The sequence below is a fragment of the Panthera onca genome, chromosome A1 (genome assembly GCF_046562875.1).
Source record: "Panthera onca isolate mPanOnc1 chromosome A1, mPanOnc1 haplotype 2, whole genome shotgun sequence".
NCBI lineage: Eukaryota > Metazoa > Chordata > Mammalia > Carnivora > Felidae > Panthera > Panthera onca.
Window position 1 is genome coordinate 72,172,398 of NC_138339.1, and position 288,358 is coordinate 72,460,755.

Sequence of the window (288,358 nt, forward strand, 5' to 3'; positions counted from 1 at the left end):
AACCAATGAAAGGCCTGTATCTCATTATCGGTCCCCTGAGCTCTTCATTCTCCCACATGGTACGTCCTTTTCAAGTAGAAAAGTGACATTATTTTTAAAACTGCCCTTGTTTCAGATAACCAAAAAATTCTGATAATTTAAACAGGTTTGTCCTTTTAGTTTTTTTTTTTTTTTATTTTGCATGACATTATTAAGCTTGGACTGAATACCACTGCAACAGAAATTGACAAAATCAAACTAAATCAAACTGAACTGTAGGATAACATCCCAGAATTTTGCTTCATGTCAAGAATTATAGGTGAATGAGTAAGGATGCCAGATTTAGCAAATAAAAACACAAAACACTTAGTTAAACTCGAGTTTCATACAAATGTTTAGATTTTCAGTGCACATATGGCCCAAATATTGAATGAAATATACTCATACTAAAAAGTTACTCTTTGTTTATCTGAAATTCACTTAGCTAGATGTACTGTATTTCATCTGGCAACCCTATGAACAAAGAATGGGTATTTCACATTATTTTGTATAACTAAAAACACAAGGACATGTAAGTTGCTTATAAAAGTGTGTGATGATGTCCACTAAAGCCAGTTTATGCTCTGTGGGAGACAATCACGTCTTAAAACCACGATTACAAAGCTGGAAGTTTACAAAGAATACAAGGGGGAAAAGGTGACTACTGTTTCAGCTGGAAAATGGAATTATATTTTTCTAGAATGAAAAATAATGCAGCGCAATAAAAGACATTGTGGATTTTGAAAGTCCCTCTTAGAGAAATAGACCCCAAGAAATGGTTTAGCAATTGTTTTACATTTTTTCAAATAAGAAAAACATGCTACTCCTAGCTGGAAAACTACTGGGCAAGTTTTAGGTTCAGCAGCGTTGTTCACTGAATAATGAACTCAGAATTTTTGCATGTACTGTTCCATTATTCTCTCTGTCAGGTTAAGTCTGCGGAGGTAGAAGTGCAACTCTTGCCATGAACACGAGTCAATGTTGTCTATAATTAAAAGCTAGCACACGGATAAAAAGGCAAATATGGAAGCGTTTGCCTAGTACAGATTTCATATTTAATTTTTTTCTTTTATCTCGCTTCAAGAGCAATGAAAGAAATGTGCCATTTAATATCTTACCTTTCTAATATGCATGCATATGAACTCAAATTACACAGCCATGGTAACAAGGACGTTAATAGTAAATATAAAGAGTACATTAGAATCCCCTGTGGGTGTATGTTCTTATCTTGATCCATAGAGATTTATACATCTAACATCTTTTAACATTGATGAATATAAATCTCAGGCACTGAGGAAAGAGTGTAAATCCTTATAATTCAAGATGTAAGTATCCCTACCTCTAAGGGCCAGCCTTATGAAAACCAACAAAAGCAATGAAATGGAAAGTTCAGGGAGCTGACATTATGCTCTTAACCCATGATAATGTAATATAGATAGTAAAAGGTTTTTGAATTGTAAGCTATGCATTGTGATAATAATTGTAATGTGAATACTGACCTCATGCATTATGCTATAACCATTGTTGGTATTTTAACTCAGCTGTTATTTGAAAAGTGAAACTACTTTACTGTACTTTCCACTTTTTTTTTTTTTAATGTGAAGGGCAATAAATCTATCTTGAGTATGCTGCCGGCCATTTTGTCTTCTGAAAATTCAGGACATTTGAAAACCTTCAGTGAATACTTCCCCTTCTCCCCCCCAAATAACATAAATACTTAGTGACATGAAATGTCTTCATAGAACAAAAATAGAGAGGAAAAATTACAGAGGAAAAAATAGAGAGGAAAGAGATATTTTTCAGTGCATTACATGATGTTTTATTTTATGGACATCTATTTTTACTGACTTTTGAATTCATGTCTTAAGCAAGTTGCCGTGTATCTTGTTTCGTGATTTTAAAAATTAAAGTTATGTCTGTCAATCCATGCTAATTTTAAATATTTCTATTGAAAAAAAGAAGTTATTTCATTCCCAGAAAGTGGTATGCTTTTGGAATACACTGATCTTGTGGGTGGCGTGGACAGCAGGTGCCGAGAAGCCCTTGCTTTGTGTCAGAGAGCTGGAGATGAACCAAAGCTGAATCCTCAGTGACATGTGGGAGAGACCAAGAAGACCGAGGGTGGTAGGGATTTCATATACACTTTAAAATAATGAAAAACTTATTGGGAAAATGTCATGTACTCACAGCTCACTCTACATGCTGCTTCTAATCTTATTTGTACAAGTACAGGCAACATCTACTAACAATAGAGATTGTCTCTTTTCCTTTGTTACAATTTAGTATTGATTGCTGTACAGGAAAGCTGACATGAATCCCAGAATGGGTTTAATTACAAGTATACACAAAAAAGTAATTGGCAGAATAAGCAAGGGGTTAGTTAGCAGGTTTCTTTTTACAGAACCACAATATTCAACTTGAGCAGCAGTGGTAACCAACAAAGAGGAAATAAAAAATAAATATGTATTAGGGTCCTCGGTCCAATTTAAAATTCATTTATCCTTTTCTCCTTTAGCTATTTCCACAATGCACTTCAATGTCATGTTTATTATCTTTGTACACAAGTCACCAATGACTCAATAAATGCCCAAATGGAAAATTAATGTAGGATGAGACGTAGAAGAACGAGAGTGGGTGGTTTGAGGAGGCTGACTCCCAAAACTTACTCAAGTGTGATGTGATATGAAACACAATTCTAGATGTCAATATTTTTGCATTTTGGCAGCCTTCAAACAGGCTGAAAAGTTAGCCTAGTGTTACCTTCTCTGCTGATAATTTTTATAGTGCAAACAGAATAAATTTCAGAAACAAGAATTTGAAACTTCATTTTACAATATATTTCCTTCCTCTTCAGCTGATTATGTTTACACGATCTCACTTTGTTCTAGGGACACAAATTGGTTTCTTGAATCATGCTGTTATTAATATGATTTTTTAGAAATGATTGAATTTAACACAGAGGTCGGTTGAGAAAACAGGCAAAATGAAAATGATAATTCTTGGTGTGAAAACCTCAAAATGGGAAATAGAACACAATGGTGTTCTTTGTCTTTGCTTACTTCAAAATCTCTAAAATATGCTGGACTTATTGATGTTACAATATAACAGAAATAGGGCTTGCCAGGACATTGCTGGTCCCGCGGTGTGAATGGTGCATTAGAAACTGTGCTAGGAAGCCAAGAAGTACTTCGTGGGGACTTATTTCGTTTGGGTCTATTCCAAGCTCAGTGTTTTCATCCTATTATAGAATTATTTTCTCTGATAAAGCAATGTACTATTTATTTGCTATAAAGTTCATAATAAACTTCCATCTATTAATTACTGAGTTTCCCTCCTTCTCCTATCTTATTCCTTGTAGCTTTAAGTGAAAAGCCTTTTTTTTTTTTTTTTTTTTTTTTTTTTTTTTTTATGAGTTTAACCAGTCTAAGACAACCTATTTTGGAGTAAATAAAAGTGATTATAATCTTCATTTTGTAAAACTAATGTAATTTAATTAAAACTTTTTCAAGATGAAGATTGGTCTGTTAATTAACCAATAACTACCAGCCCTAATTTCTATGCTGGAAGCATAGTGGGTTATTTAATAGTGACTGGCAACTGATAGAAATACCAGAGTATTTCTTTGAAATTTTACTTGTGTTGACATAATTGCATAGGAGACAGGAAAAAATAAAATGTTCTAGACATTTTTGTTTTAATGTATATTTTATCTTATATATGTTTTTCTTTAAAAAATTTCCTTAAAGAAATACAAAAATGATATAATGATTTTTTGGAAAAAAGATTAAAAAAATCCATTCATTTCTTAATTCAAAACGTATCATTTTTGTTGCTACAAATGAGTGTGGTTGGAAGACTTTGGTTAAAAGAACTGTAATAGGAGTGTTGCATTTTAACATGCACTGACATAAAAGGAACTGAATCACATCTACCTGTGTGACTCAAATTAGTGAGGTAGGAGTCTTTCTGTCTAAATGCTATATGTGCTATATGTGCTAAATGCCATAATGCCACACTATTAAAACACAGAGTCACCTCAGCCACTGAGATGTGCCTTCTCAAACTCCTGACATAGAATCACATCTTGGCCCTGCAGTAGAATATGACGTAATTTGTTGCAGCAGTTAAATGTGATACATATTTATAGATGGAAAGTGAATATAACTTATTAAAAATAGAAAGGATTTTTAAAAAATGTTTATTTATTTTTGATAGAGCACGTAAGGGAGAGCAGGGGCGGGGGGGCAGGGGGGTAGGAGCAGAGAGAGAAGGAGACAGAGGATCCAAGGATCCAAAGTGGGCTCTGTGCTGACAGAGAGCCTGATGCAGGGCTCAAACTCAAAAACGGAACCAATCATGACCTGAACCAAAATCAAGACTCAGGTGCTTCACCCATTGAGCCACCCAGGTGCCCCTCTTTTTTTCTTTTCTTCTTCTTCTTCTTTTTTTTAATTTTAGAGAGAGAGAGTGCGAGAGTGCCAGTAGTGGAGATGGATGGGGTGGAGGGAGGGTGGAGAGAGAGAGGATCTTCAGCAGGTTGTACCCTCAGCACAGAGCCTGAGAACTGGGGCTCAAGCTCCACCACCTTAGGATCCTGACCTGAGTCGAAATCAAGAGTTGGATGCTCAATGAACTGAGCCACCCAGATGCCCTGAAAAAATTATTTCATATGATCTTCATGAAAATAGAAAATAGGTGGTATTGTTTGCCTACCGAGCTTGGACTTAAACTGTGAGCAATCTAAAATATTTTAAAGGTAGGCAAGGCATTTTTAGAAACTGAGATTATTGCATTCAAATCTTATATTTGAGGATATTTTTGCAATAGTTCAGTGTTTGCATTCTTTCTAAGGTGTAAAGACTGAAAATATAAGGATAATTTTTTTTCTTGGATGTGCAACATTTTACTAGAGGGAAAATCCCCATGATTTACATAAATGTTATCAAAATTTTTGAAAAAGATGAATTTTATTGCTCTAAAAATTGTTTGACTAAAAACACAAAAATATAATGATTAACTGTGCTCTTTATGTGAAAATAATCAATGTAAATTTCAAGTACACTTTTACCTTTTGATTGAGCTACTTTCAATTTTAGAATTTTAACAAATGGTGACTTTGAAAAGTTTAGGTAAACAATGACATAAATCATACTGGAATGGATATGAATGCAATCTAACACCTATCCCTAATTTTGCATCCTAGGAAAAGGCACATCAAAGATCAAGTCCAAGTCATTTACTAGTAAAGTCAGGGTGAAATCTTGATTTCTCCAATTCCCAAACAACTATCCTTGACCACACTGCCCAGATCATGTTAGAGGCTCTTGTGAGATTAGAATGTGTATATATCAAGCTGGATTTTAAAGGGAGTAGAAAATTTTGTTGCCTATAGGGACCGCACAAAGAATCCTTCAAAGGCAAAGAATTTACGTATGATATAAATAATACTCTTCCAAAATGGTGGAAAATACTCTAAAGGAGCCTCCAGAAGACATGGTTTCCAGGCCCTATTTTGACAATAACCAGAAGCTGAGTTAGGACACTGTAACTTTTCTCTCTCTCAGTACTTTATTCTGTACAAATAAAGAAGTTGGATCACATAATTTTTGATACACTTTCTAGTTCTAACACTCCAATTAAGATCATACTAGGAATTATAATGACCTGTAATAACTGTTTGGGCCTTGGACTAGTGGCTTAATTTGACCTACAAGTACCCCTCTACCTGAAGAAAAGTGTTTACGTAACCGGAATCCTTAAGAGGGAACATTTTAATGGTTCTGTCCCAAGCCATTATTTTTTGCAAGGCACACGTTTCAAAGGGTTTCTGAGATGTACCTTCTCAAATGCCTGATAGAGAATCATATCTTGGCCTTGCAATGGAATATGAGGTAAGTTATTGCAGCAGCTAAATGTGTTACCTATTTATAGATGGAAAGTGAATATAACATAGACACACAAATACACAGACGTGCTCATACACGTCCATTCCTTGTTTTAGTTTCTGGAGTAGGTGAAATGGTTAATCTTTTAGTGCACACACAAATCTTTTAGCATACTTTATATTTTATCTGGGTAACATGTGCTGAGTTCTTAATGCATTAGAGAAGGATTGAGCTCAGTTTGCATCTTCCTTTCTTATCGGTCTTAGCAAAGGAGAGGGCCTTTTGTGGAAAGGAAAATGAATGAGCTGTCTTGGATTTACTTCATGCAATGAAGTACAAATGATCTGTTTATTTTCTCTTACTATGTACAGTTGTTTTTTGGGATACTTAAAATTTGGCAAATGTTCTCCTGTCACTTTCTTTTTGATACATCCCTACTATTTTGCTTCCATTTTTATAGTTAGGAATGTCCTTTTTTTAAGAGGGCGCTGTAAAAGTTGTTAATTTTTTGTTAACTTGACAAGCCTCAAAATTGGGAAGCTAGAACAGCTAATTAAAACTAAGCAGGAAAAGTTAATTACGTAAAGGTGAAGTTACTATATGAAATATAATAATTGCCCATGACTGGGCTTCTCAAATACAACCCTATCAACTGAACTGTTATTTTGGCTTTATTTTTCATTCTAGGCGATCTGATTTTTTTCTGTGTCAGCTACAGCAGTTTTATTCAGCTGCAGCTCTAACGTGAGGGAGACACAGACTACTTCATCCAGTTAATGAAGTTTGGGGAAATTTAAGCATTAGTATGTGTTATTCAGGCGGACAATAATAAATATTAACTACATATTTGAAGGTGGCACTTATTTGGCACAGTGTGTCACTTCAGGTCAAGAAAACACTAGCTGCATGGATCTTCCATTGAGTACTTGGAGGATATTCTGGCACTGGAATAAGGAGACTTATTGAGGTATACAAAAAAGGGGGGCTTTCTGATGGCATTCACAGATAACTTGATTTTCTTGAAAAGAACAATTATTTATAAACTTATAGTAGAAATAAAAAGCACTCCAAATTTTTAAAGTGCATTAAAAGTATTTAAAATGTGTAAAAATAGTAAACGCACAATTGGAAAGTGATAATACTATTGTTATTGTTTAAGATTTGATAATAAAGAACATATAGGTAGTTTTTAGAGTCTTTGGGAGCTGAAAGGTCAGATGTAAAACTGTTATAGCTCCTTTTGTTTTTAAAGTTTATTCTCCCAAGTACACCACTTACATATGATTACTGAGTAAATGAAATGAATGTGCCTAAAATTAATGGAAGGTGTTTGTCCAGGAATAACTTCAGAGTCAAACGAACTCAATACATAAAGTGGAAAACATCATATTTTGAAACATGACAGAAAAAATAACTACATTGTGATAGTGGTAATTTGGCTAACATTTTTGCCTTTAAAAGGCTTTTCAGCTATTTTTTATCGAGTAAGGAAATGCTGCCATTTGAGCAGGCTGGATAGAGAAAATTATTGGTGAATGCACCTGGAATTATCGATTATGCTTGGGCATTGCGAGAGTTGTTAAAAGGAGGCTGAATCTGGGGAATTGAGCTGAATTCTCTCTCTTGGACTTTCTTCACTTTTCTTCCCTAAACATCTCCCCTCTCCTTGAACAATCTTCAAGATCACAGGTATGCACTGAATTTAAAAATGTTGCTGAAAAGACATTTATAATATTGTGTGATAATGAGGCAAGGAAAACATAACACAAGGCATATTTATCAACCCAATAGTATGCACTTGCATGGATGTGGGAGAAAAAAGGATTGGAACTTGAAGTTGGAGCCAAATCACAGAAGGCTGTGAGTGCATGTTAAAGAGGTTGGCTTCATTCTTTAGCTAGCAGTGGGAGTAAAAATAACAGAACTCTCAAGGCTCCTCTTCTACACTTCTGCTTCCATTTTAGGGGGTTGTTTTAATATCCATCTTTAATAGATTGTGCAATTATTTTTAGGCTTTAGTTCTCTTTTCTTTTTGTTTCTTCCTCTTGTGTTTTTCCTGTGTCGCGAATCCAGTTCACATCTGTCAATTACCGGACATTGCTCTGGGATGCCTGATGTAGTGAATTTAGCAAATTTGTTCCAATTCTCTTTATTGGTATTTACTAATTTGATAAAATTTCAATCCTGACAATACATATAAAATGCAAGTCCCTGGTTCAGAGCAAGAACTTTCCTCTACAGTGATCAGATGATATGAGACAGCTAGCTTATGCAGCTGCAAAAAAATGTTTAGGAACGCTTAAGAGTGAGAAGACATTCTAATCATTACTGGGGAAAAGCAAGGATATTTCATTTGGAAAGGAGCTTACGTAGAAAGATATGTGGAGCTAAAACAAGGCAAGGCAATAAACCATGCTTTAAACACGTCGGGCATCATATAAATGCTAAACACACTTTCTAATACAAAGAATTGCAGATGCCATTAAAGATTTGTCAAATAGTCATTGCAAGATTTAGAGAAGATGAGTGTGGGACTCTCATCTTACACAAGTCTCTAGGGATTTTGTCAAACACTTTTTAAGGGAACAAGTATTTTACTCTGAACTTGAATTTGCCTGCTGGCTAATTCAGGCTCAATGGACAGTTTTTATGTTTGATTTTGGTGTGTGTGAAACTCTGTAAAGTAGCCGGATAAAATTCTACATTGTCTGGTAGGTAACGAGTCTGGGCTGGATCAACTCTTGTCAGGTTCAGATTAGAGTTGACCTTATCTTTAGGGTCACATTTTCCAATACTCACACCACTTTACAAGCTTCAGTGTGCATGAAATTATAAAACGTGGAGCATGAGAAAATATCTCCCAAGTTGTTTTTGTGGCAAGAGAGCCCAGAGAAATAAAGTGATTTTCAGCCCTTTGAGTTTTATTACTTTCTGAAGAAAGAAAATTTGGTTAGGGTCAGTTTTCAAGTTTAACAGTTCATCAGCCCATAATTGCACTCATTATTACTGTAGCCAGCTTTATATTGGAGTTTGATTAATAACGATATGCACTTCACTAACGCTTTCCATTAAGTGGCACTAATTACACTGTAACTGCTGTTCAACAACCAAGCAAGTGTAACTACAATGTCATTTTTATGGAGCCAGATTTGCTCAGAAGACTACTTTGATAATGCTAATGTGGGAGTTAAGTAACTGAAAGTCTGGGGACAAAGTTACTATTACTTTAAATCCTAGAGATAGGAAATCATGGCATTCTGAGGTTCTTATTGGTAGGAGAAGCTTTTGATATGGACTTAGCAAAGGTCTTTGGACAAGTACTATCAGCATGGGCCACTATTAAGAAGCCCAGTTATTGATATAAGAGCATAGGATTTGATCAGAAGACTGGGCTTAAATCTTCAGTCCACCAATTTATTTCTCTGATCCTAAACAAAGTATTTAACATCCTTGAAATTATATTATAAAGATGCCTACTCCTGTATTTGTGACATTAAGATTAAATGTCAGATACTGTCTGTAAAGATGCCTAGTTTAGTGCCTGGTCTATAGCAAAGGTGATTCAAATCTTTCATAAAGGCAAGTTGACCTCATTCTTTCCATCATTCAGCAGTAGGGAATGGACCCTTGCCCTCTCAGTAAGACTTCTACTTGAATTAAGATTAAACAAATACAAATTCCTTAAAAATCTTTATGTAACAGGGAGGAAAGGTGTGAGACTCTAATAGGAAATAATGCAAATTAATCATCATTGTATTATGAAACTGGAAAAAAAACCTATAGGAAGCAGGGGGAGAGTCTTAATTTGATTCACAAGCTATTATGTAAAGAGGGTATTCCATATTTAGTAGGGCTCAGGTCAAAAATTTCAGCAGGTCTTAGGGATGAAAAAAATATTAGAAATAATGGAGCAAGTTAGGAAAAATTGTAGAAAAGAATGAACGCATATTATTTAAGAGTGGTTGAATTTGTCTGTACTATTTCTGGTTCTTCTGCTGATCATTGGCTTTTGTTTTTGCTCTAAAAATGTTGCTGAAGAAAAAAAATTAGAATAAATTATTGCACTTCTCAGAATGGGAGATAGGATTTTTTTTTTCTTTTGAAGAGAAACCACAGAGAATGGGCAGTGTTCCAGTGTCTGTGGCAGTATGGTTTGCAGATAATGTATTTAATAGTGAGTGGTGACAGGCCAACTGAATTAGAATTCATGTAGGGAATCACAAATATTTGGTAGACATAAGGTCAGATGATCAGAGAAAGATCAAAATATCTTTATATTCTGATGTGTCTTCTGATTATTTCCTTCATTCGAGCACCTCTGGTTTTTTACTTTTGAAAATCACTTTATACACTTAAAAGGTATAGACTTTGAGTTATAAGTTAAATAAGGAGTAGGGATGTAATGTACAAAAGTATGACTATAGCTAACACTGCTGTGTGATACATAAGAAAGTTGTCAAGAGAGTAGATACTGAATTCTTATCACAAGGAGAATTTTTTTTCTTCTTTCTTTTCTTTTTATTGTACCTATATGTATGATGTATTTTAGCTGAACATATTGTGATAATCATTTCCCAGTACATGTCAGTCAAGCCATCATGATGTATGACTTAAATTTATACAGTAATGTATTTCAAGTATTTATCAATGAAACTCTAAAAAAATACAAAGGAATTTGAAAATTATTTTTAAAATTACCTCTAAAAATTAGCTCATATATCTGGGGTTTGATGTGAAGAGAAATGTATAAGAAGCATGGAGAGAAATCATTTACATACAATTATGCCTTTGTAGTTCTGGGTTATTAGAATAGTAGAAGAATGAAAAGATAGAAAGAAAAGAAAAAAGAAATCTGAAATGATATTTCTCTTTTAAACAATGTGCCCTTTCATCTCAGTTTCTAATCACATGACTTATTGCTAGTGCCCGACTACATCATGCAATAATTTGGCAACAAGGCTTTATGACACACACATTTGAAAGACTAGGATCTATTGAGTTAATGCCAAGAGGCAAGGAGACTTGGGTGTAATGAAAAACCTTAAAGGTTGGTTAGCTTACTGACAGGGAGGAGCTCTTTCTGAATGCTGGCATCACTGATTAATAGCTGGTAAGCATCAGTAATTAAATATTTGGCTCTGATTTTTCTGGGTTGTAATAAACTCTCAACTTTTGCTTAAACTTGTTGAAAGAGTTTTCATATTTCCCTTCAAAGAAGAATTTCGTGAACTTCCATTTATCTAAAAATACAGAACTGTGAGGAAATTATAGGTTCCCATAACATTGATATTTGATGGGAAACAGTCACACCAACAATGGGCAAAACCACCAACTGAACAAGGAGGCAAAACACCCAATATTTGGGAGGAAGAAGACTCAAAACCAGCTCCAGCCAAAGATGTTCTTGAAACACTGATATTCATGTGGAATATTTAATCACTATTCTATTTTGTTTTCTGTAAATATATTAAAAGATGATATTGTACAGAATTGTGACTGTTTAAAAATACTGAATTTAGTACCCATTTATATAGGTGTATATTAATTCACAGAGTTATGTGGGTTACATATATACTATAAATATCACCTTTTTAGCTTCTGATATTTCTTTCCAAATAATTCATTAACATAAATTGTAAAGAAAACTTAAAAATAATAAACTTCTTCACTCATGTTAACTAGCTGAAAAATGGGTTCATGTAAATCTATTTAAAATACTGAATTCACCATAAAAATATGACTTGTTATTGGAAAAACTGATGCCTGTAGAGTTTCTATTGAGAGTGATTTGGCAGCAGACCCAGTATAAAATAATGAATGGAATAGAACACAAAGAAGAGAGGCTTATCAATTCAGAGTATAGCATAAATTAATTAGATGATGTTTACTTTGTCCACTGGTTATAATCAGCCTAATGTATGCTCTGTACGATCTAAAGGAATAAATATTTAATTATAGTTAGTAAGGATTCTATGAAAACCCTACATGTTTGGTATTGGATAACTATATAAAGATCATTTAACATTGAAAACACAGCCTTTTTCTTGTGTAGAGGTTTATCTGTTGTTAAATGCATTTGGATTTTGTTAAACACTGGTATGATCTACCAGTTTCAGATTTGGATACATCTGATAGCATGACACAATCAAATACTATCTTGGGTACCTGCAAACACAAGTTACCAAAAATTTCTAAAAATAGAGTTGCTCATTACTCTCCAGCTCTGAAAAAAAAAACAATATAAAAATATGGTTTTGTGGGGCGCCTGGGTGGCGCAGTCGGTTAAGCGTCCGACTTCAGCCAAGTCACGATCTCGCGGTCCGTGAGTTCGAGCCCCGCGTCGGGCTCTGGGCTGACGGCTCGGAGCCTGGAGCCTGTTTCCGATTCTGTGTCTCCCTCTCTCTCTGCCCCTCCCCCGTTCATGCTCTGTCTCTCTCTGTCCCAAAAATAAATAAAAAACGTTGAAAAAAAAAATTAAAAAAAAAAAAAATATGGTTTTGTGTCATTAGTAACTGCATGAAAACTAAATGGCAAATTTCCTCCCCAGTTGCAAGACTGAAACTTTTATAGGGTCAATTGTTTGCCTCACCAGCATGACCTTTTGGTGGCAGCACCAAGGAACATGTAAAGAGGACTTATTTTATATCAACTTGAGAATGTCAGTGCTTAAGAACTTCCCAGAGTCATAAATATACTTTATTTTAGATTGTCTCTGAATTATTTGCATGGTCAGGTTAAATTATCTCTTTTGAATAATACCATTTACAATCTAATATTATTTTACTTGCTGAAAGTATTTTTTACTTGCTTAAAATTTCCTATAACTAGGAATCCCTAAGGCTAATCATTTGAAATTTTATTGTAAAATCCATGTGCATTCTAAATGTCCTGTATCTAATAGTGAAGGCTTTGCTAATTCTCCAGATTGAAGTTAGGACTCCAACAAAATTTTGTTCATCTTGACACTTTCTCACTTTCACTTCTCCATCTTTATCACATCATTTTTATAGCTCTTGTGGCAGAATTCTGCTTTATTGGGAGTTTGTGATAAAGCTTCTCTTTAGTTCTCAATATATTCCCATAGGGTGTAGTCTAAACGTCTAAAAGACCATTTAAACATTTAAAAACATTATCTAAAAAGAAAGTTGAAAAAATTTCCCAGACCTTTACCTCATTTGTAACTGGCAGTCTACTTTTTCAACTGTTTTCCCATATACACACCATCCATTCCTTTCTGGAAATACAGTTGACCCTTTAACAACCTGGGTTTGGACTGTGTGGATCCACTTACACTTGGATTTTTTTTATAGGATAGTACTGTAAATGGATTTTCTCTTCCTTAAGACTCTCTTAATAACATTTTCTTTTCCCTAGCTTACTTTACTGCAAGAATACAGTATATAATACATCTAACATACAAAATATGTGTTAATTGTTTATGTCATCAGTAAGACTTCTCTTCACTAGCAGGCTATCAGTAATTAAATTTTGGGGGAGTCAAAAGTGGAGATTTTCTCCTACATTGGGGGTCAGCATCCCTAACCCTTGCCTTGTTCACCTGTGAACTGAATTTGTTTATTTGTAAAAAAAAAAAAAAAAAAAAGTAGACAGTATTTTACTATTCAATCCAATACAAATCCAACTCACAAACAAATACTTTTTAACATGTATTTTACTTCGAAAATTATTTATTTTATACTCATGCATGTATTTATGCCATTAATTTTTATTTATGCAAAAATCAATAATTATCTTTATTTATAGATACCATTGACAATTGCTGTAGATTATCAGAATTAATCTGGACCTGCATCTGTGTGGTTAGAGTTGTTTGAAACATGGAGGTGGGAGATAAACTAAGGTCTTTCAAAGAAAGAGATTTTTCCGTACACACATATGCATGCACAAACACACACACAAAAACACAGAGTCACATATACACCTTTGAGTATATTCTGACTGAATATCCATGTATCTATGTATTTTTGGGTGTTTCTAAAGTTAAAAAGGACAATAATTTATTTTACTCTGAATATGCAACCTCAATAACCAGGATAAGGTCTACAGAAAAATATAAATGGCTCATGCCTCTAATTTTTTTAAATACTCACACTTTTCCATTTACTAGTGAAGATAGTAGTTCTCTGCCTTTCCGCAACGTGTGTGTGTGTGTGTGTGTGTGTGTGCATGTGGATGACCACAGACAGCAAAACACAGCTTTATTTTTCTTTAGTTTTCTTACTGACAATTCATATATGTTAAAATAGAAAAATTTGCACCAAGGTGAAGATATTCATATATAGAGAGAAAAATCCTTGTTTTTATATTATAATCCTACTATGCAAATGGATTTTCCAAATAAAAATGACAGGGTAGATATAAGTAAGATATATCTACACAAATAAAAACATTCAAACTGTACTGGGTAGTCTTATTGTTAGCTCCCGGTAGGTTTTCCAGCCCATAATTTTGGTCTATCTATCAGATACTTCTTCTATACATTTTTTATTCTCCTAGTTTCTCCCATCTCTTGTTTTAGTTGTTGCTGAGACAACCCAGTTCTACATGGGCTTCCATCAACTTCACAATGGTACAACCTAAGATTGCCTCATTGCAAGTTTGGGCTGTATACCATTAGTTTTATGCCTGTAGCTTCTTGGTTCACACTAAAGCTTGAGACTTCTCAGGGCCCCCTCAGTATCCACACATGTACAAGCTAGGTGTGTGTGAGTTAAAACTCTGTGGGTCAAACCAATGGAAGACAGGAGGCCTGTGGAGTGATCTATAGGATACAGGAACAGATTAATATATTTGCCTTCTCCTTTTGAGTATGGACAGAACTGAGAAGTAGTTGTTTACATGGCCTCTTGGAAGAAGGTGTAAGTGAAATCAACCAATCAATTGGTTGCACTTGATACAATGCGGTGGCCAGTTAAATAGTACATCATTTTACTGATACTTCCTTCTTTCTGTCTCACTTCTCATTTCTCCTCAGTCCCTCTCTAGTAAAAGTTCAAGACTTTAGTCTCTGCTTTCTGGGGAACTCAGATTAAAACTAGGATCAGAAACAACCCTCGAAGACAAAACTCATGCACTCTAAGAATTCATTTGTTAATAATATGCAGGTTGATATCTCATGGTGTATAGTAGCTTCACAATTACTAAAGATTTGATCTACAGTTAAAATAGGATAAGGTTCAGATAGAAGGTAAGGTGCTACTTTTTACAATGGCAGTTGCTCTTTAATGTTATGGGGGAAAGATAATTATAAGAATTGTGGAGTGGCTGGCTTTTGTTAACGGCAGTGGAATCTTTTGCAGAAGAAAATAATAGACTAAAGAAAATCAAATGCCTACGGAAGTCCAGGGACCTCTACTGCATCTTTTAAGAAACTCTGTTGCCCTATAATCAGAAATCAGACTGTGCTGAATACATATCTGAAACACCTCTCCCATATCAAATCAGGTCTTTAACAGAAAAATATAGGGACTCTAAGACTTATCATGAGGCCATTTGATTGGGGAAGGCTGAGATTCTTCATTCTCTAGATTCCCTTAAAACTGTAGGATGGTGGAAGCAACTCCTTTCCTCTTCTTTGCAGAAGCAGACTCCTTTCCCATGGAAACGATGCAATAGCCACATCTGAGGAAGTTGCCTTACAAGATGATGCTTGTTGCCCTCAGCATTTGCACCCACTGCTTCTCATTGACTTCAGGACAATAACCAGGGTAGATCTCTTAGCACAGCCATTCTGAGAAATACAACTATTGTTGTTCAAGCCTATTTGCTTGAGGAGTTTTAGAAATTGGCTAATATATACCAGCAGGTACTGAGGGAACAGGGAACATGTTAGAATAGAAATGAGAATGTTCACCAGAAGAATACAGACTATAAAGCTGGAGAGTGGAGAATTTATTGACCCTGGAGCATTGATCCACAATTTGGGATTAAACATTCTGACAAGGATCTAGTCATAATAATCTGCTGATTTGATTCCTTAAATCTAGCCCTTGATTATGCCTTATAATACAGTATGTTTTGCTTTCAAAATCTAAAGCAGCCCACCAATCACTGTGTCTCTTTCTTAGTAGTAGGAGTCGCAAAGTGAAATAATTGTCTTTTGTTTTAGAGGACATAACTCAGCGTGCCCCCAGATACTGGGCCCTAAAAACCTCCTTGAACATGGGAGGCTCCTGGACCTTTTGAAGCTTTATTTCCCTCTCATTGACACAGAAGTATTTTATTAGGGTGGCCACAGTGATGTCCACTGCTTACCAGATCTAATCTGTTTGATGTCATAAATACAGTAGACTACCTGATATTCTGTAGAATGTGAAGATGATCTTGTCCCTATAACCATATTTCTATAAAAAACCAGAGAAGATAAAATAACTCTGGGGCAATACATTGAATCTGAACTGCTACAATTGCTACGTGAATGCAAACTGCTTTTTCCTTGCCTCTTGTTTGGGTTAAAGAAGAAAACATTTGCCATCTGATCAATAGCCTTATACCAAAATAGAGAGGCTGTGGATCTGCTCTAGTAAGGACGCATTTAGCATGACAGCTGTGACTATCTGGAGAAATTTACATTAGTCTACTGTCATTTGCCACATTCCATCCATTTTTTAAGAGCCAGATGAAGGAAAATATCATCCCTGAATCCAATGAAGGTTTGATAGTGGTACTAATCTTTGCAACACTATTCCTCCTGAGATGTTCTATTGCTTCCTATTTACTATTTTGACCAAGGGAAAGTGGGTATAGTAGGCAATTTCAGAAGCTCTCACTTGGCCTTTCCTCCATAATGATGATACTTACTGTACCAATCAGACAGGCAATGTGAAGTTCTGGAAATACAATATATATTTATGCTGATTGTATACTCAAGGGACCAGGTAATTAGTTTCAGGGTTGAACAACAATGAATAATCACAGATTGGCACCAGTGTAACTATCCATAGTGTGGAATTCCTATAAATAGACTTGGGTCCAAACTGCATTTATGGCCCCATCTCCATAATATAATCTTCCATCTAATTAGAAGAAATTGATGGAGTTTTAGGTCCTCAAGTATTGGTGTTGTCTCAAACCTTGTATCTCATCGTCCTCAAACTTTTGGCTATATTCACCTCCCCTGTGCATATAGCAACTGTGCAGATAACCAAAATTGGGAAAGGATTTGTGAAATCTTTACTGTTTATTTATAGGAGAGCTGTCCTTGATAGGTGACCTGGATGCATCCAGTGCATCTATGCAATGTATGCGTTTAGAAAGAAGCATCTGCATTGAATCCACATCAACAGGATGAAAGGCATGAGAAATGGATACAAAACAGATTGTGATGGTTAGTTTTATATGTCAACTTGACTGGGCCACAGGGTGCTCTGACATTTGGTCAAACATTATTCTGGGTGTGTATGTGACAATATTTCTGGATGAAATTAAACTGAGTAAAGCAGATTACTCTCTCTAGTGTGGGTGGGTCCTATCCAATCACCCGGAGGCCTGAATAGAACAAAAAGGCTGACATCCTCTTGAGTAAGAGGAAATTAACTCCTTCCTAACTACCTTGATCTGGGTCATTCGTTTTTTCCCTCCTTTTGGACTCAAATGGAACACTGACTAAGACACCATCATCCTCTTAGTTGCTCATGTCAAATATTGCATATGACCATCCTTGGTTCTCCCTTTCCCTCATACCCACATGTAGTTTATCAGCAAGACTGGTTGATTCTATCTCCAAAATATTCCTGAATCCATCTATTTCTATTTTCAAATCTTTTTAGTTCAAGCTACCTTCATCTTTGAGCTGAATTTCCATAGGAGTCTTCTACCTAGTTGCCCTTACTTCTGTTCTTAAATCAATCCATTCTCCATTCAGCAGTACAGTGTTCTCTTAAAAATATAAATTATTACATGTTCTTCCCCTATGTAAAATTCACAGTGCTTTCCCATCATGTGGAAAGTATATTTCAAATGCCTTACCCTGGCTTCCCAAGCTCTCATGGTTGGCCAGAGCATGCCCTGTCCCAATTTCTCTCCACTGTGATACTTGCTCAGCACTCTTCAGCCACACTGCTTTTCTATCTGTTCTTGACCATGCCCAACTTATTCTTGCCTTAAGGCCCTCTAATCACTTCTTCCTTGCTCTTACATGACTTCTAATCATGCAAATATCAGCTTAAATGTTTCCACCTTAATGCAGGCTTTCTTGACTACTCAATATAAAATAGCTATGCCGGCACCTGCTATCAATCTTTACTGAGTCTTTGTGGAGAAAGTATCAAAATGCTAATTAAGGCTTGACTGAAGAAGGATGTGGTCAGAGGTGTGACAGATAAATTCTAGGGCAGGAATGTTCAGTGGAGTACAGATTTAAAAAAAAAAACAACAATAACGACTCAACATAAGTTAGTTTCTTGAAAAAAAAAGTTGTCTCCAGAGACCTTTGGACAATCAGGTTAAAAAAGAAGAGACATGCAGTAAATAATGTGAGCCTCAGGGAGGGCAGCAGATATTACATGTGGGATTTTAAGTATTGCTAAAAGAATAAACCTTTTCAACATGCATTGCAATGTTCAGAGACAGTCTCTGGGATCAAGAATGACTTTGTAGTTTTGTACCTATTTAATAACTTTATTACTTGGCAGGCTTTACGATCTAAATACTACATTGGACAGAAAGACAAGTTGGTATAAAAAGGATGTTATGGCCATCCTTATCAATAAATGATATTTAAGCCGATTTTAAGTTTTTCTTAAATATCGGTTGAACTATTTACACGACTCAAACTAATATTAGCCACATGGCCTAACTCCATTAAAATGCAGTGTAACTGTAACAGTAGCCAATTATTTATGAATCAGTGGAAACATCTGGAAGCTTGACCTCTTTTTTATATGAAAAGGACTTGGAGCATTTGCTGTATTTCACTATTAGTGCCACTTCAGTTATTACATGCTCTGCCAATGTTTTATGTAACTGGACTGATTTCTTTCCGACTCGTAAGGTCAGCTGCCTGTGAAGGGATGGAGTTTTCTAGGCACTACTGCCTGTGTCTATCTCCTTATGGATACAGTACCTGCTACCTATTACTCATACACAGTGGAAAATATGTTATTCTAGCATTATATAGCATATTGTGTAAGCATTAAAGAGAATAAACTAATTTATTTTCCTGAACCAATCTTACCTTCATGCTTTTTAGTATTTCCAATCTTTTCCCTTTTTGATATATGCATGTCTCTGTACACACACACACACACACACACACACACACACTTAAATGTTTCTTATCTGTATCTAAAAAAATACACAGGTATAATTTATTTCAGCCAGTTAAAAAAGAATGCATCTGTTTTACACCAAATATATTTCCAATGTACTTTGCATGTAAGTAGAGATGGAGAAAGTATATGTTCAAGGACTGATGACATATGCACCAACATATATACAAACATACACGTCTGCACAGGTGAATTTGCAATTCTATCTCTGGCAAGACAGAGAATATGCAACTAAGTGGATGTATCCTACTTAGTTAGATAATCCCAAACTGCAGGCAATCAAGTTATTTGTATTTTTTCTGCTAACAGATTTTGGTTGTAATTCATGTTGCATAGGCTTATTTTCATTCATGGAATATTTATTGTGAATGTTCTCTGTATCAGGCATGATACTAGACACTGGAGATAAAAATGATGAATAATAGATAGTCTGTGGTTCTAACGGGCTTCAGCCTTTTCACGTGTTCTAAACACAGAGCAGCACAGCACCAGGATGAAATGTTTAGGGAACTTAAATGGGAGATAGGAGTAACTGTTCTGACATTAAAAACAAATATAAACAAACAATCAAAACAAACTGCCAGTTTAGTACTAAATCTGATTAGTTCCCAAAGCTCCTATATTTTCTTATCAGGGTGAGGGCATGGAAAACTGAGAACTCTGGAGGATAGAGCATAGTTCGTCCCCTGAAATCGCAAGAAAGGACACATATCTAGTGTCTGTCTTAACCCCTTATCTATTCCTGGCAGCTTCTTGGGCTCTTGTTGGTATGATTTCTGCCACATAATGCCACCACTCTGTCAACTGATGATTGGATCAGCAATTTGACTCTAAAACCATTTTAGATGGAAGATTGCAAGGGAGCCTGTCCCTAGAGCCCTAACAAGCACGTTAAGCCTCCAAAGGTCCCTAGGCATCTTGCTCCCTAAACTGAAGGTGATTGACTGACCCAAAACCCCTTTTCCCTTGGAGGGTTTGGATTGGAGGTATAAAAATACAGGCAGCAGCTGGCAACAGTAGAGGGCTATAGAAAGAAGTTGAGAGTTACACTGAAAGAAGGCATTATGGGGAAGTCACCAGCCTATGGAATCCATGTGATTTGAAGACAGACGGGAATAAAATGGGGGAGGTGGTAGATAATAAGCAAGCAAGAGAACTGAAATAGAGAAAAGGAGATTAGACTAGTGTTATTGGGCAGAGGCAGGCATGCTAAAGTGGAGACAGAAAATAGCTGAGTCATCTTAACTGCAGGACTCCGGAGTAGTGAGCAATGAATGCCTGCTTTGAAGATGAGCCTCATGGGTCTTTCGGCTAGCCAGGGGGGCAAACTTTAATTAAGAAGTAAGCATGAGCTATGATTACCACACTCTTTCCACAGAAATAAAAGCGTCAGATAGTCTTTCTCCCATAGTAAGCCCAAACACCTAAGAGAAACAGATCTTTGAATAAATCACAAGGGAAAATGGGTCCCCTAAAGAGCAAAACTTTTCTCCATGATAAATTACATCCGCAAAACGTCTATTTGTAAAATTAATCTGGCCAGAATTTTGATAAGTTGTCAGGATTCCTTAAATGTCCCTGTCTTTAGAAGCAAACAAATTGGGTAATGGAAGGCCCATGTGGTCATGTGGTAATCATAACTCTGAATGCGGAATCATTTCATTCAACTCCTTTTCCCCACAGGGGAAAGAAAGGCTCCAAAGGTCTCTAGGCATTTTGCTTTGTGAGTGCATGTATTTCAGTGAAAACATCTATAAAGCAAATCCATTCTCTTTCATGATAAAATCAATATTCTGTTAAAAAAAATGGAAATAAACTTCTTGACTATGGAACGATGTTCCTTAAAGACAACATCAGGAGGGAAGAGATACACCTAGGGTATACTCTGTTGAAGGGTGTACAAGAGAAGCAGGATGTTGAAAGGGTGAGGCCGATTTCCTTTGTGAGATCCCACTGTACACCATCCAAATGCTTTTCTCCTTTTCAGCTTGTATGGCATCTAATAGAGTTGGGTTATGCCACATTTCTCACTTTCTCTCTTCCAATAAATGAATTGTCACAGTTTCACACCCAACCCAATCCTCACTATCTTTAATGGGAGAAAGTGAGGCCCTGAATACTCACAAGCAAGGAATAGAGCACCAGAGTTCCTATTTTATCCTTGATAGCATCTACCTTTCTTTATGAGACCTGGCTATAGGATTGCTAGAATGGTTTCTTCCTTTCTTTATATTCCTTGATTTCTCTCATTAAGCATCAATTAATAGGCAGGCATAGGTTTTCTATAATCTCTTATACTCAAGAGAAATAGTGAAAATGAAGATTCAACACATTTTAGGGTATAGAGAAAGGAAACTAATGACAGTTTGCTTTCCTTCTGTAAGTAATGTAGGAGGCAAAGTTAACCACACAGAGAAAGGTTGGGATAGGAATGGGTAATAAAACTGGGAATTGCTACTGTGAAAATATGGCAGGGAATCAACTAGAGATGAATAAGAAAATTGCAATAAGGGTCCAAGAGCTGATGGATAGCATGCCTTATTACAGTGATTTGCACATTTTTTCCCTTCAAGTCATGACCAAATGTCCTTTGGCAGAAGTCCATGTTTGAGGATGGGAAAATTTACATCTTTATTTTCAGTAACCTTGAACTGAAATTTACATTTCCTTCAATTGTGAATATAGGCCACAAACCACATTAGTATTAGTTCTTGTGACATTATACCCAATTGAAATATTGGATATTTTCATATCATATTAGAGTTACAATATTTCACATATCATCTATTATGCTCCAATGGTATCACTTTTTATTAAAAGTTATTACAGAAGAACGTATATTACAATTTCATTTTTTAGATAACTGTATTTCAATACAATTAGTTTCCTTTGTATTCTATTTTTTTAATTTAAAATATTTTTAGAAAGATCCTATTGTGTTCCTAGGCTTTATTAAGTTACCAAAGGGATTCATAGCATATAAAAGGTTAAGAATGTCTGTTCCTTGGTGTCTCAATATTTGCCATTCAAAATATAACACTTAAGACTAAGGAGGATGGGATACAATAGAATGAAATATTGTTACCGAAATGGGAAGAAAATATAAGCAATTACTTAGGCTCATCAGCTACTATGAGATGCTGCTTTTTTTATGTCAAAATCTTAAATATAATGACTTAAGTGGTATTTTTCTTTTACAAATGCCCAGGACTTTTGTTACAGTCAATTAAACCTGTCTCATTTATCCTCTCTAACCTTCAGTCAGAATCCGCACATAATGTAGCATTCATATTTTAACACTGGGTGTCCAAAAGCATGATTTAAGGCTGATGAAGGCTTTTCTGTATGGGTACTTTGTTTGCTGAATACCCATGGATGCCATTTACAAGTCCTGTGGTTGCTAGCATCAGGGATTTTTGTAGGTAAATATTGATTGTGGACCTTTGATTTTTTACGGATTGATAAATCAGGGCCTAAATGAGGTGACTGAGGAAGACTGACAATTTAACATCAAAACAGGACTATAATACTCTAATGGATATCTGTTCCTCTTTGCATTCTCCGTGTCAATTCCCCTTCCCCATCAATTAAGAAAAAAATTTTTTGAATGTTTATTTATTTTTGAGAGACAGACAGAGAGAGAGTGGATGAGGGGCAGAGAGAGAGGGAGACACAGAGTCCAAAGCAGGCTCCAGGCTGTCAGCACAGAGCCCAACTTGGGGATGGAATTTACAAGCCCTGAGATCATGACCTGAGCCGAAATCAGATGCTCAACAACTGAGCCACCTAGGTGCCCCTCCCCCATCAGTTTTTTAGGAAAGCAACCAACCTTTTATTTTATTAAAACATCCTCCCCCTTTCAATTCCTATGATTCAGTTGGGGCTGGCCCCTTCCCTAGTTTCCAGAGTGGTGAATACATAACTGAGGTGAATCAGAGCATTCTGTTCTCTTTTCCATTGTGTTGTCATAGGGAGAGGCATAAATTATCGAAGCAAATAAGGCTCATTTTGAGAGACAGTCATTGGAACTATTGAGAAAAAAATTGGTGTTGTTGAGAGATTATATGAAGCCTGGAGCTGTTGGCAGCCATCTTTCCACCATGATAGCAGAGCCTGCCAAAGAAATGAAGTTACAGAGAAAAGCATTCCTCAGACAGGGTAAGAGCCATTTTCATTCTTGAGACCTAATTAGAGTGTTGGATCTAGCTGTGCCTGAAGTCAGCATGTGGGTTTTCATTTCTGTGCTCCTAACCACGTGAATCTAAGTATATTAAGTCACTTTAAGGTTCAGTTACCTGGAACAAAATGAGTGTGGACTAACAGACACTCTTGCTAAACTCTAAATTCTAATTAGTTTGGGAAGTTATTATTAACTATGAAATACTTATTAGTGATGCATAAATTAGTCCAAATAAGAATAGCAGCAAAGGAAAATTATTTCCTAGGTCTTAAAAATCTTGTTTTAAATTAAACCATGACTAAGCTATGGAAAGAGGGAAAAAAAAAGCTGGATATTTCAGGTGATCAAGAAATTGTATGTGTTAATTACTTGAAGAGATTCTGCATTTATCCTCCAGATGCCATAATTTCTAAACTGGCATGCTTTCATCATTTGAACACTTTGTAGTTGAAGAACCTAATCAATCTTCCTCCTGGATTTGTATTCCTATAGAAATGATGGCCTGTTCTAGGACAGCCAGTGTCGCTTGGCCTATTGTACTGAAGAATAAATGAGTAAGAGTCTTGATTACCTTACAAATAAATCTGGTTAACAGTTATATTAATTAAAATGCCTGGTTCTGCGGCTATTCTGAACTATTTATACGTGATTTAATTCATATCAGCAGCTAATTTGTATTTAATGCAAACTAATGGGTTTTATGTAAATGGAGCATGTGGCAGTCTATTTAAAAAACAAATTATCTCTAGTTTCATTTCAGTTATTTTAATTAAATTTAGAGTGTGTGTGGTGGTGGGGGGGTGAAGGGAAAAGGGATGTGCTGTATATGAGGTGATGATTAAATCCAGTTTAATTCTACAGAATAAGAAACAAGTAATTCTCTCAACAGTCACATTGGCCCTTTCATAAAGTTTAGAGAAGTCAAGAGGGTTAGTATACAGAAAAGCCTCTAAGATTCTAGATGGCATGTTTCTTAAGAGCGCTTGTAGAAATAAGTTTCTCAAATTTTTGTTTTTTAATTTGGCTCATAGTTATTTTATGCCTTAAATGCCTCCTATATACATATATTTTCCTTTCTTTGATTTGGAAATTTTGAACCCATTTATAAACTGGTTAACTAATGTTTCTGTACTTGACAGCCAATAGCTTAAACTTATGGGATCCTATTTTAACTATAATAAAACATTCTCCAATCTATAGTTTATACATTTATAAATTATCTTTGGTCTTTTTTTTATTCCAAAGAGCATTTTTTTCTCTATTTTTTCCCTAATTTTGATATGTGTTCTATAGCTAAAGAGAATTTTGGCACATTCTTCATAATTTTTGCTATTTAGTCCTAGACTAGAACCATCTCTCAACTTGTAAAATTTAGTTAATTTCAAAGTTGATATACTTCCCATTCTTTTTCTTGCATTATGGTTACTTTTTTCTGTGTTTCTAGTCCCTGCTTGCTAGATCATAAGCTTTTTTTTTCTTAAGAATAAGAACTATTTTTTTCATTTCCACACAATCAATATGATTTTGTTGCATTTCGTAGCCATTTAATCAATGTTGCTTGAATGATATCTCCTAAAAAACAAATTATTCAAACCACTAAATTACATCTTCCAAAATCTCCATTTTCAACAACAAAAAAATAAAACATAACTCTCCTCCCTCTCATGCTATTGGTTACAAGATAGAAACTAAACTCAACAATATGATCAATCTAGTTTTCCAAACCCAATCTCCAATATTATCTCAAAAATTCACACACCATTACCTCTTAGGAGTGGTACTAGTGTTATGGTAACATAATGAAGGATCACCTATTGGTCTCTGGGAGTTGGGAAAGCCTCCAAGTGAAGGCAGTGATTGATCTTGGGCTTGAAGGAATTTTCTAGGGAAACATGGGGAAAAATGGGTTTTCATGATGCAAAATAACACATGTATTCCTCACATAAAATGGTATAGCATTAATCCCAAAGAACACATTATGTATTTGAATGGAACTGTTTCCTTAAGAAAATATTTTAAATCATCATCTACCTTAAAAACTTTTTCCAGTTTTTTACATTTGTAAAATCTCAGCCCTTCTTTAAAATACCCTGGATTCCCACCCCCCCCTTGAATATTTTGGTGTAATCTAAAACTTTAATGTCAAACATTAAAGTAAGTTTTAGAAACAGTGTCATTGGTACATATCCACAATTCTAGAATATTGTCACAAGCTCGTACAGGAAAAGATAATCAATTTTTAAACTCATGTTTCCTTGTCACCAGTGACAGAAACAGCAAATCCAAACAATTGTTTGTGGATGTTAATACTGGTCAGATTGATCAAATGACAGCCTCTCCGGTTTCACTGGTTGTCTGGGGAGCGTTGACTTTCTTATATGGCAGATATAATGACTTCTATTTTAATTCAACTGCCACCAATTTGGAGCCATATACAATAACGCCAGTCCTCCAGAGAAATTTTAACAGATATAATTAGCCATATTTGAAGTATAAGAACATTCACTCAGTCAGAATGATTGGAAATCCATTTTTTTTTACATGAAGTTAGATTCTACAAGTTATTTAATTAATTGCATTATAATTCACTTCAGGGACATCATAACTATTCAGATGGCATAGTAAATGTTTCCTTGAGTACTATAAGGTTGTTACCAAAATAGGGTAGTCTCATTGGTTCTTCAAAAGGAGACACATAATGGAAAGCTCCTGTGGTGTAGAGGAACTACCTCATCAAGTAAGCCCAATACATATGCAAATTGTAATTTATACAAAAGATACCAAAAGGGAGCTAGTTCCCTGAAGAGGCAGAAGGAAGAGAAAACCCACTTCAGAGAGCTCACGGCTATATCCTTTCTCTAAAGCAAAAAGTAATTTACTACAATAGCATTGTTTGTGCAGTTGCAAAATCTCTCTTCCATAGCCCTCCCTTAGGAGGGAGCTAAGCCCAACTTAGCTACATTAGCCTTCCACATCGATTCAATTGGCAGGTGATTTATCAGGCTAGCATTTCATCTTCCCTATAAAGGCAAAACGTGCCCTGTTCCTGGGTGCTACAACGGGGAACAGACGAATGTTCCTTTGATGCTGCAAGGACACCAGACTGATAAAATTTGCTCCTGCATTGAACTTGACATGGAGGTGGAGTGCTTTAACTTTTAAAAGTCTGTTCTGTAACTCTCAGAATAACTGATGACCCTCATTGATATTCACATTTCAAATGCAGATAAATCTTCTCTGTTATTTTTTTCTTCGATTAGAGGTCTAAAATTTTCACCTTCTACACATGCACACCCTGTTATCTCAAATTGACAAAATCTTCCTACTTGCTGAGTCACTCAGTCCATCCAGCTACTTATTCATCTATCTGTCCTTATGCAATGGAATGGAAACATATTGCTATTTAAACCAAAGTCACCTGTGTTTGCTCCCACCCACTAGAGGGTGGGATGATTTATAACCGAGAGAAGATTTTTTGTTTACAAAAGTACCGTAGTCCCTCCTCCCCATACTTGAGTGAGGCAAATAAGAAGAAAATGCATAAGAGAATGAGAAGAATCTGGAGCTCAAAGGCATTGCAGGAACTAAGAACAGGGTACCAGCAATGCCACTTCCCAGGTGAGTGACTTGTGCAGCCACCCAGGGCCCTGTGTCCAGAAGGGCTCCACGCTTGGCTTAACGTTCTGCTGTCACTATCTTGAAATTCTTAATAGTTTTTGAACAACAGAACTGCATTTTTATATAGCACTGGACCTGCAAATTATGTAGCCAGTTTTGGATAGAAACACTCCATTTTCTTTAATTTAGCCCAAATTTTGAGTTAAATACAGTGAAGTATTGCCAATCCAATGTCTTACGCCTATTTCCAGGGGTGAAGTAACGTAGCAAATATTATGTGAAGCCACTTAGTAGCAGTAATGACTCTTATGTCCTATTGCTCTGTTTTTCAGACACTAGGGATGGTTCATTTCGTAGATTGGGGTTAATTTATAGAATTAGCATGTATTTAATTAGACCGAGACTTCTACTTCTCACCCCTCCCCCAACCCTTATGAGTTTGTCCTGTGTGTTTTTCTAGGAAGCTGGTTTTCATAATGAGGGCTTCTAGGACCTGGTTTTACTTAATATAGACTACCTTAAACCTGAGTCGTATTTTTTAAATTTCTTTTTACAAATCTGAACGCTTCCTTGCGGTCAGTCTGATGAGGCTTGAGGAGGCAAGGCTGCAGTAATCTCACAGAAGGTAGCTGCTCTTACCCATCTCTCTGCCTTCTGGGCTGCAAAAGTCAGTCTTCAAGGTCCCAAATGCCAGATACTCCCTTCACTAACGTCTCTTAAAGCTAGGCAATAACATTTATCAAATCCTGGCTAATGGAAGCTGAGGGAAAAGGCCTTTTGGAGGCTTTGAGGAAGGGTTTTTGTTTTTGTTTTTGTTTTTTATGATAGGAAAAACTTATCCACATTGCTTGTCTTTAGATATGGTTGTATGACCACATGATGCATGGAGCTACAGCAGAATCTTGTGATAATGTGGGTAAAGCCATGAAAATGGAAGAGAGGAGAGGTGGAAAGCACATGGGACATCGATGAAGCCACTTTGTTGCTGACTTAAGCAAGGCTGAAACAACCTACCTCTTCAGAATATTTGTAAACTTAAGCAGGTGGTTCTCAAAGCGTGGTCCCTGGATCAGCAATGTTGGCATTGCCGAGAAATTTGTTAGGAAAGAGAATTCTTGGGTCCTGCCTCAGATTACTGAAACAGAAACACTGGGGATGAGACCAAGCATTCTGTGTTATAACAAACACTCTTGGTCATTCTGATGCATACTCAAGTTTAAGAACTACTGCGTTAAGTTGCATTTTGTCAGCTATTCTGTTCATCGTAATTCAAACAATCTCAACTATATTATAAGAAACTGGGACACTTTATTTACTTATTTAAAAATTGTTTTTACATGTTTACTTATTTTTGAGAGACAGAGACAGAGTGTGAAGGGGGGAGGGACAGAGAGAGAGGGAGACACAGAATCTGAAGTAGGCTCCAGGTTCTGAGATGTCAGCAGAGAGCCCAATGTGGGGCTTGAACCCACGAACGGTGAGATCATGACCTGAGCTGCAGTCGGACGCTCAACCTACTGGGCCACCCAGGCACCCCAAGATTGGGACACTTTAAAATATGACTTTTAAAAGATCATATTTTCTTTTAAAGTTATATTTTGGCAACACCCTATTCCTGCAATTAGAAATAACTTAGTATTTAGTGAACATAAATAGTTTAAGGTCTTATCACTTCGCTCATAACATCCATCTGGAGAATTATCATGACCTTCAGATACAAAGTTGATTTACATTATTATTTGTCTCATAAAAGTGACACAGTAGACAGAAGGGGACAGTAGAGCCTCTTTTTTTTCCTTGTTTTGTCCGTGTGTTGTTATTCAATTTTTTTGTGCCAGACTAAGTGGAGTTACAGGCTGTATTATCTAGTTTTAACTACACGAACTTTCACAAAATAAGGGACTTAAGATACTCCTATAAAGAAATTGCAGGTTGAAGGAATCATAAATAATGTAGATACAGGTGAAAATAGTGGTGTTGCTGCTTTCCACTTGGTTCGTGGGCATTTTGCCAGCCTTGTTAGAAGAAAAAACAAGTGTGTTCTAAAATGACACTATGGGAAGTTGCCAAATAGTATTTACAATAATCAGGAAGATTTACGCATACTATATTTAGTGCTAACCCTCAATCTAAGTGGATATTTGCCTAGAGATGGTAGCTAACGATAGCTATAGCTCTATCTGGAACTATGTTTGTTATCCACACCACACACCACTACTGGTTTATTTTTTACCAATTTCTAAAGTTTCATTTTGCTACTGATTTTATTCTTGTTTTTAACTGATGGAGGGTATTTAATTAAAAAAAAAAGTATATAGGCTGTTGATTCAGAATGAGGTCAAAAAAACCTTGCTTTTCATACTAGGATTTCTGGCATCTGAGCCCAATCTGCTTTTCAGTCATAATTTTCCTTTATTCTTCCTTCATGCTCTGTGTGCTTTTGCTACTCTGAAGGAGCTGCTCACTCTTCTCCGTGCCCAGCTCTACACACTTTCTCAAACTAATCTCAGCCAGGAGTCATTTCACCTTCCCTGAACTCTCATAATGAGAGTTGGTACTTTATAGCCTTTTAAGTTCTTTGAGGGCAGAATTCATTATCCGATTCATTTTACATCCCCCATAATGCATAGGATGTGGATTCCAAGATGTGTTAGTAGAAAGTAAGAAAGGAGAGAAGAAATAGCAACTGTGTGAGCAAAGAAATAGGTTTTCACCTTTCCTGTCTGAAGGTTCAGGTTGATGGGGAGTCACCAAGCTATTCAAATTAATTCCTTTAATCATCTCATTTTGAAGGTATACTTCTTTTTACGCTATATTTCATGACTAGAGTAAGCTTAAAGTATCACTAGGGTTCCGTCTTTCTGTCATGTAGTGACATGTGAAATATTACTTTATTCATAAGGCTATCCCCAGATGACAGAAACTACTGAACTACAGCAAACACAGAAACTTGAGAGGCAGCAACACATGGGGCATGGACATTTTATGCCATCAGACCTAGGTGACAGTCCCTGCTCCATTGCTTACTAAGTGTGCACGTGCAACTGTTCTCTGAACGCTTTCCCCTTTAATGTTCTCATCTTTAAAATGGCTATATGCATTCAAATAAGTGATAAATGTAAGAAACTTAGCATGGTCCCTGGACATAATAAATGTCTTATTTGCTACGAATGGGAAATCTTGTTTTCCTCTACTCACAACACTTCTGACACCAGATGTGTGGGGCTCTTTCCCCCACAGCAATTAATTCTCCAACTCCCTTGACATAACCTGGGTGTCCTCTGATTTAGTTATGACATTAACTACCAGGAGTTAGTGCAGACTTCACAGGGTAAGGGGTCAGTACCACATGACTGCCTTGCATTTCAGATGCCAGTCATAAGTCAAAGGTTGTCAATCGTACTTCTGACCAATAGGCTATAAATCGAGAGTTCCCTTAACCTTGCCCTTGGTTTTAATGATATGCTATAATGGCTCAGATACTTCAAAGGAATATTTATTTATGTTTAACGGTTTATTATAAAAAATATAATGAAGGATACAGATGAGCAGTCAGAAGAAGAGGTACATAGGATGAGATGTGCAAGGGTCCTGAATTCAGGAGCTTCTGTCCTTACAGATTTGGGGTGCACCAGCCTCACAGTGTATGGATATGTTCACCAACTTGGAAGCTCTCTGCCCACTGTAGCATAGAAAATTTTTATGGAGGCTTCATCATGTAAGCATGATCAACTTCCAATTTCCAATGCCTCTCCTCTCTCTCGAGGATGAAGTTTGCAGGTGAAAGTTCCAAGCTTCTAATCATGCTTGGCCTTTCTGGTTACCAGCCCCCATCCAGGAGCCTAGCAAGAATTGCCTCATTAGAACAAAAGATGTTCCTAACACCCAGAAAAGTCCAAAGCATTTAGGAACTCTGTGTGAGACACTCCTATCACTTCCATCACTCAGGAAATTTTAAAGGTTTTAAGAGCACTGTTTCAGGAACTTGGGACAGAGTACAAATGCATATTTCTTATTATGTCACAGCTACCTCTTATTATTAATCATTCTTCCCATTTGATGTTTCCTTAAGGACTAATTATGATAATATGTATGCATAATATACTTATTTTTCTAAATTCTGAAGTTAATTAATTAGCATTGGTACAACTATCTTACATTTCATTCATAGCCTAATAATTTTATGCTTTATTTTCTTAGACTTTATAACATGAATCATTTCCTATAATCAAAGTTTTAATTTACAGTTTAAATCCTTTTCAACATTCATTGAATTGGGCATTTAACATTCTGGGAGGTGGAAAACAAACTTTATATACTTGCAAATAATAGAAGTTAAATTGAAAGGAGAACTATAAAAATAAGGAAATGGTATCAAATAAATAATACCAGAAATTCCTCATATCTTAAAGATACCAGTTCTCAGATCAACTTTCCATTGAGTGTCCGATAAAATGAAGAAAACAAAAAACAAACTCATACCAATGCATACATATCATTGTGTAATTTGAACCAAGAGTAAAGAGGCATTTCCAAAAGATTCAAAATGTTGTGTGAAACTGGTCTAATACAAATGATAGGATATCAAAGTGTCATTCATTTTTCTCTCAATGCTAACCTGTTTCCAAGAAGTTCTTGAAATAATGTCTCTAATATTCTAAGAAAAGATGGTTTTCATCCTGTAATACTAAAGTCAGGCTATCAATCAGCTGTGAGAGAAGAAAAAACATAATCTTAAAAATGTATGGACTTAATAATTTAGTCCTCATGCAATCTGCCTTAGAAAGGTTCTAGAGAATGTATCTAAGAAATATAAATGATAAACCGACAGATGTTAAAAAAAACGTGCTATCTAGGAAAAAGGCTCCCTAATACAATGAGGAATTGAAATTCCAGAGTGACAGCTGTGTTTCAGACACAGGGAGAAGTAATCCTTCATATTAGAGCAGGTGGTTAGAGGGCTGCGTGGAAGAAGTTCAAGTTTTCTGAAGTATTTGGGTATTATGGAAAATCATTACTAGGCATTTGACAGCTTTGATGGAACATTTGGACAAATATCAGCAATAGATACACAGAAAACAAAGAAAATCTTAAAAGGCAGTAATGTACTCTAAGAAAAAAAGCTTGTATTGAGAAGAAAACATAAATCACTTGACATAGCAGTAAATAAAGCCTTTACAAGACTGTAAATATATAAAAATTAAATAATGATTTCACCAAACATTATGATATTACAATATTGGAATGTTGTGGGAGAGGAATTGGGAGTGGTGATGGTGGAATAAGAGAATTTAAACATCAACAGGAAGTCAATAGTTGCTGCCAAAGCCAAATAAAGACTTACCAGTATTAAATATCTTACTTAGGACAATGGTGATGAACACTAAAAGAAACAAAAGAGTTGAGAGCCTTTAGGTGAGAGAATCCTGGTACTGGCTTTTTCCATCCCTCCTTCTCTTCTCCTGCTCCCCAGTTCCAAGTTAGTTGCCTTCCTGGGACCAGTAGGGAACTCGGTGTGTGTGAGGTCTCTGACTTTCCTGAGGTCTTGAAGTGTCGTGTACTCTATTGTCTTTGAGCCAAACGGCAACTTGGACTTTCTGCGTTAGAAACCAGGGATGAGGCCCTGAGGGCAGCTGATTATAAGAAAAGCTTTTTCAAGCCAACTGTGGACCCAAGGGACAGTTGGATGTTGAACTATATTAGTGTATGGGTATAGCAGATTCCCAGATAACTGGTAGAGAGTTGAGTCAGTGAGCTGAGCCTCCACTACTCCTGAAGCTCTAAGAGTGTAGAAAGACTGCCAAACCAATGATTACTTATATCTGTCTGTGGCTTTGAAATGGGATAAAGTGATGAATGACATTTTACCTTTCATACTATACACCTGTAGGAGTCCCACCATTTAGGATATCATAACAATGAGTTGTACCCCCACTGAGCTGCCACCCAACCCAAAGAAGCCACCATCTGAGAGGTCTAGCAAAGAGAGAACAATCAGGTTGAAACACCCCGCTACAAGCCCAGCGAAATAAAATGCCTGAGGAGATATCTGGATACCTGAATGAATACGGTAATTTGGAAAAGCCAAACATACCAAAAGTAAAACTTTCTGGAACTTATAAACAAGATATGTAATTTAAAAATATTAGTCTCAGTCCAATCAGTTTTTGATCATTGCTAAGACTCAAATTAATGTCCTTGATAAGAGAGCTCTGGAATTTCTCACACAGAAACAAGTGACAAACACTATTTCTGCTTCTCAACATTGACTAGACCAGTGTCAGGGTCCCACTGCAAGGGATGGAAAGTGTAGATCCTGTCAAGTGTCTGGAGAGAAGGGTAAAGATCCCATGAGTGAACAATGAGAGTGGCCAATGCACCTGTGGTCAGAGGAAAGATTCTAACTAAAATGAACATGAACAAACCCCCTCTCCATAAAGGAAATTAGTGAAATAATAATGACATAAGATATAGATGTACATAGCAATATAGAGATAGAAATATAACGATTAAGGATAGACTTCCTGGAAATATGTAACACAATAAGATTGTTTAAAACAGACAAGACATTCTGTGAGAGAAATTCTAATCCAAACTAACTGTGAACACTACCACTTGAAGTTTGGCAGGAAGGAGATAAAAACATGCCAAATGTTTCATTCATCATGAGGAGGAAAATAAAGTGGCACCTGGGTGGCTCACTTAGTTAAGCTTTCCACTCTTGATTTTGGCTCAGGTCATGATCTCATGGTTGTGAGATCGAGCCCTGCGTCATGCTCCATGCTGATAGTATGGAGCCTGCTTGGGATTCTCTCTCCCCCTCTCCCTCTCTGCCTCTCTCCTTGCTTGCACACATGCTCACTCTGTCTCTCAAAATAAATAAATAAAAGGGGGAAGAAAGAGAAGAAACCCTACTTTAAAGGTTTTATTCTATGGAAGGAAGAAATAAAGCAAAGCAAGATGGGAATTGAAACATCATTGTGAGAGAGGCAGTGAGTATACATGAGGAAAATTGGTTAATGTAATAGTAATAGAATGAATAATAGTAGAATCATGTGTGTTTAAGAAAGTAATGATACAAAACATTGCTGTAGAAAGGAAAAAAATCTTCAAACTAATTGGGAGGAGAAACCTAGAATAGAAATCAGTAAAACAGCCAGCAAAAAGTAGGCCAAGAATAAAATAAAATCTAAAATAATTAAGAGTAAATTAAAATAAAGTCAAATATATTATTAATTACACTAAATATGAATAGACTGAAACTATCCATTAAAAAAACAGACATAGATTACAACTCAAAGCAAAACCTAGATGTGTGTGTTTGCAAGGAAAATGCTTAAAACAATAATAATAATAATAATGATAATAATGATAAGAAGAAGAATCATCATCATCATCATCATCAATATCAGGAAGAAGAGGAGGAGGAGGTGAAGAAAGAAAAAGCAGAGAGATGGACAAAGAGATACAAGGTATTTGAAAGCAAAAGAAATTTAAAAATGGTAAAGTTATTTTACAAGTTGGAATTTACAATTAAAATCACTAAAGAAGATTTAGAGGGACAATATACACATTAAAACTCCTAAGAAGTAGTGGGATATATGCAAAAACTGCAGGGAACTTCAATTATGTAGCTTTTCAATTATGTAGCTTTTAAGTACCATTTTATTTTTTCAAATTATAGTAATATATTTGATAAACTTAATTTTTAATTCTTTTTTTTTCAATGTTTATTTATTTTTGAAAGAGAGTGAGTGAGCAGTCAGGGGAGGGGCAGAGAGAGAGGGAGATCAGAGGATCTGAAAATACAGAATCCGACGCAGGGCTCGAACCCATGAACCATGAGATCCTGACCTGAATCAAAGTTAGATGCTTAACCAACTGAGCCACCCAGGTGCCCGTGATATACCTTAATATTAATTTAAATCCATGTCTGTGGAATATTCATTTCTCTGAATGAAGGGAGAAATATAGGAGGCTATTGCCTATGATAATGCTGTATATTCTCTGGAAAGTGAGTATTTAAATTTGTTTCCCTCTGAGTAGATTAACTTATTAACTTTTTCTTCATTCACTCTTACTTGCAAATAAACATATAGATTTCACAAAAAATAATTAAGATTATGAACATTTCATAAAAATTTGTGTTAAGCTTACTTCAAATGAGAAATAAAAGCTTAAAATCATTAGATTTATGACAAATTGGTGAGTAATTGTCTTTAGAAAGAATCTCATTTCAAGAGGAAAAATATTCTCTTGATAAAAGGACACACAATTTCTTTTATTTTAAAACTGCTGTTTATGTTTGTTTTAAATTTTTATTTCTGTGGGCAGTCTCTTAAAATCCCTGTAGACATTAATGAAATTCTGGATCTGTTTCTAGTCAGTGTGTGCTATTTTGTCAATGCTTCTTTTTAAGCAACTTACATTTCCCTGAAGTAAACCAAGTTGCTGCAAAATGGATGAATTGAGAGAAGACCTAGAACATTTTTTGGTTTTCTTGCCAGACCCATTTTAATTAAAAGCTTTAACAACATTCTTTTTAGGAGATATGTGGATGAATTCATGGGAATCTAATTTGGTTCTTATTTCCCTTTATGACTTTCTTTTTCAAAATTCTTCTGTTTTACATAATCATTTTTTTAAAATGTAATTTTATCAAATTCAAACTGATTTAATGAGGATGTTAATTGGAATTATGTTAAATTGGAGGAAATTACCATATTCATAACACTCATTATTCCCGTCAAGAACTTTCTGTATCTCTTATATAGTCAAACCTGTTTTATATTTTTTAGCAAAATTTGATACTTTTCTCTATACATTATTCACATATTTTTATTTATTTTATATTTTTAAGTTATCTTCTTAAGGGTACTTTGTGAATTGTTATTGCAAATTTATTAGATATATTTTAGATTTGTAATATTAGGGTTTTTTTTGTCTATTACCTCAATAAACTTGCTTTTTAAATCTAATTGTAGCTTAGTATTTTATTTTAGGCTTTCTTGATAGACCATAAATCTTAAACATGATAACAGATTTGACTTTATAAAGTTTGCATCTATTATTTCTATTTCTTTTCTTATTCATTGGATAGAAGGGGGTTAAATAGTAATTAGCATGACAGGCATCCATCCTTATTATGAAACTTAAAATATTATTAGAAAAGCCTCTAATGTTTGTTCATTAATGTGTTGTTTGCTCATTTAAGATAGATATTCCATAGCATTTTTTTAGGGAGTGCTCATCTATTCCTATTTTACTAAGAATATTTCTTGGGATTATGGTCAAGTTTCATCAAATATGTTTTGAGTATCTTTTGAGATGATCATATAGCTTTTCATCTAAATTTTATTGGTGTTATAAATTATACAAAAACATTTGTATAGGGAAAAATTTGTTTAGGGAAAAACCTTATTTGGATGTGGTGAACTAATTTTTAATAAATTATTAAATTCAATTTTGGTGTTTTATCTGGCATTTTTATGTATGATAATTGTGGGGATTCTAATTTCATCAGAAAATCCACTAGAGTAAGATATAAAATATATTACCATAACACAACATCTCATAACTTTCAAAGTCTTCTCCAATTGTTCTTTACCATTTCTTATTTTAAGAAAACACATTAAAATATGTTTTATTTTCATTTATAAAACACCTTCATTTATATTACTAATTAGTTGCTTATATTAAGTTGTTTAAATAATTTTATAGTTTTATTTTCTTATTGTTCACTTATAGTTATGTTATTAACATCTTGACTTAGTGTATTATGGTATAAAAATGTAGTCACATGTTTTGCATTCTTTGGATTCACTGACTTTATTCTTTATGATCAATAAGTCATAAATCCTAAAAATTGTTTCATGTTGCTAAAAAATTGTGTATTCTCTATTTATAGGATGTATACATGCATGTGTTATCAATTAAACTTTACTGTCTATATTATTTCATTTGTTTTTTTGTATTTTTTTTACATATTTTGCCTTCTTTATTTGACTAATTATGTGGGTTTAAAAAGCACTATAATTGCTTTTTTCCTGCTTTTTTTTCTTATGTAGTTCCTTTTAAGTAATAGTATTCAAACCACCTACTTCTAAGAGAATATTCTCATATGTCTATTCGGAATGTCATATACAACAAAGCTCAGACAATAATTGTTGGAAAAGGTAGGGAAGCCATGATAAATTGTAATTAACACCATCAACTTTAAAATGTGAGTGACATAAATTCAATTAGTAAAAATGTTCAGAAAAAGATAGTATTTTGAAAGAATTATAAAGATAAAAGAGCATATAAAAGTGAAAAATAACACAATTAATAACATTTTACTCTACCATAAAAATAATTTGTTTGTTAGTGGATAGTTAAAATGGTATGTATTTTGGGGAATTCATTCAACTCAAAAGTCCAAATTCAAATGTAAAAGTCAAATAAATATTTGAATTATCTTCTAGATATATTTCTACAATTTTAATTTTCGGCTCAAAATTTATGTTAAATATTTGCTGAGGATTCTTTTTTTTTCTGATAAGGAATGACAAATTATTACCAATTTCCAAAAATTTCAGGGCATATTTGAAGAGAGAATAACGTTTTAAGGAGAATAATATTGAAAATGGAAATATGCCTAATCTTTAGTATTTTAGAATAATGAGATGACAGTTCAAACTATATCTCTGAGCTAAAAGATCCTTTTCTTGACTGTCTTTCTACATTTTACTAGTAATTTCCTTCTAGTCCCAGTGAGTGACGTTAAAAATTTTTGTTGAAAGATTGATTTAGTTGTACCACAAAGTAAAAGCTTGCTTATTTGGTTACAATTTGATGCTGACCAAATGTTCTTTTGAAAAGTAATTCCAACATCTGCCAACTAAATTCTATCATACATCAAATTAGATGTTAGGACTATTTCTTGCCATCTGTATTCTGTAAACTCTTGAATGATAATTTACCATGATTATACAGAATATATTTTTTAGATGGGGAATCTATTTTGCTTAATCTGTGATGGATTTGTGATATGTTATCATGCTAATTTTGAAGAGTTTTAGAGTTTAAAAAAAATCAAGTGTGGTTGTCACTTCTTCCTGGGCACACAAAAAAATCACTCTTTCCAACACCTTGCAATTACATGGGAACATGTAATTAGTTCCAGGCAAATAAAATGTGTGTTGAAATGATGTGTGCTACACTAGGGTAATGAAATTAAAAGCCACTTAGTGACCTGCTAGTGTCTTCCCTTCCTTGTCTGTGGTGGTTGTAGTCTTCATTAGCTGAGATGTCAGAATCAAATGATTAAAGCAGCCTGAATACCCGAGTCACTGAATGGTAGACAGATGGCCTAGGTAGTGGCCTAGAACCATGTAGAATTTTCATGGATAAGGAAGAAATTTTTGTCGTCCTAAACTCTTGAAATTTGGGGTATTTGTTATTGCAGCCTGGTCCCTTGTGACAAATACATCAAGAAATCTGCCAACTTGGGTCTCTTATTTACCAGTGGGCAGTTTATGAGTGTATGCTTACACTTAGAACTATTCAGATACTTTTAAAATTCAGTCTGCTTAAAAACAATTCCTTCTCAATATAAATAATATAATTTAACAATTTTATATTCATATGCATTATTATATTTAAGTAAAATATGCTTCATATCTAATGTTTCCATTCACTTCACTGTTATCAAATATGTAAGTGCATTGTGGCAATTATATTTGACCCAGAAATGTTGAACTCATCCATTTTATTTGTAACACTTGTCTTAGGACATGATTGATTATGTGAAATGTGCTCCACCCGTTGAATTTTGTTGTTATATTTTGTACTTGTCACATAGAATGCTTAACATGAAATATTTATGTCTCCCAAGGAGCCTTAAATATGCTCCTCAGCATTTGAAGTAGACAATTGTGGTAGTAAATATTTATTAATTGTAAAGCATGACACCAGAATTTATGAGATGGACTACACGCATATGGAATTTCCATACCGAATGCCAGTGTATGTGTAATGGATAATAAGGCTGACATCTCTGAAAATGACTGTAAGGTCTTTTGAGGAAAGAATCTATAAATACATTGAAAGACATTACTTAGCCTTTTTTTTTTCTGTTTTATTTTCCTTTTTTGCTCAAAATTTGATGGGATCGAGAAATAAAACCGTCTTTCTATTGTGCTCTCTTCCCGTGTGCCTATGAAATTATTCACTTATACATTTAACAACTATTTGTTGAGTACCTACTTTGTGCCAGTGCTGCTGTAGATGGTGAAGCAGAACATTTAAAAAACAGACATGGGCACCTGGGTGGCTCAGTCAGTGAAGCGACTGACTCTTGGTTTCTACTCAGGTCACGATCCCACGGTTTGTGGGTCCCAGCCCCGCATTGGGCTCTGAACTGACCGTGTGGAGCCTGCTTGGGATTCTCTCTCTCTCCCTCTCTCTCTCTCTGCCCCTCCCCTGCTTGTGCTCTCTTTCTCTCAAAATAAATACATTTAAAAAATAAAAATAAAACAGATAATTTTCCTGCTCTCAGGGAACTTATACTCTGCTAGAGACAATAACAAGATAACATATGATTTCATGGAGTAATAAATCCCATGAAGTTAATGTGATATGAGTAGTGATCAGAGAAGATCTCTTAGGGAAAGTGATATCTGAATTGAATCTTAAATGATGATATCTAGTCCCTGTAAAAATCATATTAAAATATATATTAATTTATAAATATATATTAAAAATATATACATATATATATTGGAGCCCATGGAGATCTAAATAAAACAGTGTAGTAACTATTAGTAGACATTTTTTGGCTTAAATTCTGTATGTGGAGGCACTATCCTATATTATTATTATCTTAAAAATTTTTTTTAAATGTCTATTTATTTATTTTTGAGAGAGACAGACACAGCATGAGCAAGGGAGGGGCTGAGAGAGAGAGGGAGAGAGAGAAAGTCCCAAGCAGACTCCACAGTGTTAGCACAGAGCCCGACATGGGGCTCAAACTCACAGAACCGTGAAATCATGACCTGAGCCAAAACCAAGAGACGCTTCACTGACTGAGCCACCCAGGCGCCCCTATTATTATCTTTTCATTTAGGCTTAAGGGACCATAAGAGTGCTTCAGAAGCCATTCTTGGTAATAATTTTCGGTTTTAGATGCAAGAATCATCAAGTTGGATCGGACTCTTATTTTTGTGTAGTCCTCTCCATCTTCCAATGAGTATATCAGTGTTAAGTGTCAACCTTGATGTCTATACCTAACTCAGTTTTTTTCTGCTAAAGTTGTAATATTTCTTACAATTTTTCTTAATCACCTGGAGTACTGCAATGCCTTCCTAATACCCACTCACATCCACTGGATTCACTCCAAATCATTTCTCATACTGCAACTAAATTAAATCCTTTTTAAAAGATCAATCTTATTACCACCCAAAGCCTCCTTACCCTTGCACAAATATCTGAAATTCTCTATGAATTCTCTTTGCTCTCAGAATAAAGTCACTGGATCCTAACAGTCCCTAGAGAGCCCACACCATCCCTTCACATCCCTGCCTCTCTTGGCCTCTCTACCCTAGAACACAAGAATTGGTTAACTTTCTTGAGTGCATCATGTTCCATCCTGCCACAAATCTTCACATATGCTACTCTATCTGGAATATTCTTAACTCACCTCATATCCTAATGAATTCTTTACAGTTTTCAAAGTCTGCATTATTTTGAGTGTTAGGAAACATACATAGAATAACAGCAAACATTATTGTCTACACATTATTTATTGAGTTAAATATTTTTTCACATTTGTTTCAGAATTTTTTTAAACGCTAAATGTTTTACAGAAACATTGAAAGTAACTTGTGTAGCTATTATTCCATTGTCTTCCTTCCTAATCCTAAATCAACACTATTGGGAATCTGGTGCATCCCCAGTAATTATTTTAGACTCAAAGTTACCCTCTCTGTACAGTTATAATCTTTATCTGAATTTGGATAATAAGAGCTTGGGTACAGGATTAGGGAGCAAAGAATAGCAAATTATCTGAATCTATTAGTTTCTGGAATTTCAAATAGCAAGTAGTGAGAATTTAGATGGAGGGGGAGGAGGAGATTTATATGAAAATTTACCTGAATCTATTGATTCCTATGTTTGAAGAGCAAGAGTTCGGATAGGGATCCCTGAACGTGTGTGTATGTATAGTTTTTTTTGCATCTTAAAAAATGCATATAATGGGTTCACATGGTTTACACAGTTCCTGCTACCTAAGCAATATTGCTTTTTGTAAATGTATCCATGTTGACTTAATTTATTCACTTTAATGGTTATATTTAACAGTGTAATCATGTGGTAATTTATGCCTCCTCTTATTATCTTATTTTATTATAAGTAATAGTTCAATGAATATTTTTCCACATTTTACTTATGCCTAAATGTAAGAGTTTTTCTAATATATATATATACTTATGAGTACAATTGCTGGGTTAAGGCTTGGACATTTTCAATTTCATAAAATGTTGTTAAATTGTTGTCTAATACAGATTTACCAATTCATCCTCATATCGAAACATCCATTTCTTGACTTGCTTCCTAAAATTTGGTCATGTCAACTATTCTGTTTTCATTTCCATTTTCCTGATTACTAATAACGTTCAATATTTTTCATAACTTTATTGGCAATTTCCTTTTTTATAAATTGCTTATTCACCTAATTTATCCAATGTTATATAGGGTCATTGTCTTTTTCCTATTGATTTATAAAAATGCTTTACATCTAGACATTAAAATATTCTCATCACATGTGTTTCAAATAGCTTCTCCTTATATGTGTCCTCTATTTTTTAAATTTTTATTAAATTTTTTTTTATTATGTTTGAGAGGCAGAGAGAGACAGAGCATGAGTGGGGAGGGGCAGAGAGAGAGAGGGAGACACAGAATCCGAAGTAGGCTCCAGACTGAGCTGTCAGCACAGAGCCCGATGTGGGGCTCGAACTCACGAACCATGAGATCATGATAGCCAAAGTCGGACGCTCAACCAATTGAGCCATTCAGGCACACCTATGTGTCTTCTCTTTTAACTTAGTTTATGATGTCTTTTATTGAACAGATGTTAAATTTTAATGTAATTAAATTTTTCAGTTTTTTACTTACAAATTGCTTTTGGTGCTTCATATCCAGAAATCTCTGTATCCTAAGATTGTAAGAGTACTATCTTACATTCTCTTCTCAGAGTTTTAAAGCGGTCCATATTTATTGTGCTTTAATGTTATAGTTAGACTTAAAATTTACAATTGTGTGTTATATGAGACATATTTTGTTTTTATGATCATATATAACCAAATGCCTACGTGTACTAAGTAGTCCATACTTCCCCCACTGATTTACAATATCAAATTTGTCCTATATCATGAATTCTCCATTTGGTTTACTTTTAAAATTCTTGTATCAATAATGAATATACTAAAACTTACTGTATAAAGGAAGTTTTGATATTTTGTAGTGTAAATGTTTTTATTCAGTAATGTTTTTGCTATTCGTTTTTTTGTTTTTTGTTTTGTTTTTTGTTTTACATTTATTTATTTTGAGAGAGAGAGTGAGGGAGGGGCAGAGAGAGAGAGAGAGAGAGAGAGAATCCCAAGCAGGATTCTGCACTGATAGCCTGGAGCCCAATTGGGGTCTTACTCTCACAAACAGTGAGAACATGACCTGAGCCGAAATCCGGATTTGGATACAACCCAGGTGCCCTCGGTTTTGCTATTTTTAGCTCTTTATTCTTTCACATGCATTCTCTTTAGTTAGGTTATCAAACTCAATGAAAGACTGTATTTAAATTTTGGTGAAAAGTGCATTGAATTTAGAGACTAATTTGTTGAAAAGTGACATAATTTTGATAATGAGTTTTTAGTGCATAGACATTTTAAAAGTTTTGTTTTACATCTTCAAATCGACTTTTTTTCCTCCATGAATTTCTTGAACATGTTTTATAAAGAAACATTGCCAAGTATGTCATAATTTTAACTGTAATTGAAGAAATATCTTCTTTTAAAATGTGTTTTCTAAATGTTTGTTTCTGATGTAAATAATTACTGTAATTACTCTTTGCACACTACTTATTTTTCAGATCTTCACTCAAATATGTTGCTTTAGAACCCATCTGACTTCCTCCGTATGTCTCCTAGCTCTGAGTACTTCTCTTTCATATATTTGCCACAGAGGCCATTTGCCTTTGTTTTCACGATTACTTGTTAAATGTTATCTCTTCTACTAGACTTTATGTTCTAGGTTACAGATCATGTTTGTTTTTTTCCTGTTTTTATATCTCCTATGCCTAAGGACAGTGCTTTGCACATAGCAGATACCCAACTAGTACTTTTTGAGTACTATACGAATGAATGAATGAATGAGTTAGAAGCAAGTTATTCATTATGCTTAGGTCCTCAGAGTATACGAGAGATTAAAGGAAGCTTCTCTTCAGACATAACAGTTCAGTTCACATGGAGACAAATCAATTAAGGCTAGCAGTCTTTAAAAGACTGAAAATGATCACCATTCAAGACTTAAAATTATGTTTTCACTCGCTCCTGTCTGCTGATCATAACAACCCTCTTCAAAGAAAACATGAAATAAATTGCATAGAAGAGGAGAGAAGCAAATGTTGCCCTTCATTTTAAGTGTCCTTTAATAGGAAAACGCTGTGGAGTATTTATGTAAATCAGCATGAATAACAAATGAAATTGTTCTGATCAAGACTACTAAAAGGAAAGCTCAATGAATTAATTGTAAACAAAGTACAGCTCTTTACAATGCAACAACTCTTAACTGGGTTGCAGTGTGATGAACTATAAAGAAAATAGTTTAATTTTATACTGATATAATAACTGAAGTGTTAACGACTCTTCTTACAATTTGGATTACAAAGGGAGAGGAGCACATTAACTGTTGTCAAGATAATTGTTTAGTCTTTTATCTATACATTTTCCTCGCAGGAGACTTTGAGCTTAAAAATGACCTTTTTCCTAACCAAATTTTCTGTTAATGGCACATGAAGGAAAGAAGAATTTGCCTCCAAAATATGTCTCTTTGGCATAAGGATTATTTTAGGCTGATCATTTTTAATAAATAGCACAACATAGGAAAAGCTCTGAAAACAGAGTAAAAGTTACCCTTTGGTAAGAGACATTTATACTCATAAGGGATATCTGCATTTGCAAGGGTGGCTCTCTCTGTCCCAGGAAGAGAAGGAGGACTAAAACCCTAGAAAATCTTATGTGCGGGGAAGGCATTGACTTAAAGCTTCATAACAACCATAGTCTTGTTTATAGTGTTTTACCTGATAACATCTTATAACTGCCCCCTCCCTCAACACCTTTTGTAGTTAGCTGGAGATGGAATTCAAGGTGGCAGCTTGGGCCATGTTGGGGTGTTACTCAGTTTTCCTGGGTATCTGTCTTGTATACAAGAGGTATATATATTATTACACTTCTGGGTTTGTTGTTGTTGTTGTTGTTGTCGTTCTCCTGTTAATCCGTCTTTTATTACAAGGATTCTCAGCTGAAAAGCTAGGAGAGTAAAGGGAAAATTCTTTTTCCTTCCCCAAACACATAAAGCTAAATATTTGGTAGAGATTATATTGATGAGCACAGCTGTATTTCTGGGTCATGTGTTTTTTTTCTTTTATCTAGCTTTTATACATTTTCTAGGACTTTTAAAAATGATAAGGACTATAGCTAAGGAAGAATTAACTCTCACTTTCACATGTATCCCCTGATTCATATGTTACAGACTCTGAATGGTCAATGGCACCTTAATGAAAGGTTTCATGAGAAACACATATCTACTGGTTCAGCCAGGATCAGCTACTTAAGTTGTGGGACCAAGTGGGCAGTGAAAATGTGGGTCTCTTATTCAAAAATATTGAGAGCTTGACAGATTGACAATAAAGCATTCAACAAAGTGTGGGGCCCTTTTGAATGCCACAAGTTGCTCAGTCACATAATGGGGCTTGTACACCTGCTCTTCCAATCCCTACCTTGTCTCCAGGGAGGTTAATCTGTGCTGCTTCTTTTGTGAAGAGATGCCGATGTAGTGCAGATGAGGAATGGATTTGTTTCTCAAAAGGGTTCCAAGTTAACCCTAAAACTTGGACTTTAACTGATCACCAACAACACACTCAGTGATCCTCGAGAACATGCCAGGACTTTGTGGTAGATGCAACCGTGACTATTACCTGGTGTAATGTCTGTGAAATGAACCTAATTATAAAATGAATTATACATGTATTTGAATTATACAATTATATTAATTATAAAATTCCATTTCCCCTTTGTAATAGTTTTAACATGAAATAACTGAAAATTGTGGCATTGTCCGGATTAAAAAGACTTTAGATTGAAAAGGTACAATGCAGGTGCTAATGCAGGTGATCTCAGCTTCTCTATGCACTGGTGTCTTATTGCTTCAAACTACATTTCTTTTCTTCGGGACCATATCACCATGTCACCTACCACTTCAATATGAACTACCTATTTTTTTTTTCTCTACTTGCTCCTCCCTCCAAAAAAAGTGGAAAGATCTTTTAGAACTGGGCTGACACGTTCTAACGTTTTCTGGAAAGTATGGAGGCACTGGCAGATGTTCATAAATGGTTCTTTCTATTGCAGGAGAGTGATTATCTTTGAAAAGCGGAAGGTAGAACTGTGGTCCTTTCAGCCTGACTTGGGTTACAGCTCTATATGAGCAGTTTATTCCAATAGGTAGAATCAGGAAGGAAGGTTCTAAGAAAAGAGGTAGGTGATACTTGACGTCAAAAAGACGGCTACATCATGAATCACAAAGTGATCAGTTTGTTCCTGGCAAGATAACTCTTAGCAAGGTGCATGTGAAACAGACTTTAGCTTTGAAAAACAAGGAAATGACAACAGCACAGCGGGGCTAGTCCACGTTGAAGGGGGTTGGTCTATGGCATAGCTTCTGTCTCAGCAGGAAAACTGAAACAGAAGCTCAGTCAGAAGGACTGCTGTGTGAGGACGCAATATGATGGCAAAATGGGGGCAAGTAAAAGCTGAATCAGAGACAAGAGCGTGGGATTTTCCAGGCATTAAGAACAGTGACCCTTAGGGGTAAGAATTTTTCACCAACATTTACAGAGCACTAGCAGGCATTATAGAGGGCAGGCGAGAAATACAAAGATACATGACAGGCATATCCTTGCCTTAGGTGCTCTGGATCTAGTAGGCAAAAAAGACACAAACAGTTACATTATAACAAGCTTAGAAGTACACACAGAGTAGGTGTAGCCACACAGCAGAATACAACAGGATCTGGGATTCTAGACTGACTGAATCATGATGAATGAGTAGAAATGAGTCAGATGAAGAAAGAGTGGGAGGTCATTCTAGATAGATAGAATAGCATGAGCAATGTCAGAAGGTGTGAATCACCATGGTGTATCTAGAAGTATAGGCAACTCATGATCTCCTAGATATTAGTTTTCCAGGCAAAGAAAAGTAGGAAATGGAGAGATTAACAGGCAAATTCATGGAAGGGCTTTTTATGTCACACTGCCAGGCTTGGACTCCTGATATTGGAAACTTTTTTTTTTTTTTTTCTTTAAAGGAGACCAGTAAGGCATAATTGCATTTTAAATTTAATCAAGGGTAAAGAGATCTGAGTGAGGTAATCTGGAGGCACTGAGACCCTGTCAGGAGGCTACAGATGTAACCTTGTGAGAACAGCTGAAGGCCTGGACCTGGGGGAGTAATGGTAGGACTAGAAGGGAAGGGCTACCTGTGGGAGAGATTTAGGAGATGAAGGGGAGCAGAATTTATTGCCCCCAAATATCTCTCTTTGGAGTAAACATTCTTTTAGACTGTTTATTTATAAGAAAACCAGACCTAGGAGAAGCTGTGAAAACCAAGTAGAAGTTACCTTTCTGTAATAGATATTTACATTTACAAGGGAAATCCCCTTTGTAAGGGTGTCTCCCTCTGTGTACTAGGAAGACAAAGATGACCTACTCCCTAGAAACTCTTACTGAAGGAGAAGGCACAGACTTAAATCTGCATAACAACCATAGCCTTGTTTAATGTGCTTTGACTGATAACTTCCCATAACTGCTCTTCTCCACCTCACCTATCCCCCAACATCTTTCTTTTGTCTTTATATGGAGATGATATTTAAGGAGGTGACTGTGCCACTTGGGGGAGTTACTCAGTTTTCCTGGGTCTCTCCCATGTGTATATATATATCATGTATATACATGATATTAAACTTGTTTGTTTTTCTCCTGTTATCACAGTGGGGAGGGGGGCAAATCCCGACCAAGAACTTAGAAAAGTAAAGGGAAATTTATTTTTCCCTCCCCCACAGGATAAAGATATTAATTATTAACCAAATTGGTTTGTGGTTTAATTATGAAGTTGAGGGGAAGGAAATAAATAACTGTATCTGAATGGCACTGAGGAAGGCACAGCTAAATATACCGCTCGGAAACTGTGTAAATTCATTTTAATGGCATGAAGGATGTTACTCAGGATAGGCTGTTATGCTGCAGAAAAAGAACAAAAACTTTCTGTTGATTAACAGCAGGTTTATTTCTTGCTCATGGTATATATCCCGTGTAGTCTGTCAGGGACATCTGCTCCATACAAACACTCAGGGACCAGGCTGCCACAGTGCCACCATTTTGTACCTGTAGCGATGGAGTCATATCCTAGCAGCAGAGGAGGGATAGTCAGAAGAAATGTACATAGGCATTTGTCACCGCAGCCATGGAGTAACACACTTTTTTTCTGCTTACATTTCTTTGATCAGAACGAGTCATGCGTTCTCATCCAACTTACAATTTACACAGAAACCTGATAAATGTAACCTTCAGGATGCCCAGGGGGAAAGGAGAACCAAATACTGATGATGACTAGTGAATCATGATGGAACTTGAGGTGATGCTAATCTGTTCTAATGTGAATGTGAAGTTACATAGCATAAGACAGGCTAAGCTTGGCCACAGGAAAACATTTTGAACACTCACTTTGTACTAGATCACTCTGTGCCAGACCCTGTGCTAAAACTGCATATATTAAAATAATTCAGTGATTTAACACTCACAACCATCCAATAACACAATAAACTTAGTAACTTTTGAATTTCAAACTTGGAAGAGAACTTTCGAATGGTCATGTTAGAACAAAGCCTTTATTTTGCAGCTGAAAAACTGATATCAAGAAGAGTGAAATGAAAAGGTAAAAACTTCCAGTTATAAAATAAATAATTTGTGGGGATATAATGTACAATATGGTGACCATAGTTAATAATATCACATTATGTATTTGAAAGCTGCTGAGAGAGTAGATCTTAGAAATTCTCGTCACAAGGGAAAAAAAATTGTAACTCAAGGTTAACTGGATTTATCATGGTGATCATTTTGCAATATATACAAAGATCGAATCAGTATGTTATACACCTGAAACAAATATAATGTTATATGTCAATTATACCTTAATAAAAGACAAGTAAACAACAAGACCCCTCCTCCCCCCCAAAACCTCAAAAGATGCTGACAGACTGGCAAACAAAAATGACCATCCAATGATCAGGAGACCCAGGCATTTTTATTTATCACAGACACTCATACAAAAAAAGGAAAAAAAATAAGTAAGTTAAAAAGGAAAAAAAATGATGAGTCTCAGATAACATAAAAAATGAGTTGCAGGGTTAAGAGTCAAACTCAGATTGGACTCAGAATGGAAAGTTGAGAGTGTTTTTTCCTCCACCACATTATTCCTCATGTCCATGATTTGGATCTCAAAGATTACACGAAGGCTCTGTGACATTTCATACAGCTGGGCAAAATTATTGGTGTAATCCTCGTAAAGAATGAGCATAAAGAGATGCTTAACTTGTTGAATTTTATTTGATATTGATATCATCTCTGTGACTTACTCAAGAAGACATGGCTGGTCATACAGGATGCATAGATACCCCAAATGACAATGCATTATTTATACCAAAAATGTTATGGTTTGATGGAGTGAGAAAAGGGTGCCGTTTTTCCCTTACTAATTCCATAAATGCTTATCGATAAACTCTTTATTTGTATGATTTGCATTCATATTTGATATTGTTTGTCACACCAAATTTCTGTCTACCATAAATGACAAGAGGGAAATACAGTATTCCTCTGACCAATTCTCATGGCCTACTGTATTCATTTAACCTACACGTTGTTAAATCATGGCACTAACAACACCCTGATTTAAAATTCCAAACAAAATTGCAAAACAGAAATGAATTCTAACTGTGAAATACTAAAAGGGAGACTGTATTATTTAAACTGGCACTTAGATACATCATCAATGACACAAGTGGAGTTAGTGCAAAAGCTAGTTTACTTTCTGGTTGCAGAATTTAGCAAAAACTATCTTAAAGTTTACAGGCAAAAAATGAGATTTAATTTGCCACTGATTTATAAAGCAAAGTAAATACCAAAGAAAGAAAGATAAGTTACAAGATTAGACAATAAAAGGATTTTATGAATGAAGAGCTGTTTTTAGAAAAGCGTGAGTACACATTAGTATACACTCCCAAAGTTTGGTGCTTACCTCTGCAAAGTGTGCAGAGGCTCTTTAAAGTTATAGGTTAGACTACAAAATAAACACATTTCATTTTCTTGGAGGCCCTATTTTAGTAAACATTTTAATGATTTAACCATTATTTTTGTAAATTCTGAACACGGATATATTATGGGGTAGAGTCAAACCTTGCATGATTTTTCAACATAGCAGGAATTACAATGGAAGCAGGTCACTTAGTTTGCTCTAAGGGTGGGTGTTTGTTCCCTCTGTCACAAATGGTAGGAGAGCAATGAACTCTGAGAAACAGATGATGGGAATTTGCAAATGAGAACAATACAAGTTTGTGGTTTTATCATGTCTTAGGACTTAAGAGTAAAGGGCTCAAATTATCCTTCGGCAGGTAAAAAAAGTAGAAAAAGGCCAAGAATTATTATTATCTGCCTTTGAACGTGAACTGGACAATAATGTGGGTAAATGATGAGAGGTTATATTCAGTTTCAAAGTTGGCAGAGCATCTAAGAACCTTCCATTTTTATATTAGAGGACAGAGGGTCGGCTGAGCCCTAGGCAACAATACTCTTAAGACACCTGTCGCGATGAGGGTTTTAATCCTGCCTACTCCTACAGAATCTGTGTCCCCCATTCCTTTTGGCACAGATTTGAATTGTATACTGAAACTGTGAAATAGAGAGACAGATTTAATAATCATTCCACTTAGTAAGTACAGCTGGGGCAGGTAATTAAACAGGTTTTCTCTTGCCAGCAGGCCTAAAGCAATGTAGCTCAGAGTCTCAGTCACACAACTGGACTGATGGAAAGCTAATATTAAACAGGCCTTCTCTACGCAGACCCATGTCGGCAGTGCTGTTCCTCCCAAGAAGGAGTTATTAAAGGAGGCTTGTCAGGCCGTCAGAGACCTGTCAAATCTTCACTTTTAGAAATATTGGATTTATGGGTTGAAAAATGAAAAAGGACTAAAATAATCGAAAAATTATCATTATTTTGAGGTGGTTGATATCTAATAAAATATCATCATGGTGAATCTTTGATATTATCGTTATATGAATATCTACTCAAATATTGGGGAAATAATTTCTTAATTTTTGAAATTTCTAGTTTACTTTGCATTATGAAAATGTAGTATTTACTTAATATGAGACATAGTACCCTAATTGCATGGAGGTTGAATAGTGACAAAACACTCATAGGGAGATGATAATTGACCTTAGTTAAAGAGTACTTTGTTAGGAAAGGGTTTTTTGCTTGTTTGAAGATGGAAAATCAAATGAAACATTTTTCGTTTAAAAAAATATGCCAAATTATACCGTCGTTAATAGTTTTTCCTGTCTGATTGTTCCTGTTATATATTGCTATGTAACAAACACCTCCGAATTTAGTGTCTTAAAATAGAAAACTCTTTATTACATCTCAAAATGTGAGGGATCAGAAATTTGGGTAGGGCTTGGCTAGGTAATTCCTCTAGCCCACATTGTGTTGACCTGAATCAATTGCTTGTACTTGGTTGGTGGCTGGTCTACTCTAGGGAGTACAAGACAGTGAGATGAATAGAAGTTTTGGCCTAGCTGCCTCTTTTTCTTCTTGGAGTTTCAGGGCCTATCCATTGGGCCATATTTGGTCCTTCCATTGACGCTGAGGCAGCACGTACTGATTAACTGCCACTGGAGTTGATGAATGCTAGCCATTCAGTGACTGCTGATCTTGAAGATACATCTTGTCCTAATTTCTACAGGGTGTCAAAACTATAAACATTTTCCACATATCAAACATACAAGTTTCAACAAATGTTTTTGGACAGCATGGCAACATTTTAATTTTGGTTCGCTGTCTGGGAAAACATCAAATGTAAGTATAGTTTTCTTGGATTGCTCTAATCCTATGAATCCATTTCCAAGTGGGTGCGTATGGTTATGGTGGTAGAAAGAAGAGAAGGGCTTCATTTGAAGAGACTTTCCTATTAGTTTCCAATATTATGTGCTATTGTTTTCTTGTTTATTTGGGAGCGAGGGGAAGGATGGGAGGGCTATAAAATCCATGACTTAAATAGCGTATTTCTACATTAAAACGTAGATATGCTTCTATTGAAGTTTTAATTTTTTTTACTATGTTAAAACATTCCCCAAAATCTCTTAATCAATAGGAACTCAAATTTCATGCTTTATGCTACCTATAAAACATTGGGCAACTGTGTAATATGAGATGTCTATAGTTTTAAACTAGATGAGAATGATGCAAAAATAAACAGAATTGGAACTGTTGACTGAATACTTAAACATAGAATGAAGACAACGATTCTAAATCTATCATAAATATTTAACTGAAAGATAAGTTTCAGAGATAGTCATGCAATATTAAGCATTAGAATTTATAATATATTTTTAAAAATTTAATTATTTTACTAGATAATATTTTGAGGCTCCAAATTATAAAACATATTAAATATAAGTTATCAAAAAAGTCTTTCTCTTCTCCTTGTCCCTATCACCTCTGTCCCACAGAGAGCCAGTATTAGCAGTTTCTTTATACTTAAACAAATATGAATATGTATTTTTATTTCCCTGTTTTCTACACATGCTATTGTATACCCTGATGTTTTCACTTAACAATAAATCTATATGCACACATTAAGTGCTTTCTCATTTTTTTATAGTTGCATAGTATCGCATTATATGGATGCACCATAGTTTAAACAGCTCCCTATTGATGAACATTTGCTTTTTAAGAAAACTTTTTAAATGTAATTAGTAATATATTGCTTACATTCTTTAAAACACAATATATTCGTGGAAAACTTCCCAGAAGTGAAATTACTGGGTCAAAATATATATGCATTTAAAATTTTCATAGATATTACCAAATTGTTCATCATAAAAGCTGTAAATATGTATTTACTCTAGAAATATATGAAATTGGCTTCCCACACAGTCTGACCTATAGCATATAATGGAATATTATCATTTCTTTCCAAATTGATAGGTTAAAAAAATGACATTTCTGTATCATTCATGTGTATCCTTTTATTCTCATTGAGTTTATGCTTTACTTTTAATATTTTAAAGAACATTTGCTGGGGCACCTGGTTGGCTCAGTTGGTTAAGCATCTGACTCCTGATTTTGGCTCAAGTCATGATCTCATGGCTCATGAGATTGAGTCCCTCCTTGGGCTCTGTGCTGATAGTGTGGTGCCTGCTTGGGACTTTCTCTCTCTCTCACTTTCTCTTCCTCTCTCTTTCTCTCTCTTGCTATGCCTTCCCTACTTGTGTTATCTCTCTCTTTCTCTTGCAAAATAAACAAACATTAGAAAAAAAGTATTTGCCTTCCTATGAACTGTATGATCATATCCTTTTACCAAAGATCCATTGGATTATTGTTCTTTTTCTTATTGATACTCTTTAATACTAATATTTGTGGAATTTATATATTGAGATATTTTAACTGATTTTGAAAAATATTGTGTCTTCACTTTTTATTTGCCCTTTGACTATAGTTATAATATTTTTTCTTTGGCCTTGCAGTCTTTCTTTATGTTTGTGTAGTTAAATCTATCTTTTCTTTAATGACTTCTGGATTTTGAGTTAAACTGAGAAAGGCTTTTGTCTCTCCAGTTTTATGAAGTTATTATTCCTGTTTTCTTCTGACACATTTATGTACTTTTTAAATATTTGCTATTTTTGGAATTTATCTTGGTGTCTGGTGTGAGGTATGGATATAGCTTACTTATCTCTAGTAATTCTAATGCCATTTTTGAATAATTCATCTTTTCCCCACTGATTTGATATGCTAACTTTATCCTCTTTCAAATTTATATATAAATTTGAAAGAGGATAAAGTTAGCATATATATATTTATATGGACTTTGGAATGTTTTATTCTGGGCCATTGCTCTGCTTGTTTATGAACCAACACCTCACTGTTTTAATGTTGAAACTTTACTAATCTTTATTATACAACATTATAAACACATTTTTATGTCATAAGGAGGGTCCTCCTTGCTGTTTACCTTATTTTTTTCCAGAGTTTTGCCGGGGACTTTTATTTTTCTACTTAAACATTATGTTTGGTTATATATGATTAGTTATTATAGTTTGCATAATTAGCACTGTTTATTTAGATTGTATCACATTTATAGAGTAACTTACAGAGAAGTAAAGTCTTTATGATATTGAGTATTCCTATTGAATGATACAGTATGCTGTTACATTTGTTCATGTCTAGTCCTGTCCTTCAAAGCTGCTTTAAAGCTTTCTTAAAAGAGATTTTTTTTCATCTTTATTATTGCTATTCTTCCCTATTTAACCTTGGTATTGTAAATGGGGTTTTTTTTTTTCTTTCCTTGTATTACCTAACTGGATGTTATTTGCATATATGAAAGCTATTGGTTTCTGAATATTAATTTAATATCCCTTTAGCTTGCTGAATGTTTTGTAATAATTTTCTAGTTCATTCTCTTTGGTTCTGCAGGTAAGCAATCATATCTCAGCAAATAGTAGTAATTTTACAACCCCCTTCCAAAATGTTTTACCTACAGCTTCTTACTCTAACTGAATTCATTGGCTTGTGAGCTGAGATAGATTTCTTTTGATTATGAATTCATTGGCTTCTGTTTCACTTAGTATTATCAGGCTGAACAATATTTGATTTATTTTTTCACCTACAAAAATAACCTTCCATATAATTCAACTAAATGTTTATTAGGGGTGGTTGCTAAATTCTTTCAAATGTTTTTTTATCATGGATGTTGGTGATTTATACTACTTATATTAATAGAATTCCTAATGTTGAATCATCATTACGTTTATGTAACAAAACTGAGTCATGGTACAATTATCTTTTAATTTTGCTGTATTTTCTTTTTCAGCATTTTATTTACTATTTTTGTATTAATATTTATGTGAGATTATTCTACAGTTTGTTTTCAAAGTCTTAAGGCTTTAGTATCAATGTCATATTCTTTTTATAAGCTTGCTTTCTTTTTTATGCCTGGAGCCGTTTAATAGCATTTCAATGGGCTGATTGTTAAATACATGTTGGAATTCTCCTGTGAAGCCCTTTAATCTTTGACTATTTTTCTCTCAATTGTTTTATGGAAATTAACCTTTTCTGATTTCCAGAGTTTGAATATAAGTTTGACAAATTGTTTTTCTTAGGAAAAAATATCAGTTATCCAGGTTTCAAATTTATTTTTATATTATTGAAATAGCACTTTTATTAGTCATCCAATTTCCTCTATTTCTATGAATTTTTCTTCATAATAACTTCCAATTAAATGCTTTCTTCTTCTTTTTTAAAAAATCTTAAGTGTATTTATTTATTTTGAGAGAGAGAGAAGATGAGCAGGAGAAGAGAAGAGAGAGAGGAAGAGAGAATCCCCAGCAGGCTCCATGTTATCAGGGTGGAGCCCAATGTGGGGCTCGAACTGAAGAACGGTGAGATTACGACCTGAGCTGAAACCAAGAGTAGGATGCTTAACTGACTGAGCCACTCGGGGGTCCCTATATGCTTTATTCTAATCAATTTTTATTAACAAGCGGTTTGTATGTTCTATTGCTTATTTTTTCTTCCAAGTAGCAGTTTTAGGGTTTTTTTTAAATTGTTTTTGTTGTTTGCATATTTTTATCTCACTAAATACTACTTTTATTGCTATTTTTTTCTTTATGCTTGCTTTCAATTTATTTCTGTACTTCTAACTGAATCAGTTCCTTACTTTGTTTTTTTTCTTTTTAACCAGTTTAAGTATTAAAGGCTGTGCATTTTTCTCTGAGCACCGATTATCTAAATTCCAAATGTTCAAATATGGACTATTTTTTTTTAGAAGTTTTGCAATTTTGATTAGTGTTTGAGTTAAGAGAGATTTTTTTCTATTTCCAGATTTATAGATACATACATTTACTTATTATGTTAATTTCTAATTTTGTTGCATTTTTATTAGAGAATATTGTCTCTACCACCTGTGATGGTTAATTTTATGTATAAACTTGACTGGGCTTTGGCCTGTCCAGATACCTCATTGAACATCATTCTGGATGTTTCTGTGACAATGTTTTGGGTGAAATTAACATTTAAATCAGTGGACTAGGAGTAAAGTAGATTGTTCTGTACAATGTGTGTTGATCTCATTCAATCATTGAATCTGTTGAAAAATACGAAAACATTGGCCTCTTCCAAAGAAGAGGACTACCTTAAGATTTCATCTGGATCATTGGCCCTTCTTAGCTCTAAGGCAGACTGCCTTAGGACTTGAATTAGAATACTGGCTCTCTTGGGTCTTCAGCCTATCTAACTACCCTGCAGATTTTGGACTCACCAGCCTCCAAAATCACAAGAATCAAAGTCTTACAATCTCTCTGTCTCTCTGTCTCTCCACACAAACATCCTATGGCTTCCGTTTCTTTGAAGAACCCTAATCACCACCTAGCCTTTTAGTCTAAATTGCCCTTTTATCATTTTGCTCAATTGTTTTAGTTTTAAGAGGAGCTCATGTGAACAGTATTTTCTGAATCTGTTCATTTTTAAATTTTAATGACTTCATGACACCTGCACTTATTATAAAATTTATAAACGGGCTTTCTTTTTTGTTTTTGTTATCTTTTTATTTTATAATGTTTTCTACTGTCTTCTGGCATTGACTTTTTCTGTAGCCAGGCTTATTTTTTACCCTTCTAGATATCTGGTTATTTTCCCTTGGCTACTTATAGTTAAACTCTAGTAATTTTACTAACATATGTCTGGTGATGAGCATCCTACTCAGTTTGCTTTGCCAAATAATGTGGCTATTAATATGTAAGTACAAAGGGCATTGCTACTTATTAGCTGAAACTTGATAAAATTATTTAACTTCTCTGTATTTAAGTCTCCTCATCTGTATAACAGGGAAAATAATTGGATTTGCCAAAGAAGGTTGTCATGATATTATCATTTTAAAAATGTTTAATACTGTGCCTGATATATAGTAAATGATATTCTTTAATTAATAAGTTAATAAATAAACCAGAATAAATTTCTTTCAGAAAAGTTTTCTTGATTTTATGTATTTAAATGTTATTTGAACCTTGTTCTTAGAGAAGTTTAATTATATGTATATTAGGTATTATTTGCCTGTCTTCTTAATACATTATTTTCTCTCTAATCCTTAATCAATAGCAAAACCAAAAAGAATTATTGGGATTTTTTTTTAGTGTAAGCATAGAGTCCTGTGGGTTTTGGCAAATGTATATAGTTGTACAATAACCATTACAGTCAAATTTTAGAACGCTTTGATGACCCCCAAAACCTCTCTCATGTTGGGTGCTGTCAATTCTTGCCCCCACCCTTCGCCTTAGGCAATCTCTGATCCATGTCGCTGTTACTATAGTTTTACCTTTTCCAGATTTCACAGAAATGAAATCATACAATATGTAGGCCTTATATCTGACTTCTTTCATCTGTATTTTGAGTATGGTTTTTTCCTTTATTATGAGTCGGTGGCATTTCACTATATGGATATGCCACATTTTGTTTATTTTAATCTGTATACACAGTTATTTTCTATTACTTTTTTGCTTGTTTTGCTTGTTTCTATTTCATATGTTCTTTATTGGATTTTCTGAGGTGTCTCTTTCATCAAATTTCAAATTTCATTTTTCTATATGTGTTTATTTTTTTCTTACTGCGCCTGTCTGCACCCAGTAATCTTACTGCATATTTTCCTTGTCCCTCTCTTTCTGTCCTACATTCTTAAATTTATTCTTTTTGAATTTCCTTCATGGAAGTGAAGAATTCAGTTTTTTTTTTTTAATTTTTAAGAATAGGCTTGGGCATACCCTTTATCTGTTCTGTGGAAACATTTGTCTGAAGAGTGTACATTCACTATTTTTTTTTTAAAAAATGTATTTTGAATTCCTACACTGTAGCAGGCACTGAGGATATAGCAGTAGATAATACAGAATAAAATAAAAGTTTTGTGAAAATACTATATCAGGTTGTGACTTGTATTATGCAGGGAAATACCACTCACAGTGGAGGAATAAGGAATGTTGATGCGTTTGTCACAATTTTAAATAATGTCACCTGTGACAATCACCCTTGGAAGGTGACAGTTGATTAAAATTTGAAGGGGATAAGGGAGTGAGTGATATTGCTGTCTTGGGGAGAATATGCTAGGCAGAGGAAAGAACAAGAAAAGTCTTTGAGGGATGACTATGCCTTCTATGTTCTTGGAAAAGAAAGATGGCTAGGGGACAGAAAGGTTTAGAAGTCAGAGGTAATGGGAAGAGATATCATCTTGAGCTTCACAGGTTCTTCTCAAGTCTAGCTTTGCCGAGTGAGATGGAGAGGGAGCCCTACAAATATATGAAGTGGAAGATGAAAGAATTCTGAGTATTTTTAATCTGTTGGTTAATCTGGTGATCTTTACCACATTTTTACAGTATTTATATACTGATTCTGTGCCATATCTTTTTTTAGTACCTATCACTGAATAAGTTACATTTTCCTAAACTAGATATTTGTAGATGGTTCTTATGAAAGTAGCTTGAAAGGATCCTAGGCAGCATTCCAGCCTTCACAACTTAAAAGCTCTCTTCCTGCTGCCATAGAGACAGACTGCTTCCTACCAATGTGGCTTCTGTGTGTGTCTTTGTGCACTCCTACAACATCCCGCAACTTCTGTTTCTCTTTATCATATCTGGTCCAGAGATCATGTTCTCTCCTGTTCAAGAGATGTAGATTTTGCACTTCTGAGTGAGCCCCTCATCTTCGTTGATGCAGTCAGAGGACTGCCCTGATAGGGCCTCTTGAACTCTCTGCTTTCTTATGATTTCTTCCTTCATGGCTTGTGTCCATCTAAGCTTCTGTTGGCAGCCCTCACATGTAAGATGAAGGCAGCTTATTATAGCTGCCTCCTAATTTCCCTAAAAAATTGAAGTTACAGGGTGGTGTTCCTTTTCTTTGTTGCTTTGGTGTGATTTTCAGGAAGACAAGGGAAGAAAGCATAGTTTCTTAGCTAGTATGATGACTTAGCTAGTATGAAGGTTAACTTTAAATGTCAACTTGGCTAGGCTATGGTGCCTAGTTGTTTGGTCAAATACCAGCCTAGATGTGTTGCCATGAAAAAAAATGTTCAGCTGTGAATTGAAATCAGTAGACCTTAAATAAAGTAGATTATTCTTTAATCTACTGGATGTGGGTGGGCCTCATCCAATCATTTGAAGCCTTAAGAGAAAGACTGAGGTTCTCTGAAGAAGAAGGAATTTTGCATTCATATTGTCTTCAGACTCAAGACTGCAAGTCAATTCCTGCTGAAATTTCTAACCTGCTGGACTTCCTTACAAGTTTTGAACTTACCATTCCCTACTCTTCTGTGAACCAACTCCTTAAAACAGATCTCACTCTATATATGTATGCACACTCTATTCATTCTATTTCTCTGGAGAACCCTAATACAGGTTACCGTACTGGTAGTGAGAATTCAAGAACTAATTTGATGCAACTATTGGGAAAATTTTGTAGAGAAACTTAATTTAATAAATTATATATTCAGCATTTATGTAAGTTTAAGGCTTTCAAAGATATATTGATTATCTCACAAAAAATTCCACAGGACATTTTTTGGGAATAGTAATTTAACATGCCAAGTAATTCTGTATTTTTCTTTTGATATCCTGCAGTGTTTGGAAAGTGTGGTATTAAAGCAGAGGGTCAAAGAGATAAAGTTTAAGGGGTTATTAAGTGGGAAACTATGTCTGTTAGACATCAATGACTGGGTCGGTAGATTACAGCCTGAAGATGGAGTTCATGTCATCTCTGAGTGGAGAGAGGAACATTCTAAGGCTCTTTCCTATCTTTGAACATACCTATTATTTTGTAAGGCATTCTTCAACTATAATATGCATTTGTAGCCAAAAATGAATCCAAGAGATATAGTTTAAAATTTATAACACTAAATATGACAGATACAAAGTGATGTCATATATTCTAGTTCTCTTTTTAAAAATATTTCTTGAGCATTCCTGTTAGAGTCTTTAGAGCCGAAAGGTGAGACTTAAAATTTAAATCTAGCTTCAGAAAAGAAAAAGGGTCATGGAAAAAATATCTAAACCTTAATCATTAAAAACATAATTGAGTATACATCTCTTTTTATTGTCATTATTTCACGTGATTTTATACTTGTGTTATGAATGTTGGCTATGGCAGTATTCTAAATATGTATAACATATAAAATGACAAACAGTAGCTTTTCAAACACATATAACTTGAATAACTACAATTTAGAGAATTATATCCTTTAATCTCTAATGTGAGATACAGGATTTAATGTACAGTTAACCCTACTGGAACACATTCATTCATAGGAAATATGAAAGATTTTCTGAAGATCTGTGCAATCAGAATTACCAGACATTTTTCAGAATTACCCCACTGTCTTGTTCCCTGAAAGTAAAAACACTTTCTTACATGTTTCCATACAGCACACGGCTTTAGGAAGTTTCATATTCTTGAATATGTCCCATGTTTTATTATTATTAAAGGCCAAATCATTTGCATAGTGTTAGGTTGCCTTACATTTTCATTATATTTATTCAAAAAATTCCTGCTGGCCACGAAGAATGTATTTATCCCCCTAATTTAATAATTGATAGTTAGGGAGTTTAAACGTGAGGTTTGTGAAGATGAACATATGTAAATGTGAAAGATTCTTAGCTATAGCTTTCTTACTTGATAGTATGTTGTAAAACGTTAAGAACCAAACGCACTTACCGCATAGATGACATTACACTATATGGACCACGCTTCACCCACACCAAAAGGACATCCTATAAAAAGATGAAATGGAGGAAATGAGGAAATAAAAATAAATTATCCTATGGATGATTAGATAAAAATTCAGATATTAGACTAAGATTTGTAATATGCTGGAATAAATATCAAAGAGATCTTTGTTGTATACTAAGTGAGATTTGGCCAAAGATTTTCTAGTCTTTTATTTTCTTCTTAACTCATACCAAAAGAATCTTGTGAAAGTCCTTAAATAAATTATGAGAGAGTTTCCATTTGGAAAAAAACAGAAACAAATTCTTCAAGATGTTCCTTCGATTCAGATCCATGAGCCAGAAATTTTGTCAACATTTAAATGCGCTATAAAGAATATATAGTGGATTTTAATATCAATTTTGGCCTGCTTAAGGGTGGAGCCAACAAAATGTTCTGCTTTTGTTGCGTCTGCTCTGGACTTTATTTTATGCATCCCAGGTTACTCTTATCCCTCAGTGTTCTGCTCAGATATCTGTTTTTGCTTCAGAGAAGATAGTGCTGATTTTTCAAAGGTGTTTATGTTTACATGTGCCTGAGGCCCTCAAACCTGGTGGATCAGAATTTATCAGGCAACATTTTAACAGTGCCAAGACCGCAATCAAGGAGTTTCTCATTTATTAGTGGAGTGGGCATGCATTTGAAAATGGCACACCTACTAGTTACGATAACCATAACTTATGCTTACGCTACCTCAAAGATCAGTCTTTATCAAATCTATTATTTCCAATGGCAAGAAAATGATCTGTAAAATACGGGCTTCCCATTTTACTGCTTCATACCAGCAATGACTATGCAACATCATGGTGTCCTTTCTGAGTTTCTCTGAACACTGTTCTTCAGTTTGGTTCTCTTGTCTACTGTTCAGCAGCGTGACACTCCCTTGCTATGCTAATAAACAACTCCTTGCCATCCCTCCTATCTCTGCCATCCCTCTATCGCCCAGCAGCAGCTCAGCATGCTTATTGCTTAATCACTTCATGCCCAAGAACACGTGGGCTCTACTGAATGAGGCTTGTAATCAAATGATAGAGCTCTACTTGATTATCATTCACAACAGTAGCCCAATACATGATTTTTCTAATTATCTCCCCCGTGGTGGACATTAGCCCCTGTTTGGTTTTCAATTATAACATCTATATGTCTTAGTCCCCAAACATTCTTTTTTTTTTTTATTTTTTTATTTTTTTATTTTTTAATATATGAAATTTACTGTCAAATTGGTTTCCATACAACACCCAGTGCTCATCCCAAAAGGTGCCCTCCTCAATACCCATCACCCACCCTGCCCTCCCTCCCACCCCCCATCAACCCTCAGTTTGTTCTCAGTTTTTAACAGTCTCTAATGCTTTGGCTCTCTCCCACTCTAACCTCTTTTTTTTTTTTTTTTTTTTTTTTTCCTTCCCCTCCCCCATGGGTTTCTGTTATGTTTCTCAGGATCCACATAAGAGTGAAACCATATGGTATCTGTCTTTCTCTGTATGGCTTATTTCACTTAGCATCACACTCTCCAGTTCCATCCATGTTGCTACAAAAGGCCATATTTCATTTTTTTTCATTGCCACGTAGTATTCCATTGTGTATATAAACCACAATTTCTTTATCCATTCATCAGTTGATGGACATTTAGGCTCTTTCCATAATTTGGCTATTGTTGAGAGTGGCGCTATAAACATTGGGGTACAGGTGCCCCTATGCATCAGTACTCCTGTATCCCTTGGATAAATTCCTAGCAGTGCTATTGCTGGGTCATAGGGTAGGTCTATTTTTAATTTTCTGAGGAACCTCCACACTGCTTTCCAGAGCGGCTGCACCAATTTGCATTCCCACCAACAGTGCAAGAGGGTTCCTGTTTCTCCACATCCTCTCCAGCATCTATAGTCTCCTGATTTCTTCATTTTGGCCACTCTGACTGGCGTGAGGTGGTATCTGAGTGTGGTTTTGATTTGTATTTCCCTGATAAGGAGCGACGTTGAACATCTTTTCATGTGCCTGTTGGCCATCCGGATGTCTTCTTTAGAGAAGTGTCTATTCATGTTTTCTGCCCATTTCTTCACTGGGTTATTTGTTTTTCGGGTGTGGAGTTTGATGAGCTCTTTATAGATTTTGGATACTAGCCCTTTGTCCGATGTGTCATTTGCAAATATCTTTTCCCATTCCGTTGGTTGCCTTTTAGTTTTGTTGGTTGTTTCCTTTGCTGTGCAGAAGCTTTTTATCTTCATAAGGTCCCAGTAATTCACTTTTGCTTTTAATTCCCTTGCCTTTGGGGATGTGCCGAGTAAGAGATTGCTACGGCTGAGGTCAGAGAGGTCTTTTCCTGCTTTCTCCTCTAAGGTTTTGATGGTTTCCTGTCTCACATTCAGGTCCTTTATCCATTTTGAGTTTATTTTTGTGAATGGTGTGAGAAAGTGGTCTAGTTTCAACCTTCTGCATGTTGCTGTCCAGTTCTCCCAGCACCATTGGTTAAAGAGACTGTCTTTTTTCCATTGGATGTTCTTTCCTGCTTTGTCAAAGATGAGTTGGCCATACGTTTGTGGGTCTAGTTCTGGGGTTTCTATTCTATTCCATTGGTCTATGTGTCTGTTTTTATGCCAATACCATGCTGTCTTGATGATGACAGCTTTGTAGTAGAGGCTAAAGTCTGGGATTGTGATGCCTCCTGCTTTGGTCTTCTTCTTCAAAATTACTTTGGCTATTCGGGGCCTTTTGTGGTTCCATATGAATTTTAGGATTGCTTGTTCTAGTTTCGAGAAGAATGCTGGTGCAATTTTGATTGGGATTGCATTGAATGTGTAGATAGCTTTGGGTAGTATTGACATTTTGACAATATTTATTCTTCCAATCCATGAGCAGGGAATGTCTTTCCATCTCTTTATATCTTCTTCAATTACCTGCATAAGCTTTCTATAGTTTTCAGCATACAGATCTTTTACATCTTTGGTTAGATTTATTCCTAGGTATTTTATGCTTCTTGGTGCAATTGTGAATGGGATCAGTTTCTTCATTTGTCTTTCTGTTGCTTCATTGTTAGTGTATAAGAATGCAACTGATTTCTGCACGTTGATTTTGTATCCTGCAACTTTGCTGAATTCATGTATCAGTTCTAGCAGACTTTTGGTGGAGTCTATCGGATTTTCCATGTATAATATCATGTCATCTGCAAAAAGCGAAAGCTTGACTTCATCTTTGCCAATTTTGATGCCTTTGATTTCCTTTTGTTGTCTGATTGCTGATGCTAGAACTTCCAGCACTATATTAAACAGCAGCGGTGACAGTGGGCATCCCTGTCGTGTTCCTGATCTCAGGGAAAAAGCTCTCAGTTTTTCCCCGTTGAGGATGATGTTAGCTGTGGGCTTTTCATAAATGGCCTTTATGATCTTTAAGTATGTTCCTTCTATCCCGACTTTCTCAAGGGTTTTTATTAAGAAAGGGTGCTGGATTTTGTCAAAGGCCTTTTCTGCATCGATTGACAGGATCATATGGTTCTTCTCTTTTTTTTTGTTAATGTGATGTATCACGTTGATCGATTTGCGAATGTTGAACCAGCCCTGCATCCCAGGAATGAATCCCACTTGATCATGGTGAATAATTCTTTTTATATGCTGTTGAATTCGATTAGCTAGTATCTTATTAAGAATTTTTGCATCCATATTCATCAGGGATATTGGCCTGTAGTTCTCTTTTTTTACTGGGTCTCTGTCTGGTTTAGGAATCAAAGTAATACTGGCTTCATAGAATGAGTCTGGAAGTTTTCCTTCCCTTTCTATTTCTTGGAATAGCTTGAGAAGGATAGGTATTATCTCTGCTTTAAATGTCTGGTAGAACTCCCCTGGGAAGCCATCTGGTCCTGGACTCTTATTTGTTGGGAGATTTTTGATAACCGATTCAATTTCTTCGCTGGTTATGGGTCTGTTCAAGCTTTCTATTTCCTCCTGATTGAGTTTTGGAAGAGTGTGGGTGTTTAGAAATTTGTCCATTTCTTCCAGGTTGTCCAATTTGCTGGCATATAATTTTTCATAGTATTCCCTGATAATTGTTTGTATCTCTGAGGGATTGGTTGTAATCATTCCATTTTCATTCATGATTTTATCTATTTGGGTCATCTCCCTTTTCTTTTTGAGAAGCCTGGCTAGAGGTTTGTCAATTTTGTTTATTTTTTCAAAAAACCAACTCTTGGTTTCGTTGATCTGCTCTACAGTTTTTTTAGATTCTATATTGTTTATTTCTGCTCTGATCTTTATGATTTCTCTTCTTCTGCTGGGTTTAGGCTGCCTTTGCTGTTCTGCTTCTATTTCCTTTAGGTGTGCTGTTAGATTTTGTATTTGGGATTTTTCTTGTTTCTTGAGATAGGCCTGGATTGCAATGTATTTTCCTCTCAGGACTGCCTTCGCTGCATCCCAAAGCGTTTGGATTGTTGTATTTTCATTTTCGTTTGTTTCCATATATATATTTTAATTTCTTCTCTAATTGCCTGGTTGACCCACTCATTCGTTAGTAGGGTGTTCTTTAACCTCCATGCTTTTGGAGGTTTTCCAGACTTTTTCCTGTGGTTGATGTCAAGCTTCATAGCATTGTGGTCTGAAAGTATGCATGGTATAATTTCAATTCTTGTAAACTTATGAAGGGCTGTTTTGTGACCCAGTATATGATCTATCTTGGAGAATGTTCCATGTGCACTCGAGAAGAAAGTATATTCTGTTGCTTTGGGATGCAGAGTTCTAAATATATCTGTCAAGTCCATCTGATCCAATGTATCATTCAGGGCCCTTGTTTCTTTATTGACCGTGTGTCTAGATGATCTATCCATTTCTGTAAGTGGGGTGTTAAAGTCCCCTGCAATGACCACATTCTTATCAATAAGGTTGCTTATGTTTATGAGTAATTGTTTTATATATCTGGGGGCTCAGGTATTTGGCGCATAGACATTTATAATAGTTAGCTCTTCCTGGTGGATAGACCCTGTGATTATTATATAATGCCCTTCTTCATCTCTTGTCACAGCCTTTAATTTAAAGTCTAGTTTGTCTGATATAAGTATGGCTACTCCAGCTTTCTTTTGGCTTCCAGGAGCATGATAAATAGTTCTCCATCCCCTCACTCTCAATCTAAAGGTGTCCTCAGATCTAAAATGAGTCTCTTGTAGACAGCAAATAGATGGGTCTTGTTTTTTTATCCATTCTGATACCCTATGTCTTTTGGTTGGCGCATTTAATCCATTTACATTCAGTGTTATTATAGAAAGATATGGGTTTAGAGTCATTGTGATGTCTGTATGTTTTATGCTTGTAGTGATGTCTCTGGTACTTTGTCTCACAGGATCCCCCTTAGGATCTCTTGTAGGGCTGGTTTCGTGGTGACAAATTCCTTCAGTTTTTGTTTGTTTGGGAAGACCTTTATCTCTCCTTCTATTCTAAATGACAGACTTGCTGGATAAAGGATTCTCGGCTGCATATTTTTTCTGTTTAGCACACTGTAGATATCGTGCCAAGCCTTTCTGGCCTGCCAAGTTTCAAAGGAGAGATCAGTCACGAGTCTTATAGGTCTCCCTTTATATGTGAGGGCACGTTTATCCCTTGCTGCTTTCAGAATTTTCTCTTTATCCTTGTATTTTGCCAGTTTCACTATGATATGTCGTGCAGAAGATCGATTCAAGTTACGTCTGAAGGGAGTTCTCTGTGCCTCTTGGATTTCAATGCCTTTTTCCTTCCCCAGTTCAGGGAAGTTCTCAGCTATAATTTGTTCAAGTACCCCTTCAGCACCCTTCCCTCTCTCTTCCTCCTCTGGGATACCAATTATGCGTATATTATTTTTTTTTAGTGTATCACTTAGTTCTCTAATTTTCCCCTCATACTCCTGGATTTTTTTATCTCTCTTTCTTTCAGCTTCCTCTTTCTCCATAACTTTATCTTCTAGTTCACCTATTCTCTCCTCTGCCTCTTCAAGCCGAGCCATCGTTGATTCCATTTTGTTTTGCAATTCGTTTAAAGCGTTTTTCAACTCCTCGTGACTGTTCCTTAGTCCCTTGATCTTTGTGGCAAGAGATTCTCTGCTGTCCTGTATACTGTTTTCAAGCCCAGCGATTAATTTTATGACTATTATTCTAAATTCACTTTCTGTTATATTATTTAAATCCTTTTTGATCAGTTCATTAGCTGTTGTTATTTCCTGGAGATTCTTCTGAGGGGAATTCTTCCGTTTGGTCATTTTGGAGAGTCCCTGGCGTGGTGAGGACCTGCAGTGCACTTCCCCTGTGCTGTGGTGTATAACTGGAGTTAGTGGGCGGGGCCGCAGTCCGACCCGATGTCTGCCCCCAGCCCACTGCTGGGGCCACAGTCAGACTGGTGTGTGCCTTCTCTTCCCCTCTCCTAGGGGCGGGATTCACTGTGGGGTGGCGTGTCCCGTCTGGGCTACTTGCACACTGCCAGGCTTGTGTTGCTGGGGATCTGGCGTATTAGCTGGGGTGGGTAGGCAAGGTGCACGGGGGGTGGAGGGGCAGGCTTAGCTCGCTTCTCCTTAGGTGATCCACTTCAGGAGGGGCCCTGTGGCAGCGGGAGGGAGTCAGATCCGCTGCCGGAGGTTTGGCTCCGCAGAAGCACAGAGTTGGGTGTTTGCGCGGAGCGAGCAAGTTCCCTGGCAGGAACTGGTTCCCTTTGGGATTTTGGCTGGGGGATGGGCGGGGGAGATGGCGCTGGCGCCTTTGTTCCCTGCCAAGCTGAGCTCTGCCGTCCGGGGGCTCAGCAGCTCTCCCTCCCTTTGTCCTCCAGCCTTCCCGCTTTCCGAGCAGAGCTGTTAACTTATGACCTCCCAGACGCTAAGTCGCGCTTGCTGTCGGAACACAGTCTGTCCGGCCCCTCCGCTTTTGCCAGCCAGACTCGGGGGCTCTGCTTGGCCGGCGAGCCGCCCCTCCGCCCCGGCTCCCTCCCGCCAGTCCGTGGAGCGCGCACCGCCTCGCCGCCCTTCCTACCCTCTTCCGTGGGCCTCTAGTCTGCGCTTGACTCCGGAGACTCCCTTCTGCTAATCCTCTGGCGGTTTTCTGGGTTCTTTAGGCAGGTGTAGGTGGAATCTAAGTGATCGGCCGGACGCGCTGTGAGCCCCGCGTCCTCCTACGCCGCCATCTTCCGGAACCCCAGTCCCCAAACATTCTTAAGGGATATACTATCAGAACAACCATGGAGAAGTTGGAGTGTCAGGACAGGAACTCCCTTTGATGACTCCCTTTTGCTTTCATGTTTAAGTTGGACTATTATTTTCAGGAGAGGGGCTGAAGGAAGAAAAACAAATGCATTTGTTTTTCAGTGAAATAATAATTTTCAGAATTCTTTCCAGATCATAACAAAAAGTAAATGCCATGTTAATTTGTCATATGTATTTTTTCAGATCTGCAAGCATCATTCCTTTTCACTGCAGGAATGTTCTAAATGAACTTGTTTATAATCTGCAACCAATAAGATTATGATTTTTTAAAAAGTTTTATTTGTTAAAGTGACTGTTTTGCGTACATCATTCCTTAGGCTCTGAATCGGACTTGATTATAATAATATTGTGCTTAAAATAATTGATGTTATTGAAGCTCTTTCAGGAAGTCTTCAATTAAATATTGGTCAATATGTACTTTGCATTTTTACAGATAATAGTATATATCATTTTTACTCTTTTACAATTTTCTTGACAAATTCGTAACACAGAAAGTGATTTCCTGAAAAATGTTGAATTTGGCAAAATATTAATATTCTTCTCATGCTCTCTGTCCCCAAAGGAGATACTATAGAGTCATTTTGTTTGAGTGTCAAGTTTTATTGATGATCTTGGTCAGAATCATTTATATTTTTCAGTTTCCTTGCACATGTCATTAATAGAGAGCTGCTTCCTTGCTTGCATGAATGTTTGATTTCTTTTTCTAGTTAAATAGTGATCCAAATGCAAAATCTAATGCTTAGGGTAATCATGTGAATTTATGACCATCGCTTGGATGCTGGGCTTTCAGAAATGAAATTGAATAGATCATATTTCTCTATAAATGTAGGTTTTACAGCTGAGATAGATCTAATATTGATAATCTCTTTATTTAACTGTTTCAAAATGCCATATGTGACTGAAAGCAACAGAATGGAAATAACTATGTTTATAGCAAATAGAACAGGAAATGAAAGCAAGATATGCAGAAAGCTTCTAACTGAAGTGAGCATCATATTAGTGCTATAGTATAGCAGCATTAAGGGCAGCAATCAGCATGTTGAAGAAAGGGATTGGGGCACACTCACATGTAGGAAGAGGAAATTATAATGGGAAAAATATCATGGCTATTTTCAGATGCTCAGAATCGCCCAGAAGGGGTAACTTGAAGATTACATTAAAACTTACTTAAAATCGGGGAAAATACCTGTTGATTTATTTCAACAATTTTGTATCAAACAAAGAACATCTACTAGGTCACATTTTTCCAATATCTGCCATTGTCAGATCTGTAATATTGCAAAAACAATGGCTCAAGGTACCACACAATTTCAATTTAAGTGACTTTGCTAATTCTCAAACGGACTCTGGCCTTGCCGTTTTTCAGTCTATATTCATTCATTTATCCCACATGGTCTTTGCAACTGAAATTGGTTAAGGGAAGTGCTTTGGATTGAATTATGTTCCCTGAAATTCTTATGTTGAATCCCAGCCCCTAATATGACTACATTTAGAGTGAGAATCTTCAGGTGGTAATTAAGGGCCAGGTCATAACCAGATGAGGTTGGTGGCCTTATAAGAAGAGGAAAAGAGAGAGATCTCTCCTCTCCCATGTGAGAACACAATGAGAAGATGGCTGTCTGCAAGCCAAGAAGAGAGCGTGCACCACCAACTGACCAGGCTGGCACCCTGTTCTTTGACTTTCCAGACTCTAGGGCTGTAGAAAAATAATTTTTTGTTGTTTAAACCACCTGGTCTATGGTAATTTGTTACGACAATCTCACCAGACTAAGACAGGAAGCATACTGATTCCAAACACGTATCTATGCTCAGATGACAGGACAATTATTTACCATTTCATTTAGGTTCCTCACTGTTTCTACAGTGCTTGAATGTTTTAGCAGCCAAGGTGGTAACAGATCTGCACAGAGGTTTTCTAAAGACAGTGTCCAGTCTGCATTGACTTGCTGTCCTGCACTCATTTGTCAAATTTCTTAGAATACAGGGGTGTTCTGCGGTTAAAAACAAGCAAACATGAAAGCCCTGTTTGAACCCTCCACAATCTCAACTGGAATCAAATCAAGTTACTTAAGGAATGTGAGGCACAACGTATACAGATGCAAGACTTTTTTTGTATTTTATTCTACAGAATTCAAATCCTCTAGTTACTCAAGTTAGAACTCAAGTCCCAGAATGTCTGTTTTACTATGTCTGGGATCTGGAGGAGTCCCATATGTATATAGGAAAAAGGCAGGGATTTCTCTGAGTTAGAATTTGGGGAAAAAAAGTTACTACCTACCAAGTTTTTCCAAATACATATAAAGGTGACTAGATCACTCAGGGTGGATATATTTTTATTCTCCAGACTGAATTTTGGAGGTATCATAGCATTCATAACAAAGCCAACTATCACTATTTTTTTCCCAAGGTATGCCTGTAATTTGTTTTTCAGATTCCTCTGCAGGATTAAAACTCCTTTTCAGAGGCACCTGGTTGACTCAGTCCCAAGAGCATGCGACTCTGCATCTCAGGGTGGTATGTTCCAGGCATATTTTGGGTGTGGAGTTCACTTACAACAAAACAAAACAAAACACACATCTTTTTTGCATGCATTGTTATACTCCCTGCTCTTGGTCTTCTTTTCTGTGTCTTCACTATTCAAGCATTTTCTCCTCTCCTGATCAGGATCATTGTAATGACCAAAAATTTCCCAAATGCTATAATTTTTGTGACACTCCCTAAGCCAGTTAATGAAGACATTGTATTCTTCAGTGGGCCAGTGTCGAGATAAGTCGGGATGCATCTTTAGGAGAACGTGATGGAGCACAGCAGAGCAACGCCAGTTGTGGCCGCACTGGGAGGGCTGAAGTAAAAGTCACCAGCCAAGACTCCCCATCCAAAAAGTGGTGACCTGGGCACCAGAGCTGGGCAGGTTCGCATTGGTGAAGTCTCTCATGCCCTCCACAGGCCAACTATTACTATTTTTAGGCAATCCTAGATACCAGAGCAAATGGACAGAGAAAAAGTATGTGAAGTATATGATAAAAGAGGAACCACTGGCTTTTAAATCACGACATAAAAAAATAAAATCATTTTGAGATAAAATCTAATCCTTTAAGGTTCTGTCATGTTAACATTTATTTCCATGTTTACACATATATTTATTCCTTATATATTTGAAGTACCTACTATATACTAGTCACCTTGTTAGACTTCGGGCAGCAAAAGAATACAAAGATGGCACATCCCTATCTTTAAGATTTCCTATGCAAAAATTGGCCAATAATTCTGAAATTTGGTAAATTGGAAATTTGGATTTAAGAGGGCCACAAACATATTGCTATGAAATTCACAGTTGTAGTTTGCACAATTGAGTTCTTTAAATATATTTCCTGTTATGAAAACCAAAAAAGCAGATACTTCATTTAATTGAAAAAAAAATAATATGTAATAGGTTATTAATGGCTTCAAAGTGAAGCAAACTTAACACTGACTCGGGAAGACTTTGCCCTTAAAAACACCAGTAAGGAAACTATGCAGTATAAATCATTAGAGCAGAACGTTTCCACTTTTCTGCCTCTACAGATGACCTTTTCCTGATGGATTCATTAATAAGTCTAAACACACAGGGGAGCTAGAAGGGATGGAGAAGCAGAACAGTCTTTCTCCTCTCCACCACTCTCTTTTCTTTTCCTCCTGCAGATTAGGGGGACATTTGTTTACGTAAGCACACCACTGGAGACTACTTCATGGTGTTACGTAGTTTTATGTACCATGTCTTTAGACTTGAGCCTTTGACTTATCTCCCCATTTTTGTTTCTCCTTTAACTTTTTCAACCCAACTTATTTCCCACTGATCTTTAGCAGGCGCTGCTCTGCCGTGGATACAGTTTTTCTCATCAACATTTGAATCTAATGAAGAATGTATCTTCACAAATGCATTCTGCTACACTGTGATAAAATCATCAACGATATCTAATATTCACTGATTAGGTATTTATGACATAACTAAGTGTTGTACTAATGGATTTATATTTGAATATCCATCCTGTTATTTCAGCCACATTTATCAGACCCAACACTTTGACGATTTAATCTATTATTGCTAAAATCAAGATTTACATATGACCTAGATTCAGGCACTCTCCAGCAAACCTTAGTTTCATAGTTTTCCTAAGCTGCTTAATCCATCTAAACTTCTTATTCCATCTCATTAAAGACCTTCACTTTCCACAGTTTTAGGTTAGTTGCCACAATTCTTCCAGTAGACACAGATGAAGTTCTGAACTGTTCACTGAAGACCATTAGTTTTCTGTTCTCCTTGGCACATTTGTAGGATTTTTTTCTTCCACTATGCCATGGGGCAACACATGGTACATTTATCACAAGGATGGTATAGAAGTTTGGGATAGGCACTTGAATCCTACTTCACAACTTCCAGATTGTTTTGGTCATTTGGCTTATTTTTTGTAGAGTTGGATAGCTCTGTTGGTTGATTTTGGCTCAGATCATGGTCCCAGGGTGGTTGGATCAAGCCTGGTGTCCATCTCTGCATTGAGCATGGAGCCTGCTTAAGATTCTCTCTCTTTCTTTCTCTCTCTCTGCCACTCCCCCTGACCCCCAAGCTCTGTCTCTCTCTCTAAAGTAAAAATAAATAAATAAATAAATAAATAAATAAATAAATAAATAAAATAGCATTTCATCTTTGTAATGTTGGTATCAAAGAAAAGAGCTTGGGAAATAGGTGTTCTGGGTTCTGGTCTTCCCTTTGGTATTATCTATTTGGCTTGGAGAAAGTAAGTTCATCTGATTCTTCATCTGTAATTAATACATCTAGATTATATTAGTGATAGGCTGTACTTTCTTGACCTTTCGCCTGCTTCCCACTTTCCAAGGGCAGTTAGAATGACCAGCTCTCATAGTTGAGTTTAAGGTTTATGATAAGTTAGAGAAATTCATTCAGCACTGTGTGGAAATAGCTGGTATACCATTGTGCATTTTGTTCCCCAGTTGGTAAGGCATTGCAGTTTATAAACCCTTGAGGAATTTGATAGAAATAACATCTTAGATATCAGATGTAAAATAAAAGATGTTTGAACTTCAAATACTCCATATGGTCTGTCTTATGGTTGACTGGTATTTGGGTTATCTTTCTCTATACAGATTATTGAGAATTCTGTTTTCATTTTTAATCTTCAATTGGTTCACTTACGTTCGTTAAAATCTCTTCATAAATGGTCACATCATGGGTATTTGATGCCATATAAATCAACTTATATTCATTGCTTACATTCGTGCTTATATTCGGTATAGAGATAACTGGGTTCTGGGAGAGAATTTATTCATAATTGTTAAAGGCTAGAATTTACTTCATTGTTTTTCTTCCCTCATATTAGCAAATTATAAAGAACAGACCACAGTGGATAGTCTGGTTTCTTTGATATTGAAAATTTAAAATTGAGGTGACAGGAAAATTATTTTGTGTGTATATTTTAATGCCACGGCATAATTAATGCATCCTAGTGAAAAGGGAATATAAAACATGTACATTAGAATATTCAACTAACACATTGTGGTAGAAACCAAGCTTTCAATAATTATTTTCTTTGTGAAAAAGAAAGAAAAGAAATCCAAGCATTACTACTATTGAATTATAAAACAACAAACTATCTCTTTCTCTGTGGCTTTCATCCATATAATTTACAGTGCAAATGCAATTTTTGGTACACAAATGCTTCTATATTGAGAGCTGTGTGGAAAATAGAATGCCTAGTTCCAATTTTCTTGCCAAACAAAGAAAACAAAATCCTTCCCCATCTTCTGTATTATGTGAGTGCCAATAACGCCTCTTTGATGGTAGCTTTGTGTTGTATTGTGTTTTTGCTTTTAATTAAGATATATTGGGTAAAATAGTGCTTCATTGTATTGTACAAAATACGAAAGCATGGGCTAATTACAGCCTTCAATGGGATTCAGTTTAGACCTCATGTTACCGTCTCATGCCCATTTTTTTAGTGTTTAGTAAAGTATTCTGATGTTATATTTTCTCCTGGGGTTTTCTTTTTGGTTTCTCTTCATCCAAATGAAAAGCAATGACCCCTACCTAAAATGTTAATTAAATGGCTACCTCATTTGTTATAATGTTTTTATTTTAAAATATTCTTACATTTTGGATGCCAAAACTCAATTTTGCCCCATATGGCCTTTTTCACAACACGTGTTTTTAGAGGGCATAATTTTCACAGAAGGCAGAATTCAAAGTTAGCAGAAAGCAGGTTGGGAGCCAGACAAATATGGAAGAAATGTCACCCTCATCTTTATTTAAACCTGATTAACCTTTTTAATTTAGTCATTAAGTTTTATTGAAAATGAACCAAATGTGGTCATTAGTTGTGGGAAGAGAATGGAATCAATTTAGACATTAAATTAAAGGGCAAAATCTCTAGAACTTCTAGGTAAAGAAAGATAAAATGGTAGGTTGCTCATTGCAAAGTGATTATAGGGAAAAATATTATCTATATTGAGATTTCAATTTACCCAGATGCCAATCTATTTCAGAATTTGTCATAATGTGATAAAACTCCACTAAAGCCTTCTATATATCTTTTCAAGAAACCAATTAAATATTTGTTAGTTGATTTGCAAAATGACTATGGCTAATATTCCATTTGGGGTTTATTTGATTCTTGAGCATGAGGTATGATTAAGGTGGGGTAGGGATCAAAAGGACAATTTTATCTCCTTTTATATGATCTTAGTAAAATATCTTCATCCATAAATATGATGTAAACAGTGCGTTGCAGGAAAAATGTCTGATGACTCAAAGAAAACATTTTGTGTACATTTTAAAAGAATGATATCAATAACTGTGAAAGGTTCTGTTTTATGTTCTTCCTCTGACCCTTTTTCTAGATGCCTGCAATTTCTTTTGTCATGAATTTTCTGCAAACATTATTAGTGTTCATACAAGTATCTAATCTTCTGTTGAACTGCGTTGGATTAAAATGGAAATTGTAATTGTTGTAATTGTCATTTTCATTCTGCATGCTAACTACAATGGAGTCTATTAAATTATTGCCTGAAAATGCATAATGTTTAATAACGTATTTTGAAAGTTGGTTTTGCCAACAGCAATAATAATGACACACAGATACATATATTATGGAGTGCTTACTATGTGTGCTTACTTGGATTATCTCATTAAATCCTTACAACTATCCTATGATATATCATATGACTACAAGTGAATTCTTATTCTGTTTCAAGATGATACCATGGCTTTTGATACAATTTCACATTTAGTATTTACATCACCTCCCCCTGTCCTAGGAAGTAGGGATTTTTAAAATGAGGAAACTGATGATTTGAAACTTGCATATGGTGAACAGGGTTTCATATCCAGGCAGCTTGCTTCCAGAGTCTGTGGTCTCAGTCAGTATATAATGCTGCCTTCCTATAAGGATTATACTTTACTTAAGTGAGTGGCAGGCTGGCCTTTCAGCTCTCTCATCCTGAACATTTTTGTGAAGGCAACAATGTTGCATAAAAGGGCTCATCTATCATTTGGCCAATCAACTTGGAAACACAGTACTGCACCCAAGCTTTGGGTATAGAAGAGATATTTATGTCATGGCCCTTGCATAGTGTTCAGCTTTAAAATCTAAGTTGCATCAAATCCTAGGATGGCTCCTCTTTTTTACTCAAGTGAAAGATTATGTCCTCAATGTGGGCTACAAAATCCCGTATAATCTGGCTATTTTGCTCCCTTCCTCATCTCCTACCACTCTTCCTGGGTTCTGTGGTGGTTCAAGCATATTTGTTATAGTTTTATGCTTTGGAATAACACATATGTTCCTTTGTTTGCATCAAATGATATGTTAATTAAAATGCTTTCACGGTTATCACCAGTGTTTCTTCTGCACTAGCCATTTCTCTTCTGATATTCAAAGTGAACACTGTTAGCTTTCCCCTGATGTAAGATTATGCCACTCACAGATGTTACATTTTATTTCCTTCTATTTCCATTAGAGAATTTCAGAACTATGCAAACATTTCTGAAGAGAAGATACTTTCTGGATGGAATCACTGGGAGTATCTTCCCTGTATTAGTTTCCCAGAGCTGTTGTAATAAGGTACCACAAATTGGGTGGCTTTAAATCAGAAATTTATTTTGGTATATCCGGTTTATTTAAAACAGAAATTTATTTTCTCACTTTTCTGGAAGCAACCAATCAAATCAGAAGTCAAGAAGTCAGCAGGGCTATGTTCTCTTTGAGGGCTCTAGGAGAGAATATGTTCCATGCCTTTCTCTTGGCTTTTTGTGTGGCTGGCAATCCTTGGTAATACTTGGCTTGTAGGTCCATGACTCCAACCCCTGTCTCCTTTGTCACATGGATTCTCTCTGTGTGTCTGAGTCTTGTGTCTTTATATAGTACACCAATCTTATAGGATTAGGGCCCATCCTAATTAAGTATGACTTCAGATCCTTGGTGGGCAACTGGGCATTATCTTTTTTTGTTTCCTCCACCCCCCCCCTTTTTTTGAAATTACTACAAATGCATTATTGTGTTACTGGCATTTAGAAAATTTTTACATTATGATTCTTATATGAGAATTGTTTTGGAACCTGGGGGTTGAGAGACTTTAGGGGAATTAATCTTTTTCATTTGCTCTACTTGCTCAAGCTTTCATCCTAAATTTACCTTACTTTCTGTCATATCCTCTAGTTCAATCATATGAAGTTTTTCTTATGTATGTTGCTGTACATATAATACGTAGTAGAATATGTATATGTTAAACTTGTGCCTGACTAGAAATCTACTTGCTCTTTTTGGGGCAGGTCACTTAGATTTAAGTCCTTATCTATTGGGTGGGGGGCTCACTTGTAGTGTGTAGGTGGTCTCTGATAGTTACTTCTTCCCACTGGCACTTGCTTATCAGCATTTTTGACTATCACTTAGATTCAGTTTTCTCATTTCTTTAGAAATAAGACATACTATGTTTGTCACCTTAAACTTGTAGAGAAAAGAATTATGTTGTCTTAAAAATAGTATATTCTTCTCTATGTCACCACTTTAACCTGCATTTGGCTGGGGGCTGATGGACTGGTTTTCTACATTTATGGTTAACCCTGTTGCCCCGTATCAGTGTTTGGAAGAAGAGAACATAGCACCCAGGAAGAAAACCGTCATATCTGAGAAGACTGCCAGACCACCTTGTAACTCAGAGAGCCCTCTGGAGGCTGGTAGACAAAATATTCAATCAAGAATTTATAAGGAAACAATTCTTCCCCTGCCTAAATGACAGATTGGCATATTATGATTGCCATATTTTTGACATTTTTTTTTTTTGAGAAAAGAAAGTGCTCATAATAAAATAGCACAATTGGGTAACAACCATCATGTTCTATAGTGGAAACCTGAGTCAGACATACCTGGGGGCCAGCTGTATCTTGTTACTTACTAGGTATTGTTACTGTTGGCCAAGAAAGACCAGGAGGAATTCACCAGATCTTTTTACCTCAAAGATATCAATATCCATATGAACAAAATTTTAGCTGAGAGGGAGGTTTTGTTCCCTCATCAATATCTGCAAGTCGAATAGCCTCTGTTTTTCAGACCAGATTAAAAATCACACTGAGGCCAAGAAGTTAATAACAGATCTACATCTTCCATTATAATTTCTTTAGTTAAGATGTTTTTCATTATACAAATGATCATCTCCATTTAATAGAACTGTAATCTCTGAAAAACATTTTGAAACAAATATGTTGTGGAGTACTTGGAATAATGGAGACCACCCTTATTCTTTGATGTACCAGAGAGCTGTCTCAGTTGAATACTGGCAATGTGTAATGTCACCAGAAAAACTTAAGACTTCGATAGCTCATTGACTGGATTTGTTAAACTGCAGATTTTTTGATGTTTATAATATAGTAGCCAACTTAATCTGAAAAATGTTACAATCGTCTTTCTTCTTAAAAGAAGAAATTTAAATAGGTAGATTTAAATTTAACAGTAAATTTAAACAGGTTTTGATAATAAAAGCAAAAATAAAAAAGAATGAAATAACAGTTTTCTATCCTAGTAAATTCTTTCTTTCCTTTTTTTTTCATTGTTTATTTTTGAGAGAGAGGGAGAGACAGCACGAGTGAGGGAGAGGCAGAGAGAGAGGGAGACAGGAAACCTGAAGCAGGCTCCAGGGTCTGAGCTGTCAGCACAGAGCCTGACATGGGGGCTGGAACTCGTGAACCGCAAGATCATGACCTGAGCAGAAGTCTCACGCTTAACTGACTCAACCACCCAGGTTCCCCATCATTTTCTTTTGAGAGAGTAATACCACAGGAAGGAAGAATTACTGGAGACAAAGGAATACTAGAAAGGAATAAGAATGGGGAAAGGCATACCATCACTTATAATTTCTAGCACTTGCATAGTTGCAAAAGAGAATGTCTATAAATAAATCTTTTTTTGGGTGCAAAACAAGAAAGCTTTTCTGTATAGAATTAAATTTAAATTGGAGGAAAACATTTTGTTGAATCAGAATTTAGTTAATGCTTTTTTCCTGAGAAATCAACGTTTAATCTCAGGGGTATGTTTCATGAATGTTAAAGAACGTTAGCTCTCCTGGGTCCTTTAATCCTTTTGAGAATTCAAGTTTTGTGATTGCTGGCACGTGATATCCTTAATTCAGTTTTTTTTTCCTCTTTTAACCTCTGAAAATATTCTTCTACATATGGCAAGATGGTTTTTGTCCAAGTTGGTAGAATGAAGGGAAAGAAGAGGACTCCCTCCACAGGCCCTGTACACCTGCGTCTGCCTGACTGGCCTCCTGCCAACTTCTATCCAATACCTTCTGGGCGTGGTGCAATGAAAGATTCCAAAGTACTTCTCATACGATGTAAATAAACCACAAATAAACTTACTCTCCCCATTTTACCCACTATAGATAGATACAGATAGAGACAGAGATAGAGAGAGATATAGAGATGGATATATCGATATATCTATATATCAATATATATAGATACAGAGATAGAGACAGAGATAGAAGTATCAATCAATACATCGATATTATCTATCTCTATCTCTATATATAGATACATGATATCTGGAGTGTTCTCCTACTTCAGGACTTTATGCAAACCATCAAAGGCTGTACTGAGGAACAGCTAAACCCACCCTATTGAAGGAGATCTACAAGAACTTGATAGTATATATGGATGTACAGATTATATATAGGTATATAAAGGTATCTACACAGCACACATCTGCACGCACACATACCTATAAATTATGAAAAAAGGAATTGGTGGTGGGTTATAAATGAGGTGAACACTGCCCTGCATCAGAGGGTGTGCTATGAAGGGGCAGTAGGTACTGGAGTTATCCTAGTGCGGTCTGGGTTTTATTCCTGGCTGCATAGCTGCTAATCTAATTCTCTTGCCTTTCTAGGAATTCATGAACTGCTTAACAATCATCCGAAAAATTACCCTTTTGCTGAATGGTAGCTACAGTGACTTCATAAGTTTATGCTAATAATAAATGCTTTGTTCAGACAACATATTTTTAGTATATATGTAACTTGAATAATCAGAAGGCTTACTTCATTTAAAATGTGTCCACTTAAACATTGAAAAAATTTTGAGCTGGAAGCTTTGGGTTGTTTTCTTGTCATAATCTCTTGTAACCCTAACTTCAAAAGCATAATTATTTAAGGTATTTGTTTTTAATTGCATGGGAATAACTGTACCTTATTTCATACAGAATTTGATTTTTATTTTGGACATTTGACTTTCAAAGCCCTGTGACTAACTGCATTCTGGCCAACTAGGGGAGTCCTTTTTTTTTTTCATAAGACTTTTTTTGCCTGTTCTGTTCCCCTTGCATTTGTGTGCTATTTTATGCTGCAGACCTGGGCTCAGTGATGGAAGGGTTTAAAATTCCATGTGGCAAAACAAGAGGCTTTCTTCCTGTCATCTGAAAATGGCACTTGCTGTTGGCTATAAAACAAATAAATAAACAAAAAACTTTTCATCGAATACCATTTAAATATTTTCTTTTGTCATTTATTTACCCCTACGCCCACTGCAGCCGGTTCAGTTCTTATTTAATGATTTCATGCCTATTATTTTGTTGGTTTCTTAACTGACTTGATGGGAAATTATTCACTTCATGTATAATACAAAGTATTCTGATTATTTAACCCTTCTCTTTATTTCATTTGTAAGAATCAGCAACCTTAAAAATATATATTAATATATATTATATTAATATATAAATATATTATATTAATATATATTAATATATAAATATATATTATATATAAATATATATTATATTAATATATAATATAGTTATAATATAATATATAATAATATAATTATTATAATAATATATTATATTAATTATTAATATTTATTAATTTAATAATTAATTATATTATATTAATATATATTAATAAACATGCAATATATTTAATTAATAATAATATTAATATAATATTTAATATATATCTCTTTAGAGATAAAGGTAGCTGCAGCCACTAAAGGACATAGATTAAATCATTGTCAGAAAACCTAATGTATTCTTTTAGTCTGTTTATTCTCTATTTGTAGAATTATTAACATAAAAAATAGGACAAAAGTAAATAAGGACAAAGCCATTTTGAAGACAAATAGCATAGAGAAATATTCTACAGTCACTGATTGCTTTTTCCCAAATGGTACCTATCTTGATGCCTAGTACATAATAATCACTTCTTAGCTGCTTTATAAGTAGATCTACAATATTTAACATTTTCTAAGATTGTATCTTTCAATCTTCTGAAGAACCATAGCCTACCTCTTACAGTAGGATTTAGAGTGATAGAAAGATAACTCATATGTAGGTAACTCTAGGCTTGTCAAGGAACAATTCCTTGTAGAATGCCCTGCAAACAGTATATATGGATGTAAAATTTGACACATTTCATTTCATCAGCAGCATCCTTACCTAAAAAAGTGATTATTGCACATTCATCTCTGCAAAGCCTAGTATTTAATATAAGGGTTTCAAAGGCAAGATCTCCAGGGTTCTAATCCTAGAGCTAGTTCCAGGCTAATATAGATCTTGACAAATATAATATAGATCTTGACAAATGCCAGGGGAAACTAAAAGAGGGATAGCCTTCCATGGGATGAAGTGATAGGAGAAGCTTTAAAGGTGAAATGAGTCTTGACCTGTATTGTGAAGACAGACAGATTTTAGCTGATCATGGAGAAAAATGAAGGGCATTTAAAAAAAGACATAAAGTGTGAGCAAATACTAAAATCAGGACACATACAAGAATATTTTCAGGGATAATACATTAAACAGTTTTCCTTGAATAAACTGTTTGAGTAGGGAAATGTTAAGAAATAGGTAAATTTAGATCAATGTAAAGAATTTGGATTTAGTCCTGGAGGCAGATGGGAATGATTGAATATTTTGATTGCATAAAGTAATATTTTATGTATTACTTCTTTAAGCATGAACTTCTTTCTCAAATAATTGAAGTACTTTGCTTCTATGAGTTTTGAAAAGGCTCATCTTTGTCTGCCATCATATTATGTTCTCCAGTTATCATTCATTTAACCTTTCAATTTGTTTTTTAAAGAAGTATCTCTATACTTCATATTATTTATCCTTACCCAACTTTTAGACTTCATAGAAATTATGATTTGTTTAGTATAATATAAAGAGATAATGAGTATCTCTTTTCTACACATAGATTAATAACAAATTAAAATTGTTACATGTGAGCTTACAAACAGTGGCATTATGCTATTTAATATATTGTTTCCCTTCAATGAGAATTTTCTTTCTCAGAGACTGAATGCATCTTTCGATGGCAAAAGGAAAAGACAAAGAAACAGACACAGCCAGAAGTATGAAGTTTGATCTTTGGCTCTTCCAACTTAGCTGTGTCCACTCATCAAAATTTCATGAGCAGTCTCCAAAGTCATTTGGAGTTCACCAAATCAAATTACCTCTCATATTACCTTTTTACCTATACTAACATTCTGTTCTTCCTGCAAATATGGCATGATCAAATTTCCTATTGTTATACTTGTCTCAAGAGACAAGTATATTACATCCGATCCCTTCATCAATTGGTACAAATTAGCATAATAAATGTGAGGTCTCTCTTTATGATCATGGGATATATTGCTATTAGGCAGAATGTCTTCTTTTTATCCAGACCTCAAGTAAACTATAGTTCCTTTAAAAATTAATAAATTGAGATATTCTATCCTTTTGCACTATCGGTCTAAAAGCCACAGTCCATGCAATTTCTTCTTGTGACATTGAAAATTGCAGTAAAGTTCTAAAATAGTTCACTAGAAAACAGTAATTACATTTAAAACGTTGTAACTATGAGAATTTAACAGACTTTTTTCATCCAAAGTGACTAATGCTTAGTAAACACGTTACCATTAGTCATTGTTTGGAGAACTTCAGTATGCTCACACGATGTAATGATGTCATTTTCTAACATCTTCCTTGGTTAGTATATGTAGTCCCATTTTACAAAATTCATTAATTCTTTTAATTTCATTCAATGTTTACTTTGCTTGAAGCATTCTTGGAATGTGGATCATGGATACTTCTTACTGTTTTTGATTTCAGAGTTAGCTACCCAATAGTCTCTAACTATTATTTTGACTCCTTTTGACCCAGGAAGCCTGCAACATTTATTAAGAACCTCTATGTTCATGGTGAGCTCTATTTTGGTACGGCACTAATAATTGTGAAATATGACTACCTTGTTTTCCTATTTGTAACTAATCTTTACCTACAGTTAGTTAACACTCACCACTATTATACATGAAATAATCTACCCAGGAAAAAACCAAATAGCTAACGTATCACAGTGCAACCCTAAAATGCCCTTTGGTGATTATATAAAAACAACTCTGAGATAATAATAACAAAAATAATGAGTTAACATGTATTGAAAGATTACAGTGCTGTAGACACTGTGTTAAGCACTTTATAAGCATTGTCACCTTTAATTTTCAAAACAACCTTAGGGTATTAACTGTAACTATTTCCATTTTCAGATGAAGGGACTTAAACACAGAAGATTATATGGTGGAGTGTGGAAATAATTCCAAGTTGACTTCAAAAAATGTTATTTACCAATTGATAATGTAAACTTTTTTATTAGCCAATTAAATTTAATATTAGCCAATAAAATAACCAATTAATCTTATCACGTTATACAGTTTGAATTTCATGCTGTTTTCAAAGGAAAAGAAGAATAGTTTTCTATTAATTCGGTTGTGATCCTTGGTAACAAACACTTTCCCATTCTCTTGCAGAAAAGAAAAACGTTTCATCTGGTGCGCCTGTAGAATGTGTATAGTTCCTTAAGTGGAAAATCTCTGACCCAGACTGGATGTTCACTCAGGTCACCGATAACAAATGGGCCTGTCACACTGGGGTTGAGGAAGTAGGAAGTTTGTGTCTGGGAGAACATGGAATAGTCCGAGACAGCAAATAACAGGTATAGAAAAAGACACATGCTGGTTTGGTCCCTTCTTCTTGTCCTACAAAATTACTTTATGTGTTGGTGACAGTGCCCTTTGCCATTTAACCTGGGAAGAAAGGAGTAACAGAGAGATTGTACTTATTACTTCTGCATTTCTTCCATTATGTATTTCAGATCTGATCTCCTACCTAAACCAAGGATAAACCACCATTATCCTTCTTCACAGACGTCCTTTCTTCTTAACATGATTTTATATGAAATAATTTGACCTGCTCAATAATTTATTAAAATTAACTATAATATTTTTGTGGATTCCTTGAAAATATTTTCTAGGTCTCAGGAAGGGGAAATTACATATTAAAACCCGAATAATGGATAATTAGCTTAGGAGGGGCCAAGATGGTGGAGCAGCATGGAAATTCTCTGCTTTTGTCCCTGTAATGCAGCTGGATCAGCACCAAAAACTGAATAATGGAGCATATCACAGAGGCAGAGATGACCGCTAAGATAACCGCTAAGCACATGATAAGTTAAAAAGTATTTACATTAGAGATGAAAATAATCTGAGTAGACTGATTTAGATTTTTAATAGGAAAATCAGTTATAATCCATTTAGTTATTGCAAACTTGTCAACATTGCTTTAGCTTTATTTGGTGTTAAAATATTTCATAATTCAAAAGGAATATTTTAAAGATTGTATTAAGGTGTGATAAACCTAAGAGGAGTTCACAAATTCTCATATACTGTTATAGAATATTTATAATGGAGGAGATGTTTTTAACTAGAATGTTATTTAAGAACAGAATATGTGATTTAAATTATACCAATATGTTATACATTTAAGATTTAATTACCCAAACTTTTTTTTTAAAGTTAGTTACTATTCATTTCAGTTTTTAAAATGTTTGAATAAGTCCCAAGAGATGCAAAACTGAAACTAACCATTTTAACATGTAAAAAAGTATTTAAGGATATATACATTCACAGTTTAGGTTTTTTGTTTTTGTTTTTAAATTTTAGAGAGGGAAAGAAAGAGCTCTAGCAGAGGAGAGGGGAGAGGGAGAGAGAAAATCTCAAGCATGCTGAGTGTGGGCCTCGATCCCATGACTCTAGGATCCCAAGCTGAGCCAAAATCAAAAGTAGGATGCTCAGCTGCCTGAGCTACTTGGGTGCACCGACATTTTAGGTCCTCCTGAATCTTTTTCTTTATAATGTTTATGATCTTATAGAAAGATTATTTGTCATAGTCTGATCTTGAGCTAAAAACTTAACAAAATATGATTTGTTAGTTGCTTGACATGCCACACAAGACCATATAATACCAGCAAATGCATTTATAGTAAGTGAATGACATAAAATACATAAATCTTAGTCAGCATGTGAGGAGATATGAAAAGACAGAATAAAAACATTTTTACTATTGACTAATAAATGTCAGAAGATATAATTGAATGAAAAAGGAAGGAAGAAAGCTATCTAATATGAGACATGTTTAGTAAATGATTTAAAGTAAAATAATGTAGAGACACAGAGGAGAAACACTCCCATTATTACTTGGAAGGGAATGTGAAGGGCCCCACATCCCAGAGTTGGGATGAGAAGGGCCCTCTCTGAATGGCTGTCCAGAATGATGCTGGGTCACTATGATCAGCTTTGGCACCTCATTATCTAAGAGCTGTGTGCACATATAAGAACTTCTGAGAGAAGCAATGGGTAAGATTGATAAGAACATGACAAAAAGGATAGAAGAAACAATTTATAAAGGAAGATTAAAGGTGCTGAAGATTTTTTTGTAAGTTCTGAGGAACAACAAAGTAAGAAAACGATAATAGTCTAAATATAAATAACAAATGGAGACAGTAATTACTGAACACTTTTGAAAGGAATAATGAAATGAAATGAAATTTCAGGTGAATGTGGAATGTATGAGAAAATTCCCTTGTATGAAATATATAACAGTCAGACTGCATAACCTCAAGAGAAAAGCTACCTCATGGGTGCAGTCCCCATGGCTTCACATTCTACAAGACAATCTGGGAGGAACAGCAGAGATTCCAGGTCCAGAGGAGCAGGTCCATAAGCCCTTAGGCAGCTTAGTGTTACACTGTAGCTGCTGTTTGAATGAACTGAATCTGCCAGGTCACCACTAATAACCAGGGCAGACAGGCAAAAGCATATTCAGGATTTCTGGAAAGGTCAGCTGCATAGAAGCAGAACTCACTAAAGACGTAGTTACACGAGAAACTGATTAAAGCAGAGTGAAGCAGAGACTAAGAATATAGGAAGGAGGGAATCTGGGGGAAATGTATATTGTTGGAGAGATGGAGGTTATGTTTCATCAGAACTGGGTGGATTCTAAAAAGGAATTTATTGCCAATGAATTAGACTCTCCATGTTCATGAAGGAGGAGGTTTGGTAGTTGGAAAATACTTTACATAAGAAAAGCCCACAAGAAGGTTAGAACACTCAAATGCCTATAGCAGATAGGGAGTAGCACAAATGTAGGAAGATCTTAACTCTTACAGTGAAAAGAGAGGAAAAATAAAAGCAGAAACTGGGATGAAAATTGGCAAGTGACACTTTGTCTCAGCATAAAAGAAGCCAAAAGCAGTACTTTGGATTATGGCACACAGGAGAATGCATGCCCTATTTCGAGAGGAAGCAGTATTTAAATCCACTAGAATATTGCCATCTGGAATGTTGCCTCATCTCTGATTTTCAAGAGAAGGTGAAAGTATGAATTTTAAAATTGGACACTAATTAAAGAAGAAAACTAACCAAGTGGGCTGACTATGTAAGTCTAAAGAAATGTCATTTAGATTTGGGTCCTCTATTATCTTCTGCTATATATTATGATGTGTTATTATATAGATTTTTAAGATCAATAAAATCACTTCTTAATGAGTTAAGTCCTCCTATGATAATTTCATCTTTTAAGGGAGAACACCAAGAAGTACAGAAACCCATTTTCAGCATTCTCCTCTTATCTTGAGAAAATTTTCAAAGATAACTAAGGTCTAAATTAAAAATAAGAAATTTATGGGGCACCTGGGTAGTTCAGTCGGTTAAGCATCCAACTTTGGCTCAGGTCATTTTATCTCACAGTTCATGAGTTCAAGCCCCACACCTGGCTCACTGCTGTCAGTGCAGAGCCTGCTTCAGATCCTCTGTCTCTGTCTCTGCCCTGACCCTGCTCACATAACACTCTCTGTCAAAAATAAATCAACATTAAAAAAAAACAAGAAATTTGTGGGGGCGCTCTGGTGGTTTAGTTGAATAAGCGTCTGACTCTTGATTTCAGCTCAGGTCATGATCTCATAGTTTCAAGGTCAAGCCTTGCATCAGGCTCCATGCTGACAGTGCAGAGCCTGCTTGGGATTCTCTCTCTCTCCCTCTCTCTCTGCTCCTCCTGCTCTCTCTCTCAAAATAAATAAATAAACTTAAAAAAGAAGAAATTTGTAATTTGTTCCTAAAACATTCCATTATTCTTTTGATGTACAGCCTGCCACACTGGGCCCTCTTCTTTACTTGGACCAAACATCAAAGAAGTTCTAATTAAGATAGCACAATGACCTCATAATTTTGACACACCCTCTACTAAAAACTCAGGGCATTTTTGGATAAATCATAGGTAAAAGGCATAGAAATTGGAAAATAACCGACCAAATTGTTCTCATTTATGGAGGAAATATGTACACAAAAACGCTTCCTCAATTCTACATAGAAAATATTAGAACCAAGAAGACAATTTAGCAAGGTTGTTGAACACAAGGATCAATGTAAAAAAATCGATAGCATTTTTATACAAAACAAATAATCTATTTAAAATATAATAGAAAATACTCCATATAACAACAAATAAATAGAAAATAAAAAGAAATAAACCTAAAATGATGTAACCAACTGTTTGAAACTGGTTAAGAATATATAGGGAGATCTAAATATAAAACAATTATAAAGGAGCGGTGCCTGGGTGGCTCAGTCGGTTAAGCTTCCAACTTGGGCTCAGGTCATGATGTCACAGTTTGTGGGTTCCAGTCCCACGTTGGTCTCTGTGTTGACAGCTCGGAGCCTGGAGCGAGCTTTGAATTCTATGTGTGTGTCTCTCTCTCTGCCCCTCCCCCCTCAGGCTCCGTCGCTCTCTCCCTCTCTCTCTCAAAAATAAATACCAAAAAAATTTAAAAAATATACAGGAGGGCCAATCAATAGCCTGAAAATATACATTCTTCCCCAAATTAATCCATAAATTTTATTTCTGTTCAAAACCAAAACTGCTTTTTAGAACCTTTCAAACTGATCCTAAAAGTTCTCTGGGAGGCAAAAAACAAATAAGACAATTTTGAAGAACATTGTATGAAAGATAATTCTTATCAGAAATCAAGCTTCATTTTCAGGCTTAGTAATTAATATAGGGTGAAGTGATAGAGACAGGGGTTGATAAATAGATCAATAGGGTGGAGAAAAAATTTGCACATATATTACTATATTACAGAAATAGTACTGCAAATGAGTAAAAAAGATGGACTATTTAGTAAGTGGTGGTGGAAAAAATGATTATTAACATAAGAAGAACATAATTTGGATCCTTTCCTTAAACAAAAAGATAAAATGTCTGGTGGAATAAAGTAAATGTCAAAAGCATATCCTTAAGACTTTGAGAAGAAAATATATCATTAAGACCTTAGTTTAGGAATATATTTCTTAGAAAGAAACCAAAGCCCTCCAGACATAGGAATATTTATTGACATCAAACATTTATATTTTAAAAAATACACAAAAAAGGTAAGCTTCGCACTAGAAGAAAATAATCCCAAGCTATGTAATCAGGAAGTGTTTGGAGAATATACAAATGTCAGCAAAACAATAAAAGAACGCACAGTATCTAATAGGAAAAAAATGACAAGAGATATGCATAACGTATTTACAGAAAAGGAAATGAGAATGGCCAATAAAATGGAAAATGCCAAACACATTAGTAATCACGAAATTGCAAACTAATGCCACAATAAAATAATTATTTCAAATCCATCAAAATGGAAATGGTCTGGTGAGAGCAGTCTCGAGATCAGAAATAGGTATTTGAGACATTCATGCCTTCTGAACAGCAGTAAAGAAACAAAGGATTATTCTTTGGCAAGTTTAAATAAAGATGAATATTAACATAATTTATGACCCAGGTATATTCTTGAAAGAAACATATGTAGCTATATTTGTGAATATGCTATCTCAAAAACAGTATTTTGAGCAAAAAAGGGTCAAACTCCAAAGTTACATACTAAGACCAGTTCAAGGAAGTTTAAAACCCCAAATTTTGAAATACTAATGGACATATATATGTAATAAAAAGCAAATACGAATGAACATAATAAAGGCCAATACTAATTAATTCTGCCTGGGGCAGAAATTGGAGAGGTTTACACAACATTCTTTGATGATAGTTGTACTTTTTGTATCTTTGAAAAATGAAATAAATGAATATGGAATTGTGTTAAGATTTTTCTAAAGGTGGTTTGTGAGTACATGGGTAAAATAAACACCGGGTGTTCATTAATTTCTTATTTTTATAATTGTTTGCAATTTTTTATAAAATACTAAATATAACATCAGTTATGACCATATCCCACTTACTGACAAAAAAAGGAGGAAGATACACACATGCCCAGCAAAATCTAATAATTTTGCTGAGAAAAAAGATATCTCCTTATTATTATTATTTTTATTATTATTATTATTTTAAAATTTAAATCTAAGTTAGTTAATATATAGTATAATAATGATTTCAGGAAGAGAGTCTAGTGATTCATCACTTACTGAAAAGAAAGATAACTCCTTTCTCTTCTCTTTCCTCTTTTCCTCTTTGTATTTTAGAAAGATGTTAAAAGAAGAAAATAAAATTATGAGTATCTAAATCCATATATTTCCCTCTGCGCACTGCTTTAGCTCCATACAAGAGGTTTTGATAATATTTGTTTTATTATCATCCATCTAGAGAAACTTTCTAATTTGCCTTGTAGTCTTTTCCTCCCTCTCTCCCCGGCTTCCCTTCTCTCTCTCTTTCTCTCTTATATTTGGTGTGTTTTTTTTCTTAAACAAACTATTCTTATTAATTTCTAATTCAACTTATTGTAGTCAAATAACATACTCAGTTTTATTTCAGTTCTTTGATATTTATTGAGACTTATTTTATAGACCAGTTTGAGAGGATATATAGAGAGAGGATATATATCCTCTTCTGCTTGCACTTGAAAAGAAAGCATATTTTGTACTTGCTGGATGTCATGTTCTTTAAATGTAGATTGTAAGTTGGGTGATAGTGTTGCTCAAACCCTCGTTGTCTTTACTCATGTTTTCTGTCTCTTATTCTACCAAATACTGAAAGAGGGATATCAATATGTTTGTGGATTTGTCTATTTCTTCCTATATTTTTAAACTTTTTTCAAATATTTATTCTAAAGTTCTGTATATATTGTATTTTCTAGAAAATATAATTTTCTCAAATATTAGGGGCATACAATCTAGAATTTTAATGTCCTCTTAGTGAATTGATCTTTGTTTTTTTTTAATTCTTTTACCATTAGGAAACATTCCACTTTATTTCTAACATACTCTTTGTTGTGAGGATAATTTTGGGAATGATCTCATGCCATTTTTCGTGAGTTCAGAGTTTTCATGGTATATCTTCTTTTTTTAAAATTCTATTTTATTATACTGGAGTACCAAAAGTGGCTTTGCTTTTCCTACATTTTGGTTGTGGTTTATCCTTGCAATAGAATTTGATCTTGGGGTGCTTATGTACCCTCAGTGAGGATACAAAGAATACGTCCCCTGTTTGAAAAAAGAAGATATTCAGTTTAAGAAAGAGTTCTCTTCGCAACATGCCAAAAGGCTTAGGATATTTTCCTCCTGAGGCTGGCCTCTTGGGTTAATGATCCTTCCCACCAGGTACTTCCGCACTCTGCAATAGCCCCTCCCCACTCATGATGTGTATTCCTGTGCAGGCCACCCGCCCTCCACAGACATCTTAGCTGGTTTGCTAGGCACCGTAGAGAGTCCCAGCTTTCTGAAGGTTAGACAACTCATGGGAAGAAAATTTTCATGTTTTAGTTTGATTTGACAACCTTTCATATACAGTGTAAATGCCAACCATTCTTCTCCTGACTTCACTCTTGATTAAAACCTCTAATATAAAACTAAAGATAGTTCTTACATCACCTTTATTTTGGGAAACTGAAGGAAAATGTTTTTATGGGCTTCACCCCAACCATTTTCTTTATTATTTTGGTATGTGAATTTAATCCTCTTTCTCCCAACAGCCGTGCCTCCTTCAACTTGGTCAGAACATTAGAAGCCACGGTTTTGTCTCCTCAGTTTTTTTGTTTGCTTTGTTTAAATACAATTTTTATTTTAAAATAGTTTTAGACGTACAAATTGGGAAGACAGTATAGAGCGTTACTATATAACCCTTATCTAGTTTCCCCTATTATCATCTTTTACAAGTAGGAGTACATCTATTATAGTTAATGAATTCATATTGATACATTACTATTAACTAAAGTCCATATTTTTTCAATTTTTAAAAAACGTTTATTTATTTATTTTTAGAGAGAGAGTGAGATGGAGAGAGGCAGAAACAGAGGGAGACAGAGAGAGTATCTCAAACAGGCTCTGTGCTGTCAGCACAGAGCCCGACGCTGGGCTCCATCTCATGAACCCTGATCAAGACCTGAGCCGAAATCAAGGGCTGGACTCTTAAATTGACTGAGCCACCCAGATGCCCCTACTTTTTTCAGTTTTTTTTTAAAGTTTTTCCTTAATATCCCTTTTCTGTTACTGAATGCTGGTCAAGAAACCACATTGGATTTTAGTGGTCATGTCTCCTGAGGCTCTTCTTGGTTGTTGACAGTTTCTCAGACTTTTCTTGTTTTAATGACATTGGTGGTTCTGAGGATTACTGATTAGTATTTTTTAGACTGTCCCTCAGCTGATATTTGCCTGAAGTTTTTCTCAAGATTAGGCTGTGGTTTTAGGTTTTTGGCATGAAAACTAAGGTGAAATGTGTCATTTTTATTACATTATATCAAAAATACATGCTATCAACATAATTTATCCTATTGATTTTGACCTTTATCACCTGTATGATGAGGCATTATCAGGTTTCTCCACTCACAAAGTTCCTCTTTTTCTCCACTCTCCATGCTTTCCATCTGTGCTTTTTGGAGGTAAGTCGTTATGTGTAGCCCACACTTAGCCCTCACACCTCCTGTAACAGCACAGTATAAATGATGTAGAATTTCCTGGATGGAAGATTTATCTCTTCTCTCGTGTTTAAACATTTATTCAGTCATTCATTTATATTGGTACGGACTCCTGGGTATTTATTTTATACTACTTTAATCCCCCACACATAATCTCTAGCAATTATTCAAAATTACCATCTAAAAGTTCCCATAGTGTATTATGGCTCTAGCATTTCTGTCCAGGAAAGCAGATCTTGAGTCTCCATATTTTGCCCTGTGATCTTAGTACACTGAGGAGTCCAAGAAAAACAACTGATTTTCAGTTTGTCTAGCTTTTTTTTGGTAAGAATGGGAGTGAAAATTTCTGAGCTCTTTCTCTTTTAGAACTGAAACTGCAAATTGGTGTATCTTTCTTCTCATTGTTCATTATACTCTGTCTTTATATTTAAAGTGTGTTGGGTTTTGTTATTTATCATCTATTTATTTATTTAGAGAACACACGCACACACCTGCGCGCGCAGGCACGCACACACGAGTGGGGGAGGGGCAGAGAAAGAAGGAGAGAGAAGTTCAAGCAGGCTCCACGCTGAGCATGGAGCCCAACATGGGGCTTGATCTCATGACCATGAGATCATGACTTGAGCTGATAAGACCATTGGGTCTTACTTTTTTATCAGTATGAGAATTTCTGATTTGTGTTTAGTCCATTACATTAATTATAATTATCACTATTGTTTTTTTTTTTTGACATGCTATGTATTTTATGTTTCTCCCACATGATCTTCTGTCCTTGTGTTTCCTTTCTTGACTTTTTCACATGAAGCTATTATTTTCTTGGTATTCAATTTTATCTCCTCTATTGACTTTTTAGTTTTTCCACTTTGTGTTATTAGTGTTTCTCTAGTGATGTAGTTTTAAGCTTCCCTTCAAATACTATTATACTATTTCACAATGTAGGGATTTTACAACATATAAATCCTTCCTTTGTTACATATGCTGCAAAACCCACAATACATTATTATAAAGTATTATTTTTTAGTTGTAATAGTTCATAGTCTTTCAAAGAAATTTAAATATCTTTATATATATATATTACATATATGTGTTTTACATGTATGTGTATATTACTATATATTTACCCTTTCTACTTATCTTCATTCCTTTCTTAAGGAATAAAGATCCTTTCTTAAGGATATCCAGAATTTCATTTACTATCATTTTCCTTTAGGCCAGAGAACTTATAATAGTACAGGTTTCCTGGGGACAAATTATGTTATTTTTTTGTTAGTTTAAAAATGTCTTTATTTTACCTTTATTTGGGGAGATATTTTCACCAAGTATAGACTCCTAGGTTCATATTTTATTTTCTTTCACCACTATGAAGACTTTATTGTATTATTGTATTGTATTATTGTATTGATGTGTCTGAGAAGGATCCCTTCTGCTATCTTTAATGTGCCTTCTTTCCCTCTGTTTTTAAGATTTGCATTTCATCTTTAGTTTTTAGCGGTCTGATGTGATGATGTGCCTAGTATTTTTTTTTTAATTTGTCCAACTTGAGGTGTTTGATGAGATTCTTGGATTTGTGGGTTGATTTATTTCAATTACTTTTTAAAAGTCATCAGCCATTTATTCTGACATATTTCTTCTAATCCATTTTCTCTCTCCTCTCCATTTGATATTTCCCCACAGATCACATATTCTCTTATCTGTTGTTTTTGTTTTAATTCTTTTTTTTTTATTTTGGATATATTCTATTGATCAATATTGAAGTGTATTGATTCATTATTCTGCCGTACTCAATCTGTTGTTAAATCCAACAGGTGAATTCATTTTTGACTACTGATTTTTTTTAATTTATATAATTCCATTTGATCCTTTTGTATATTCTCAGTATTTTGCCTTGGATGTTATTCACCATTTCCAATAGATACTAGCTATGGTATGAATGTGTGTATCTCCTAAAATTCCTAACTTGAAACCTATGTCAATATAAGGGTATTTGGAAGTGTAGGCTTTGGGGAGAGATAGGTCATAGCCCTCATGAATAGTGCCCTTATAAAAGAGACTCCAACAGGCCTCCCTTGTCTGTTCCCTCTGCCTTCTGAGGTGACAGCAAGAAGCTGCCAACTATGAACTGGGAAGTGGCCTTGCACCAGACACTGAATCTTCTGGTGCTTTTATCTTAGATTTCCCAGAATTCAGAACTATGAGAATTAGATTTCTGTTGTTTGTAAGGTATCAGTTTATGGTATTTTTCTTGTAGAAGCCCAAGTGGACTAAGACAATATGTTAGTTTCTTTATCATATAACTTGATATCATCTAGAATTGTATCATCAAGCCATTTATGTTTCTTCTATCAACTATTTCTTTTTTTGACTATTAGTCAATTTTTGTTGTTATTGTTGTTGTTACTATTTCATGTGACTTGCAATTTTTTTTCTGCCAGACATTTTGTATTAAATAATAATAGGGACTGAATTATATAGTATTGACCTCCAGGAAATATTGTATGGCATTTTCTTTCAGGCTGCTAGAACTGGAAGGTAAGTCAATCTGAAATGTAGTTAAACTGTTTATAGGCCTTGTTACATATTTAGTTCACCAGTGACTTAACAAAGTTTGAGATTGTGATCAGGGCTTTTCCTTCTGTAGAAAAGAGTTCTGGTGAGGCTCCTTAGTGCTTTATAGGTAATTTACTAGTCAAACCATATAAAACTATATCATATCTCTCTTTCCCTCACAGATTAGATGTCAGCTTTCTGGGCCATTGGGGAGTGATCTTTGCTCTCCAGTCCTGCCTCCACATTTCTCTGGCTTGGAACATCACTATTTGCCCTGTTACAATGCCATGTTCTCTCCAACACTGAGGGTGGCTGCTTTATAGTCCCAGAATGCTTTAGACTGAATGGATTCTCTTTGTTCTCCTGTTAGCCTCTGGCAATTGAAAGGTTGGAGAGTCTCAAAAGGGTTGTGTTGTTTTTGTTTTTGTTTTTTTTCAGATGGAGCTCTTTTGATATGACTGACAGTGTAGTAAGTACGTTACATAAACTATTTTCCTTGATTATTAGTAAAAGCTTATGAGCAGTTATTAGTAAAATCTTATAGGTGAATAACTAGGCAAAGTTAGGAGAAATTAAAATAAGAAGAATAAAATTATGATAAAGGAAAAAGAAGAAATAGGAGGAAGAGGAAGGCAAAGTCTGTAAAACAGAAAAGGTTTAGAAGCATATCTATTGAAGCAAAGTTAATAGTGGCATGTTTTGTTTTAATTGGCTTATTCACTAGTAAGACGTAGGCACATGGATGACTATTTGTGGTATCTTTTTGTTCCTCACCAGGCTGTGCATTTGTTAAGAACAGATACTGTGCCTTATTCACCATATATTCTCAGGAACGTGCAAAGGGCTCAGCACATATTAAGTATTTATAAACATTCATTGTTACTCCATCCATTGATTCATTCATAACATATTTTTTGAGGATTTCCTATGTGCCAAGCACTCTTCTAAAATCTAAGAATACATTAGAGAACACATAGACAAAATCTATACCACTGTAAAATTTTAAAAAAGAGAGCAAAAACAGGAAACATAAAATGAGTTAATTATATAGTATTCTAGAAGATGATAAGTACTATAAAGAGAAAAATAGAACAGATAATGGGTGACTTGGAAAGTGTACTAGGAAAAATGGGTTTTAATTTTAGAGTGCAATCAAGAAAGGCATCATTGAGAAGGTGGTATTTCAACAAAGACCTGAAGTAGATTAGGGAGAAAGCTGTGCAAGATGAGAAAACCTTAAATTTTCACCTTCTTGAGTGACTGAGAAACTGCAAAGGGACAAGTATGACTGCATTGGAGTAAGAAGGGGAGAGTAGCATGGGATGAGAGAAGGCAGTTAAGGGTAAGTCAGACTATATTGGACCTATTAGGCCATTTTAAACCTTTCCACTTTAAGTGAAATGAGGAAACCTTCAGTCTTAAGCAGAGGGGCAATAAATACTATATGTATCCTGTTTCAAAAGTTTTACATTTTCTCAGATGATATAGCTAATGAAATAGAGCTTTATTGTCCTATAATTTTGTTTTCCACATAATCTATCTCAGGTTCCCTGTATAAGTCTGTGATATAGAAACAAGCATTGTTTTCAACTCACAGTCACGTATAACTCATTGGGGAAAAGTGAATTGGGTACTAAATGTCTACATACTCTGTGTTCAAGAGATGCAAGCCCCAACTTCCCAGATTCTAAAGTTCTTCCACATTTAAAGAAAGGACAAAGCTAACCTGTCATCTTTTTATAGGAAAGAAATTGAGGCTTGAGACACAAAGTTGAGATTTTGACATTAAATCCATATTTTTCACCATTATAACATGTTGCGTCTTCACAGCTTTGTAAAAGAAGAAAATGATGATTTAGATCTACTATGAACAAACATTATTTGTACAGGGCCAGATTGTAAATATTTGGGGCTTTGCGGTCCATATAGTATCATCATAGCCACTATGAGTTGTAGCACAGAAGCAACCATAGACCACAGATGAAAGTATGGGTACAGCTTCCGTAACTCTTAATTTACACAACCAGGCAGTATGGCAACTCAAATATGGTTGGTGGGCCATAGTTTGCAAAATTTTGATTTAGATTATGTTGTTGAGAGCAAAGGGGAGATTATAAAACACAGTTTCTAGAATTTATGCTGATTGTTTTAAGCTCAGTAGTTCCTGGGTGACATTGAACTGGAGAAAAACTATGCAAATAAGAACATGAATATAACTAGCTTTCAACAGCACTATGTTCCTACATATGGCTCTTCTGCTGTCTGACCAAGAATACCTTTGGGAGGAATTACAAGTTAGTCTTTCTTCACAAAAAAGTAGTTGGAAGATATAGCATAGATAAATAAAATGACTTATTTGTTTTTAAGAAATGTGTAAGTGATTTGCTAAATTCCCAAGGCATTCACAGTTTGGAAATGTATACCGGAGGAAGAAATAAACATTTATAAAATTTTGAAACTAAGTTTTTAAATGTTGGTATTTCTTAGATTACTACAACGAATGGCTGACATTAATATAGCATATTTATTTTCCCATTCTTTCTTGGATTTGTGAAATATGTATGCATATATATATGAAATATTTGACATAATTCCATATACAACATATGTGTTTTTCCCTCCCTCCACTTCCTAGTAGGAAAGTGAGTCACAAAAAGGATTAATAAATGCCTGAGAAAGAAGTCAATGACAGGCATGAGCAGTGAATTCTGATCTCTTGGCACCCAGATTAAAGCTATTTACATTTTCTCTAAATCAATACATCTGTAACCTCAGGTGAGTCTCCAAAGCAAACAGACAAAAATCCCAGGGTATGTTAGTTTCAGACAGGAATGATAATTTGCACATGTACATTTCAAATGAGGACATATCTACCATTTTCTAAAGCTGAAAGCCTACCCTAGTAAAATTCACATTTAGTACAGCTGTTTCACACACCTAATTATTTTTGGTTAGAGTAATTAGGCAGTAAACAAGTTTTTTGGATCTTTTCCTTGGCAAAATAACTTTAATAATGAAGAGTGTCACTAAAGGAGCTAACTAAAAGTCCCTAGTGACCTTCTAAACCACTTCCAAATGCAGGTAGTATATTTCTAGTTATTACTTACATTTTCACTGATAATCACAGACAAAATGGCATAAGACATTTATTTATTTATTTATTTATTTATTTATTTATTTATCTATTTATTTAAAGTTTATTTATTCATTTTGAGAGAGAGAGAGGGAGAGAGAAAGACTCCAAAGCATGCTCCATCCACAGTGCCAGCACAGAGCTGGCTATGGGGCTTGGAGACTGACCTGAGCTGAAATCAAGAGTCAGATGCTTAACCGACTGAGCCACCTAGATACCTCAAAAGTCAGTCATTTAGACATATCCATTGGCTAGTGGAGACTAGCCAAAAGTTTATTTGAGTCAAGGCACATTATTTATAATTACATTATGCTATGCATAAGTGTATGGTATTTCTGAAGGCTTGAACTGCAAGAAAAAGTTGGCCTCTTACATGTTAACCTGATAATTAAAAGCAACATATATTCCTTACTATATGTTATCACAGGCACATGGAGTGTTGATTCAGGTTTTTCATATCAAAATATATTTTGTTTAGGTAAAACAACCCTTGTTAATATAAAATTCAGATTTAAACATAACTAGGAACATTTAAGTTTTCTTTTTTCTTAAATAAGTGGACCTACAAATTTGCTTTGAAAAAGGGTTGAAAATCCTTAGCTTACATCTCACCTGTAATGAAGAGAATAGAGGAAACGGAGAAGCTGTAGGAGGACTTTGGGGCAGTTTTGAGAACTATGTGTTGAATTCCATTTGTTAGAAAAATGTTACCTATTTCAAAAGAGGTATGTGTATTACCTTAATAAATAAGCCCTACTATTCTTATGGTCTAGATACTAAAGAAGCGTCAAAGTATTTGATATTATAATGCTGAATATTAACAGTTATTCAACAAATTTTATTGCTCGGTCATATAATCATTTTAATATACATAACACACACACTTCTTTGGTATATCTTTACCTCACATGCTATTGCATATTTACAGGCTAACTAAAGAGAAATTCTGTTTATACGTTGTAGCCATGGGGGGAAGCTTGCATGATACATGGAAAATATATAATACCTTCCACTAGAGTGTCCATTTATGATAACGTTCAATGGTAGTATCCATTTGAAGCCCTAACTTTGAGAAAGAAATGAGTTTCCTAATAAAAGATAACTTTAAAATGAGTCTTCTTTTATTGTATAGAATGCTGATCTTGGTAGAAAGACAAGCAGAGAGACATAAGGTGTTGAACAGGTGAGTTTGAAAGATAGAGTTGGAGCTACATACAGTCATTTATGTTAAATAATAAGGCAAGCAGCTAGCATTTTAGAAGCACAGTAGAAGAGACACAGATAAGGTTCCATGGCAGATTTTGACCAATTTAATATGTAAAAACAGAAATTTAGGGTCATAGTATGAAAAACCTAAAATGAGAATCAAGAGTCTTTGTAGGAGGCAATAGCAACTCTAGAAAAATGACGGATTTAGCTGGAATATTGATCCAAACAAAAGTTTGTTAGTGAAGAGAATCTAGAAACATAGTTTGAACTCACTGTATGGTACTTGTGAATCATGTATGCAATCTTACATGATAAAAAGCACATTGTTCTTATTAGAGAATATAGAATCAGTATTTTTTTTAACAAGTCCTTCAGTAGTTTTCATAGAATCCATTGTTAAACAGACTTCTTAGGTCTTGTTAAATATCTCAAACTGTGGAGTTTCTCTTGATAACAAATTTCTGATTACAGTTAAAAAAAGAAAATCAAGTCAAAATGTGTTGATATCTCTCCTTACAGAACTCTGTCATTGAGAGCTTACTTCTCCTTAGACATGCTGCATATACAGTTAGTCTCCTAAGTACAGCTATCATGCACTTATAAGATAATATGGTTTAATTAAATATCTCAAAGAAAATTTTGAGATTGTTTTGGAAAATATAAAACCATTTTGAGCTATTCTATGTAATAGTATTCTCTTTAAAATAAGGAATTTGACTTTTTAAAAAAAAATTCAATCAAAGTTGGGAAACCTGGTTGGCTGAGTCAGTTGAGGGTCCTGCTTCGGCTCTGGTCATGATCTTGCAGTTTGTGAGTTCGAGCCCTGCATCGGGCTCTGGGCTGATAGCTCAGAGCCTGGAGCCTGTTTCAGATTCTGTGTCTCCCTGTCTCTCTTCTCCCCTGCTCGTGCGTGCTCTCTCTCTCTCTCAAAAATAAATAAATATTAAAAAAAATTTTAAAAATTCAATCAAAGTTGGAAAACAAAATTTTGATGTGATTCCACAACAGGGATAAATTCCATATTTTCAAAATTTGATTTCTTAAGACTGTTCCCATTATCAATAAAATAAAAAAAAAAGGATATATTTCAATAGTACATGAATCTTTTGAGATTTGGAAATATTAAACTATTTTTTTTTTTAATTTACTCATTATGCAGCATAAACACCTGGAAGTCATTGTAAAGAGGAATCATTAAGATTCTTCTGTGACAAATTTTAAATTTACTGTTTGGGGAAACAGAGATTCAATTTATGTAGGCGGTTGCTCTTTTTCTGATTATTGAAAAAATTCACATTGATCTTGAAACACAGGCATTTTCTTTGAGTACATAATGCATATAGACATCACTCTTAAGTTCTTATGATCTTTTATGCTAAAAAATATCCCTGAAATGTCTGTACACAAACATAGAAAATCATACTTGCTCTATTTTTTGCTTTAATTTCTAATATTTATTTCTCACTCTAACATTAAGCGGTATAGTCTCCATTTAAATTAAGAAAAATCAATGACCCTATAAAAGGAAAAATTTATCTCCTAAATAGATGTAATATATTGCTATCCTGTCTGTACCACAACAAAACAAGTTATTATTAGAAAGAACTGGTTTTGATGGAAAATTAAGCTCCTTAACAAAGTGATTCTATGTGAAAGGGCTCAATATGGAATATAGTGGAAAAGAAAGTGCCTTTGAGAGGAAATCAAGAGCCCTGATCTGGTCTGAGTTCCTCCCCTCGCTGGCTGAGTGATCACAGGTATTTCAGAATTTGTATTCATAATCCTTCCCATGAATATGAAACTCATAAGAAGTGATGCTCAGGTGCTTAAAAGCATATATTCTTTTGGGAGAAGAACATTCATGATATTCATTCTATTAATGTAATATTTAATATACTAGGAAGGCTTATAATAAAGAATAATAATACCAAAATGTAATAAAATGAAACACAGATTAACAAACAATAAAGACCCAAAGTTAAGCTTCAGAAGAAAGGAACAAATGTTAAAACAAACCAAAATAAAACAAACTATTAACTGTAGTAGTAGAAAATGAGAATGAAAAACAGAAAGAAGCACCAGTTAGACTTTTAGTATGAGCTATCTCTCTTACAATATAAATGATAGGAAATAAAAGAAGAAAATGTCTATAAAAATAAGCTTTGATATTAGAAAGATAATATTAAAATAAAAAATTCAAGATAAAGTAAAAACATTGATGGAAGACAAGAGAATTAATAACCCAGCACAAAAATCCTATATTTCAATTCAAGGTAACTTACAGAAACACATGATTAAATGCAAGAGTATCTAAAGCCTATAAAGTAAAGTTCAGTCATCTGAAATAATTGTGATTAGGGAAAGGCCAAATCTGTAAGGAATTCATTTTGGGCTTTAAGGCTAGAGGTACATGAATTTTAATCCCAAATCTGTCATTTCTTTGCTTTCCAATCCTGTTATTTAATCTTTTGAAAGCTCAGATATCTCATTAGAAACAGGCCATTATAGCTCTGTCATAGAATTTTTGAGATAATTAAAGGTGATCATATATGTAAAGCATTTAGCCAAATGCTGGGCAAATAATACCCAATTTTTGGGTGGGGGAGAGGAGATGCATAAATTAGCGGCAGCCGGCAAACTTTTATTTTAACCAGGATGCTTCTTCAGAATGGATACAAAGGTAACAAAGTCTCTTTTGGTAGAAACACCCTGTCCCCCACCCCCACACCATTCCCAGGTCTCTGTCATGTTTTAAAACCTTGATAGTTTTAAATTTAAATCTTAAAATATTAAGAACAAAGAGAAGATTTTACAAATTGCCAATAAAGCAGGAGATGCAGCGACAAGTACATCCTGAAACATTCTCCTCCTGCCTTTGGAGAAAATCTACCCAATGTTAAGACAAGAGTAGCCACTGCAAAATACAATGTCCCACCAGACTGATGCTTTCTTTCTGAATTAAATATTAAGACCTAAAAAACATTACATTTTTTCAAATAATCCTGCCATAGCAAAGTTGCACAGAAATAAAAAATTTCATGTGTCTTAGGACACATAAAAGATGCTTAATAAACATTGACTGAAAAATATATATTAGGCAAGATTGATGGAACGAAGTAAAAAATATATATGTATATATTAGACCAACATGTGACACATGGAAAAACTGAGGATGGAAATTCATAAAATTTTAGTCTACAGGTTTAAAAAAAGTGAGTAGGAGGGTGCCTGGGTGGCTCAGTCAGTCGGGCAACTGACTTCAGTTCAGGTCATGATCTCATGGTCTGTGGGTTGGAGCCCAACATCCGGCTCTGTGCTGACAGCTCAGAGCCTGGAGCCTGCTTCAGATTCTATGTCTTCCTCTCTCTTCTCCTCCCCCACTTGTGTTGTATCAAAAATAAATAAACATTAGAAAAAAAAAAGAAAGTGAGTAGGGCAAGAAGAATTTTAACTTAAGACACTTATTCTTTTTTTTTTTTTTAATTTTAATTTTTATTTTTTATTTTTTAATATATGAAATTTACTGTCAAATTGGTTTCCATACAACACCCAGTGCTCATCCCAAAAGGTGCCCTCCTCAATACCCATCACCCACCCTGCCCTCCCTCCCACCCCCCATCAACCCTCAGTTTGTTCTCAGTTTTTAACAGTCTCTTATGCTTTGGCTCTCTCCCACTCTAACCTCTTTTTTTTTTTTTTTTTTTTTTCCTTCCCCTCCCCCATGGGTTTCTGTTATGTTCCTCAGGATCCACATAAGAGTGAAACCATATGGTATCTGTCTTTCTCTGTATGGCTTATTTCACTTAGCATCACACTCTCCAGTTCCATCCATGTTGCTACAAAAGGCCATATTTCATTTTTTCTCATTGCCATGTAGTATTCCATTGTGTATATAAACCACAATTTCTTTATCCATTCATCAGTTGATGGACATTTAGGCTCTTTCCATAATTTGGCTATTGTTGAGAGTGCCGCTATAAACATTGGGGTACAGGTGCCCCTATGCATCAGTACTCCTGTATCCCTTGGATAAATTCCTAGCAGTGCTATTGCTGGGTCATAGGGTAGGTCTATTTTTAATTTTCTGAGGAACTTCCACACTGCTTTCCAGAGCGGCTGCACCAATTTGCATTCCCACCAACAGTGCAAGAGGGTTCCTGTTTCTCCACATCCTCTCCAGCATCTATAGTCTCCTGATTTCTTCATTTTGGCCACTCTGACTGGCGTGAGGTGGTATCTGAGTGTGGTTTTGATTTGTATTTCCCTGATAAGGAGCGACGTTGAACATCTTTTCATGTGCCTGTTGGCCATCCGGATGTCTTCTTTAGAGAAGAAGACACTTATTCTTAATAAGTTCAAAGTTTATTTAAAAAGAATAAATCATGATAGAAAATAAAGAGCTACTGAGGCTAAACATTTACCTATAAATCTGTATTCCGTTTCATTTCATTAGCAAACTATGAAAAGTAAATCTCAGCTTAATTATTATAAAAACATGGCATAAAAGTTATAGATTAGATTACAAATAAATTTTAAAGGAATAAGAACTCAGTATTCACTAGAAAATATATGTAAATTAAGAGAACATAACCTCATAGGATAAAAATTAAATGACACAAACAAAAAATTATAATACTTAGAACAATTGTTTTCAACTATCTTTTAATTAGAAGAGTCCCTGATATATTTATAAAAAATGCAATCTTCATGCCTACAAAAGATGCACTTAAAAGAAGTCACATAATCTTTCTCAACTATTGGCTCAAAAAGACAATATAGCACACAGTCACATATACCTAGAAACAAATAAACAAACAAATATAAATGCTACATATAAGACAAAGAGAGAGACAGAGACAGATGCATACATAACCACATTTAGATAGATACAGAGAGAAATAATGTATCCTGGAAATATAAAGGCAATATATTCAATGTCATAGCTTTCCGAGATCAATTAGACAAACGTCACAGCTTACATATAGCTTTAAAATACAGTTTAGAGGCAAACAAGTATCACAGACTGAGCTATATTTACAAGTTTAGAAGTGAAGCAAAGTGCCAAAAGAAAACAGCAACCATTTGCTGCTGTGACCTATTCTTCTCCTTAACTGCCATGGACATAGTTCAATTTTTGAACTTTTTTTGCATTAACCCTATCTCTAAAGAAAACTTTGAACCCCCCAGAGTTCCAGGAACTACAGCAAAGTAGAGTGAGTGTATAGAGATTCTCTACTTCACTTTGCTTTCTCTTTATTCATTATTGAATATGAAGTCCTTAGGTATATGAAAGACAACATTTATCTCCTTTTCAAAGAAATACAGAGAGAGTTTTTTTAGTTTTATCACGGGGCAGAGGTTTAGTCTCTAACTAGTCTCTAACAGTTAACTAAGATGCATAACTCATACTACAAGGTACAAAGATTTGAGCTTCATCAAGGGTTATTCCTGCAAAGAAAATTAGTTTACATTGCATTTTTCCATTTGATACATAATTTTCCACCTTTTGTAGAAGGATAATGGTAGGTTGATACATTCTTGTTATTATTGTTTATTTAGTGTAGCTTTCTTTTAGAGATCAAGTTATACTCTGATTCATATAATTTCTAAAATTCCTTGGCAGGGGGCGGGGCGGGGGGGTGGTTGCGGCGCCAGGGTGTCTCAGTCAGTTAAGCATCTGAATTTTGATTTCCGCTCAGGTCATGATCTCACAGTTGGTGAGACTGAGCACTCCCGTGGTCAGGCTCTGCATGGAGCCTGCCTGGGTTTCTCTCTGTCCTCTATCTCTGCCCCTCCTCCCTGCTTGCGTGTGTGCTCCCTCTCTCTCAAATTAAATTCCTTAGGGAGATTGGTGGATATGAGTTAAATATTTTTATTTTAACCTTTTATGTAACTTTATCAATAGAGTAGGCTCTCAGAGCTGAAGTACCAGAAATACCATTTCAATATTAACATATTGCTGAATTCTAGATGCTTAGTTGACCTAATTTATATCCATCCAACTTTTTAAAATTATGTTATTGTAACATATCTCACTTTTGTGTGCACAACTTAATTTTTCCAAGCATTAAAGTAATATATGATCATTGCATAAAATTTGGACAACAGTAAACCCTGTAAAGTAAAAACAAACCCTATAAAGTAAAATATCAAAACAATACCTATGTATAGAGAGATTGATGGACATGATGAAAAGTTATAAGTAGGACATAAAATATCAATTAAATTATACCATAAATAAATGCAATTTTTTATCAAGTTTTTAAAAATTAAGGTTGTATTTTGTCTGTGTTTCCATGTTATTAAATATTCTACTTCATCATATAGTCATGCTGTTAATTATTTAACCAGATTTCTATTGTTTGGTACTGGTATATTTTGTAATTATTTATTATAAATGATGATTCATGTCTAAAAGAGAATTACTGAGTCAGATGCTGTGTTCATTTGTATTTCTTAATAATTAACCAGTGGCCTAAAATAGTGAGGCAAAAATAAGTTTTAGAGTTGCATACATTTGGATTCAAAACCTGGAAATTCTGTTTTAAGCTTTCTGCCTCCATAAACACACACACACACACACACACACACACACACACACACACACCCCTTTAAAATTAAGATGTTAAATTTGTAAATAAGGGTGTCAGAAAGATTTAATTAAATAATATGTTTAATTTACATATTTTTTTTTTCAGTCCAAAAGCTATTTACTTTTAATCACCATGAATTTCTGTGATGGTTATATGATTATTGTGTTACATTATTCTGAGTTATTTTCAGAGGTATTACTTAAATATCTAGTTTTAATAAGATTTTAAATGAATAATTCAGTATAACTTTGAAGATTAGCGATACTGGGAAATTATTTATACTTAGAAAGTAACAATAGTGTGACGTTTCTTCTTCATCCCTTTATTTAATATATGAAATTTACTGTCAAATTGGTTTCCATACAACACCCAGTGCTCATCCCAAAAGGTGCCCTCCTCAATACCCATCACCCACCCTGCCCTCCCTCCCACCCTGCCCTCCCTCCCACCCCCCATCAACCCTCAGTTTGTTCTCAGTTTTTAATAGCCAAATTATGGAAAGAGCCTAAATGTCCATCAACTGATGAATGGATAAAGAAATTGTGGTTTATATACACAATGGAATACTACGTGGCAATGAGAAAAAATGAAATATGGCCTTTTGTAGCAACATGGATGGAACTGGAGAGGGTGATGCTAAGTGAAATAAGCCATACAGAGAAAGACAGATACCATATGGTTTCACTCTTATGTGGATCCTGAGGAACATAACAGAAACCCATGGGGGAGGGGAAGGAAAAAAAAAAAAAAGAGGTTAGAGTGGGAGAGAGCCAAAGCATAATTTACATATTTAAAGGACCCAGTGAGAACCTGGCACATAGCATACCCCCAATGGTAAATATTTTTATCCCATAAGATTATTTATCTTTTAACCATAATGTTTATTGTAAATATTTCTCTTTAAAAAATTATTTCAGGGGCGCCTGGGTGGCTTGGTCGGTTAAGCGTCTGACTTTAGCTCAGGTCACGATCTCGCGGTCCGTGAGTTTGAGCCCCGCGTCAGGCTCTGTGCCGAGAGCTCAGAGCCTGGAGCCTGTTTCAGATTCTGTGTCTCCCTCTCTCTGTGACCCTCCCCCGTTCATGCTCTGTCTCTCTCTGTCTCAAAAATAAATAAACGTTAAAAAAAAAATTTAAAAAAAAATTATTTCAATTTATTTTTATTCATAGTAATTTCAACATCAAGAAATTTATATTATGTAATAAAATCTACTTTTTAAAATATTATTTCCATATTCCTTTAAGCTTAAGAAGTTGTTCTCTGAACTAAGGAAATGAATCACCTATATATTTTTCTGATGTGTGCCATTATATATTTTTTTCCCAAGGAAAAGTATAAAGAAAGGTGATAATGAGTGGAGAACTGGGTGATGTGCTTTCCCAAGTATTCCCTTATTTACTAATAACTACACTCTCTATTGTATTCTCTATTTGAGTTAAAGAAATTAGATATCTGAGCAAAGGAAAATTGAACCTCATAGGAACAGACTCACACTAGATCAAGCTTATTAGGTTTTGCACAGTGTTTTAGGATTCCTGGTGATAGCCTGACCTTCACACCTATTTTAGATAAGGAGCTATTTTAGATATCTGTCAGCAGACATTAAAGAGGGATATTGATGGCTTTTTTTTTACCATGTGCTAAACACTGAATCTGGTCTCGCTTTCCCAATTTAGTGACTGCTAATCAAATCTAAACAAAATATGACACGTGATGCATTTTTGGAAAAAAAAGCAACTTAAGGGAAAGTAGACAAATATTCTAAAGAATTAGAAGGTTTAAAAAAATTGTCTATAGAAAATAAATTAAAATGCTGTGAAGATCAAGGGGAATTGAAGGCAGGGCAAAATCCACAAGAAATAAAAGTCTATACTGACTTCAGAGATGTAAAATAATATGGCTAGAATTGGAAAATAGAAGAAGAAAAGAACCTAAAATCTAACAAGTAAATTGAAATGCATTTCTGCAGAAAAGACTTGCTGTAGCAGAAAGTTTACTCAGTAATGTGGAGGATAAGTTTGAGAAACTTATCATGAATGCAAATATAATAACGATTTTGTCAGGGCGCCTGGGTGGCTCAGTCTGTTAAGAGTCTGACTTCGGCTCAGGTCATGGTCTCACAGTTTGTGGGTTTGACCCCTGCATCGGGCTCTGCACTGACAGCATGGAACCTGAAGCTGCTTCAGATTCTCTGCCCTGTCTCCCTGTCTCTCTGCCCCTCCTTTGCTCACACTCTGTCTCTGTCTCTCTCTCAAAAATAAATACACATTAAAAAAATTTTTATAAATAAATATTTTGTCTAGGTAACACATCTATTTTTTAATTTACTGTTGAGAGTAATATAAAATAATTTAATTATGTACAGAATAATCAAATATTCAAGAAAAGAAAAACATTTCAGAAGTGAAGAAATATTAAATATGAAAACTTATAATGTATACAGGCAGATAAATTAGTTTACAGAAAAAGAAACAAAAATAAAACTGGTGTGACATTTCTTCTCTCCAGATATACATCACAGAAGCCAATAAAATTCTGGATAACAATTAGCTCAACCTACGATAGTGATCCTCATTAATCCTTTATTCACATGAAAATAATATTTTTATAATCACATAAGAAATAGTAATTGTGTCACTCTTTTATCCTTCCCAAGAATATTATGTGAGTATCCTTACCAAGTACAACACTTGACTGATGTTAACAGTCAACTGAGAGGTAAATCAAAATCAGGAATTTAGACATGGTAATGTCATACATTAAATGTTCTGAGGATGAACACTGAAACCAACAAGCTAAATTAAGTATAAATAATGTTAAAATTATGAACATAAACTTGGGAGTGAAAGCTCAAAACCATTCTAAAGCATATTTTATATGGTAATAGTTAAAACATAAAATACAATTTTGACCTGAAATATTTATGATTTATGATGTGAGAGATTATGGAACATAAACATTTGCTTTATAATTTTTCTCTATATTTGTTTTTTAACAATGTATACATATATAATTTTTAATTAAAAATATATGTAAACATTAAATGGTAAGGAAAAGGATTTCCAACAAATTTGGTAATTAGGCTCTTTGGAAAATTAGCTAATGTATTAACTAAATCACAAGATTCAGGTAGATTCTAATTTTATGCCAAATCAAAGTAAAATATATAAGAAAATATAGATTGTTATTTAATAAATCACTGAAGAAGTAAACTGAGAAAAAAATAGCAGAGGTTAGAAAATAATTATAGATTTAATCCCAATAAAGAGGTAAAAATTCATAGCACAAGAATAATTAAAAATGGAAATCACACATGGAATAAAGTATTTCCAATAAACAATAAATGTGTAGCATCTTCAAACAGATAAAGTGCTTGGAAATCAGTAATAATAAGAATTATGTCTTCACAAGTATGTAGTCAAAAAATTATGTGTTACCAATTCCAGAATAAGTACAGTTGGAAGATAAACTGAATAAAATCACCTTTTCTATGGAAGTAGTCAATAGACCTAATTTGGCAGTTACATAACTTTTTTTTTTTTTTTTTTTTTGAGGGACAGAGACGGAGCATGTGAGCGGGGGAAGGGCCGAGAGAGAGAGAGAGGGGAGAGAGAATCACAGGCAGGCTCTGCACTGTAGCGCCGAGCTCCACATGGGACTCAAATCCACAAAATGCGAAATTTTGACCTGAGCCGAAACCTAGAGGCAGACGCTTAACCAACTCAGCCACCCAGGAGTTCCAGTCACATAACTTTTTAAAAAACATAAATTCAGTGGAAAATAACAATATTTCTACTACTTGGGACTGGCACTAGTGTTGCAAGGACTTTTTGGAAAGGATCTGACGATACACGAGAAAGGCCATTATAAGTATCTATATCTTTTGATGTTGTCATTTCAGCATTAAGAATTTGTCCAAAAGAGGGAACTAAAAAATATGGCTTATGCATGCGAGTATAAACTTAATATTAATATTAGAGAAACACATGCTACAAAGAGACAAAGTACCCATCAAGAAATGAATGATGACATTTGAAGTTAACAGTCCAAACCACGTTTGTTTAGGAAAAATACAACAATGAAAAACATATTTATTGACTTATAAAAATACAGCATGAAATTAAATAAAAACAAAGCAAGAAGTATTCTATTATACTCAGTCTAATAACTTTAGATAGATATAGCTATAGAGCAGCAAAGGAAATACAGAGAACCAAAGAAAGAGCACTGAAAAAAAATGCACCAAAATAGCGACAAAGACTTGCATTCAAGGGTGGAATACGACAGGGCTTTAATTTCTGCAGTGTATTTTTATGTATTTACAAATATATATTATAATACATACAATACAAAAATATATTTGTAAATATAAAAATGAATACTATATAATTTTGGTTGTATATATTTACCATTTTATATTTATTACTATTATATTATACATTTATTAAATAATATATATAAAACTGAGACTTGGATTGAGTCCTAGCTCTGTTACTTAGTAGCTCTTTCATTTTGCACAAATGACTAAAATTTTATCTGAGTTTCAGTTTCTTCCACTCTAATATGAGAATAATACAAGGTCATAGGGTTGGTGTAATGATTAAATGGTTAAATGAAATGAAAGTTACCTACACTATTCACCAAGAGTTTTACTATAAATGGTATTTAGACCACATAAAAGTTTAATCTAAAATTGACTTATCACACTGAGTTTACGGATACTATTTTGAATCATTGTGTACATAAATATCTATGTGTTGTTGTGTGTCTTTTCAAATATATACACATATACCCGTATGTATGAATAATGGAGGTAAAGACATAAATTCTCTTTTGTAATTCTCCTTCAGTTCGATATCTAAACACTTAAGAATCTCAGTTTTCAACTATAAAATTGAGTGATAGAGGTTAGGACTCTAGAATGCCAATGCTCTCAAAAATTTCCCAAGTACCTAATGGGCCATAATGCAAATGTTTCTGATTATTGAATATCCCATTAGATGTGTTGTTGCCTTTTCCAAGGGTTTGCAGACCTATGCTTGCAGCTCTGCCTGCTTCCTCTCCAGCAGCCCATACTTTTATTGGGCCAAGTCTACACCACCCTCTTTTGCATTCCCATTACCAATTCTAGGAAGAATTGAAATGGTTTTCAACTTCTTTATTTGACAGACAGCCTAGCTGATTGAATAAGTAGGTGGGGATGTATATGCTTTTTTTTTCTAGCCTTTGATTTTTCTTTTATTGTTTCATAAAACTTTCTGTTTTTCAGTTGTTTGTGTCTCCAATTAGTGAAGATGTTTGATGTCTGACTCCCTAGTACACTCAGTGGGTGTTAACTTTACTGCCTCTTTAGGTCCATATTATGCTAAATTTGTATCAGAGTATGGAATTCAATATGACTACAATATAATTGCATGGTTAATTGCAAGTAAAACCTCCTCTAAAATTAATATTTAAAGTGGAATTGCAGTCAAAAGCAGAATGAATGAGGAAGTATTGTTACAGCAGAGCGCCCTGAGGGAGATTAGTGTATTTCAGAGAAATTTGGGATGTAAATAAGAAAGTGATCCCAAATAAATAGATCCCAAAGTAGAGAAGGGCACCTCTACTTCCAGAAACTGTATTTCAGGTGGGTCAAATAATCAATCCCTTGTTTTGCCTCTTCTGCATTTGGCTGGATGATCTCTTTTGAGACAGAAAAACAAGCCTTCTTTTAAGATCTTTCTTTTCCTTTTTCAAGGGTTCACTATAACCACTTTTTCTTCCGCCTTGAGCATCTTTGGTCTCACAAGACTTTTCTTTCCATGTTTGCTAGATGTGAGAACTAAGCTCATACACTTTCCTATTTACGATTTAATATTAAATTCTTAGCAAGCATTTTAGTTTATCTTCTACCTCAGATAATTGAATAAGTAGAGATATAAATTACAAATGAACAATGTTTTTGTGGCTGCCTCTTACTGTACTTTGTTGATCTAATGCAATCTAAGGTGAGATTTTATGCAGGGAAGAAATCGTATAGCACTGCACTTGACTTTTGAATATTTAAGCATTCTTTCTATACTAATCAACAATCACTTCATTTCAAAGGCTGTTCAGACTACATAGGTTTTTAATGCAAATTTTTAACTTCTAAAAAGAGATGGAGTTTTTTTTTTTTTTGGAATATCCCCCTTTTCCCTCTCTTTTTAAAAAAGGGACCACAAAGTCATTACTATGAAGGCTTTATTTTCCAATCTATGAGAAGTATATTAAAAATGTTCCAAATACAAAATACAGTCAAGAGTTAGTTCCAAATTGATCCTAAACTTTAGAAATTCAAATGTCTTTTTGTGTTCAGAAGAGGTGATTTTATATTTTAAACACACTCTTCAATAGGCATCTGTTATAAAATGTGCCCTAGCTGGGGCACCTGGGTGGCTCAGTCGCTTAAGTGTCGAACTTTAGCTCAGGTCGTGATCTCGAGGTGTGTGAGTTTGAGCCCCACGTCAGGCTCTGTGCTGACAGTTCAGAGCCTGGAGCCTGTTTCAGAGTCTGTGTCTCCCTGTCTCTGCCCATCCCCACTCATGCTCTGATAGAGTGAATAATTTGCCTTCTTGATGATAAGAATATGAACTTTTTCAAGTTTTGAGTATTTATGCTAGTGATTCTAACAATCATAGTCCATGTTTTCCATAACTTCTCAAGCAGCCTGTGTATTGTGTGTCTAGAACAGGGAGGAATCTGGATGACACGATTTGAAGCATGTTGAAAGAAAACTTGACTGTAAAGTAACACGATTATTTGTCCATGAAATTATAAACTTCAGTGCTGAAAGATACCTTAGTGTTAAAATCAGACCTTTTTTTTTTTTTTTTTTTTTTTTTTTTTTTTTTTTAATTTGAGACAGAGAGAGAGAGAGAGAGCACACTTAGCATGGAACCTGATGTAGGGCTTGATCCCATGACCCCAGGATCATGACCTGAGCTGAAATCAAGAGTCAGATGTTCAACTGACTGAGCCACCCAGGTGCCCCCAAATCAGACATTTTATTAAATGAAGCAAAGGGAAGGCAATATTTTGCCCATAATAACATAACATTAATAATATTATATATTTATTTTTTCATTATGAAATTGCTTCTGTAGAATTCTCTTGTTATAAAATTATAAAATCCAAGTTTATCTGGAGAAGCAATACTCATATCAAAAACACCCACATACACACACATTTTTCTTTTTCTTTTTTCTTCTTTTTAAAAACCCAGGTCATAGAATTACATTAATCATATTTTGTTATTCACAGCTTACTGAAATTTTGGTATATATATATATGGCCCTCTCATCATATTTTTAAAAATATTTATTAGTAATATAGGGGCACCTGAGTGGCTCAGTCAGTTTGGCATCTGACTTCAGTTGAGGTCATGATCTCGCAGTTCATGGGATTAAGTCCCACGTAGGGCTCTGTGCTGACAGCTCAGAGCCTAGAGCTCGCTTCTGATTCTGTGTCTCCCTCTTTCTCTGCCCCTCCCCTGATCATGCTCTGTCTCTTTCTCTCTCTCAAAAATAAACAAACATTAAAAAAAAGTATAAAAATATTTATTAGTAATATAATTAATACCTCTAATGTATCATGCAATCCAAGAATCTAAGGATTTCTTTTTTAAAGCACTATTTTAATGTTTATTTATTTATTTTGAGACAGAGAGAGGAGCAGAGAAAGAGGAGGGGGAGAGACAGAAGCCGTCTGCGTGGAGCCCAACATGGGGCTTGATCCCACAAACTGCGAAATCATGACTTGAGCCAAAAAACAGTTGGATGGTTAACCGACCGAGCCACCTAACCAGCAACCCCTCAAATATTTCTAAAAATTTACATTTATCTATGTACTTTTCCCCATATCCTCTCTTTGGCTTCTCACTCAGAAGTATAATATATCATGAAGTTTAAGCTTATTATTCCCTTGTTTTTCTTTAATATTTTCTATCACACACATTTAAAGCATTTATAAATGCTTAACAAATATGTTGTGCAGTTTTGCTTATTTTTTAACTTATTAAAAGGGCTATAATTTTATATTAACATCTTAATGTAGAATTCTTTTGTCAGATAATTAACTATAATTTGAAAAGAGGAGATAAGAGCCTGAGGGAATAATAATAAAAGCCCGTTCAACAAACATTTATGGAACAGTTAACATTTGCAGGCATTGGGGATACAAATACATATAAAATACAATTCTTTCTTCAACGAATTTGTGACTTGTGAGCTATGGATATTAATAGATAATTTCAATAAAATGTGAAAGTGCTATAAAAATATTTTTGTACACTAGTGTGGGTATATAGGAGAGATGACATTTTTCCTTAAGTCTTTAAAGATGTTTGGGACATCACTATAATATGAGATATATTTCAGGTTGAAAAAGACAACTGTTTAGTGTTATTGAGGTGGAAGTTGAACAGATGTCACAATATCAAGATATTAGGAAGGACCAAAGTAAATCAGAAAGAATTAAGGCTAATAAATTAGTACAAACCCTGAGGGGTTAGTGGGGTGATTACAGAAAATGGTAGAACTTACTATCAATACTAACTATACAATGGAAACTACAGATTCTATAAAATGTGGTGACTATTAGAAATAGCAGAAAGCAAGTAAAAGCCAAGCATTAGACAGACAACTACATTGTAAAAGTGCATAAGTAATGGTGCTCTTACAAATGAATAAGAGGGGAGTTGGGAGGAGAAAGATTTTTTTCGCTAAATTAAACAGTAATCATGTTATCTAATTACAAATGTAATGTTTTCATTGTAGAATATTTGTAACAGGTGTGTAGCAGAGCAATCTGGCATGATTTATTCAATTTTAGTATACACATGTCTCATGACCTGTGAGTGTGTGTGTGTGTGTGTGTGTGTGTGTGTGTGTGTGTGTACCCACACAAGTTTATTAGCGGGGATGTTCAAGGAAGCTCACTGCAGCATTATTTGTGGTGGGGGAAGGCAGAGTGGGAGGCATAAGCTGAGTCCATAAATAAAGTATGCATACAATGAAATCTTAGCCTACAAAGAAAGGCAGATTTTTTTCTTTTTAATATATGTCCCATATTGTGGTCTGGTATTCTTTATTCTTATCACAAAACTGGCCAGATGTGACTGAATTGTCTAATCCATGACTTTCACTCACGTGGCCACTGTGCTCCAAAATATCATTACTACAGAGTTTCCCTGCCATTTGATGTTAGGTGTAACATGGACGTAATTTGTCTGGAAGCTTCAATGACTACTAGAGTGGGTCCTGGCCTACCCATCCCCCAATTTCGCATAACCCAAATAGTTCACATGCAACAATCTGCCTTTTTCTCTGAACTCCCATCAGCTGCCTGGTGTCTGGTTCTCATAAAATTATCTTGACATTCACAAAGCAAATGTCCTTTCGGTTTTGACTGCAGGGTGAGGTGACCCACCAGATGTGGTATTCTGGTGCAGTTTGAAGGAAGCATACAATGTTTACATTAACCTTTTCAGGCCCTTTCCCATGTGGGGTTAGCAGCATGGCAGTTAAATAAAGATGCTTAGTCATCCAGAATCCTGTAAGCACTTGACACCATGTCAAGTAATCTGCTTTACCCCATGTGATTTGGCCATCCTGGACATGGGAGAAAAGCAGACTGCTAATAAGAACCCAATGGTTTTCGAGAACCTGTCTATGTCACGACGTTACTCTATTTTCTTTTCCCTTTGGTATTATTCATTTATCAAACCTCATTATGAAGTGACTGGCTACTAATAGGAGAGGGATGAAAATTTCATCCTGATTTTATGAATTTCTGGACTGCAAACAGATTTCTCAATTATTTGATTTATTTCTTGGATTATGATCTTACAGACAGAGCATTACAGACAGGGCAGACTAGTAAACAACGTCCCTTCAAATTGTTGAAGAATTCACCAAGGAAAAATTATACTAACAGGAGAGCTCTCTTTTAACCTGATTTATGTTTTACTATAAGTGGTAAACTATTTAAATCTGCCCTTATTTGTCGCCTATTCCAATAAAATACTTATAGGCATGACTATATTTAAAACTTTATGCATTTATTTCCCTAAGAAATGAAAGACAAATGTAAACACCTGCCTTTTCTTGGTTTAAGCTTCTGACTTAAAATAGCATGTGGTTTTATTAAAACTTGTTATTTTTCTCCATATTTCCCTTCTAATATATGAAAAAAGAACATAGAAGCTATTAGTAGATATAAATGTTCCAAAAGCTTCAAGGCAACACAAATATCATTTTACGAATGTGAAATTTGTCATGATGCTCAAGTAATGAAAAAAACTTCATGAAGATTTCCTTTGCAAGCACTATGACAGCTAAAAAGTAATAATTCCTATTAATAAGTGATTTAATATGTCTCAACATGTGTCCAGGCCCACAACTATTATGTCAATAAACAGAGCTAATCAGTTTAATGTGCTGTATGCAGGGACTAGTAATGCATACAAATGTAAAGATAACAAGGAAAGTAGTCTTTATCTCTTCTATTGTGAGTTTTTTCCCTATACTGACAGGCTTTGAGATAGTCCTGTGTGAATTCTCTTACATTTGTACCTGTCCCAAATGTCTGTCCTCAAGCTTACTCTTATCAGTGGACTATTCTAGAGCTGTTTTTATTCCACTGTAATCTTCTCAGTGAATCTTGCTGCCTCTGCAGTGTCTTACTTTGATTAGGGTATATACTCTACCATTCTTGACAGGAAGACTGAGGGTATAAGAAAGAAGGAAGATGGAGTAGGGGAGGATGAATGAGGCAGAGAATTCACATAGATTTTCTATGTTCTGTCCTCGGATGGGAAATAAATACCCACAAGTCAGTATGGTTAAACAATTTATTTCTTAAGCTGGTATTTAAGAACATAACCATGTTGAGTATATGTGCACATATACTCATGTGTGTATTTGTCTATGTGTGGTATGTGTGCTGTATTTGTCTATGTGTGGTATGTGTGCTGTAAGTACTGTTATCTACAGACACAGCATGTTGTATGCTAACGCGATCATGAAACATTTTCAGAATATGGACATTACAAGTGGATGGAAAGGACTAAAAAATCATCAACTCTTGATAACTTGTTAACAGTCTTATTTGGGGACAGTGATAATGATCAAAGATAACTATAATGTATCCAGTATTTCCACTGTGCTACCTGTTTTAGAGACTGTCTCAAACAGTCCTCATAATACCCCTCTTTGGAAAGTACTGTTATTTGCATCTATTTTACAGATTATTGAAGTACAGGAATACAGGATTTTGTGTTCCCAAATCTGCTTCTTTGTTTCCCTCCAGTCCCCACTCCAACCCCTAGAAGAAAGTCTCTTTGTTGACAGAGTCCAGAGACAAAGGCATCAGTAGCAAAATAAACTTCATACTTAAGCTATGGGATATGGTCCACAGCAGCAACAAAATAGCAACCCTAGTGGGTGCTCTACACTGAAGCAATCGGGTGTTTAAAGTATCCTCCTGCAGGGCACTCCAAGGCTGGACATCTCTCAAGGACAGTGCCCAGTCTTGGTTGGGAAGAAACTCTGAGGGCAAGACTGGTGGGATGAGGAAAGAAATTCAGAGACAGAGGAAATCTGGAATGCCCATCCAATAGGAACTCTGCATAGCTGCAAGGAGACTGGGGGGTATTGGTGAAGACCTCTTTTGCAGTATCTTCTGGCCCCTGGCTGAATATTTAATTCTCTAGGGGTAAAATTATTTTCTTTCTGAATACACGTTGTTCCTGCAAGCCTTTCCAGGTGTTGCCAGCATAAAAGAAAGAAATGAAGTAACTTAACCACAATCCTACCACCTTGGGAAATTTCTAATATGAATCCAGGTCTGTCTGATTCCACAATCTATGTCTTGAAACCATGCTGCATTGTTCATAAAGTACACAACAGGCAACCTGTGTCTCTACTGATGCCTACTTTCATAAACAAGAGATATTGCCTGGCATGTACTAGTTGGGTAAAATGCTTGAGAAATGAGAATATCTCGTAGATACCAGAGGAGCACTTTCAACCTTTTTCAGTTCCCTCAAATCTATTGTGATTTATTCAATGAGGAAATGCCTAAATTGTATCTGTTTATAATCCTGAGTCAGTTTTCCATCAATAACACCACTCCAAAAAAATCAATACTTTTATATTAAATGTACATAGATATCCATATATAGAGAGAAATTGGTAATAAATAGAGAGGTAGATGAAATACAATTGTAAACATTGGCAAATAAGTAGAATCTCAAGCCTTGCCACATAGCAGGAACAGATATTCGTAGTACTTCAACCTAGTCAAACATAGTTTTATTTATTTGAGATGAATTTTAAAATAAATATACTCATATTTTTGAGCCTGGGAATTTTATTTGCTTTAGTACGGGTACCTGAAGGAACTCATTTTTTTTTTAATATAGATTTATCCTGTGACGGTTTTATAAATATCCCTACTGCTCATTTTTATTGCATGCTTCCTTTTCTTTTTACGAAAGTCAAAACCTTTACTATACCTTGACCTGTATACCCTCTACTACGTCACCAACAATGAACAAAAGTACAGCTGTATTATAAAACTTATCCTGAGGAAGTAGTCTTAAAATGCAGAGTTCTTATTTTGTATAAATGGCAAGTGACACTTCACCATTTAAATATTATGTTGTCTCCTGGGACGCCTGGGTGGCCCAATCGGTTAAGCGCCGGACTTCAGTTCAGGTTATGATCTCATGGATGGTGGGTTTGAACCTCACGTGGGGCTCAGTGCTGACAGCTCGGAGCCGGGAGCCTGACTCAGATTCTGTGTCTCCCTCTCTCTCTCTGCACCTTCTCGGCTCACACACTCTCTCTCTTTCTCAAGAATAAATGTTAAAAATTTTTTTTAAAAATTTTGTCATCTCTTAATTTCTCGCACAGTGTCTTGATCAAAGTGGGTATTCAATAAATGTTGCATTACATTGAAACCAGGAGTGGGTACCCCCCCCCAAAATAACTGATGGTGAAAGAACTAGACAGAGCAGGTTTCTATGGCAAATGCAACTAAGGTGGCACAACCTAATTTGTGGGTGACGGTCTAGAACACTTAATATAAATTTTGATGCAGTTCTACCCAAGTCATTTGGACACGATTGAACAATAATTTACTGAATGTACTTGAGTGAATACTTCACCTTAACAAAATGTCATTTTCTAACATTTATTTATTTATTTATTAACAGAGAGAGAGCACACACATTCATGCACATAAGTAGAGGAGGGACACAGAGAGAGGAAGAGAGAATCCAAGTAGGCTCCACACTCAGCACAGAACCCCACACAGGGATTCATCTCACGACCATGAGATCATGACCTGAGCTTGTTCTTATATATAAACATGTATGAAACGAGAGACAGATACACTTAGCAGTCTAACAGGACACCCGAGAGAGTTTTGTAGATACTCAAAAATGCAGATGGTAAAAATGAAGATTGCTTCTAAGCTGAATTAAGAAGTAGGCAGAGTCGTATCTCTGAATTCCTGAAATAGCAATAGAAAGACGTATACTTCCTGCTTAGAGAGTTGGAGAGGGTGTGATGAGAGAGAGCAGTTATTAACCTGAAGTCGAGGGTGTGTCTCTTATGTGACTCAGGTTAAGTATTCCCATTCCTATAAAGAATGAGAATGAGAGAAACTTGAAAAGCCTTCTCCCCCACTGTGTGGATGAATGTGAGCTATGTATCCGTGCCCACACATTTCTTGTTCTTAGGGGTTGTTTGTCTGCTTCGTCGTAGGAGGAGGAAGACCAATATGAGCTCCATCCAGAGAATGAATTTGCTATAAGAGAATGTGAGAGATGATTTCCTACTGAGCTTGGCTTGGTTGTACAGCAACTGGGGACACGTGATAAAATTAGGAATGTCTGGCCTCAATTTTATTTGAAAGGAATCCACTGCCACAGGACTTGGAACTTATTTTCTAGCTTATAACTGCACACACATGCACGCTCACACACACACACACACACACACACACACACACACACACACGTGGATGATGTATTCTTCTTTCTTCCAATTGTCTCATTATTGATATGTCCAGACATGATTTATGCTGCTTTCGTTATAGCTCCAATTAGGCCTGTATTGCTGTAAGTGACCTGGTTTATTGTGTTAGTTTAGGTCCTCACAACACACCCCTATTCTCTAAGTATGCTAAGATAACAGTAGCAAGGGCATTAACAAATGAGCATTTAATACTAGCTGAGATAGAATTGAAATGACTGCTTTGAAATAGGGCTGATTAAATGAGCACCAAAGATAACTTAAAAGCTAATGGATGAGCTTTGTGACTGGTAACACAATTAATGATCTTTTCAAGAACTTGTTATAGCTTTATAATTATTCATAATTCATACAGCTCTCATGTTATGTCACTTTTGTGCCATATACTATTACCCTATGTAGCATACAAAAATTAGAGATTTTGTGTGACATATTATTATTATTATTCACGCTTTTTTTGTTCTTCTCAATAAAGTAATATTTTGCTATCTAGGTTACTTTAAATACATTACCTCATATAATTCTTTAATTCTGTTGCTGGTGAAATCTAAGACGACTAATAATCTGTCTTCCTGTCTAGAATGTAAGCCCCTTGGTGGCAGGGACCACATTTTAATTTGTCAGAATGCCTTGTACAAATTGATCGCTCAGCTGCTTTTATTGAATTTAATGTTTATTTTTCTTATCTTAGAAAAAAACACATTTCTAATTTCATAAGCATAATTATATTTTAAGTTCATTTGCAAAAGATATGTGAGAATTAAGGTGGTGCAGTTGTAGTTGGCTTAGCAATATTTCTGTAGACAATTTCATATCTAGGATTTTGCTAATCTTTAAAAATACATATTTAAATTACCAAGTGATTGACATCCAAATTGAAACAAAGTACCTTGCACTGAAGCAAAGGGGACTATTGAGGTGTGACAATGTTGCTCTTGTTTAAGTAACAGTGCTTGATTAGCTAGCAAAAATATTAGGTGTGCTAGATTATAAGAATTGAGACTGTTTTGCTAATTAAGAGTTTTAATTAGCAACATTTAATTTCGCTATTGCTTAAAGATACTCACTTTCAAGGAGTAACATTGTTGCTTAATAACAAATATTTAAAAATTTATTTTACATTCTTAATATCTGTACTTAATATGACCCTAAGGCTTTGGGTGTCTATGTACTCTTGTGAATAATTATCTAATAATATTGATATATAACAATCAGGAGTGGAAATACTAGAGATAAGGAAAAATAAATTCTTCAGGGTTTTGTGTTGACTTCTATCATATTTTTTTCTGTATAAAGAGATGTAAGTGGACATTTTTATAAAGCTAAATATAATTTTTTTCTCAGAGCATTATTTTTGAGAAATGTTTTCTTCTATTACTCTCTGTCTTCCAGGGTTACCATGTTGGTGGTCACCCTTCTGAGAGTGTTGGATTCTCTCATACCATATATGCTTTTCTATTTGAACTTATTTCCTCTTAGGGAATAGAAGCTGATGTCCTACCTACATACATTTTAGCTAACAGTGTTTATGCAGGATTTGGGGAATCAGAACCATTTTCCCTCACAATCATAGTCTCCCTCTACCTTCTGAAGGGGACTTTCATTGGGATACTGGTGTAAAAAGACAGAGAACAGACAATACCAGTATTTATTACTAGAAATTTCTAGTTGATCTGTGACAAGTGACAAAGCTTTGAAAATACATTTAGGTCCCCCTTTAAAAATCATGTTTAGAAATTCAATAAAATTAGGCTGCTACCCACTAAATTTAAGAAAAGTGGAGCTAAAATTTTATATATAGAAATGATTTTTCACATATACAACATTAAATTGGTTCTAATTTAGTAAGTTTTAGATATGAAGTAATGCCTTTCTAGAAAATACTAGAAGCATGTGCCTTAGGCTGAAAGGAAACCAAGTAATCCTGAAGGGTTCAGGTAGTGTCCATAACAGTAATGTGAAACAGACACTTTCCTCAGTTGTGTGACCTTGGTCCTCTCCATTAATCTCTCTGGGCTTCTTTTCCTTCATCTGTGAAATGGAGGGATTGAACTGGATGATTTTAAACTCACTTCCAACATTCACATGTAGTCCCTTTTGTGGATTTTCCATTTATAGAAACGGAGTTTGTACTCAGGAGAGAGGTAATTCCATACAGATTAGGCCTCAAAATGTGCTTTCCCTACCTCTACATCATTTCCTGCAGGGCCCTGAGGAAAAACTAACTGACAGTAGAGGTTATTTTTAAAATATTTCAACCAATGCCTTTTTACTTCTGGCATACTGATAGTTAACTGTAATTTATCAAAGACAAATTGTTTCACTAGCCACAACTGAATTGTGAATCACACATAAACCTTTTCTTGAATGTAGTTTGGTTAAAATTTCCTCCGAGACTCATCATGTAAAAGTTATTAAAAGTCAATATCATGATCCAGAAGAGCAAATCAACGTTTTAGAATGTTTTTTCTTTAAACCCATACTTAAGTGTTGAATGAAATAAAATCCAACCCATTAGAATTAGATCAGTTTAGGTTCAATAAGGCCAACGTAAGGATGTATTGAGTAAAGGAGAGGAAAAAAAGTCTCATATCTTAAGGCATTTAGTCTGACATACAATATGATTTAATGTAACCTATTCTAAATAGCCTAAATATGCCCTGTTAAATATGTTTGCATTGGCTTTATGATCTGAAACAAATAAAAACAACACACATAAGTGTGTGTTAGGGTTCTTAGCAATGAATGAGAATATTTCAAAGTTGAAATTTTTAAGTTCATTTATATTCAACTTTTTTCTGTGAATGCTCAAGAAAAGATAATAAGCAACACATTTTTATTTGTGGATGGTACTAACTTGGATGATGTTACTACATACACAGGGGAGGACAGGGAAATAATTTTAATAAAGAACCTGGAGGCATTAGAAGTGTGGTAAAGAAATGATAAAACCTAGATTTAAGTTGTAAAAATGCAAATCATTACACAAGGGAAGGAAATAACCTAATGCAGCTACTCAGAGGGTGGGACAAACCCAAGAAATCAGTTCAGGGCAAAATAAATCTCTGGGTGACAGTGCAGAGCAAATGAGATATGAACCTGCAATGATAATAGGCAGAAAATGCTCCCTTGCATTTTTGAACCACAAAGAGGCATTGTGGCCTAGGAAGATGGAGGCCATGGCACCTAAACGTTGGATTTGTGTTCTGCTACATATCAAGACCCTTGGCATAAATGCACAGCTGGTCACACCACTGTTTAGGGTTCTGACTTCTAAGAAGCTGCGACAACAGAGTGAAGTTTTGTTAAACCTCTGTTCAGTGGATGGGGTGCCTGAGTGGCTCAGTCGGTTAAGCGTCCAACTTCAGCTCAGCTCATGATCTCACAGCTTGTGAGTTCAAGCCTGAGGTCGGCCTCTGTGCTAATGGCTCAGAGCCTGAAGTCAGATTCAGATTCTGGGTCTCTCTCTCTCTCTCTCTGCCTCTCCCCTGATCATGCTCTGTCTCTCTCTCTCAAAAATAAATAAATATTTTTAAAAAAACACCTCTGTTTAGTGGACTTTTTCTAAATTGATATAGTGCAAGGGAATAGAGCAACAGTGACTGTCCCATGAACAATGTCTGAATCCCAGGCATTAAAGACAAATTCCACACAAATAGTAGATGGACTTCATTCTTATTAAACACAACTCAGCCTTCAAAAACCTCAGGCATTTCTAACACATCACGATAACTTCAAAAAGCTAAGCAAGTAAATTGCTATTTGGCTTTCAGTCATTTACCAAGTGGTAACCATTGAGTTCATATTCACAGAATGAATGAATGAATGAAGGAAGGAAGGAAGGAAGGAAGGAAGGAATGAATAAAAAAATAAATAAATAAGTAGGCATTTTTATGTCTATTTCGTAGATGAGAACAGGTAAGGTCCATGAAAGTTAATCAATATTCCTAACCTCCCCCAGGAAATACATTGTAAAGCCAGAATTTCAGTATGCCTCATGCTAACATCCATGATTTTTCCGTTATACTAGTTCATTGACTGCAAACTCAGCTGGTGCCATCAGTCCTGTAATGGAAACTTATGTCTCCTCATCTGCTTTTGGTGATTTTGTTTGGATTTCTGCTTCACAAGGCCTCTGATTAGGCTTTTCATTGACTTTTAATCAGCTTCTTCTGTTCAGCACATGATAGAAAGCATATCTGAAGTTGTTTCTAAGTTCATATACATAAAGTTTAGAAACCATGGAAATGGTAGATTTTACAAGGAAAAAGTCCCACGTGAACAAACTACAATGTCAATAGATGACACTATTCCATATGCATTAATCAAGACTTATTTCTCGGTGTTAAGCCCAGTTATCACAGTCATCACAAGGAACACTAGCGAAGCACACCTTGAAAGACTGCTTACATTCCTCAGAGCCTATGGGAAAAGAAAATGCACAGCTTTTTTAAAGATAGTTTTTGTTTCACTTCTCAATTCTTATGTTGTTCTGACAAATAATTTGATATTTGGGTATACTTTTCTAGGTAAGCCTTTAAGAATGTCTGAGATGAAGGTAGATAGGCAACCGAATGATATTTCCTACTTGATCTTGCCAAATAGCACGACATAGGTACTTTCATTAGGCAGATTGAGTATGAAATGGACATGGTCCAAAGTGAGTAATGTTTTATGGGCTTTTTAATTTTAGAGATTATTTTCAACTGGGGAAGATAAAAATATTAATATGCCAATTTTGCAGAATGAAACTTGTACTTGATTATACATGGTGCTAATTAGCTTAAGAATTTATTATTCACCCTCCGTAATTTGCTGTATCTGTCAATAGATAACGCTTTGTAGAACCATCAAGTGCTTTAATTACCTTCATGGGCACAACCAATATGAAGCACTTAAAAAAAGAAAAAAACTGGGCTAAAATTTGACCTGAACCTAATAAATATAATTATAATGTAAAAATTAATGCCATAAGCCCAACATGAAGATTAGCCTGTAAAAAGTTACTAAATTCTGTTTGGGATTACCTTGCCTTCAAAAAAAGGAGACAAAATGTCAAACGTATTTTTGCATTGCAAGTAATTTTTTTAAAAATCACTGAGGGGCGCCTGGGTCCTGGGTGGCTCAGTTGCTTGAGCGTCCGACTTCGGCTCAGGTCATGATCTCGCAGTCTGTGAGTTTGAGCCTTTCATCAGGCTCTGTGCTGACAGCTCAGAGCCTGGAGCCTGTTTCAGATTCTGTGTCTCCCTCTCTCTCTGCCCCTCCCCCCACGCATGCTCTCTCTCTGTCAAAAATAAATAAACATTAAAAAAAATAAAAAAAAATAAAAAAAATAAAAATCACAGAGAAAGTCTTGACCTTTGAAACAGCAACCTTAAACAGGTTTTTTTTATTTTTATGAAAAATAACGATTGGGGCCGTGAACCAATGGGATCAGAGTTTCTCTTCTGATTCCCAATTTCAGAGCAGAATGTATTTAGAAATTACTGAGATATGGTCAGGGTTAAGGTATTGAGTGGCTCTTGCTTTTTTGTGATTTTTTTTTTTTGAGAACATCTTTAATTCAAGGCAGTACTTAGGAAACCAGCTGAAGCTGGATCCAAGCAGACAAGCTAGTGTCCCAGGGGCCTCACTAGAATTACACCATCACCAGCAAATCCACGGGAAAAAAAAATCACCGGGAATCTGAGTATTGTATCTTGTTAAAAAGATCCTCAGATAGAAAGGAGCAGGCATTTTTCCTTCTTTGTTCAGTGAATTCCAGTATTCTGGCTTTGTGATCCTTAAATGCACAGTTAAACCAACCTATATATAAACTACAAGAAAACTTGATAATATTGTTCTTTAGCTTTCTGTGATCTAGGGTATTAAACATGTAGGATGGTCAGACATGGAAAGAAGTTATAATAGTAGTGATAGAAAATGAGACTGAGTGGTGGGGAAAAGGCTGAGTCCCACACAGAACAGAGGCTCAGAGTCAGAGTGGGCTAAGTGTGGGGTGCATCTTGATTCTGAATGATAAAAACTGGTATTTGACCTCTGCAGGTCTCCGTTTTCTAAGGTTAAAATTTTACTAGAGCCTAGGGCAAGACTGTGACCAAAATGAGAAGTCAAAGGCTCCAAAATTGAGGAAATTTGCGGGCTGAAGAAGAGTCAGGCAGAGCTTAGCAAATATGTAAGTTCTTAACCTCATGTACTGGGACCTCCTCCTATCCAGTTTGGTTGTAGCAAATTATACAGGATTCAATGGGCAGATAGGTCTGGAAAAATGCTAGCACTGTTCATGTGCTGAGAAAAGTACGGCAGGAACAAAGGGATTAAATGGATGTGATCTTTGAAGTGTTAAGACAGTTTGAGGCTGGAGAAAATCTAAACCAAAATGCTGAATCTTTGCAAATTATTATCTTTATACATAAGAATTAATAGGGACAAGGTATTATACCTGCTAAAGTTCTTGCAATTATTCTGGTCTTTTAATATTGAAATTTTTATGGTCTTTTGAGAATGACAAAAGAATATAAACAGGTTAAATATTATTGATATTAACAAAATGCACATTTTGCTATAATATTAATAAGATTATTGCATAAATTTTAAAGAGTCTCAACATTGGAAGCAGATCAACAATACATATGCATTGTGTGTGTGTGTGTGTGTGTGTGTGTGTGTGTGCACGTGAGTGTGCTACTGTTGTTGTTATTAGATTTTTAAGGACAGATGCCTTGCCCCATCTCTGAAGGTACTGATTCTGCCAATGTGGAATGTAACCTAGGTATAATGATTTTTAAAAATATCTCCTTTTTTATTAAAAAAAAATGTTTATTTATTTTGAGAGAGAGAGAGCGCGCAAACACATGCATGAGCAGGGGAGGGGCAGAGAGAGAGGGAGAGAGGATCCCAAGCAGGCTCCATGCTGTCAAAACCCTACTTGGGGCTCAATCTCAGGAATCATGAGATCATGACCTGAGCTGAAGTCAAGAGTCAGATGCTTAATCGACTGAGCCACCCAGGTGCCCCTAAAAATATCTTTATGTTATACTAATATACAGCCAGATTTTATAATTACAACTTAAGAGCCAATAATAGAAGTTAAAAGCATGACCTTCAGAGTAAAATTGGTCCAAATAATAATTCTAGACATGGTAGCCAATTAGTTTACTCAGTCTTAGATTCCTTAATATTAAAATTTGGATGTTAACAGAACCAATATGATAGGATGGTTGTAAGGATGAAAAGAGATGAGGCATGTAAGGTAAACCAGTCTCTGGTGTAGTAAATGTATTCAATAAATGTTTCCAGGATGAATGGACTGCTAATGGATGAATACTTTAGAATAAGGATCAATTTCTAGTGATTAAAGAAGAAACTAATGGGAAATAGAAGTCATGTAACATCAAACTTTTGCAGCAAAACATGTTCTTATTAAAGTACATTTTTCAAAATAATCTATTTTAAAATGAAATCTAGCACTTAAGTAATAAATGATCCAAATGCTCTTGGAACTCTTATGTATCTACTCAAATTCAAATTGAGTGAAACAAAATGGACAATAGTATCTAGATAAGGTTCTTCTCTGAGGATCAACATTTGGGCAACTTGCCCATTGTATATCTTTTATTTCCTTTTTTTTTTTTTTTTTTTTTTTTTTGTGACCCTATCTTACCCAACAAGCACCTGCTGTAAAAACAACAAAAACTATGCTGGGTATTGGCTTTTCATGTCTAAAATTCACTCTTTGTTGGGGGCAGTGTGTGACAAAAAAAAGGATGCTATAATTTTTTTATATTTAATTTTTAAATTTTGAAATAATTACAAACTCAAGAAGTTTAAAAATAGTATAGAGATTTAATTTGTACCCACTTCACCCAGGTTCCTCCAGTGATAACATTTCATATAACTAGAATACACTGGCAAAACCAGCAAATTGATATCAGCACATTATAATGAATATGACCCAGATCTTACTTGGACTCTACTTTTTTAAAAAAATGTCTTTGTGTGTAGTTTATGACACTTTATTAAATGTATGGATTCATATAACCACCACCAAAATCAAGTTTCAGAACTGTTTCCTCATCGCTTCTCGGCCTTTTGGCTAAGATCAAGTGTAGAACTGTTTCCTCACCACAAAGGATTTCTGTTGTGTTACACCTTTATAGTTCAAACTGGAATATGTTTTGAGAGTAAAAGGGATCTAATAATGGGTATATCTGTGACTTCACAGTGAAAATTGGTATATATGGTCATCTTGATTTAGCATATATGAATATGACCATAGAAGGAGAGAGAGAGAGAATGAATGAATTATGAGTATCTCACCTGCTGTGTAAGAATTTCGTCTTTAGAAGCAAATTTTATTTTCTTTGTTTGACAGATTTCTAGGGGATTTTCAAGGTAACTTTAAAATATATGAAGTTTTTACTTAACATTCTACTTTTAGAATCTAACCCACACCTCGGCTGGGGTGCCTGGGTGGCAGGGTCAGTTAGGCATCTTACTCTTGATCTCCACTCAGGTCATGATCTCACAGTTTGTGAGTTCGAGTCCCACATCAGTCATTGATGGTGTGGAGCCTGCTTGAGATTCTGTCTCTCCTTCTCTCTGCCCCTCACCCACTTGTGCTTTCTTACACATGAAATGAATAAAAATAAACTTATAAAAAATTTAAAAAAAAAACTTCACCTAGGCTCTAACTCAATTCTGTGAATATCTGATTGATTCATTTCGGATATAGGCATATCTTCCAGTGCCCTCCTTCCCCTTACACACACCTTTTCCAACAAGGTATAAGTTTGTGCATATGTAGGAAAAATGAGCCAAGCACATGGGTTCTTTGTATTAGAGAGTGTGAAAAGACACAAGACAGGATGGAGTGGTGACATGTTCAGTGTATGACAAGATGTAGCATTGTATAAACTGTTTTCTTGTCTATTTTGAGGCCACAGTCTGATAAATCCAATGAAACCAATGTAGATGTGACTCAATACTCATTTCATGCCTTTAACATATACATTCAGTGCTATAAATTTCCCACTAATCACTGCTTTTGATGTGTTTTTCATTTTAAAAGTACTTGTATGTTCAAAATATTTTAAAAGTTCTTTGATTCATATGTTTCTGGGAAGTGTTGTTTAATTACCAAATATTTGGAGATCCTAGCTGTCTTTATGTCATTGATTTCTAGTTTAATTCCAATGTGGTCTAAGAGCAGACATTGTATGATGTCTGTTCTTTTAAATTTATTAAAGTGTGGTTTGGGGCCAGAATGTAGTGTACCCCTGGTGAATATTCTATGTGAGCTTGAGAAGAATGTGTATTCTGCTGTTGTTAGTGTAAGTAGTTCATAGATGTCCATTACATCCTGCTGATCCATGATGTTGCTGAGGTCAACCATATTCATTCTGATTTTATGCCTGCTAGATCTGTCTGATTCTGAGAGGGGCAGTAAAATCTCCAACTATAATAGTGGATTCATCTATTCCTCTTAACCTTCTGATATGGTCCTTCTGGGTCTCTGATTCTTGGAGGTACTCTTAATGTGAGCATGCTATAATTTTTATAAATGTTCCATGTTCTCCAAAATAAGGTCTAATCACAGATTATGGTATATAAAGTTTATGCGTATTTACTAACTCCAAAATATGTTTGAAATTCTTATTTGTCATTGCCTTATTAATCATTCAATAATTAATAAAGATGTATCAACATTTCTAATTATTATGTTTCTGTCATTTTTTTTTCTATTTTTAAGCATTATTAAGTGCTTTTATTAAGTAGAGTGCATCATTTATACTTAGATTTTAGATTAGGTTCTTAGCAATAAATACACTCTTTGTTCTATGTAGTAACATTAACCAAATTTGGGAATAACCTCAACCTAATACAACACATTTTAAATATTGGCCAAAGTCAATATTATTGGGACCAAACTGGAAGGTGCTGAAAATACATTTACAAGTCCTCCTTTTGACAGAGTGTGTTGTATAGAGAAGATAAGTGAAGAAAATTCTCTATAAAACTATCTTTAAAACACCTCATCCACCAATTTAGCAAAATCAAAAGAACTGGAGATGTGTATGGTAAGTAATGTGGGAAATCGTCACCCAGCCTCACACAGGCAGTCTCGTGAAGGGCACCAGGAAAAATTTCCTAGAAGGCAGCAAAGATCAATGGTGGCAAAAACACAGTTGGGTGTTCAAACAGAGTCTGAGGATTACAAAATTTCTCACTAACCCATCATGTCATGATATTAGACAAATAACTATAAAAACAAAACAAAACAAAACAAAAACACCCGTTGGTGCGACAGTTTGTATTGCCAATCTACTGAGACCTGAAATATGGCAATGCAACTTATTCGGAGAAAAACCTTGCAGGAACAGTATTTCTTCACTAAGAAACCCAAGCCTCTAATTTCCTCCTTAATACCTAAAAATTTAATAACTAACTAGTATAAAGAGTCAATCTTTAATATTCAATTTCATTTTTTAAACAGCACTTTCATAGCATGTTCAAATAAATTAAAAAAAGAGTAAACGAGAATTCTGCTTTCATTGTTTCAGAGAAAATAGAAGGCCTAGAGTTAATGTGTTTATAAGGTTAACAACAGAAATAACAGTAACAACAATATCACACATTCAAACAAATGAGATCTACAGAGTTTTTAGTCAAGCAAGTGGTAGTTATGTCTTCAAAAGACAGATGATTAGCATGCATAGGAAAAAGATTAATTCTGGTGTATAAAGGAACCCGTAATTCACAATTTCAAGGTAATTCAACACAACATGGGATAAGAGATAGAATGAGAGAAGACTTGAAAGAAGACCACACTGACACTTAAAAGAAAGAGTGAGAAAAAAAAGAGTGAAATAGAATGAGAGAGCATCGAGACATTTTACAGATCGGTGAAATAAAATAAAGGAAAAATAACACTGCAATACTTTAGTAATAGAAACAGTAACACAAATCAACAGAGGGAAGACTTGAGAAAATTATTCTTCGTATATTAGAAAAGTTTACAGATATGAAAATGACTGACTGGTGTGCAGACCAAACAATGGAGAGAGCAAACATATAAATAACTGGTATTGCTGGGAAAGAATTCATAGAAAATGGAATTATAAAAACTCAAAGATGACATAATTCTGTCATCTACCTACCTACCTACCATGTTTAGTACATTTTTAGACAAAAGGTGAAGCATATAGCAAGAAAATGCACTAAAAATGGCCAGATCCCATTTGTAATAGTAATAAAAAAATAACACATTTAAAAATATATTTCACATGGAATGAAAAGATATACATATATGAATAAACTGCTTTTGAGGGACACTAAAGAAACCAATATATGGAGAAGTATACTTTGCTTTTGCAATAGAAGACCAAGCAGGAAATATTTAAAATTCTTCCTAAATTATTCTGTACATGTAATGCAATCCTCCAAAATTACTAAAATAGTTTTTGAACCTTTACTAACTTATCCTGAGGTTTTCAGAAAGATAAAAAAATGAAGAAAATTTTAGAAATATTCTGATATTCTGGAAAAAAGATAAATATGACTAATACAAACTAAGATTAAAACATCTATAAAAATAGTTATTTTAAAAGTAAACACTAGTACATGAATATAGAAATGGTTCCATTAAGCAGACTGTTAGGGGTCATATGTTAGGATTTGATAAATAACAGAAGTGCCAATGTGATCACTGGGGGAAAGAGAAGTTATTCAGTAAGTGATACTGGCCCAGTTGAGTAGGCAGATACATTTAAATTTGTAGGAAAATTATTTAGAACATTTACCACGAAAAATGTTCCATTTCCTTAATATATAAAATGTTAGTGCAAATTAATAAGATATAAATTGGTAACCTACCAGAAAATGGGCAAAGAATATGACAAATATTTCAAGTAAACACCATGGGAATTATTTAAACATATGACAAGATAATCTCCCCATGTATAATCAGAGAAATAAAATATAAAATAAAACTATCATGAAATTCCATTTTTAACTTTTAATTGGCAAAAATTAAACAGTTTGAAAACACTGTGGGTGAAGTTAGGAACACACAAGAAGTTTCAGATATTGCTGACTAGAACTTTTTTCCAGAAAGCAAAGTTCAGAAACATGTTTATGATGTACCTTTTGTATCAATTAAAAACAGATTATTTGCACAGTTATGCTTGCATGTTCATGGCATATCTTTGCAAGGCTACAACAGAGTGACTGCTATTAGCAGAAGCAAGAAGCCTGTAGAAAAAAAAATTGAGTTGATTTAAGACTTGGTAACACTTAGATGCCAGAATAAAAGATTATCATGTCTATAAATTCAAAAAGGGAGGAGTAAATAGTTCCATGGATAGCCAAGAGTAATTCATGAGTGAAGGCAAAGAAATGCATCCTGGGGAAAGCAATATAAAGGGAAATAAACAGCAAGGCTTGGGACATCTATTTGAAGACAAAATCCAGCCAATCAAAAACAAATTTAAGAACACTCAATTGAGTATGAACAATTAGAAAGAAAGGCTTAAAAAAATGAGTGTTCATTCTATCCACGTAAACATAAGGTTAAATATAAATACCTAAGGTAAGGGGCACCTGGGGGCTCAGTCAGTTAAGCCTCTGATTCTTGATTTTGGCTCAGGTCATGATCTCATGATTTGTGAGAACAAGCCCTGGGTTGGGCTCTGTGCTGACAGTGCAGAGGCTACGTGGGATTCTCTCTCTCCCTCTCTCTCTCTGCCCCTCCTCTGCTCTCTCTCTCTCTCTCTCAATATAAATAAACATTAAAAAAAGTTGAATAACTAAGGTAAATATATGATTCCAAAGTGGAGAAGAAAAGTTATCAATTACAGAAATGAAACCATATCTGTTGAATTCTCATAGATACAGAAATTAGTGAACTCAATGTTGCAACTATTTAAATTTCTCTCATTTTTTCTAGTACGTTCAGGATACTGACCCAGTGTATTTTAGTTGAATTATTAATACTTTCAGTTAATCTTTACTTCAGTAATTATACTACTTGCATTTTGCATCAATACATTATTTATCCTAGCTTTTATTTTTTTCATTGTTTTAAAGTTTATTTATTTATTTTGAGAGAGAGAGAGAGAGAGAGAGAGAGAGACAGCCAGCATATGCTCATGATCAGGGAAGAGGCAGAGAGAGAGGGAGAGAAAGGATCCCAAGCAGGCTCCACATAATCAGCATGGAGCCTGATGCAGGGCTCAAACTCACAAACCATGAGATCATGACCTGAGCTGAGATAAAAAGTCCTATGTCCAACCAACTGAGCCACCTAGGCACCCCTATATTAGCCTTTAGAGTAATTCTTATGTTTAAATAATTTTATTATAATATTTTATGTTCCTTTTTCCATGAGCTACACTATTTCCTAAAGTAATTTTTCAGGTGGAGAACATTAGAGATATTTTATGCACAATTCCTATAAATTTTAAAATGTATTTTGTGCCTTCTCCAAATGTTCCTTTTACCTTATCTTGGCATAGGAATCTGGGGTTACAAATTTTATTCCTTTAGAACTTCATCACTGCTATGAGCAGGAAGAAGAATGTTCAGATCACTATCTTAAACTGAAAAGTTGTATTTTAATATTGCATACCAAACAGAATTGGGAGTAGGAGAAATCAAGTGAATGATTTCTGTTCCCTATGACTATCTTTTACCTCAAGCTTTTCCTACCTACAAATGAGCCATTGATAGTGATGCTATCATTAATGAAAATGTGGAAATCAGGTAAGGGAAATCCTTTACTGACCTTTTATCTAGTATACGCTAATCAAAATCAGATCATTCACATTAGGCAAAGGGGGTATTAACCAGGTTTAATCTCCTTTTAACCATACATCAAAATATTTTATTTGTAAAGATAGGGGGGACTGAATCTAGGTTTAACTGTAATTTTTTTAATGAGGAATTTTTCTTTTTTAAATTTTTAAATTTTATTTTAATCCAAGTTAGTTAACATATAGTAGAATAATGACTACAGAAGTAGAATTTAGTGATTCATCATTTACATATAATACTGAACGTTCATCCCAACAAGTGCCCACCTTAAGTGCTCATCACCCAAATATCCCATCCCCCCTCCCAATACCCCTCCAGCAACCTTCAGTTGGTTCTCTATATTTAAGAGTCTCTTATGGTTTACCTCCCTCTCTCTTTTTATTTTATTTTCCTTCCCTTCCCTATGTTCATCTATTTCATCTCTTAAATTCTACATATGAGTGAAATCATAAGATATTTATCTTTCTCTGACTATTTCCTTTAGCATAATACATTCTAGTTCCATCCATGTTGTTGCAAATGGCAAGATTTCATTCTTTTTGATCGTCAAGTAATATTCCAGTATATGTATACACCACATCCATTCATCACTGATGGACATTGGGCTCTTTCCATAATTTGGACTTTATTGATAGTGCTGATATAATCATTGGGGTGGATGTTCCCCTTCAAATAAGCATTTTTGTATCCTTTGGATAAATACCCAGAAGTGCAATTGCTGGGTCGCAGGGTAGTTCTATTTTTAATTTTTTGAGGAACCTCCATACTGTTGTCCAGAGTGGCTACACCAGTTTGCTTTCCCACCAACAAAACAAAAGGGTTCCCGTTTCTCTGCATAGTTGTCAACATCTATTGTTTCCTGAGTTGTTAATCTTAGCCATTCTGACAAGTGTGAAGTGGTATCTCATTGTGGTTTTGATTTGTATTTCCCTGATGATGAGTGACGTTGAGCATCTTTTCATGTGTCTGTTAGTCATCTGGATATCTTCTTTGGAAAAGTGTCTGTTCATGTCTTTTGCCCATTTCTTCACTGGATTATCTGTTTTTCTGGGTGTTGAGTTTGACAAATTCTTTATAGATTTTGGATACTAACCCTTTATCAGATATGTCATTTGCAAATATCTTCTCCCACTCTGTACGTTGCCCTTTAGTTTTGTTGATTGTTTCCTTTGATGTGCAGAAGTTTTTTTTAATCTCAATGTTGTCCCAATACTTCATTTTTGCATTTGTTTCCCTTCCCTTGAGAGACATGTCTAATAAGAAGTTGCTGTAGCCGAGGTCAAAGAGGTTGTTGCCTTTTTTCTCCTCTAGGATTTTGATGGTTTTCTGTCTTACATTTAGCTCTTAAATACATTTTGAGTTTATTTTTGTGTATGGTGTAAGAAAGTGGTCCATGTTCATTCTTCTGCATATTGCTGTCCACTTTTCCCAGCACCATTTGTTGAAGTGACTTTTTTTTTTCCATTGGATATTCTTTCCTGTTTGTCAAAGATTACTTGGCCATACATTTATAGGTCTATTTCTGGGTTCTCCATTCTCATCCATTGATCTATGTGTCTGTTTTTGTGCCAGATCTATACCGTCTTCATGATTACAGCTTTGTAATACAGTTTGAAGTCCAGAATTATGATCCATCCTGCTTTGTTATTCTTTTTTAACAATACTTTGAGCATTTGGGGTCTTTTCTGGTTTAATATAAATTTTAGAATTGTTTGTTTTAGTTCTGTGAAGCATGCTGGTGTTATTTTGATAGAGATTGCACTGAATATGCAGATTGCTTTGGAGAGTATTGACATTTTAACAATATTTGTTTTTTTCCAATTCATGAACATGGAATGTTTTCCCATTTCTGTGTGTCCTCTTCAATTCTTTCATAAGCTTTCTAAGCTTTCTATAGTTTTCAGCATATAGATCTTTTATCTCTTTGGTTAGGTTTATTCCTAGGTATTTTATGGTTTTCAGTGAAATTGTAAATGGAATCGATTGCTTGATTTCTCTTTCTGCTGCTTCATTATTGGTGTACAGAAATGCCAAAGATTTCTGTATGATGATTTTATATCTTGCAACCTTACTGAATTCATGTATCAGTTCTGGCTGTTTTATGGTGGCATCTTTTGGGTTTTCCACATAGAGTATCATGTCATCTGCAAAGAGTGAAAGTTTAACTTTTTCCTTTCTGATATGAATGCATTTTACTTCTTTTTGTTGTCTGATTGCTGAGGCTAGGACTTCCAACACTATGCTGAACAACAGTGGTGAGAGTGAACATCCCTGTAGTGTTCCTGACATTAGCAGGAAAGCTCTCAGTTTTTCCCCATTGACAATGTTATTAGCTGTGGGTCTTTCATATTTGGCTTTTATGATCTTGAAGTACGTTCCTTCTATCCCTACTTTCTTGAGGGATTTTATCAAGAAAGGAAGCTGTAGGGGCACCTGGGTGACTCAGTGGGTTAAGTGTCTGACTTCAGCTCAGGTCATGACCTCACAGCTCATGAGTTTGAGACTGTGTCGGGCTCTCTACTGATATAGTTCAGAGCCTGAACCTGCTTCAGATTCTGTGTCTCCCTCTCTCTCTCTGCCCCCTCCCACTTGTGCTCTTTGTCTCTCTCTCTGTCTCTGTCTCTCTCTCTCCCTCCCTCCCTCTCTCAAAGATAAATACGCTTTAAAAGAAAGGATTCTGTATTTTGTCAAATGCTTTTTCTGCATCTATTGAGAGCATCATGTGGTTTCTATTCTTTTTTTAATTAATATGATATATCACATTTATTGATTTGTGACTATTGAACCAGCCCTGCCGCCTGGCAATAAATCCCACTAGATCGTGGTGAATAATTCTTTTAATGTATTGTTGGATTCAGTTTACTCGTATCTTGTTGAGAATTTTTGCATCCATGTTCATCAGGGAAATTGGTGTGTAGTTCTCCTTTTTAGTGGGGTCTTTGTCTGGTTTTGGAATGAAGGTAATCCTGGCTTCATAGAATGAGTTTGGATATATCACTTCCATTTCTATTTATTTCCTTAATACATGCATCTTCCTTAGGTATAGCTAATCCCAGAAATAGATGTGCTCAAGCTGCTCTGTTATAATAGAAATAGCAACTCAACTGAGTAAAAATGTACATGGAGAGTCAATATCTTTGTAAAATCCAAAGTCTTTAAAGAAGAGACCATAGCTTTCTCATAGTTTTAGTGTTTGGTTTGTCTAGAAAGCCATAAAACACTTTATTTTGTTTAATAAATCATTCATGAGAAGAGTGTGTTCGCTTTCCAGTTAAGAAATTGAAACCTGACTCATTTTTAGGCTCTGCATCTTGATTTGGTGAAGATTGGAAATGAAGACTCAAACAAAATTAATAGATTTAGGTCATAAGAAATTAGCAAAAGGCTAATTTGGTAATGGAAAAAAGTGAAACTTGATTATTTTGCTTATGAACCATGCTGCTGTCATCCAAATATAAAAAAACTCATAGTAGCAATTGTAACATCATTAGTGGTTCTCTTGGCCTTTTGTTTGTTTTTCATTCTTAGATTCTTGTTGCTCATTAAGATCCAGTTTGTATTCATTGCCTGAATTTTGGTTTATACATACATAATTACTCGGAAAAAGTCATGTGCTCAAAGTGTCTATAATTCACTTCTTTTGTTAAATAGTCAAGACAAAGTCCTTTGGTGTTAGTATTTCATTTTATGCAAAACAATACAAAGATATCCCCCTTTTTTGTAATGACCTCATTGTGGTTTATTTTTATTCTACGTTCTTTTGATAATGAAATTTATGACTATTATATTTTGATTCTGCCTTTTGTAGTAGTTCAAATTAGTAAATTGGAAATATTTATAGTATATTTACATGTACTATGTGTAGATAATTGAAACTATTTTCATGGCAATAGTATCAACGGGGAATATACATTTTTCCAAGCTATGTGAAGGATGTTAGTAAATTATTTCACATAGTTACTTATATGGGATTTAATATATGGATTTTTATGCTAATAGTTAACTAACAATGATGTTATGCAACTAACTACAAGTTCATTATATTTTTAGTAATTCTCTATGAAGAATAATACACATGATCAAATACACTTTGATCAAACCTGACTTATGACATCACATTTTTATTGGGAGAAAAACTTCTAACTTTTCATAAAAGCCCTTCAGTTTCCCAGATTTTCTGCTTTAGCTTAGCTCATAGATGGTTTTTCAATATTTGAGTTTGAACATATTTACTCAATTTACCAAATAGCCTTTGCAGGCTTATAATAATCAGAATTTCAAGCTTGATTTTGTATAAAATCTAAATCTGTGCCCCTTACCCCCTATTTTAGCCTGGAATCCTCCAGTGAGACACAGAGACCACAATTCACTTCTGTTTTCTACTTCTTTGTCAGCTTATTTCCTGTTCTATTCTTTCCTCCTGTTTTTTCTCCAGCTTTCTGGAGAGAAATGAGGATTAGAAAGAGAGGTAAAGGGATGCGACCAAGCTGACAGCAGATGTTTTAAGTGTTGGTTTTACTTTTGGGGTACACTCCTTCTAGAGAGTCTTCAGAGGTTCCTGCTTCAGCTTCAGAGGTCCCTAACTGCTCCAGTTCTTCTGACACAGGTTGAATCATTTTCTGCAGCAGTTCCTTGTCACTTTCTTTGGCATTTGGGGTTCAACTGTACAGCTGTATCTTCTTTCTGATAAGATATTAATTCTCTTGGCAGGTCTACTTTGTAGGACCCATAATGATCTCATGCCAGCTCTCTGCAGTACAGTACACATCTGGTTCAAGAAAAACATGCTCTCATCCTTTCCACTGGCTAATTTTGGCATTGTAAATAGATCTCAGTGCAGTAGCACTCTCCTAGTTCTGCCAGGAAAGCCTTGCCTTTCTGTCACATTTTCTTACTAGAAATGAGGCCACGAGCCACAGTCCACTCCAGCTTTTTTAGGAAGGAACTAAACCCAGTACTCAGGATCTTTCAATTACAGAGAACATATTGCCTAGAGGACTCTGAACACAGACGAGGTCTGTAGTTAGAAATTCACCTCCTGAGTTTTCCAGGTCCTTTGAGAAGACATAAAGTATAGCATTTTGGTAGGTGAAAGCCTATGTAGAGACAATGGGTAGAGAACCAGAAAGTCTGGGAAAGTCTTCATACCTGATGCCAGTCTGACCCTGAGTGAAGGAGAGTGGAAGAGAAGGTAGGTAGAATGGTCACAGACTGCTGTGTAGTTAGATTCAAGTTAGGCAAAAGCATGATGGAGTCTTCAAGCCACCGTTGTCTTTAAGAGGAGTCTTGTGTCTCCTAAGAGTGGGCCTTTGTAGAAAACATAGAGCAGCAGCAGCTGGACTCTTGGCCATCTGCCATAGTTCCCCTTTCCCTCAAAGTGTGAGAATATGGACCGACAACATGGAAAGAGCTCACTCTAAGTACATCTCATCACTAACATTCCCCACAAAGGCCTCATCTCTTACTTTTTTTTTATTCTCAAAATTCATAAAGGGATACACAAGTCATAGAAGTTTTTCCTTTGGGAAAATCTGTATATGGTTATTTGGTCTTGACATTCCATAACAATTTTAAATAGAGTTCCCCATTTTAATTTTAACATTGTGTAACACATTTATTCCTGAATCTAGTAAAAATTGTGAAACTAAAGTTTGGTTAGTTATTTTCTTAAAAAATGAAACTGGTAAGAAAATAGTCATTATTAAAATAATTGTTTTTATATGAGAACACACAAGGGTGCTCAGAGAAGAAACAATGATATTTGATATACCTGTTAATTAAAGGTGTTATTGTGACTCCTGAGGGCATTCCACCAAAGTTTCTGTTTGTTTGTTTTATAGAGAACATTTATATCAATTTATATGCAGTACTAGAAAAGTAAGTTTGCATATTTATCTATCCATTCCTTTTCCTTCAAATGTGAATAATTTGTAAGAAGCCATTTTTATTGCCTTTCCTGCTCTTACCTATGAAACATACTGATTTATACATGTTTTACAAATGCAAATATATTCCAATCTGAAACTAGTAAATGAGAAAGCAAATGAAAATAACTTATTTTAAATGTTAAGTAGCTAATGTGTAACACATGAGCTCTTTGTAATCTAAACCAAAATAAATTATTGGGTGACAGACTACTTTAAAAAAATTCAATTTTGTTAACTTCCAAAAGCTAGTTCAGGTTAGAGTAAATTGACAGAAAGAAAATAAAACAAAGAATGTATTATTTTTGAACTCTGACATCCTAATATCTAGGGAGACCTAATACCTCATTATAAAGTTATTGATTTTGGTACAAAGAGCACAGAAATTGTGTATTATTTATCCAAAGTAATGGCATGTTTTAAACTGAATCTCTAGTTAGTCTAAGCAGGTTTATTTGAGTGCATAGAACATGAAACAACCTCCTAAATTTTGTATGATTTCTAATAGTCACAAAGAAAATGTGACACTTTTCAGTATTACCCTTTACATATAGTTTAAAGTCATATATAATAGTGTGTTAGTGGATTATTTCTAAATTCTATCCCTAAAAGAGTTTCTGGTCCAAAAATCAGCATACTTAGTATCTGATCAGTATAACTTATGGTTTAGGAACTCATCTAGTTGTATTTCTTTATATATTTAGGCAATTATATGTGTGTTTATAAAAACAGACATATAAGTCAAATCTATAATATTGATATTTGATGGAACTCAAGTTCAAGGTGGTTCTAAAAATTAAAGAAATTCATCCTTACAAATCTAAATATTAATAACATAAAAATATAATGTCAAAATCAAGCAAAGAGATAAGTGAAACAACTTAAATTTTCTTTTTGGTTGAGATGATCCCAGAAATGGAAAATGAGGACAAAAATGTGTTCTCTTTTTGTGAATAGAATGGAGTATCTTGCTATAGACGTCTTATCTCAATAGAAAAACTCAATAAAACATTTAAAAACCACTTATTTAAAGGCTTGAGAAAGTTGCTGAAGTAATAAGAACCAAAAGGGCAAGATTCTGGAAAGGGGAAAATGGAAGTGAAGTGAGGTGACTTTCTGCATTTCTCTGGAGTCATTTGTGATTCCAGGCTTAATGTATTAGTTGGAGAATCCAGTCTTTGCCTGGACAGAGGGCAACTGCCAGGGAATACTGATGCCAATAGAACTTTTAACAAGATCTAAAACTCAAGAAAAAGGGAGAGGGGCCAAGATCTCAGGGAGAAAGGATAAGGGAAATTACCTGACACGCCGCTTGTTTTCCCCAATTATTTACCCAGTTCTGAAGCTGCTCAAGGTGGGAGTAGAAAAGCTAGGTAGAAAGATTCTGAAAAGGAGAGCAGAGTTTTCTGCTGTCTCATTTTACTTTTAAAAGTAGAGTTTGAGATTTATTAGAGAGAGTCCCTGATAAGTGTACCGAGCTTTCAGCTGGAAGTCCTGTGGGTTTTTCACTTTCACCAATAACTAGGAACTACTTATCAGAGCCTTATGAAAATTACTACCCAGCCTCTACTCAGTTTAATCCATGATTAGATTATAATTATCAGCTACTACTCTAGCTGCCCAGTAAAGGGTAGAGTGAGCCATTCCTAGAAACATATAACACCAGAGATTTAAAAATACATAATGTCCAGTATTCATTTAAGAAGTGATTAGAGATGCCATCACCCAAAAGAAAAACAATGAAAAAGAGACACAGTTGGTCCAAATATTGGAGTTAATAAAAAATACTTTAGAATAACTATGATTAATAAACCAAAGAAAATAAAGATATGGAAGAATAGATGAAAAGATGAAAAAATGTGTTCAATTAGATATCATTTTTAAACATTTAAATAGGAATTCTAGAACTGAAAATTGAAATATCTAAAATAAAGAGCTCAACAGATGAGTTTAATAGGAAATTAGACATAGCAAAAAAAAAAAAAAAAAAAGTATCCGTGAACTGGGATACATATCAGAAGCAAATAACCAAACTAAAGGATGGGCAGGGGGTAGTGAAAAACAACAAAAAAGAGACAAAAAGCACACAACATACAATGAAAAGGTGCAATATACATTTAGAATTAAAATTCAAGCAGAGAGGAGAGAAGAAGATTGAGATAGAAGAAATAACTAAAAAAAAAAAAAAAAAAAGAGCATGTAATTATCTAAAACTGATGAAATATGCAGACCAAAAAATCTCTGTGAGCCGCAAGCAGGGTAAAAACAAAGTATACCACACCTAGACATGTCATAATAAAATTATTGAAAGCTAAAGACTAAGAGAAAAACCTAAATGTAGCCCCAGGGATAAACACATTGCTTACAAACAAATAAACAAACAAACAAACAAACAAACAAAAAACAGTCTGAAAATCAAATTCACCAAGATTTCTCTACCCAGCAGTACTATTTTTAAAGAATAAAAATATAAAAATTAAAAATTAAATATAAAAATAAAAATTTTAACATAAAGAAATTTCAAGATACTTTCAGACACATAAAAACATACAGAATATATTGCCAGAAAACCAGCACTAAAAAAAAATTACAAGGGAATTGTTTAGATAGAGGGAAAATGATACCAGGATATGTAAGTACATGAAGGAATGTCTAACAAAAGAGAAATTCATATAGATGAATGCAGACTGGACATAACAATAATACTTTGTAAAATTGTACATCCATAGTTAAAATGCATGAAAACAATAATGTGATAAGTGGGAGGTTGTATGTGGAGCTAAAATGTTCTATGTTACTAGTATTACAGAAGAAATTTTAAAACCAATCATCTGTATTATAACAATTCAAGAATGAATGTTGTAGCTGACAGTAATCATTAAAAGAATAGAAAGAGAAGCTAAAATGAACAAATTTATAGAGGAAAAATGGAACAGTTAGATAAACACCAGATGAATTGAAAAGAAAGCAAGAAAGTTTTATGAGCATAAAACAGGTGAGTCAAGTAGAAAACAAGTAATTGGATGGCAGTTACGAAGTAAAATATATATTTAATTACATTTAATGTAACCAAATACCTTAAGTAAAGAATAAGATTGTTATATTGAATTAACAAAAAAAGATCTCAACTATATGCGAAGAGAAACATCTTAGTATAAGCATGGAGAAACATCTCAAAATAAGCATGGAGAGTGACTGAAATACAAAGGATTGAATAAAAAAAGAAACCATGTAAATAGAGAGCAAAAGAAAATAATGTGGCTATATTAATATTGAAGACGATTTTAATATTGAAGAGCATTGCTGGACACAAACAGTAAAATTTCATAATAATAAAGAAGTAAATCAATTGGAAAATAAGACTGTTCTAAATTTTTATGCAATCAATATACAGATTTAATATATATGAAATCACCATTCATAAAACTTTAAAAGTTGATAACACTTGCAGTTAAGGTCAATCAGCAAAAATATAGAAAATATAAACAATGCAGTTAATAAACGACCTGATTAATAGGTCTAATTTTCATGTAGTGTGCCTTATGTCTAATTAACACAATTAACAGCACTAATTATGATATAGTGTGCCCTACATTCAACAATAACGAAATTTAAACTATTTTCAGGTACACATGGTGCATTTACTAAAATGATAGAAGACAATCTTTGCAAAATAAAATTTTACCATCTTACCAAGGAATTGTTTCATGCCCAATCTACGAGGTATCCCAGTAAAACTATTAATTTAGGAGTGCATCTTGAACAAAGAAAATGAGAAAACTTCTATGGCAATTTTCTGTCCTGTGAGTTAATGTTGCTCATGCAATTAAAGAGGACTGCAACCTTATAATGAATGTCTCATGGGTTGCAGCTTTTGCTAGGAAAGTTCAATGTTATTGCTTTTATTAAAAAAAATGTTATTTATACAGAAGAAAGATGAAAAAATATGTTTTCTTTTTAACTAAAAGAAGTTTACTTCCAAGTGCTTATATTGCTAGTTTCTTCCTTTAGTTGTGCATATATAATTTATATTGCCTCAAACAAAAATTCTCCTTGATGTTGACACTAGGATTAATGTGCCTATGAGGCAGTTAGCCCAACTTTCCATTAATAATGCGAAGGTCATGGGGCCTGCTATTCATTGGGCAGTAAGTATTGTTATCATGCCACGCCTATAATAAACCTCTAAGCTTGGCTGGACATTTTATAAAATGTGTGAGGCTAAAATGGGAAGTAAAATGTAAAATGTAGATGGATCAGCACAAACAATTAGAAACAACTGCTTAAAGAGCGTGCCCTTTGAATCAATAACATCATCTTTGTTTAATAAGCACAGCCCTTTGATTTATCAGAAAAGACTCCGATTCATCCCTCATTAATGGAAGACTGTGCTGCAGGCTTTGTTTACTTAGAAAACCAAATTGGAGGAAATTCTGCTAGGTTGCTCTTGTATGTGGTCTCAATAATTTGTAGCAAGCAAAATATGTTTTTACAGCCTTGACAAAACCAGGAATTATTTCATGTGTAGTACGTGATATAAAAATGAAACCAGCTCAATTTTAAGAAAAATCTACAATTACTTGTTCTTAAAATAAGCATTTGCAAAGTACAATGTTAATAAAAGCCTGGCTTAAAATAGAGCTATAATTCCCCTATGTCATTACTTTTGGGCTTTCCAGGGGCAAAGTGACATCAAGAAAGATAGGTACATATGGCATAGAAATACAAAATTATACAAAGTTTAAAGAAACGGGTAAAGTGGTAAAAATCAGGCACGTTAGGGGTGCCTGGGTGGCTCAGTCAGTTAAACATCCAACTTTGGCTCAGATCATGATTTCCCGGTTCACAGGTTCAAGCCCCATGTCAGGCTCTGTGCTGACAGCTTAGAGCCTGGAGCCCCCTTTAGTTTCTGTTTCCCTCTCTCTCTCTGCCCCTCCCCTACTTGTGCTCTCTCTCTCTTTCTCTCTCAAAAATAAATAAAAACATTAATATTTTTTTAAATCAGTCACGTTAGTCTGAATGAAGGTATATTTGATATGTAAGGCAAATAATTAGGCACAATATAGTTCATACATTATTTAGAGAACTAATTTCACAGATTTATCTCTGGAAATGTATATTAAACAAAAAGCGCATTTTGAATTTTCTGATTTCTAGTCTGTATGTATCTTTGGCTAATGCACAAAGATGTGGGTGAGACTTGACATTTTAGTTTTTAATTAATTTACTTCACTAAGTGTCTTGTCTGAATGTACTATAGAAAGTGAAAGAAAGTCCTTCTTTGACTAAAATGTCATTATTTTCTCAAACTATACCAACGGCCAGCTTAATGGGTTACAGTTTCACAAATAATTAGGCTCAATTATAAAATGTCAAAATAAATGAACAGACATGCCCTTTGATGTGTTTTCTTTATTTAAAACATTACTAATTTGCATATAGGCCAATTTGCCAGACTGGCAACATTTAGTTGTTCTTTCTAGCATTCATGTGAATCATCTTGTTTCATCTATTTCATCTATGTTTTCATAGACTTCATCCATTGTTTTCAATTTATAAAATTGCTATTAGTCAAGTAAGATCCTGGCAGTTTTTCTAACACTAAAATGAAATTTATATTTATCCGATAGTTTATCATTGCACAGTCAACACTATCTTTTACACAACCTGATATAAGTGATATTGTTAAAAAACTTACCTAATCAAAATCAGTTCCCTCATTGTCCTGCAATTTTCTCCTTTAATTATTAATGGTTTAAATGCTTATGTACGTGGAGTCACATTTCCTGAATTTCGAGCTCAAAGTAAGGGCAGGTAACCTTGCACATTTTCTCCATTATTTTCTTATCTCTAGTTTTCATAAAGTTAGTCTTTCAATTATTTGCAGCCCTTCAATGACCAGTTTCTCACTGATTTCAGTTAATTCTTCCTAATTCATCCTTCAAGCCATTGATAGTTGACCAAGGGACCCATCAGGATATAGACTATGACCTTTTCTGAAGTTACCAGTGTACTCTGTCAGTTAGCTCTTGTTTCTAGCAAACACAAAATCTCAGTAGTATGCAACTACTACTATGAAATAAGTATGCATTTATTTCACACGTATTTGTAATTCATCTGGGGTTGACTCTGATGCTCTTGGCTGGGCTGAGGTGGTGGCTCTAAGTACAGGTTGAGTCCAGGTATGCTCCATGAGTTTGTTATTTTACTTGGACTGGGTAGCTGACTAGGGCATAGTCCTCTCACGGTTATGGCAAAAATGCAGGAGGACAAGTGGAAACATGTGAGGTCTCTTAAGGCCTAGACTTAGAATTGTTCACCCTCACTTCTCTCCATATTTCATTACCAAATTAAGTCCCACAGCTGAGCCCAAGGCAAGAGGTTAGGAAATATCCGCTGTCTTCTGTGTCAGGAGGCACAAAGTTACAAAGCAAAGAACATCAATGCCAAGAGAGGTGAAGAATTGGGGCCACACAGCCCTCAAAAGTAAAAGGATGATTTCTTCTAAGATGTCTTCCCTCTATGGACTCTTTAGAACTCTTAGGTTTCTTAACCTCAATTCTAATCTCTTTTCTCCCTACTTAATATTTTTTTTTTTTTATGTCTTGCTTCTCAAATGCTGGATTTGTTAAGTTCCTTACCAAAATACTGATTTTCTTTTCTCATTACATCTTCGCTCCTCAGTGGTCTCATGTACTTACATGACTTCTTTTATCACTCTTATTCTGAAAACACTTAAATCTAAACTTTTGGCCCTCATCTCTCACTTGAATTTGGAACTCAACTTTCTGAGTCTGGCCTAGACTTATCAAACATAAAGGACATTAAGAACTCTAAACTCACAACTAAATTATTAGACAATCCAATTATGAAGCCTATTCTATTATCTTTAAATATCTTAATGGCATCATCTTGCACCTAGACACTTAAGCTTGAGTTCTGAGAAACAAATGAAGCAACTGTCCCTTCTAAACCCTCCAAATTTAATCAGTTGCTAAGTCCTATTGAGTCTACCAATACTCAAATCCATCTCCTGGTATTTCCATAGATCTCCTTCTAATTTCTTTGGCAACTTTTATTATACTTAAGTTGTCATAGAGGTATTGTTGTAAGCCATGTTAATTGCCGGGAAAGAACTTAGTCTCACATAGGACGTAAATATTAAAAGAGTGATAAAGTACTAAATAGTGTCCAGAATATGGAGGGACAAGTTTAGCAGGGTGAATCGGGGACAATGTGATGTTCTAACTAGCTTTTGGATTATGTGATAAAAGATGGGTTGGATTTAGACATGAGAACACAAGATGATACGGAAGAGGAACATTCAAGGTAAAGAAAATTAATTCATATCATTTTGAAAGAAAATTGGAATATTTAGGATTAAATCCCAGGAAGTTTGGGATGTAGCCAATATTTGGTTTTCCTCTTATTGCATGGGTCCAAAGAAAATAGAAGAGTCAGGCATTTCCTATTCTTTATTCTGGTGGTGGGGGAGGTGGGCCAAGGTACAATTTACACTGGAAGCATTAGAGTTGAAAGTCCATTGGCAGGCCAATGCCTGATGGTGGTAGGTAGTGATGAAGAGTTTTTTGTAGTGGTACACCAATGTGTGTGAACTATAGGATCACATATTTTATGACGTGACATTGCTTGTGTTGTTAGATTTCCAGTCACTTTATTTCTTACCAACTTTCTGTGCCAGCTTTTAAACTTCCTAGTAGTTTCATGAGCTGCCTAAAATGCCTCCGAGGCATCATTTTTCTGCTTAAGTTAATAAGGAAGAGTGGTGTTTGTTTTCAACAGCGACCTGTTGTTGATCAGATTCTCCAGAAGCAGACTCTGAAGTGAGGATTCTGTATTAAAGAATTATTAAGGAATAGCTCTCATGGTTAAAGAATGTGCCACGCAAGACAGGGAAAGAAGAGAGTAAGTGTGGACAAGATTTCAAGCTAAGTCCTAAGGGGAGTGAGTTTCCTAAGAGGAACTCTCGCAATGTAAATTGCACCTCAGAAACTGTTCTCCTCAAGGCAATGGTGCTGGGCTATATTCTTGAGTGCAGATCAGTTATGAGACAAGTCTCATCTCAGGGGTTCATCAATCTCCAGACACATCTGCCTGTCAGCTTATTCAGGCAAACAGCTCCAGTAGTTCAATGGTGGCCCTCAAAGAGGGTTGTAGGTACAGGCTATAAGCAAAACTACAGAGATTCCAAGGGAGGAGAAGAGGAACCCACAGAAATGACAAGAGAGGGGAGGTGTTTAGATGAGGCAATGAAAGTGTTTGCTATAGACAACCGGTCAAAAAATATTGGGTTTCAGATAACATATTTTCACGAAAAACTAAATGAAACTTCAGTTGATTATACTTAGGGGTACAAGTAGTGAAATGCTGTTAGTATTCAGGAACTGCCATCTAGCCAACCATGACTTGGAGTGAAAGGCAGCATGGGATAATGCTTAAAGCGGTCTATGAAATTCAGCTGCCTTGGTCAATTTCAGCTCTAGAACCTTCTGGAGACTGACTTTGGTAAGTTACAAAACCTCTTAATGTCTCAGTTCCTACATGAGTAAATTCAGGGTTAATCATAGGGTACCACCGCCAATGAGGTTTTGTGAGTATTAACTCAGTATTTCTGTAAAACTCGGAACACGGTCAGACTCATGATAAGCAGTAAATGGTGTTAAATAAACAAAAAAAAGTAATGAAACATCTAATTAAGTTATCACCCGCAACTTCCTAACCATTTCTCTGGTGTAGAGTACTGCCAATGACATAGATCCAAGACATTTTAATGTTGGAAGCAAAGATTTTGAGCATGTAGGAATATATTATCTTTTGGCTACATGGCACTAAACTTTTTTCTGGTTTAGGGCAGAGGTTCTGCCTGTGTAGGTTTTGAAGGGAAGAAGAACCTTGCTTCCTTTTTTCTTCTCTCTGTTGGCTAAGGAGTAAGTACGTATTAGCCAGGCTCACCAATCAGGAGGTACATCCATTTTACAACTTTGACTCCAGAGGGAGAGATGAAGGTAACTGAGGCAGGTAAAAACATTCATAGAGGCAGTGGGGTGGCAAGAGTACGGGTGCACTGTTAATAGTGTTTTTTTTTTTTTTTTTTTTTTTTTTTTAATTTTTTTTATTTTTTTTTATTTTTTTCAATATATGAAATTTATTGTCAAATTGGTTTCCATACAACACCCAGTGCTCATCCCAAAAGGTGCCCTCCTCAATACCCATCACCCACCCTCCCCTCCCTCCCATCCCCCATCAACCCTCAGTTTGTTCTCAGTTTTTTTTTTTTTTTATTTTTTATTTTTTTATTTTTTTTTATTTTTTAATATATGAAATTTACTGTCAAATTGGTTTCCATACAACACCCAGTGCTCATCCCAAAAGGTGCCCTCCTCAATACCCATCACCCACCCTGCCCTCCCTCCCACCCTGCCCTCCCTCCCACCCCCCATCAACCCTCAGTTTGTTCTCAGTTTTTAACAGTCTCTTATGCTTTGGCTCTCTCCCACTCTAACCTCTTTTTTTTTTTTTTTTCCTTCCCCTCCCCCATGGGTTTCTGTTACGTTTCTCAGGATCCACATAAGAGTGAAACCATATGGTATCTGTCTTTCTCTGTATGGCTTATTTCACTTAGCATCACACTCTCCAGTTCCATCCATGTTGCTACAAAAGGCCATATTTCATTTTTTCTCATTGCCACGTAGTATTCCATTGTGTATATAAACCACAATTTCTTTATCCATTCATCAGTTGATGGACATTTAGGCTCTTTCCATAATTTGGCTATTGTTGAGAGTGGCGCTATAAACATTGGGGTACAGGTGCCCCTATGCATCAGTACTCCTGTATCCCTTGGATAAATTCCTAGCAGTGCTATTGCTGGGTCATAGGGTAGGTCTATTTTTAATTTTCTGAGGAACCTCCACACTGCTTTCCAGAGCGGCTGCACCAATTTGCATTCCCACCAACAGTGCAAGAGGGTTCCTGTTTCTCCACATCCTCTCCAGCATCTATAGTCTCCTGATTTCTTCATTTTGGCCACTCTGACTGGCGTGAGGTGGTATCTGAGTGTGGTTTTGATTTGTATTTCCCTGATAAGGAGCGACGTTGAACATCTTTTCATGTGCCTGTTGGCCATCCGGATGTCTTCTTTAGAGAAGTGTCTATTCATGTTTTCTGCCCATTTCTTCACTGGGTTATTTGTTTTTCGGGTGTGGAGTTTGATGAGCTCTTTATAGATTTTGGATACTAGCCCTTTGTCCGATGTGTCATTTGCAAATATCTTTTCCCATTCCGTTGGTTGCCTTTTAGTTTTGTTGGTTGTTTCCTTTGCTGTGCAGAAGCTTTTTATCTTCATAAGGTCCCAGTAATTCACTTTTGCTTTTAGTTCCCTTGCCTTTGGGGATGTGCCGAGTAAGAGATTGCTACGGCTGAGGTCAGAGAGGTCTTTTCCTGCTTTCTCCTCTAAGGTTTTGATGGTTTCCTGTCTCACATTCAGGTCCTTTATCCATTTTGAGTTTATTTTTGTGAATGGTGTGAGAAAGTGGTCTAGTTTCAACCTTCTGCATGTTGCTGTCCAGTTCTCCCAGCACCATTTGTTAAAGAGACTGTCTTTTTTCCATTGGATGTTCTTTCCTGCTTTGTCAAAGATGAGTTGGCCATACGTTTGTGGGTCTAGTTCTGGGGTTTCTATTCTATTCCATTGGTCTATGTGTCTGTTTTTATGCCAATACCATGCTGTCTTGATGATGACAGCTTTGTAGTAGAGGCTAAAGTCTGGGATTGTGATGCCTCCTGCTTTGGTCTTCTTCTTCAAAATTACTTTGGCTATTCGGGGCCTTTTGTGGTTCCATATGAATTTTAGGATTGCTTGTTCTAGTTTCGAGAAGAATGCTGGTGCAATTTTGATTGGGATTGCATTGAATGTGTAGATAGCTTTGGGTAGTATTGACATTTTGACAATATTTATTCTTCCAATCCATGAGCAGGGAATGTCTTTCCATTTCTTTATATCTTCTTCAATTACCTGCATAAGCTTTCTATAGTTTTCAGCATACAGATCTTTTACATCTTTGGTTAGATTTATTCCTAGGTATTTTATGCTTCTTGGTGCAATTGTGAATGGGATCAGTTTCTTCATTTGTCTTTCTGTTGCTTCATTGTTAGTGTATAAGAATGCAACTGATTTCTGCACGTTGATTTTGTATCCTGCAACTTTGCTGAATTCATGTATCAGTTCTAGCAGACTTTTGGTGGAGTCTATCGGATTTTCCATGTATAATATCATGTCATCTGCAAAAAGCGAAAGCTTGACTTCATCTTTGCCAATTTGGATGCCTTTGATTTCCTTTTGTTGTCTGATTGCTGAGGCTAGAACTTCCAGCACTATGTTAAACAGCAGCGGTGACAGTGGGCATCCCTGTCGTGTTCCTGATCTCAGGGAAAAAGCTCTCAGTTTTTCCCCGTTGAGGATGATGTTAGCTGTGGGCTTTTCATAAATGGCCTTTATGATCTTTAAGTATGTTCCTTCTATCCCGACTTTCTCAAGGGTTTTTATTAAGAAAGGGTGCTGGATTTTGTCAAAGGCCTTTTCTGCATCGATTGACAGGATCATATGGTTCTTCTCTTTTTTTTTGTTAATGTGATGTATCACGTTGATCGATTTGCGAATGTTGAACCAGCCCTGCATCCCAGGAATGAATCCCACTTGATCATGGTGAATAATTCTTTTTATATGCTGTTGAATTCGATTAGCTAGTATCTTATTAAGAATTTTTGCATCCATATTCATCAGGGATATTGGCCTGTAGTTCTCTTTTTTTACTGGGTCTCTGTCTGGTTTAGGAATCAAAGTAATACTGGCTTCATAGAATGAGTCTGGAAGTTTTCCTTCCCTTTCTATTTCTTGGAATAGCTTGAGAAGGATAGGTATTATCTCTGCTTTAAATGTCTGGTAGAACTCCCCTGGGAAGCCATCTGGTCCTGGACTCTTATTTGTTGGGAGATTTTTGATAACCGATTCAATTTCTTCGCTGGTTATGGGTCTGTTCAAGCTTTCTATTTCCTCCTGATTGAGTTTTGGAAGAGTGTGGGTGTTTAGAAATTTGTCCATTTCTTCCAGGTTGTCCAATTTGCTGGCATATAATTTTTCATAGTATTCCCTGATAATTGTTTGTATCTCTGAGGGATTGGTTGTAATCATTCCATTTTCATTCATGATTTTATCTATTTGGGTCATCTCCCTTTTCTTTTTGAGAAGCCTGGCTAGAGGTTTGTCAATTTTGTTTATTTTTTCAAAAAACCAACTCTTGGTTTCGTTGATCTGCTCTACAGTTTTTTTAGATTCTATATTGTTTATTTCTGCTCTGATCTTTATTATTTCTCTTCTTCTGCTGGGTTTAGGCTGCCTTTGCTGTTCTGCTTCTATTTCCTTTAGGTGTGCTGTTAGATTTTGTATTTGGGATTTTTCTTGTTTCTTGAGATAGGCCTGGATTGCAATGTATTTTCCTCTCAGGACTGCCTTCGCTGCATCCCAAAGCGTTTGGATTGTTGTATTTTCATTTTCGTTTGTTTCCATATATGTTTTAATTTCTTCTCTAATTGCCTGGTTGACCCACTCATTCGTTAGTAGGGTGTTCTTTAACCTCCATGCTTTTGGAGGTTTTCCAGACTTTTTCCTGTGGTTGATGTCAAGCTTCATAGCATTGTGGTCTGAAAGTATGCATGGTATAATTTCAATTCTTGTAAACTTATGAAGGGCTGTTTTGTGACCCAGTATATGATCTATCTTGGAGAATGTTCCATGTGCACTCGAGAAGAAAGTATATTCTGTTGCTTTGGGATGCAGAGTTCTAAATATATCTGTCAAGTCCATCTGATCCAATGTATCATTCAGGGCCCTTGTTTCTTTATTGACTGTGTGTCTAGATGATCTATCCATTTCTGTAAGTGGGGTGTTAAAGTCCCCTGCAATGACCACATTCTTATCAATAAGGTTGCTTATGTTTATGAGTAATTGTTTTATATATCTGGGGGCTCGGGTATTTGGCGCATAGACATTTATAATAGTTAGCTCTTCCTGGTGGATAGACCCTGTGATTATTATATAATGCCCTTCTTCATCTCTTGTTACAGCCTTTAATTTAAAGTCTAGTTTGTCTGATATAAGTATGGCTACTCCAGCTTTCTTTTGGCTTCCAGGAGCATGATAAATAGTTCTCCATCCCCTCACTCTCAATCTAAAGGTGTCCTCAGATCTGAAATGTGTCTCTTGTAGACAGCAAATAGATGGGTCTTGTTTTTTTATCCATTCTGATACCCTATGTCTTTTAGTTGGCGCATTTAATCCATTTACATTCAGTGTTATTATAGAAAGATATGGGTTTAGAGTCATTGTGATGTCTGTATGTTTTATGCTTGTAGTGATGTCTCTGGTACTTTGTCTCACAGGATCCCCCTTAGGATCTCTTGTAGGGCTGGTTTCGTGGTGACAAATTCCTTCAGTTTTTGTTTGTTTGGGAAGACCTTTATCTCTCCTTCTATTCTAAATGACAGACTTGCTGGATAAAGGATTCTCGGCTGCATATTTTTTCTGTTTAGCACACTGTAGATATCGTGCCAAGCCTTTCTGGCCTGCCAAGTTTCAAAGGAGAGATCAGTCACGAGTCTTATAGGTCTCCCTTTATATGTGAAGGCACGTTTATCCCTTGCTGCTTTCAGAATTTTCTCTTTATCCTTGTATTTTGCCAGTTTCACTATGATATGTCGTGCAGAAGATCGATTCAAGTTACGTCTGAAGGGAGTTCTCTGTGCCTCTTGGATTTCAATGCCTTTTTCCTTCCCCAGTTCAGGGAAGTTCTCAGCTATAATTTGTTCAAGTACCCCTTCAGCACCCTTCCCTCTCTCTTCCTCCTCTGGGATACCAATTATGCGTATATTATTTTTTTTAGTGTATCACTTAGTTCTCTAATTTTCCCCTCATACTCCTGGATTTTTTTATCTCTCTTTCTTTCAGCTTCCTCTTTCTCCATAACTTTATCTTCTAGTTCACCTATTCTCTCCTCTGCCTCTTCAAGCCGAGCCATCGTGGATTCCATTTTGTTTTGCAATTCGTTTAAAGCGTTTTTCAACTCCTCGTGACTGTTCCTTAGTCCCTCGATCTTTGTGGCAAGAGATTCTCTGCTGTCCTGTATACTGTTTTCAAGCCCAGCGATTAATTTTATGACTATTATTCTAAATTCACTTTCTGTTATATTATTTAAATCCTTTTTGATCAGTTCATTAGCTGTTGTTATTTCCTGGAGATTCTTCTGAGGGGAATTCTTCCGTTTGGTCATTTTGGAGAGTCCCTGGCGTGGTGAGGACCTGCAGGGCACTTCCCCTGTGCTGTGGTGTATAACTGGAGTTAGTGGGCGGGGCCGCAGTCCGACCCGATGTCTGCCCCCAGCCCACTGCTGGGGCCACAGTCAGACTGGTGTGTGCCTTCTCTTCCCCTCTCCTAGGGGCGGGATTCACTGTGGGGTGGCGTGTCCCGTCTGGGCTACTTGCACACTGCCAGGCTTGTGTTGCTGGGGATCTGGCGTATTAGCTGGGGTGGGTAGGCAAGGTGCACGGGGGCTGGAGGGGCAGGCTTAGCTCGCTTCTCCTTAGGTGATCCACTTCAGGAGGAGCCCTGTGGCAGCGGGAGGGAGTCAGATCCGCTGCCGGAGGTTTGGCTCCGTAGAAGCACAGAGTTGGGTGTTTGCGCGGAGCGAGCAAGTTCCCTGGCAGGAACTGGTTCCCTTTGGGATTTTGGCTGGGGGATGGGCGGGGGAGATGGCGCTGGCGTGTGCCTTTGTTCCCCGCCAAGCTGAGCTCTGCCGTCCGGGGGCGCAGCAGCTCTCCCTCCCTTTGTCCTCCAGCCTTCCCGCTTTCTGAGCAGAGCTGTTCACTTATGACCTCCCAGACGCTAAGTCGCGCTTGCTGTCGGAACACAGTCCGTCCGGCCCCTCCGCTTTTGCCAGCCAGACTCGGGGGCTCTGATTGGCCAGCGAGCCGCCTCTCCGCCCCGGCTCCCTCCCGCCAGTCCGTGGAGCGCGCACCGCCTCGCCGCCCTTCCTACCCTCTTCCGTGGGCCTCTCGTCTGCGCTTGACTCCGGAGACTCCCTTCTGCTAATCCTCTGGCGGTTTTCTGGGTTCTTTAGGCAGGTGTAGGTGGAATCTAAGTGATCGGCAGGACGCGCTGTGAGCCCCGCTTCCTCCTACGCCGCCATCTTCCCCAATCTCCTGTTAATAGTGTTTTAAATGGTCTATTCCTTTAGAATGTTTTGGCTACGTTTTTGACATCCAGTTTCCCTTGATTCCTGCTTATTTCCTGAGCCTGGTTGTCCAGTATTGCCAACTGCTGTATGATTTGCCCAAGAGTGTGAAAATAAATTCTGTTTATATATCCGTCAGCTAGAAGTGATTCTATTGCTGCAACCAAAAACCCATGTGGTTCACATCACTTGTCTTGGAGAAGTATACGGGAAAGAATATGAAATGGCATATATCAAAGCTATTTAGTGAAAATAATTTGTCTTTGTTAAAGGTATATGTATGTAAATTGTTATAATTGGGTCTTAGAATTTCTCAATTGGCTAAATTTTTTAAATGACTCAATTTTAGTTGCTAATGAACAAGACAGTTCTTGGGAAAATAGGTGCATTAAATGCAGGCTTTTCTTGGATCACTATAAAAAAAGCTAATAGACTATATGCTTGAGGTCAATTTTTTTAAATGATGATTTGATTTCAGTACCAATATACTCTAAATCACTGGGATCTAGAGTCATGCATTCTTGGGCTGGATTGTCTGGATTTAATATCTGGATCCACCATTTACTACCTCATTAATATTACTGAGCTTCTGTTTGCTTATTGACAAAAAGGGAATTATAGCTGTAAGTTCTTCATAGGGTGGGTGGAAAGCTGAAGTAACATTATATGTACAGAGTTTAGAATGAGGCCTTCTTCATAGTAAGTATTATAGAAGGGGCAGTTCTCCCACTCTTTCCCCTCCTCCTCTCCATTGCTGTTGTTGTTGTTATTTGCTAGCTAACTTGTACTAGTATATAACATTGTCTTTAACTTCTTTAGAATTAAAATCGCAAGAACATATCTGGGCTTATAATCTGTAAGCCATATTGCTGTTTAATTTGCTACATTTATAACACTGTCTTTTTGGCCTTTATGTGTGCTGTTTAATAAATTTTATATATAAAATGGTTACTATCTAAAAAGTAGACTTACATGCATTAGGGTTAAAAATTAGCCACAATATATTTCTACATTTCTTATAGTTAAATGCTTCTTTTCCAATATGCTTAGAAATATGGCTCAAGTAGTTAATGTCTACAAATTAAGTAGAGATAAGATTTGTATAATCAAATGAGATAAATCAATTTTATTTTAGAAGTATTACACATAGCATTCTAAATTTAATAAAACTTTGAGATGGGCTTTTAAGGAATTTCAATGCATTCCTTTTTAAAATACTGAATTTCAGACTAACACTGTAATATGATATTGTTAATGTAGAGGCCATTTTGACTGAGTCTATATTATACCAAACAAGAAGGGATACTCTGTATGGAATAAACTAAGTATTTTATCCAGTGGCAAGAAAGAAATTTGAAGGTCAGAATTTACACTATTTTCCACTTCCAGCTCTCCAGTAGCATTTTAAAAACACACTCAACACATTTTAGCTGCAAGGAAATACCAATCTAGAGAAGAAAATATTTTCAATTCACAATTCTGACAGCTTCAAGGGCAAAGTATTACAGAAGTGTTCTGAAAATTTTAGGAGATGTAACAAAGTGAAACAAGAGCTGTGCTTCAGAATAATGAACAAGATATTGTGGTTCATAAATGTATCCTATACCTAAATACCAAGGAGTGTCATTCCTTAAGTATACAGTCACTGTTGCCTGAATATAAAGTTTTCCTTTTTTTTTTCCCCCTGATGGTAGTGATGGGATGAACTATATCATACAAATCAAATTTAGTTTAATTATTTAGTTACTAATGTATGCTGGATGATAGAAGGGCAGAGGGTAATCAAAGAGTCTGTGCATGTACAAAAAGTCTGCAACATGGTTTGTGTCTCTGATTTACTTTATTATTTTCACATTTTCTTTCAGTGACTCTTTGAAATTGAATGTGCAGAAACAAGATCTAGGGTCAGATTCAGTTGACACAGAAGTGCCCTAACTCTTAGGGGTGTTATTACAAGCGTTTCTCAAACAGCTCTGAAATTTAAATATTAACTGAAGTATTTCCATCCACATCATAATTCTATAAGTTCTGTTTTGTAAAAACAGCTTCTATTCACTTGACGGTATCTGGTAGACGGATGTGGCAGATATCTGGGCAGTAATAACCCAGACCTGATTTCAAATTGTAGCTTCCCTACTTTTTAGCTGAGTGAATTTGAGCATATTTAACCTCTCTAATTCATAAGAATGACTACTGAAATAGTGTTGAATTGTTCACAGGTATAGATGTATATAAATGTCTATAACGCCATATATGTATTAGCTACACAATAATTTGTAACTTCTTTAACTACCATCATTATTGCTGATTCCAATAGAACCCACTGGTATTTTATTCTTATGTATTTATGGTGCTAGTCTGTCTTACTACAAAATAGATGAAATAGGTTTTATTAGTATAAAACTATAAAATTATTTGAAGGAAGAAAATTTCCTTGCCCGAGGAAGGCATTTACAGCAAACATTATATTTAATAGTGATAGAGTGAAAACATTCTCATTAATATTTGGGAAAAGACAAAATCCCAGAAGGAACATTTGGTTTTTAACATTTTTTTGAGATTTCTGGTCCATACATTAAGTCACAGAAATAAATGGAATAGAAAGATGAGAAAGGAAAAGAGGTAAAATTGCTAATATTTGTAAATGATATTATTTCTGGACATTTATCCAGGAGTCCAAGTTAATTATCTAACAAGGCTTAGAACTGAGTTTTACCAGTCTTTACATAGCTTGTGTGAGTTTTAAGGTTGGCTAGAACAACAACTTGCTCCACAATTCTGCTTGATATAAATGAATGAGCTGATAAAGCTATTTAGTTTCTTACAGAGGAAATATATTCCAGAAATAATAGTTACAAAATTAAGTTAAAATATTGCTTCATCATAAGGACAAACATTGTAGACTACCTAGAAATAATCTTCAAGAGATTCAAGATTTATTTTTGTAAAGGATACAAATTTATTCAAGGGCAAAATAAAGAAGATTTGTGTAAATAGACAGATATACTATGTTCATAGAAGAGAGGATCTAATGTTATAGTAATTAATTAATATATAAGTCAAAATAAGTTCCTGACACAATTCAAACAGGTTTTTGTGGAACATGACAAGCTGATCTTAAATTCCTATGGAAGAGAAAAGAAACAATAGCCGATACTCTCTTGAAGAACCAGGTAATGGGAATCATCTTACTTGTATCAAAATGTTCTAAAGATATCATTTTAAAACCTGTGTTGGTACAAGAATAGGTAACTAGATGAATAAAATAGAAGGCTTGGATACAGAACCATGTATATGGATTTATGATAATTGTAGTATTTCATATTAATGGAGAAAAAGTGAAGCATTCAATACATGAAATTTGCATTATTGATTTTACATTAAGAAAAGAAACCAATCCCTATTTCATACCACTTATAAAATAATTTTCAACTGGATCATAAACCTAAGAAGGCAAGCTATAAAATACAGAAAGGACAGCAACAAGTGTATTTATGACTTTGGGTGTAAAAACGACCCTGTTTAAGAAAGGCAGAAAAAACAAAATCTCCAACAGGTGACTATAATTATTGTTGTGAACAGTGAATACTGTGCAGAATTATAAAATCACTATGTTTTCCACCTGAAACCAATATAGCATTGTATATATCAACTACACTTCAACTTAAAAAAATTCCCAAAAGAAACTAATGATAATTCAGACCTTGTCAAAGTCAAAAACTTCTCTATCAAAAAAAACAAAAACAAAAACAAAACAAACACAAAACCCTAAATGAAGTTTAAAAACAGGTGACTGACTAGAAGAAAATATATATTAAAATAATTTCCAGATTTTTTAAGTTAATAAGGAAAATATTAATACTCTGATAGAAAAGGGGCAGATAATATGACTGGGAAAGGAAATAAAATGCCCAATAAACCTATAAAAATGTTCAATCTTACTAATAATTAATGGAATCCAAATTATAGCAGGTGAGATGCCAATTTTTCTCAAATATCAGAGTACCAAAAATTGAAGTTTGATGACATCAAGGTTTGGCAAACAAATGGTAAAATGGATATTCTGAGACATTAAAGGTTGGCATGTACAAACAATAGAGTCATATGAAAGGCAATTCATCATTAGATCCTAACAGCAAAAGTATACTCATTCATGACACAGTAATTCCACTTTTCAGTATCTACCTTTTAGAAATATCTTTCCACAAGAAGGATGTTCATTGCAGTATTTTTTCCACAAGTAGAATGTTCACAGCAAAATGGGAAGAACTTAAAAGACATCAAAATGTGGGGTGGGGGCAAGATTAAATAAAATTTAGCTTATCCATTCTATGGATTGCCATCCACAAATTAAGAAAAATAATGGGGGTGCTTGGATGGCTCAGTCAGTTAAGCATCCGAGTCTTGGTTTTGGCTCAGGTCATGATCTCATGGTTCACGGGATTGAGCCCTGTGTAAAAAACAAGTTTCTTACAGAGGAAACATATTGTGGAGTCTGCTTGGCATTCTCTACCTCCCTCTCTTTCTCTGTCCCTCCTTTGCTCTCTCTCTCTCTCTCTCTCACAAATAAATAGACATTAAAAAAGGAAAAAGAATGAAGATCCTTACATACCAACATAGATGACTATCCAAAGCACATATTTTTTAAAAAAATAAGTAAAAGATACATACAGGATGATGACATTTATACAAAACAAAACAAACAAACTCACAAAATACTACATATTTTCTTTGGAAATATATGTACATGTATGTATTTGTGTGCATGTGTGCTCTAAAGGGACCTTAGAACTCTCTGAAATAATTTTTATTATTTCAGTAATAATCATTAATTAATTATGTCAAGTTCAATTTATTTTTAAAAATAATACAAAACAATAAAATTCTACCTTGAAGGATAGTTTTGAAGATCAAATTAGCCACAGTACTTACAATAGTCATGGGTATATATTAGTGGTTGTTCAATTAATGTCAATATCTTTCACTCATATACAAATAAATAGGTAAAAGTTCTTTAAATTTCTATTTCTTTCACACAGTTATCATTTAACAGTAATTGAGAAAATAGTGATTATAATAGAAAACATGGATTTAGAAATTATCATTCCTGTGTCTGCCATTATTTGATTTGGATTTCACTCTATATCCCTAGGTCTAAAAATCTAATGTAATTTGAAGAACTATTGTTATTAAAAATAACCACTGATTGAGAGAGGATAGTTTTGAGTGTGTATATATATATTATAACATATATATGAATATATATATTTGAATATATACTGAAAATATATTTGAACTGTAACATTATAAACAATACTGAAAACTATCTTTTTTTTCTCATATATATGTATCATATGTATGTATATGTATACTGAATTTATAAGTATGTTTACTGAATACATATATTCATATATCAATATATACATACTGAATACACATATATACTGAATATATATATATATATACTGTAAAATATGCTGAATATACATATATACTGAATATAGGTATACTGTAAAATATACTGAATATATATATACACACACATATATATATATACACACAAATATATACTATAAAATTAAAACCAATACTGAAAACTATCTTCTTGCTCTCAATTACATATATGTATTCCTAAGTATTGGTAACTAAAGATGACTAATCAATATAGTTTCAAGTTATCATCTGTGATCCTTTGCTTAGTGCAGCAGCTCTCAATCTGGATAATACATAGAATTACTTGGTCACTTTTCAGGAAAACACTAATGCAACCACTCCTCCCCTACAGGAAATGGTAGCTATAATATATTCCAGAAGATTTTATTATGCAGCCAGTGGAGAGAATCATGGCTTTGTGGGAAATCTGTGCAGGTTTTTAATCAGAGTATATACTTGTTAATGTATTGTAAAATCTTTCCTTAACCAGTGTTCTTTAATTATTTTTGTGGATAAAGCCTCCATTTGTTTTCAGTTGATGATCTTTGAGTCGCCATTAATAATAATGTCGTTCAATTTCCAAAGGAATTGGAATTTATAACTGAGGATCCTTGAATAATAATATGTCATCATTTAAGAAATAACTTTAATTGAAATTTTAAAAATCAGATAAGCTTTAAAAGTTGTTTGATAAATATACTGCTCAAAATAAATATATTATAATTCATGCACAGCACTAAATCTGATATGAAAAATTTCTCTCAGCATAGATACATCACTATTTCAGTATTACAAATTGAAATTTCCATCTTGAGGTGCGAATGTTTTTTATCATTTGGCTTATAATTATTTCAATTAAATCAATGAAATGTTTTTGCACAAATGACTATGAGGTATTATGTATGTATTATAGCAAATGAACTTTAAGGTAATACTTAAAATAACTGTAGTGGAAATATTAAGTTGGAATATTTTAATGCTTTTTTAAGTATCACAATATACTATAACCACAAAGTGGCTAATATCATCCCCATTATTCCTGGAATATTTTAATGCTTTTTTAAGTATCACAATATACTATAACCACAAAGTGGCTAATATCATCCCCATTATTCCTGATTAAAACATAAAGTTAGCTGTTTCCGATTCTGTGTCTCCCTCTCTCTCTGCCCCTCCCCCGTTCATGCTCTGTCTCTCTCTGTCCCAAAAATAAATAAAAAACGTTGAAAAAAAAAAATTTAAAAAAAAAAAAACAAAAAAAAAACATAAAGTTAGCTATAGCTACAAAAATAATACTTAACATTAAAAGGAGATTTGTTCCTTTTGTTTTTAAAGGTTGGCCGCAATAAAGGTGAGATTACAAAAACAGAATAGGATCTTGATTTTAAGAGAGAGATTCAATGTTGTTCTGTGATATTCAAATGCTTGTCTACGGGTAAATATATCCCACATAGGCATATGTATGCTCAAATACAAGCAGAATATGCAAAGCCCACATACAAAGAATGGTGATCTCTGGCCAATGGTTAGTGAGTCCTACCAACAACCACACAAATGCGTTTGGAAGGTCATTCTCAGCTCAGTCAAGCTTTGAGATGCCTGTAGTCCTGGACAACAGCTTGACTACAATTTTGTGAGAGAACCTGAGCCAGAACCTCCCAGCAATGTTGCTCTAAGATTCCTGACCTATAGAAACTGTGAGATAAGATAAAAATGTTATGGTTTTAAGCTGCTAAGTTTTGGGGTCATTTGTTATGCATTTCTCAATGACTAATATACCTATTCTTATTGCTGCTTCTGCTACCCTCATATAGAGTAGAGAATAGGATTCCACACTGGAGATATTAGAGAACAGAAGAGTCTGCCAGGTAAAGAAGGAAGAGGGAGGACAGACTTTATATCTCCTAATCTCTTTGATTTACTTTATGTTTATGCTAATGAAGTAATGTCAGCTTTTACTAAACATCCCTGATCTGCTCTTGCTCATATTATGCTTTTCTCTGGGTTTCACTCTACCACACTCATGTCTATATAATTTTTTTATCCTTCCTTCTACTTTCAACTCAGAGATTGACTTGTTATGTGAATCAATGATTCATTTTATAATTTTCTCCAGTTGAAGCAATATTATTCTCATTTGTACTACCAAAGAAAACTGCAGGGGTGCCTGGGTGGCTCAGTCGGTTAAGCATCTACTCTTGATTTCCGTTCAGGTCATGATCTCATGGTTCGTAGGATCCAGCCCAACGTCAGGCTTTGCACTGACAGCACGGTGCCTACTTAGGGTTCTCTCTCCCCTCTATCTCTCTGCCCCTTCCCTGTGCATGCTTTCTCTCTCTCTCAAAATAAACAAATAAGTAAACTTAAAAAAAACTGCACATGTCCTCCTCACTTTTCATTGTTGGCCTTGTTTGATCATGATTGGGTACAGGTTTCTCAATCAGATTTTAAGCTCTGAGAGAAGCATCTATGAATGAATTGTTTGTTTTCTCATTCCCAGTACTTGTAGGATTGAATTGAATTAAAATAAGCTGTGGACATTAAAGAAGCCTTAGGGTCACCCATACTAAAATTATAGTCATGTCCTTGCATTTCTTTATGTTCAATATAATGTAGAGGAGTAACTCAGTTTTGGAATCAGAAGGAGATAATATCACTTGGATTAACCAGATTGTAATTAGATAGGTTCGGGTCTGTTTTTCTTTTCTTTACTTAAAAAAGAATACTGGGGTGCCTGTGTCGCTTAGTCAGTTGAGCATCCAGCTCTTAGTTTGGGCTCCAGTCATGATCCTGGGGACATGGGATTGAGCCCCGTGTTGGGCTCTGCGCTAATTGTGGGGCCTACTTAACATTAAAAATCCTGGGTCTGGGGCACCTGGGTGGCTCAGTTGGTTAAGCACCCAACTCTTCATTTCAGCTCAGATCATGATCTCACGGTTCCTGAGATGGAGCTCCACGTCAGGCTTGTTGTTGACATGGAGCCTGCTTGGGATTTTATTTCTCCCCCTTTCTCTGTCCCCCACCCCATACTCTCACTCTTTCTCTCTCTCTCAAAATAAATAAATAAATATATATTTTTTTAAATCCTGGGATTTTCCCATATATATATATATATATATATATATATATATATATATGTGTGTGTGTGTGTGTGTGTGTACATATATATGTATATATATATATACACACATATATACATATATATGTAGAATGTAGATATTTATAGAATGGGTCAACTGTTTTGAATTAATCATGTCAGAATCTTGTCTGGAAACTGCATCAAGGCAGCCAGCCAATTAGCATGTAATTCCTAGGCAAAACAAAATTTAACACTCATTCTTTTTTCAAGTAGGTATTGCAGGATAAGAAAATGCCACACTTCACATGGTATTCATATGCTGAAATTGCTAGGTTTTGAGGCTAACAGAACTATTTATTCAGTAAATGGAACTTATGGACAAGTGCTTACAAATGGCCAAAAAGTTCTGGTTTGTATCAATTAATTTCTCAGAAGATTTTTTTCCCTTAAACAAAACATCATGAATGCACAGCTGCAGAATATGTGAAAAACAGTTTAATGGTATACTCTTCAATCAATGAGGCATTTAAGAAATGCACATAGCATTGTTTCAGCAAGTAGCCTGGATATAAACTCAGAATTTGGACTAATTCCAATAGTCTCAGAGATTAAAAAAAAAATCAGCTATACCTGTGGGAGTTTGTTTACAGACCCTCAAGTAATAAAGGGCAATATGCCCTATTCTGGGGGATTTGGGGGCTGCTATGAGAGATAAAGGCAGTGTTTTCATAATCCAGGCAAAAGCTCTTTTAGATACATCAAAATTCACATTTGGGGCAAAATCAATAATGATAAATGATAATGCTCTTTTTTTTTTTTGGTCTAATAAACTGCACTGCAAAGAGATACATAGCAAGCTTAGAAATACTAATTGTTGATGAATATTCATTTCCTAGAAGAGCTTATATTAGTGGAAATTAAATTCAAAGCATGCTTGTAAATACCTTGAGCATCTTTTTTTTTAAAAAAAAGGCAATATAAATTGTCACATTGACAGCATTATTATTTTTTGTTGATGTTGTTCCTCAAACTACCTCAGATTTGCCACTTTAAAAAAGTAAATCTTTATATTCCTTTCTGAGAATGAAACATATCTAAAATAATTCCACACCATCTTGCGCTGTAGCTGACTACCAAAGCAGTCTTTGTCTAGAGTGAGGTCATGTTGTGGGGAGAGCAATCTGATAGGAGTGAAAAGTTCTAGTTCCAGCAAGACTGTTCTAGTCTGGATTCTGGACATGGCTCTTACTTTTGGGAGCTTTCAGACACTGAGTCTCACGCCGTCATTCACTTATTCCTCTGAGTTGCTCTTTGCATATGTCAGCAATGACATAAATATTTATTATGGGGTTACCATGTGCCAGGCACTCTGCTTCATGCTTCCAAAAAAATTTGAATAAGATAGACATAGTGGTGGTGCTTGTAGAGCATATAGCCTCATGGGTGAGTGAGACAATTCAATAGACTCTAACTGTAATTGCAATAAAATGACAGGAGAATTAAATGTTGCTCTGGGCATACATAGCTACAGTGCTTTACACAAGGCCAGGTGAAAGAAAACCCAACAAAGAAGAAGTGCCATTTAAGCTGTGAGCTGAGGGATAAGATAACATGTGTAAAGCAAAATGCACCCATGGACCATTATTATTTGACAAATTGTCTCCAATTAATGAGCCAAAAATGACGATTGAATTCACAGGTCTACTTTTTGGGTGAAATTATTCATACCAGCAGTTGAAAATGATTAAATCCATTTCATTTTATGAGGGAACTTCAGTATTCCTGGTGAAAGAGCATGTTCTCATTTATATAAGTACATGGGGAGAACTTAATGGCATTCCCATGTTCTATATGGTGGGTGAATTTCTTTTGTTAATCAAAGTTTACATAATAACATTCTATGAGATACTTGAAATTATTCCAAATTGGGCAATTCTTACTTAAGAAAAACATAATTTAATTGAAGCTTACTATAGCTTCTTGTTTTTTAAAATTATATTAAATATATTAATATTTTTTATATTATGGGGTGTTGTAATTTCCACCAATAACTTCATTGCAAAGCTAATAATTCTCCCACTCCCCCTCTCTTCTCCTCTCCCATACCTAATCAATAGTCAGAAATAATAGTAGAGGGTTTCTGAAGTGAAAATAAAAATGCTGCAAACTGTTTCACCGTACTGGGATGAAATGAAGATCTAATACATCAATACCAATTTAAATTAATAATAAATAAGCAAAGAGAAAAAGAAATTCACTGTGAGGACCATAGCCCTGGACACCTATGTCTTCTGTGGGGAAAAGTGGAGAAGAGGGTCAGAGCCACATCAGGAGAAAAAAAAAAAAAGTTTAAATTAAGACTCCCTGAGAGACTTTAATAAGGGTATGATTAGTTCAGCATTGCTTTTATTCTGCACTTCCCCCTCCCACTGTAGACTTCAGTTTTAATAATGATTAAAGAATAATGCTTGAATCCCATCTGAATGGCTTTTGAGATTTAACTCACTGAATCTATTCATAGCACTGAGCTTGTAAGGGGGCCTCAACAGATCTGCACAACTAATCGTGGAATATTACACTGATACTTCATCTCCCACATCAATACCAATTACGGCTGCACAGAGAACATTGCATATTATTTTAATGGGGTAGGAATTTTTAATCCAGTCAGGTAGTTCTGGATGAATGTGTTTGTATGTCTGTCATTACAATTTGGTGGCTCATGCTGCTCATGACAGACACATTTTGAATGTTTAAAATTTTCACAGATGTTATTTATCCGTCAGAATGGAAAATTTCCTGCTCTCTACTATATAGATTCTGCATCATTAACATAAATAAAAAATAAAGCATAACAACAACAATCTTGCTTAATGTGTACACACAGAAATATTGTCATAGGCATCTGGCAATCAGTTGGAGATGGTGAAAACTGCTCCATGAATGAAACTGGCAGAAGAATGACATTGTTTTCGAGAGAGAAAGCTAACTGGTAGAGATTTTACCTTTATGTACTATTGCTTTTTATTCTCAATGGGGTTATGATCACCGTGGATATTCACATGAAAGATGTCTTTACTAATTATTTGTGATGCCAGCATTTTTTCTCTTAATTGAGAAGTGAAGATAGATTTCTCTTAAAGCCATTTTGTTAAACAGAATCCTAAAGATTGCTAACTTTTTAACATTGGGATCTGTATATCCTAACATCCCACAGGCATGGACTTCAGATCATGATAATGACAGAAATCCAGCTAACAATCATATATCCTTTGCTATATTCAGGCAAATATCATTACAGAAGATTATTACCTCTGAAATTCCTTTCTCTGTCCATTAAGAAATACTTTGTGAATTTCTAAAATGTAGGCTATGTCATAATAAGACTGTTTTGGCTTTGATTTGATGGAACTTGTAAAAAGCCAACAGAAGGATGTGCAATGGATACAGGTATCTTCCACTATCCTCAGACAATGTTTGCCAACTTGGTGCTCCATGTTAACTCTTCCCAATTAGCCAAAAAGCTTTCTTGAGGAAAGGGACCATACTTTATTTATTATTGTATGTCAATTCATAGTGATGTACACAGAGAAAGCATGCTATATATTCTTGTTTAAAAAGTAAATAGTCTGTATTCTTTTCCTGGGATTATACTACATTATATCTTTGAGTTGGAAGAAATGAAAAATTAAGACCAGGATACAAAATCCATTACAAAATTATGATTGCAAATACATTGTGTCACATGAACAATATTTTAGCTGCTCTAAAATATGCTAAAGTGTCCAACATATCATAAATGGGCAAATGGAATTTGAAATTAAAAACACAATACCATTTACATTAACACCCCCCCAAACTTAATAAGTTGGACTTCATTAAGATAAAAACTGCTCTATGAAAGCCAATGTTAAGAGCATGAGAAGATAAGCCATAGACTGGGAGAAAATTTGCAAAAGATGTATCTGCTAGGAGAATGTTGTCTAAAATAGACAAAGAACACCGAAAACTCAGTTCATAAGAAAATGAACAACCCAGTGAAAAAATGGCCAAAGACTAGAATAGACACCTCACCAAAGAAGATATACAGATGGCAAACAGGTACACGAAACATGTTTCACATCATATGTCATTAGGGAATTATAAATTAAAACAATCAGGTACCACTATACACCTATTAGAATGGCCAAAATTGAGAACACTGACAACACCAAAAGCTAGCAAGGATGTGGAGCAATAAGAAGTTTCATTCATTGTGGGAATGCAAAATAATATAGGCACTTTGGAAGAGAGTTTGTCAGTTTCTTATAAAACTAAATATACTTTCACTATAGGATCCAGCAATCGTGCTCCTTGATATTTACCCCAAAGAGTTGAAAATGCATGTCCACACAAAAACCTGCCCATAGATGTTATAGCAGCTTTCTTCATAATTGCCAAATGTGGAAGCAACTAGGATGTCCTTTAGCAGATGAATGGATAAGCAAATTGTCATACACCAGACAATAAAATATTATATAGCACCAAAAACAAATGAGCTATCAATCCATGAAAAGACAGGAAAGAACCTTTAATGTATATTACTAACTGAAAGAAGACAATCTTAAAAGGCTACATACCATATGACCCCAATTTTATGACATTCTGGAAAATAAATTTAGTTTAAAATCTTATTGATACTTTCCTTTAAATTGAAATCTACAACCTGCCTGTTATAAAATAGCAAACCTTCTTAGTGCGAAAAATAGATGAGTCTGCTTGTTATTAGCACAGTAGTGTTGAATAGTTTATCATGTCTCTAATTGGTGTGCTGAGAAGTTGGAGTATGCACTGTTTGGGGGAATGGCAATCTAACTTTTGGGTATCTTGTTCAAAGCAGATTTCAGACAGAATGTGGCAATGCTAAGCATCAGGACACTGATCCCCAGTCTTCTAGAGTGAGAAGAATTAAGGACAGCCTATGGAGTAAGTTAAGGGTTTTCATCACCGATAGTACTAGTCATATTCAGCCCTCATTTTAAATAAAAATGGCATCTTTTCAGCCTTTAAAGACTTTCAAAGTTATTTTCTAATAGTGACCTAAGCACTAAAGAAAATTTGCTGATTTGTTTTCCATGTGGCAATAACCTCTGTCACTGTTGAAGGAGGGTAAATTTGAGTTGCTCCAGCCATGGTTAGATTTTTATTATATTGGATCATCAGGAAAGAAATGGAATAATCTTGTCTCAAGGTCATTTACAATAGGATAAGATACCATCAATTTAGATAGTTTAGTTGCTGTCTCATTATAAGTTGAAAGTGACAAGCTGACCTCTCAAGCTACTTCTCAGGATAAATTCATAAGCTTTTATGAGATAGCTATCCCCCAAACTCATTACCTAGGACTGATGTACTAGTCTTTTTCATTACTGATTAGAATATGGTGGGAAACAAGCCCCCAAATATTATTTCCTCCCTTCTTCTGGGATTAGAATTGTAAATGACACAGAGAAATGAAAACCCAAAATTACAGTATGTTCACAAACAAGATGGAGTGGGCATTTGATAAATATCTGTGTAATTCTTCATCTCCAGCTTGATTTATCTTTGATCCAAACAGATTGAATTCAAGACATGTAATTCATTACCTTATATCACCTTGAGACAGATAAAAATAATTATTTATTATGTTATTTTGTCTTCATTTAAAATTTAGTGAAGTATTTTGTCATTAGCATGGATTGTAGAATATGTAGCATGAATCGGCAAATCTTTTAGCATTATCTAGAATTTGTTAATTGATAGGAAAATTGGCACTTTCAACTTAATATTCATTTGTATATTTATTGGAAGCATTGATAATTAACTTTGAATAATTAAATAAGAAGAAAGTGCAATTGACTATACATATATACAAATACATATTAACTGTATTACATATGAATACATGTATATAACCCTTTATATGTTTTTATTTGATACACTTTAAATGATGTGTTTATATTTAATAATTAGAATCCATTTCCCTGTACTTAAAGGAAAATATTAATCAGTGTATTGAATTATCAAATTTTAGAGGCAAAGGGACCATAAGAATTACATAGTGAAATTCCCAACCACTAAGTTTCACAGATGATATCAAGAGAAATTAAGACTTGCCCAATATCATACGGTTGGTGATCACAAAGGCTCCCACTCATTTCCTGGTTCATAGTTCAGTCTCTTTCCTTTAATAGAAACCAATTTTCTGTTTTTATATTTCAAAAACAGAAGGGACATCTTTGTCCCTTTGGTGGAGTAAGAGATCTTTGCCTACTTTCTACTTTAGAACTTTTTAATGTTTTTTTTTTTTTCAACGTTTTTTATTTATTTTTGGGACAGAGAGAGACAGAGCATGAACGGGGGAGGGGCAGAGAGAGAGAGGGAGACACAGAATCGGAAACAGGCTCCAGGCTCCGAGCCATCAGCCCAGAGCCTGACGCGGGGCTCGAACCCACGGACCGCGAGATCGTGACCTGGCTGAAGTCGGACGCTTAACCGACTGCGCCATCCAGGCGCCCCTAGAACTTTTTAATTAGTAGACACCATGATGGTAGTAATCTATACTAACCTAAGGTCCGTTATAGTACAGTCTTTATCCACATAGAAGTTTGATGTGAATTTTTGTTTTTATAGGTCTTTATTAAATAAGCATATTGAAAATATCTGTCTCATTTTCCCCCCTAAGTGCATTCACCTCAATTGGTAAATATCTTCTGTTGGATTAGCACAGGAGGCTTCGATTCCTGCAGGTATCGAGGTTCTTACTCACAGCTTTAGATATCCAGTATGCTCTCTCCATGATATGTACTCTACTAGAGTGTTGTGATGTGCCTCTACAGAGACTGATAATTGAAATTTTTCTGAGTGGTCATGTTTCTCTTTTCACTGCAATAATCAAACATCAAATATCTCACTGGCCTATTGTTTATATATATTTTTTCAGTAGTTAATTGCATAAGACTCTTTCTAAAATTGCTATAGAATTACTTGTTATTCACTAAAGTCTTAAATATACACTTGTTCAAACAAATACATCCTCATGTTCCTGAAATAATTGTAAAAGTAATTTGCTTCTCCTAGCTGATGACCTTTACAGAAGTTAGGAAGTCCAGACAGAACTATGAAATGATTAAGTTACTCATCACACTGATTTACTTTCATTTAATAGTCTGGCATTTCTTTAAAATTTAAATGACTGTGTTGTTTATATTAAAAATGAGAAACATTTTTACTATAAAAAGTATTTATCAAAAGACTGGTCCACTGGGGTAAGTCCAGGTTTTGCAAGAGGTGACCCTTCTATTGTACTCAGTAAGAACTGAAGAAAGGAAAAGGAAAACAAGAAAAAAATAGTAAGTAAGGAGGATTGCTATTTGTTAAAACAAAATGATTAATCTAATTTAGCTCATAATTTACATATATGAAAACCTTGAAGTGATTTGTGAATCAAGTAAAAAACCAAAGTTAAAAAAAATAAGTGATCCAATTCAGCAATAGGAAAATTTTATTTTCAATGTTTGTATTGACTTTGAATTTGCAACTTCATAGTTTTGCTGTATGTTGTTTGAATATAAACTAGTTATATAATTTTAAGTGATTATTGATTGCAAAGTGAAAATTGAAAATGCTTATAGGATCAACAGAAAGTTCCATTATATTATTTTTTTAGCTCCTACAAATAAATATTTTTATACATGTGGAAATTTATAGTTGTATACAATGTTACTGAGGCATATATTAAAGCACCCACTGTACTTTCCTTCAAGAAATAAAAGTTTAAAAATATTATTTCATTTATTTCCCAATTCCCTGCATGTACACTACTTGGTATAACATCTTCATGTAAAAGTCTCAGATTCTTTGTTTACATGTTTATTGAGGACAAAAAAATTAAAATAACCATCAATAAAGTTGTTGATGAAATCAACTTTAAGTGTACTGAAAGACTCTTAGGTAAAACTGTCATTTTTACCAAAAGGCAGCATAGAGATTAGCATACCAGGCTTTGGTGCCAGAATGCTGCACTACTAATCTTTTCTTTACCATTTACAGCCTTAGAGACCTAAAACTAATTAACTAGATTCCCTATGTCTTATTTCCTGAACTGAAAAATACTGGAAAATGGGAATATGCACAGATGCAACCTTCTTGGTTTTAAGTGCAAGGATTAAACCTGACAAAGCTATACATATAGTGTGTGGAGCAGTACTGATAAACACTCAATATTAACACTCAGAAATACTTATTCTCTCATAAGATGAAGTCTAGTTCTATATTTATGAGAGGAAATCCTCCTTGAAAATGGGCAGTATGGGGAGAGTATTTTATTAATATGCATTTTAATGTTTATAATCTTCATTTGGATGAGAGAAAAAATTGAAAGAAACAATTTGTATTCAACAAATAGTTTATGTCTGAGAAATCCCTAGGGAATTTACAAGGACCAGAATTAATTCTGACCTGAAGCAATTAACTCATTTACTAGAGGGTATATCTTCTCATAAATGAATGAGGTCTTTTGATCTCTATGAATGTGTATGTAGATTGAAGAAATGAAAATCTATTACAGATTCCATTATTAACCTCAATTTATAAGTCTGACTCCTAGTGAAATTATTTTCTCACTGTAGATTTTCTGGAAACTTTGTTTCATAAAATAGAGACATGAGTTTCCTTCTTCATTTTGAAGGATAATTAAACGTAAAATGGAGGCTTCTTAGTGGTGTATTTGCACGTCTACCATGTAATGACAGTTTGGGCAAAGGACAACCTTTATTGTATACAGGACCTTCATCATATTTGATCTATTGTCTTTATTCAAGAAATAAAACAGGGTGAAAAGGCACACCAACCTGTTATACACACTGAAATTATGTACAGAAATACCGTCTATAGCTAATTTTATAGCCTTTAATTTAGGTGCAAAACTGGGTGAAGAATATTTTCAAGGTTACAAATCAAGACAGAAGCAATGCTTGGTTATTTAGTGCCTGAGGAAAATCCACTTTCTAATATAAAAGGATTATTTCAAATTCTCATATATTTATTAATTTTCTTATCTTTTTTTTGTATATAGTACAGTATTATTGACTATAATCACTATGCTTTGCATTAGCTTTCCAAAACTTATTTATGTTCTAGTTGTAAGTTTGTACCCTTTGACCAACAAATGTCCAGTCCCCATTCCTTAGCCACCATCTCACACCATTTGCATGAGTTCAGCTTTTTTAGATCACATAAAGTTATATCATACAGTATTTTTCTTCCTTTGTCTGACTTATCTCACTTAGCATAATACCATCATGGCTATCCATGTTGTCACAGATAGCAAGATTCCTTCTTTCTTGTGGTAGCATGATATTCCAGTGTGTTTGTGCGTGCGTGTGTGTGTGTGTGTGTGTGTAGAAAGATATAGAGAGTTATAGATATATCTCTCACTTATTCTTTATCCATTCATTTGTTGATGGACACTTAGACTGTTTCTATGTCTTGGCTCTATAAATAATGATCTAATAAATATGGGGGTATAGATATCTTTTTGATATCCTAATTTCATTTCCTTTGGCTATATACTCAGAAGAGGGAATGCTGGATGATATGGTAGTTCTATTTTTAATTTTTTGAGCAATCTCCACACTATTTTTCATAGTCACTGAAATTTACATTCCCACCAACAGTGAACAGTGTTCCTTTTCTCCACATCCTCACCAACACTTGTTATTCCTTGTATCCTTAATGATAACCATTCTAACAAGTGTGAGTTGATAACTTATTGTGTTTTGATTTGTATTTCCCTGATAATATGTAATGTTGAGCATTTTTCCATGTACTGGTTGGCCATTTGTATGTCCTCTTTGTAAATATGTCTAGTCGGGTCCTCCTCCCCATTTTTTTAGTTGGGTTGTTTGTTTTGTTGTTGCTACTAAATTGTATGAGTTCTCCATGTATTTTGGATGTTAACCTCTTATGTAAGGTTTGCAAATATTTTCTTCCATTTCTTAGTTTGTCTTTTCATTTTTTTTATTGTTTTCTTTGCTGTGTACAAGTGTTTTGGTTTGATGTAGTACCATTTATTTTTGTTTTTGTTGCTTGTACCTTTGACATCACATTGAAGAGATCTTTATCAAGGCCAATATCAAGGAGGATTTTCCCTGTTTTCTTCTTCTTCTTCTTCTTTTTTTAATGTTTATTTATTTTTAGAGAGAGGTAGGGAAAGGGAGAGAGAGAGCACACACACAAGCAGGGGGAAGGGCAGAGAGAGAGGAGAGAGAGAATCTCAAGCAGGCTCTGCACTGTCAGTGTGGAACCTGATCAGGGCTCAATCTCACAAACCATGAGATCATGACTTGAGCTGAAATCAAGAGTCAGATGTTTAACTGACTGAGCTTCCCAGGAGCCCCTTCCCTGTTTTCTTCTAAAGATTTTACACTATCAGGTCTTACGTTTAAGTCTTTAATCTATTTCCAGTTAATGTTTGTGAGTGGTGTATGATGAGGTCCAATTTCACTTTTCTGCAGGTGGTTATCCATTTTCCCTACACCCTTTATTAAAGACTATCCTTTTCCATTGAGTATTCTTGGCTCCTTTGTCAAATATTAGTTGATGGTAGGTAGGGAAAGTTTATTTCTGGGTTCTCTATTCTCTTCTATAGGTCTATGTGTCTATTTTTATGCCAGTACCATATTATTTTAATTACTATAGCTTTGTAATATAAGTTGAAATCAGGAAATGTGATGCCTCTGGTTTTCTTCTTTCTCAGGATTGCTGTGGCTATTTAGGGTATTTTGTTGCCACATACACATTTTAGTATCGTTTTCTTCTTCTTTTTCTGTGAAATATGTCATTGGAATTTTAATAGGATTGCACTGAATTTGTAGATGGCTTTGGTTAGTATGGACTCTTTAACAAAACTACATCTTTAAATCAGTAAAAGAATAATGTCTGCAAACTACTTATGAATAATAGGTATCATTGCACTTATAGGAGATATAATTAGTCACTGATCTCTCTAATCTGGGGGACATTCCTGAAAAAGTACACAGTGAGTATGAAATCAGGCATAAAAGAAACAAGACTCTGTTACTCTCTCAGTTTAGTCCTAGTTGAAATGAAAATGCTAATGCTTTATGCCATATTTTCCCCTCACAACTCCAGCTGCTTTGACATTTGAAACTGCTAGATGTATAAAAATGTTTACAGTGAAATATTGAAGAATTACATCCCCTTGAAATACAACTGTACTGATTATCCATAGTTTTTATGTGACTTGACATCTTCAGAAATTCATTAATGAGTGATGAGTGTTGATAAACTGTTCTTTATATGTTAGATAAGGATTTAAAATTTAGATTCCCACATAGTTAAAAAAAAATACCCCACCAACATATAGATAGATCTCTAGCTAGGTGATATCCCAATTCTTAAGATTTTCTTCACAGAGATAGAAGTTGTGTCTACAATAAGGACATGAAAATTTCATCACATTTACCAGCAAAATTGAAATATCCTGTGATTAATTTATCTCCCCTTCCAAATATAACAATAAAATGTGCATTTCTGAGATTATCTGAAGTTTCACATTTCTCTATTTTTCTATTTATCACTTTTTAAATCTACTGATTTTTGACCAAATTTTATATATGACTAAATATATCAATATACATTTGGAGTTGTTCAATTCCTATAGGGAAACAAAACAGCACTGTCAGCATTTGAGATGAATAAATTTTCTATAACATTTGCAAAATATTATATATAAATATATATATTTACATCTATATAGGTAGAGAGAGAGTATGTTTGAGCAAGAAGGGGAAAAGAGAGTGAATTAATAAAATTCTGAGATACCCATGTTTCTACAAAATGGAGAACAAATCTCATAGACATGTAATGGTCATTTAAATTATTTTCAGATGAAATATTCTTGTCAGTGCCTACTCTTCTTTTGATTGAGTGGAGAAATGTAAAACAGTCCAAAATCTTGTTGTATAGTATTTAGAACCTCACACTGCATGGAGATTCCATTGATTCAATTTGGGATAGTTTAAGATGTATTCATTGGGTGCACCTGGGTGGCTCAGTTGGTTAGGCATCTGAGTCTTCATTCGGGCTCAGGCCATGATCCCAGGGTCATGGGATTGAGTCCTGAATAAGGCTCAACACTCAGCTTAACATTCTCTCTTTCTCTCCTCTGCCCCTCCCCTGCTCTCACGTGTGTGATCTCTCTCAAGAAATTTAAAAATTTTTAAACATTATAAAAATGATACATTCACTTGACTCAGTACCTTATAATACACCTTTCTGTTGTCATGCTGGGAATTTATCTTAATGCTTAACAAGTAAGTACCCTGCTCATTATTTAATTATTTGCCTTAATATGGTTATTTATCAAAAATCATAATTTCTGATGTATGTGAAGAATTGTATCTGTTGACTTTGGGATGAGAGTTTGATATATGCATTGGTAATCATCATACTAGAGCTCTTAATTCAACATCACAGACACCATCAAAGATGACTTTAGTATTGAGAGAGGCATTTTTGCAAGTAGTAAATGAGAAAATGAAATCTAGTTCAAATTGAAAATTGAACAGCATTTTCAAATGTTTTAATATAAGGAAGTATGTTTATTGCTTTTTAAAGTATCTGGTCATTTTGCTTAATGAAAATCCCCTTTGTTTTTTATAATATACTAGATTTCAATTATCTTGACTTAACGAAAATACATAATGCCAGTATAATGTCTTTTGATTTTCCTTTACATTTGAAATATATCCTCAGAAATGATAAAACTATACCAGGATAGATTTCTGCTGCTTCTGCTCATTCTCAGAAAATGTAGGAGGTTGAAAGTAAATTGAATAGGAAATGGTGACCATTGTGATTTTCAGAGTGCATGTATGCCCTCTGCATCTAAATTTGGAAAAGAGATGTTGAAGTTTGTGTAATTCTTGATTCACATTTTATTGTTTAGAATTTTAAATCCAGATATATAGCTTTATTTATTGGGACAATAGGATAACTGGTAGTTTCTGATTATTCTTGATTGAATTTTACTAATTAATCCCACTAGTATGATGCTGAGAGTCTGGTTTATTTCATAATAAATATATGTGTTCCTTACTCCTTCAAATATATAGACTCATTAGCTTGTTAAAAAGATTTTATACAAATTTCCTTATTAGTGAAACTCAGACACAGATTAAATTCTTTGACAATTTGTAGGCAACTCTTAACACTATAGATGATTGCAGCAAACCATCTAAAGCTTTGACTATAAGAATGGAATATTTTAATAGTTTAACTGCTTATGTCAAACTACAAGACATTTTAATGCCATCTCAAGAGCCAGGTATAATCCTTCAGAATATTGAGTAAACTTAATTGTCAAAATCTTATGCAACTGAGTATAGTTCTATGTTTATTAGGGACATGAATCATATTTGAAACTATTATCAAGGAAGTGGATCACTACTAACAAATACAGACTAATTCAAGAATCTTCATGAACTGAGGACATAAGAGTATTATGGGACAACTAAGTTTAATCAGAATAAGTACAAGACAGTATTTGAGGTGAGAAGGAAAAAAGAGGAGCTAAAGTATTCCCTTCCCTAACTTCTCTAAGTTTCATTATATCATCTAACAGTTTTGATTTTAGAATGGGGAGAATAGTTCTTTATGGGACTTTAAACCTGCTTCCATGGGATAAATGGCATTGCTCTCACCTATATGTTTCATGGACAGAGCACCCTAAATCATCAGGAAGGAAGCACACCTTAAAATATTTTAAAATGACTGCAGTAGATCCTGGCAAGTCCTCTTCCTCAGGGCTTCGCCTGACCCACGTGTGCCAAATATCATCACCACTACAAATATCATTCCCCCTACAGATTCTAAATCAGTTTAGAGGGTTGAAGAGTGACCCACATCAAATCCTTGCAACCTGTGAATTCTGCTTTCTTTAGAAAAAAATTCACCTAGATATAATTAAGGATCTTGAGATGATGAGATTATTTGGGTAGGCCCTATATCTAATGATAAGTGTCCTTGTGAGAGACACACAAGGGAGATTTGCCACAAAGAAGAGGAGAAGCTGCTGTGGAAACAGAGAGGAAAGTAGATGAAAGCCAAGGACTGCCAAGAGTTACTAGAAGCTTAAGGGGATAAAGAAGGATTCTACCTGAGAGCCTCCAGATTTTGGACTTCTGCCTTCTAGACTGTGAAAGAGTAAATTTCTCTTGTTTTAAGCTACCCAGTTTATGGTGCTTTATAGTAGTCCTAGGAAAATAGTACAGTCATTAAGTATCCCCGACAAATGATTTTACCAACTCTTTTCTTTTCAAATAAAATGGACAAAGTGCTATTAAATGCCACCATTAGAAGGCTGATGCTTCATCTCAAAGATAATAAATTAGCTCCAACAGAGCCTCCTGGTTTTACTAATCCAATCATTGTCAAACAATATATTTCACGTTCATGAAAGTACTATATGAATTTAAGGTGATCTCTATATTTAACAATTAAATATCTTCTTGAACGTGTCAAGAAAAAGAAGCAAACACGACACACCATAAGATTCATATTTGGCTTTGGCATTACTAACAAAATGGTTATGAAAATCAACTATTTCTTCTATATCCAAATTTACACATTCTTTTCTTGATTCAGATACAAATGCAGTAAATACTAGGAGTCAGGATTATCTCCTAGGTAATGTAGGAGGTAGGGTCATTTTGATTTACTCCACCACCATGGCAGTTGCATAGCTAATTGACAAATGTATGTCTGTGTGTGTATGTGAATACATTAGTGTGTATATTAAACCTCTAATTCCTATGCCCTAAATATCTACCCCCTGCCATCTCTCTGTGCATGTCTGTGTATTCCCCATGTTCCAAAGTCAAGTTGTAAATATGATATAATTTCTATCATAATTAAGAGGGTATGACAAGTGATAAGAAAAGAAAGCAAGTGAAAATTATATATGTGGCTTTTCTCTCCTTTGGCATTACCAATTTTTGTGCTATTTAAGCTTGGGAGAAAAAAGTGGCAATACCATTCATAGCCACTCCAGCAATTGATCACATAGTCACATAGCAATCACTATATCTACCTCACCTTCTACTGGACATGCAACATTACAGCTTCCTTACCTTGATTCCCTCATCCCCTAAGAACTTCGTGCAGTCTTTGTTTTTGTTGTGTCATGAAGGGTATTCTGGCATTTCACTTGTTAGTACTGGAATCCTTTTATCATTTCTCTCAGGGATATAGTCTGATATCTTGGAATTCTTAAAATGGACATGGAACATTCCTCTATGGCACCTTCTTTGTGGGTATTTACCCCCTACTACAGTTTGGTAAATCAGAGATATTTTCTCCAACTAAAGAGTCAAAGAGTTTGTCAGGGTCATTTGTTACAGTAAACCAATCATATGGTCATACAAAGGAAAGTATTCCTGAGTAAACTCCATGAGATACGATAGAAGAATATAAATCTCCTAAATGAAGAGTGGTATATAAGACTATATGGCTATATGTATGCCTTTCTAAGTTCTTCAATTTTATATTCATAAGTAAACAATTCAAATTACTTTAATTTCCATGCAATAAATATAGGGCTTTAAGTCTTTTTTTTTCAACATTGAACCACTGTCTTGAAATTATCTTGAATTCCAAATGAAAGAGGCCTAAATGGATGGATTATTATATACTTTCCGTTATGAAGGTTCACAATGGAGAGTATACCACATGTCAACTTATTGTAATTATATAAAGAATTTTCTTTAGAAGCATTCTCATTATCTAGTCGCAAGCCTTATAGCTATGCTTGTTTTCTTTTCATTACATTTTTATTGTGTTCTCTAATTTTATTCTTCTAGAACATTTACAGTTTTCTCACATTAAATATATAGCCTTAGCTCTCCACGGCTACAATAGGAGAATATACGAGTGTTAATAATGAATTGCCAGTGGCTAATCTTAAGTCTTCCTTAGTTTGCAACAAGCATTGGATACCTGCCGGGAAGTGCCAGTGGAAACGTGCTGAGATAACAGCTCTGCTCATAGTCCTCTCAGATATATACTAATTCCACTGTGTTGTGCGATTAAGGAAAGAAAAGACAGGTTCATGACTCAGAAAATTTAGGTAAGGCTTTTTTCCTCCACTGCTTAAAAACAAGTAACAAAGTCCATAAAAATGACTCACTTGAAAATTATCACTCTACAATTTAGCAATATGCAATCCTGCCACTAGGAGGGAGACAGAGCTCTGATGTCCCTTAGCACATATAAATCATTTGTGCATTTCTACAAACATTTACTGACATGTATAAATAAAAGTTAAAAAAAATAAATCACTGGATTGGTGAGCAACGTACAGTTACAACAGTGAGAAAAGATAACTAATGGCAAATCAGTGGCATGGCTGAGCAGCTAGACTGGGAGGTAATTAAAAAAAGAAAGGGCATGGTAGGAGCTAACAGCCATCCAACTCCACGTAATGCGAAGCTATATGAACATTGGTCCTGGGTAAGGACATGTGCCTAAATTCTGATCTTTAGGAAGAAAATTGAAACAACTACCTTGCTTTTAATTTAATGGATTTTTCCCTTTTTTTTACATTTAAATTTATTTATTTAAATGCAAGTTAGTTAACATACAGTGTAGTATTTGTTTCAGGTGTAGAACCCAGTGATTCATCACGTACATATAACACCCAGTGCTCATCCCAACAGGTGCCCTCTTTAATGCCCATCCACCCATTTAGCCCATACCCCTTAATGGATGTTTAATATGTGAATACAAATAGGTACCTATTCCAGGAATTCCTCCAAACTTACCAAAGCCTTTTTGATCACCAAATATGTGAGTGATTGGTATGTATTTGTGAACTGTTCATCCAAATTTACCAAGGTAGAAAGAGGTAATAAAAAGGCCAAAGCAAGCAATGGCATCTCAGGAAAATAAGCCCATTCCAGATCTAATATATTACGTGTATTAGATATGTCACTGACCTCTCGTTAAAAGGCTAAAAACTAGCACACATGAACTAATGGCTCAATAATTAACTGTCAGTAAGAAAAGAATTTTTTTCAGCAAGCTCTGTAAGATTAAAACAAAAACAAGAATAAATAATATTCCCCATTGTATAGTACACAGATAAAGATTTCAAATTCAGTACAATTCAGAAAATTCAATTTTTTTAGCTTTGGGTGGGGAACTAGAAATGCTTGGAAGATAGATGTCTAATAGTTCAAGGTTGACATTACAGAGAAAAAGAGTGTTTTCCCACAACACGTATGTTGGTAGCAAACATACAGTTTGTGTACAGAGAGGTAAAACACATACACTTGATTAAATTATAACTTTTCTTATTGTGGCTGTTGTTCAAGGAATTTGGAAAGGATAGGTGATACAGGTGGAAAGAATAAAGTCTAAAAATAAGTATTGTTGCCTGAATGGTTTTGTTTTGTATTAAGCTCGTAGAGTTTTCTTAAGCTCTTTCCCCTTCCTGCCTCCCTCAGTCCCTCTGCCACTCCTTTCCTTGTTTTTGATTAGGTCTACATCTCTGTTCAGTTATTTGAACCTGGAATGCCTTAATTAAATTTGAGCTGGGTCCTACTATTGAAGCATCAAGTTTCTCGGTTGCTCTCTAAATGATTAAAAGAGGACTTGTCCAGAGCAACATGGTTCAGAAGATTGAATCTGAAGAGAATAGCAAATGCTGTGCTTCTCATGTCACTTTCTATCACTGAAGTATGTGCAGGAGATGCTTCATTACGAACATTCTCTTCTCTTTATCATCGATGAAGTTGAGCAGCATTAGCCAAGCATGACATATTAGCTCTTCTTAAACAAACACATCAATCTTTTGTTTTCATGTTCTCAGTTAATTATTGGCATGATGGAGTGAAATTGTGGCTACTTTGTGGGGTTAGGATGCAAATGAGATCTAAAATCTGGGTGAATGACATTTCGGTGCTGCAATTATTTTTGGAGAACAAACAATTACAGAATCTGGAGAGCTGGAGTTCTAGTTAAAAACAAAAATAGTTGGGCCTCTAAATATGGTACAAAATGAAATTTTATTTGTCACAACCCTGGACACTGAACAGTCATTATTGTCATCCTATTGCTTTTCAAAGTTGTGGAGTTTTTCTTAAAAAAATTAAACAATTTATGCATATATAACTATTGAAAAAACATGGTAGGAAAATAGAGAATTCAGAAAGATTAAAGAGAATAAAAATTATTCATTATATTATAATTTAGAAATAATCGCTATAGTTTTGCATATCCTTCCTTCAGCATCTTCCTTTCTTATAGTAGGTGTCATACTGTACATATAACTTAGCTCTCTCTTATCTTTGGTTTTTATTTGAGGTGTATGTATTTTTATTGCTATTAAAAACTCAAAAAACTCAATTTATATACCTGCATAGTATTTCAAAATGTATCTGCAAACAGCTCACATTATTCTATATTTTAAGCATTTGGTTAAACCCAATTTTAACTATTATAAGAAGAATAATAATTATCACCATGAATAAATATATCTGGTTACTTCTTTAAATTAAAAGCATTTTCTTATCTGGGGTGCCTGGGTGGCTCAGTTGGTTAAGTGTCTGACTTCGGCTCAGGTCATGATCTCATGGTTCATGAGTTCAAGCCCCATGAGTTCAAGCTCCATGTGGGGCTCTGTCCTGACAGCTCAGAGCCTGGAGCCTGCTTTGGATTCTGTGTCTCCCTCTCTCTCTGTTCCTCCCCTGCTCACACTCTGTCTCTCTCTTTCTCTCTCAAAAACAAATAAAGATTAAAAAAATTTAAAAGCATTTTCTTATCTCCTCATACAATTTTTACACACACACCCTCCCCACACACCTCCCCACCCCCACACCCACACCAGAACTCTCCCAGAAGCAATGCTCACTATATGCTACATATACCTGAATTTAAAACTCACACTAAAACAGAAAAAAAAAAACTTTCTGCCAACTTGACTGAGCATAAGATTACATTTGAATACATACATTTTGATTTGTTTATTAAAGTTTTACTAATCCTTCTTTCAACTAGATTTACTGCTCCCTTTTGTTTTTAAAACCTATAATGTTTTAATTAAATTTTGGGGTGACTTCTATTACTGAGGAATCAAAGGTGCTGTATCTTTTGTACATATATACATGTATGTTGTGTATATATGTATACATGTATGTTGTGTGTATATATATGTATATATATATATGTGATCACTATATATATATATATATATATATATATATATATATATATGACATTGTAAAGTGATAAAGGAGATGTGATGGAAATATATAAAAGGAAAAAACAGTTTTAAACTTTATTCTCATGGTCATCACACAGATAACACAAGGGTTTCATGTATGGCAAAAATAGAGGCTGGGCAAAATCCTTTAATAAGATGGAGTCCATAAAATTGGCATTTCTAGACATTCAAGGAGTTCATTTCCTGTAAATGGATTAAGTCCTCTGAAGATACCTTTAAACAGAATTATTGTTATAAAAATTCGCTATATAATTTTACATGAATTTCCTAAAGGAATGCAAGTTCTGATGCTATCTGTCAAGTTGGTGTGACCATAACATAAACTTGAAATGAAGCGTATATCCAGCAAGTCATGACAGAGGAATATGAAAGCCAAGATGAAATAATTAAAACAAAGCTTAATCAAATAAAGTTTGCAATTACAGCTCAGGGCACTGTAAGTATACTTAAATGAGATTAGTGAAGCACTGCCAGAGCTTTGGAGAGATACCGAGACCGGGAGAGGTTCCAGAAGATGGGCAGTAAACCAAATCAAATAACCAGAAAACGAAGTGACTGGTGAGCTTCAAGTCAATATAGGGGAACAGCTCAGAAGATATTGTTAAAAGGATGCTTCAGGATAACATGAAAAATGGATCTGTGATAACTAAGATCCATGTGAATGGGCAAAGAACAAGCTATTTTAGAGTAACTGCATCAATATCTTATACATTTTATGTATTATTAAATTAGAAATGTGGTAAAAAATACTGTCTCAACATTAGTCAGGAGTTTGAGACAACTTCTTATAAAATGTTTATGGACAATATGGAGAAATGACAGATTATATAAAAATTAAACTATTGTGTATTGCATTAATATTACATGTAGGTACTTTAAAACAGTATAGAAAATATGACAGGAATATCTGAAGGGAAAACCATGCTTTAAGCTTTATTCTGAGGAATATGCAGTATCAATTTGAAAGAAAATTTATAATAGCCTTATGAAAGATTGTTATAATTAACATTTTGTCAACAATTTGCATTGCAACACGTTAGACAGAAAAATAAATAAATATTGTTGAACAAAGTATTAAGATACTGAGAGTATGGTCATAAATTATGCTTATTGTGTGCAAGTGGAAAGGATATTTATTTATTGGTTGAAAGACTATGAACTAAAAGATAATAATAAGCTAAAAAGACGGTAATGATTATTAAAATAATGATTTTTAAAATTTAATTATGTTTCTCTTGGTTAAACAATAAAAGTCCATTGCCATCTGGTTGGCCTGGACTGGTCTTCCTTGGTTTAATTCATTAAACTTAAAAATTTTTTCCAAAACTTACCTTAAGCTAATATTCTAGAAGCTAATCCCCCCAAAATAAACAGATTTCTCCATATTATCTTGAGCATTCCTGAGTATAAGGGCTTTTTTTTTCATGTGAGTTATAAATTAATTGTGGAAAAATTGACACCTGTATAGTATTAATCAGAGAACATGTCAGATTTTTCCATTTATGAAAGTTATTTTATGCTTAAGTACATTTTTTTAAAGGGTTTCCTTTTTTTAAATGTTTATTTATTTTTGAGAGAGAGAGAGAGAGCGTGAGCAGGGGAGGGGCAGAGAGAAAGGGAGACACAGAATCCAAAACAGGATCCAGGATCTGAGCTGTCAGGACAGAGCCCAATGTGGGGCTAGAACGCACGAACTGTGAGATCATGACCTGAGCCGAAGTCGGTTCATTGTCCGAGTCACCCAGGTGCCCCCATAAGTACAATTTTATAGTGCTTTTGATATGTTAGTATATTTGTTTTAAAGTTTCTTGCTAGGCTAATTATATATATTTTAATATTATGAGAGTATTCCTCCATTGTATTTCATAACTGATTTTTATTACAATAAGGACAATATACTGGGTTTTGCATCTTATCCAGTTAGCTAATTATCTCATTAGTCCATGTGCATTTTGATTGTCTTACATTTTTTAAGATATTATTCTATATACAGGATGAAGCTCAACATGGTCCTACAATGGAATCTAGGATAGCAGTTGCAAGATTAGGTATTACAGCAATTGTGAAAATGATTTTATTGCCTTCGCCAAGATTAATTATTATTTATGAAGAATTATGAAGTGCCTGACGTGATTCCAAGGATTGGTGATACATCATTAAATAGACAAAAATCCCTTCCCTCATAGAGCTTATATTTTAGTAGAAATGGAAAATCCAAATCCAGATCCAATCCAAAGTGAGACAAAAAAACATTGGAAGATTTTGAGTAGGGGAGAGATATGATCTGGCTTCTCTTTAAGGCCTACTTTAACACTCTGGCACTGTATGGAGAATGGATTGTAATGGACATGATTTGCAACAAACCAGATAGGAGATTGTTGCAATGGTCTGGTGACAGATGATGCCCTGAACCAAGATGAGATAGTTCCATTTCTCACCATTAAATCACAGTGGGAAATTGCTGTGGATTTCGAATGTATTTGAAGGAAGAGCTGATGAGATTTATTGGCTATGTGCATATGGGGTGTCAAAAAATTAATGAAGAGATTTGATATAAATTGGAGTCTGATATTATGTTTAAAAGATGACCATAGTTAGTTGCATTTTGAGAAATCTCTTGCGTGAGGGTAATGATAACACTGAGCGATCCTTCATTCTTACCTGCAATAATGCATTCACTTTTGGGTTTCATAATTTAAACGGACTCTACACTAATTGAAATCTGCTCAGAGATGTGTCTCCATGATGGTCAAAGGCACTGGAATTATGTAATACAAAGCACACTTTGAGGAGCAGTTGATGTTTAACCTAATGACTAGAAGGTGAAAAATAAAAGCTTTTTCAAATACATGTGTCACGTGGAAGAAAATTAAAGCTTTTTAAGAATGCACTCCATGAGGGAGAAATAGTATCTGATGAGTGGAAGTTAGAGGGACACAGGTTTTACTCATTATATATCTAAATTTCTAATTTCATGCCTGGCCTGAAATGTAACTGTCTGTCCTGGGACATGGAATTCTCTTTACTTAAGGTGTTCAAGCCCAATTTACATGACAGCTTGAGAGCGATATGTAAGGATTTCAGTGTGAATTGAGTGACCTTTCAAATCTGAAGATCTTGGTTATTAAACAAAATTGTTTGATTACTCCATTTGATATATGGTATACATACTACAGACTGTGAGGACATAAATATTTAGGGGTGTTTTAAAAATTAGTTATCTTGACAATTTCCAGATAAGGTAATCATTCTAAATTATTTTTTTTCTTCAAAAATAGAATTAGTACTGACATTGCCTCAGGTAATATTTGTTATGCTTTGCTGCAAATATTTGTGTTGTTTCTTCCCCTCTCCCAATATATGGAATTTTATCTAAAATAAACTTCCTTTTTAAAGTAATGATAATTCCTAGTATGTTTAGAGATAGATATTTTTTCTTTTCCTCTTTTATTGGTTGGATTCAACCCCAATTTTCATTAGATTCATTAGATATAGTAATTAGCTAAGGCAAAACATTTTGCAAATCAAATTATAAATGTTTGTTTTAAACTCTAAGATAGCATATCTGAATTTGAAAAGTTTTTATTAAATTAGCATAAATATTTTATATTTAGCCTTATCAAATTAATATATTATTGAGTATTAATGTGATAATTTGATGTTTCTAGATGATAATTATATTTCAGAAATAATATACGTTTATTTCTGGAAAGAAGTGGAAGAAATTCTGCATCCATATAAAGAATTCATATTTTTAGCGGGTTTATCATGAATGGTTTATTTTTTACTGTATTTATTAATTTATTTTTTAATGTTTATTTTTGAGAGAGAGAGACAGAGTGCAAATGGGGGAGGGGCAGAGAGAGAGGGAGACACAGACTCTGAAACAGGCAGCAGGCTCCAGGCTCTGAGCTGCCGGCACAAAGCCCAATGCAGGGCTTGAACCCACGAACCAGGAGATCACGACCTGAGCCGAAGGTAAATAAGCTGTGAGATTTAAGTCGAGGCCCATTTTTTTGCCTCTGGTTGGTCAGTTGTTTTTAGTACCACTTGTTGAAAAGGCAGCCTTACAATGAATTGTCTTTTGTTTTTTTTTAACCTTCCTAAAATCAGCTGAGCACATTTGTGTGGGCTATTACTGGGTATCCTATTCCATTATGTAGATCTATGTGTTTATTTCTCTGCCAGAAGCACAATGTCTTGATGACTGCAGCTACATAGTAGACTTTAAATATCAAGCAAAGTGATTTTTCCATTTATTGTTATGTCAAGATAATAAGATCTATTCTAGAGCTTATAACTTTCAATGTAAATATTAGAATTCTCTATGTGTATAAAAATCTGTTGGGATTTTTGTAGAGATTGTCTTAAACCCATAAGTCCATGGGTGTCTGGATAGTTTAGTCAGTTATGTGTCTGAGTCTTGATTTCAGCTCAGATCATGATCTCAGGGCATGGGATTAGGTCCTTTGTCAGGCTCCAGCATGGAACCTGCTTAGGATTCTCTCTCTCCTTTTCTCTCTCTGCCCCTTCTCTGCACTCTCTCTCTCAAAAACAAAAATAAAAGAAAATAAAAACTCATAAGTCCATTTGGGGAGAATTTTTATTATGTTGAATCTCCCAGTGCATGAACTCTGTATATTTCTCCATTTATTTAGGTTTTCTTTGATTTCTTCCATCTGCATTTTGTAATTTTAACATACATACCCTGTACATATTTTTTCAAATGCGTATCTAAGTTTTTCATTGTGTTTGATGTAATTGTAAGTGGTATTTCTTCTTTTAATTGCTGTATTTCTCATGCTCATTAGTGGTATATAGAAATGCTATTAATTTTTTGAATACCAATTTTGTATCCTGTGATCTCACTAGTTCTATTTCTAGGTCTACTATTGTAGATTCCTTGTGATTTTCTACAAGCATACCATCTCTAACTATAGAGATAGTTTTATTTCTTCCTGTCCAATCTGTGTGTCTTTTATGTCTTTTTCTTGCCGTATTTCATAAGCTACATTTTTAGTATTACAAATGTTGAGAGTCAACATTTTGCTTTTCCCCCAATTTTATGTGGACAGCATTTTGACTTTCACCATTAAGTATAAAGTTAGTTTTAATGTCTTTACCAGGTTAAGTATTTAGTATTTATGTTAGATTTAGAATATTACAGTCTTTTCTGCCCTCGGATAAGAATTCAGTTCTCTAATTTCATCTTTTGAGAGCTCAGTCTCTCAACTGCAAGAGCATGCTTCTTGCTGTCCTGACCACCAAGCCAGTGTGCCTGCTCTGGGAAGATTATTGCCTTCTTTAATGGAAGATTAAAGTCTTCCATTTAAGATATCTTAAAGGACCTAGAATAGGAAGGAAAATTTTGAAAACTACAAAAAGGTTCAGGGTTTCTTTAATTCACCTTTTGTTGTAAATATTTCTCTTTAACGGGAACCTATCAAATATTTACTTTCATTGTAGTACACCTATGCATTTCGAGGATAGGAAATAAAGCCCTCACCTATCTCTATTCACTGAATGATTCCCAAGTTTTTCAAAAATTTTTTTGGTTGAAGAATAGCATAGTTTAGGTCAGTCAACATGAGGCCTTACAGAGATGGGGCTATGAATTACTTGTCATATGATACACTATCGATTTAAATTCCTATTAAGAGCCAAAGGAAGAGGAGTAGCATCCAAACACAGGAGCAAGTAAGAACCAATTTCTCTGTGTAACACCTCCCCATGGGTAAAGGGGTAACAAATTTTTGGACAGAAGGAAAATTCCTTGCCATAATAAGACAGTGTCTTTTGAAGTTCCCCTAGGGTCTTGGAAAACAGTTGGAGCAGCAGTAAAAGCATGTTGGGTGAGTTTGTGTCTAAACATGCTCTGTAGCAAGTGAATCTGTGAAAAGAAGGAGCATGGAGGGCAGACATACTGACTGAATAATTCATCTTCCTTAAAGTCCTAAAGCATGAGACACATTCTCCGTCTCCACCAATTGTACCTACTCCTCTATTGCCTTCAAAAGGGACGTGTAGAATCACAGTTCTCTACTAAAAATAAGACAAGATGCTTCTGACTAGATCTGTACTTACCTGGGGCCAAATTATCTTAGTATTTAGCCTAAGAAATTCTTTTCTAGAGTAAGGCCAAGACCTTTGGTGGAAAACTTTGTTTCACAGATTCAATATCTTTCATAAGCAAACTAAAAATGATTTTTACTATTCATCCAAGAAATATGTAATGAGTACATATTAAATGTAACACTTTATGGCTGAGCAAAACTGAGTTATTAACCAACCTCGTCACTATCATTAAAAACAAATAAACAACAAACAAACCAAAACAAGCAAATAAGAAATCTTCATTTCCAAATAGTGTCTCTTTAAAGAAAAAAAATGTCACTATTGAGTGTATTTGAATAAAAAGCCTAAAAAAACCTCTGATTGAGCATTTTAGAAGTTTGACTAAACTTTTTTTTCTGAGTAAACTCTTTCTATTTACATCACTGTGAATAACTATATGATTTCAGCGCATCCTTGAATTTATCTAGTGTCTTGAAATTCACTAGAATGAACCTGACCAATGACCATGGTTAAAAAAGAAGTCTGATGGCAACTTCTTAGAATAGAGCCATTTACTTAACAACTTCCTTCCTTCCACTAATCTATTTCTATCTGGTCCATGGCCACATATAGTTCCTGCTTTCTTTCTTTGAACTCCTTCGTCTTGAGTTTTGGAACAAATGCAGTATATTTATATCTTTCTCAGATTGTCAGCATTATTTTCAACATTCCAGTTGATAAAATATTTAGTTTATGAGTTTGGTATTTATTTATTTATTTATTTAAACCAATTTTGGTATGCTTTTGTAACCTAATGTTCCTAAGACTCATCAACCAAGAGATATAAATGAGGTCACATTAACGTCAATATGGAATAGTTACAGAAAATTCCACTCAGGTGTTATCTTCTACCTGCACAACAACAGGATTTCATCCCCCTGAAAAGTCTTACTAGGTATTGTTGAGACTCCTTAGGGAGTGTGTCACACTTGTTCAGTACTGATCTTAAACATCACATTATTGTTGTTTTACTCCCACGTCTCCACTGGTGACTGATTGTATCAACTTGTCCCCATCATTCTGCTGTATTTCTCCTGATTATGATATTTCAATGCAGCCCAAACAACAGACTTTAAAGGCACCAATTTTCTTGCAGTCATTATATTGATGTTTATGAAGAAACAAGACTCAAGAGGCAACATCCTGTATGATTTAATTAATATGATATTCTAGAAAAGGCAAAACTATGGGTACAAAGAACAGATAAGTATTTGCCAGGGGCTACTAAAGAAAATGGCTGACTACAAAAGTGGCAGGAAGGATGTTTTGGGGGTTATGGACTATACCTCGATTGTGGTTGTAGATACTCAATTTTATGCATTTGTCAAGACTCATAGAAATACACACACACACACATACACACACTTATTAAAAAATTTCATTTTATATATAGAGAGAGTGCACAAGCAGGAGAAAGGGCCAGAAGGAAGGGGAGAGAGAGAATCTTAAGCAGGCTCCATGCTCAGCTCAGAGCCCAATGTGGGTTTCAATCCCATGACCCAGGTATCATAACCTAAGCTGAAATCGTGTTGCCACTTAACCGACTGAGACATCCCGGCACCCCGGACTATATATTCATCATTTGTAAATTTTACCTCAATTAAAAAATATGCTTCTTTGAAAACATTTCCTTTACCTTCTGCCTACCTACACAGTGGAATACAAACAACCTCTGTGGCTGAGTTGGGTATTCAGAGAAAAGAAAAAAAATATAATAATCCTTTTCTCATTCTTTTGGCCTCATTCCCATACTTTGTTCTCCTCTCTTTATCCAAAACAGAAGATTTTATGTAAATTTACTCATAACAATAGATTCCTTGGCCCAATGATTATAGCTCTAAATACACAAGAAAAACAACAATTTAAATTTTCTTAAACTTAACTGAAAACAGCCTAAGCTTCACTGCAAAAATTGTTAATTAATAATGTTCAACTTCAATCGGTAGGTTGTATAATAATTTTGTTTAAGAAAGGCCCATTTGCAGGGATGGGTTAAATGGATTATGGGCATAAAGAAGGGTACTTGTTGGGATGATCACTGGGTGTTATATTTAAGTGATGAATCACTGGGTTCTACTCTTGGAAACCAATATTATATCATATGTTAACTAATTTGAATTTAAATAAATTAATTAAAAAAAGACCCCTTAGACTGACTTCACATACAGCTCTTTGTAGTAGTGAATTTGCAACAGATGGATAGTCCAACAACTATACAGGCCTGTATCCCAAGATAACATTTCTGCTATCTTGATCTTAGTCTCTGCTTTGAACACCTCCCAGGAGGTGTTCTTTACATCTTCAAGGAATTATCAACATTAAAATGATTTTTATATATAATAGAAATCTTTCTCATTTAAACCCACTTGCTATTCTTCTTCTTTTTTTTTTTTTTTTTTTTTAGAGTTTCAAATAGGTCTTATCTCTTTGTATTTAAAAAACTTTCAAATGTGTGAAACAATTAAGATGTCTTTCTTCAATACTCTTTCCTTCAGCCTGGAGACCTCCTATATATGATATGATTTTTATTTTCCTATAGCAGCTTGATCCCAGTTTCTTATCCAGTTTATTATCATTGCTATTTTTATTAATAGTTGTATTTATTTATTTTTCACATTTTCTTAAATCTTACTGCCCAGAACTGAACACAGTTCTTCAAGAGATCTGACCAGAAGAGATCAGAAATAGCACAGCATTCATTGCAGATATTATGTTTCTATTCATGTAACTTGAGATCAGAATGGATTTTTTTTTACATTTTCATGGCTCAGTGATTATTATTATTATTATTATTATTATTATTTTGTAGATTCTGGTAATTTTTCCTTCTATCCCAGCTTCATTTATTGAGAAATTTAGTCAATATACATTAAAGATCCTTGTTTAAGTCAATGGATAAAATATTGTCTTAAAGCATAGGATGAAAGAAAATACCCCTCAATATCAGTGTGATCCATTAATTGAAAATGGATATAGTTGTTAAATCAGATACAAATTCATCTAATTGTGAAATCATTTAATTCCTATTTCTCCCTAGTATTCATAAGGATATCATGAGAACTTATATTTCTTACCAAAATCTGAATATTTCTTCTTCGTTGCATTTTTCTGATTTTCCAGTCTAGTAAGCCTGTCAAAAAAGAAAATTAATTTAGTCTAACAAGGTTTTTATTTAGTCAATCCATAGTACTAATCACTGCTTTATTTTCCCGTTGCTTGCAACCCATTCTTTTAACTATCAATTCTAAATTTGTGCCTGAGATCGATGTGAATAGTCAGATTTTCAAAATATCAATGCCTTTCTTTTTGAAAATCAAAATTCCAATTTTTCCATCTCCAGTCTCATGGAGGCTTTTCTGTTTTCAATTAATCTTGATGTATTTTGCCCCCCTCAAAGAATATTCCACAAGTGAAAAGGAATTAAATAAGAAAGTGAACATTTTTTCACTAGTCTATTAAAGTCCTAACAAGTAATTCATAAAAACCAACAAGAAAATGACAAATGCCTGATGAAAAAATATGCAAATAATGTGGACACCCCTTAAATAAAATAAAAATAAATGCTTTAAATGAGCATAAAAATCACACATTTAAATAGCAAATTGCCATTTCTCACCTATAAATTTACCAAAATTTATTCATTTCTTTAATTTATTGAAAAAGTTTTGAATTGTTTACTTTATGTCAATGATTCTCATTCTAGGGGGTTGGGGATTCAGTGGCGTGAAATATAGATATTGAGACATTTTCTTGTCTTCCTGGCATTCAAATTATAATCCAAGATGAAGAAGATGAATAGATCATGGATTCTATAAGTTATTTCTGATAGTGATAAGAACAATGAAGAAGTCACAATGGTATAGAGAGGGACTGAGATGGCTGTTTCAACTTTCTTTGTCTGGTATCTTTAAGAAGTGTACGTAATTCAGCTAAAATTCCAGTTATGTGAAGAAAGCAAACACATGGGGATTCAGGGGAAGAATGGTACAAGGGGACATAGTTTAAAGGCTTTAAGACAAGGGATCAAAAGAAGGCTAATGTGGCTGATACACAGTGAATGGTGGAGAGAGGGATAGGAACAAAATTAGAGACAGTCAAGGGTCATATTGCATGGATTCCACAGTGATGAACAACAAGATATTGCATGGATTCCACAGTGATGAACAACAAGGGGTTCAATTAAAGTATAAATAGAAATAGCTAAAGATTGTTATAATTTGATCTGTCCTTTGAAAAACAATCATTTTTACTGCTATGTTGAGAATTTATTGTAATAGCCAAGTGTGTAAACAAGGAGAATGGTAGTAGGCTTAAATAGTAATCAAGGTAAGAGATAATGAAGTCTTGGACTATTGTGCTAACATTGGAGATGGTGATAAATGGATGGGTATGACTATGTTCTGAAGGTAGAGCTAACAGCTCTTTTCTGATGGTTTGGATGTGGACTGGAGGTAATCCAAAAAATGAAGCCATATTCCTAAGATTTATGCTGAACAACTGGATAAAGGATGGGGACATTAACTGAGAAGGGAAGACTGGCAAATGCTGGATCAATCTTCCATGTCTTTTAGTTTTAGCTTTTAGTTTTTGAATGGTCCCTTTTGTGCATCAACCTATTTTTGTTTCATAAAGAAATATTTTTATCATTCTGAAGTATTAATTGTAGTGTCTTTAAAGTTCTCTTCTGTTTGTATTAATAACTTGATTTTTCTGGTCTTGGTTCTGTAATGTGTTGTTGTTTAGTAACGTTTTGACTCCAGTGTTTAGTGATTGTTGATTATAGGATCTTCTATGTAATGTTGAGATTCTTTTCTGACCAGTCTCTGAATTACATCAGCAATGATTGTCAATGAGGAAGGATCCTGCTTGTGGTAAGATGAATCAACAGCTGGTTTTCTAGGAATGAGGGCTCCTGGACTTTTCAAGCAACTTGGGACACTGCCCTGAATTGTGTTACATTTGTTCATACTTAACATTTCTGTCTTGGGCAGTTATTTCTGCTGCTTTATTACTTGATTTGATCACCCCAGGCCTTGTTTTTGTTTTCTAACAATATTAGTTGCTTTCCCTGAGTCTGGCATAACTCACTGTGCTGAGAGGCACTGTATAACTCTCAGCTTTCTATTTGTTGTAACCTCAGCAAAAATGTGGGCCTTCTATTGAACCGTTATTTAACACATTGTTTTTTTAGACACAAAAACAACAAAAACCAAAGATTTAAAGTTGTATGGTCTCCATCTATCCTTTAGACCATGCCATTAGGTCTTCTGTCTAAATTATTGATTGGAGTTGGAGTTCTGGCTAAGATACTGGTATTTCTCTAGTCAGCTGACAAAAATCTGTGCTAATATTTTTGTCATGCTTCACTCCACTCTCATAGTTGAAGTTCAGGGCATATAAGTGTAGCAATCTGTCCTCATTTCTAGCCCTCACTTAGATTTCCTCCTATTTGGCTATTTGGGGATTCTTAGAGAAGGAGAGGAAGAAGCAGCTATAACAATTCCTGACCATTGTATAGGGATGGTACCTGTAGTGTTTAAAAATCTCAGGCTTAGATATATCTCTTTTTTTCATTTTTTAACATACAATCACCATAACTATTTTATGGTATAAATTATAGGATAATTTTTCTTGAGAGCTTTGAGATCTCTTTGGGAAACTTTCTCACCAGAGTCTCATGACAAAATTATTTCTGTGGTTACCCCCAATTTTTAATATAGTAAACTTTCCATATTACAACTATAAAATTGAACAATTTTAAATTTTTATTAATTTATTTTGAGAGAGAGAGAGAGAACGTGCACATGCTAGGAGGGAATGGGCAGAGAGAGAGGGAAAGAGAATCCAAGCAGGCTCCATGCTATCAAGGCAGAACTGGATGTGGGGCTTGATCCCATGAACTGTGAGATCAGCAGAAATCAAGAGTTGGACACTTAAGCACCTGAGCAACCCAGGCATCCATAAAATTTAATAATTTTTAAGTGTAAAAGATAGGATACTAATTACAAAATGGGTGCAGAATATAGAAATATATAGTTAAAAATAATCTACAATATCAATACATAGAAAATCAAAAGTATAAGAATTTCTAATAAGCCAGTAATTTTCTTCCCTTCTTTCATTCTGTTTATTGAATAGAAATGTTAATTTGTTTCAGAAATAATTAAAATATTAACAAATAAGTGACAAGATTTTCTTGGAGTCCCATAATATTATATTTTACTGTATGCCGGCTACATTGTCGGTTAGCATATTCAATTTTTACACATTTAAAATACTATTATTGTTAGAAGTTTATAATTTATATACTCACCAAAATTATGACATATGAATTATCCAACTTTGTGTTACTTTTATTTATCTTTCTGTCTCCTCTTTTCTCCTAGAGAATTCTGATTAATATTATACCTCCAAGGGGAGCCTGGGTGGCTCAGTTGGTTAAGCGTCCAACTCGTGATTTCAGTTCAGGTTGTGATCTCACAGTTTGTGAGTTCGAGACTGGCAGCAGGCTCTGCACTGATAGTGTGGAGACTGCTTGTGATTCTCTCTTTCCCTCTGTCTCTCTGCCCCTTCCCTGCTCATCCTCTCTCTCAAACTAAACTTAAAAAATATTCTACCTCCAATTTTTAAAATCTTTTTAAGGGGCGCCTGGGTGGCTCAGTCGGTTAAGCGGCCAACTTCGGCTCAGGTCATGATCTCGCGATCTGTGAGCTCGAGCCCCGCGTCGGGCTCTGTGCTGACAGCTCAGAGCCTGGAGCCTGTTTCAGAGTCTGTGTCTCCCTCTCTCTGACCCTCCCCCGTTCATGCTCTGTCTCTCTCTGTCTCAAAAATAAATAAACATTAAAAAATTAAAAAAAATAAAATCTTTTTAATATTACAAATATGGAAATATATTTCTCTTCAATTTGCTTTTTCATATACACAATACATCACATACTGCTCATTATTGGTGTATAAAAACACAACAGATTTCTGTATATTGATTTTGTATCCTGCACTTCACTGAATTCATTTATAAGTTCCAGCAATTTTTTTTGGGTGGAGTCTTTCAGATTTTCTACCTATAGTATGGTATCTTAATTTCAAAAGAAATTAAGAACACAATCCCATTTACAACTGCTCCAAAAATAATAAGATACCTAGGAATAAACCTACTCAAAGAGGTGAAATACTTGTACTCTAAAAATTATAAAATATTGATGAAATAAATTGAGGAGGACACAAAGAAATGGTAAGACATTCCACGCTCATGGATTGGAAGAACAAATATTGTTAAAATGTTAAAATTGTTAAAAATATCCGTACTACCCAAACAATCTACAGATTTAATGCAGTACCTATCAAAATACCAAAAGAATTTTTCACACAGCTAGAACAATTCTAAAATCTGTATGGAACCACAAAAGACCCTATATAGCTAAAGCAATCTTGAAAAAGAAAAGCAAAGCTGGAGACATCACAATTCCAGACTTGAAGTTATATTACAAAGCTGTTGACATCAAAACAGTACAGTATTGGCACAAAAATAGACATGGATCAATGGAACAGAATAGAGAACCCAGAAATGGACCCACAAACGTATGGCCAACTAATCTTTGACAAAGCAGGAAAGAATATCCAGTGGGAAAAAGACAATCTCTTCAACAAATGCTGTTGAGAGAACTGGAGAGCAACATGTAAAACAATGATACTAGACCACTTTCTTATACCATGAACAAAAAAAAAATTCAAAATGGATGAAAGACCTAAATGTAAGTCCTGAAATTATTAATATCCTGGAAGAGAACACAAGCAGTAACTTCTCTGACATCAGCTGTAGCAAATTTCTTCTAGGTAGGTCTTCTGAGGCAAGGGAAACAAAAGTAAAAATAAACTATTGAGAATATATTGAAATAAAAACTTCTGCACAGTGAAGGAAACAATTAACAAAACTAAAAGGCAACCACCGAATGGAGGAAGTTATTTACAAATGCCATATTTAATAAAGGGTCAGGTTTCAAAATCTATAAAGAACTTATCAAAGTCAATACCCAAAAAACAAATAATCCAGTTAAAAAATGGTCAGAAGACATGAACAGACATTTCTCAAAGAAGACATTCAGATGACCAACAGACACATGAAAAAAATGTGATCATTGATCATCAGGGAAATGCAAATCAAAACTGCAATAAGATATCACCTCACACCTGTCAGAACAGCTAAAATCAAAAACACAGATTAACTAACTAGAATTTAAATAAAAAGTTGAAAAAAAAAGAAACGAAAGAAATAAAAACCACAAGCAAGAACAAGTGTTGGTAAGGGTGTGTAGACAAAGGAATCCTTGTGTACTTGTGGTGGGAATGCAAATTGCTATAGCCAATGTGGAAAACAGTATAGAGGTTCCTCAATAAATAAAAAAAATAGAACTGCTGTATGATACAGTAATTGCACTACTGAGTATTTACCCAAAAGATACAAAACCACTAACTCAAAGGGATATTTGCACTCCTACATTTATCACAGCATTATTTACAATAGCCAAATTATGTAAAAGCAACCCAAGTGACCAGGGATAGATCAGTGGATAAAAAAGATGTGTTTGTATATATAAGGGAATATCATTCAACCATAATAAAGAATGAAATCGGGGCGCCTGGGTGGCGCAGTCGGTTAAGCGTCCGACTTCAGCCAGGTCACGATCTCGCGGTCTGTGAGTTGGAGCCCCGCGTCAGGCTCTGGGCTGATGGCTCGGAGCCTGGAGCCTGTTTCCGATTCTGTGTCTCCCTTTCTCTCTGCCCCTCCCCCGTTCATGCTCTGTCTCTCTCTGTCCCAAAACTAAATAAAAAACGTTGAAAAAAAAAATTAAAAAAAAAAAAAAAAAAAAAGAATGAAATCTTGCCTTTTGCAACACCATGGATGGAGCTGGAGAGTATACTGCTAAGTTAAATAAGTCAGAGAAAAACAAATACCATATGATTTCACTCATATGTGGAATTTAAGAAACAAAAAATAAATGAGAAAAAGGGGAAAAAGAGAGATAGACAAACCAAGAAACAGACTCTTCATTACAGAGAACAAATTGATGGTTACTATAGGGGAGTCAGGGGGGATGGGCTAAATAGGTGATGGAGACTGAAGAGTATACTTGTCACGATAAACACCAGATGATGAATGGAATTGTTGAACCACTTTATTGTACACCTGAAACTAATATAACACTGTATGTTAACTAACTGGAATTAAAATAAAAACTTACAAATACTTCACATGCCTCCATCTGTATTGATACATATAATTCTAATTTATTATTTGCAATCCCTTCAGAATATTATATAGCATATATAAGTATACCTAATGTATTTTTTCCTTTTCTTATTTATGTTCAGTCAGACAATACTTGCAATAAATACTGTTGCATAGATAGGCTGATAGATACCCAGAAGTAAAGTGGCTTAGGTCAAAATAAGTGCATTGAGATTATATTACTAAACATTTCCTGATTATTTTTTCCACTTACTTCAACACTGTATGAGAGGACTCTTGGCTCTGCACCCCTACCAGCACTATTAAATTTTTCATCATCTAATGAAAATGTATATATCATATTTGCTCTACTTTCACCCCAAACCTTAAAGGAAGCAAGGTTTTCTTTACCCTTTTATACTTGCAGTTCTATTTTAAAATTGTTTATACCTTTGTTCATTTATTTTATTTATTGACTGTTTAATTTGTAAAAACATCTTTGCACATTTTGGCTATAAATATTTTGTATCTTATATGTATGTTTAGTGTTTGTTTATTTTTGAGAAAGAGAGATAGAGACAGCACATGAGTGGGGGAGGGGCAGAGAGAGAGGGAAACACAGAATCCGAAGCAGGTTCCAGGCTCTGAGCTCCTGAACAGCAAGATCTTGACCTGAGCCAAAGTCTGTTGTTTAGCCAACTGAGCCACCCAGGTGCCTCAATATGCATTTTTTAATTAACCAGATTTTTGTATTAAATAGTAGAAATCTTATATTACACATTATTTGTAACACATTTTTGTTACCTATGATTAAGATTATGATGTTAATTAAGGGTAATTAGAGTGTTGGAAAATGCCATAATTAATGGTGGTGAATAACTGCAAACATAGCTTCACCATAATTTACTTACCCATTTGACTTATATTGTCATAGACTTTTGTTAGCATGAAAAATAATGCCCATCATAAAGCAATTACTCTTTTACCCATTATATTTTTAGTCTAGGATCTTAGAATGAGAATCCCTGGATCCAAACACATGAACATCTTATGCATTTTAATAAGCGTTCCTAATAAATATGAAAGTTTTTGTTTCCACTTTCTTCTTTTATAGTACCTCCATTGAAAGTAATTTAATTGGGAAATTAATATTTCTTCATATTACAGTGCTTTAAAATATACTTTGTTTCACTTGATCTTTGTATAAAATCAAGTATTTCTGTTTTGCTTAATGGTTTACTTCCTCTATAACTCCAATGGCGATCAGATTCATGTTATTTTTTTCCCTTCTGAGTGATAACTCCCCATGTGCTAATATGGTGAAAATGATACTGCATGTTTGATAAATAACCAGCTTAGAAGGTTTTAAAAAAGAGAGATTTATATTCCCATGTTAGTATTTAAGTAATAATATTTAAGTAATATTTAAGTTAAGGATAACTTTCCAAGGAGGCCCCTGGATCAAAAATGTGTGTTTATGGTTTCTCCCATGATGTCCCCAATCCCTGACTTCCTCGGTCTGCCTTCCTCACTTAATTAAGGTCTCTGCTCAAATATCATGTTTTTCTCACCACCCTCCATACTGGAGCATTCTGTCCTTCTTCTTCCCTACCTATTCTGCGTTTTCTTTACATCAGATGCTACACGGAAGACAGTAACATTGTTTTGTGTAATTGTGCTGAGTTTGCTTTTTTGGCACTATAACTATCTGCACCATGAGAATAAGGATTTTGTCCAATGTACTTATTGCTACATTTTGAACACCTAAAATACTTTCTGGCCATTACAGGTGCTCCATAGATATTTGTTAAATTAATGAATATCTGCCAAATCAATTGTTCGATTTTGTTCAAGTATTTATTATTTCAGAGTAAATTTTACACTCACTTTCATGTGGGTAGAGAATATGCCGACAGAGAGATTGTAGGTCTTTTTTTGTTTCCTTATACCTTTGAATATTAAAAATTCTTTAAAAACACTTGGAAACATGAACAACTTAATTTGGGTGAAAGACATATTTCCTTTTGAACGTGGATATTTTAGTGATTAACCCAAAGAAAAGAAAATACAAACTCTCCTGTTGTCATTGTTCTATGATCTTGGTGAGCAGCTTATCGTAGTTTGGACAACCACATACTATGTGATAATATAATATTGCCATGTAGAGATGGCTGTAGTTGAACAGGGAAATTCTAACAGCAATGTTTTAAAGAAAGGTTTTGAAAAGATTTTAGAATCATGCATAAAACCACAAGCTGAAATCTGTTATTCATTATATATAATCTTAAGAGCTGCTCAGAGTTTGGGTTGTGATTGGTTGGCATGTTGGCATTTAACATTCCACATGACCTACAGGCACAGCTAGAAATGCTGTTTAATGTTTTGAATCACCACTTTTATTACCCGAACTTTAAAAAAACTGCCCTATGCAATAAATGCTTTTGATTTATATTAAAATGCAAAAGGAATCTAATATAAAATAATTATAGCCTCATAATATTTTTAGTTCTGGACAACCACTCCCCCAGCCTGAAATATTTTATGGTTTACATGATATAAGGCAGATTACTTATACATAGATACCACCATGTGTCCTAATTATTGATAGGCAGAGATTTTCCTTTATCACCAGTTTGTTTTCATTTATTCTTTTTACTTCGAGTTTCTCATCTTTGCATCTATGTGCCTGTCTGTCTGTCTGTCGATCTATCTACCCATCCATCCTCACTATCAAAATTGGAAGGGGTGCTTATAGCAACAAATTAGAATAATTTAACAAACCAGTATTAACCATCAAAGTGTTCCATAATTGATTGACTGGATCCTTTTAGATTCATAGCTTAGATACCTGAGGAGTTCAGCTATTCTCCTCTATTCATTCAGATAAACTCCTTCCATGTTAACATTAGCCAGGATCAAATCAGATTAGCTGTCAGGGTGAACACAGCTCTGAATAATAATAGGATAAAATAAAAATAAGTGTATGAGTGATAATTCAAGGATTTTACTGCTAGGGATGTGCTACAAATTGTGTTCTAGCTTTCAAGCAATCAATGTGAGGAGAACAGTTCAGCTCTAAGATTTATGTCTGAGGTGTTTTGTTTTTTTTTTTTTCCAGACCTTTGTGGAGTTTTAGAGGGCTGCTTTCTTAGTTACTAGTGTTTCCTAAAGAGACACTAGCACTCTTAAGGCCTAAAACAATAGCTAACGTATTGCAAAAAGGAGTGTGTGTGTGTGTGTGTGTGTGTGTGTGTGTGTGTGTGTGTGAAATGTATAGAAAACTGTCTTAATACTTATCTATGCTTAGAAGGGGAAAGAGAAAATATATGGAGATTCTCATGTTTGTATAATGGTTTACTGAATTGATTTGGTTTGCTGAAAAGCTTGTTAATGCTGAAAAATTCCAGGGAGTTTCTTCAAGGACTATCCCCAATATTATATTATTTCCTAGGAAATTTATGAACTATGTTAACCCAAGTTTCATGTATCTTTTAAGGAATTCTTAAAAACAAAGTATGCCATAAATAGGCTCCAAAAGCATATCTGGTTTATTTTTCTTTTTTAAAGTGCTATGTGAGGAACAAGGTAAATACCTTTATCTTTGATATCTAGGGGAGGAGATTACATAACTCTTTTTAGCAAAATAAATTTCCTTAGTAGCTTGGTAAAAAGTTTTCTCTTTGGTAAAAGTTCTCAGTTTAATTTAAACTTTTTACCACTTGTCTTGCGTTTTACTTGCTTTCTGGGCACATAGAAAATCTTCTCAGGGTTTCTGGGTTTCTGTTGCCTTTATGGCAATGTGCTCCAAAGTAATCAATATTGTATTAAAATTGCAGGTTAGGTGATTAAATATGTTTTTCAAAATGTAAGCCGCTTGTAATAATGTTTGTTCATATGAAAGTGAAAAACTATATTGCATCTAGCAAATTTTCAGAATCTATGCATTTACTTTTGTAAATTTGTCTTAATATTTCCATGAAAAATTGCTATGTGTTTTTGTCCATAAGGAGTAGGTGGGAAAAGCCACATGATTTTAGACTTTATTGCAGACTGGGAAAGTTATAGCTCTCTTGTGATCACAATTTTAAAATACAAAAGTTGTTTTCATAAAATTACTTTTGTGTCCTTTCAGTCTCAACCATATAATGTTTATATATTTGTGTGGTTTTATTTTATTATAGGTGGTACAGGGAGGGTTCAGACATGATTCAGCTGTTTTGAAATCATCGCAGGCAACTGCCAATGCTGTATTTAAGAGCCTATCAAATCTGCTACTAGGATTTTGCAAATTATTGGCAGACATCTAGTTAATTGTAGATGTGCAACATAACAAAACAACAAAACAAATCAGACCACTGTTTGGTCATTGATCAGTGTCTCAGTATCTGATCATCATGATCAGTGAAAAACGCTGAATCAAATTGAAATGGTTGATTTCACAGCACCTTTAAGAAATGCATTATCTGTACATCTCACAAGAATAGAAAATGCTAGTGTTGTGTGGGTTAAAATACATTAATTCCACATAAAGCACTCTACAAAAGAAAAGGATATTTGATTTGTATGGCTTTAAAGTTTTAACAGATGAGTCTATCCCTGTGAGACCACAGACCATTTACCATCACTAGATTGATTTCTTTCAATGCTAAAGGCTTGATGGTACTTTTCAGTACAGTTCATTGTGAGTAGAATGATACTTCAGATACACATTAACTAAAGAGCCTTCAGAGGCTGTATTAAGGAGATGAAATTCTGCGGCAGAGGGAAAAGTAGCATTTCCTAAGAAGCAAAATTCTTGATAAGGTTTATATAAATGAAAATATTACAACAATTTCTAAGTTTCTTTGTAGGAACTGAAATAACCAAATAGTCTTGTGGTTAGCGCAACATTAATTTGTTCTAAGAAAAAAGTAATTTTTAGTATTTTTTAGTGTTTTAATTTGTTAAATGTGCATTCTGCAATTTTTTTTTTCTGAAGCTATTTTGCTTGCAAGATGGATACATTTGCAAGATGGCTATCACAAATGACAATTGATATCAATTAAAGGGAACATGTATTAAGAAATTAAAATCAGGATGCACACATGGCTCAGTCAGTTGAGAGTCTGACTCAGGCCATGATCTCAGAGTTCATGAGTCTGAGACCTGCTTCAGACTCTCTGCTGTCAGCAAAAGGCCTGCTTCAGATCCTCTGTCCCCCTCTTGCTGCCCCCCCCAATAATAAATAAACATTAAAAAAGAAAGAAATTGAAATCTAAGGATACTATAAAAGGACATTTTTATTTTATAAATCTCCATTTAAATTTTAGATGACATGAGATCAAGAGAGACAATTATGTAAGATAAAGACACCAAATTAAAACAATAGTTATCTTTGGATGTGAGAATTTTGGCACATTTTAGTTTTCTTTAATGCCTTCTTCCATTTTCCACATACTTACTTTAGAAATCAGAAAAATAAATATATTAAAACATGATGATTTTAAGGAGGACAACCAGTTAGGGTCATCATCCAGCAGAAATTTTGCCAAATTAACTGCACCCTATCAAAGGGCAACTTCCTGGGAGAAGAGCTGAAGACTATGAAATTTCTTTTGAACAGAACCACATAACATGAATGAATGTAGGTGTTATATTAATTTTTAAATACAATTATTCCCAAGTGTGTTTAAATGCACTAGGTTATTAGTGACTGAAAAATTAAAATTAATAATCATGTTCATTTTACTATGTTATCAAAATTAGATAATTTCCTATTTCCCATGTCACTTTGTCACTTTGGGCTATAAAGTATATATATGTTATGTGTGTGTGTGTGTGTGTGTGTGTGTGTGCGTGTACGGTGTGTGTGTGTGTGTGTGTGTGTATATATATATATATATATACATATATTTATATATAAATATATTTTTGTATATATTTGTATCTGGTATATTTCTGTATATTTTTGTATATATTTGTAAATATTGTATATATATACATATATATTTAACATAATATTTATATACATACATGTATATATACACATATATGTATATATACACACATATATATGTATATATATGTGTGTATATATATATATTTAACATAATATTTATATACATACATGTATATATACACACACATATATATGTATATATATATACACACATATATATGCATATATATGTGTGTGTATACATATATATTTAAAATAATATTTATATACATATATGTATATATATACACATATATATGTGTATATATATATACACACATATATATGTATATATATACACATATATACATATATATGTATATATGTGTGTGTGTATATATACATATATATTTAAAATATTTATATACATATATGTATATATACACATATATATGTATGTGTATGTGTTATACATATATATATGTGTGTGTGTATGTGTATATATACACATATATATGTATGTGTTAAATATATATATATATATTTAACAGATTAGTCTGTCCCTGTGAGACCATAGACATACATATGTATATTCACGGGGGACAGGGTGGAACTTCTTGTACTTTAGTCCATCCAAATTGGATTTGTTCTTATTTCCTGGTCGCCTCATTCAATAAGAGTTCTCCACATTGATTATGTCCTCTTCTGAACTTCTTCAGTGCTCATGGTCTGAACTGCCCAAGTGGGTAACTGGTGTGTAGAATTTATGTTCCAGTGCATGCCAGCTCTGTCTCTTCAAAGATATAAAGTCCTTACAGTTCTGATACCCATTTTCCCCCCAGTCTCCCTACCATGGTAGACAAAAAATATTTATTGATAGACTGACTTGAAAGAATGTTTTGATATCATGTTGATTTATTACGGTAACATGCAGACTGTCCCACTTTCCAATGTAAATAACAATTTTCTATTCCCAATGAACATTCACTGTTTACTGTCTTAGAAAGATATTCATCTTATTATGGAATTAAATATTTTGATTATTAAAATCTGATTTAGTTTACTCTGGCTTAAATTTATCCTGAAAAACAGACTTTCCTTCTATGAATTTATCATTAAAATCCCCATAAAAGAGAAAGAGTAAAGAAAACAAACAACTTGAATATACTTCAGCTAAACTACTGTCAAATTATGGGAGGAGTTGTCATAATTATGAATGTGACGGCATGATTTTATGCGAAACAAGCAAACTATCAATAAAATAAATCCCAGGAAACTAGATCTCACCTTATGATACATGGGCTTTGCCTCACAAATAAGAGTAGCCTTGCTAATTGTTTCCTCCATCAGTGTCTGCCTCTTGTTTTAAAAACCCACTTTCTATAACAAAAATTTAGCTGCAAGCACTGCTTTTGGGTTGCCTAAAAAATTGGTGTCTTTCTCAGGGTACCTAGGTGGTTTAGTAAGCTAAGTGCCTGACTCTTGATTTCAGCTCAGATTATGACATCACAGTTTGTGAGACTGAGCTCCATGTAGGGCTTTGCACTGACAGTGCTCTCCCTCTCTCTCTCTCTCTCTCAAAATAAATAAACATTAAAAAAAAATGATCTCTCTCAATGGCTTTTTTTGGTGACAAAGCTGGAGAGGACAATTTGTTGTGACTGTTGTGCTTTACTGGATGAGAGACTCTCTGTTGGAAAGGGGTTTGTAGGACTAGCACCTCAGAAGGAAAGCTGAGCTACAATGAATCCATGCTAGGAATGGCACCCTGCCTGGGGCAGTGAAAATCAGCCTTCCCTTGAGATGCAGTGTTGAACAGGGGATCTGGTTTCATTTGAATGATGAGTGAGGGAAGTTGAGGCAAATCTGGAATGTCACTTTCCAATAGACAGTTTGTGTGGAGACTGCCTGCTTACAAGATGGAGCCCATAAAAAATATCACAAGAGATGTGGCAGAAATTCACAGTTTCAAAATTCACTATTTTAAGAAAAGTTTATCATCAAGGAAAAGTATATTCTCAACAAAATACAAAAGCTACTACGAAGAAACAAAAATGAAAACTATAAGGGGCAATTAAAAGACATTGGGAAGAGATGAAAGCTTTCCAAATGATTTAAGATTTAATAATTAAATTAAAATTCATACTCAGAGACAGCAATAACAAGATTGTTTCAGATAGGCAAAATTCAAACAGTATGCTATGGAATTTCAAAATTACAATAAACTAAGAAACAAATCAAAGTAAAGGATTCAAGAGTGGAAAAAGAAAACAACTATAAGCTAGAAATCCAGATAATTCGAGAAACACCGAGTATTATTGAATGAGTGTGTGTATGCTGGCGGGGGGGGGGGGGTAGTTGGGTAGTTGTAGAGTGTGTGATTAAATAGTCTTAAGTTACAAGAATAATAGCAAAGAGTTTTTAGTTCCTTTACATTGAGACAAAATACAGATTTAAACATATATATTAATTACATACCAAGAAAATAAAAATCATTAGAGAAGTAAAGCAAAGATAATAAAAAATTAAAACAGAAAATTGTGACAGAAACTACAAAGATTCTAAAATGGGACAAAACAAATCTATATGTTATTTAGAATAAATAAATCTAAAGCAATATGCCAAAAAGATAAAAAATATTAGAATCAGTCCTTGTGTGCCAGATGTATGCAAATAAAAAGGAACATTAAAAAAAAGCCCACAGGCATGATGCTAGTCTAAAGTAGGTTTTCTGTCACAAATGAGAAATAGAACATAATTACATATTGATAACATATGCAATTTATTTTGGGGCAGAAATGATAAAAAGAAAGGTAAATTTTTTGTTACATAGTGTAGTAGTCTAAAATCCAAGGCAATCCCCAGTGACCTCTAGCTTTATGTAGTGTCCTACTCTTGAGTGTGGGCAAAGTCTTTTACCTGATGAGTTTTCACCCTCACAATTACCTTAGGTTGTAGGGCAAAATTAAAGATGTAGTTATGGACCCAAATAGATTGAGTTCAAGATAGGGAGATTATTTACATTACTCTGACATAACCAGAAAGGGTTTTAAAATATGTGTAATTTAAGAAACAAAACAAAGAGAAAAAGAGACAAACAAACAAAAAAAAAGAGACTCTGAAATATAGAGAACAAACTGATCATTATCAGAGGGAAGGTAGGGAGGGGGATGCGTGAAACAGGTGATGGAGATTAAGAATACACTTATCGTGATGAGCACTGAGTAATGTATAGAATTGTTGAATCACTATATTGTACACCTGAATCTAACATAACACTGTGTGTTAACTCTGCTGGAATAGCATTTAAAAAAAAGAAATTAATTAGAAAAGGAAGAAAATTCTGCAATATACTATAAAATTAATGAACCTTGAGGACATTATGTTAAGTGAAATTAGCCACGCACAAAAAGACAAATATTTATGATTCCACTTATAGGACCGTATCCAAGGTATTCAAGTTTATAGTGACAGAAAATAGAAGAGTTGATTTCCAGGGGTTGGGGCAGGAGAGGAAGGGGGAGTTGATGTGTAATTGGTGTAGAGTTTCAGTTTTGCAAAATAAAGAGTTCTGGAAATGGATGGTGGTGGTGGCAGTACAACAATGTTAATTTAATTAATACTACTGAATTGTGCACTTAAAAATGGTTAAGATAGCAAACTTTATCTTATGTGCATTTTACTTCAATAAAAATACTGAAAAAAGTTATTTAAAAAAAAAGAACTGGACTTTTTCTAGAGAGAGAGAGATTCGAAGCTTAAGATGCATTTGGCATCAGAGAGATTCTCCATTGGTGGCCACATGGTAAGGAATGTAGAAGGCCACTAGGATTTATGTGCAGCTCATGGCTGACAATCAGTAAGAAACCATGGACCTTAGTCACTAGGAGCTAGCAACCTGAATGAGTGTGGGAGTGATCATTCCTTGGAGCTTCCAGAAGGGAACACAGCTGAGCTAACACCTTGGTTTTAGCCTTATAAGATTGTGAGCAGAGAACTTAACCACACCATGCATGAACTTCTGATAAACAAATTTGAGAGCTAATAAAAAGTACTCTTTTAGGTCACTGAGTTTCTGAAAATTTCTTACATAGCAATAGAAAATTAATACACATATAAATAAAGTGTTCTAAATTGCTGAATTCAGGGTATCAGTACAAGGTCAGCAAACTATTATGGAAAAACAGATAAGGTGGAGAGAGGAATTCAGAGTGCTTGTACTAAACAGTAATGAGCCAAAATCTCAGTTGAAACCCAACAAGTAGGACTTAGAACTCAAAAAATTTTCAGTGCTCATGAGCACTCCTGATTGCTACAGGACATGGTCTGGTAGTTTGGGTGTAGGTTATGTGAGTGTTTTAGAGAGGTTTTCATTATAAAAAAAGGATGAAATTGTAAGATGATGGTTTTGGATCCTTGGGACCCATACATATTTTATATCTCCTGTAACTTGGTCGTACCATCTATAAAAGTAAATATATTTGTGGCTCTATATTGCATCTCCTTCTTATGTGGTGCCATGTCTCATAAAATGAGACCCTAGACACAGCAGTGATTGATACTATATTAAAGGACCTGCTGAAAAATTCTGTAAGGAGAGAAATTCAAAGCTACAATATAGCTGCAGACTTTAGACAGAACTTTTTCAGTTTCTGATAAACCAAATTAAAAAAAAAAGACATATGATGTAGAAGAGAAATTTAATGAGTAAGCTTACTGATAAGTAACCCAGAAACAAGACAACCTACAAGTCTACAAACAAAGACAATAGCCCATAGTAGAATGTCAATGGATATTTAGAAATAATGAAGCCATACTAGGCCATAAAAAATCAACAGATTTAATTTTTTTAATGTTTATTTATTTATTTAGAGAGAGAGAGCATGATCAGGAGAGGAGCAAAGAGAAAGGGAGACACAGAATCTGAAGCAGGCTCCAGGCTCTGAGCTCTCAGCACAGAGCCTGATGTGGGGCTGGAACTCACAAACTGTGAGATCATGACCTGAGCTGAAGTTGGACACTTTAACTGACTGAGCCACTAAGGTGCCCCCCCAAAATCAACAAATTTTAGATAGGAATTGTATAGAACATTTTCTATAATCAGCATGTAACAAAAATAGAAATTAAAGGCAAAAGAAAACAAAACTACATAAATCTAAAAATTTTATTGGGATAAGAGAATAAATCAAAAAGAAAATTACATTTTAATTAGAAATTAATTTAAGTTAATTGTTGTTAGTCAAAATTTCTGTAATATGACAAATAAGATATTTGAATTAAAATTAATATCTTTCAGAGGAGCCAAGATGGTGGAACAGCATGGAAGTTTTGTTTTGTTTTGTTTTGTTTTTGCATCTCATGTCCATGAAATACAGCCAGATCAACACTAAACCATCCTGCACACCTAGGAAAATGATTTGAAGATTAACACAACAATCTGCATAACCTGAACCACAGAATTCAGCAGGAACGTGGCATGGACAGGTGAACTGGGGGAGAGAGAAGCCACAGAGGGCAGGGAGCTGTTTTTGCTTACGGAGAGAGACTGAGATGGGAAGAGAGTACAAGAAAAGCAACACCCCAGAAAACAGCTGGAGAGAAAGTGGAAAAGTGGAAAGAGCCACAGGGACTGAACTAAAAAATGGGAGAAAGGAGAAAGGAGAGGGTTTAAATTCCATTAAGACTCTATAGACAGGGAGCACAGAGTCTGAAACTCCGCAGCTGAATACCTGGTGGTGCTCTGGTGGGAAGGGAGAATCCCCAGGAGCAGAGTGAGGTCTGGGGATCCTCAGGGCACACAGGGAGAGGCGGTTCCCCTGCTGGAAGGACATTTGATAGTAGCTATGTGACCACCCAGTTCCAGCAGACCCCAGAAAACAACTACATTCACTGATGCTGGAACAGGTTGTAAAGGGTGAAGCCTGGTGCCAGATGGGTGTTGTGATTTTCCATAATCCCTGAAACACTGCTGCCACACGATCATGTGAACTTTTTCTGCACCCAGCTGCAGTCTCTGGGCATCAGCAGCAGCAGCAGCAGCAGCACGGTCCTGCAAATGTTCCTGGGTGCAGCCAGCACCTGGCCATTGCTTGGTGAGACCCTTCCACAGAGGGTCTAAGCAGGTTAAAGTCACAGCCCCTCAGAAATGAGGGGTTGGGAAACACAGCCACATCTGAGATAAAACTCAGCAGGGAGGTGCCACCTGGCAACCTGATGGCTTGGTCACAGGCAGTATAAAAGTGGGGAGTGGATGGAAGCCAGAGACAAAGGGCGGGTGTGCAATTGCTGATCAGGGAGAAAAGAGTTCTGATACTAGAGACTGGGTAGCTGGGTGATACCATTTTCACCCTTCCCGTGCATGCGCATATACACCTACAAGTGCCACAACCATCTACTCTAGTAAGCTAAGCAGCATCATCTAGTAGAGAACAAACCGTTACACTAAGCCCCACCCAAAATGGCCAACGTCACTCTTCAGGAACACCACAAATCTCTCCGCCAGTCCATATAGTTTATGGATGATAAAGTGCTTCATAATTAGACTTCTAGGGGAAAAGGATATAATTCAATCGTATTTCAGACTGCTCACTGGTCTACCTATTCAATTTTCTTTTACTTTTTCTTTTTCATGTATTTCTTTTCTTGAATACAGAAAGATAAAAATTATTTTCATTTTCAGTATTTATTAAAAATATTTTTAATTTTTTTCTACTATATTTTTTACTTTTTTGTAAATTTTTCAAATTCTATTTTACTTCCATCATTTCATTGTATACATTTTTTCAAATTTTCAAACATTTGTCTCCCCCCCCTTTTTTTCTAATCTGTCAAGCTCCTTTCAACACCAGACCAAAACACACCTTGGATCTAACATCATTTACTTGATTTGTGTGTGTGTGTGTGTGTGTGTGTGTGTGTGTGTGTGTGTGTTGTTTTAATGTTATTTTTTTTTACCTTATTAATTCCTCTTCTTTCATCAAAATGACAAAATGAAGGAATTTACCCCAAAAGAAAGAGCAGGAAGAAACGAGAACCAGGGACTTAATCAACACAGATACAAGCAAGAGGTATGAATGAGAAGTTAGAATCATGATGATAAGAATACTAGCTGGGATCGAAAATACACTAGAATTCCTTTCTTTGGAGATAAAAAAAGTAAAAGCTAGTCCAGATGAAATAAAAAAATGCTACAACTAAGCTGCAAACTCATATGGATGCCACTGTGGCAAAAATGGATGAGGGAGAGTGAGTCAGTGAATAGAGGACAAACTTATGGAGAATAATGAAACAGAAAAAAAGAGAGAGACTAAGGCAAAAAAAGCATGATTTAAGAATTAGAGAAATCAGGGACTTATTAAAAAGTAACAACATCAGAATCATGGGAGTCCAAGAAGGTGATGAGAGACAAAAAAGGGTGTAGAAGTGTTATATGAGCAAATCATAACAGAAAACTTTTCTAACCTTGAGAAAGACACAGACATCAAAATCGCGGAAACACAGAGGACTCCCATTAGATTCAACAAAAAACGATCATCAACAAGGCATATCATAGTCAAATTCACAAAATACTCAGGCAAGGAAAGAATCATGAAAGCAACAAGGGGAAAAAAGTCCTTAACCTACAAGGGAAGATAGATCAGGTTTGCAGCAGACCTATCCACAGAAACTTGGCAGGCCAGAAAGCAGTGGCTGGGTACATTCAATGTGCTAAATCAGAAAAATATGCAGCCAAGAATTCTTTATCCAGCAAGGATGTCATTCAAAATAGAAGGAGAGATTAAAAGTTTCCCAGATAAACAAAAACTAAAGAAGTTCATGACCACTAAACCAGCTCTTCAAGAAATTTTAAGGGGGACTCTCTGAAGGGAGAAAAGATGAAAAAAAAAAAAAGACCTAAAGCAACAAAGATGAGAAAGAACCAGAGAACACCACCAGAAACCAACTCTACAGGCAAAATAAGGGCAATAAACTCATATCTTTCAGTACTCACTCGAAATGTCAATGGACTAAATGCTCCAATCAAAAGACATAGGGTAACAGAATGGATAAGAAAACAGGATCCATCTATATGGATCTGTTTACAAGAGACCCACATTACACCTAAAGACACCTTCAAATGGAAATTAAGGGAAAGGAGAACCATCTACCATGCTAATAGCTGACAAAAGAAAGCCAGAGTAGCCATACTTATATCAGACAATATCAGGCCTTATATCAGCCTAGGCCGGGCCGTGCCCTGACGGGCCCATGTACTTCCTCGCATCCGCTGGGCCCCACGCAGGACAGACCAGCCTCCTGCGGCTCTCAGCGGGACCCGGCCTCACAGCTACCCTGCCCGGTGCTCCCCTCAAATTAACAGAGTGTATGCTTGTCCCAAATCTAAACCCTGTCCCTTTTCCCAGTGTGGTTGAGACTTGGGGGGCGGCCCCCTGGAAGACCGAGCCTTTTCCCACTGGAATGACTAGCTGCCAGGCCCCACCAGGTTTTCTTGGTACTCAGTACGGATGAAGTCTCGTCTCCCAACCCATACCTTCTGACAGAAGGCCCGAAGTTTCTCCCCAAGGCTGCCACAGGTACCGAAATCCACCAGCGGGCTGAGCTGCCCAGACCCCAGACTTATATCATACTTATATCAGACAATCATACACTCTTAAAATAAAGAGTGTAACAGTAGATTAAGAAGGGTATTATACCATAATTAAGGGGTCTATCCACCAAGAAAACCTAATAGTTGTAAACATTTATGCTCCAAATGTGGAAAACCCAAATATATAAATCATTTAATTACAAACATAAAGAAATTCATTGATAATAATACCATAATAGCAGGGGACTTCAATACCCCACTCATGGCAATGGACAGATAATATAAACAGAAAAATCAACAAGGAAACAATGACTTTTAATGACACACTAGACCAGATGGACTTAACAGATATATTCATAACATTTCATCCTAAAGCAGTGGAATGTATATTCTTCTCCAGTGCACATGGAACATTCTCCAGAATAGATAACATACCAGGACACTAATCAGCTCACAACTACAAAAAGATTGATATCATACTGTGCATATTTGCAGACCACAACGCTATGAAACTCGAAATCAACCACAAGAAAAAATTTGGAAAGATAACAAATACTTGGAGATTAAAGAACATCCTACTAAAGAATGAATGGGCTAACCAAGAAGTTAAAGAGGAAATTAAAAAGCACATGGAAGCCAATGAAAATGATACCACCACAGCCCAAAACCTCTGGAATACAGCAAAAGTGGTCATAAAACGGAATACAGCAATCCAGACCTTCCTAAAGAAGGAAGAAAGATCTCAGATACACAACTTAACCTTACGCCTTAAGGAGCTGGAAAAAGAACAGCAAATAAAATGCCAAACCAGCAGAAGGCAGGAAATAATAAAGATTAGAGCAGAAATCAATGCTGTCAAAACCAAAAAACCAGAACAAATCAATGAAATCAGAAGCTGGTACTTTGAAACAATTAATAAAATTGATAAACCCCTAGCCAGATTGATAAAAAACAAAAAGGAAGGGACCCAAATAAATAAAATCAAGAATGAAAGAGAGATCAAAACCAACACAGCAGAAATACAAACAATAATAAGAGAATATTATGAATAATTACATGCCAATAAAATGGACAATCTGGAAAAAATGGAAAACTCCTAGAAACATATAAACTACCAAAACTGAAACAGGAAGAAATAGAAAATTTGAACAGACCCATAACCAGTAAAGAAATTGAATTAGTAATCAAAAATCTCCCAAAAAACAAGAGTCCAGGGACAGATGGCTTTCCAGGGGAATTCTACCAAACATTTAAGGAAGAGTTAACACCTATTTTCTTGAAGCTTTTCCAAAAAATAGAAATGGAAGGAAAATTTGCAAACTCTTTCTATGAAGCCAGCATTACCTTGATTCCAAAACCAGACAGAGACCCCACGAAAAAGGAGAACTATAGACCAATTTCCCTGATGAACATGGGTGCAAAAATCCTCAACAAGATATTAGCCAAATGGATCCAGCAATACATTAAAAAAATTATCAACCATGACCAAGTGGGACTTATACCTGGGATGCAGGGTTAGTTCAATACCCACAAAGCAATCAATGTGATTCATCTCATCAATAAAAGAAAGGACAAGAACCACTTGATCCTCTCAGTAGATGCAGAAAAAACACTTGACAAAATACAACATCCTTTCTTGATAAAAACCCTCAAGTAAGTAGGGATAGAAGAATCATACCTCAAGATAATAAAAGCCATTTACAGACGACCCAATGCTAATATCATCCTCAGTGGGGAAAAACTGAGAGCTTTTCCCTTAAGGTCAGGAACTAGACAGGGATGTTCACTCTCACCACTGTTATTCAACATAGTATTGGAAGTCTTAGCCTCTGCAATCATACAACACAAAGAAATAAAAGGCATCCAAATCGGCCAGGGAGAGGTCAAACTTTCACTCTTTGCAGATGACATGATACTCTACATGGAAAACCCAAAAGATTCCACCAAAAAATTGTTAGAGCTGATTCATGAATTCAGCAAAGTTGCAGGATATAAAATCAATGCACAGAAATCGGTTGCATTCCTACACACGAACAATTAAGCAACAGAAAGAGAAATCGAGGAATTGATCACATTTACAATTGCACCAAAACCCATAAAATACATAGGAATAAATCTAACCAAAGAGGTGAAAAATCTATACACTGAAAACTATAGAAAACTTATGAAAGAAATTGAAGAAGACCCACACACAAAAAAGAAAAATATTCTATGCTCCTGGATAGGAAGAACAAATACTGTTACAATGTTAATACTACCCAAAGAAATCTACATATTCAATTCAATACCTGTCAAGATAACACCAGAATTCTTCATAGAGCTAGAGCAAACAATCCTAAAATTTCTATGGAACCAGAAAAGACACCAAATAGCCAAAGCAATCTTGAAAAAGAAAACCGAAGCAGGAGGCATCAAAATCCCAGACTTCAAGCTTATTACAAAGTTGTAATCATCAAGACAGTATGATATTGGCAAAAAACAGACACTCAGATCAATGGAACAGAATAGACAATGCAGAAATGGACCCACACATGTATGGCCAACTAATCTTTGACAAAGCAGGAAAGAGTATCCAATGGAATAAAGGCAGTCTCTTCAGCAAGTGGTGCTGCGAAAACTGGACAGCAACATGCATAAAAATGAACCTAAACCACTTCCTTACACCATATACAAAAATAAACTCAAAATGGAAGAAAGACCTAAATGTAAGACCGGAAGCCAGCAAAATTCTCAAGGAGAAATCTGGCAAAAACCTCTTTGACCTCGGCTGCAGCAACTTCTTACACAACATGTCTCCATAGGCAAGGAAAACAAAAGCAAAAATGAACTAATAGGACCTCATCAAAATAAAAAGCTTCTGCACAATGAAGGAAACAATCAACAAAACTAAAGGCAACCTATGAAATGGGAGAAGATATTTGCAAATGAGCTATCAGATAAAGGGTTAGTATCCAAACTCTATAAAGAACTTATCAATCTCAACACCCAAAAAACAAATAATCCAGTGAAGAAATGGGCAAAAGACATGAATAGACACTTCTCCAAAGAAGATATCCAGAGGGCCAAGCAACACATTAAAAAATGTTCAACATCACTCATCATCAGGGAAATACAAGTCAAAACCACAATGAGAGACCACCTCACACCTGTCAGAATGGCTAACATTAACAACTCAGGAAACAATAGATGTTGGTGAGGATGCGGAGAAAGAGGTTCTCTTTTGCACTGCTGGTGGGAATGCAAACTGGTGCATCCACTCTGGAAAACACTATGGAAGTTCCTCAAAAAATTAAAAATAGAACGGCCCTATGACCCAGCCATTGCACTACTAGGTGTTTATCCAAGGGATACAGGTGTGCTGTTTCGAAGGGGCACATGGACCCCAATGTTTCCAGCAGTACTATCAACAATAGCCGAAGTAGGGAAAGAGCCCAAGTGTCCAAGGGTTTATGAATGGATAAAGAGGTAGTTTATATATACAATGGAGTATTACTCGGCAATCAAAAAGAATGAAATCTTGCCATTTGCAACTATGGGGATGGAACTGGAGGGTATTATGCTGAGTGAAATTAGTCAGAGAAAGACAAAAATCATATGACTTCACTCATATGAGGACCTTATGATAGAAAACAGATGAACAAAAGGGAAGGGAAGCAAAAATAATATAAAAACAGGGAAGGGACAAAACATAAGAGACTCTTAAATATGGAGAAAAAACAGAGGGTTACTGGAGGGGGTGGGGGAGGGGGGATGGGCTAAATGGGTAAGGGGCATTATGGAATCTACTCCTGAAATCATTGTTGCACTAGATTCTAACTCACTTGGATGTAAATTGAAAAAAATAAAAATACCAAAAACAAAACAAAAAAATACATTTTATCATATTATTTTATCATATGTAATAAATTTTCATATTTTTATTAAAATAAGCTATCAAATATGAAAAATCTAGGAAAATAATTACAAAATGCTTAACAAAATTTAAAACATGCCTATAAATTAAGGATTAAAATATAGTGGGATGCCTGGGTGGCTCAGTCAGTTAAGCCTTTGACTCTTGATACCAGTCATGATCAGGTCATGATCTCACAGTTGTGAGACTGAGCCTTGTGTTGGGCTCCATGCTGAGCCCGGAGAATGCTTAGCATTCTCTTTCTTTTGCCCCTCCCCTCATCACGTGCTTTCTCTCATTTAAAATAAAAATTTTTAAAAATACATATTTAAGAGAAAGGAGACGCAGTGAAAAATAAGAGAATAATATAATTAGCAAATCTATTCCTTTTGGAAATTCAAAAATCAGTTAAGAAATAAAGAAAAAAATAAACATTCACAGTATAAGAAAATAGAAGTGGGCATGACTCAAAATAAGATGCAATCTTAACAGGAGACTCTGGTCTCATAATTTATGGTAATTATCCAGATAAATATTTTATGCTATAAAAATACTTTCTACTCATTTGATAGAATTGGCAAAGCCTCACAAAGATGGAGTGTGTTTTCTTGCATAATTGAAATATTCAGGGATAGGTCTAACTCAAGGTGCCCGTGCTGCAGGGACTTCGTATCACCAGTTTATTTCCCTAGAGTTCTTGGCTTCACTTCTCTAAGTTAGCTGCTTTCTCTGGGAGGTTTTCTTTTCATGGCATTTTTATAGTAGAATATACAGTGTCATATTTACTCATCTAAATAATAATTTCCCTATACTTCACCCTTAAACAATTTTCTGACTTAAAAACATTAAATTATATGTTTTATAACATTTATAAAGTAAATAGGAGTCTCCCTGAATCAGAAAAAAAATCTTGTTTCTTTGCAATTAATAATACTCAAAGTAATCACTTTGAAAAATTCAAATACATGAGGCTTATTAACCTGAACTTCTAAACTTCCTATAAATCAACATTTTTTATGCACAATTGTTTATAAATGAAGAAATAATGAATTGGCATATCCTAGGATTATTCTATGCTGAACTATTTATCTTAACTCTTCTTTAAATATATTTTAACACTTTTCAGATAAGATTTTATATAGTCTCAATATATGTATTAACAAAGTTCCAGGAGCTTTGGGTATGTATTTTATAAGATTGCCAGTTTTAAAATATTCGTTCTGGTAGCTTATTTTAAAACAAGTATTTATTTTCCATTTTTAGTGTACAAAAAGAATAGGTAAATTATAACTGGAAAAATAGCTATAATGTATCACTTTTCTATTTCCTAATTCTTGTATATCATTCCACTTAACAATTTTTAATTTGGGGCTTCTCTTAGAAAATCATATATGCAGCAAATTAAGACTATTTAGAAGAATTGTGGAGATAGTCTTTGGTATAAGACTTTCTGAAAGTTTAGTAAAATTATTGCTTCAGACTATGACTGTTACTATTTAAACTATTACACATCAATACTTATTTAATAAATTACAGAGTCAAATTAGAATGATAATTTTCTGAGGCACCTAGGTAGCTGAGTGAGTTAAGCCTCCAACTCTTGATTTTGGCTCAGGTCATGATCTCACAGTTTGTGAAATCGATCCTCGCATATGGCTCTGCACTGGCAGTTTGGATTCTGCTTGGGATTTTCTCTCCCGCCTCCTTTCTCTCTGCCCCTCCCCACTCACATGTCTCCATTCTCTCTCTCTCTCTCTCTCTCTCTCTCTCTCTCTCTCAAAATAAATAAATAAGCTTTAAAAAAATGTGGGACTCCTTGTAAAAAAATAAAAATAAAATGGCAATTTTCTGCTGTTTCCTGTGGTTTCAATATATGCTACAAAATGCCCTAATGAACATGAGAATTATCTGAAGAACAAATTAAAATACATTTGCATGGGCTTTATTTCCAGAAATTCTGATTAAATAGGACTGGGAGACTTGGCTTTATTTTAATGAGAAATCCGCAGGTTACTCTGAGGCTGCTCATGGACCACTTGGGAGTTTTGAGGGACAGATAGCAGAAAACAAAAAGTTACCTTTGTTTATCTTCTCCCTCTCAACCTTTAAATAGAACATTCATACTCTCCTATTATTTCTATATTAGGAATAACACAACTTTCATTTGATGAAAGAGTTGCATGAGTAAAATTTTTGAATATTAATACATTATTCCATAATAGTTAGAGAAATCAGAGAAATTTATCTCTACAGAGAAGCCTGAAATATGATTAAGTGTACTTATTCAAAAAGCAAGGTTAGAGCTTAATGATAGATCAGTGTATATTTTATTATATTCACTTCTAGAAAACCTGCATTATTGTTAACAAAAATTTTGGTTAATACTAAATTTTGGACAAACCTTGAAGCAACGTAAAATACTGAATATTCATTAAACAAATCCTCTTCAATCTCCTTTCTTATCAGTGAAATACCAAGAAGATTTAAGATGATAATTCAAAGAAAACATGAGATATCTTTTTCTGATTAAGGTGTAGAAAACAGCAAAAGAATGTCACTCACCACCTAATAAGAAGAAAAAAGGCAGTTAACTGACAAAAATCCTAATTTTTCCCAAAACCATCTGAAAGCTACAGTTGCAAGGTAGGTAAGCTGTATTACAAAAAGTGACAGCAAAGGAAAAATGAGTCACAGCATTTGTTTCACTTTGGCAGGTCACTGGAGGAAGAGCTGATCACCATACAAGGAAGTAAGAAATGAGCTAAAAGTTTACAGATCCATAAAACCTTGATTTAGGATAACATGTTAGTTTTGAGTCACTGGATGCCCAGGAAACAAGAGTCTGCACTCACTCACAAATTCTTTCCCCTGGTCCTTTTTTAGGTACTCAGAACAAGGATTGGGGGTGGGTCAGGGAACAAGTGAGAGTCCCTTTGGGAACTCAGAGAGGAGGTTATCAGCGGGTACTGGATGACAGGAACTGATCAACATTTTCTTCCCTAGACCTACTCCAACATGAAGCAAAACCTTAAAGGCACTGGTGGGAACAAACACTGCAAGCTCCAGGGTCAAGGCAAATGTTCATTGCTTCTGGTGGAGGAGGAAAAGTTCTCTACTTCTGAGGAGGATCAAGAAACACTCTTTGTTATAAGAAGGAGAGACCTGCTCTTTCTGCGAGGTCAGGAAATTCTTCTGCTCAAAAACACCACCAGCACGAAGCAGAAATTGGCTCTCATTGGAAGGGAAGGAGTAGAAGGATTATTGAGAAAATGAGCACTTGGGTACCCAGGTCTCTGAGGAAGAATGAAGCTGTACCAGAACAGAAGCTTCATTGCTTCCACCAATGAGAAAAGCTATCTACCACTGGAGGTAAAAGTGTGGTTAGGGACCTCCTCAGAGGCACATGAACATGAAGGTGGAGCAGTAACAGTGAGAAAAACCATTCAGAATCCACATCCATAATCAAAGCACAAGGTAATGTCACCCTTCTCTGAAGGAACTGCATGGAGTCTGTGGTGAATTAATGGAAAGTAAAGAAATGGCAAAATGGAAATCCATCTCAAACTCTAATTAGTTTAACTCCATCTCCCACAATAATGTTCTGGCAGGTAAGGCTGAGCACTTCCAGGCATAAATAATATTGATTTGGTCTTTTCCTACATACAGCATCAGTGTTTAATCAAAATTACAGCACACACACACACACACACGCGCGCGTGCGCGCACAGACACACGCACCACCCACACCCCAATGTGAAGGAATAAAGAATTAGAAATAGTAATATTTATTAGAGAGGCCTAGATATTAAAACAATCAGACAAGAACTTTAGAGTAACTGAGATAAATATTTAAAGGATCTAATAAAAATGTGGCCAACAGTAAAAAACGGAGTAAAAAGACCAATAACAAGAAAAATAATAATGAATTCTTCAAATTTTGATCGAAGAATCATTTAAAATAAGATTTGATGGAACATGATTAGAAAGCTTTTGCAAGGATGCAGATACACCACAGAACATAATGGTTTCTATTAAAACTACTGTCTAGATACAGTATAAATCCAATGTAGGTGTATATTAAACCACAGATCTTTTCCCATCTCTGTTTTTAATTGTCTCGCCTCTGACTTGATATCTTAGTACTCCAGTCCTTAATTATTTCCCTCTTTCTATATATTTCTTCAGGAAATTTTCTGTATGCCACTCAACTTGTCATTTAATTATGTATATTTGGATAATTTAATTATTAGTATCATCTCTCAGATTATATCTAAATATGTAACAAGGATCCTTGGGATGCAGAAAAAAAACATTCTGCTGAATTGTAGGGGAACTTTTCAAGAAATTATTTAAGTTTAAGGCAGAACTGACTTCAAGGTTCTCTGTGAGTACCTCCAATGCTCTGCTGCGTCAGTTCAGCTGTTTGTGTTCCTCTACTAGATTTAGTCCTTGGAGAGCATAGGACATTGTTTCGTTCTTGATATCTGCAATATCTAAGACAGTATCTATCATATACAAGATAAATAATGAATCCGTGCTGAAGGAATGCATGCATGAAGAGATGAATGAAAATTTGCCTGTGGCCCAGGTGGACTCCTTAGCATTATTCTCCAGCATTTTCATTTGGCCTCAGTATAACTTAACTGCCTGATGCTGGCTGGATAATCATCTGACCAGCTGGTAAGCAGAAACTGCATGAACCCTTGTCTCCTTGCATTCTAGAAGTCTTGGCAGAGACTTGAGACTTGCTTCCTTTAATATAATAACAATCCACACTGTTATTTTCATTTTTATATGACCTGAATGATAGAAAATCTTCATTGTAATTTTCTTCTTTATTTTCATCACTATGATATTAAGCTTAGATTTGCTTAGATGCCATTACTCTAATGCTGATGAAGATTCTCTTTATGAGCACTTCTTTTTATTATCCTTATTATGTTTCATGGGTTTTCATGGTGGTATTTCATTATCTGGTGGTAAAACATGACTATTTTTATTTTATCTATAGCTAATAGATATTTTCTTATCAATGTAAAATTTCTATTCTTAACGCCAAATTTCTTTCCATTTTGCTTTATAAGAAGAGTATTCTGAAGAAGTTTATGCTCATAATGATGAATATTTAATGAAAAGATAAAGTACCAAATTTTAATGAAATGTTGCTATAAGATTACTAGGTGGAATATCTTCTAGATGAACTATATGGAATTTCCAACTAAGGTACCAGAGGTAGGCATGGAATTCATTGCAGTTAAATATTTGCTGACAGGTGAGCCTTTCAATTTAGCTTTGTGCATGAGTAAAGAAATCTGACCTTGTTTGGCTTTCTTTTAGAGGATGTTTTCCCATGAGATGTACTTCTGTGGGAAGTTTTTATACTCAACCAAGAAAAAATCTTTTTGCCTGCCCATCTTTAGGTGTATGTACAACACATGTGAAATACTTTTTGCAAATAAATAAATAAATAATAAATAAATAAATAAATAAATAAATAGAATTGATCATTGGGAAACATAACCAATATTATTATAATAACTTATTTTAAGATAGTACTAAAACAAATCTGAATATTTCCAAATAAGCATTATACTGCAGTTGTAATTATCAATAACATATTACAACAAATTTTGTTCTTTTCAGAATACATTAAATAGTTTAATGTATAGATAATAAATATTTCAACCAACATCAATTGAATTCCCATGATTAAATTAAATTTTCCTTTATATTAAAAAAACAAAAAACAGAAAAGAAATCCAAAGCCATTCTTTCAGTTTTGCACTTTATCGTGGTGCTGCCCTATGTACATTTTTGCGAGATAAAATAACAGGTTCTTTCCGGAGGTAAGATATCAAATATTATCTCAAACATTTTGCTTTGTGAATTGTTTAGAAATTTATATTTATCAAGCTTAAAGATTGGTAATCATTTTTTTTAAAAAGAGATTTAAAATATATAATAATTGTTTTAAGCTGGGAGTTTTTCTCTATAAATACTTAGTACAGATATGAAAAACCTGTTTAAAAAAATAAGAAAACATCAAAAACTGTTATATAGAAAAATAGGAAATCAAATCCGAGTTTTTAAAGTTAGTGTTTTGGGGGTGCCTGGGTAGCTCAGTTGGTTAAGTGTCTGCCTTTAGATTTCAGTTCAGGTCATGATCTCACAGTTCATGAGTTCAGGCCCTTCATCAGGCTCTGCACTGGCAGTACAGGGCTTGCTTGGGATTCGTTCTCTCTTCCTCTCTCTGCCCTTCCCCTAGCTTGTGCTCTTGCTCTAAGTAAATAAATAAACTTGAAAAAATTTAAAGTTAGCGTTTTGAACCTGATGTAAAAAATACTGATGCTTATTAGTACTTTATGTCCTTTCTTAGTCTCAAAAATATTGAATACCCAACATTTTGCCTCATTTCCATAATTGTGTATATTCAAGGACACCCTTTATTGTAAGGAATAATTATTTAACATTTATTCAGTCTCCCAGGGTATTCTATGAGAAACTTGGCAATTAGATTTAACAGATTTGAATAAAATCACTAAGTACTTTTTCTAATCCAAGCTATGTGTCTCTAAGGCAGTGATTTGCAGCTTTACTACATTGTTTATCAGAAAATATTTTTCCTTAATAGCAAAAACACCATTTTTATCTACCCTGACTTCTCTCTGTCACTATACACTAGTCTGTAATGCTGTTGCATTACCCAACCTCTTCAGTCACAAATATAGCTCAGATTTTTCCATATATATATATATATATATATATATATATATATATATGGAATGAGTGTATATATATATATATATATATATATATATATATGGAATGAGTATATATATATATATACTTGGAATGAATATATATATATATATTTGGAATGAATATGTATATATTCAACACATAGATGAACTTTATACTTTTAATTCAATTTGATATATAGGGGAACCTTACGCTTTTAAATGTTTATGATTATAAAATATATGTCTACATAGGGTAATAATCATTAAGAAAGAATTCCATAATCTTTTTGGTTTAAACAAAAAAGATTTCTTTGTATTTCATAATACATGTTTATGACAGGTTTCTTGTAGGCTCTGTTTCCTATCTTCTTCTCTTTTGACCCCAATTGACCAAACCACCACCATCTGAAGCCTTTTGAGAGTCAGTACAGAGACAACATGGTTTAACACACCTAAAATCTTAAGATTTCAGTCCAGAAGTAACCCAGGTAATATATGTTCAAATTTATGGTGATGCCAAACTTCATGGGCCAAGGGAATTTCATTCCTACCATGATCCTAGACAGTGAGGAACCAGAAATAGATAGTAAACTATCTATTTAGAATAGTTTTCTTCTTTCCTTCCTTCCTTCCTTCCTTCCTTCCTTCCTTCCTTCCTTCCTTCCTTATTTTTGCTGCTGTAAGCAATGCTGCAGTGCAAGTAATACAAATTTAAGGACTTGTTTTTAACCTCTAGGACATTTACACTTAGTAAATGTCTGCTACATTGCATCCACAGTAAAAATAATTTATATTCAAACATATTATCACATTTCTGAAATATTGGACACCTCAAGGTGGTACTGTTAATACTTAAGGTAAATGAATTTACATTGAATGATGAACCAATTAAACATACTATTTTTGTAAATATTTGGTAATTTAAATAACATGACTATTAAAGAACCATAATTAAACACCATTCTATTATGAGTATGGCAACAATAGTAACAATACATTAATTCATTCCTATAATACATGTTTCTTTTAAATATATTTTACTAAACAGTATTGTAGAGACTGTAAGGTGAACAAATCCAATGCAGTAATATAGAGAATGGCTTATATCTAAAAGTACTTGGTTCATAGACATTTATTAACACATTGCTTTTAGAAGAAATCACAATTTCTTTTTTTCTCACACATAAAACTTAGATTTTGAAATCATTATAACAGTCAAAAAGGAAATCTGCTAACTCAATAATGAAAAGGAGAATGCACTTATTTGTTAATTAAAAGTATTGCCAATTCTGCTCTTATTACTGCAGCATATCATCAACAAAAGTCCCATGGAATATCATGAGGATTTTCTTCAAAAATATCTTCATTTAAAATTATCACAGAAGAGGCTGCTGATTGTGTGTGGTAGATACAGATGCTGTAATTCTAGGCTGTGTGACCTTGGACCCATATTTAATCTTGCTGGTCCTTAGTTTTCTCATTGGTACAAATGGTGATAAAAATGTCACTTACTTCATTATGTGTATGAATAGTGAAAACTTTAATATATGTAAAGTGCCTAAAGATTTGTCCTGCATAAAGTTACCATCATAATCTTCATCATCATTATCATTATCATAATCATCATCATCATTATCATCCAGGAATTGTAGGGAAGACTCTGAAATCCTATTAGATATATTTCATATTCCACTGCTTATCACTTTTACTATATAATATTCAGTGAAGTATACAGACTCATTTATGTCGTGTTGAAATGAGTGTTGCTTGTTTTGATTTAGTTTATTGAGTCTTTATTTATATCACCTTTAGAAGTGCTTGTTCCTTCATGCAAATTTGACTTCCTGATTTATTCCTTCTGCTTAAAGAATGTCCTTTTTATATTTCCTGCAGTATGTATCTACTGGTAATGAGTTCTCTCAGTTTTTGTTTCTCCCGAAAACTTTTTATTTCTCCTTTATTTTTGAAAATATTTTCACAGTTTATAGAATTCTGGGTAGACAGTTGCCTTCTCATCTTAATACTCTATCACTATCTGGCTTAAAAACTTCTTACTTTTAGTAAGAAGTCTGCTCTAATTCTTTGCTCCTCTCTATGTAATGTGTGTTTTTTTCTCTGGCTGCCCTCAAGACACTTTCTTCGCCTATGGTTTTCACAACCTTGAATATGATAGGTCCGAGGTTTATATATATGGATCTTTTTTCTCTTTTTTCTTTTCTTTCTTTCTTTCTTTCTTTCTTTCTTTCTTTCTTTCTTTCATTTTCAAATATAAATTTGCTTGGTGTTCTTTGAGCTTCTTGGATCTGCATCTTGGTGGTTTTTTATTATGTTAAATGTTGTCAGGGAGGAGAGGAAGATTCAATGGCATAGGAGGACCCTAGGTTTGTCTTCTCCCACACACACAGCTAGATAACTATCAAACATTTCTAACTCCCCAGAAATTAACCTGAAAACTGACAGAACAAACCACAACTAAAGGCAAAGAAGAGGCCATGTTGAAGAAGGTAGGAAGTTGGGAGACATGGTTTAAGAGAGAAACAGGTCATGGGTGCTGCAGAGAGAACGGAGCCATGGTCATGGAAAAAGGTGAGAGAGAAAGGAGTACACAGGGGAACACACAAGAACATGTCCCCAAAGCCAGTGTCTTGGAAAATGAAGGAGCTGAATTTCATGAGTTCTTGCAACCAGTGGGACTTAAAGCCTGGAGTTTTAAAGGTCAGCAAACTTCGTTTGGTTAGAGCCTGGAGAGAAGGAAAACAAACAACCTGGAGGTAGCCAGTGTGGAAATAGCTCTCTGAAAAATGCCTGGGGCACAAAAAGCAGAGATTATTGGCTCCTCTAGAGCATATCCCTGAGAGGCAGCCTTCATGGAGACACTTCTCTGTGAACAAACGAGTTGGTTGGCACCAATGCCCTCCCCCACCCCTCACGTACACACAGAACCACCTGTGGGAAGTACAATGGCACTGACACTGACTGCCTAACTTGCTTGCAACAAACCGCACCCCCCTACTCTCTGACAGGACTACTCCTCTCAGTCAAACTTGACTCAGTCCCGGCAAGGCAGGTCCCTCCCCCAGAAAATTCACCACATTGGCCAGAGACCAAACACTTCCCACAACAGGGAAGAAAAGCCTCTGCAGATGACTGGTCTGAAGGATAGAGCAACCAAAACACAACAGTAGAGCACATGTAGCACATACTGGAGACACTCCCTAAAGTGCCACACCCTTTTCTATGTAAGGCCATTAGTTTTAGCAGCAAGAGACATAACCGGCTTTTCTAATACACAGAAGAAGGCAAAGACTTAGACAAAATACCACGATGGAGGGATTTAACCCAAAAGAAAGAACAAGATAGGCCAGAGCCAAAGATCTAAGCAAAACAGATATAAACAGTCTCCAACATGACTGATGGAGAATTTTAAGCAACAATCATAAGGATACTCACTGGGCTTGAGAACATAATAGAAGACAGCAGTGAAACACTTACTGCAGGCTTGATGGAAGCAGGCTTGATGCAATGGAAATTGGAAGCAGCCTTGATGCAATGAACACAGGCTGGAAGAAGCAGAGGAATGACTTACTGACAGAGAGGACAAAACACTGGAAAATAATGAAGCTGAACAAAAGAGAGAATTATGCAACACGAGAATAGACAGGGAACTCAGTAATTCCATCAACTGTAATATCAGTCATATTACAGTAGTCCAAGATGAAGAAGAAGAGAAAAAATTCAAGAAACAAGAGCAGAAAACTTCCCTACTGTGGGGAAGGAAACAGACATCCAGATCCAGATGTCAGAGAGCTCCCGTTAAAATCAACAAAAGCAGAACAATAGCAAGACATATAATAATTAAATTTACAAAATATAGTGACAAAAAAAATCTCAAACGTTGCAAGACAAGGAAGCCCTTACTTATAAGGGAAAGCTCATAAAGGTAGCTGCAGATTTCTTAACAGAAACTTGGCAAGCCAGAGGGAGTGGCATGATACAGTCAATGTGCTGTGTGGGAAAAATCTGCAGCCAAGAATACTCTATCCAGCAAGGCTATCATTCAGAATAGAAAGAGACACAGAGTTTCCTAGACAAACAAAAACTAAAGGAGTTTGTGACCACTAAACCAGTTTTGCAAGAAATATTACAGGGGGTCTCTCTGAGTATGCAAGAAAGGCCAAAATTCACAAAGACTGGAAAGGAACAGAGAAAAACTCCAGAAACAACAAAACAAGTAACAAAGTGACACTAAAGTCATATCTATCAATAATTACTCTGAATGTAAATGGACTAAACACTCCAATCTGAAGACATAGGGTGTCAGAATGGTTAAATAAAAAAAGATTCATTTATATGCTGACTACAAAAGACTCATTGTAGACCTAAACCCCTTGCAGACTGAAAGCAGGGGATGGACAACCATTTATCATGTTAAAGGATATCAAAAGAAAGTGGGAGTAGCAATACTTCTATCATATAAACTAGATTCTTGAACCAAACACAAGAGATAAAGAAGGGCCTATAAAGGGGTCTATCATACAAGAAGATCTAACAATTGTGAATATTTATGCTCCCAACTTGAGAGAACCCAAATATATAAAACACTTAATAACAAACATAAAGAAACTCATTGATAAAAATACAATAATAGTAGGGGACTTTGACACCCCATTTACAGCAATGGACAGAGCATCTAAGGAGAAAATCAATACGGAAACAATGATTTTGAAGGACACACAGGACTGGATGGACTTAACAGATATATTCAGAACATTCCATCCTAAAAGAGCAGAATACTCATTCTCTGTGCACATGGAATATTCTCTAGAATAAATCATATACTGGGTCACAAGTCGGCTCTCAACAAGTACAAAAAGATTGAGATCATACCATGCATATTTTCAGACCACAATGCTATGAAACTTGAAGTCAACCACAAGAAAAAATTTGGAAAAACCATAAAGACATGGATGTTAAATAACATCCAACAAGGTGCACCCGGATGGCTCAGTCAATTAAGTGCCCAACTCTTGATTTTGGCTCAGGTCATGATCTCATGGTTGGTGGGATTCAGCCCCATGTGAGTCTCTAAGCTGACAGTGCAAAACCTGCTTGGGATTCTCTCTCTCCCTCTCTCTCTGCCCCTCCCCCTTCCCCTGTTCTCTCTCTCTCTCTCAAAATAAGTAAATAAACATTAAACAAAGAATATCCTACTAAAGAATGAATGGGTTAACCAGGAAATTAAAAATGAAATTAAAGAGTACATGGATGGGATGCCTGGGTGGCTCAGTCAGTTAAGTGTCGGACTTTGGGTCAGGTTGTGATCTCACTGTTCATGAGTTTAAGCCCCACATTGGGCTCTGTGTTGACAGCTCAGAACCTGGAGCCTGCTTCAGATTCTGTGTCTCCCTCTCTCTCTGCCCCTCCTCTGATCTCTTTTTCTCTCAAAAATAAATAAACATTAATTTTTTTAAAGCACATGGAAACAAATGAAAATGAAAACACAACAGTGCAAAACCTTTGGGATACAGCAAAGGCAGTCTTAAGAGAGAAGTATATTGCAATAAAGGCCTACATCAAGAAGCAAGAGAGGTCTCAAATACACAACCTAATCTTACAATTGAAGGAACCAGAAAAGGAACAGCAAATAAAGCCTAAAGCCAGAAGAAGGGAAATAATAAAAATGAGAACAGAAAATAAAAGATATAGAAACAAAGAAACAAACAAAAAACAGTAGAAGAGATCAATGAAACTAAGAGATGGTTCTTTGAAAGAATTAATAAAATTGATAACCCCTTAGCTAGACTTATCAAAAAGAAAATAGAAAGGATTCAAATAAATAAAATCATGAACAAAACAGGAGAGATCACAACCAACACCAAAGAAATACAATTATAAGAGAATATCATGAAAAACTATATGCCAACAAACTAGGCAATCTGGAAGAAATGGATAAATTTGTGAAACAAATAAACTACCAAAACTGAAACAGGAGAAATAGAAAATTTGAACAGACCCATAATCAGCAAAGAAATTTAAACAGTAATAAAAAAAAATCTCTAAATAAATAAAAGTACAGGGCCAGATGGCTTCCCAGGGGAATTTTACCAGAAATTTAAAGAGTTAATACCTATTCTTTTCAAACTGTTCAAAAAAAGAAATGGAAGGAAAACTTCCAAACTCATTTGCAGATGCCATGATACTCTATGTAGAAAACCTGAAGACTCCATCCATAAGTGCCAGAACGGATACATGAATTCAGTAAAGTTGCAGGATGCAACATCAATGTACAGAAGTCTGTTGCATCTATATACTAATAATGAAGCAGCAGAAAGAGAAATCAAGGAATTGACTCCATTTACAATTGTGCCAAAAGCCATATCCAGGACTAAACCTAACCAAAGAGGAAAAATGTCTGTAAAGTGAAAACTATGGCAAGATTTAATTATTTTTGGTGTTTGAGTAATATTCTATTACTTTATCCATTCAGCAGTTCATGGACATTTGGGCTCTTTCCAGAATTTGGCTATTGTTGATGCTATAAACATCAAAGTGGATGTATCCCTTCCAAACAGTATTTTTGTATCTTTTGGATCATAGGATAGTTCTATTTTTACCATTTTGAGAAATCTCCATACTGTTGTCCGGAGTGTCTGCACCAGTTTGCATTCCCACCAACAGTGTAAGAGGGTTCCCCTTTCTCTGAATCCTCGCCAACATCTGTTGTTTCCTGTGTGGTTAATTTTAGCCATTCTGACAGGTGTCATGTGATATATCACTGTGGTTTTGATTTGTATTTTCCGATTGACCAGTGATGTTATTTTTTCATGTGTTTGTTAGCCACGTGGATGCCTTCATTTCTTCATCGGGAAAATATCTATACACGTCTCCTTCCCATGTCTTAACTAGGTTGTTTTGGGGGTGTTGAGTTTGATAAGTTCTTTATAGATTTTGGATACTAACCCTTTATCAGATATGTCATTTGCAAATATCTTCTCCCATTCTGAAGGTTGCCTTTTACTTTTGTCGATTATTTCCTTCACTATGCAGAAGATTTTTATCTTGATGAAGTCCCAAAAGTTCATTTTTGCTTTTGTTTCTCTTGCCTCTAGAGACATGTCTAGTAAGAATTGCTATGTCCAATGTCAAAGAGGTTGTGTTCTCTTTTAAGATTTTGATGATTTTTGGTCTCACATTTAGGTCTTTCATCCATTTTGAGTTTATTTTTGTGTATGTGTATGAAAGTGGTCCAGTTTAATTGTTTTTCATGTTGCTGTCCAGTTTTCTCAATACCATTTGTTGAAGAGACTGTCTTTTCCCATTAGATATTCTTTCCTGCTTTGTCAAAGATTAGTTAACTATGAAGCTGTGGTTCCATTTCTGGGATTTCTATTTTTTTTTTTTTTTTATTTTTAAGCTTGCTTGCTTATTTATTTATTTATCTAGACAGAGAGAGAGAGACAGAGAGAGAGAGAGAGAGAGAGAGAGAGAGAGAGAGAGAGAACATGTGAAAGCAGAGCAGGAGCAGAGATAAAGAGAGAAAGAGAATCCCAAGCAGGCTCCATGCTGTGAGTGTGGAACCTGATGAGGGACTTGATCTCACAAACCATGAAATTGTAACCTGGGCCAAAACTAAGATTTGATGCTTAACCAACTGAGCTACTCAGGTATCCCCTGAGTTTTCTGTTCTATTGATCTCTGTTCCTGTTTTTGTGCCAGTACCATAATGTCTTGATGAGGTATTACATTTCAAATATTGTTTCTACTTCTGAATGCCAACACGATCGATGACCATACATTATATCATTACTAAAATTTTGACCAACTTCTATGTTCAATCTTCAAGTGAATATAGTGTAGATACTTAATATTATTTACGAGTTATCATCACTGCTGCACAGAATAATATGGGACTCAGTTTCCCATTGGAAATGACACTGCTGGGTGCCTGGGTGGCTCAGTCTAAGCATCTGACTTCATCTCAGGTCATGATCTCATGATTTGTGAGCTTGAGCCCTGCTTCGGGTGACCTCGAGCCCCACATCTGGTGAGTATGAGCCACACTTCAGCTAAAACATGAGCCCTGCTTCAGGTGAGCACCACTTCTGTCTCCCCCCCCCCAAAAAAAAAATGACCCTGCTATTTTTCTGTACAATATTATTAATTTTTAAAATGTTTTATTTATTTTTGAGACAAAGAGAGACAGAGCATGAGCAGGGGAGGGGCAGAGAGAGAACAAGGCACAGAATCCGAAGCAGGCTCCAGGCTCTGAGCTGTCGGCACAGAGCCTGATGCGGGGCTAGAACTCACAAACCGCGAGATCATGACCTGAGCCAAAGTCGGGCCCTTAACCAACTGAGCCACCCAGGCGCCTCCCATACGTTATTAAAGGAGACATCTTATGTTACCAAAATGATATACACTAGAACTTTAAAAAATATGTTCCTTCTGATGTTTTCTTTAAGTTTATTTTAAAAACTTTGGAAGCTTGAATAATTTATTAAGCTTAGGTATCAAAAAAATGGTAATCGTATTAATGATAAACCTCAGATCAAAGGATTTATACAGTGTGCCAAAAAATTTCCTGCCAATAACATTTTGCTGAGGTGACATTTCTTTCAAATAAGAAGTTATATGTAAGAGTGGAATATGATACTTTAACTGCTTCTCAAATGCTCCTTTTTATTTGGTAGTCTTGTGAGTCAAGGCAAAATTAGGTGAGCAATAATGGATTAACCAAATAAATATATGACTAAAAGTAATAAATAACTTAAACTACTTTATTGGAAAAAATTCTTATTATAAATTAAACATTATAGGCATTTTTCTCTGTGTTGTCTTGGACAGAGTTGACTGCTACTCCTTTCCATGCTTAACAAAGGGCTTTATGGTAGTAATAAATAATCGAAACACTTAGAAGTGTTGTTTGACGAGTATGCTGATTATTTGTAATTAAGTGTGTATTGTAGCTAAATGGTAATATGGGATTTGCTTGGTTTGATCCTTTGTTATACAATTATTGTTTGAAAATTCAATAAAATGCTAAAACAAATAAAGCTACTAATAATAAGAACAATTGATGAGTTTTTTTTGTGTGTGTTACACCCTCTGTCTCTAGACTGTGAAAGAATGCAGCTGTGTTGATTCATTATTAAAGAACTACTTGCAAAGTTAATCCCCAATCTACCAAATAAGAGATTAGCAAAACAACTCAATTGTTTTAACTCTTGATTATAAGTTTGATAACATGAAAAATGATACTCATCTGTGATATGATTCAATTTTGTCCTTCACCAGAAGATAATTACTTAATAGAATTATCCACGAAGTAATTTTACTGATGTAGAAAACAATAAATTCTATTTTAGCTTCAACATATAAGATTACTGAAGTTTGTATCTTTTAAAAATATTTATAGATTTATATCTTATGAGAGAATTTCCAAATTATCAAATGGTCGATACTAGTTAACAGGTAAACTGTAAAATCAATAACAAAATCTCATTATACCATGGATTTCATTATAGTAAAATACCATATTTCTCCTGGATTTAATATACAATTTATTTAGAGGATAAAATATTAGATTTTGTCCAACAGAATTGAAAAGCCATTGTATTAATTTGTTACAGAATTTTTATCTTTTAAGGATATGAAGAGTTTATGTTGAACTTGCAGATAGCTATTTTATGAAGTTATCACATTATATGTATAATTGCAGTTATGCTACAAAAATGTTCCAATTTTATTTTATCTACAAGTTATATCTACTTTCTGTTTCTAATTTTTAAACTTAGTGTTGTGCTTTTGTTTTTCCACAATACCATGTTTATTATATTCTGAAGTTTAAGCCTAACAATTTCCTTTGAAAATATTTTTTGTTTATATCTGTTTAGGTTGAGTGACACTCCTTTCACATCTTGTTATCCAGGGATTCCTTGGGTATACTTCCATGATTAATACCGATTAATATACAAACTATTGGATATCTACTGATTACAAATGAGTATCTCTTTACAGCTGAGGTCAAGAAGTCAGGTGGAGTGTTTAATGCTTTCCCAAAATCAGTTGGTGCAAAAAAGAAAATATTTCTTTCCATCCAAATTTAAATACGGAATTACTTTTAAATATTAAAGTACATTTCTTTTTTTTTTTCATCATAAAAGATAACCCCATAAGTGAAAATGAAGAGAAGGGAGAACCAGCTCTGTGCAAATCTAGGAAAATTAAAATTTTCAGCTGACATCCACCAGAACTTAAAAATTGCAAAGTTTCTTAGAAAGAATACATTCAAAACTCTGCTTTAAGAACAAACCAAAAATCTGCAGATGGTAAGAAAATGAGTATATTACAGATAATTATAAGGGTGTCAGTACATGGACGCCACGCATTCAGTTGCAGATGTCCCTTGTAAATAATGAGCACAGGACAAGTAGACGATCAGCAAAACTTGGGCCATGCCAGAAAAATCAAAGAACTCTGAACATTGACTATCAGCTAAGCCTAGGCTAAGAGAGATGGGAAAATCATATGTCTACTATGAATATATTTCTCTTTTAGGCTTGAACATAAATTCCAGCCTTTTTATCCATCACACTATCTAGACTTTCTGCCAACAAATACACATGTTACATTATTTTACTCATGGCACTCATCACAGTCTGAAATTATCTTATTATTACTTCATGTGATTGTTTACATATTCCTAATATTTTTTCTTTTTTCACCACTAGAAAGCAAGCTGTATGTCAGGAAGGGTTCTTATTGTGTCAATACATGCACTGTTTTACACAGTAGCTAATGCTGACATGCAGCTGTTTAAATTTAAGTTAAACTTGAAAAATATTAAAACAAGTTCCTTTTTCCATATTTTTGATGTTCAGTAGTCACATGTGGCTAGTGGCTAAAATATTTGGTTTCACAAACTTTAATTACTGTTAGTAGTTATGTTTGTAGTTGGAGATGATTTTTTTTTTTGGTACTGGAGATGGAAAGACTTTATTTTCATATCAGAAATTTCTGCTTTAGTTTTTTTGTCATCTGCAGGTATTTGTCTTATTTCAAAAATCATTTCTTTTTTTATAACTTCTGTTTTTTATTTTTTATATTTTTTATTTTAATTTTTTTAATATATGAAATTTATTGTCAAATTGGTTTCCATACAACACCCAGTGCTCATTCCAAAAGCTGCCCTCCTCAATGCCCATCACCTACCCTTCCTTCCCTCCCATCAACCCATCAACCCTCAGTTTGTTCTCAGTTTTCAAGACTCTCTTATGCCTTGGCTCTCTCCCACTCTAACCTCATTTTTTTTCCTTGCCCTTCCCCATGGGTTTCTGTTAAGTTTCTCAGGATCCACATAAGAGTGAAAACATATGGTATCTGTCTTTCTCTGTATGGCTTATTTCACTTAGCATCACACTCTCCAGTTCCATCCACGTTGCTACAAAGGGCCATATTTCATTCTTTCTCATTGCCACGTAGTACTCCATTGTGTATATAAACCACAATTTCTTTATCCATTCATCAGTTGATGGACATTTAGGCTCTTTCCATAATTTGGCTATTGTTGAGAGTGCTGCTATAAACATTGGGGTACAAGTGCCCCTATGCATCAGTACTCCTGTATCCCTTAGGTAAATTCCTAGCAGTGCTATTGCTGGGTCACAGGGTAGGTCTATTTTTAATTTTCTGAGGAACCTCCACACTGCTTTCCAGAGTGGCTGCACCAATTTGCATTCCCACCAACAGTGCAAGAGGGTTCCCATTTCTCCACATCCTCTCCAGCATCTATAGTCTCCTGATTTGTTCATTTTGGCCACTCTGAATGGCGTGAGGTGATATCTGAGTATGGTTTTGATTTGTATTTCCCTGATGAGGAGCGACGTTGAGTATCTTTTCATGTGCCTGTTGGCCATCCGGATGTCTTCTTTAGAGAAGTGTCTATTCATGTTTTCTGCTCATTTCTTCACTGGAATATTTGTTTTTTGGATGTGGAGTTTGGTGAGCTCTTTACGGATTTTGGATAGTAGCCCTTTGTCCGATATGTCATCTGCAAATATCTTTTCCATTGGCATTCCGTTGGTTGCCTTTCAGTTTTGTTGTTTCCTTTGCTGTGCAGAAGACTTTTATCTTCATGAGGTCCCAATAGTTCATTTTTGCTTTTAATTCCCTTGCCTTTGGGGATGTGTCAAGTAAGAAATTGTTACAGCTGAGGTCAGACAGGTCTTTTCCTGCTTTCTCCTCTAGGGTTTTGATGGTTTCCTGTCTCACGTTCTGGTCCTTTATCCATTTTGAGTTTATTTTTGTGAATGGTGTGAGAAAGTGGTCTAGTTTCAACCTTCTGCATGTTGCTGTCCAGTTCTCCCAGCACCATTGGTTAAAGAGACTGTCTTTTTTCCATTGCATATTCTTTCCTGCTTTGTCAAAGATCAGTTGGCCATACGTTTGTGGGTCTAGTTCTGGGGTTTCTATTCTATTCCATTGGTCTATGTGTCTGTTTCTGTGCCAATACCATGCTGTCTTGATGATGACAGCTTTGTAGTAGAGGCTAAAGTCTGGGATTGTGATGCCTCCTGCTTTGGTTTCTTCTTCAAAATTACTTCGACTATTCGGGGTCTTTTGTGGTTCCATATGAATTTTAGGATGGCTTGTTCTAGCTTCGAGAAGAATGCTGGTGCAATTTTGATTGGGATTGCATTGAATGTGTAGATAGCTTTGGGTAGTATTGACATTTTGACAATACTTATTCTTCCAACCCATGAGCACGGAATGTTTTTCCATTTCTTTATATCTTCTTCAATTTCCTTCATAAGCTTTCTATAGTTTTCAGCATACAGATCTTTTACATCTTTGGTTAGATTTATACCTAGGTATTTTATGCTTCTTGGTGCAATTGTGAATGGGATCAGTTTCTTTATTTGTCTTTCTGTTGCTTCATTGTTAGTGTATAAGAATGCAACTGATTTCTGTACATTGATTTTGTAACCTGCAACTTTGCTGAATTAATGTATCAGTTCTGGCAGACTTTTGGTGGAGTCTATCCTGTTCTCCATGTATTTTATCATGTCATCTGCAAAAAGTGAAAGCTTAACTTCATCTTTGCCAATTTTGATGTCTTTTATTTCCTTTTGTTGTCTGATTGCTGATGCTAGAACTTCCAACACTATGTTAAACAACAGCAGTGAGAGTGGACATCCCTGTTGTGTTCCTGATCTCAGGGAAAAAGCTCTCAGTTTTGCCCATTGAGGATGATATTAGCTGTGGGCTTTTCATAAATGGCTTTTATGATGTTTAAGTATGTTCCTTCTTTCCCCACTTTCTCGAGGTTTTTATTAGTAAAGGATGCTGAATTTTGTCAAATTCTTTTTCTGCATCGATTGACAGGATCATATCGTTCTTATCTTTTCTTTTATTAATGTGATGTATCACGTTGATGGATTTGCGAATGTTGAACCAGCCCTGCATCCCAGGAATGAATCCCACTTGATCATGGTGAATAATTCCTTTTATATGCTGTTGAATTCAATTTGGTAGTATCTTATTGAGAATTTTTGCATCCATATTCACCAGGGATATTGGCCTGTAGTTCTCTTTTTTACTGGGTCTCTGTCTGGTTTAGGAATCAAAGTAATACTGGCTTCATAGAATGAGTCTGGAAGTTTTCCTTCCCTTTCTATTTTTTGGAATACCTTGATAAGGATAGGTATTATGTCTGCTTAAATGTCTGGTAGAATTCCCCAGGGAAGCCATCTGGTCCTGGACTCTTATTTGTTGGGAGATTTTTGATAACTGATTCAATTTCTTTGCTGGTTATGGGTCTATTCAAGCTTTCTATTTCCTCCTGTTTGAGTTTTGGAAGTGTGGGTGTTTAGGAATTTGTCCATTTCTTCCAGGTTGTCCAGTTTGTTGGCATATAATTTTTCATAGTATTCCCTGATAATTGCCTGTATTTCTGAGGGATTGGTTGTAATAATTCTATTTTCATTCATGATTTTATCTATTTGGGTCATCTCCCTTTTCTTTTTGAGAAGCCTGGTTAGAGGTTTATCAATTTTGTTTATTTTTTCAAAAAACCAACTCTTGGTTTTGTTGATCTGCTCTACAGTTTTTTAGATTCTATATTGTTTATTTCTGCTCTGCTCTTTATTATTTCTCTTCTTCTGCTGGGTTTGGGGTGTCTTTGCTGTTCTGCTTCTATTTCCTTTAGGTGTGCTGTTAGATTTTGTATTTGTGATTTTTCTTGTTTCTGGAGACAGGCCTGGATTGCAATGTATTTTCCTCCCAGGACTGCCTTTGCTGCATCCCAAAGTCTTTGGATTGTTGTATTTTCATTTTCGTTTGTTTCCATATATTTTTGAATTTCTTCTCTACTTGCCAGGTTGACCCATTCATTCTTTAGTAGGGTGTTCTTTAACTTCCATGCTTTTGGAGGTTTTCCGGACTTTTTCCTGTGGTTGATTTCAAGCTACATCTCATTGTGGTCTGAAAGTATGCATGGTATGATCTCAATTCTTGTATACTTATGAAGGGCTGTTTTGTGACCCAGTATGTGATCTATCTTGGAGAATGTTCCAAGTGTACTCGAGTAGAAAGTATATTCTGTTCCTTTGGGATGCAGAGTTCTAAATATATCTGTCAAGTCCATCTGATCCAATGTATCATTCAGGGCCCTTGTTTCTTTATTGACCGTGTGTCTAGATGATCTATCCATTTCTGTAAGTGGGGTGTTAAAGCCCCCTGCAATGACCACATTCTTATCAATAAGGTTGCTTATGTTTGTGAGTAATTGTTTTATATATTTGGGGGCTCCCATATTCGGCACATAGACATTTATAATTGTTAGTTCTTCTTGATGAATAGACCCTGTAATTATTATATAATGCCCTTCTTCATCTCTTCTTACAGCCTTTAATTTAAAGTCTAGTTTGTCTGCTATAAGTATGGCTACTCCAGCTCTCTTTTGACTTCCAGTAGCATGATAAATAGTTCTCCATCCCCTCAATTTCAAACTGAAAGTGCCCTCAGGTCTAAAATGAGTCTCTTGTAGACAGCAAATAGATGGGTCTTGTTTTTTTATCCATTCTGATACCCTATGTCTTTTGGTTGGAGCATTTAGTCCATTTACATTCAGTGTTATTATAGAAAAATATGGGTTTAGAGTCATTGTGATGTTTGTAGGTTTCATGCTTGTAGCGATGTCTCTGGTACTTTGTCTCACAGGATCCCCCTTAGGATCTCATGTAGGGCTGGTTTAGTGATGGTGAATTACTTCAGTTTTTGTTTGTTAGGGAAGACCTTTATCTCTCTTTCTATTCTAAATGATAGATTTGCTGGATAGAGGATTCTCGGCTGCATATTTTTTTCTGTTCATCACATTGAAGATTTCCTGCCACTCCTTTCTGGCCTGCCAAGTTTCAGTAGAGAGATCAGTCACGAGTCTTATTGGTCTCCCTTTATATGTTAGAGCACGTTTATCCCTAGCTACTTTCAGAATTTTCTCTTTATCCTTGTATTTTGCAAGTTTCACTATGTTATGTCATGCAGAAGATTGATTCAAGTTACGTCTGAAGGGAGTTCTCTGTGCCTCTTGGATTTCAATGCCTTTTTCCTTCCCCAGATCAGGGAAGTTCTCAGATATTATTTCTTCAAGTATACCTTCAGCACCTTTCCCTCTCTCTTCCTACTCTGGAATAGCAATTATGCGTAGATTATTTCTCTTCAGTGCATCACTTAGTTCTCTAATTTTTCCCTCATACTCTTGGATTTTTTTATCTTTTTCTCAGTTTCTTCTTTTTCCATAATTTTATCTTCTAGTTCACCTATTCTCTCCTCTGCCTTTTCAATCCGAGCTGCGGTCATCTCCATTTTATTTTGCAGCTCATTAATAGCATTTTTAGCTCCTCCTTGCTGTTCCTTAGTCCCCTGATCTCTGTAGCAATAGATTCTCTGCTGACCTTTATACTGTTTTCAAGCCCAGCGACTAATTTTGTGACTATTATTCTAAATTCACTTTCTGTTAGGAGGGGCGCCTGGGTGGCGCTGTCGGTTAAGCGTCCGACTTTAGCCAGGTCACGATCTCGCGGTCTGTGAGTTCGAGCCCCGTGTCAGGCTCTGGGCTGATGGCTTGGAGCCTGGAGCCTGTTTCCGATTCTGTGTCTCCCTCTTTCTCTGCCCCTCCCCCGTTCATGCTCTGTCTCTCTCTGTCCCAAAAATAAATAAAAAACATTGAAAAAAAAAATTAAAAAAAAAAATAAATTCACTTTCTGTTATATTGTTTAAATCGTTTTTGATCAGTTCGTTAGCTGTTGTTATTTCCTGGAGATTCTTTTGAGGGGAATTCTTCCATTTCGTCATTTTGGATAGTCCCTGGACTGGTGCAGAACTGCCGGGCACTTCCCCTGTGCTGTGTTGAATAACTTGCATTGGTGGGCAGGGCCTTTGTTCCTTGTTTTTGCTGGAATTTTGGTATAATTTCTCACTTTAGTGATACTCTGGTTTCTCTTCAGATTGAATAAATCTTTTGCCTTTTAAATTCTCACTTTTGTGAGGTTTTATTTGGATGAAACTCTTCTATTCATTGCATTTGCAATGTAACTTGTTTTGTATGTTTACACTGCTCTAAGCCCTAAGGAGGCTGCCTTTCATACTTTACTCTTCTTTCTAGGATTCTAGACTATGGGAAAAATTAAAGTATGCTACTACTTAGCCTACCATATTCTCCTTTAGTTCTACAACTCTTCTCTATCAGCAAGGGTAAAATAATTTCTAAAAAGGTTTTGTAGCCCCATCCACTTCTTAAGCACTGTCTTTCCCAAACTGATAAATAGTAATATAGTCTGTCAGAAAAGCACCCAACTTTGATAGGTCATTCTGTACTGAGTCCAGAAATTTTTATTTGAGCTTATTTTGTTCCCTTCAATATCATCTGAATTTTCATTTAACATGAGGTGAATAGACTTTCTATAACTCTTCATGTATTTTCTATTGTTATGTTTTCCTTATTTAATTATATACTGGATAGTAGTATTTTTTAAAAATGTGCTAATACTGCCATCCTTCTGAGAATATCTACAGTTCTGTTGTCCTCAAAACTAAAATAAGAAAATCAAATCTAGGTGTTTTTACTTATAGTCAATTGGAAATCTTGCATCTGACTCAAAAATGCCATTAATATCATTATGTTCCATTTTCCACAGCCTCTCAAACAAAAGTTTGCTTTGTTGAGATTCATTTCTCTAGGTAATATATGTTAAAATAGCACTGCATTTTTCTTACTATTACTTATCTTTTCCTACTAAACTTTAGAAAAAAAATTTTCTCTTATTTCCAACCCAAAAAGAATCTGACACATATTATGTACTCACCAAATATCCAATCAATACATGAAAGAAATACTGAATGAATTACAATGTAGTTTATTAGTATATATATGAATGTTCTTTTGTAAAACAAAAAATTAAACTATCCAGATTCCCCTTTATGTCTAAAACAATAAAAAGATGTAAATAAAAATAGCAGAGATCATTAGTGAAAAATTGTACAACTACCTTATTGAAAAATGGCAATTTTAAGTTTTTCTTTATACAGGCAACATGGATAAATCAACTTTGGTTTATATTTAAAAGGTATAGTAGGAAATCATCATGGTCAGGATAAGATACAGAGAAAGCAATATTGTCTAATGACAGATGTGCACCTTTCCAAGTCTACCTAATGGCCTTGCCAGTAGACACATGAAGTATAAGGAAGTAAAATGCATATTAGAATTTCTGCAAGTTAAATGTTCAAGGTTGGAGTAACTGTATATTTATATTGAGGATATTGGCTGGGGATCACCTCCTATGAACTAGTTCACCCCTATTATATATGGAGTCTGAGACAAGACTAAAAATGGAGGCCTACATACACCTAACTAAATATTTCACTTGTAAAATCAAATTAATGAGTTTAATAAAATAAATTATAGCTGAGAACTTCCCTAATCTGGGAAAGGAAATGGACACCCAAATCCAGGAGGCACAGAAAACTCCCTTCAGATTCAACAAGAATAGGTCTTCTCCATGGCATGTCATAGTGAAACTGGCAAAACACAAAAGATTAAGAGAGAATTCTGAGGCAGCTAGAGACAAATAGGCCTTAACCTATAAGTATCCTTAGGGATACTAAGAGTCTATTACCCTGAGACACATGTAAGGGTAGTAGCAGACCTGTCCACTGAGACTTGACAGGCCAGAAGGGAGTGGCAGGAAATATTCAATGTGCTGAATAGGAAACTATGCAGCCAAGAATCCTTTATCCAGCAAGGCTGTCATTCAGAATAGGAGAGATAAGTCTTTCCCAGACAAACAAAAACTGAAGGAGTTCATGACCACTAAACCAACCCTGCAAGTGATCCTATGGAGACTCTGTGAGTGGAATGCTGCAAAGACTACAAAGGACCAGAGTCATCAACACAAGCATGGAACCTACAGATAATACACTGACACTAAATCCATATCTTTCAATAATAACTCAATGTAAATAGACTAAATGTCCTAGCCAAAAGTCATAGGGTAACAGAATGGATAAAACGCCAAGATCCATCCATATGCTGTCTACAAGAGACTCATTTTAGACCTGAAGGACAACTTCAGATTGATATCGAGGAGATGGAGAATCATCTATCATGCTACTGGAAGTCAAAAGAAAGCTGGAATAGCCACATTTATATCAGACAAACTATATTTTAAACTAAAGGCTATACCAAGAGATGAAGAAGGGCATTATATCATTACAGGATCTATCCATCAAGAAGAGCTAACAACTATAAATGTTTATGCTCCCAAATTGAAACACCCAAATATACAAATCAATTAATCACAAACATAAGCAATCTTACTGATAAGAATATGGTAATTGCAGGGGACTTCAATACCCCACTTACAACAATGGACACATCATCTAGGCAGAAAGTCAATAAAGAAACAATGGCCGTGAATGACACACTGGACCAGATGGACTTGACATGTATTTAGAACTTTTCATCCAAAAGCAGCAGAATACACATTCTTCTCTAATGCACATGGAACATTCTCCAAGACAGATCACATACTGGGTCACAAAACATCCCTCAATAAATATAAAATAATTGAGATTATACCATGCATATTTTCAGATCACAACACTATAAAATGTGAAATCAACCACAAGAAAAATTTTAGAAAGCCTCCAAATGCATGGAGGTTAAAGAACATCCTACTAAAGAATGAATGAGTCAACCAGACAATTAAAGAAGAAATTAAAGGGGCAACTGGGTGACACAGTTTGTTAAGCATCTGACTTTGGCTCAGGTCATGATCTTGCAGTTCATGAGTTTGAGCCCCACATTGGGCTCTGTGCTGACAGCTTGGAGCCTGGTGCCTGTTTCAGATTCTCTTTCTTTCTCTCTGCCCCTTCCCTGCTTGCACTCTGTCTCTCTCTCTCTGTTAAAAGTAAATGAACATTGAAAAAATTTTTTAAAAAGGAGAAGAAATTAAAAAAAAAAACACATGGATGAAAACAAAAATGAACACAACAGTCCAAACCCTTTGGAATGCAGCAAAGGTGGTCCAAAGAGGAAAATACATTGCAATCCAGGCTTATCTCAAGAAAGAAGAAAAATCCCAAATACAAAACCTAAGTGCACACCTAACAGAACTAGAAGCAGAACATCAAGAAACCCCAAAGCCAGCAGCAGAAGAAAACTAATAAAGATTAGAACAAAAATAAACAATATAGAATAAAAAGAAATAGTTGAACAGATCAATGAATCTAAGAGCTCGTTCTTTGAAAGAATAAACAAAATTGATAAACCCCTAGCAAGACTTCTCAAAAACAAAAGAGAGAGAGCCCAAATACATAAAATCATGAATGAAAGAGGAGAGATCACATCACAACAGATATACAAACAGTTATTAGAGAATACTATGAAAAATTATATGCCAACAAACTGGACAACTTGGAAGAAATGGACAAATTCCTAGACACTCACAGACTACCAAAACTCAAACAGGAAGAAATAAAAAATTTGAACAGAACCATAACCAGAGAAGAAATTGAATCAGTTATTAAAAACTCCCAACAAATAAGAGTCCTGGGCCAGATGGCTTCTCATAGGAATTCTACCAGACATTTAAAGAAGAGTTAACACCTATCCTTCTCATGCTGTTCCAAAAAAAAAAAAAAAAGAAAAGAAAAAAGAAAGAAAGAAAAAGAAACAGAAGGAAAGCTTCGAGACTGATTCTATGAAGCCAGCATTACCTCGATTCCCAAATCAGAGACCTCGCAAAAAAGGAGAATTACAAGCCAATATCCCTGATGAACATGGATGCAAAAATTCTCAACAAGATACTAGCAAATCGACTTCAACAGTGTATTAAAAGAATTATTTACATTGATCAAATGGGATTCATTCCTGGGGTGCAGGGCTGGTTCAATATTCACAAATCAATCAATATGATACATCGCATTAATAGACGAAAGGATAAGAACCATATGATCCTGTCAAAAGATGCAGAAAAAAACATTTGACAAAATATAGAATCCTTTCTTAATGAAAACCCTCAGGAAAGTCAGGACAGAAGGAATATACCTTAACATCATAAGAGCCATACATGAAAAGCCCACAGCTAATATCATCCTCAATGGGGAAAAGCTGAGAGCTTTTCCCCTCTGAGATCAGGAACACATAAGGGATGTCCACCCTCACCACTGTTGTTTTACATCGTGTTGGAAGTCCTAGCATCAGCAATCAGACAACAAAATGAAGTAAAAGGCGTCCAAATTGGCAAAGAAGAAGTCAAACTTCCACTTTTCACAAATGACATGATACTCCACGTCGAAAACTCGAAAGACTCTGACAAAAAGCTGCTAGAACTGACACATTAATTCAGCAAAGTAGTGACATACAAAATCAACGTACAGAAATCAGTTGTGTTTCTATACACCAAATGAAGCAACAGAAAGAGAAATCAGGAAATCAATCCCAGTTACAATTGTACCAAGAACCATAAAATACCCAGGAGTATACCTAACCAAAGAGGTAAAATATCTCTATGCTGAAAACTATAGAAAACTTATGAAGGAAATTGAAGACACAAAGAAATGGAAAAACATTCCATGCTCATGGATTGGAAGAACATATATTGTTAAAATGTCAATACTACCCAAAGCAGTCTATACATTCAATGCAATCCCAATCAAAATTGCACTGGCATTCTTCTCAGGGCTAAAACAACCAATTCTAAAATTTGTATGGAACCACAAAAGACCCCAAAAGCCAAAGTAGTGTTGAAAAAGAAAACCAAAGAAGGAGGCATCACAATCCCAGACTTTAGCCTCTACTGCAAAGCTATAATCATCAGGACAGTACGGTATTGGCACAAAAACAGACACATAGATTAATGGAATAGAGAACCCAGAATTGGACCCACAAATGTATAGCCAACTAATTTTTGACAAAGCAGGAAGGAGCATCCAATGGAAAAAAGACATTCTCTTTAGCAAATGGTGATGGAAGAACTGGGCAGCAACATACAGAAGAATGAAACTGGACCACTTTATTTTACCAAACACAAAAATAAACTCAAAATGTATGAAAGACCTAAATCTGATACAGGACCCCATCAAAACGCTAGAGGAGAAAACAGGCAACAAACTTTTTGACTTAGCTGCAGCAATTTCTTGCTCAACACATCTCTAAAGGCAAGGAAAATAAAAGCAAAAATGAAGTATTGGGACCTCATCAAAATACAAAGCTTCTGAACTGCAAAGGAGACAATCAACAAAACTAAAAGGCAATGATGGAATGGGAGAATATATTTGGATAAAGGGATAGCATTCAAAATCTATAAAGAATTTACCAAACTCAACACTTGAAAAACAAATAATCCAGTGAAGAAATGGGCAGAAGACATGAATAGACACTTTTCCAAAGAAGACATCCACATGGCCAATGGACACATGAAAAGATGCTCAACATCGCTCATATCAGGGGAATACAAATCAAAATGACATTGAGATACCACCTCACACTGGTCAGAGTGGCTAAAATGAACAACTCAGGAAATGACAGATGTTGGCGAAGATGTGGAGAAACGGGAACCCTTTTGCACTGTTGGTGGGAATGCAAACTGGTGCAGCTGCTCTGGAAAATAGTGTGGAGGTTTCTCAAAAAATTAAAAATAGAATTACCCTATGATTCAGCAATAACACTCCTAGGAATTTATCCAAATGAAACTGAAGTGCTGATGCATAGGGGCACATGTACCCCAATGTTTATAGCAGCACTATCAACAATAGCCAAATTAGGGAAAGAGCCCAAATGTCCATCAACTGATGAATAGCTAAAGAAGATGTGGTTTATATATACAATGTAATACTACTTGACAAAGAGAAAGAATGAAATTCTGCCATTTGCAAAAACTTGAATGGAAGTGGAGGGTATTATGCTAAGTGATATATGTCAGTCAGAGAAAGATATATATCATATGTTCTCACTCATATGTAGAATTTGAGAAACTTAACAGAAGGCCATGGAGGGAAGGGAAGGGGAAAAATAGTTTCAAATAGAGAGTGGAGCAAACCATAAGAAACTTTTAAATACAGAGAACAAAATGAGGGGTGATGGGGAGGTGGGGGCAAGGGGGAAATGGGTGATGGCCATTGAGGAAGGCACATGTTGGGATGAGCACTGGGTGTTGCATGTAAGCGATGAATCATGGGAACCTACTCCTGAAGCCAAGAGCACACAGTATACACTGTATGTTAGATAATTTGACATTAAGTAACATTTAAAAAAAATAAAAAAGAAGAAAAATTCTATCTGCTTTCCTGGAAGAACACACTATCTCTATCTTCTAAGTCTGTTTTCTATAAAAATATTCTTTAAAACATAGTCTGGAACAAAAAAACGACAATGTCTCTCCTGGCAAGATGTGTAGAAATATGAAATACTCATGGAGAAATGTCTCCCAATCATCCTATATGTTTGAGTACATAATAAACAATTAACAACTGACTTTATAATTATTTCATAAAATTTATGCCTCAGTTTCAGCAAAATCACTAAATATGTTGTTAAAAATAACCCTTCCACATAGTTTGTTTTCAATTGAAAGTAATGCAAAATTCTACATCTTTTCCTGAGTCACTGCAGCTCTTAGATTGTATGCTATCAATAGTGACTTGGAAAAAAATTACTTTGCTGGGGAAGGTGCAATGAAATTATCTATAATATTCTTGAAGCAATTATTAGATTCAGAAATAAAGTAGGATTTTGAAGTTGAGACCACACTTCGTAATGAAGTTTTATATATTTCCATCAAAGACTAGAAATATTTTAATTTTATCACATAAATCACAAGGTTATATTTCAGTTTTTATCATCTTTAACAGATATAGATGCAGTTTTACCATCTTTAACAAATATAGAGTCATTATCACAAATGTTTCATTTAGACATTTATATGTGAATTATTTAGTCTTACAAAGTATTGTTCAAGTGTCATGAAATTTGTTAATTACAAATCATTATTTATGGATTCTTTTAGAATCATGAATTAGAACACAAAAAAGCAGAAAAAGGAAAATTGGCATTGATATTTAATAAAATCTATAACATTTATGTCCTATATTAGGAAGGCCTTATCATTAAGTTTACTAATCTTTCCTTTGATGTGTATAATCTGCCATTAATCCTATGTTAATCCTATTTGCTGAACTATATATTCATTCCTAAGATTTCCATTTTTGTTTCTCTAGAATTTATTTCTTTTTGTTATGTTTATGCTTTCCTTTAGATTCTTGAACACATTTATATGTTTTTATAATTTTGTTGTCAATTATGAAATTGATTTCTAAACGTGTTTCTTCTAATTTATTATTGTCAGGTTATTGGTCACATTTTATTGTATCTTCAGGTGACTAACACATTTTGATTGAATGGTGGACATTATAAATGTTATGCTTTTGAATATATGACATTTTTTACTCTCAAGTGTTGGGACCTCATCAAGATACAAAGCAGGAAATTAAATTTTTGACAGGAAGTTAAAATATTTGTGGATTAGACTGATCCTTTGAAAGCTCATCATATCTCTTGTTAGAATGGATCAACAGTAGTCTTTACTTTAGGAATGGTTTATCACTACTCAGAATGTGGGTAAACCATTTCGGGTGACTCTAACTATAGCCCTAAGTATTCAATAATATTCTCCACTCTTCTTTGTCTGAATTTAAATGTCTTCCTATACTGTGTGATTTTTCATGGTTGTTTAGCCTACAGATCCAAGGTAATTGTTCATTGTGGAGTATCATCCTATCTGGTTACATAGCTGACTAGTCTTCAGGTGAACACTGAAGAGGAGTCCACATGGATCTCTGGAGCTATTTTTCTGTGTAATAGCTTCTTGTACATATTCTACACCATATATGTCCACTTCTTCTAGAGCTATGAGCTCTGATCTTTATCTTGTCAAGAAAGAGATAATGTTTCTTCTGATCGATTTCCCCTTTACTATACTACAAGTTCAGAAAATGCTCCTAGACAGTCAGCAAGCTAGAGTAATCATAAAATTCATCTTGTTTGTTTTTCTCCTATCAGGATTAGAGCTCTGTACTGCCTAGTGTCCAATGTATGAAAACATTTTCTGGTTGTTTATGGCAGGAGAGCTGGTCTATAACATGTACTTAATTATTCTTGGAAGCAGAATAATTTCGTTCCTTTTTATATTCTTCATTTTTCTGTTGTGATTTTCCACCTCCTACCGCTTGATGCCAAAATTTTTCTTTAAATCTTTGACCTTATATAAAATAGCTCTTTTAATTTTCATGTATTCTAATTTTAGTGACATCCCTAAAACTCTCTTTATTTTTTCCTTTTAGCTACAGATGATAGGATCCCACTTTTGTATGTGGGTATCAGTTTGTGATTATGTGCTGGTCCTTGCGGATGTTATGTTGTTTAGCATCTTGGTTCTGTTTCTCTTTTTTCTTTTTTTAAATGATAAAGTTTAAAGGAAGTTAAAGGAAATTAAAGGAAGTTAATTTACAATTCTGTTGAGTCTTGATTTTAGAATTTATTAGGGTAGTTTTAAAGTAGCCTTACCCTAGCATGAGAGTAGCTTTACTTGTAAAGAAAGGGCTTTCTGGCAATTCAGTTCAATGTCCAGAGTGACCATGAAGTCTCTACACACTGACTATATAAACTCTAGTGTATCCAGGATTTTGTAACCTCCAGAATTTCTATTTAGGATACAGTTCTTCAGTAGTTGTTCCCTGGAAAGTCTTGTGGATTATTATCCTGTGCCTGTGCAGATTAATCTTCAGCCAAAGACTCAAAGGATCCCTGTGCAGATTCTGGTGTTCTTTCTCTGCATATCTCCTTTATCTCTTGTATCCTGATTTCCAAATTGCAGCTGACTCAGGAGTCCCATATTGCAACTAGTGGTTTCCTCTTCCCAGAGGGATTGCTTATCTCTTTTCAAACTCCCCTTTCCTTTTTCATGCTTCAGAAAGCTCCTCCCTGTCCTCAGTGGAAATCTTGGTGAATGTGATGCTTACTCAATGTGTTTCCTTTCTCTTGCTGATAAATCCTTGTTTCATGTATTGTTCAGGATGTAAAAAGTTTATTTGTATACTTTTTCCAGTTTTATAGTTTTTTAGAGTGTGTGTGGAGGGGAGTCTGATACCTGCTATTCCATATTTGAAGGATATTTCTTCTGAGTATAGAACTGTGCATTGGAAATATTTCCAGAATGTAAATGTGTTATCAAACTGTCATCTATCTTTGATTGCTCTTGTTAAAAAGTCAGCCATCAATCTTACTGTTCTTTGAAGGTAATATATCTTTTGTTTCTCAGCTATGGTTAAAGCTGTCTCTTCATCTTTGATTTTCAGCAGTTCATTTTGATGTGATTGGAGTGCTGTTTTTTTTAAATACTTATCTTGCATAGAATTAAATGGAATATTTGCATCTGAAAGAGATTCACAGATAAATTTTCACAAGCTTTTTTTAAAAAAATTATTTGCTGAGATTTTTTTTTCAAACACCAATTCTGTCTCATTTTCTCTCTCCTCTCCTCTGGGACTCAAATTTCACATATGTTAGACCTTTTAATAGTGTCTCACATGTCTCTTGTATTTTACTTTATGTTATTTTTTTCTCATTCTTGATACTCTCAGGGCTTCAGTTTGTATGTATTCTATTTTTTCCTATTTCTGGTTTTCTAAATCTATGTCATATTTTGTTTAGTCTCACTCAGTGTACTCTCACCTTCATAATTTTTCTGTTTTTTTTTTTTGTAATTTCCAATTCTCTGTTAAAAATCTTAACTTTTTAATCTATTTTTCATCTTTTCTTCTTTTTCAGATTTTTATCATGATTAATATATTAGTCATAAAATCCTTATCTGATAATTTTAGTATCTGTATTATCTGTGTCCCTCATCCATTGTCCTTGTTTTATACTAATTTTCAGTCATTTCAATCTTTTTCTAGTATTACTCATAAATATGTTGAACATTGTTGAAATATACTGGTGAAAGCATCGGATAATGTTTTCTTCTTCCAAAAGACTAAACTTTCCTTCTATAGGCTTTAGTATTCTGGTGATTAACTTGCTCTGTTGTGCCTGGATTTAAGGCTTTACTAAGGCTTGTCTGTTCAGTTTGTCCAACCTTGTAATGTGTAGTCCTTATTCATAGGCATCATACTTATTTCTTGGGTATGGTCCTTACAGAAAGGACATTTTTTGGGTTTAAACCAATGGTCTAGGATACTGACTAGAGTTCATACACTTTGGCTAAGTTTTTTTTCCCTAAGTTTATTTATTTATTTTGAGAGAGAGAAAGACCAGGGGCAGAGAGAGAAGGAGAGAATCCCAAGCAGCATCAATGCTGTCAGCACAGAGCCTGTTGTGGGACTTGATCCCACTAACTATGAGATCATGACCTGAGCCAAAACCAAGAGCAGGACACTTAACCAACTGAGCCCACACAAGTGTCCCAACTTTGGTAAAGTTTTAACTCCAAAATCTACTTCCCAGTATTCTAAAGCTACTCAAATTTTTAATCATATCTTTAGCCTCATGGTTGCTGTTCTCAGTTATGTTTCTTTCAGTTTTACCTAGCACATGGGTAGTAAAGGTGTCAGCTAACAGGTAGAAAAAATTTTGTTTACAGTTTTTTTTTTTAGTTTTACTCTCCTTTTTTGTAGTTTTCACCACTCTGGTATTTTTCCTGAGTTCCTGATATATTTGCAATCCTGAACATAACCTCTGCCTTCTGTGCCAGGTAATCTGATGCTTTGTTCTTTGCCTCTACTCTGTCACACCTGGAGTGAAGAACAACTTTTGGAAAAACATCTGTGATATCTGCTATCTGACAAAAGAGCAGATTCTTAATTGTAAACTGGTATTAATAATATCATACACTGTTGTTGAAATGCTTTGATAATAAATGTACAAGGTCCAAGACAATAATATTTAGTATATTTTAAGAATGCATATAGACAGGAAAAGTCTGCTGGGAAGTGAATTTATGATCCATAATTAAAAATGTGTATCAAACTTGCATCAAATAAAAATTCCACTTACAATGCAGATAATAGAACACTCGCCCTTAACAGAAAATAATTAAAATTACAGCTAATGCTTCAAATAATAAATGTGATGCCTTATTTCACAAATTTTAAAATACTAGAAATGATTACATAGTAGCATACACTAACTGCTAGATGAGGTATTTGATTTATCCTGCCTCACTTATTTTTTTTATGACGTACTAGTGACTACTGCTAAATATCAAATAATTTGATTTACAGCTTTTCACACATATACAATTTTTCTAGCATGTCTTTGTCTCTCAGGCAATCCTTTTATTCTACTTTCTATCATTTCAGCATACTAGACTTCTCTACCCATCATTTAATTTAATGATTTCTTTAAATAGAAAGTGAAGGTAACATATATAGCATGATTCCAATCTCTAATACTTGTTTAACAAGTCACATTACTGATTTTTATAGCATTTTCTGCTGGATGTTTATTAGATGTAATATTACATTGTAGAGAATAGCAACAGCAGGGACAAACTGGAAATACAAACCCATACATTTCAGAAAATATAGAAAAGTGGATTTTTTTCCTCAAAATACATACATACATACACATTAAAGTTTAAAAATTTTCCAAGACACTTTTGGGTAGCTTATTTGCAATTAATTAACTGTTTTAGGTAAAATAATATCCAGAAAACATCATTTGGGTATATATACTCTCTTTTGGCATATTTTAAGAAAGTATCATTGCAAGGATTTTTGAAATGTGCTCTCCTAAATTCTGTCTTGGTTTTGTCTAGAGTTATATGAACAGATCAAACACTCTCAGAGTAGAGGTTGGGCATATCTGCCAGTGATTCAAAATGATAGGCACCCAACAGGTCTACCTTAAAATATTTGTTGATAAATTAATTAAATATATACACAGGCAAGTTCTACGCCAACTGTTTATTACAGAATTTTTTACCCAAGTGAAATATTTGTGATAGACTATAGCAAAAATTGGTAGTCACATAGATACTTAAGTATAGCTGCACATATTTACTTGTGAAAAATATTTATTCAACACTCACGTTTTGGTGTTTTTTAAAGAACACTCTAGGAGAAATATGTAAAATAAATTTGAGACAATTAGTATAGAGCCTAACCATGTCAAATTGTCATAAAAATGGTTGAATGTTGGTGATTTCAAATGGTACATGCTAATTCATACAGGAAGATCAATTAACATAATGTTCTAGAGACAGAACATGACAGCTTGGACTAGTTGGTATCATATACTTTACAAAGAAGTAAAGAAGCATTTAAGGAGAAGTGAAAGGATTTGGTAACTGGATATGAGGAACGTGGAGGGGGACTCTAGAGTCAAGGATGACTTTCATGTTTATGACCTGGACACATGGGCAGGCTGTGTGTCATTTATGAAATATGAAGCACTAAAACAGGAACAGTTTCTTCTTGAAGGGTGGGACACAGCAAGCAATGAGTTCAGTAGAATTTTCGTCATGTTCATGTAGTATGTGAGTGACACTAAGATATCTAGTGAAGAAACTTGGATGGTAGGTGGTTGTGGACATGCTTGCTCTTGAAGCATACAAGTTGTGCTGAAACATAAGAATGTATGAGGCCATTATGAAAGTGTGGAGAGTAAGAGGGCCTAGAACAATGAATGAGAATTACCAAAATTTAAGAAGGCAGCAGAAACCAAAAATAGGCTGAAGAAAGAATATTCAATGTCGTAGAAAACTAAATAAGCTGTTGTGCCATAGGGAGAATTAGAGAGTGTTTGGGGGTGAATGATGAATACTATCAAATAATACAGAGATTCCAAGTGAGACTGTGATTGAAAAGCATCCTTTGGATTTAGTCTCAAGGAAGTAATTGGTGACTATGACACAGCAATTAAAGTGGAGGAGTTGAAGTACTTCCTTTGCTGGAGTGGGTTGGAGTAGGTAATGAAGTACCACATCATTGAAGATGATGAAAAGATATATATTTATTTACATGGAAATGTGTTGATAATGTATTAATAAATTTTTAAACATCAGGTTACAAAGCAGTATTACAATATAATCTGCTGTATAAGAATGTATGTGAAAATACACATAAAAGTATAAAATGATTGTAAAAAGTAAGCATAAACCATATACCACAGCTTGCTTAGAACTTTATATTATTACCTCAGAGCCTTTCTGTGAGAAATAAATGGGATGACAAAATCACAACTCAGGTAAGTCTATGATCACTCAATGATTAAATCAGTGGAGCTACAATTCTATTCAGGAAGTCATTTTCCTTCCCTCCCAAAAGATGTAAGTTTGCTGAAGTTATTTTTAGGACTAGATATATTTGTAATTATTTTGGAATGTCTGCGAATGAAATAAAAAGAGAAAGAAAACTTTAAGTCAGATAACAACTACAGAAAAATCTTTGTTACATAACCTTTCCATAACACAAAAATTCAAAGTTCTGGAGTAATGTAGTCAGTTTTCAAATAAGACTAAATGATGGAGAAAAGGTACCTGAAGAAAACTATGTTTATATTTCCAATAATAATTATTCCAGCTTGTCCAGAGAAGTTAAAATAAATGTAGACTTTTTGAAAATGTCTTAAAGTTTAATAAGAACATCAATATGTCTAAAATGTTAAAACCTGAAATATTAAGTTTAGGAGGACTATCCCTTGTTATATAAAGGGGGAATTTAAGCATGCTAAAATGGGTCGGTATGGATGTAAGGTCAGAATTATCATACATCTCTCTTTATAGCTGTGATATCAGCTGTGAAAACTGACCCTGGTATCCCTACTGAAATTTCTGTAGATTGATTGTGCTGTTCACTCAGATAAAAGGTCAGCAAATGCAAAATGAAGTAGACGTGTCAGGTCAAAGAAACAATCATATGCCTTATATAATATACTTCATTTCCTTGAGTTGCTTAGATTATTGCTCCACTTCTACATTATGTGTTAAACACACTATGTTGAATTATAAATTGAAATATAAGTGTAGTTACAACCCTTTCCTATCATGAATTAATGAAGACTAATTTATCAATTTCAAAAACAAGTATGATTTAATTTGGATATAATATACTGATTATATTTTATACTTATTTTCTTGTGGCTCTATAAGTACACTTTTAAAATCCTCTCTCTCTCTCTCTCTCTCTCTCTCTCTCTCTCTCTCTCACACACACACACACACACACACACACACACACAGCTCTGAGAAGACATGTAAATACTTGACAAAAAGGAGAATATCAAAGGTGATGTTTTTACTCGTAAAAATGAATGCACAAAATCCTAGGTGTTAGTAAATGGCACTCCTAAATGTTCCAAGTATTTTCCATCCTACCCCAGGATTTAAAATGGAGTGTGAGCTGGCCACTTTCATGGTTTGGTTTAGTAGGATCAATTCCTCAACAGCTTTTCCTCTGCAGATAATTTTTCACAAGAAATGGCATTCCTGGGGCACGTGGGTGGCTCAGTGGGTTAAGTGTTAGACTTGGGCTCAGGTCATGATCTCATGGCTTGTGAGTTCAAGCCCCACATCAGGCTCTGTGCTGGCAGCTGGGAGCCTGGAGCCTGCTTCCGATTCTGTCTTCCTCGCTCTCTGCCCCTCCCCCACTTGCTCTTTGTCTCTCTCAAAAAGAAAGAGACCTTAAAAGAAACTTTAAAAAAGAAATGGCATTCCTCTAATGGCCTCCATTACTCTGATTGACAGAGAATATGTAGCAAGGTGGCTGATAAGCTACCACAGTATTAAGAAGCAGTGTTCCAGTATAACCATTTTTGAAGTGGTGGCAGGTGTGAATCAAATTAGCATACACAGAACAATCTCTTTGCTAGATACTGCTTCCACTTCCTGTCAAAGTAGCTATAGTAAGAGCCCATTAGGCATTTTGCAGTTTTTGTCTCCCTCATTTGAGTCAGAATTAGCCAGTCCCAGGTAAGATAATATTGCCATTCTACATATTTGATATGGATGGGGAATGGTGTTAATTATCACTTTAGCCTCCAGAATTTATCATCTGTGATTCCCGAAGATAGCCTCACAGAAAAACACAGACTGAAGTAAAAGTCTACAAAATATTTGCTCCTATTCCCAAGATAATTTTATTTCATATTATAACAACTTCTTGGTAAATATCACATAATGGAAGGGAGTTATAATAATGACACTGGCATTTACCCGTGTTTGGACACTTCTTTTTTTTTGGTTTTATTTTCTTAAAAATCCTTCCTAAGAGAGAGATCCAATATTTAGTAAGGACTTAGGCTATCCCACAGCTTTCATAAATTATGCCCACTCCCATAGGTTTGTAAAAATATAACTTTATTTCCATTAACACCTTTACATAGCTATCCTTCCTATTAATGTGTTCATGGGGATACTAAGTGTACTATGGATTTTGAATCAAGGTCTGATTATTCCAAAGTCATGAAACATGTTAGCCTTTTTAAATTGCTGCAAAGATTAAAATAAATAAATATTTTGGTAATATGAAAATCATCATGGTGAGTGTTATTACTTATAACACCTAACCCCAGTAACTCCGATATTGCTTATTTCCTTTACAGTCCTTAACACAATCTGAAAATTTTGATAATATAATATTGATATCTGTTTTTTTCTCTCCTCACCTTGAAGGCAGGGACTTCATGGTTTGTCTAATTCATCACTGTATTTCCATTACCTAGAGCATTTCTTGGCAGCCAGCAAGTGCTCAATAAGTGCTCAATTCAAGTGTTGGTTGAATTTTAAAAGATATTTTAATGGAAGAAAATTTCAAATTTATTTCATTCTTAGAGTTCCATAAATCTTACATTGTTTTAATTATAAGCAATTAAAATCTACATTTTAACAGTACTCAGGTAATGGTAATAAGACACAATATCCTGAGAATTAAAAAAAACAAGATGTTCTAAAGATGTGCATTTTAGGAAAGTATTACAATTTTATTTTTAATAATAAATATGCTTATTAATTAAAAATTTTATTGAACAATTGTTTATTTTTTATTTTTTAAACTTTTATTTATTTTTGAGACAGAGAGAGAGCATGAATGGGGGAGGTCAGAGAGACAGGAAGACACAGAATCTGAAACAGGTTCTAGGCTCTGAGCTGTCAGTACAGAGCCCGACGCGGGGCTGGGAACTCACGGACTGTGAGATTATGACCTAAGCCGAAGTCAGACGCTCAAGTGACTGAGCCAATCAGGTGCCCCTATTAAATACTATTTAATATCTTAAACATTATTTAAGATATTAAATACATAATATGTTAAAAACATATTACTGCTTGAAATATATTGCAACTTACAAAACATTTGAAATTATCATATCAGATACAAATCTAAGTCTCTGAAAGTTATCAGAATTAAAACATTTATAACCTAAAACATTATTCATCTGAAATAATATGGTTAGGGCAAAGTTATTCTGGCATTTTTCTTGAAACATCATATTTTTAAGCTGAATTTTAACCCAAGAAAAAGAAAATCAATTTTAACTATTTCTTCATGTTTGATTCTTAAGTGTTAAGTCCATTCTCCAAGCTTTGTCATTCTACCTTCTTCTCCATGACTTCTGTTTGCATTCTGAAAGACATTCCATACTTGCTTTCCACATTACTTACAGCTTTACTACTGTTTAAACTTTTTTTCTTTTTTTTGCCGATTTTAACCAATATTTTATCACAAATTTACTTACTTTCCCCCCCATTTTGGCTTCCTTAAATTTTTGGCTTATCTCCTCCAATTCTCCTATAGCCTCTTATACCTTTTTGAAGATAACAAGAAATTACTTTTAAAAAACTCTTCTATCCCTCTCTCTCTGCTCCTCCCCTGTTCACGCTCTGTCTCTCTCTGTCTCAAAAATAAAAAATAAACATTAAAAAAAAAAAATTTAAAAAACTCTTCTAGGGGCACCTGGGTGGCTCAGTCAGTTAAGTGTCTGATTCCAGCTCAGGTCATGATCTCACGGTTGGTGAGCTTGAGCCCCATGTAGCGCTCTGTGGTGACAGCTCAGAGCCTGGAGCCTGCTTTGGATTCTGTGTCTCCCTCTCTCTCTGCCCCTCCCCTACTTGCGTGCTCTCTCTCTCTCTCTCAAAAATAAACATTAAAAAAATATTCAAAAATTCTTCTATTCCTTGTAGAAATTCATTTGCAATAATAGACACTCCCTCTGACACTCTATGGCAATATTCTCTTTCCTTTGAGATTTTAAGGGAATATACTATTTTGTTGCTTATTTTATTCATCCTCAATTAGGAAGAGAGGTATCTGTGTCAATATGTTATGAAAGAGGGTTTCGTAGAATGCTTGATGGTGATCTAACAAGACCCAATTCAAATTGGCTCCAGTGAAAAAGAGAATGTACTGACACATCTATAAAAATTTCCAGATATAAACGGATGTAAGTACTCAGATGACATCAGGAGTCACTCTATTGTTCATCTCTATTCCATTTATTTTGGCAGCACGAAGGTAGGTTCTTCACATGTCTTGGTAAGATGTTCTCCATATGGTTTGCTCTCAGAAACCTTTGGCTCAAAAAAGATTCATTTTCCCCTTACTGTAGGTTCAAAATACTTTTTAAGGTTGCTTGGAATTTTCTTCTTCTTAGGCTCTTCATGCAGCAGTTTCTTTGGTCAGAGGTTTGTGAATATGTTGGTTCAGCCTAGGTTTTATGACCACCTCTAATGATGAAGAAATAAATTAGTCTTGTCAACTGCTTAAAATGAGAGTTAGAAGAAAATCTTTGAATAAAAGATGATAGAGATATAGTTGCTGGGTAGAAAGAAAACAAATGTCTACTACACACAGCCCATATAAACTTATCTTGCTTGTGCTTGCTGTTTAGCAAACTCAAGGTTCTCAGATATAGGAGTACTGTTCAGGATTTCAGTCCATTATCTCCTATTAAAATATAGCTGGAAATGATGGAAATTACAATGGAAGTTTTAAAGGATTCATTATAATTCGAACATTGCAACTACCTATTTATATAAGCTTGGGCAGGTCATTTGACTTTTAGGACCTCCATTTCCTTGGGGATAAATTTAGGTATTATATTTTCTCTAAAATTTTAATGTTATAATCAGGGTGCCTCGGTGTCTCGGGTGGTTGAGTGTCTGACTCGATTTTGGCTCAGGTCACAATTCCAGGGTCGTAGAATTGAGCCCTGTGTTGGGCTCCATGATGAGCATGGGGTCTGCCTGAGATTTTCTCTTTTCCTCTCCCTATCCCCCTCTCCCCTGCTCATGTGCGCTCTCTAAAATAAATAAAAAGAAAATAAGATTCTAATATTATATTAAATAATTAGCTTGTGTGTCACTCTTTTGTATGCCGCCACCTCTCTCTGTCAGTCTCTCAAAGATAAAATAAGTTTCAGGGTTCCTGTCCTTTCTGACCATTTGGTGCATAGTGAAAGTAAAATAAAGTGAGTGGAAGGAAAGTTCCACGAAATACATGAACAAGGAAAGTTTTCATTTTCACAGTGCAAGAAATAAATTATAGATAATTCTGTTTAGTTGATTCTTAGGCAAACTCTCTTTAAAACAACCTCAAACAGGTCTACTGGGTGGCTCAGTCGGTTAAGCGTCCGACTTCAGCTCAGGTCATGATCTCATGGTCTGTGAGTTCAAGCCCCATATTGGGCTGTGTGCTGACAGCTCAGAGCCTGGAGCCTGCTTCGGATTCTGTGTCTACCCCTCTCTCTGCCCCTCCCTTGTTCATGCTCTGTCTCTCTCTGTCTCAAAAATAAATTTAAAAATATTAAAAAAAAATAAAACAACCTCAAACAATGCAAAGTGTTGCTGATGTGATATATGTTTGGCCAACAAATGCTATTTGTGTATAATTTAATAAAGCCCATAATTGTTTTTCTCTATCCTCAGCCCCTCAAATACTGATGGTACTTTGTAAGCGACTTAACTTACATAACAGGTATAATAATAATACTAATAGCTAAAAAAATAACTAATATTTATTAAGTGATTATTTTAAACTAATTAAAATGCATACCACTTAACTCACAATAGGAAACTAATTATTTGGGATATTTTCCTGAATAATATTTATAGATACTTAATAATACTGGCTTTACTTTTCAGTATAATAGGGATATATTTATGCTATCATTGACTATATGGGACATAAACAAATATGTGATATCTTTTCTGCATATTAATGAGTGATTGTCACAGTGCTCCTGAGGTATGTATTTTTATTTTTTTTTAATTTTTTTGATGTTTATTTATTTTTGAGAGAGAGAGAGAGAGAGAGACAGACAGAGCATGAGCAGGGGAGGGTCAGAGAGAAAGAGAGGGAGACACAGAATCCGAAGCAGACTCCGGGCTCTGAGCCATCAGCACAGAGCCAGACGCGGGGCTCGAACCCACGAACCATGAGATCATGACCTGAGCCGAAGTCCGACGCTTAACTGAGCCACCCAGGCACCCCGAGGTATGTATTTTTAGAACACATTTGCTGTGGCTTTTACAATATGAATTGAATAATTTAGCTTTCATTCACACAAGTTCCACTGGAATATATAACTGAATAAATTAAGTTTTAACCTAATTATTTTTGTTACTACCCATTAAATAATATTTAAGTCATTTTTACCGTATAAAAAGTTTATCAAATTTCCACATTGCTGATTTTTATCTAGTACCATTTAACTTACTAGACTTACAATCTACTATAAATTTCACTCTAAAACATTGAACCTATTTCTCATCAAATTCAAAAAAAAATTTCAAGTGAAAATCACACAATGTTTGCATGAACAAAAGCCCTCTCATTCACTTTTGCTTTCTCCCACATTCTTCCATGATGTTACTTATTATATAATTTGTAAGAAGAATCACTGATCTGAGAGCCCTTATAATAACAGGTGCAGGGGCACCTGGGTGGCTCAGTTGGTTCAGCATCCAACTTCAGCTCAGGTTATGATCTCAGGGTTCAGGAGTTCAAGCCCTGCATTGGGCTCTCTACTGTCAGAGGCGAGCCTGCTTTGGAACCTCTGCTTCCCTCTCTGCCCCTCCCCCGCTCATACTCTTTCTATCTCTCTCTCTCTCTCAAAATAAATAAGTAAACATTTAAAAAATATCATAGATGCATTCTTTTTTTTATGATGCAGTAATTACCCACAGTGGTATAGTTATAATGTGAACAGTGTAACTATGATCTGGTAAAATGTACTCTTTGAGCATGTAAGGTATGTAGACATGATTTGTTAAATGCCAACTCATAACAGAAGAGTTCATATGAGAAGACCAACTAGAAAGCAATAGAAATGAATTCTTTTGATATCTCTGCCATCCTCTAAATGGTTTCTGAAGAAATATTGAATATTTTATGTATTTTATTTTTTTGATAATCCATTTAGTGACTTTATTCTTAGTATTTCATGAAATAACAGTGCACTCTTTATTGCCATAAAAATGAACGATACTCTTCACTACATAAAGATTGCATAAGTCACTGTATGCCTGTAAAACAGGATCAAGAATTGTGCTGTGATAATTTTAGATGAAATAATTCATTTGGAACTTTATTCATAAAAATTAACATATTTGAAAATGAAGAAAAATTACTTGAAAGTCAAACCTAAATTCTTAAAATGAATAAAATATATGTAGTATTTCAAGCTAATGCAAGGCAAAACAATGTATTCAATGGACCCAAACAATAAATTGAGGAAAATGAACATTTTTTTACTTGAAATACCTAAATTTTGTTTTTAAAAATGTTTTTGCTTTGTTGCATTGAACACTCCTCATTCCTTAATATTTTATTAGATTTCTTATCAAACTAATCAATGACATTATACCAAAAAACTATCTTTCCATAGTTCTATTTTAAATATACTGACACAGCTTAAAGTATTTGAGGAAACAGGTTGAATTTGTCATTTGGCCTCAGGAAGAAATATATATATATGTCAAGTTACATAAATTTTTAGCAGCCTGAAATATTTATAATGGTCAAACTTTGATTCTTTATGTGTTGATATGATGGGAGTTTATGTTATTTGTATTGTTTTTCAAACTGTGCTTTCCTTGTGATTTTTTTATTGGTTTAGAAAAAGGATTATTTATCCTTTAGATAGTATTAATTTAACATGCTTCTCACTCAAAAAAGAAAGAAAGCAAGCCACTAAAATATATTCTGTTTCATTGACATCTTTTATAGCCTAAAATATACATTCAAACAGCAGTTGGAAATGTCAACCGCATTTGACACTGGCCAATTGATGAAAATGGTTTGTCCTGTTGACTTAACTTCCATAATTAGACCTGTTCACCATGGCTGCTGCATAGTGTGCTTTTAGTTACAGTGACCTGTGCTATTACAAGAAATGAGTTTTGGAAATGGTCTTTATCCTCCCAAATAAAGTTAGTGCATCCAGATTTGGAAACTGACAGCAGTAATATTCCCCAACTAAAGCTGGAGCTTAGCCCTGTTATACTTATTAAAAAGCCTATTCATACAAATTAAATCCATTCCATATCCTGGCCTCTGATGACAGCTCCATTTTTTTCCTTGTCTGGTTTGAATTACCTCAAGTCTGTACCCAGAAAGAATTTATCCCTTTCAAGAGACTTCTCCAAGCCTATAATAAATTCACATGGGTCGTCCCATCAATGTAGTGAATTTGCATTATTATTTCATTATGAGTAGGAAAGAAAGCGGATTAGATCTCTTCCAGCATTGGCAGAGCCTAATTCAACCTGAACACATGATTAAAGCTGGCATTTATGACTATAACTGTCAAAGAAAACTAATTGTAAACTGAGAGCTGTGGGTAATTATGGCTTTTGGTATTAAACCATTTCTCTCCTATTTATCACAGAACCAACTACAGACTTTACTACTGTTTGGATTTAGTTGTCTGATTACTATGAACCTACTTATGCAAATGAAAATTGATTCATATTCTCAAATTAAGGGCTCTGTGTAGACTTAAGTTCAATCATGCTTTGGTATGTGTATTTTACTTTTTCTTTCCTTTAAGGTTTTTTTCTTGGAAAAGGTGAAGTGACAATAGTACCACTGTCCCAAGACACTGCACTTTTCACTGTTTTCTTTACAAACCTTGAAGCAGCTGCCTAATAATCAGTTTGACACAAATGATATTTAAACTATCTTTCATTCAGAAATGTAAAAAAAATTATCCCCTATTATGTGCACATATATACAATAAAGGTTTTAGAACCATTTATGTGCATGTTAATATATTTTATGTTTACATGTATTTACATGGGTATGAATAATTATGCACATAGAAAATATACACATATAACTATGCATATAGAAAGATATGTATATTACACACACACACACACACGCATGCATTAATGCATGCACGTGCACACAAACATATGGATATATCACCACTTAACATTATAAGCCCTTGATTATGTAACAAATATCTTTATAATTTTATGGGAAGCAGTATGGGGTAGTGGCTAATCATGTAAAGCACATCTACTTAGGATTCAATTCCAATTTTCCCATTTGCCAGCTACGCACATTTGTACAATTTCCTCATTTCAAAATTATCTAGACTAACTTGCATTCAGTAAGTGCTCAATGTGGGCTTTTAGCTAGTTTTATAAAATGCCATTTTTGTGACAGTGAATCACTGTGTATGAGTTTGCGTGGCAATGTATTTTAAGGTGGAAATATAATAGTGATAGGTATAATTCAACTATACGCTTCAATTTTATGGGGCAGTTCTAATTCATGAAATTGTATTCAGCAAAGGCAATTATTTAAAAGCTTAAGCAGCAGAATTTAATTTTTATAACTGCGAAAATCATTTATGAATAATAAATTACACATCAAAGGAAAAAAAATAATTTCTTTTGTCTAGTGCCCTGGTTTTCAGTTCAGGGAATAGTTTCACTGAATCATATGAAATATTACTGATAATGAGTGAAATGAATTATATGTTGATAAGAATAGGCTATTTTAAAATATCAAACAGTGGGAAGTGTTGCTATTATGGATATTAATACAGTTATAGTAGGCACAGGCACTCCATTGACACTTGGATTTTAGGAAACAAAATGTTTCATTGAGAAAAACAAAAATATTTTGAAAATGGGATGTGTCATTGAGAATGCTCAGCTCAATTACCAAAATTGAATTTTATCACTTCTGAGGGTCAAAAAAGATAATATTTTATTCATAATCATTCAGCAATATGACACTGGAACCATGGATTATGGGATTCCTTAAGTGTACCAAGTTTTGATATTTAATCTACTCAATAAATATGAATGATTAAAATCATTCCTACAATGAAAAGTAATGGTATTAGTTTAAAATCAACTTCAGATGACATATGCAATAGTTACACATGTAGACTTTTGAATCAAGAACTGTTTTTCTTATCCTTTTCTTTTTCTTTATGAAATAAAAGAACTTTTAAAATTATCCTTTGTCTCATGACCCTACTGATAAGTCTTTGTGTTGATGTATTACCTTTCCATAACTGTGCCTGAACATAAATATTTTGGCAGTTATATTAAATGTGCACATATGTTGTATGTGCCACTTTTTCACTTATAACTCCTTCATAAACACTAACTCATGTTTTTACATAATCTCTCTATCAATGAAGTGACCTCTTAAAATGTCACTGAATCAATATGCCAGTATTGATATCAGTATCAATAAATTTACTGAAATATGCCTTACATTTGTGAGACATTTAGGCTGTTTTTAAATTGCTATGTATGTAGACCACTAATAAGACTTCGGAGCATACTTCTTTACTTCAATCATTTACTTAGGCTTAAATATGTGGAACCAATTACATTTTAAAAAATGTTCATTTATTGAGAGAGAGAGAAAGAGAGAGAGAGAGAGAAAAGCATGAGCAGGGGAGGGGCAGAGAGAAAGGGAAAGAATTCCAACCAGGGTCCATGCTCAGCACAGGGCCCAACTCAGAACTTAATCTCACGACCACAAGATCACAACCTGAGCTGATATCAAGTCAGACTCTCAACGGACTGAGCCACCCAGGCACCCCTAGAATCAGATTACATTTTTGAAAGGTATGAGACTAGAGTTTTCCAGTTTTTTCCATATTATTCTACAAAGGATGATATAAGCAATAAGGCTTTTCCTAACAACATCATAGTGTCATTTTGGTTTTTATTATTTTTTAAATCTGTCAATGGTTTATAAACATTAAAATGCACTCCAAGTGTTAGGTGAAAGACCAAAGATAACAAATCAATAATTATAAAAACAAGTTCATTCTTTGTGTATACATTAAATGACATCTAATTGTTTGGACTTTACTTTCTGACAGCTTGCACTTTGCTTATGGGCCCTGAAGGACCACTGATAAATAAATTTTGCTTGCATTTCAGAAGTCTTAATTTCATATTAAAATGACAACCTGAGTCAACATGTCTGATGGAAACAACTTTTCTCAGGAAGAAATAAAAGCTTCATTACAACATTTAGTTTCTTTAACTGAAGTTAAAGTGAAAAGATATATTTTAACATGTGCTTATTCTCTTGTAGAGGAAAATACTTGAGTCAATGTACAAACTAATCATTAAAATTAAAGCTTATATAGTAAGTAGCTCAAAACACAGACACATATTTCCTGACATATTTTCTAATTCAGATCATGGTGTGTCTAGATGAAAATTATTTGCCCAATAGAGCTAGAATAACTTTGAATGAGAGAAACAACTTTTTTTTTCACAATGATGTCATCATAAGTTCCTGTAATTCAATGATGATTTAGTAATAGAATTTTCACCTAAAAATAATTCTTAGATGAACTTTAAATTTTCTACAAAAAACAAATTCCAGTGTAGAATTATATTTCTTCTTTGTAGCAAAAACATTTCTAGAATTTCCTCTCATGAATGTAAAATGCCAGTGTTTATAGAGTCAGATAAAATTTTTCGAAAGTGTTACTTAACATTTGTATACACATTAAGTAATCTAATTAGATATTTCGTTAGAAACACAAGTCTTGGGGGGAGGAGCCGAGATGGTGGAAGAGCATGGAAGCTTTTTGTGTGTATCGCGTCCATGAAATACAGCCAGACCAACACTAAACCATCCTACACACCTAGAAAACTGATTGGAAGATTAACACAACAATCTGCACAACCTAAACCACAGAATTCAGCAGGTACATGGCACGGAGAGCTGAACTTGGGGATCAAGAAGTCCCAAAGGTAGGGAACTGCTTTTGCAGGCAGAGAGAGGACGGAGACTGGGGAAAGGGGGAGAATATGGGAAAATAACCCATCCCCAAAAGTAGCTGGAGAGAAAGTGGAAAATTGGAAACAGCCGCAGGGACTAAACTAAAAAGGGAGAAAGGAGAAAGGAGAGGGTTTAAATTCCATTAAGACTATAAACAAGGAGAGCACAAAGGCTGCAACTCTGCAGCTCGATACCTGGCGATGCTCTGGTGGAAAGGGCGAATCCCCAGGAACAGAGTGGGATCTGGGAGGTTCTCAGGCCACACGGGGAAAAGCAGCTTCACCGCTGGAAGGACATTTGGGAGAGACTGTTGAAGCCACCTGGTCCCAGCAAACCCCAGAAGGTGGCCACATTTGCTGGTGCTGGGGCAAGGTCGTTAAGGGTGAAGCCTGGTGCCAGATGTGTGTTGTGATTTTCCATAATCCCTGAGACTCTGCTGCTACACTGTCTCATGAACATTTCCTGGGACAGGCTGGCACCTGGCCGTAGTCTCAGAGCACTGGCAACAACAGGGTCCAGCGAGCATACCTGGGTACAGCCGATATTCCGCCATTGTTCATCCGGCCATTGCTTGGTGAGACCATCCTACAGAGGGGCAGAACGGGCCAAAGCCACAGTATGTTGGAAGTAGGGGGTTGGGGAAAACGGCCACATCTGAGACAAGGCTTGGGAGAGAGATGCTGCCTGAGGCCTGGTCACGGAGAGTGAAGAAGCGGGGAGTGGACGAGAGCTGAAGACAGAGGACAGGTGCGCAATTGCTGATCCAGGAGAACAGACTAGGTAGCTGGGTCATGACATTTTCACCGCTCCCACGCATGTGCATACGCACCTACCAGCCCCACAACAATCCACCCCAGTAGGCTAGCAGCGTCATCTAGTGGAGAGCAGAGCTGTTACACTGAGCCCTGTCCAATTGGGCCAACCTCGCTCTTCAAGAACACAAGTCTCACCGCCGGCTTAATTTATGGACTATAAAGAGCTACATAGACTGACTTCTAGGGAAAAACGAAGCAATTTCAGTCCTACTGCAATCTGTTAGTAGGTTCATCTATTCAATTTTCTTTCTTTTTTTTTCTTTTCCCCTTTATCTCTTTTACAATTCTTTTCTTTTTCTTGAACACACTAAGAGAAAAAATTCATTTTTATTTTCAATTTTTATTAAAAATATCTTTCTTTAATTTTTATTACTATACTTTTTAAATGCTTAGTAAATGTGTGTAAATGTTTTCAATTTCTACTTTACTTGCATCATTTTATTTTAGTTGACTTCAGTGTACTCACCTTTTCAAATTCTCAATTTCCTTTTTTTCTTTCTTTTTCTTTTTTTCATCTTTCATTTTTCTTTTTCTTGAATACAGAAAGAGAAAAACTTCATTTTTACTTTCAATTTTTATTAAAGATATTTTTATTTTATTACTATATTTTTTGCTGTATGTAATTTTTTTCAAATTCTATTTTACTTCCATCATTTTATTTTAGTCTACTACAGTGTATTCACTTTTTCAAATTTTCAAACGATTTTTTTTCTTTTCTTTTTTATCATTTTTTTCTCTTTTTCATTTTTCTTTTTTCTTAAAGACAGAAAATAAAAAGATTCCTATTTGTTTTTTTATTCAAAATATTTTTCTTTAATTTTTCTACTACATTCTTTATTTTGTGTATATTTTTTCAAATTCTATGTTCCCCCCATCATCTCATTTTGGTCTACTTCAGTGTATTCATTTTATCAAATTCTCAAATGATTTCTTTCCCGCAACCTTTTTTTTCCCCTCTAATCTTTGAAACCACTTTCAACACCCAGAACAAAACATACCTACGATCTAACATCATCTATTCGAAATTTGTGTGTGTGTTTTTAATTTTTAATTTCAATATATTTTTTAATTTTTTTATTTCAACTTTTCTACCTCATTAATTCCTTCTTTCCCTTCAAAATGACAAAACGAAAGAATTTACCCCAAAAGAAAGAGCACGAAGAAACTACAGCCAGGGATTTAACCAACACAGATACAAGCAACATTTCTGAACCAGAATTTAGAATCATGATAATAAAAATACTAGCTGAAGTCGAAAATAGATTAGAATCCCTTTCTGCAGAGATATAAGTAAAAAATAGCCAGAATGAAATTAAAAATGCTATAACTGAGCTGCAATCACGGATGGATGCTGCAGCGGCAAGGATGGATGAGGCAGAGCAGAGAATCAGTGATATAGAGGACAAATTTATAGAGAAGAATGAAGCAGGAAGAGGGAGATTAAGGCAAAAGAGCACGATTTAAGAATTAGAGAAGTCAGTGACTCATTAAAAAGGAACAACATCAGAATCATAAGGGTCCCAGAAGAGGAAGAGAGAGAAATAGGGGTAGAAAGGTTATGTGAGCAAATCATGGTGGAAAAATTTCCTTACCTGGGGAAAGACACAGGCATCAAAACCCAGGAAGCACAGAGGACCCCCATTAGATTCAACAAAAACTGATCATCAACCTGGCATATAATAGTCAAATTCACAAAATACTCAGGCAAGGAAAGAATCATGAAAGCAGCAAGGGAAAAAAAGTCCCTAACCTCCAAGGGAAGACAGATCAGGTTTGCAGCAGACCTATCCACCAAAACTTAGCAGGCCAGAAGGGAGTGGCAGGATATATTCAGTGTGCTGAATCAGAAAAACATGCAGCCAAGAATTCTTTATCCAGCAAGGCTGTCATTCAAAATAGAAGGAGAGATAAAGAGTTACCAAACAAACAAAAATTAAAGGAGTTTGTGACCACTAAACCAGCCCTGCAAGAAATTTGAAGGAGGACTTTCTGAGGAGAGAAAAGATGAAAAAAAAAAATATATATATATATATATCTACACACACACACACACACACACACCAAAAGCAACAAAAGATTAGAAAGGACCAGAGAACATCACCAGAAACTCCAACTCTACAAGCATCATAATGGCAATAAATTCATATCTTTCAGTACTTACTGTAAATGTCAATGGACTCAGTGCTCCAATCAAAAGACATAGCGTAACAGAATGGATAAGAAAACAATATCCATCTATATGCTATTTGCAAGAGACCCACTTTAGACCTAAAGACACCTTCAGATTGAAAATGAGGGGATGGAGAACCATCTATCATGCTAATGGTCAACAAAAGAAAGGCAGAATAGCCTTACTTATATCAGACAATCTAGACTTTAAAAAAAAGACTGTCACAAGAGATGAGGAAGGGCATTATATCATATTCGATGGGTCTACAGACCAAGAAGACCTAACAATTGTAAACATTTATGTGCCAAATGTGGGAAAACCCAAATATATAAATCAATTAATCACAAACAAAGAAACTCATTGATACTAATACCTTAATAGTAGGAGACTTCAACACCCCACTCACAGCAATGGACAGATCTTCTAATCAAAAAATCAACAAAGAAACAATTGCTTTGAATGACACACTAGAGCAGATGGACTTAACAGATATATTCATAACATTTCATCCTAAAGCAGAATATACATTCTTCTCCAGTGCACATGGAACATTATCCAGAATAGACCATATACTGGGACACAAATCAGCCCTAAGTAAGTACAAAAATATCGAGAACATACCATGCATATTTTCAGACCACAACGCTATGACACTCGAAATCAACCACAAGAAAAAATTTGGTAAGGTAACAAATACTTGGAGACTAAAGAACATCCTGATAAAGAATGAATGGGCTAACCAACCAGTTAGAGAGGAAATTGAAAAGTATATGGAAGTCAATGAAAATGATAATACCACAACCCAAAACAGCTGGGACATAGCAAAGGTGGTCATAAGAGGAAAGTATATAGCAATCTAGGCCTTCCTAAAGAAGGAAGAAGGATCTCAGATACACAATGTAACCTTACACCTTAAAGAGCTGGAAAAAGAACAGCAAATAAAACCCCAAACCAGCAGAAGACAGGAAATAATAAAGATTAAAGCAGAAATTAATGCTATCGAAACCAAAAAAAAAAAAGAAAAAAACCAGAACAGACCAATGAAACCAGAAGCTGGTTCTTTGAAAGAACCAAACTGATAAAACACTAGCCAGTCTGATCAAGAAGAAAAAGGAAAGGACCCAAAAATATGAAATCAAGAATGAAAGAGGAGAGATCACAACCAACACAACAGAAATAAAAACAATAATAAGAGAATATTATGAGCAATTATATGCCAATAAAATGGGTAATGTGGAAGAAATGGACAAATTTCTAGAAACATATACACTACCAAAACTGAAACAGGAAGATATAGAAAATCTGAACAGACCCATAACCAGTAAGGAAATGGAATTAGTAATAAAAACTCTGCCAAAAAACAAGAGTCCAGGGCCAGATGGTTTTGCAGGGGAATTCTACCAAACATTTAAGGAAGAGTTAACACCTATTTTCTTGAAACTGTTCCAAAAAATAGAAATGGAATGAAAACCCCCAAACTGTTTCTATGAAGCCAGCATTACCTTGATTCCAAAACCAGACAGAGACCCCATGAAAAAGGAGACCTATAGACCAATTTCCCTGATGAACATGGATGCAAAAATCCTCAACAAGATATTAGCCAACTGGATCCAACAATACATTAAAAAAAATTATTCACCATGACCAAGTGGGATTTATACCTGATATGCAGGGCTGGTTCAATATCCGCAAAACAATTAACATGATTCATCACATCAATTAAAGGAAGGACAAGAACCATGTGATCCTCTCAATAGATGCAGAGAAAGCATTTGACAAAATACAGCATCCTTTTTTTGATAAACACCCTCAAGAAAATAGGGATAGAAGGATCATACCTCGAGATCATAAAAGCCATATATGAACAAGCCAATGCTAATATCATCCTCAATGGGGAAAAACTAAGAGCTTTCCCCCTAAGGTCAGAAACAAGACAGCGATATCCACTTTTGCCACTGTTATTCAATATAGTATTGGAACTCTTAGCCTCTGCAATCAGAGAACACAAAGAAATAAAAGGCATCCAAGTATGCCAGGAGGAGGTCAAACTTTCACTCTTTGCAGATGACATGATACTCTATATGGAAAACCCAAAAGATTCCACCAAAAACCTGCTAGAATTGATTCATGAATTCAGTAAAGTTGCAGGATAGAAAATCAACACACAGAAATCAGTTGCATTCTTATACACCAACAATGAAGCGACAGGAAGAGAAATCAAGGAATTGATCCCATTTACACTTGCACCAAAAACCATAAAATACCTAGGAATAAATCTAACCAAAGAGTTGAAAAATCTATACACTGAAAACTATAGAAAGCTTATGAAAGAAATTGTTGAAGACACAAAAAAATGGAAAAAGATTCCACCCTCCTGGATAGAAAGAACAAATATTGTTAAAATGTTGATACTACCCAAAGCAATCTACATATTCAATGGAATCCCTATCAAAGTAACACCAGCATTCTTCACAGAGCTAGAACAAATAATCCTAAAATTTGTATGGAAGCAGAAAAGACCCCGAATAGCCAAAGCAATCTTGAAAAAGAAAACCAAAGCAGGAGGCATCACAATACCAGACTTCAAGCTATACTAAAAAAGCTGTAATCATCAAGGCAGTATGGTACTGGCACAAGAACAGACACTCAGATCAATGGAACAGGATAGAGAACCCAGAAATGGACCCAAAAATGTATGGCCAACTAATCTTTGACAAAGCAGGTAAGAATATCCAATGGAATAAAGACAGCCTCTTCAGCACATGGTGCTGGGAAAACTGGACAGCGACATGCAGAAGAATGAACCTGGACCATATACAAAAATAAACTCAAAATGGATGAAAGACCTCAATGTAAGACTGGAAGCCATCAAAATTCTTGAGGAGAAAGCAGGCAAAAACCTCTTTGATCTTGCCCGCAGCAACTTCTTACTCAACACGTCTCCAGAGGCAAGGGAAACAAAAGCAAAAATGAACTTTGGGACCTTATCAAAATAAAAAGCTTCTGCACAGCGAAGGAAACAATCAGCAAAACTAAAAGGCAACTGACAGAATGGGAGAAGATATTTGCAAATGACCTATCAGATAAAGGGTTACTATCCAAAATCTATAAAGAACTTATCAAACTCAACGCCCAAAAACCAAATAATCCAGTGAATAAATGGGCAAAAGACATGAATAGACACTTCTCCAAGGAAGACATCCAGATGGCCAAATGACACATGAAAAAATGCTCAACATCACTCATCATCAGGGAAATACAGATCAAACCACAATGAGACACCACCTTACACCTTACACAGAACGACTAACATTAACAACTCAGGCAACAGCAGATGTTGGGGAGGATGCAGAAAAAGAGGATCTGTTTTGCATTGTTGTTGAGAATGAAAGCTGGTGCAGCCACTCTGGAAAACAGTAGGGAGTTTCCTCAAAAAACTAAAATAGAATTACCCTACGACCCAGCATTTGCACTTTAGTTATTTATCCAAGGGATAGAGGTGTGTTGTTTCTAAGGGACACGTGCACCCCCATGTTTATAGCAGCACTATCAACAATAGCCAAAGTATGGAAAGAGCCCAAATGTCCATTGGTGGATGAATAAAGAAAATGTGATATATAGATATAGATATAGATATAGATATAGATATAGATATAGATAGATAGATATAGATAGATATAGATAGATATAGATAGATATAATGGAGTATTACTCGGCAACCAAAAAGAATGAAATCTTGTCATTTGCAACTACATGAATGAATATAGATAATTCATATATAATATAGAATTATCTCAATAATATAGAACATAATTTCTCAGAGAATGCAATAGATATAACCAGGGATTGCTGCATTTAAGAGGAGTAACATATCATTGCTCAATTGTAGTCCAAGCTCATTTTCACAGTATTTAGGAATAGAACGTGTATAACCAAAATGAGAGTAAGAAAAACTGAAACCCAAAAATATTGAATAGGATCCTGGGAACTTAGCAAGGCTTATATGACAGTGACTAAAAATCTACTACACTATAAGAAGATTCATTCATGCTCATTGTGTGGACATCAGTGCAACACAGACTAAGTGGTGTTCATAGCGGATGTGAGAGCTCTTGGTGCATTGGCTTGCATTAAGGACTGGAGACTACATACCAAAACTTTTTGTCCTTCACTCCAGAATGCAAATTTAAATAAAATATTTTCTAATGAGAGCCTTAGTATTACAGGGATTTGACGGGATAGTAAGAACCATGAAAATATTTTCTCTTACTATTTCTTACTTTCATTTCTTAACAGTAATATGTGTCAAAATAATATGACTTAAAAGCCTTCTTTCTTTATTTTAGTGCCAACTGCCACCAGAAGCACTTGGGCCTTCATAATGCAAATTCTAAATGACACAAATTACAGAAGATTTATTTTCTGAGGAGGACAAGGAGGGTATCTACCCCAGGGAAGCCATGCATATTTGAATAATATATTTGTTTATTTAATGCCCCTATTTAAATGCATTTTTGTGATGCTTTTAAATAAAGCATTATTTAAAAGCATCAAATAGGGGCATTAAATAAGCAAATATATTTTGGAACAAATATCAGTTCTTCCCTTCTTTGTTTTGGGATACTAATAGCTATGCCTTTATTCTTTAGGCAAGATACTAGAAGAACCTTCTTTGACAAACATAGCATCCTAAGAGAAAATACACTGGGGATTTCCAGCTAGATATTTGATAGCAAAGTCCAGTTGATAAATAAACTTCATACACATGCTTAGAGCTTCTAGGTGGCTTTACAACATCTTACTCTTAAATATGAGATGGTAAGCAAGGATCAAAATATAAATAAGGAAAGTTAAGACCAAATAAATTAAAGTAATTAAAAATAAGCTATGATTCAGTAATGTTTCTGGAAGCCACCAGCTTGGAGGCAGGAGCCAACTGATAATATCTTCTCCCTACTCTGTATTTAGTGACTCCGTGTTGGTACATTGAAATTTGCCATAGTGGAAGTACTTACGCCATTGAAAGTGGCTAACTCTAAAAATACAATGCTGTTGAAACTGCACAACTAAAGGGAGAGAAGAAGCCACATGAGGTAAGAGGTGCATAGAGGTGGTTTAGTAGAGAAGTGGATCACAGGTGCTGAGGAGGGGAAGGAGCTCTGGTTAGAGAGAGCGAAAGGGGTGGGGAGGGAGTGACGGAGAGGTGAACACAGGGGATTGGACAAGGAAAACACTTTCCCAAAGCCATTGACTTAGAAGATGGGAGGGACTAATTTTCATGAAGTTTTATAACCAGCAGGGCTTAAAGACTGAATGGAGCTTTAGAGGTCTGAGGCATGGCTGGTGTGGAGACCTGAGGGTGCTGCAGTGTTCTTGTGGAGGAGGGCAGATAGTGTGGGGCAGGATGTGACTGGAGGATCCCATGGGATGTACTCAGAGGGAAGATTCCCCATTCTTGGAGTGCATCCGGGAGATGTGGCATTGCTTCTCTGGGAACAAAAGAGCCAGTAATCACCAGTTCTGTCCCTCACTCCTCAGCACAGAAACAGAGACACTTGCTGAGGGCAGGTAACCTGGACACTGGCTCTTTGTTGTGCTTTACTGCAAAATCCACACACCGGTGCTTTGATGCAATTGCCCTGCTGGGACAAACTGCCATTAGTCTCAGTGCAATAAGACCTTCCCCCAGAGGACCAACGCAAGTCCCCTCCATGCCAGGTCCCTAAAATTTGGAGTTTTAAAACTCATCCAGCCTGCTTGAGAAAGACGCCAAAATACACTGTGCTGCCAGGAGGGCAGGTGGCCTAGGCAGACTAGGTGAAGTCAGATATCTGAGGGATCCCTGGGACACACAAGGGGAAATTGTTTGCTCTTCTGGGAAGGCTTCCTGGACACGACAGCTGCAAACCCCCCTCTCCAGGGAGCTGGTTAGCTCCATTTCTCTACCCAGCCCCTCAGATTAAACTAACCACAAAGTAGCACAGCATCAACACTGCTGGCCTAAGCCTCTTACACTAAGGGCTCCCCCACCCCCTGCCGCCTGTGCTCTGCTGGTGCCACTTTCCCCAGAGGAGTGTGCCTGAGAACCACAGCAGCAAGCCCCCACCCCCACCCCGCCCCAACAAGAAGACCAGCACAAATGCCCCACATGCACCAAGCCTACTGACCACAGAGTTCTGCAAAGCTTCAGCTCTAGTGGAAATAGTGTCATGTCTCTTAACAAGCAGACCAGAGCACACCTAGTTAAAACTCACCACACTCTGGCCAAGGTCCAAACACTCCCCACTGCAGGAAAGGAGAAAGTCTGCAGAGGACTGCACTGAGGGAACGAACAGCCAAAACAGAGCAGCAGAGTGAACACAGCATACACCAGAGACACTTCCTGAAGCACCAGGCCCTGGACAGCATAACACCTCTTCTTCATAAAGTCCTTACTCTCAGGAGCAAGAAGTATAACAGGCTTTCCTATCACACACAAGAAGACAGACCTAGACAAAACGCCAAGAGGGAGGGACTAATGCCAAAAGAAAGAACAAGAAAAGGTCATGGCCAGGGGTCTAATCAAAACAGATATAAATAATATGCCTGCTCCAGAATTTAAAGCAACAATCATAAGGATAGTAGCTGAGCTTGAAAAAAATCATAAAAGACACTATGGAGTCCCTTACTGCTGAGGTAAAATACCTAAAAAACTAGTCAGGCCAACTAGAAAAATGCAATAATTTAGATGAGAAACTGACTGGATATAATTACTGCAGGATAGAAGAATCAGAGAAATAAATAAGTGATGTAGAAGGTAAAATTATGAAAAATAATAAAGCTGAAAATAAGAGGGAAAGAAAAATATTGGATCATGAATGTGGACTTAGGGAGCTCAACTCCATAAAACAAAATAACATTCGTATCAAAGGAATCAGAGAAGAAGAAGAGAGGGAAAAGGGGGCAGAAGATTTACCTGAGGAAATTATAGCTGAAAATTTCCCTTATCTGAGGAATAAAACAGATATCCAAGTCCAGAAGGCACAGAGAACTCCCATCAAAGTCAACAAAAGTAGGCCAACAATAAGACTTATCATAGTTAAATGTGCAAAATACAGAGATAAAGAAAAAATGCCAACAGCTGCAAGACAAAAGAAGTCCCTAACTTACAAGGAAAGACCAATAAGGTTGGCAGCAGATCTCTCACAGAAACTTGGCAGACAAGAAGTAAGTGGCATGGTATATTCAATACCCTGAATGTGAAAAGTATGCAGCCAAGAATACACTACCCAGCAAGGCTATCATTCAGAAAAGAAGGAAAGATAAAGAGTTTCTTGGACAAACAAAATCTAAAGGAGTTTGTGACCGCTAAATCAGACCTGCAAGAAATATTAAAGGGGACTCTGAGTGAGAAAGACCAAATGTGACAAAAACAAGAAAGAAACAGAGAAAATCTCCAGAAACAATGACAAAACAAGCAGGGGAATTTAACACTCCACTTACACCAATGGACAGATTTTCTAAGCAGAAAACTGACAAGGAAACAATGACTTTGAAGGACACACTGGACTGGATGGATTTAAGAGATATTCAGAACATTTCCTCTTAAACCAGCAGAAAACACATTCTTCTTAGGTGAACATGGAAAATTCTCCAGAAAGATCACGTACTAGGTCACAGATCAGTCCTCAATAAGTACAAAAAGATTGAGATCATACCATGCATCTTTTCTGACCACAACACTATTAAACTTGAAGTCAACCATAATAAAACAATTTGGACAGGCCACAAATACAGGGAGGGTAAAGAAGATCCTACTAAACAATGAATGGGTCAACCAAGAAATTAAAGAGTAAATAAAAAAATATATGAAAACATGGTGGTCCAAAACCTTTGAGATGCAGCAAAAGCAGTCATAAGAGGGAAGTATAAAGCAATACAGGCCTACCACAGAAAGCAAGAAAAATCTCAAACAACCTAACATTATATCTAAAGGGACTAGAAAAAGAACAAAAACTGAAGCCTAAAGCCAACAGAAGAAGGGGAATAATAAATATTAGAGCAGAAAAAATGATATAAAAATAACCAAAAACACAATAGGACAGATGCTATACTTTGAAAGGAGGTGCTGGTTTTTTGAAAAAATTAATAATATTTATAACCCCCTAGCCAAAGTTACAGAAAAGAGAAAGGACTCAAATAAATAAAATCACAAATGAGAGAGGAGAGATCACAATCAACGCCATGGTAATACAAACAATTATAAGAGTATATTATGAAAATTATGTGCCAACAAACTGGACAATCTGGAAGAAATTGATAAATACCTAGAAATATATAAAGTACCAAAATTCAAACAAGAAAAAAACAGGAAACTCAAACAGACTGATAACCTGCAAAGAAATTAAATCAATAATCAAAAATCTCCCAAAACACAAAAGTCCAGGTCTTCCCAGGGGAATTCTACCAAACATTTAAATAAGAGTTAACATCTATTCTTCTCAAACTATTCCAAAAAAGAGAAATGTAAGGAAAGCTTCCAAACTCACTTTATGTGGCCAGCATTGATCTGATTCCAAAACCATATAAGGCTCCACTAAAAAGAGAAACTACAGGCCAATACCCCTGATGATCATTGATGCAAAACTTCTCAATAAAATACTAGCAAATCAAATCCAACAGTATATTAAAAGAATCACTCACCACAATCAAGTAGGGTTTATAGCTCGGTTGCATGGGTGGCTCAATATTTACAAATCAATCAATGTGATATACCATATTAATAAAAAAAAGGCTAAGAACCATATGATCCTCTCAAGAGATGCAGGAAAAAACATTTGACAAAGCATCCATTCTTGATAAAAACTTTCAACAAAGTGGGGATAGAGGGAACATAACCTCAACATCATAAAGGCCATATACAAAAAACCCACAGCTAATATCATCCTCAATGGGGAAAAACTGAGAGCTTTTCCTCTATGAACAGGAGTGGGATAGGGATGTCCACTCTCACTACTGTCATTTAACATAGTAGTAGTATATCTACCTTCAGCAATCAGACACCAAAAAGAAATAAAAGACATCCAAATCATCAAGGAAGAATTCAAACTTTCCTTATTTGCAGATGACATGCGACTTTATGTAGAAAACCTGGAAGATGCCACCAAAAAACTGCTAGACCTGATACATAAATTCAGTAAAGTCTCAGGATGGATACAAAATCAATGTACTTAAATCTATTGCATTTCTATATACCAATACTGAGGTAGAGGAACAGAAATCAAGGAATTAATCTCATTTAAAATTATGCAAAAACAATAATATATGTAGGAATAAATCTAACCAAAGAGGTGAATGACCTGTAGTCTGAAAACTATAAAACACTGGTGAAGATGACAAAGAAATGGAAAGACACTCCATGCTCATGTATTAAAGGAACAAACAGTGTTAAAATGTCTATGCTACCCAAAGCAATCTACACATTTAATGCAATCTTTATCAAAATACCAACAGCATTTTTCACAGAGCTAGAACAAACAATCCTAAAACTTGGGGTCAAAAAAGACCCCACATACCCAAAACAATCTAGAAAAGCAGAGTAAAGCTGGAGGCATCACGATTCCAGACTTTAGGTTACATTGCAAAGCTGTAGTGATCAAGACAGTATGGTAGTGGCACAAAAACAGACACATAGATCAATGGAACAGAACCGAAAACCCAGGAGTGGTTCCACAACTATGGTCAACTATTCTTCATCAAATCAAGAAAGAATATCCAATGGAAAAGGACAGTCTTGAAAACTAGACAGCAACATGCAAAACAATGAAACTTATACCATACACAAAAAACCCTCAAAATAGATGAAAGACCTAATGTGAGACAGAAAAATATCAAAATCCTAGAAAAGAACACAGGCAGTAACCTCTTTGACATTGGCCATGGCAATTCTTACTGGTCACATCTCCAGAGGTAAGGGAAACTAAAGCTAAACTTTTGAACTATTGAGACTTCAAGATAAAAAGCTTCTGCACAGCAAAATAAACAATCAACAAAAGTAAAAGGCAACCTTCAGAATGAGAGAAGATATCTGCTAATGATGTATCTGATAAAGGGTTAGTGTCCAAAACCTATAAAGAACTTACCAAACTCAACACCCAAAAAACAAATAATCCAGTTAAGAAATGGGCAGAAGATATGGATAGACATTTTTCCAAAGACATCCAGATGTCCAATAGACACATCAACATCACTAATCATCAGGGAAATAAAAATCAAAACCACAATAAGATACCACCTGATATCTGTCAGATGGTTAAAATTAACCACACACGAAACAGATGTTGATGATGATGCAGAGAAAGGAAGACCCTCTTACACTATTGGAGGTAATAAAAACGGGTGTAGCCACTCTAGAAAACAGTATGGAGGTTCCTCAAAATGTTAAAAATAGAACTACTTATGATCTAGCAATTGCACTACTAGGTATTTTCCCAAAGGATACAAAATTACTGAATGGAAGGGATACATGCATCCTAATGTTTATAGCAGCACTATCAACAACTGCCAAATTATGGAAAGAGCCTAAATGCCCGTCAACTGATGAATGGATAAAGATGCGGTATATATGTACGTATATGCACACAAACACACACACATACACACACATATAAAGACATGGATGGAAATAGAGACTATTATGCTAAGCAAAATAAGTCAGAAAAAGACAAATACCATATTATTTCACTCATACACGTACCTGAAGAAACAAAGTGGATGAACATAGGGGGAAAGCAAGGGGCAAATCAGAAAACAGTTTCTTCACTATAGAGAACAAACTGAGGGCTGTTGGAGGGGAGGTGGGTTGGCGTGGGGTCGTATGGGTGATGGGTATTAAGGAGGACACTGGTTGTGATGAGCACTAGGTGTTATATGAAAGTGATGAATCACTAAATTCTACACCTGAAACTAATATTACACAGTATGCCAGCTAACTGGAATTTAAATAAAAACTTGAACTAAAAAGTGAAAAATAAGACACTATACAAAATTAAAATTTGATACTGTCTTATGTGTAATTATATTAAATTTATATTTTACACTGGAATGTAGTAAAATTAAGAAAACAAAAAATAAAAACAATACAATGGTATCATTATTTTTCCGAGAGACATATGGGAAGTGTTATATGTACAAACAGAAAGAAATCATATATATATATATATATATATATATATATATATATATTTTTTTTTTTTTTTTTTTTTTTTTTTTTTTATTTATTTATTTTTTGACAAAGAGGAAGACACAGGGTGCAAGTGAGTGAGTTTGGGGCAGTGAGAAAGAGAATCCCAGAAGGGGCAGAGGAAGAGGGAGAGAGAGAAGTGGGGCTCACCCAAAGTGAGGCTCGTGTTTACCCAAAGCAGAGCTAGTGCTTACCGGAAGTGGGGCTCGAGCTCACCTGATGTGAGATCACGACCAGCTGAAGTCAGATGCTTAACTACTGAGCCACCCAGGTTCCCCAGGAGGTGCTATATTTTTAATAAAGAAAAATCAGAGATGAAAGCAAAACTTTTCAAAATTGAAATTGTGAAACTAGAATTGAAAAATGCAAGGCATTTGGGTGGCTCAGTCCGTTGAGCTTCCAACTTCAGCTCAGGTCATGGTCTTCGTGGTTTGAGTCCCACATTAGGCTCACTTGCTGTCAGCGTAGAGCCTGCTTCAGATCCTGTCACCCTCTCTCTGCCCCTCTGCCACTTGCACTCTCTCTCTAAAATAAATATGAAAAAAGAAAAGAAAAACTCAACAGAATTTTTGGAAAGTTTTTGCTCCACATAATAAGAACAAAGCAGAACTAAATAAAATATAGGATAAATAGGAAGAAAAAATGGTCTAAATGTTCAACATCTAGAAAGAGGCAGCAGAGAAAGGAAGGAGAGGAGAAAATAGTAAAATTATTAAATAATATTTCCCAGAGCGAAAAATCATGAGTCTTTTGATTGAAAGCACTTGCTAAATATCCAGAGCCATGGATGAAAACAGATGCACACCATGATAAAATCAATGTTGAATTTCAAATCATGAAGATAACATGAATATCCTATAAAACTCCCTTAAGAAAAACTTGTCTTATACAGACTCAGGAAAAACAGTAATTTTCACTGTTTCAGTTTCAGCATAGAATGCTTAAAGGCAAAAGGGTAATATGAAATTACTGAGCAAAAATGATTTCCAGTCCAGAATTCTACCTCCAACTAAACTTTCATACAAAGATGAGGGTAAAGATAAATTCCGAAAGATATTGAAGACTATTGAGATCCTCAATCAAAATGAGAAATTAAACAACAACAATTTTAAAAAGGGTAATACATATGATGGGATCCAGGAAGCAGGGGATCAAAATAAGGTAGGAAGGGGCAAAGGGAGAGTCTAGGATAATGACAAAGCAAAAAACCTAAATCCTTGTGCTCTACAGACAGAGGTCAAAGTTCAGATTGGAGAAGGTGAGAAGTAGCCAGAGATTTTTTGATAAGATCCAGTTGATTGTACAGCTGCTAAGTCTGAATGCATTTCAGGGAGGCTCGGACACTTGGCTGGATGTTTTAAGTTATAAAAGCAGGAAACTATTCAAAGAAACAGTAAGACAAAATAAGACAAATTCACTGTGAGGCATATAAGAAGAAAAGAAATATGCTCTATGGCTCAGTGGTGAATAGTATTTACATCATCATTTTAAACACTGGATAATGTTCTAACCCCAAAGTGAAGTTACTGCATTAGCAGGATGGCAGGCAAGTGTGTTGTTTGTTGCAGAGATAAAGGAGAGACAGAGAAGAGGATAATAAAGTGAAAATCATATCTGTCTTAGTGAGAAGTTCATGAATAATGCCTAAAGCTGAAAAACTGAAATGTAGTTATATAATACGATTATGCATCCACTTGGTGAAACACTTTGAATATTGACAAAAATTGAAAGTAGGTGACTCTGGGAGGGGGGGGAACCCTACAGGGTTGGTGGTAAAAGTTTTTCATAATAATCCTTAAGGAACAGCTTGACTCTTCAAACAATGTGCATGTAACTTTAATTTTTAAAAACACTTGAGTAAATTAAACTTAGACATATACACACAAGTTTAAGAGCCCTGGTTCTGGAGTCAGATAGGTTGGGCTCATTCTGGAATCACAAATAACTAATTCCATGATTTTAGTCAAATTAATTTCTCTGTGAGCCAATTTTTTTATTTCTGAATAAAAGGGATGATATTAGGACCTACTGGTCATTTTTATGTAGATTCAATGGAATATTCTGTGTAAATTAAGTACAACTTCTTGGTATGTAGTTAGATGTTGTTACTACTACTGTTACTATTTCCTTCAGTTCCCCACCCCAGAAGAGAACTGGTAATTTCATGCATCATCAAGAGATAGTCCTTATATATACGAACAGTATACATATAATTTGTACTTGTATACCATTGCAGGTATATATTAAGATTTTTTTCATTTTTTACAAATAGAAACATAATACAGATAACATTTTTATCTAGGATGTGTCATTTAAAAGATAACACATAGCACAGAAATAACTAGACATCTAACTTTTTGGTAAATGTTGCAAAGTCTTCCACTATATAAATGTAGCATATTTTATCTTCTTACTGACTGATGGATATAAAGTAAGCTTTAGTCTTACATTCTGAAAACCTAGTGCTGTAATTTCACAAATGAGGGGGGTCATTCTTTAGTATAATCTAGAAGTTGTAATCCTAGATTAAATGAGATGTAGTTTTTAAAATTTAAAAGATGCTATTGAATTGTAAGAATTCCTCAAATTCCAAAACTTAGCATACTGCCTATTCTGCCAGTCTCCATAGCCTGAAAACTTAGCGAATTAAGTAGTAATTGTAAGAGTGTGTACAAAGATAAAATTTAGTTTTTTTAAAAAATAAATTCAGATTAATCCATTTCACAAGGCTGGTAAGAATTCCAGCATGCAGCTAGAATAAATTAATGGACATCATTATAAAGATGCTTATTAATTTATATTTTAAGAAATACTAATTGAGGGGCGCCTGGGTGGCTCAGTCAGTTAAGTGGCTCAGGTCATGATCTCACGGTTTGTGAGTTCGAGCCCTGCATGGGTCTCTGTGCTGACAGGTCCAAGCCTGGAGCCTGTTTCTGATTCTGTGTCTCCTTATCTTTACTCCTCCCCTGTTCACTCTGTCTCTCTCTCAAAAATAAACATTAAAAAAAAAAAAAAAGAAATACTAATTGAGTATCTACTACGTGCCAGTAGGTGTGGTTTCAATAAAGAAAACTTACAGTAATCTTAGTTTATCAATTTTTTTCATCAAATTTTCAAAGTTAAATAGGGTCCACTATGATTCAGGGAAAGTTGGAAGTTTACCATATGCTGAAAGTTGATTAAAAGATATACTGAGAAGCCAAGAAACAAAAAAGAAAGAACGAGACAAAATAAAACTCAAGATTTTTTTGTCTTGTTTTGTTCGATTGTCTGATTCTTTCATTTATATTTTTAAGCTGAAATGTTAAACATATATATCTTATGAGTTATAAAGTATTTTGTTTAATACAATCTGATTTTACTTCATTTCTCCCTGGTGCCATTTTCTGATGTTTCTGTTGGGAATTTGTTCCTGTAATTATCTAGAGCACTATATAGCCCTGTGATGTCTGTGAGGATGCTGTAAAATGGATGTCCCTGTCTTCCCAGTAAAATCATTAATCCATCCTTTATGTTGATGTAGTAAAAGGAGCATCGGGCATAGAATATCTGAGAGGAAAAAGTAAAAGTGTTCAATTTATCAAGGTCTAAAATAAGCCAAAAGCATGGAATAGAGAAAATATATATAATTTAATGAACAAGTGTTTAAATGAGAAATGACTGGCAGGTTTTACTGACAGAGAAGTAGATGTGCTCTCCATCACTTAAACAAAAAATTAAGCCTACACTGCCAGTGATATTTTTAGATATAAAAGTCAAAAATGAAATATATATTTATGTGCCCACTTTCAGACACACAGAAATTGAGACGATGCCGAATGTAGCAATAACAATGAAGTTTAAGGGATCAGGATGGCTTCATATGCTGAAAGTCTGCTGCTCAGACAAGGCTAACAAATGTCTGTTTGACTTGAATATGTTTTTAAAAATACGCCATCAGTTAAAATGCAGGATATTTCACATAGAAACCCAAATTCCTAGGGTTTCTTGGATAATCTGAATAGCTGTCACACTGGACCCAAGCCACATAAGTAGTGGTGCACACTTTCTAGGTTGATACCCTCCTTGTCAATCTGTAATTACTCCCAGGCATGAGGCTGAGTCTTGGTTCAGACAGACCATTTATTTCCTCTGTTGCTTTTCTTCTCCTTGCATAACTAAAAGTGGAACATTAAAGAGATGGTTTTATATTCTAAGAAAATTAGAGTGGGCGCTTTATTGTGGAAATGAAGAATATTCTTACTTTTTAATATATGCAGTATGTGTGCCCAGAAAATTCAAGATAGCATTTTCATAAATCCAGCCAAATTTACTCATTTATTTTTTCTTGACTGGATTCTGTTAGCTTCTGATTTTGAGATATCTCATTTAAGAGGAAGTGAGCAGAACTTTTCATTCTGGTTAGGAGCATAAATAGCAATGCTAAATTTTAAAGTCTCCCATGAAAAGCAACCAGAATAATAACAATAGAAACTCAGGGGGTACTTGGAAAACTAAACATCATTTTACCATATGATCCAGCCATTGTGCCTCTTGGTATTTACCCAAAGGATTGAAAACCTATGACCATACAAAAACCTGCACATGGATATTTATAGCAACTTTATTCATAATTGCCAAAACTTGGAAGCAACCAAGAAGTTCTTCATTGGCTGAATAGATAAGTAAACTGCATAAGAAAAATATGCCATTCTAGATAAGGGAATATTTTTCAGCACTAAAAATAAATGTGCTATCAAGCCATGAAAAGACATGGAGGAAACTTAAATGCATGTTACCAAGTGAAAAAAGATAATCTGAGGAGGCTACTGAGTGTAGGATTCCAGTTCTATGATTGTGGGAAAGGCAGTAATACTATGGAGACAGTAAAACATATCAGTTACCAAAGGCTGGGGAAGCAAGGGAGGGTTGAATAGGTGGAGCACAAAGAATTTTTAGGGCAGTGAAAATATTTTGTGATCCTACAGTGACAAATACAAGTCATTATACACTTATCCAAACCCATAGAATGCACAACAAGAATGTAAACTATGGACTTTGAGTGATTAGGATGTGTAGTGTAGGTTCATCAGTTGTAACATATGTAGAACTCTGGTGGGGTCATCCGTAATAGGGATGACTATGCATGTATGGGCTAGGTACCTTACGGTACATGTAATATGAACCTAAAACTGCTCTAAAAAATTGTCTTTGGAACAACATCAACAAACATTGAGCACATTTTTGGTATAATGAGAAGTCAGAGAAAACCTAGAACTCCAATTACCATTGAGGGTTACCTAAAGCATCTGAGACCAAAGGAACCATTTATGAAGTGTATGAAAGTCATAAGGTTCTGTGGCAAAGAACAAGAAGGATGGCGAGGACCTTATAATGGCAGATCTCAGAAATCTTCAGCAACTATTCACTCTCAGAGGGGAGATCCACCCTGACAGGGAACCTCTGGGGGCGGGGGAAACCTGACATGATAAAGGAGCAGAGTCCTAGAAACGGTTTTTGGAGATGGCAGGTGTCAAATTTGGCAGCAAAATACACCTTCAAAAATGAATGCATCATCCAGGAAGGCAAGTACTATCATCCTAGATCTAGCACTCTAAGAAACTAGAGATGCAGGATTAAGGAAAAGCCCACTTGAACAAGATCAGGTTCTATGAGGGCCAGGATATGGGAATATTATGTATTATATAACAGCCTATTGCTGTAAAGAAAATAGAGCCCTTAACAACAACAACAACAACAACAAAAAAAACTGGAAAAACTACAAATGTATTATATTTGGAGAAAGAGAGAGTCAATTTCCATTGAAGAAATAACATTTTAAAAGAAATAACCATTCTTTCCCCCAAAAGCTCTAACCTTACTTGGTTTCACAAGAAATACTATGAAATATTTAAAGAACACAAAAGGCCATTTAGAAGAGGAAATAAAGAAGATTTCTAAATTCTCACATTTCAAGTATAAATTTTATAACAATTTTTATTTTAACTTAAAAAATTTTTAAAGACAGATGTATGGATAATATAGAGACAACCTACGGGGCACCTGGGTGGTTAAATATCCCACTTTGGCCCAGGTCATGATCTTGAGGTTTGTGGGTTCCAGCCCCCATCGGGCTCTGTGCTGAAAGCTCAGAGTCTGGAGCCTGCTTAGGATTCTGTGTCTCCCTCTCTTGCTGTCCCTCCCTTGCTCACACACTCTCTCTCTCTCTCAAAATTAAATTATTAATTTTTTAAAAAATATGGAGACAACCTAAATGCCCTATGATGGATGAATGGATAAAAGAAAAGTAGTTACAAATAAAATTGACTATTATTCATTCTATTTTTGTTGTTGTTGAGAGAGAGAGAGAAAGAGACAAAGAGTGAGTAGGCACATGTGAGCAGAGCAGGGGCAGAAGGAGAGAGAGATACTTAAGCAGGCTCCACACCCAGTGCAGAGCCCAATGTGGGACTCAGTCTCACAACTGTGAGATCATGACCTGAGTGGAAATCAAGATTCAGACACTTAACTGACTGAAACACACAGGCAGCCCATGGACTATTATTCACTCTTAAAAAGAAGGAATTCTGCCATTTGCAACAACATGGATAAACTCGGAGGACATTATGCTGAGTGAAATAAGTCAGATACCAAAAGACAAATACTGCATGATCTCATTTATATGTGGAATCTAAAATAGACTCAGAATCAGAGAGTAGAGTGGTGGTTGCAAAGATGTGAGGAAAGGGGCAAATGAGATGTTGGTCAAAGGGCACAAAGAGTCAGTTATGCAAGATGAATAAATTCTGGAGATCTAATGTACAACACTGTGACTACAGTTAACAATAGTGTATTATATACTGGAAATTTGCTAAGAGGCTAGACCTCAAGTGTTCTTGCCATACACAAAACAAGAAGATGGTAACTACAAAAGGTAATAGATATGTTAATTATCTTGATTGTGGTGATTATGTCACACTGTGGATCACCTCATTAAATTGTACACCTTAAGTATATATAATTTTTAATTGTCAATTATACCTCAATAAAGCTCTAAAAATAAGTAATGAGTTTTGATGTAATAATGTTCAATAAAATTTAAGCAGAAATCTAGGAACACTTAAGCACAATATAATTTAGCGGGGTTTTTTCCAGGACTAGATTGGTTCAATATTTGGCATATATTAATATAATTTATATTTACATTAGGGCATATAATTAATATAATTACATTTACATTATTTGGGAAGTACCCAAATATCATCTAAGTATTTCTGTAGATGCTGAAAATTCCTTTGATGAAATGCAAGTCTTTGTCTTATTAAAAATATAACAAAACAAAAGAACTCTGAAACTTTGAAAAAAAAAACTTTGAAATCTTTGAAAAAAAGAGCTAAAGTTTCCTTAGCATGAGAAAATGTATTAATCTGAAACCAAACTAGTATTATTCATAATGAAAAGATGCTAGGAACATTTCTACTAAGGTCAGGAATAAGACAAAAATCTCTATTACCACTATTATTTAAAAATTTCCTGTTGCCATTATCCAAGAAAATTAGAAAGAAGAAATATAACACATATAAACACTGAAGAAGGTTAACTAATATTAGCGGATGACATGATTTTGTACCTGGAAATTTTAAGAGAATCAAGTGAAAATAACCTATGATAGCAGCAGAACAAACAAAAAATTCACATATATAAGTGGCTAATAATATAGAACATTAATAACTTCCATATAGTTCAAAAATAATGACAAGCCAGAAGAAATATGATGGAGGAAATGTTCTGTTTATATTAGTAATGAATAATATAAATTTGATGGAAGATAAACTTGGCAAGAAATGCTCACATTGTACATTAAAAGTATTTTTAAATGTTCTTGAGTGACACAAATAAAGTCATAAACAAGGGAAAGGTACATATTTTCTTAGAAAAGAAGTCTCAATATCATCATCTTACCTATTCCTGCTGTTATTTCACATATTTATTATGACACTTAAAAATGTCATCAGGATTTTATCTAAAATTGCTTGCGTGCATTATTAACTGCTTCATTACCCACTTCAGATGCATGGGAGATTGTCCTTCTCAGCCCCTTCCCCGAGGGCCATCTGACTCACTGTGAACCATGAAATAAGAGAGGAAGCTGTGTCACTTCCAGCAGAAGCCAGTGTAAAGAAAATGGGTAATGCAATTTCTCTTTTCTACTTGGTGGAAATCTTAAAGTAAGCTTTGTGTTTAGATGGTGGGTCTAAGGATTGGAGCAATCTGTGTTCTTGAGTGACATTGTTGAATAGAGATATTTTGGAAGTTATTTGGAAATGGCAGAGTATGTGGGAGTAAAACAAAACCAAACAGAAGAAAACAAACTTTTATCTTGAAATCATATCTTGAAAGTTTATGATTGCTTGTTTCTACTACTTAATCATATTATTCAGACTTAAAATGGAGAAAAGTTGGTATCTGAAGTGACATTTTTTTACAGCAGTAATAAACTATGTGGCACTGAATTAACAGCCAAAACTTATTTCAAACATAATATTCAATATATAAACGTAATATGGAGTTAACACTTTATTAAAAATAAAGGAGTATTTAGATAAGATTAAAATTGAAATCTGGTCATATGTCATTTTTAAAACAAATGACCAAAAAGATATAAAACATTGAAAGCATAAGATAAAGGTATCTTGGACAAATAGAAACAAAAAGAAGCCATAATCATTTCTATTTAACATGGTAATGATGGGCCTATAAAATGTTGGATGACAAAAAGGAAATAAAAGGTGTAAGATTTTCAAAGACCCTAAAATATTTAAAGAAATCTTTTATCATTCACAATTAGTATGGTTTTCATGAAAAGCACAGAAGAGCTTATTGCTATTAATAAGAGAGATTAGTAAATTTTCTGAACATAATATAAATAATTAAAAAAAATAAAATTGCATTTTTATATATCATCAGGAATCATTTAAAGATATAAAAATACCACTTAACTAAGCAATAATCATAATAAAGTGTCTCAGAATAAGTTCAACAATAGCTGTACAATGATGTTTATGGAGAACATTAAAAACTTTATTGAAAGACATTAAAAATAAATACTACATTGCAATATATAACATATTTATGAGAGGAAAAATATCCTAAGTATGGTAATTATCTTCATATTAATTCATAAATTTCTCACAATTCCAATAAAAATTCTTTCAGTTTTTTTTTTCTAATTTGGCATGTGTATTCTTACCATTATATGGAAAAGCAAATGGCTAAGAGCAGCCAAGAAATTTTCATAGGAGTATTTAGTGAGGCTTAACCTAACAAATACTGGGTTGTCCCATGAAGCTCTAGCAACTAATAGGATCTTAGACAAAAACAGTTTTGTGACCTTTAGTTAGATATAACTTAAAAAAATAAAATGCCAACCTCATATCATCAACAACAAACTTTAAAGAGTTAATAAAAATATATCAGAGAATATACCACTTTGGTAGGGAAGGATTTTATACACAAGATGCAAACTTGTGTATATTAAAAAACTGGTAATTCTAATTCATTAAATAGGTATAAATTGGAAAGAAATTTGGAAATATTTAGCAAATTTGAAGATGCGTTCACCATATGACACAGTAATTTCATCTCAAGTTATAGAACACAGAAAACCTTTAAAATATTTTTACACAGAGACATATATAGGCAAGAATGTTTCTGGTAGCAGAGTTCTTCAATTACATAATAATATAGGTTACTCTCTGTATTAACAACTGTTGAATAGTATTACATATATGAGAATAGATTTTGTAAAAATATTGCTATAAAACAATCATATGTAAGTTTTGTATATCTATGCTTTGCAGAAAAAAATGTAAAAAGAAATGGATGGAAATGCCAACATCCAAATTTTTGAAAATGGTTAAGTATTATGAGAACAAGTGGGGAATGGGATTTCTAAGTGCAATATTCATGATTTCAACATGTTGTATAACCTGGAATGGGATACACAGGTTTCCTATATAAATTTTTAGTCTTTAAGAATGTCTGATATATTTCATAATATTTAAAAAAAAAAGTTTACTGTATAACAGTCATTAAACATGAAAGACCTAACTAACCAATTTCATAAAAATTTTAAAAGA

At 34.9% G+C, this 288,358-nt stretch overlaps 2 long non-coding RNA genes and 1 pseudogene across 2 annotated transcripts; 1 reads left to right on the top strand and 2 right to left on the bottom strand.

Annotated features, from left to right (window-relative positions):
- The first annotated feature begins 23,169 nt into the window (after positions 1–23,169).
- LOC132680147 (uncharacterized) lies at positions 23,170–23,955 on the top strand. Its single transcript, XR_009610542.1, has 2 exons — positions 23,170–23,350; positions 23,865–23,955. It is a non-coding gene; the product is annotated as an uncharacterized LOC132680147 (long non-coding RNA).
- A 36,357-nt stretch (positions 23,956–60,312) lies between these two features.
- LOC144615629 (uncharacterized) lies at positions 60,313–204,420 on the bottom strand. The gene is made up of 3 exons (XR_013553990.1): positions 204,274–204,420; positions 190,918–190,973; positions 60,313–60,369 (listed from the first exon to the last, which is right to left on the bottom strand). It is a non-coding gene; the product is annotated as an uncharacterized LOC144615629 (long non-coding RNA).
- Positions 69,892–70,340, bottom strand: LOC132680377 (COX assembly mitochondrial protein 2 homolog pseudogene; annotated as a pseudogene).
- Positions 204,421–288,358: the final 83,938 nt, after the last annotated feature.